The sequence below is a fragment of the Daphnia pulicaria genome, chromosome 4, assembly GCF_021234035.1.
Source record: "Daphnia pulicaria isolate SC F1-1A chromosome 4, SC_F0-13Bv2, whole genome shotgun sequence".
NCBI lineage: Eukaryota > Metazoa > Arthropoda > Branchiopoda > Diplostraca > Daphniidae > Daphnia > Daphnia pulicaria.
The window spans coordinates 10634221-10914520 of NC_060916.1; the positions used below are offsets into that span (position 1 = coordinate 10634221).

The 280300-nt window shown below is 40.0% G+C and overlaps 16 protein-coding genes, 9 long non-coding RNA genes, 71 other non-coding genes and 1 pseudogene across 118 annotated transcripts; 48 read left to right on the forward strand and 49 right to left on the reverse strand.

The window, feature by feature from the left end:
* Window positions 1-6560: 6560 nt before the first annotated feature.
* LOC124337694 (cartilage oligomeric matrix protein-like) lies at window positions 6561-9045 on the reverse strand (the record flags this gene model as incomplete). The annotated part of the gene is made up of 4 exons (XM_046791729.1): window positions 6561-7386; window positions 7758-7995; window positions 8074-8749; window positions 8846-9045. Coding segments are annotated over 4 exons (1212 nt in total), but the record flags the coding sequence as incomplete, so codon positions are not given.
* An 18-nt stretch (window positions 9046-9063) lies between these two features.
* On the forward strand, window positions 9064-9671 carry LOC124337696 (compound eye opsin BCRH1-like). Its single transcript, XM_046791730.1, has 3 exons — window positions 9064-9068; window positions 9152-9320; window positions 9392-9671. Exons 2-3 carry the CDS (start codon window positions 9310-9312, stop codon window positions 9669-9671), a joined length of 291 nt encoding a protein of 96 aa, XP_046647686.1. The 5' UTR covers window positions 9064-9068; window positions 9152-9309.
* Window positions 9672-10529: 858 nt separating this feature from the next.
* Window positions 10530-11741, forward strand: LOC124335745 (annotated as a pseudogene).
* Window positions 11742-21036: 9295 nt separating this feature from the next.
* On the forward strand, window positions 21037-23431 carry LOC124337350. 2 transcript variants are annotated; one of them, XR_006917241.1, is made up of 11 exons: window positions 21037-21202; window positions 21265-21417; window positions 21485-21572; window positions 21643-21828; window positions 21901-22015; window positions 22094-22276; window positions 22343-22474; window positions 22534-22682; window positions 22741-22864; window positions 22931-23043; window positions 23116-23431. It is a non-coding gene; the product is annotated as an uncharacterized LOC124337350 (long non-coding RNA). The 2 variants fall into 2 exon arrangements; XR_006917240.1 differs by having other exon boundaries at window positions 21038-21202; window positions 21901-22019.
* A 154-nt stretch (window positions 23432-23585) lies between these two features.
* LOC124337112 lies at window positions 23586-25814 on the reverse strand. Its single transcript, XM_046791167.1, has 2 exons — window positions 25618-25814; window positions 23586-25536 (listed from the first exon to the last, which is right to left on the reverse strand). Exon 2 carries the CDS (start codon window positions 24619-24621, stop codon window positions 23683-23685), a length of 939 nt encoding a protein of 312 aa, XP_046647123.1. The 5' UTR covers window positions 24622-25536; window positions 25618-25814; the 3' UTR covers window positions 23586-23682.
* A 563-nt stretch (window positions 25815-26377) lies between these two features.
* On the forward strand, window positions 26378-38851 carry LOC124336849 (leucine-rich repeat serine/threonine-protein kinase 1-like). Its single transcript, XM_046790673.1, has 39 exons — window positions 26378-26573; window positions 26664-26820; window positions 26892-26932; window positions 26994-27319; window positions 27378-27522; window positions 27607-27805; window positions 27866-28348; window positions 28415-28922; window positions 29006-29368; window positions 29472-29645; window positions 29734-29960; window positions 30021-30314; window positions 30385-30565; window positions 30632-30865; window positions 30931-31075; window positions 31137-31246; window positions 31304-31443; window positions 31521-31720; window positions 31788-31935; window positions 31999-32201; window positions 32278-32416; window positions 32505-32677; window positions 32742-32896; window positions 32954-33142; window positions 33211-33281; window positions 33371-33599; window positions 33664-33844; window positions 33912-34115; window positions 34177-34211; window positions 34278-34494; window positions 36318-36495; window positions 36560-36633; window positions 36694-36816; window positions 36880-37119; window positions 37185-37354; window positions 37431-37694; window positions 37767-38089; window positions 38153-38217; window positions 38282-38851. Exons 1-39 carry the CDS (start codon window positions 26508-26510, stop codon window positions 38603-38605), a joined length of 7698 nt encoding a protein of 2565 aa, XP_046646629.1. The 5' UTR covers window positions 26378-26507; the 3' UTR covers window positions 38606-38851.
* A 5855-nt stretch (window positions 38852-44706) lies between these two features.
* On the forward strand, window positions 44707-45954 carry LOC124337697 (replication protein A 70 kDa DNA-binding subunit E-like). Its single transcript, XM_046791731.1, has 6 exons — window positions 44707-44852; window positions 44924-45182; window positions 45258-45354; window positions 45418-45527; window positions 45601-45750; window positions 45808-45954. The coding sequence occupies exons 1-6, from the start codon at window positions 44707-44709 to the stop codon at window positions 45952-45954; spliced, it is 909 nt and encodes a 302-aa protein (XP_046647687.1).
* Window positions 45955-52684: 6730 nt separating this feature from the next.
* On the reverse strand, window positions 52685-54577 carry LOC124337085. Its single transcript, XM_046791127.1, has 8 exons — window positions 54277-54577; window positions 54145-54213; window positions 54006-54083; window positions 53817-53912; window positions 53683-53763; window positions 53531-53614; window positions 53309-53395; window positions 52685-53188 (listed from the first exon to the last, which is right to left on the reverse strand). Exons 1-8 carry the CDS (start codon window positions 54536-54538, stop codon window positions 52917-52919), a joined length of 1029 nt encoding a protein of 342 aa, XP_046647083.1. The 5' UTR covers window positions 54539-54577; the 3' UTR covers window positions 52685-52916.
* Window positions 54578-55892: 1315 nt separating this feature from the next.
* On the forward strand, window positions 55893-56895 carry LOC124337377. Of its 2 annotated transcripts, none has more exons than XR_006917287.1 (4): window positions 55893-56127; window positions 56239-56328; window positions 56383-56476; window positions 56540-56895. It is a non-coding gene; the product is annotated as an uncharacterized LOC124337377 (long non-coding RNA). The 2 variants fall into 2 exon arrangements; XR_006917288.1 differs by having other exon boundaries at window positions 56112-56146; window positions 56540-56894.
* A 2735-nt stretch (window positions 56896-59630) lies between these two features.
* On the reverse strand, window positions 59631-61137 carry LOC124337407. 2 transcript variants are annotated; one of them, XR_006917334.1, is made up of 8 exons: window positions 60998-61137; window positions 60816-60905; window positions 60668-60761; window positions 60385-60604; window positions 60174-60297; window positions 60005-60111; window positions 59851-59932; window positions 59631-59787 (listed from the first exon to the last, which is right to left on the reverse strand). It is a non-coding gene; the product is annotated as an uncharacterized LOC124337407 (long non-coding RNA). The 2 variants fall into 2 exon arrangements; XR_006917335.1 differs by having other exon boundaries at window positions 61017-61130.
* A 6389-nt stretch (window positions 61138-67526) lies between these two features.
* LOC124337405 lies at window positions 67527-69262 on the reverse strand. Of its 2 annotated transcripts, none has more exons than XR_006917332.1 (5): window positions 68795-69262; window positions 68645-68728; window positions 68442-68565; window positions 67793-68350; window positions 67527-67731 (listed from the first exon to the last, which is right to left on the reverse strand). It is a non-coding gene; the product is annotated as an uncharacterized LOC124337405 (long non-coding RNA). The 2 variants fall into 2 exon arrangements; XR_006917331.1 differs by having other exon boundaries at window positions 68442-68580.
* Window positions 69263-73663: 4401 nt separating this feature from the next.
* Trnas-cga lies at window positions 73664-73745 on the forward strand. The gene has a single exon. It is a non-coding gene; the product is annotated as a tRNA-Ser (tRNA).
* Window positions 73746-75631: 1886 nt separating this feature from the next.
* Trnas-uga lies at window positions 75632-75713 on the reverse strand. Its single transcript has one exon. It is a non-coding gene; the product is annotated as a tRNA-Ser (tRNA).
* Window positions 75714-75832: 119 nt separating this feature from the next.
* On the forward strand, window positions 75833-75916 carry Trnar-ucu. Its single transcript is given in 2 exon segments — window positions 75833-75869; window positions 75881-75916. It is a non-coding gene; the product is annotated as a tRNA-Arg (tRNA).
* A 276-nt stretch (window positions 75917-76192) lies between these two features.
* On the forward strand, window positions 76193-76266 carry Trnai-aau. Its single transcript has one exon. It is a non-coding gene; the product is annotated as a tRNA-Ile (tRNA).
* A 77-nt stretch (window positions 76267-76343) lies between these two features.
* Window positions 76344-76425, forward strand: Trnas-cga. Its single transcript has one exon. It is a non-coding gene; the product is annotated as a tRNA-Ser (tRNA).
* Window positions 76426-81622: 5197 nt separating this feature from the next.
* LOC124337203 (delta-1-pyrroline-5-carboxylate dehydrogenase, mitochondrial-like) lies at window positions 81623-100780 on the reverse strand. 8 transcript variants are annotated; one of them, XR_006917203.1, is made up of 10 exons: window positions 100568-100779; window positions 100285-100375; window positions 99999-100207; window positions 99828-99916; window positions 99636-99770; window positions 99512-99559; window positions 99232-99446; window positions 99097-99169; window positions 98939-99034; window positions 98662-98877 (listed from the first exon to the last, which is right to left on the reverse strand). XR_006917203.1 is itself a non-coding variant. In XM_046791305.1 (7 exons), the coding sequence occupies exons 3-7, from the start codon at window positions 100073-100075 to the stop codon at window positions 99376-99378; spliced, it is 405 nt and encodes a 134-aa protein (XP_046647261.1). In that variant the 5' UTR covers window positions 100076-100207; window positions 100285-100375; window positions 100568-100780; the 3' UTR covers window positions 99253-99375. The 8 variants fall into 8 exon arrangements, 2 of the variants coding, with proteins under 2 accessions (XP_046647260.1, XP_046647261.1); XR_006917205.1 differs by lacking the exon at window positions 100568-100779 and adding an exon at window positions 100455-100481; XR_006917204.1 differs by lacking the exon at window positions 100568-100779 and adding an exon at window positions 100441-100480.
* Trnas-cga lies at window positions 88550-88631 on the forward strand. The gene has a single exon. It is a non-coding gene; the product is annotated as a tRNA-Ser (tRNA).
* Trnak-uuu lies at window positions 89847-89919 on the reverse strand. The gene has a single exon. It is a non-coding gene; the product is annotated as a tRNA-Lys (tRNA).
* Window positions 90332-90413, reverse strand: Trnas-uga. The gene has a single exon. It is a non-coding gene; the product is annotated as a tRNA-Ser (tRNA).
* On the forward strand, window positions 90893-90966 carry Trnai-aau. Its single transcript has one exon. It is a non-coding gene; the product is annotated as a tRNA-Ile (tRNA).
* Trnas-cga lies at window positions 91044-91125 on the forward strand. The gene has a single exon. It is a non-coding gene; the product is annotated as a tRNA-Ser (tRNA).
* Window positions 100781-101193: 413 nt separating the features above from the next.
* Trnak-uuu lies at window positions 101194-101266 on the reverse strand. Its single transcript has one exon. It is a non-coding gene; the product is annotated as a tRNA-Lys (tRNA).
* A 412-nt stretch (window positions 101267-101678) lies between these two features.
* Window positions 101679-101760, reverse strand: Trnas-uga. Its single transcript has one exon. It is a non-coding gene; the product is annotated as a tRNA-Ser (tRNA).
* Window positions 101761-102239: 479 nt separating this feature from the next.
* Window positions 102240-102313, forward strand: Trnai-aau. Its single transcript has one exon. It is a non-coding gene; the product is annotated as a tRNA-Ile (tRNA).
* A 77-nt stretch (window positions 102314-102390) lies between these two features.
* Window positions 102391-102472, forward strand: Trnas-cga. The gene has a single exon. It is a non-coding gene; the product is annotated as a tRNA-Ser (tRNA).
* Window positions 102473-103120: 648 nt separating this feature from the next.
* Window positions 103121-103193, reverse strand: Trnar-ccu. The gene has a single exon. It is a non-coding gene; the product is annotated as a tRNA-Arg (tRNA).
* Window positions 103194-105011: 1818 nt separating this feature from the next.
* Trnan-auu lies at window positions 105012-105084 on the reverse strand. The gene has a single exon. It is a non-coding gene; the product is annotated as a tRNA-Asn (tRNA).
* Window positions 105085-105484: 400 nt separating this feature from the next.
* Trnas-uga lies at window positions 105485-105566 on the reverse strand. Its single transcript has one exon. It is a non-coding gene; the product is annotated as a tRNA-Ser (tRNA).
* A 119-nt stretch (window positions 105567-105685) lies between these two features.
* Trnar-ucu lies at window positions 105686-105769 on the forward strand. Its single transcript is given in 2 exon segments — window positions 105686-105722; window positions 105734-105769. It is a non-coding gene; the product is annotated as a tRNA-Arg (tRNA).
* Window positions 105770-106045: 276 nt separating this feature from the next.
* On the forward strand, window positions 106046-106119 carry Trnai-aau. The gene has a single exon. It is a non-coding gene; the product is annotated as a tRNA-Ile (tRNA).
* A 77-nt stretch (window positions 106120-106196) lies between these two features.
* Window positions 106197-106278, forward strand: Trnas-cga. The gene has a single exon. It is a non-coding gene; the product is annotated as a tRNA-Ser (tRNA).
* A 2354-nt stretch (window positions 106279-108632) lies between these two features.
* Trnan-auu lies at window positions 108633-108705 on the reverse strand. Its single transcript has one exon. It is a non-coding gene; the product is annotated as a tRNA-Asn (tRNA).
* A 400-nt stretch (window positions 108706-109105) lies between these two features.
* Window positions 109106-109187, reverse strand: Trnas-uga. The gene has a single exon. It is a non-coding gene; the product is annotated as a tRNA-Ser (tRNA).
* Window positions 109188-109306: 119 nt separating this feature from the next.
* On the forward strand, window positions 109307-109390 carry Trnar-ucu. Its single transcript is given in 2 exon segments — window positions 109307-109343; window positions 109355-109390. It is a non-coding gene; the product is annotated as a tRNA-Arg (tRNA).
* A 427-nt stretch (window positions 109391-109817) lies between these two features.
* Window positions 109818-109899, forward strand: Trnas-cga. The gene has a single exon. It is a non-coding gene; the product is annotated as a tRNA-Ser (tRNA).
* Window positions 109900-111312: 1413 nt separating this feature from the next.
* Window positions 111313-111385, reverse strand: Trnak-uuu. The gene has a single exon. It is a non-coding gene; the product is annotated as a tRNA-Lys (tRNA).
* A 4327-nt stretch (window positions 111386-115712) lies between these two features.
* Trnas-uga lies at window positions 115713-115794 on the reverse strand. The gene has a single exon. It is a non-coding gene; the product is annotated as a tRNA-Ser (tRNA).
* Window positions 115795-116273: 479 nt separating this feature from the next.
* On the forward strand, window positions 116274-116347 carry Trnai-aau. Its single transcript has one exon. It is a non-coding gene; the product is annotated as a tRNA-Ile (tRNA).
* A 77-nt stretch (window positions 116348-116424) lies between these two features.
* Trnas-cga lies at window positions 116425-116506 on the forward strand. The gene has a single exon. It is a non-coding gene; the product is annotated as a tRNA-Ser (tRNA).
* Window positions 116507-118819: 2313 nt separating this feature from the next.
* Trnas-uga lies at window positions 118820-118901 on the reverse strand. Its single transcript has one exon. It is a non-coding gene; the product is annotated as a tRNA-Ser (tRNA).
* Window positions 118902-119020: 119 nt separating this feature from the next.
* On the forward strand, window positions 119021-119104 carry Trnar-ucu. Its single transcript is given in 2 exon segments — window positions 119021-119057; window positions 119069-119104. It is a non-coding gene; the product is annotated as a tRNA-Arg (tRNA).
* Window positions 119105-119531: 427 nt separating this feature from the next.
* Window positions 119532-119613, forward strand: Trnas-cga. The gene has a single exon. It is a non-coding gene; the product is annotated as a tRNA-Ser (tRNA).
* Window positions 119614-124379: 4766 nt separating this feature from the next.
* Trnas-cga lies at window positions 124380-124461 on the forward strand. The gene has a single exon. It is a non-coding gene; the product is annotated as a tRNA-Ser (tRNA).
* Window positions 124462-126973: 2512 nt separating this feature from the next.
* Trnas-uga lies at window positions 126974-127054 on the reverse strand. The gene has a single exon. It is a non-coding gene; the product is annotated as a tRNA-Ser (tRNA).
* A 119-nt stretch (window positions 127055-127173) lies between these two features.
* Trnar-ucu lies at window positions 127174-127257 on the forward strand. The gene is given in 2 exon segments: window positions 127174-127210; window positions 127222-127257. It is a non-coding gene; the product is annotated as a tRNA-Arg (tRNA).
* Window positions 127258-128410: 1153 nt separating this feature from the next.
* Trnar-ccu lies at window positions 128411-128483 on the reverse strand. The gene has a single exon. It is a non-coding gene; the product is annotated as a tRNA-Arg (tRNA).
* A 1180-nt stretch (window positions 128484-129663) lies between these two features.
* Window positions 129664-129745, reverse strand: Trnas-uga. Its single transcript has one exon. It is a non-coding gene; the product is annotated as a tRNA-Ser (tRNA).
* Window positions 129746-130565: 820 nt separating this feature from the next.
* On the forward strand, window positions 130566-130647 carry Trnas-cga. The gene has a single exon. It is a non-coding gene; the product is annotated as a tRNA-Ser (tRNA).
* Window positions 130648-133022: 2375 nt separating this feature from the next.
* Trnak-uuu lies at window positions 133023-133095 on the reverse strand. The gene has a single exon. It is a non-coding gene; the product is annotated as a tRNA-Lys (tRNA).
* A 400-nt stretch (window positions 133096-133495) lies between these two features.
* On the reverse strand, window positions 133496-133577 carry Trnas-uga. Its single transcript has one exon. It is a non-coding gene; the product is annotated as a tRNA-Ser (tRNA).
* Window positions 133578-134056: 479 nt separating this feature from the next.
* Trnai-aau lies at window positions 134057-134130 on the forward strand. The gene has a single exon. It is a non-coding gene; the product is annotated as a tRNA-Ile (tRNA).
* A 77-nt stretch (window positions 134131-134207) lies between these two features.
* Window positions 134208-134289, forward strand: Trnas-cga. The gene has a single exon. It is a non-coding gene; the product is annotated as a tRNA-Ser (tRNA).
* A 2301-nt stretch (window positions 134290-136590) lies between these two features.
* Trnas-uga lies at window positions 136591-136672 on the reverse strand. The gene has a single exon. It is a non-coding gene; the product is annotated as a tRNA-Ser (tRNA).
* Window positions 136673-137341: 669 nt separating this feature from the next.
* Trnai-aau lies at window positions 137342-137415 on the forward strand. Its single transcript has one exon. It is a non-coding gene; the product is annotated as a tRNA-Ile (tRNA).
* Window positions 137416-137492: 77 nt separating this feature from the next.
* On the forward strand, window positions 137493-137574 carry Trnas-cga. The gene has a single exon. It is a non-coding gene; the product is annotated as a tRNA-Ser (tRNA).
* A 9249-nt stretch (window positions 137575-146823) lies between these two features.
* Trnas-uga lies at window positions 146824-146905 on the reverse strand. Its single transcript has one exon. It is a non-coding gene; the product is annotated as a tRNA-Ser (tRNA).
* Window positions 146906-147384: 479 nt separating this feature from the next.
* On the forward strand, window positions 147385-147458 carry Trnai-aau. The gene has a single exon. It is a non-coding gene; the product is annotated as a tRNA-Ile (tRNA).
* Window positions 147459-147535: 77 nt separating this feature from the next.
* Trnas-cga lies at window positions 147536-147617 on the forward strand. Its single transcript has one exon. It is a non-coding gene; the product is annotated as a tRNA-Ser (tRNA).
* A 6032-nt stretch (window positions 147618-153649) lies between these two features.
* Trnas-cga lies at window positions 153650-153731 on the forward strand. Its single transcript has one exon. It is a non-coding gene; the product is annotated as a tRNA-Ser (tRNA).
* Window positions 153732-158297: 4566 nt separating this feature from the next.
* Window positions 158298-158370, reverse strand: Trnak-uuu. Its single transcript has one exon. It is a non-coding gene; the product is annotated as a tRNA-Lys (tRNA).
* A 400-nt stretch (window positions 158371-158770) lies between these two features.
* Window positions 158771-158852, reverse strand: Trnas-uga. The gene has a single exon. It is a non-coding gene; the product is annotated as a tRNA-Ser (tRNA).
* Window positions 158853-159482: 630 nt separating this feature from the next.
* Window positions 159483-159564, forward strand: Trnas-cga. The gene has a single exon. It is a non-coding gene; the product is annotated as a tRNA-Ser (tRNA).
* A 1391-nt stretch (window positions 159565-160955) lies between these two features.
* Trnak-uuu lies at window positions 160956-161028 on the reverse strand. Its single transcript has one exon. It is a non-coding gene; the product is annotated as a tRNA-Lys (tRNA).
* Window positions 161029-161428: 400 nt separating this feature from the next.
* Trnas-uga lies at window positions 161429-161510 on the reverse strand. Its single transcript has one exon. It is a non-coding gene; the product is annotated as a tRNA-Ser (tRNA).
* Window positions 161511-161989: 479 nt separating this feature from the next.
* Window positions 161990-162063, forward strand: Trnai-aau. Its single transcript has one exon. It is a non-coding gene; the product is annotated as a tRNA-Ile (tRNA).
* A 77-nt stretch (window positions 162064-162140) lies between these two features.
* On the forward strand, window positions 162141-162222 carry Trnas-cga. The gene has a single exon. It is a non-coding gene; the product is annotated as a tRNA-Ser (tRNA).
* A 5668-nt stretch (window positions 162223-167890) lies between these two features.
* Trnas-uga lies at window positions 167891-167972 on the reverse strand. Its single transcript has one exon. It is a non-coding gene; the product is annotated as a tRNA-Ser (tRNA).
* A 479-nt stretch (window positions 167973-168451) lies between these two features.
* Window positions 168452-168525, forward strand: Trnai-aau. The gene has a single exon. It is a non-coding gene; the product is annotated as a tRNA-Ile (tRNA).
* Window positions 168526-168602: 77 nt separating this feature from the next.
* Trnas-cga lies at window positions 168603-168684 on the forward strand. The gene has a single exon. It is a non-coding gene; the product is annotated as a tRNA-Ser (tRNA).
* A 2022-nt stretch (window positions 168685-170706) lies between these two features.
* Trnak-uuu lies at window positions 170707-170779 on the reverse strand. The gene has a single exon. It is a non-coding gene; the product is annotated as a tRNA-Lys (tRNA).
* Window positions 170780-171179: 400 nt separating this feature from the next.
* On the reverse strand, window positions 171180-171260 carry Trnas-uga. The gene has a single exon. It is a non-coding gene; the product is annotated as a tRNA-Ser (tRNA).
* A 479-nt stretch (window positions 171261-171739) lies between these two features.
* Window positions 171740-171813, forward strand: Trnai-aau. The gene has a single exon. It is a non-coding gene; the product is annotated as a tRNA-Ile (tRNA).
* A 4728-nt stretch (window positions 171814-176541) lies between these two features.
* Window positions 176542-176614, reverse strand: Trnak-uuu. The gene has a single exon. It is a non-coding gene; the product is annotated as a tRNA-Lys (tRNA).
* A 400-nt stretch (window positions 176615-177014) lies between these two features.
* Window positions 177015-177096, reverse strand: Trnas-uga. Its single transcript has one exon. It is a non-coding gene; the product is annotated as a tRNA-Ser (tRNA).
* A 630-nt stretch (window positions 177097-177726) lies between these two features.
* On the forward strand, window positions 177727-177808 carry Trnas-cga. The gene has a single exon. It is a non-coding gene; the product is annotated as a tRNA-Ser (tRNA).
* A 2357-nt stretch (window positions 177809-180165) lies between these two features.
* On the reverse strand, window positions 180166-180238 carry Trnak-uuu. Its single transcript has one exon. It is a non-coding gene; the product is annotated as a tRNA-Lys (tRNA).
* Window positions 180239-180638: 400 nt separating this feature from the next.
* On the reverse strand, window positions 180639-180717 carry Trnas-uga. Its single transcript has one exon. It is a non-coding gene; the product is annotated as a tRNA-Ser (tRNA).
* A 155-nt stretch (window positions 180718-180872) lies between these two features.
* Window positions 180873-180954, forward strand: Trnas-cga. The gene has a single exon. It is a non-coding gene; the product is annotated as a tRNA-Ser (tRNA).
* Window positions 180955-189433: 8479 nt separating this feature from the next.
* Trnas-uga lies at window positions 189434-189515 on the reverse strand. The gene has a single exon. It is a non-coding gene; the product is annotated as a tRNA-Ser (tRNA).
* Window positions 189516-191605: 2090 nt separating this feature from the next.
* LOC124337698 lies at window positions 191606-193505 on the reverse strand. Its single transcript, XM_046791732.1, has 2 exons — window positions 192616-193505; window positions 191606-192473 (listed from the first exon to the last, which is right to left on the reverse strand). The coding sequence occupies exons 1-2, from the start codon at window positions 193407-193409 to the stop codon at window positions 191606-191608; spliced, it is 1662 nt and encodes a 553-aa protein (XP_046647688.1). The 5' UTR covers window positions 193410-193505.
* On the reverse strand, window positions 193422-196545 carry LOC124337699. The gene is made up of 5 exons (XM_046791733.1): window positions 196336-196545; window positions 194310-194480; window positions 193884-194239; window positions 193508-193756; window positions 193422-193434 (listed from the first exon to the last, which is right to left on the reverse strand). Exons 1-5 carry the CDS (start codon window positions 196456-196458, stop codon window positions 193422-193424), a joined length of 912 nt encoding a protein of 303 aa, XP_046647689.1. The 5' UTR covers window positions 196459-196545.
* Window positions 196546-196768: 223 nt separating this feature from the next.
* On the forward strand, window positions 196769-196850 carry Trnas-cga. The gene has a single exon. It is a non-coding gene; the product is annotated as a tRNA-Ser (tRNA).
* A 639-nt stretch (window positions 196851-197489) lies between these two features.
* Window positions 197490-197562, reverse strand: Trnar-ccu. The gene has a single exon. It is a non-coding gene; the product is annotated as a tRNA-Arg (tRNA).
* A 695-nt stretch (window positions 197563-198257) lies between these two features.
* Window positions 198258-198330, reverse strand: Trnak-uuu. Its single transcript has one exon. It is a non-coding gene; the product is annotated as a tRNA-Lys (tRNA).
* Window positions 198331-214129: 15799 nt separating this feature from the next.
* LOC124337418 lies at window positions 214130-214874 on the reverse strand. The gene is made up of 3 exons (XR_006917345.1): window positions 214815-214874; window positions 214623-214753; window positions 214130-214563 (listed from the first exon to the last, which is right to left on the reverse strand). It is a non-coding gene; the product is annotated as an uncharacterized LOC124337418 (long non-coding RNA).
* Window positions 214875-224865: 9991 nt separating this feature from the next.
* On the reverse strand, window positions 224866-225277 carry LOC124337227 (histone H3.2-like). The gene has a single exon (XM_046791331.1). The coding sequence runs from the start codon at window positions 225274-225276 to the stop codon at window positions 224866-224868; it is 411 nt and encodes a 136-aa protein (XP_046647287.1). The 5' UTR covers window position 225277.
* A 249-nt stretch (window positions 225278-225526) lies between these two features.
* Window positions 225527-225894, forward strand: LOC124337304 (histone H4). The gene has a single exon (XM_046791411.1). It carries the CDS (start codon window positions 225573-225575, stop codon window positions 225882-225884), a length of 312 nt encoding a protein of 103 aa, XP_046647367.1. The 5' UTR covers window positions 225527-225572; the 3' UTR covers window positions 225885-225894.
* Window positions 225895-226722: 828 nt separating this feature from the next.
* Window positions 226723-227315, reverse strand: LOC124337700 (histone H2B.3-like). The gene is made up of 2 exons (XM_046791734.1): window positions 227244-227315; window positions 226723-227169 (listed from the first exon to the last, which is right to left on the reverse strand). Exons 1-2 carry the CDS (start codon window positions 227313-227315, stop codon window positions 226723-226725), a joined length of 519 nt encoding a protein of 172 aa, XP_046647690.1.
* A 1051-nt stretch (window positions 227316-228366) lies between these two features.
* LOC124337080 (trafficking protein particle complex subunit 8-like) lies at window positions 228367-233872 on the forward strand. 12 transcript variants are annotated; one of them, XM_046791110.1, is made up of 22 exons: window positions 228367-228453; window positions 228717-228826; window positions 228891-228950; window positions 229396-229598; window positions 229671-229831; window positions 229901-230007; window positions 230084-230330; window positions 230391-230583; window positions 230652-230779; window positions 230838-231023; window positions 231088-231275; window positions 231339-231466; window positions 231532-231722; window positions 231791-231914; window positions 231979-232412; window positions 232473-232611; window positions 232681-232774; window positions 232832-233034; window positions 233102-233187; window positions 233264-233362; window positions 233465-233551; window positions 233616-233872. In XM_046791110.1, the coding sequence occupies exons 9-15, from the start codon at window positions 230669-230671 to the stop codon at window positions 232098-232100; spliced, it is 1050 nt and encodes a 349-aa protein (XP_046647066.1). In that variant the 5' UTR covers window positions 228367-228453; window positions 228717-228826; window positions 228891-228950; window positions 229396-229598; window positions 229671-229831; window positions 229901-230007; window positions 230084-230330; window positions 230391-230583; window positions 230652-230668; the 3' UTR covers window positions 232101-232412; window positions 232473-232611; window positions 232681-232774; window positions 232832-233034; window positions 233102-233187; window positions 233264-233362; window positions 233465-233551; window positions 233616-233872. The 12 variants fall into 12 exon arrangements, with proteins under 12 accessions (XP_046647066.1, XP_046647074.1, XP_046647077.1 ...); XM_046791118.1 differs by having other exon boundaries at window positions 230093-230330; XM_046791121.1 differs by having other exon boundaries at window positions 229396-229515.
* Window positions 233808-234397, reverse strand: LOC124337286. The gene is made up of 2 exons (XM_046791392.1): window positions 234249-234397; window positions 233808-234174 (listed from the first exon to the last, which is right to left on the reverse strand). The coding sequence occupies exons 1-2, from the start codon at window positions 234262-234264 to the stop codon at window positions 233873-233875; spliced, it is 318 nt and encodes a 105-aa protein (XP_046647348.1). The 5' UTR covers window positions 234265-234397; the 3' UTR covers window positions 233808-233872.
* A 15-nt stretch (window positions 234398-234412) lies between these two features.
* LOC124337431 lies at window positions 234413-234975 on the forward strand. Its single transcript, XR_006917359.1, has 3 exons — window positions 234413-234500; window positions 234576-234770; window positions 234830-234975. It is a non-coding gene; the product is annotated as an uncharacterized LOC124337431 (long non-coding RNA).
* Window positions 234976-235016: 41 nt separating this feature from the next.
* LOC124337457 lies at window positions 235017-235603 on the reverse strand. The gene is made up of 3 exons (XR_006917385.1): window positions 235486-235603; window positions 235264-235421; window positions 235017-235189 (listed from the first exon to the last, which is right to left on the reverse strand). It is a non-coding gene; the product is annotated as an uncharacterized LOC124337457 (long non-coding RNA).
* Window positions 235604-237667: 2064 nt separating this feature from the next.
* Window positions 237668-240193, forward strand: LOC124337701 (cysteine and glycine-rich protein 2-like). The gene is made up of 6 exons (XM_046791735.1): window positions 237668-237676; window positions 238028-238186; window positions 238326-238467; window positions 238537-238674; window positions 238735-238855; window positions 240051-240193. The coding sequence occupies exons 1-5, from the start codon at window positions 237668-237670 to the stop codon at window positions 238809-238811; spliced, it is 525 nt and encodes a 174-aa protein (XP_046647691.1). The 3' UTR covers window positions 238812-238855; window positions 240051-240193.
* A 5074-nt stretch (window positions 240194-245267) lies between these two features.
* Window positions 245268-246199, forward strand: LOC124337396. Its single transcript, XR_006917319.1, has 3 exons — window positions 245268-245753; window positions 245812-245898; window positions 245961-246199. It is a non-coding gene; the product is annotated as an uncharacterized LOC124337396 (long non-coding RNA).
* Window positions 246200-247726: 1527 nt separating this feature from the next.
* LOC124337397 lies at window positions 247727-248252 on the reverse strand. Its single transcript, XR_006917320.1, has 3 exons — window positions 248155-248252; window positions 248010-248096; window positions 247727-247947 (listed from the first exon to the last, which is right to left on the reverse strand). It is a non-coding gene; the product is annotated as an uncharacterized LOC124337397 (long non-coding RNA).
* Window positions 248253-255593: 7341 nt separating this feature from the next.
* On the reverse strand, window positions 255594-256524 carry LOC124337177. Its single transcript, XM_046791269.1, has 4 exons — window positions 256418-256524; window positions 256241-256356; window positions 255862-256167; window positions 255594-255803 (listed from the first exon to the last, which is right to left on the reverse strand). Exons 1-4 carry the CDS (start codon window positions 256441-256443, stop codon window positions 255676-255678), a joined length of 576 nt encoding a protein of 191 aa, XP_046647225.1. The 5' UTR covers window positions 256444-256524; the 3' UTR covers window positions 255594-255675.
* Window positions 256525-280300: the final 23776 nt, after the last annotated feature.

Here is a 280300-nt window from a genome sequence, read left to right on the forward strand (position 1 = left end):
GGTCCGTTATTGGGAAAATAACAAAAAGTAATATTGATTTATTCATCTTTCATAATAGCCATTCATTGGGAAAACAACAAAACAATTTAACAGCCACCTTGACGCAGCAAAGTAATAATCTAATATTATACCAATATGTGGGTTATCGACCGAAGAATCTTCTCGGAAAACAATATTTTACCATTACGGGACTAGACTTATCCTTTTTTTGGCCGTAGGGACATCCTTGGCGAGATCCTCTGCATCTGTCTATTGCCTGTCGGGACAAACCCCTATAGGGAATCCCCTCTTAACCCTTGTTTACGTGGCTTCTAGAAGTTAAAAACTTTTATTGTATCAAGTCGAAAAATATTTGTAATACCGATCTTGGTGTAGTGGTTATAACATTGGATTGGTGACTTAAGGCGTGATGGTTCAAACCCACTCAAGGCCAAAAGCAAGAACTTGTCTAATAAAAATTTTAAGATGAATAAATATTTCACGCTGGACTATATAACCATAAACACAACAACCAGATTTCCATCAAAATTTTAAAAGTAGTAAAACTGTTATTTCACCAATAAAAGTGAAATAAGTAAAACAAGTTGAAAAAATATTGTGAGCCAACAAATTTGGGTGCAAAAATATATTGGAAAAATATTTAAAAAAATTATTTTACCAACATCTCAATTGTAGGAATATAATATTTTAGCAATATTTGGGAAATATACTCTGCTAGCTGGGATTTTGAGGGCGAAGTTAAGGTGTTGATTCAAAATATGCCTTTTGATGAAGTGGAACAGTTAGTGGCGCTTGAAAAGTTTTGATAGGAGAGAAACACTCCAGAATTTGCATGGTATACTTGGTTGAAATTAAAATCTTTTTGAATGTTAGTTATTATTTCTCTTAAAGGTATTCACTTAGTGAGCCGATTTAAAATTGCAAACATCCAACCCATTTTTGTGAGTCAAATCTGGAGGAAGATTTCTACAGACAAATTTATGCACGAGTATACGCGAATGGAAAACTGGACGAAGAGACGATCAAAGAAACGGAATTTCCCAAATGATTCTTCTCGTCAGGTGGGGCACGGATTCGTACTGCCAATAAGATTCCTCATTCTGTAGAAATGAATAACCATCGTGCTGCTCTGGAAGAAGATCATGATTCTTGTGCTGAGTCAGCTGTGTTGACTTCAACAATCAAATCACTCGTGTCTGTTTTATCATCGGATGTCAAAGCGTTCCAGTTCCAGTCAGCACCTAGTGCCACACATTAAAGTGTTATATCCATCCTTTACACAGAAACTTAAACTTGTCTTTAAAATTTGTTTTCTCATATTATCATGAAATATCATTTTTTTGTTTTAATTGGATTTTTAAAATCTGAAGTATCATGTCCTGCAGTTTTTTCAGTTTCTTGATTTTTAAATATTTGTTTTTATTACTTTTGCTGACAATACAATTGAGCTGTTTTCCATTACAAATCACACCAATTTGAACTTATTTTATTTTATTTCACATTTCTTTACTTAAAAAATAATGTTCAAAAATTATTCAGTTGAGAATATTTTTCAATGAAATAACCCTAAATATATCAATTTTTTACGCTTGAGTTCAAGTTCAAGTTCAAACCGAATATACCGCCTTGTTGATGCTGGTAAAAATTGTGTGTTCTAAAAAGCTTAAGATTTTTTTCAGTCAATCAACGGCGTAAATTCATGCATCTTTCCAAAGCATATTTTACGATTTATGTAACGGTTATATCCATAAATTATGAATATTTACGCAAACAATTTACTTGTGTTATGGTCCATTTTGGTATGGTCCATGGTTTGGTCCAACTTTGAGCCAAATCTGAATTTTCCGCGCACCAACAATTTGTTGGATTGGCATGGAATGACCCATCATATAGGGTCATTCCATTATACAGGCAAGCCCTTGGCCGAAACGGCCAATCTTATCCAGGACGCGTGTTTATTTGTATTTTTTTCTTCTTCTCATTCCTACTTCTGTTTACAATGCTTAATGTTTATAATGCTTACATATGCTTCAATTTTATCCATGTTTTCCATTTCATGTTGGTCTTTGTTGTCTTCTTCATCTCAATGTTCTTCCCTCCCGTCCTCCGCTTTAATTTTCACCTTCATAAGAGGCACGAATAAATTCTTGTATACGTTTCTTGGCGTCCATAGGTTGCAAAACGATTTGGTTCCTCATCTCAGTGCATCTTGAGTAAAGTAAAAAAAAATATACGTACAATAATATAAAATACTTATTAAAATGCAATATTAACGTGACACAAAACTCGCGGTCCATGTGTAGATTTCAATTTCTGATCAGATAGGAGAGTGTTAGATTCAATTCGTGGGTTATGGAATTGATTAAAATTCTAAATACTTATCCAATATATCGATTTCACAGAATATTTAGTCAAAGAAAACTTTATTTTTACACGGAACTCGTCTCAAGAAGTGGAAATGATGATATCGGGGTTGAAATTGGTTCGAGAATTTTTTATTGAATGTTGTTGAATCGGTAAATCCAAGAAGTTTCTACTGGCTGGTTTTCCATTCTACAAAAAAGCATAATTAAATATTTTCATCATATGTTTTATTGTTGCTTTTTTATGTCCGTATTAATTTTACATTTGATCCAAACAAGTCGGTAATGGGATGTCAGCACACATTATTTTCTATTAGCTTTACGTTTGCTACTATTCGGATATTTTTCCCGACCCTTGCATTCAAAATAATAATTGGGCGTTCCTTTATAGATAATAATAGATTGATTGACAGGAACCATATATAATTTCTTGTTATTATTACTTAATTTATTGTTATTCTTATTTCTTGGTTTGGTGTTGACAGCTTTCGAGGCTTCGCCTTCATAGGTATTGTTATGAGTCATCTGAGAGTTACATGCAACGAATGGACCATGGCAACCTTATTCGGCTTAAGAATGCCTCTGTGATTTGGTACAACCAGTCCTATTTTATAAAAAATTCGTTCACAAGGAACGGAATTCATTGAAAAACAGACTTTACATTCGTTATGAATACAGTACGAATGATATGAATAAAAAACTCAGAAAAGCGGCCACAATTCTTTGTTTTTTATTCGGCCAGGCCGAATCGTATTTTTTTGGCCGAATCGTACGGTTACCTTGTTGGGAATATAATTGATGCCCGAAACAGCCGGTGACTCAGATCGGCCAAGATCACCGTGACATTTGAACGACTATTGTATTAAGGTCCCCCCATAGGTGCCCCATGTGCCTTCGCTCGTCCTCCATTTGGCTGTTGTTCCTAACCTCATATTTTAAGCATTTCGTATTCATTCTGTAAATTAACCAGTGTACAATAAACCAACGCAGACGAAGGAGCTAAATCAAGAAGTGTCGCAATTATTTCATTTAACTTAAGGTTCTAATAGGGATGACACCCCAACTAAATTACGAACTTAACCACACTCGTTCCTTTTCAAGAAACAAAAACACCATTTTAGTTGTTAGGAATTCGGTGTTCTTCTAATCATACTATTTGTAAGTACAAATAGTTGATAGAGTTCCCCCATCAGCATTTAACCGTATATGTGTTGATTTCTTTGACCCCATTTTCAATCCTTAAGTGGAAGTGGGCATTAGTACAGTAATTTACCCTGTTCTGTCGAATTGCGAGTGATGCTGTTGCAGTATCCTTCCCTGTCGTCGGTTTTACTTTACCAGCGACGGATTGAACACCAAAAAATGGCGCAACGTCATCATTTCTATGTTGACTGATGGTCATTCGGCCACAAATGCACATCCTTTGAATGAGGTAAGCTACTTTAACAATAATCTGTAGTACTATTACGTGTGCAACACATATTTTTGTTATTAAAGAAAACAGCAAGTAATTTCTTAGTTTGGGATTGGCAGAGTTAGTGGTGGTCATACGGCTACATCCAAGTCTCGTCGATGCTAAAATGCCACATTTATATTATGGTGGAGAGTGGTTTCTGGCCACTCGTCTCCCCGCATTGCCCGCAATTTCCTGTTGTAAAAGTTCATTTTCAATTGAAACCAGCAAATTTCCAAGGCCTGGTGAAGTTGATTAGGAGAAAATGCAGCAGCTCGCGTGCAAAAAGGATATAAATTTGGAGTGATCAAGCGTGATGACATTGGTGTGCTCAAGCTTGATGACATAGGAGTGACCGATCGTGTATGCGTAGGAGTGACTGAACGTTTAGATCGAGTTAAGAAATGCACTGGTGGAGTGAGGAATCTCGTAGGTGTAGAGCATTGAGGGGTGAAAATTAAGTAGTCTTACGCAAAAAAGTTGTGCCCGAATATGTTCAAAATCGCCCTCTGCGTTTTAGCCTATTTGGAGGACTCACTGGAGGTAATTGTTGACTCACCAGACTCACTTTAGGAGAAAATTGACGCTCCGGACTCACTGGAGGTGATTGATTACGCTTCGGACTGACTGGAAATGTTCGATGTCGCGCTGTAGGTATTGACGGAGTATGAGGACGTAGGCTACCGGAGTTGTTTGCGGGGCATTAGAGCGCATAGCTGGATTTTCTCGCTCGAGTCCATGGTTGTTTTCATCTTCAGCTCGTCGTCTGTTTCGGGCCATAGCACGATGACGTCGGGAAAACCTCGTGATGGGCTGAACTCGTCTTCGGTGTCCATCGCAGGTATGTCAGCGAATTCACGACGTCTGTCCCGTGCATTCAAACGTCTGACTTTGTCGGACCCGTTGGCCAAGGTCAGATGACGTCAGACAAAGTCATTGAAAGCGAGGCGGGCTCTTGTAGCAGAGGTATTCTTGGGTCCACTGCTGCGTTGCCGCGATGGAATCAAATACAAAAAAAATATGTCGAACAGCCCTATAGGGTGTTTCGAGGATGCCATCTTGGATGGTCAATTGGTCACTTTCCCACCTTTGGTGCAGCCACAAACCCAAAGCATTGGCATGTTTTTTTTTTCCTTTTAAAAGCAAGGGGAAGAAATACGAATGGAAAGACAAAGAATAAAATGCATTGGCAACCTCGAAACACTCTCTACCCCCCCCCCTTACAATGTCACAAAATGCTTAACCCCCCCACCTTTTTTAAAAGAATAAATAACGTTGTATGGAGCAGTTACACATCCTGTGTTGCGCATTCTCCGCAAATGCGAAAATCTCATTTGTGTCCAAGTTATTGGACACAAATGAGCCCAGCGTTTTATAGCCCACCGCTAACCTAGCGTTTTATGGGAAAACCAACTTCTCCACGGTAAAAACATTGCTTTCTTATCTATGACTCTGATTTCCCCCCTTTTCTTCCTAACAGTGAATACTTTATTCATTTCTCTATTACCTAATTTTTATTTCGAGCCCCAATTCAATCTTGTTAATTTTTAATTAATTTTTGTTTGCGACTGGTGTCTCCTGTAGCAGACGTTTCTAGACGGTACCAGACGTTTCTAGACAGAATCGTCCAAGCTACGAACGAAATTCTTCTGCTAACAAAAAAACCAGTCACAAACAAAAATTAATTAAAAATTAACTAGATCGAATTGGGGTTAGAAATAAAAATTAGGTAATAGAGAAATGAATAAAGTATTTACTGATAGGAAGAAAAAGGGGGTAAATCAGAGTAATTGATAAGAAAACAATTTTTACCGAGGAGAAGTTGGTTTTCCCATAAGACGCTGTAGGCGACACATAACAACTTGGCAGAGCCATAGATGTATGGTTTAACCACTTATATGGAAAGGCCTTCCATTGCCTTTTCCCCCTGGAAGTGTTCTGGCCAGACCTTAGTTGCAGAGCCACAGCGGGTGTGTTGGGAAACACATTGTTTTTTTTCCAGTACCAAAATGAACAAAGTTTCAGTAGATGGCCGCTGTTGGCGCTGACAATAAGGTCTAAATCGATACTTAAGCCCATTTTCCCACTTTCGATTCGCGATATTGGCTGCAACTTTGGGAAAAATTTCCGAGAGGAAAATTTAACAGGCAGTGGTTCTACCATACATCTATAACTCTGAACTTGGACACAACACACAAATGAGATTTTCGAATTTGCGGAGAATGCGCAACGCAGGATGTGTAAGTGTTGTAACTTAGGATCTATTCTGTCATAGATCCTAGAATAGGCTAACGTCCAAAGTTGCAAGTTTTATTTAAGCAAAAAAAATGTGGACACGAATCGGTGATTGCTATAGCATGGCGGCTTATGGAGTTTCGCCGGAGTTATTACTAGTTTTAATTTTTCTCATTTCACTATTTCAGTCATCTCCAGATCCCGTTCATAATTGGATAATAACTACATTCCTTCGTTTATCAGGTGAGATTTTCGTGTTTATTTCCCATCGATAGTCATGATATTCATTAAAAAATCATTAAATCAACGTTTTTAGTGCTTCATTAAAGAATCCTGGTGAAAGTAATACTCAACTTATGGATTAGGCACTGTTGTATATTTCGGAAAAAAAGCCATTTTGTAGTTACATCGTTTTCTGGCAGTGTGACGCTACAGCAGCGTATTTGAAACCCTTGTAACAAAATTGTAGCGTGCGCGCATGAATGATGATATAGAGAGCTTGGAGGTGGTTTCATTTGTTTGTTTGGTTGGTGTGTTGTTGAGGGAGGAAAGAGGAAAAAAAGGCATATATATTCATAATGAGCAAGCATTGATTGTGAAAGGGATCCAGGGAACCAATATTTCCCTTTGTTTTCTTTTTTCGTTTTCTGCTTTCAGTGATTGCGATACACATTGATATTAATACGCTGCTTTTAGAAAAAATAGTGTTGGTTACAAGCTGGTTTTGACCTCCTCCACCACATCGTCGTTGATACTACAAATTTTAAAACATTCTCATTTCCGAAATTCATTTAAGACAATAAGAAAAATAGATTCAAAACGTGGGATCAAAAAAAAATAAAAATAAAAATGTGCATGTACTTTTTTGTACGTGTTTTTTCTTCTTCTTTCCATATTTCGTTATTCTTGTGTTTATATGTGTTAACTATTGAACGAAAAATGAAAAATGGCAGGCTGGGATTGCGTCTTCCCATTTTGAAAACCAACAAAAAGCCAAACAAATTCATATTAACCATGAAAAAACAAGAATCAGAATTTTCTCTACACACGTCGTCGACTTGTTTTTATTTTTTTTTTATGATTTCCTCTTCAAATGGCTTTATTTCATTGTTCTCTTGGAGGAATTTGTGAAGAGTAAGATGCTGATTTCTTTCGTTTGATTATCTTTTCTTTCTATTTCTTTTGTTTTGTTTTTGTTCCATTTTCGTGCAGCAATTTTAAATTGGTTTTTCCCGGCTCAGTTGGCGGAAAGACTCGGTGCCCGTGTGCGGTCCACCTGTACCTCCTTCTGCAGTCGGGGTGGAAGTTCCTTGTAGATGGCTTCAGGCACGGCGTCTATAGATTAGAATTAAAAGTAAAAAGAGACAAATCAGATTAAGAAATAAAAAATGATAAGTGCCGTATCCAAGCAGACGAGAATCGATTCAAATGACGTTCAAAGCCTGCTAAAAATGTCAACTAGCATGGCACTTGATAACATTCCTGTAACTGCAAACACACGCACATTTTTGGCTAGGTTAAAAAAAAATTGTTTCAAATCTGTTGCCAAATTAAGCACGAGGGACCATAATTTATCAACACAGCATCACGCGGGTGTCACATAAATGATGTCAAACTCATAAAAAATCATAGACGTCATTTCATATGCATACCGACCATTTAGTTTGAATTATTCAATACAAGAAATGTTGGGGTTAATGACTTACCGTTGCATCGGTAAACCAAATCGGACCAGATGATCATCTCCTGCGAGAAGCAGAAGACACCCAATCGACCGCCCTTGAGGGTAGAGTCAAAGACGTTGCCCGAATCGGCCACCATATTTTCTCCTTCGAAGATACGCAGACGGATCAAGACGATCTTGGGCCGATGGAGCAGCAGCCAGCGGTAGGCCACCTTCTCCTTCCATCCAACGTTGCGGGGATCTTTCCACAGCAATTTCAACTGATAATCACGTTACGATTCGATTATTAATCTCAAAAAATTATTCTGGCTCTATTTTTGTATAGTTACTGTATATACCTGATTTTCGGTGTCGCCCGTGTGCCAAAGCGAGTTCCTCATCATCTGACCCGGTCCTGTATTAGACTTGACCAATTTGAGCTGGATGCCGGGCTCGGCGACGGCCCGGAAAGGTGTTGCCTGCCAGTAGGTCTGCGTGTTCTTCTTCCACATGATGGTGTAAAAATGAGTGTTGTCCTGATAGCTGAAAATAAAGCCAACATAGTCGTCGTCGATCTCGGTGTCAACGAAGAATGTGCCCTCAAAGTCGACTCCGCCGAAGCGATGGAAGCCGACGGCCAAACCCGGATCGCTGTTCATCGTCTGGACGATTTCGGCGCCTTTGTTGTAAATGACCCAGTTAGGATCGATCTGGGAATCGCCCTCCGGATCGAGGATGACCGTCTGGTACGTGCGGAAGTCGGTGGCGTAGATCTTTGAGTTGTTCGGGCAATTGTCCAAGAAATCGGGCACGTTATCCGCATCCTGATCGTCCTGGCAAGCGTCTCCGACTCCGTTGCGGTCCGTATCCACCTGATCGGGGTTATAGACGATCGGGCAGTTGTCCTTCTCGTTGCGGATGCCATCGTTATCGGCATCCGGATCGCAGTCGTCACCCAGGCCGTCGTTATCGGCGTCACGCTGGTCGCTGTTGGGAATTGTTGGGCAGTTGTCCAAAGAGTCCTGGATACCGTCCCTGTTTTGTGTTAAAAAAAGAAACAAAGAAGCAATTTGAAAAATATTTTTCCATCAAGATAACGATCGCCGTTTTGAAAAAAACAAATGTTGTTACTTGTCACGATCGATGTTTGTGTCGCAGACGTCGCCGACCAAATCGCTGTCGCTGTCGAATTGATTGGGATTGGGCGTATTGGGACAGTTGTCGCAAGCGTCGCCAAGGCCGTCGCCATCCGAGTCGCGTTGATCCGGATTGGGTGTCTTGGGGCAATTATCACGAGAATTGAGAATTCCTGCATAGTTGCTTTTCGGATACAGCCAAATTATCACGTTAACCAGTAAGTACAAAAACGTTACGAGAAATGTTGTCATAAGCAAGAAAAAAAAACTATTCTACTTTTTTCAAATTCTACACCAAAAGTAATCAGCTGGGATCGTTACAATGTCATCGTTAATGGCCTGAAGGGAACTCCATTGTCTTTCGGCAAAGCTGCCGGATTAATTTTATTCAATTGGATCTGGTCTTTTGTCTGGGCCCTTTCACCCCTCGTCGGATGGGGCCTTTATGCCCTGGATGGAATGTTGGGAACGTGAGTTATTATTATTATTGCGGTAAAATCGAATCTAGCTCTGTATTCTTTTTCTATAACATTTTCCAAAGGTGTTCCTTCGACTCTTACACCCTTACTATGAACCACAAGAGCTACATCCTTGCGTCCAGTTTCTTCCAGTTTGGCGGTCCCATTATTGTTATTGTCGGCTGTTATTTCTTCATCGTCAAGGCCGTGTTCCATCACGAAGAAGAATTGCGTCAACAAGCCAAAAAGATGAACGTGACATCGCTGAGGAACAACTCGGAGCAAGACGCCGTTACGGCCGAAATGCGCATCGCCAAGATCCCCGTCATCAACATCACGCGGATAATAGTGTATTTATTATAATAGTGTATTATCACTATTGATCGATCCTGGGAATCAACTGGATTTAGTTGTCGTCGACTTCCAGACAACGCAATTATTTCTTCCTCCTTGTTTCCTTTTTCTTTCTTCTCTTTTTTGCATTTACGAGCCATCTCTTTTGCAGATTACTTTTGACCATCTCCACAGTCGACAATATCGACCGGGAACACAAGGACTCTTCTCTCTTCCACTCTCTCGCAAGGCTGGCTACATTCCCAGCCCATGCACAAGCAGGAAACTAAAATCAGTTGATTTAGCGCCTTCATTTGAAAACATCCGCGCTGGCGCCATTTTGCGACGACGAGTCACGTTCAAAATGCGCGCCCATTTGAATGAGCTCGCACTCTCGCAGGCATTCAGCCTGCGACTGTAAAAAAAAATGACGATATAACGACCAAGGCGGACGAATGTCGTCCGGGTACGAATGCGACAGCTCGTCGTGTCGTCGCCGGATGATTCGCGCGCCATCATCTCATTTGAAAAACAAATTCGTTTCGATTATCGCCCCGTCAAACGCGCGGAAATCCCATCAACCCCACAAAGTTACAAAGAACGGACAATCGCGTATCGATATGTATAATACATATCCACGTAATAATGTCGACGTGTTTTGTTGATGGAACCACATAAATCGCCGGGGAAAAAATGAGAAAGCGACACGGATCGTGACAACGTCGGACCCACTCTGGAATAAGTTTGAGTCCTGGACACTGGACACTGTGAAAAAACCGGGTAGTAGTCGCGGGGAATGTACTATCTAACGTTATCACAGCGTGTGTTACGCAATCAACCGGGCTATACACACGCAGGACTTTGAATCGAGTTGGATAGATTGGTTTATAGAGACTGCAAGTCACAGTGAGTAAATAGATGGTAATCAGTGCGGGAGGCTACTGGTCTATATAGACACACACACACACGAAATGTGTCAACATTCATTCAAGTATTAACGCTGTCGCCAAGTGTGTCGGAAGAAAAGAACATGTCCAGCTGTAATAAGAAGAAATCGAAATTTCCCGTAGCCAAAGATGTCGTCCTCTTACATCAACTCGATCGTGGAATATTCACGCCGAGTATTTCGCCGTTCCCGTTGAAATTCATTAATTCGCCGGAAATTTAGAACGATTTCAAAAATCCTATGGGACCTAATGGTAAAACCCCTTGGATGACTTTCAACGGCAAGGACTATTGCGATTCTCAACTGTGTCTTGAACTGTTGGCTTCCAAGTACCAGAAAGATTTCAGTTCGCATTTGACGGCTGAAGAACGAGCCATCGCCCGGTCGTTTCAAATCATGACGGAAGAGCATCTCTACTGGTAACTTTAATTTCAGCCAATTTAAAAATTAAAAAAGTGAATTAATGATCGATTTCGAAGGGTCCTAGTTCTCTGGCGATCGGTTTACACCAAAGGGAAAACCTTGTGGGACGTTCAGATGAATTTGCCGACAGGATTGCGTTTGGTGATGCCGCTGGCAGTTAGGAAAATGAAAGGCCAAGCGTCCGCCCAAGGAATGGGCCGGCACAACAAGGACGACGTCATCGAAATGGGCCGGAAAGATTTGCGTGCCATTTCCGATTATCTCGGTATTATCATCATTATAATAACAATACAGATTAACCCACCTACACTGCATACATAATTATGTCCAGGGACGAAACCTTATTTCACGGGGGAGAAACCCCCCGAAATGGATTGCGCCATGTTCGGCTGTTTGGCCCAATTAGTGTGGAGCATGCAGGGATCACCTTACGAGGAACAAATGAAAGGTACAGTATAATAAACTGCTGGATAAAATGAAAAAACAAAACAAAAACGATCTGAAATTTTCGCAGGAGAATTTGTCAATTTAAAAGAATTTTGCGAACGAATGAAAGAAAAATTCTGGCCCGATTGGGACCAATGTCTCTCACCTCCCAGACTGAACGTTTCGTGAACACTCTCGTAAAAATAAACTCGCTCTATTTTGAAATTCAAAAGCGGACTCAAATGAAGTTTTAGTTAGTCGCTCGACGAAGGAAGATAATCCCGTTAATTCAAATATTATAGAGGGGCCTTGACGGTCTTGTATTTCATTTGTGATCCTTTACCGTCTCGTGTAATTTGTCGCAGCTAGATGAAAAGGCGATTTTGAAGCAGGAGATCTAAAGTTTCCCCACGATTATGAACGACTACCGTAGCAGACACACATTTGAGACATGCTGCCGGAAACCGGCTGTCCGGAAGGATAATTCCACTTGACAAGACTCTGCTGCTGGATCACGGCAACAGCTCGTCACAGGGAAAATAACAGCATCGGTTATAAATAAACGCCATCAAATGGGATCGTTGAGACCGAATGGGGGACGTGAATGGCAACCGCAGTAACCAAATAGATTCGGGCGACCTATTTCGCTGACTACTAGACTGTGAAATTGGCTGTTAAACGGAGTAGTACTTTTCTCTCTCTATACACACTTAAATGTCTTTTATATAACAAATCGAAATAGACCGGCAAAGTGACCAGCAAGTATCATCGGCTTTAGACGGGGCTGTATCTCTCTTCTCTCTACAAGGATCGATTTTCGATTGTCCGCTGGGAGTGAACAACACTCGCAGCACAAAATGACATGAACAAGGACGACACTTTCTCCGATTCCCTTTTTATTTTTTCCCCTCTACCCGCTGTAAGGTTCTCACGGGACACGGAGAAAAGGAGACGAGTTTTGTCTCCGTTATTTTTTATTATTCCGGTCGGCACTTGTAACGGGCAAAAACATCAACAGAGCTTCTTTGTGTTGTATATCTCGACATCACTTTGATGTAAAACGGTTATTTTTCGATCCTGCCCCGAAAAAAATGTTACGTAAGATGCAATTCTGCGCTGTTGTTGACTATTCGCAAGTGCAATAAACAATGGTCGGATGTGTTCAAATGTTTTGATTTCCACTTTAGTTTGGCCGATGCGGAAGGTAGGATCTTGTTTACTTTATAATAGAAACTCGGTTCGTTTTACTGTACAAACAGTCGAGCTAGTTTTGTTTAAAGGCCAACATTAGACATTAAAACAAACGACGGAGCTGTGCGGTGTGGCGGCAGGTCCCTCTCGGTCATAGAATTTCACTTTACTAGAAGTGTTTAAATAAAGTTCAAATATTTTTTGAATTTACAAATATTTGTAAATTCCAATTTTTTGTAATTGTTTATAGCCACTGAGAAAAGTTGTGAGGTAAAAAACCGGGCCTGACCTGCAGTCGTTAGTAATTAAATGAATCCTAACTGAAAACTGAGTCAACAAAAACGTCAAAACGTTACAAGAGAAAACAATTCCAGCAGTCAACCACCTAACTCAATAATAATCGTACTCTTGCAGCCTATTAAGTAACGATTTATAATCAACGCCACCCAATAGCCCAAAAAACGAAGAGTAGAGATCATTTGATTCCTACCTTCAAGCCTGGGAAATACGGCCAGGCATCCACAGTGGCTCCATCCGCTGAAAAGTTGCATCCACCAGGCTGGATTAGGGAAAAGGGTGTCCTAGTGAATACACCCACATTCACATGGGTGTACACGAGGACAGAGGAGATTCAAAGGAGAGGGAAGTTTGAGAGATGAGTAGCGGAGTAGCCCGACATTGGTAGATTCTCCAATCAAAAGGGATGAGCACTGTTTATCTAAATCAAAATTGGGTTACAAAACATATTTGACAGAAACAACAAATAAGAATAAGCTGATAATGGGATGGTGGCTAAACCTAAATAAACAGGAGAATTGAAGGTTTCCATGTAGCACACTGCATTTATGCAAGTCATGCATCATTAAAATACCTATAGCAGATCAGAGGAATAAAAGTAACGAAAATCATTACCCAGAAAGTGATGAGACTGAGATTGTTGCTGTTGGTGACAAGTGAATAGCAGCACATAGCAAAACTTGCATATCTTGCTGTTGTTGATGGCTGACTCAGGTCTAAAATAAGCACAAAGGGATAGGTTACATAACAAACTGCCATATATGCATCAACAGGAAGCTTACGTGACAAATGATGCTAGTCTAGAACTAACACTGGACAAATTTGGAATGTATTTAACTCTTCTATTTAAGCTCCCATAGCCATTCCATTTGAATTTTAGCTTTTATTTACCTGCCAAACATGGACTGGGTCGAGATCAATAGAGAGTCGCGAAACCAAGACAGAATTCACACGCAGACAACCACGACAGAGTTCACAAGACATTTCGACTTTCGCTGAACGGATCGGGATTATTTGAATTATTTTAGTATCTAATAGTCCGTCTCATCAAGTTACCGCAAGTTACGCCGAGCCCCTCCCTAGTCCCTACCACAGTCAAGATAAAAGTCAAAATTTGCGAGAAACCCCGCAGATAATTACTTTTTCGACCGAAAACCCACAACCAATAACAGTCCCCAGGACCCTCTTGGAATAAGCCAAGAGCGAATAATCGATACGTATCTGGAAATAGCTCAACGTTTTTACTCTGAAATTTAAAAAAATGTTTGATTTTCATAGGACCGGACCGACGATATGTGTTGGCATTCCGCTGACAGCCGCACTTATTGTACACCCAGTGCATTGCGGAACGATCCCAGTTGTGTGTCCACTCCGGAAACAGTATTCCAGTCGAGTTGTACACCAAAGTTGAGCCCAGTGAATGCTGGTAAGGGGGGCAGCCCATTTTAGATTTCTAACAAAATACGTCTATACCAAATAATGGACGGATGGCAACATTTTGTCTGGGTTTTGTAGCATCGTAATTGGCGCTGGACCCTGGAATCCAGGATCGCAGCAGTCCTACGTTTATTCTACATTCGCTAGTCAAGGACGGAACGGATGGGTGGCAAATTCCAGTTGCGTATTTATTCTCTCGTTCAGAAATTTCGAGTTTGAAGTTGATCACCCATCGCTTGTCCGCCAGGATCGTTCCATTTCGATCCTTTCGACTTTGAGCTTCTCAAGTCGAGAAATTTGAGAAGTTCATAGAAGTTGGATAAAAGTATAGTTGCATTCCAACAGTTAATTGCCCATCGCTCCATGAATTAGACAAAATATGGTTCTGAACAAGGAGAACATTAATTTCTAAATAATTAAACCTAAAACATGTTGTGCAGCTTACGCAATATTCAATTTCGATATAATTATCACTCGCCAGGATGCTACGGGATGCTACATAGACGGCCGACGTTTTGGCGCAGACAATTGGAATTTCTGACACCAGGGCGGTGATGTAAGTCGGACTGATCCTCGTGCCAATCATAGAAATAGCAGTGAATGGAGTCCAGGCGAAAATCCACGTGCATGATACTTATTATCAATAGTGCTTATGATCAATAGTGCATCATACTTGCGGAAGGTGGATAGAACCACGCCCCTCTTTTGGCCAAGCCAGCCCGTCTGCATGATCGTGATTGGCCCTTGCAGTGAATTCGCCCTAAGCACGTGTTTATATTCTTGCTTCTAGCTCACTTTTTGATTAGCCCAAGTCGATGAGATCGATGAATATGTCGTTATTCTTCAAATGCAGAAAAACCTAATTTCAAGTGATAAAAAAAGAACCAGCTATAAAAATGAACAGATCAGCTGATGGTGAGTCGTCTCGATGGAAAACGTTTCAATATCTTTGTGAGAAACAAATATTAAAAAAACAAAACACGTCTACGCTGCGCTACTGGGCATGATTTAATGACCAGACAACAACAATTCTTCATTCCATTCAGCAGACGACACTATTTCTTCGCCATTTTAAATTTTGAAAAACACGAGTTTGAATAATTCAGCAAGATTTTGTAAACAAAGTTAATACGTGTGTTGTCCTACGGTTGCCGAGTCCTAGCATATGCCTGCCTAATGAGATCACGCTTCGAACCCAAGCTTGTACCCAAATTGTACTCAATATAACTCTAATCAAACGTTTGTCGCATATTTGAATCGGGAGTGTTTTCAGTTTTAGTTGCTAGGCCTATTTAGAACGGCTATTAAGGTATTGGCCAACAGTTTTTAAAAATAATCCCTCATGGACGTCAGCGGGCATCCCCCCTTTTTGCGTCACCACTTCACAATCCTTTCTAGGTGGATAAAAAACTTGGAAAAGCTTGGGAATGTTTTTAAAAATAACAAGAATAACAACATCAATTTGAAATCGGAGAAAACAAGTCTCGTATTTGTATTGCATTAAGTGGCAGTATAGTTTCTACACCAATCACACAATAGTAGAGCAGCGATTGAAAATCTCCTTAAAAATTTTTATTAAAAAACCGAGGGGTTGTCAACTCGATCCGAAGGTGTACGGATCTTAAATCCAAAAATCATTTTTTCAGATTTTTGGGATTTTTTCCGATTTTTTCCGATTTTTTCAGATTTTTTCAGATTGCTATAAAGTCTTATTTTACCAGATGGAACACCCATTGATTGACGTGGCTTTACTTTACAGATAATTGTCCAGCGCTGGACAATTTCTTTGCAAACCTCTGACAAAATTTGGAATGTAACTTGAAAAAAGAACTTGAAAAGGGCACCGTGAAAAGATAGATCCAAATATTTGTAGTTTTTTTTTCTTTATTTATAATTTCGAGAACATCAGGATCACCAAGTACATCTCGGATGTACTCTTCAATCATGACACTTGACTCATTTACTTTAGCCAACGCACGAATTTCACTAAAATTGAGATCGTTAAGTATTTTTTTAATACTTTCAGGTACAATGACCTTGTTTTCTTTTAACAATTCCCATGTATCGTCATCCTCTCTAGAAATACCAGAATTTATAGAAGTCATTTTTCCCATCAAAAATTCCTAGCATGGCACTGACAGCAGACAGACCAAGAGACAGACAGAAGCCCAAGGGGAATTATTAACACAGTAAGGGGAATTAGAATCGATAACGAAAAAAATCGATTCTTGTAAAATTTTGTCGATTTATTAAACCAAAATTCTTGGAATTTTGGGATTTTTGGGATTTTTTGATTTTTTGATTTTTAGGATTTTTTAGGGATTTTTTTGAAAAAATCCGAGGGTGTACGAGGATTTTTTTGAGTTGACAACCCCTCGTAAAAAACGTTACGATAGTTGTGTTTCTTTTTATGGAAGCCCAAAACCGCCACTTTTTCAATATAAATTTTTTTTCAAAATATCAATATATAAAACAGAAAAGAATAAAAACTGAAAAAAGTATTATATCAAAACCAAAAAGAGTGTAATATAAAAAACCAAAAGTTGATATAAAAAGCAAAAAAAGTCAATATAAAACCCAAAAAAGTTCAATATATAATCCCAAAAAGTTCAATATAAAAACGGCAGCCACCTAGCGGTCAAAATAATTACTTCATGCCACATCTCCACCCCCTTTATAGCCAGTTTGAATCCAGTAGTACAAACGGGGATTCTTGCGCGATAAGCGCATATTTGAGCATTTTATTTAATCACATAATTAAAAAACGAGTAAGCGCTTAAATAACGCTACTTAATGCGCATCGCTTTAAATTATTATTTTTTAAATTTAATGCGAAGAAAAACGACTGCGGCTGACTGCGGCGACTGGTCAGAGGAGTAACGCGAGCCCGTCTGTTTTTTCCAGCGGTTATCGCTGGTCCGTCCGCTATTTTAGCGCTGTCGCCCGTCCGCTGTTTTCAACGGCTCATTATAAGCGAAAAAAAATCCATTCAAATGTTTTGCGCTAGATCTAGCGCTATATCTAAGCGCGCGTGTCGCTAGCGATTTGTTTGCGATAAACTAACACGCGATGCGCTAAATATATATTTAGCGCAATTCATTGCATCTCATTTTTTTTACGAAACGCGCAAGCGCTTGGTTAATTAAAGTAAATGGTTGCGGAAAAGAACCATTGCGCGACTGGACGAGTAGCACGTGCCCGTCCATTATTTCAGCGCTTATCATGAGTCAGTTTACTTGTCGTAGCGCTTATCGTCGCCCGTCCGCTGTTTAATAAGGCGACTCGCTGCGCACGGGTTATGCGCGTTTTGTAAATAATACGCATCTTGCGCGCGACATGCTAAATTTTGAGCATTTTATTTAATCTTTAATTAAAAAACGGCGCTAGGCGTATAGGTTTGCGCTTAAATAATTTGAGCGCTTATCGCTGGTCCTTCAAGCTGGGTTAGCGCTGTTGCCCGTCCGCTGTTTTCAGCGGCTCATTATGCGAAAAATAATTAAAACACATTTTCACTCTACATCTAGCGCTAAATAAACGCGCATGGCGTAGGCGACTAGTGATGTATTTGCGATTTACTTGCGCGCGATGCGCTAAATTATTTAGCGTAATTCATTCCATCGTAGCATTTTATGGAACGCGTAAGCGCTTCGTTAATTTAACTAAATGGTTCAGGAAAAGAAAACCATTGCGCGACTGGCTCCATTATTTCAGCGCTTATCACGAGTAATTTTGCTTGTCCTATAGCGCTTATCGTCGTCCGTCCGCTGTTCAAGGCTGTTTCGCTGCGCAAAAAATGTCAAAGTTTTAGCGCTGCGAAATCGTAAACTCGCTTATGATAAACTTAAGATTAACTTGCGCTCAATGCGCTAAATAGCCGGATTAAGTTCATTACATAAATTAAGAAGCGCTCATATACCTAATTTGCTGAAATAAATATTTAGCGCAGATCTAGCGCAAAATATATTGACTTCATTATTTTTCGCGCTAAATATTTATTTTTGCTAGTTATTTCAACAAAGCTAATACAAGCGCTAATATGATGTACGGGCGCGCGCTTCTCGTCCCGTCTCGTCCATTTGCCGTAATCGTTTTCCCTTTCGTAACTTTTTATTAAAATTAACGAAACGCTTGCGGGTTTCCTAAATAATGCAATAAAATAGATTGTGCTAAATATAGCGCATCACGCGCAAGTTTATCGCAAACACATAGCTAGTCCCACGATCGCTTCGATAGCGCTAGATCTAGCGTGAAACATTTGAATGAATTATTTTTCACGTATATAATGATCCGCCGAAAACAGCGAAAGGACTAGCGGAAATAGGGAAAGGGCTCGCATTACTCGTCTAACCAGTCAGCGCAGTCGTTTTCCTTTGGATTAAATACAAAAAGTTAATCCCTGAGAGATTTTCAACTTGATTGAAAATCTAGAAGGCTTTTAGCGGCATAAATGGGCGGGGAGGAACACAGGGCCAAAAACTATTATTTAAACCCAAGGGAATCAATGGCGCTCTGTGATTGGCTGAATAACAGTTTACAAACTGTGGCACAGGTGTGGCTCGCATGAATTGACGTGAGCCCTTGGCGTTAACTTTATTCGATTCCTTAGACGTTTGTCCAACTAACGCGCAAAAGTTTATAACGATAAGTTAAGTTGTTAATTAGTTACGAATTGTTGAAGGTGCAAAAGGGGCGGGAAAAAACGTTTTTTAAAGCTGCAACTCATATTCCAAGTTTGTTTGTTGTTGCGTGAATTCCTTCCGATTCCCCATCAAATTCTTCAAATAATGTGCTAGATTTTATCTCAACATCTGATTTGGTTGATTTTACAAGAATATTTATATGTGTGAAATGGGAGGAGTTTCGTGAAATGGGAGGAGTTTCATTGACAGAGTGTGATACGGACTATTTCGTGATCTGGCAATGCAGGATATTACATCACAAAAAAGGAACAGGACAATAATTACGCCTGCTAGTTTCGCAATACCTACGAATCATTTAGTCGATGTATAGATAATATTTCCCCGTGCCTATTGACCCCCGGATTTCGGGAGCCAATAGCCAAAATAGCTATTGCTGCTGTGATGCGGAATCCTTTCCCCGAGTCCCCCTGGCGGCAGCAATAGCTATTTTGGCTATTAGCCCCCCGGACCAATAGATTTTTCCTATTTCTTATCCCTATTATGGAAAAATCAATAGACGAGGAGTTTCCCCCATTGTTTAAAAAAAAACAAAAAACAACAAGCGCCTAGATCTCAACATATTTAATAGGCCTACGAATTACTCTCACAAGAATAAAATCTCGAAGGCCGACACGCAGTGGCATTTTTTTAGAGCGATTCGCATTAAGTAGCGTTATTTAAGCGATTGCGCTTTTTAAAATATATGATTAAATAATAGCCTACGCTCCAATAGAGCGCATATCGCGCAAGAAACGTTAAACATTTATTTTAACGCTTGCGTGTTTCGTAAGTTATAGACGGACTCGAGACAAGCGCTAAAATTATCGACGGGTGTGCGCAACTTGTCCAGTCGCCGCAATCGTTTTTTCTGTCGCATTTATTATTTTAATTAACGAAGCGCTTGGGCGTTTCGTAAATAATACAATGAAATAAATTGCGCTAAATATATATTTAGCGCATCGCGCGCAAGTTTATCGCAAACCAATTGCTAGCGCAACGCGCGCTTAGCGCAAAACATTGGGATGGCTTATTTTTAGCATATAATGAGCCGCCGAAAACAGCGAACGGGCGACAGCGCTAAATAGTGGACGGACCAGCGATAAGTGCTTTAAAAAATCGGACGGGCTCGCGTTACTCGTCTGACCAGTCGCCGCAGTCAGCCGCAGTCGTTTTATTTCGCATTACATTTAAAAAAATAATAATTTAGAGCGACGCGCATTAAGTAGCGTTATTTAAGCGCTTGATCGTTTTTTAATTATGTGATTAAATCCCCGTATTCATCTATACCACTGGATTCAAACTGGCTATAAAGGGGGTGGAGATGTGGCATGAAGTAATTATTTTGACCGCTAGGTGGCTGCCGTTTTTATATTGAACTTTTTGGGGGTTTTATATTGACTTTTTTTTGCTTTTTATATCAACTTTTTGTTTTTTATGTTATACTCTTTTTGGTTTTAATATAATACATGTTCAGTTTTTATATTGAATTTTTTATTATATATATTGAATATTTTTTTATATATATTGACTTTTTTTTGGGTTTTATATTGACTTTTTTTGCTTTTTATATCAACTTTTTGTTTTTTATATTACACTCTTTTTGGTTTTTATATAATACTTTTTTCAGTTTTATATTGAATTTGTTTTTTATATATTCTTTTCTGTTTTATATAATGATATTTTGAAAATCATTATTATATTGAAAAAGTGGCGGTATTGGCAGAGCAATAGATCCCTGGTCGGTTCACGGCTGTGTTGGCTTCCCCATCTCGATTTTAGGGTAAACGTAAGCCGATTTTCAGGGGGTTTTAGGGCGGGGCCTGTCAGAATTGTGAAGTGGAAACTTTAAAAAGAGCCATCTAGGATCTCAAAAGTAGCTGGACGTTGTAGCTGACACACTCACTAGAGGCGCTTTTTAAAGTTTCCAAATCGGCTTACGTTTACCCTGAAACCGGGATAGGGAAGCCAACACAGCCGTGAACCGACCAGAGATCTATTGCTCTGGTTTTGGCAAGTTTTGGGCTTCCATATCATTTAATGCTCTAAACGACTGTCGTTTGTCATTTGTTTTCAAATGAATAATTATGTTTGTGACGCAGACGATATGTTTTCTTTTCCAAGAAACTTGTTGTAGACATCTGTTTTTTCCTTAATTTGGAAAGGTAAGAATTGTTGTTTTTGTGCTAGAACAAATATTTTTGTATAATTATGTTTATTATTATAGGTATGTTGACTGAAAAGATGTTTTTCACTGGAGGAGCTGGGTATATCGGAAGCCCTGTGTAGTTATTGAGCTTATGGAACTGGCTATCTGGTTATTTCTTGTGAGACGTTTGGGAAGATTGGCTGCTTCTGGAAGTGATAGCATTCAGTTAAGGTAAGAATTGTTTGTTTTTTCTGTGAGAACAAATGTTTTTTTCATAATTCTGCTTCTGTTCTTTCAGCCGAGTAATAAAAGAAATAACCTTAACATTGCCAAGGAATAAGTCATTGGAAAGAATAATTCACTATACAGTAGCGAAGAAGTTAAAGGTAATTTTTAGTCAAAGCGTTTTGATGTGACACGACGAGAAGAATAATTCTCTATTTTGAAAATATCTAGGCGAAGAAGTTAAATCTCAAGAACAGAGCTAAGAAACGCCCAATTGATTATTCTCCCAGCAAAGATTCATCAAGTAGTTCATTCAGGGCTGATAAAGAGAAGTCAAAGTTGCAGAAGGAGCTGTTGTCTTCTGTTGTCTCCGCAGTCGAGCTTATGTCTCAAGTTGAGTCAGCCTACAAAGAAAGGGTAAGATCCCATTGTAGATTCTTCTTGAACAGGACGGAATAATTATTCTTAAATCATTGTTTATTTTTCCAGGCCAGTTAAAACGTACACCAAGCAAGTAGAAAAGTTAGAGTTGCACGTTCATGAGTACACACTCTAAGTGGAAGAGCTCAACAGCATATTATCGACATCAGCAGCCACAAAACTCGTTTGTATACTTTTAGACAACGGTTAATTTACAATTTGTTAAAGGAAAATGATCACAATAAATTTATTTTGTCAACAGGAAAACATTGAACCAAGGAAGTTCGATAGCTGAAATTCAGCTACGAAAATATCAGCTATTTGAAGACCAACTCAGCTCAAGCCAAATCAATTCGAACATCTGCGTCGTCGCTTTGAAGACAAAGAACGCATCCAAGTACGAACATGCCTTCACTTTTCTTACCGAAGAGATCGAAGAAATCAGGTAGGACTTACAAATTTCCCCTTCGATTTGATGAAAACGGTTCGTGATTCATTTCCTGTTTGTTAGGCGCAAATTTCAAATCCAGGTTACATAACTGAAAAACAGATCAGTGCTTTGATTTCCAAATGCTCAGGTTTGGAGAAAAGGACGTCACGTCTACAGAGTGAGGTAGACGTTCTCATTATCGATTTGGAGAAGGTAATTAATCAAAACACTAAAAAAAGCGAAGTTTTATAATTGAAACTTGATTAATCCAGGCTAATAGCACCGCCGCAAGCAACTGGAGCTCATCAACATTGAATTCAAATTCAAATTGGATGAGATTGAGCTGACTGTTTGACTCACGAACCGGGCAAAACTTGCGAACTGAAAGATCAGCTTACCCGTTAAAACAAGAAATTGGGCGGTAAGTTCATATTTTCCGAGTTTCACTTGTTATTTTCTGACAATATTTCCTTTACTAGATGAGAACGCTGAGCTTAAAAGCCAGTACTCTGAACTCAACTGCAGATTCCATGAGTTAGAAATTGAATATCGCCGTCTAGAAAACGAACGTGAAGAGTTGGCATACAAAGAAATTCAGAGGCTGTACGTATATTGACATAAAATGATTTAGATAATTTGATTAACAATTCTTTTTTTTATAACATTCAGGCTCGTAAAGGTGAAGAATATCGCGTTCAACTCATGGAATTTCAGCTGAGATGAACGAATCCATCTCGATATGGAACACTTACCGATAAGGAGGAAGAGCTCGAGTCTATCAAGTAATTATATCAGCTTTAGTGCTAAAGTAATTCCATTTGAGTCACTTATTCACTCCCAAACGATTTTGAAAGGAAGCAAATGTCTATATCTAAATCAACCAGTTGAACTCTCGTCTTGTCCATGCGGAAACCAAGTTGAAAACCGAAATTCAGTGCATCCGGAAAAAGATGATGATCACAATCACCGAGTTGGAAATGAAATTCGACGTTGCAAACAAAGACAACATATCGAGCAATCCCTGCAAATTGTCGTAAATTTTTAGGCAGCTATCCAATTATCTGGTTTTTTGCATATTATCAGTTTCTACTCTTGATATGTTGTATTGAAATTTGGCAAAGTTTTCATTTTGTATAACGTAAAGGAAAACAATAAATATCTTGAGATTTATTTTTATCAAAACTGCTTTCGACCTCAGTGTAAGTTCTATCGTATTAATTTTAGATCAAATTGTTGAATTCATGTATAAAGCATTTAAAGATGGACTTGGAATGCAGTTGTGTGTCAATTGAAGAATGGATTTAAATGGTCCGATTTACAGTTTTTATTCAGTTTCAAAACGGAAACAACAGCGTTATTTTCCAGTTTATTATCGGCTCTTTCGTATACATTCGAAACGCTTTTCGCAGCAATTTGATGGATTAAAAATTGAAATCCGGACGGAAAAATTCTTCTCGGGCGTTAGAGAATAGACATGTTATTTTTAAAAAAAAGCATTTTAAATTCCAATTTTTCTGACGAATCAGCGATAGCCAATTTGAATGAGTTTTTGAACCCAGATTTTTACAAGATTTTAAAATAATTTTTTTAAGTGGAATGTTTTCTACAAGTAAAGCATTAATACCATACTCCGACACCACGTTGCAATCTCGTAGATCCAGAATTTCAAGTTTATGAAATCCATGAAAATTGGCTGCATTACGTAAGACTTCATCAGTTAACGTCTGACAATAAAAAAATTGAATGTCTTCAAGTAAAGGAGAAGATAACAAAAAAAGTAAGATATCGGATGGAAAACTCCATACACACTGAACATAAGTTAATTTCTTAAAAATGGTCGGATTCTTTTCCATTTGAAGAAGGTTTAATTCGTTCTGAAGCATGCCCCTGATGTTATTAAAATAAATAGCAGTTAAATTGGGACATAACTCGGCTATGGTCGGAATACAGATTGAATCGAAACAATCAGTGCCAAACGCTAAAGAGTTGCCAACTACCTTGAGAAGTGGACATACGCCACCGTCAAAAGTAATTTCATTGAGTGCGTTTGAATCAGACCTTAAGATTTTTAATCCGCGGAGCACCTTAATATCAATTAAGCACAAAAGGTCACTGTCTTTTAATCCCTTGGTTGCGTAGATTGTGATACGAGTGAGTGAATTGCACATAGAGAGTGCTACTTGAAGGCTACCATGTAAATAAGGCTTATTAGGAGAAGTGTGTAGAACAGATGCGGAAAACTTGTCGTAGCAACAATCAACACGCTTTGAAACTACCGCTGACTGAGCCAATTTTACCAAGGCTTCTAAGGTATCATAATGATTAATTATTTCTAAAGACAGTAAATGCGTGAGAGCCATTTGGATTCCCCGCTGTGTAACACTAGTGCAAATAAGATCCAGTCTTTTCAGAGTCTCACAGAGTCCCGATTTTTCATTTCCTATCTCTGGATAATCAGCCTCGCCACAGAGCCATTGAATTCCAGAGTCTGTCACCTTAACGCATCTCGTGACATTCAACCACCTATTTTTTTATGATTTCGTTATGTCTTTTCTTTCAACAATTAAAATGACAAATAATAATAAGATCTTAAGTTGAAATACCTTAATTTGGAACAGTAAGTCCCAATGCTTTTTAAACAGTCGTTTCCTATTTTGCCGTCTTCAAGGTTGAGAACTAGCAAATTTTCCAACTTAGGAAATAAATTCAATAAGTAACTCTCAGAGTATTGAGAAAATGACAAATGTTGAAGTTGTGAGGTGATTATTTGTTCTAGAATATTTTCATGTGTTAATTTTCTACCGCTGGTAAGAGACCCAACGAGCTTTTCCAAAAGAGGAACGGCTAATAAAAGTTTAAAAATGAACATTAGTTTAAGCTCTCATTAAAGAAATCCTTTTTGATCAGTCTTCTTACGTAATTTAGGAAATGGATTTTTTGATAATTCTGAACTGAGAATGATTGTATCGTCCTTTTTCTTGGTTGCTGCGGATAAGTCGAATGCAAATTTCTTATTCTCAATCGTTTTTTTTATGTAGCATGAACAGAGTTTCAAAATAGATTCGACTAAATAAAATTTAAAAATAAGATTGTATTTTTTTAGATTTTTCGTCTTTTGGCCAACTTACGTAATTTATGAAATGGATCGCTAACCATTTCAGAATTGACATTGATCGCATTGCTCTCTCTTATAGTTGTCGATAGGTCTGGCACAAATTTTCTACATTCAATCGTTATTTTAATGCAGCTAACAGAGAGTTTAAAAATAGATTTAACTAGATAAATTAAAGTAAAAAAATGTAAATTATTTAACGCTTAAATAAAAAAAAAAATATAGATTTTTCGGGTCAACTTACTTAGTTCATAGATCGGATGGCTCATTCTGAACGTATTTCCTTCTCTCTTAGTTGCTGAAACATCAGATGGAAATTTAATATTCTCAATCGATTTTTGAATGCAGTCCGTACAAAGTTGGACCAGAGATTCGACTTCTCGTACTTTAGGCATTATTTTTCAAATGTATGCATGCGCGTTGGAGAAATGACCCGATGCATCCGATACAACTCAAAAGACTAATCTTCCAGACTAAGTTATGAAAATGCAATGATGGCCGTTTGTAGTTAACGACTCGACAGAACGTTGATACGACTCTTGTTATTCACGGAATTTTCTATCAGAAGAAAAGAAGGTAAAACGGATAATATCGTCGGTAATAGACTGGCGACCTTGGCCGATGGAAGTTTCTTAGATTACTTAGGCTACTTGATAAGGTTAAAGTCCTATATTTTATGGCAAGTATGGTAAGTACTTATTGCCATTTTTCGTCCCCCCACCCAGCTATTATGGATCACCCAACCTTGTACACACAGCTTTGTTATCAATCCCCCCGCAATCACCCTTTGCTATCGGAGGGCAATATAAATGGCCATACATACAGGCCCCTACGGATCACTGTCCCATGTCTTCGCCAACAGGCACTAAGTTACTTGCCATAGAAATACACCTTTTTTGGGGCAGTTCTTGTAACCCCCGCTTCAAATTACGCGCTCTGGCCCGTTTGTTTTCTTGTTGAATTGCCGCTTTCCATTATCCGCCAAATAGTAGCCTTCTTTGCTGTCTCACACAGCGGCACACAGCTGATCGATGCACGGGATCAGCATCGTCAAATAGATTGGTCGGGTTTTGTTGACAAATTCAGTAATAAACTAATAATGCGAATTTTCTGGCGGACTCTACAATTTCAAGCATGAGTACTCCAAGTTCTCCAAACTCCGATGATTTGGAAGATTTTCCCGGGCGCCTGTTACATCAGGTTTGAAATTTGTTTGTTGTTTATAAATTGTAAATACTTGGGATGTAACATGTATTTATTTCGATGCTCTGTGAATGCGTTATTGTTTAGGCGGCTTTGTGGGACAATGCGGAATTACTTGAAGATCTCCTTCACGCTGATCAATTACAACATATTGATGGAGTTGATGCTTGGGGTCGAACACCACTGCATGCAGCTGCCACCACAGAAAACTCTAGCTGTCTCAGAATATTGCTTCAATCAGGAGGTATGCAAGTGTTAAAATTTAAAAAAAATAAATATTATGTACGTATTCATTCAACTGGTGTTTTCTTTAAGCTGATCCCAACATCCCTTGTGGGCCACGAGGAGAATACAGGGTAAATTTGACAGCTTAAGTATATTTTGAAACTAACTAACTGTCTTAATTTTTCAATTAAGACATCATTACACATCACAGCTGAATATGGCCATGTCAACAATCTTCGGCTTTTGCTTTGTCATGAAGCTCGTATTGATGTCAGAGATGGTCTTGGATTCTCTGCATTGGATCTAGCAGTCAAAGGTGGTCACATAGAATGTGCCACAGCTCTAAAAACAGCCCAGGCAACACATGAAGCTTCTAGAGTTGAAACATTTAACGGATTATTAAAAGCATGCATTGAAGGAAACCCTGATTTAATGCTCAAACTTTTCAAGGAGCTCAAAGAAGACTTGAAACTTGTTATAAATATGACTGTTGAAGGATCAAACACATTATTATTCAAGTAAGTAGCTAGTTGTTTGTATCATGAATTCTAATTAATGCCTTAAATTATTTTTCAGAGCTTCAGAAGTTGGTCATAAGGAAATAGTTAATCTTTTACTTGCCAATGGCGCGGATGCAAGAGTTCATCCTGTAACAAAGTACTCTCCTCTATACATAGCATGTTACAATGGCCACAAAGAAATCGCCGAATTGCTATTGAGAGTAAGCTGCATATTCATTTGAAAGAACTATTCTAGAATTAAAATCGGAAGTGGCGCTGTAATCTGCATTTTTATCTTTTGACAGAAATATCCTGAATTGGTACAAACGCCAACAGTTGAAAAATGGTTTCCTTCTCACGGATGCTGTATACAGGGGCACCATCAGGTGCTGGATCTTTTACTCAAGTTCCCGTACCCCTCTAGTATTCTGAAAAAGTACATTGATAAGACTGGCAATTATGAATATGAACTTCCTTTTGACATTAACGCGAAAGATGTATCAGGTACAGACTGATGTAGATAAGTTTTTCAAAAATATATTTTTAACTTGTTAATATTTTTAGGACAAACTGTGTTGTATATTGCTGCATACATGGGAAGTTTGAAGATGGTAGAGATCATTTTGAAATATCGCGTCAAAGGGAAAATGTTGAAGTCTTGCGAATCGACAACGCAGTCGTTGTCGGGAGCAGAATCGATCACGGCGAAAAAACGGATATCAGATTCCATTCAAGCATTAATGTCCCGTCTCAACGTAAACTTAAAAACGGATACGGCTACACCTGCTGGCAATGTTAATCAAACTTTGAGTCCTGTCGATGTAGACATCTATTGTGACCATGGAACACAAACAGCGTTACACATTGCTGTGAAGAACAAAAATTTTGCTATTGCGTCTCTTATATTAGTTGCCGGTGGAAATCCCAACCTTACAATATATCTAAATGAAGAAGAATTGTCAAAATTACGTTCTCGCACTGCTCTAGACGAGTACGTTTTTACAGGATCCACTGTGTTGGTTGAAGCAGTCAGACATCGTGATATGGGTATTTCTTTCAAATCATTGACGCATATGTGTGCTTTAACATTGTAACGTTATTGCGTTTTTTTAGGAATGATCGATCTACTTTTAAAACACGGTGCACGTGACGTGGAAAGCAAAGCTCTTTATGTGGCTGTTCAAGCGAAAGACGATATCATCACCGCTAAACTTTTGGCTCTGAAATCGCATATTGATCGGGAAAACACTATCAATAAAAAAGCAGGATCACCAAGTGAAAGTCGTGGCTTTGCTTCACTCGGTCAAGTTTTCCCTACCAATGCCGTAATGGTAAATTGGCATGGTCAGCAATGTCTGGAATATATCAGACCTCAATGGCTTAGTGAGGCTGCAGTCAGTCTCAATCCCAAGATGAAACTTCACCCTCGGGCACATCACGTTGCCCTTCACTCCATCACACGAATTGATCTTTCCAATAACGTTCTCATAGAATTACCATCTTGCGTATTTCAATTGCAAAGTCTTCGTCATCTTAACGTCGCTCAAAACAAAATTGAACATCTTCCGTCTGGATTGTACAATTGTCCACTCTTGGATGAACTTATGTTGCAGGATAATAGGTAATCTCGTCTCTTTCCTACATGCAATTGAATTTATTTCTTTTGTTGCAGCCTTTAATGTATTTTGTCTTTTTTTTTTTTAGATTGGATTTCCTTCCGGATTCATTGTTTAAGCTTCCTTCACTTACCGTTTTGGATGTTTCAAATAATAAGCTGCAAAAAATTCCTATAGACATTTGGAATGCGCCTAAACTGAAGGAAATGAATGCTTCCTTCAATTTACTTGTTGATCTCCCCAACTTTTTGACGGAATCACCGTTTGATATAACCGGTAGTAGTGAGCTTGGAAAGAAATTAGATTTGTTAACACCACGACGGACATCACACGGTTCTGAGAAGAGCAGCATTTCTTTCTCCGATGAAGATAGTTTGGAGGATGCGAAGATGATGCGAAGCATGCAATTGGCAACTATTAACTTAACACCTCAAGAATTAACGCATCACAGGTACTGTATCATTTTGAATTATATATTTTTAACAAATTAAGTAGGGCTATATTATTTGGCGTGACATATTTCTAGTATCTCTTATATCTGTATTTTTTTTTAGTTTATGGAGTCATACTGTCGATATCAACGAGACTCTTCCGGCAGATATTGATTCGCCTCAATCGTGTTCGCAGCTCATACATCTGAACCTTGCACATAATAATTTTTCTAGTATTCCTGTGTCATTAGCTTGTATAGCAGTCAATCTCATCCGTCTAAATTTGAGCTTTAACAAGTAAGTTTCGTATTGCAATATGAAATATTATTTTGCTTGACATAGCTATAGAAATTCATATTTCCATATATTTTTGTATGCTTTACAGATTGACTGATATTGGGCCTTTATGTAACTACCCTCATGGTTTGAAGCAATTAGATTTGTCCCACAATCAAATCGAAAATTGGCCCCCATTTTCCAACTGGGACATTCTCCAATTAGACGAGCCGATCTCTCCACTTTCTAGCTCGTCTCCTTTTCTGTGTTCGCCACCGACCGTTACTTGTTTTGCCGGGATTGATCGCAACCCTCCCAAAACTCCAGTAACACAAGGTAACTTAAATGAAAACGTTATTGGCGATTAAAGACTGTGTCTCACGCAGTTATATTTAGGAAGGAAATTTCATAAGACTTCTAAAGTAGTTGCATGCTCACATCGTCGACACCAAAAATTGGAGAATGTGCGCACTTTAATCCTCGGAGATAATCAGCTGACGGGTATCCATCTCTGGTTCGACGAAGGATTTGAAGACGATGTGGACACGCATGTGTCCTCTTCTCACAAATCTAAGCTGCTCTTTCCTAATTTAAGCGCTTTAGATGTGAGTAACAACAAGATTAGAGAAATTCCGAATGCGATTCACGAATTAAACAATCTTTCCGTTTTCAACGTCAGCGGAAATCCTGGTCAGTACGCCCTTATTCCCACATGAAATGAAATATGCCAGATTATCTGAATTTTTTATTTTCTTTATAGACATAGTTGAATTACCGCCACGAATGGGATTATTGTCAAAATTGTGGAATCTAAATACGAGAGGCTGTAATTTGCAAGAGCCACTACGTTCAATGATCGAAAGTAAAAAGTATAAAACAATGGATGTTGTGGGGTATCTGAAATCCGTACTAGAAGATGCACGCCCCTATGCCCGAATGAAGTATTATTGCAATCCGGCAGAATTTATGGAGTACCTAATATTGTATGTTTCTAAATTCTTGTGTAGACTCATGCTTGTCGGGGTTCAGGGTATTGGAAAAACTTCTTTACTTGAACAATTACGCCAAGAAGGCACAGGCTCATACAAAAAGAAGCCTCCAGAACATTGGGCTAAAAGAATGGGTAACAGGAATATTCATTCTCGAACACCGCGTGGAGTGAACTTATCTACTGTCGGTGTAGACATTAGTGATTGGACTTATGAGAAGAAAGTAAAAGGGCACGGCCCCGTCACATTCCGGTATCAACTTTTTGATAGACTCATTCAATATTTTTAATTTGAATTCTTTTTTCTTTTGATTGAAGAACCTGGGATTTCGCTGGTCAAAAAGAGTATTATGCCACTCATCAGTACTTCCTGTCTAAACGTAGTCTTTATCTTGTCTTGTGGCGCATCACCGATGGAGTAAAAGGAATCGACGAAATATTTCACTGGCTAGTCAATATTCAAGTAACTCTAAACAAAAAAATTGCGTCTTGCCATGTGTGTTTACAAAAGACAATTATTTTAGGCAAGAGCACCCAATTCACCCGTTTTGATTGTTGGGACCCATTTCGACTTGGTAAAGGACACTTTTCCCTCTTCATATTCCGAGGATCTCCAACAGCTTGTTCGTGATCGGTAATGACTGCAATTAACTGTATATTACGAATATTTCTGATTTTTTTGTTGTCTCAGATTTATTAACATAGTGGATGCAGAAAAATGTGGTTTACCTCGAGTTTTAGATACCATAGAGATCAGTTGCCGCACAAGACATAACGTTCGTCTTTTATGCAACCTGATTTATGATGCAGTTTTCAGCTTGAAACTCCCAGGTAAGTTAAGGTTTTTCCCTTTGCAGATGGCATATCTCTTTCGAAATTAAATTGGAAATCAAATTTTGTGTTCCTAGGTAGTAAAGAACGCATGTTGGAGCAGCGTATTCCTGCAACTTATCTGGCGTTAGAAGACGTCATTGGTCTTCTCGCTACCGAACAAAAAAATAATGGTCGTGATCCTGTCCTTTCTTCCGAGCGATACCGTATTGGTGTGGCTCACATAATGAACTCGCGATTTCGAATGTCTTTCAGAGATACGGCTGAATTGAATCAAGTACGATGATGATTTAAATTGTAGTCATTTTTTATGTTTATTTATTAATTAAAATATTTGATTTTAGGCCACAGCGTTTCTCCACGAAAATGGTGTTATGCTTCATTACGAAGATGCAACTCTAAAGGATCTCTATTTTCTGGACCCACAGTGGCTATGCGATATGCTTGCCCATGTAGTCACCATTCGAGAAATCAACCCTTTTGCACCAAATGGTCCATAAATCTTTTATTTGTTTTAACTTATTACAACCCCAATATAACGTTATCTCAAAACAGGTATTATGAGACTGGAGGATTTGCAGCTGGTTTTTCGATCATCGACCAGTGCTCCTACAGAAGCTCAAGCTTATGTCGTTAACCTGCTGAACAAATTTGAAGTAGCGTTAACTTGGGACTCAAGAACTTTACTTATTCCTTCGTTGTTACCTACTGAAGATCAGACAGCTTATGGTTTACCGGGTTCTGATGTTCGTGTTAAGGTAAAATTGCTTGCAAAATTAAATTAAATAATTTTTTCCCAATTAAATAAAGTTGCATTTTTCATAATTTTAATAGATTCCGGTTCGATCAAGGGGAAGAGCATCGCGACCGAGGAAGGGTCCTAGATTTAACAGAGCTGTTTCCATGCCATCCAGACCCGGTTCAGCAGCAGCAGCAGCCCATGGGGCGAAAGTATTTTCTGCCGAAGAATCAGGTAAGGACAAGAAAAGACATACACACTTTTGTCATATTTTAGGAAGCAAGTTTTGATGTTTAATATTACATTTTTCTTGTCTCTGAAGTTACGGATGACAGATGTGAAATAAGTTTCCAGTCTGATATGGAAACAGCTATCTATAGGTTGCTGCTGCTTTCGTACGTCCCCACAGGGTTCTGGTCGCGTCTTATAACTCGATTATTAGCTGAGGATAACATTGTTGATACACTCCGTTCGTACTTTAATGTTCCTCGTCATGTAAGTTCATAACAATTTGTGGTTTGCCTGATTAGAAAGTTTTCAATCATGTCTTAACGTCTAGGTGGACGCTGAGTTAACACAAAGTTTGGAATGGAAAGCTGAATGGCGATGTTGGCAAACTGGCATTGAGTTACATTACCTCGGCACTACATTGCTCCGAATTAAAGAAGTCGCTAATCGCGTCGGTGTCAGTCCGTTTGATTACCGGGCATTTCGGTCAGTTTCAAATGCTTATTTCTAGTGAATTAAACCAACGTTTTTTCCCTCTCTCAGATTTATTGCAAAACAAGAGGGTCATTGGTCTGAATTGGATACTTCTTCAACAGCTATGATTGAAATCTTTCTTCCCAATGAAACCATTGCAATACGTAAACCTATTTTTGATAGACCCGATGTCCAACCATTCCAAAAGAACTCTGTCCAAGGCTATCAAACGTTTGCATTAGAACCATCCGTAGAAAGGTAAAATGCTAAACATTTCTTAGTCGAAATAGTCGGGATTCTCATAACTTTACTTACTTTTATTGTAGCGTCACGAAACTTTTGACAATTGCCGTTGATCATATTGATACTCTCCTCGAAGACTGGTATCCCATATTAGGTATTTCCTGTGAACTTTTTCCGCCTGCGCTTCCACTTGCGAGCCAGCTGCACCCCATTTTCTTTAAATTGCCATTTGCTTGAAAATAGGTACCAGATTTGTACACACTTCTGAAGGAAAATATCTTGTCACACGCGTAGTTCCATGTCCTATGTGCCTCTGTGGCGTGCATCCACCTGCCGACAGTCCGCATGAACGCCCTCAAGAAAACCATCAGTTCTTTCCGCCAAAAACCGAACCAGTTGCGCGTGGATCCCGCAATAGTGCCAGATCAGATGGTGCTGACTCTGGTGTGGGTCAAGAATCTCCAGTACTAAGGTAGCTTGTACGGATTTTTAAAAAAGTGGATTCCATCATTTTAAGCTATACTGTAATTTTTTAGTCGTAAAACCTCAACGGAGGACCATTCTAACATCCATGAATTACTTCGGCCTCATTCCTCGCATTCTGAAACAGTTTACTCTTTCACCATAGAGGAGTGCATTTTGCAGAGCCACGAAAATCGCCATGTGCATTGCCCTATTCACAACGATATTCACTTAGCTCAAGTGGCACCGGATACGGTAAAATTAAGAATTCTTAACATAAAATGATCTTGATTGATTTTCCAATGATTTTGTCACATACAAGATGTTCATGGACATTGGAGAGCGGAATATTGTCAACGGTCAAAATCTAAAAAGAGGCACCCTCCTAGGTCGAGGAGCGTTCGGGTTTGTCTATCGTGCTACAGCAAATATTAACGGAAATCCGAATGCAGAGGTAGCAGTAAAAATGCTTCAGCCCATTGATCCTGGCCATGAAGCCAGACCTTCAGTCATTCAAATATACAAAGTAATCTTAACATTTTAATTCAATTTATTGTCATGTAATGATATTGTATGTTGTAATTCAGGCTGCTATCAATCAATGGGAAAGAGACCCTTTACAGTGAGTATTGTTGTGCATTTATACTACTTGTTTTTCATTATTGCATCTGAGTATATAAATTTACAGGTATGCGTGCAAGGCCTATTGTACTGCTAGACAGGAATTGGCAATTCTGTTAACGTTGCGTCACACGAATATAGTCCCTCTAGTTGGTTTGTGTACGGAACCCTTGGCGCTAGTTTTAGACCTCGCACCTTTAGGGGCATTGGATTCTAATTTAAGGAATTACCGAAGATCTGGAGCTAAATTAAATCTCACTGTTGTTCAACAAATCGTAATTCAGGTGTGTTAAGCATTAATTATATATTATTAATGTATGGGACATTCCACTCCAAAACGGGCAAACCTTGCCGCTATCATATTCCCGATTTAATTTTTTAAATGATAATTCTATAATATAGGTAAAATAAGATTTTGTTTTAAGGGTTTGAAGAAATTAGACGATGGGTGGGCGCGGCATCGATTTATATTTTTCGTACACTGCTGTCTGCTGATACCGTACTCATTTTAATTGTAATTTTTGGCATTTTAAATTAAAACAAAAGGAAAACAACTGATCAAAACGCGATAGTGGAGTAATAAATTAAAAACTTAATTTTAGAAAAAATCGCGTCGGTATCGAACGACCCAAGTGGCAGCACCATCTTTCCGAACACTTAAACTTACCCTACTTTGAACTATGCGCTAGGTATGACTAAACAAGTTTTTCATATTTTTTATAACGGATTATTTGTATTACAACACTTGTTGTTTAAGTACGTTAAAGATGTTGATCCCAACTGAAGTAGAAAAATTTAATTAAATCCACAAAATGCAAAAAGTGTCAAAATCACCCTTTTTTGAAAATTCACAGAAAAGGTTGATATTTATTTCGCTTGAAAATGACACATTGTTTAACTTAGTATGTCCTCAAAAACATTAAAAATTGGAGGAGTGTAATTTTTTTTTTTGAAATCTGCATTTTCCCGTGACACTATCATAACATTTTTTATGGGACTTAACACTGTCCAAAATCTAACCAAAAATATGCGTATGGTTGAAGGATTATCTACGACTTCATTGCCATGTTATAGGAATATATGGTACACGTACTTTTCCAGAGCCACCGACTGCCAAAAAGGGACGAAAACTGGAATCGTCAACTATCGGCAACTCTGGTCGGGTGTGTAACTAGAGGGCCTAGTTTAACTTGGGGTCTTACCTTTTTGAAGCTTTCGATTTGATGTAATTTTTTTTTTAATTTTCAAAATTTCAAATGTGTAGAATTATTTATTTCCCAAGGTTCATGTTATTGATTTTAAGGAAAAAATGCCGAAATATTTAAAAACAATTAAAGAAAGTGAGGAAATCTACATGGCAAAGAAAAAAGGGATATGGATTTCCTTTTTTTGGGGCGCGGTGCCCAGGCACAGCGCACCCTAAAATCGCTCACCGTACGCTAAAAAAAAAACAAAGAAATCCACACCTCTTTTCTTGGCCATGTGGATTTCGTCACTTTAATTATTTTATATTGATATTTCGTTGTTTTTCCCTCAAGATCAATAACATGGACTTCATTTGAAACACCGAGAATTACCGGGTTTAATTTCCTTATAACTTTTTTTAAAATTTTGTTGCCAATGAAGTGTGAAACCCTTCAACGATGCGCATATTTTTGGATTGATTTTGGGTAGCGACAAGTCCCATTTAAAATTTAATGTTACAGTGTCACAGGAAAATGCAGATTAAAAAAAAAAATAATACAGCTATAAAATGTGTCATTTTCAAGCAAAAAAAAATCAACCTCTTTTCTGTGAGTTTTCAAAGAACGATGATTTTGACACTTTGCATTTTATGGAATTAATTATTTTTTTAAAACTGAAGCTAGGGTAACCATCTTTGTTGTATGTCGGACTACAATGATCCGTTATAAAAAATTTTAAAAAATATGCGATGTCATAACTAGCGCATAGTTTAAAGCTAGCGTTTGGAACGATGGTGCTAACAACTAAAAACAAACAATTAAATCGGGAGTATGACCGTGGCAAGGTTTGTCCGTTTTAACGTGGAATTTCCAATATCTATATTTTTCTAATGAACGCAATCATCCTCATAATTCCTCTCCAGATTGCAAAAGCTTTAGAGTATTTGCACCAACAACGAATCATCTACCGCGATCTCAAATCAGAAAATGTGCTAGTGTGGGCTTTACCTGGTCCCGGCGAAAGGGAAACGGACGCTAAAGTTGATGTAAAATTAGCCGACTATGGTATTTCCCGGCTTTCATTGCCTACCGGAGCTAAAGGTTGGACATATTTGATAAGTTATTTAAAGCTAAAAATTCAGACGAGAGATTTAAATTATGAAAGGTTTTGGAGGAACTGAAGGTTTCATGGCACCCGAAATAATGCGATTTAATGGCGAAGAAGAGTACACCGACAAAGTATACAAATTTGAATGTTTTCTTTTTCATTGAGTATTCATGATTAATGGATCGTTACAGGTGGATTGTTTCTCTTTTGGAATGTTTTTGTATGAGTTACTCACTTTGCGCCAACCTTTTGAAAGCCATGAATCGGTCAAAGAGTTCATATTGGAAGGGGGAAGGCCTTCGATCTCTCCTCGGGTGAGTTCCTTGTATTTATTTTAAAATTTTTTTATTGTTATGTTATTTTCTGCTATCTTTTAGGATGCAACGTATCCTGTGTATCTACTTGATCTAATGGTTTTGTGCTGGAGTCAACAACCAAAAGACAGACCGACTGCTTCCCAGATAGTATCTATCGCTTCAGCACCTGAATTTACTCACTTGTTGGATGTCGTCTCATTAAACCACAGTGGATTTTGCACGGACGGTGTTGCTGTCCCCGTACCCAACACCACAGATGAATCTCTTCATGAACTTTGGTTGAGCAGTACCGCTTGCCAGGTAATGTTACTGAAGTACTAGCATATTAATACATACGTTGTGGCTAATAGGAAAAAGCAATCTAGGTTGACCTTCTACTTGCATCAAGTCAGCCTCCCGAAATCGCAAACGGATGTGGTTCTTGGCTGGATTATTATTCTCTTCAAAGTGAAGTAGATCAGCCAATTACTGCTGCATGTCTTGTCGGTGATTCTGTGTGGCTTGGAGACGCTCGAGGACAAATTTTCTGTTTCAGGTATGATATCTCTAATATCACGTAAACTAATTTGTAATATTCAATTGATCTTTGAATCCTTTATTGAAATGTCTAGCACTCGGACATACCAATGTCTTTTCCGCTACGCCCTTGAACCAGATTCTTCTAGCACTGCGTCAATTCGACGACTTATACATCTACCTTTGTTACATCGAGTAGCTGTTGCCTTGGCTAATGGTCGTCTTTTTTTATGCCGCGATGATTTCATTCCGTTAATGTCGACGCAAGGTGAAGGAACATTCGTCATGACTGAACTCGGACTTGGTGGAAGTGGGGCACCACTCCACTGCATGGCTGCAATTTACTCCACTACCAAGGGGTAAATATACTGTGAATTATAATAAGAGGCAGTATATTTTCACTTAGTAATCTGCTATCACGATTCATATAGAAAAGTGGAGTTGTGGTGCGGACAATCACAGGGTAGCATATGCGTATTCGTTTTGGGAGAAGGCGTTGTAACGGGGCAAGAAGTGATAAATCATTACGATCCGGTCTTGCCTGGGTTGGAAGTGCTCCAAATGGTAGCTGTCGACAATTTGTTAATCGAAAACGATGTTGACGTCTTCGATTATGACGAAGAAACTCATTACGAAAATCTAGCAGAGACTACCAGTCCAGTAGTGTGGTCGTACGTTTATCCCGGGTGTGTCGTATATCGTTGGTGTGCAAATACTCGCCGTATTCTTCATCGTCTTGACTGTTCCAAACTTGGTTTGTTAACATTATTTTTGTTTATTTTTGTAGTATAAATAATTTTTCGTTTTCTTGAATCAGCCCCTTGTTCTGAATCACTACAGTCGATAAGCATTGAAGAGCATCTTAGTCCAGGACGATGTCAGGTACGGATTCATTAAAACATTTTTCGAACATTCGAAAAGTTTAACTTGGTTCGCTTGCATTCAGGTAACGAGTCTTGCCGTTCAAGGTCGGGAACTATACATAGGAACCACTTGGGGTTGCCTTATCGTGGCTGAAGCGTCATCCCTGCGTCCAATAACAGTGTTCCGCCCATATGAAGATGAAGTCCGTCTCATTCTTCCTCTTAGTTCTTATGACAGAGACAAAGAAAAACAGTCTGTACTAGTTGCAACAATTGGCAAAGGCTATCGAAATCTTTTGCATCGTTATGGATCTTGGTCACATCTTAAGAGTTCTTCAGCTCCTAGTATGTCAGAGCGACAGCGAAATATGCAAGTCCTCTTATGGAGAGCTGGTGACTGGATTTAAGTTCGAAACTAACTTCAATTTTCAGACAGACAGACAGATATTTCAAAATCATGTATTTACTTTTTTATTTATTTTTTAACCTTTGTTTCTCGATCAAACCGACGAAGCTATTCTTTTAAAAATTCGATTGTTTTCGATTAGTCAGTTATTGATACCACTATGTAAAACTTCACCGTAAAATTTGTCTTTACATGTCATGATTTATTCCTGTGTATTCATTAGTAAATAAAACTTTGAAAGTCTGAAGTTATTTTTAAAACGACTGAGAACGACATTTTTATATAGAGTGGTTCGAGGTTGACACCTTGGATAGTCAAATTTCCCAGATTGGAGCAACCTCAAACATTGACACCATCCATAAGAAAAGTGTACGAATGGAAAGACAAAGGGAGAGTGAAAAAAAGAGGGACCGACCCCTTTCTTCCCTTCCTTGACTGTCCTTCCATTCGTACCCTCTTCCCGCCTCTTCCTATGGACAATATCAATGCCTCCGGTTTGAGGTTGCTCCAATCTGGGAAATCCGGTCATCCAAGATGGCAATCTCGAACCACTATATAGTCGTTCTGTGTAATGTGTCTAGGATGTTAATTCTTTCACTAATTACGATTTACGAATACCGATCCAATTGATGATATGATTTTCGATAAAATCAAATTTTTTGATTGACCTAGTAGCGACAGACGGAGGAACCTATAACAGTCATTCTACACGAACTACAACGCGCAGAGCCAGTATGACGTTTCCAATCGCAAAACCCCGAAATTTTCTGGAAGCTATGCCGATGATAAGAAAAGAATTAACAATTATTCCACCACTCAAGGATCAAGGCCGGATTCGGGGATTTGGGGTGTTTTCATTTTTTGGGAAACGCTGACTAGGCATTGCAGCCAGTCCCCAAATAAACCATTTTATTCGGAATTTTTTAGAAAAACCGAATGGTAAAATCCGCGATTTTCTAGCTATGTGGGAAACTGGGTGATTTTTCTGCGACCTACAACAACCGGTGTCGTTTGGCGTTGTGTTGGTGAGCGTGGTTTAGCGAATGAGAAGGTCAAGGAACAACGGATACTACGTGAGGAACAGGGGGAAGGACGAGGATGTGGTGCAGTGGATGCACCGATACGAAAGGATAGGAAGAATCAATCGCTGGTTAGAGGATACCCTGCAAGACCACTTCGAGATGTCACTCTTGAGAGACCGTGGTTGACCTTCAAAGACGTGGCAGAACAACTGGCTACCGAATGGCAGGACACCAAGCAGGATCCCCAAACCATCCCAGGGGATAGGACCCAAATCCTGACGCAGTTTCACCCAGTCACTCAGGACGAGTACAACGCAGAAAAAACTTAGGACTTGGAAGCAGGAAGCCGAGGAAACGACAACAGAGTACTTCTACGACGTACTGGACCTCAGCCGAAGAGCCAACCCACCGACAAGCTGAGGTGCCCATGTAGATGATTGGAGCCGAGTGTCGACTGGAGGGAGTAAAAAAATCACCACTGACAGAGGATCGGATGTATCGGCTGGAAAAAAATGATACAAGAGTAAACGGAACCTTGATGTGCGGGATTGGTGCAATTAAGTCCGTGTGGCTCCCGGTAAACGTTTATCTTTTCGACAATCCCAGTGTCTATTTTTCAATAGTCACTTTCTTTCAGTGATAATCTATGTAATGTTGCCTCTTTGTCTTGCACTGCAAATCAAATGAGAAGGTAAACAATACACAAGTGAAACACTTGAACAAAATGAAAGTTAAAAAAAAAACATGGTGTAGGCCTACTTAGTCTATCTTATTCCAACAACATGGAACCTAGATCACTTGTTTCAGTGTTTTCAAGGCACATTCTATTAAAAAACGAGAAGTCCACGAAATTGACTTTTAATTTGCACTACCTTTTTCAGTTTGCTTATAATTACGTCCATTTCTGTATGCGAACTTGACACTATGTTCTAGAAAACTCAACTGCCACCTATTTGACTGCAAAATCTAGAACGGCTCCTCATGTGTTCTACGGTCATAGAAAATCTCATTTTGTGGGTATAGGTAATTTTGATAATTGAGAGTTTCATTTCTGTTTTAAACATTGACAAACATCTACAAATTTTTAATATAAAAAGAATTTTAATTTAATGTTTTCCATCTTTGATTATAATTCATTATGGCAAAGACAATTACAATATATCTAACGTTTTGGCTCATGCCAAAGCCAGTCATTATCACGTCAAAAATCACAATCACCATCAGAACGTTCAAATATCGTAGTACCGGTAGTAACTATATTAACACAGTAAATAACATGCAGTAACCACATCACAAAATAAACAAGATTCCTTCGGCAATTTCCTTCGGGCAATTATTTTACCGCTGAAAATAAAAAAAAAAGGAAATCAAGGTTCTACAGCAGATTAATATATAATACAAATACATCTGCGGATTTCGTTCGGTTACGCTGGATCTTGAATATGGGTCATGGTCTTCTTACTAACAGTACCGTACTATATTCCCCACATAGTACCTGATTCTTCGACACCAATTGGAAGATTGGAATACATCGAGGAACATATACATGAGGAAGAAACCTTTTCGATTGAAACAGCGCAATTAGCCATTGATTACCTACGATCTGAAGCTGCTGCAGATGACCAAACGAGTCATTCAAATTTTAAAGAAAATCTCAAAGTGACCGAAACGGCTCTTGAAAAAATTCATGGCGGTATAGAGTTTGAAAATTTCGATCCTTTGCATAATTTAACTGAAGCACAAAGGATGATTCATGCATATCCAGAGTTAGAACCAGATATTTCTGAAAATTCTACAAAAATTTAGTTGTAACTTTCAGGTAAGAAAATCTATATCAATTATAGGAATTTATAAAGTTTCTAACGTATATTTTAGATCGCCTAATTTTTTAATTTGGTATATTTTGCATACAGGAAAATGAAGACATTGATGAGCTAACGCTAAATGTGAGTGATGATGTACTAATTACATCAGATTAACCAAGTACCTTCAGTAACAAATGTAACGTGGCTGATGAAAACCCACTGAATAAGAATCAAAATCTAGTTTTTGATTCCTGCAAAACATATTTTCAGATATATTTGACTGTAATCTTTTTTCTACTTTTTATCTCTAGATGGAACGACAGCATGAGTGTAATTAGTACGGCAAATATTTGTTAATTAGCGATAAATTGCTCAATTTTTACTTCAACTAACTATTCATGTCAGCTATTAGTCACTTCCTGAAATTAACATGCTATTAACCGTTTCATAATTGTCTACACAAAACGCGAAGCAGATCTGCATGGATATGAAATTCAGAATCCTATTCATATTCTTGTTCATAGCGGACCGGGAACGGGAAAATCGTTTTTGACACACTGCATAAACAATGCTGCAGAAGAATTGGAGTACAGCATATAATGTGCATTGTTTTTTTTGTATTGCAGCTGCTTATTTGCATAATGGTAGAACCATACACAATAATCACTTCAATCAATCAGCAATGACTTCAATAAATCGACTTTTGTCCCAGACTTGTCAATGGATAAATTAAAACAACTTCGTTCCCGTCTTACCAGGTCCAAGCTTATATTGTTGGTAATTGATGAAATATCATATATTTCACATGAAGCTTTTGGCCAAATTGACAACCGTCTTTGACAACTATAATGGAACCAAAATCTCCTTTTGGTGGGATCACCGTTGTTTTAATGGCGGGTGATTTTTATCAGTTACCACATGTTGCCGAACCTTACAATCTCTATAGTGTAACTATAAAACTTCTCGTAGACCGAAAAGAAATTGAAAATGGTGACCCTGATCAAAGAACTAGAGGAGGTCATCTTTTTAGCCAATTAATAAAATTTGAGCTTTCACAACAGATGAGGGCTTCAGAAGACGCTACTCACACTGCGATGCTTAATCAAATGAGAACTCCTTATCCTGGGTGTTCCAACATAAATTCTGCATCCTGCATAAACACTTCGCCTTAATAAAGATTTTGACAAACAAAGACATCCTAGAAGACAAATTGTGGCAATGGACTCGATCCTGTTGTTGTCACTAGCAAAACGTGTTCTCATTAAAAACTTGCAATCAAAATGCTGGTCTTTGCAGAATAAAACGCAGAGCTTCATCTGGCCCAGATCATCAATTCCCATCCATCAACATATTTACAAAAACTATCCCGCACTAATGGGTTGTTTTGTAGCTGGTACCCCAGGTAATCTAATAACAACAGCATAAGTTGTATGTAAAAATATTTTCTACTGACTTTCAAAGGTTAAATACGCAGAATATTAATCCGTATCTTGGACTATCAAATGAGACCCCAATTATTTATCATTCAATGACTTTGAGTCCACTAAAAGACTTACACAGTGTATAATGGAAATGGTGATAAATAATGACGTGTCAGATATCTTGCTAAAATTTCCACCACCATATATACACGAGGTTCCTAATTTGGATCAAGATTTATTTCAACATAAATCTTTGTTCAAAGATAAAGTTGTTATTTCGGTAAAACTGAAATCTCAGGCAGAAAAACATAACATTTATTTCCCTATGAAAGCCAAAATAACTGTTTAACAGTTAAAGTGAAGGCACATGCTGTAGTTTTGGATTTTGCTATTACTATCCATAAAATGCAAGGCCAAACATGTATTCGGTTGATATTGGAAATAAATTAACGCCTCTTCAAACCTTTACAAGTTTATCATGATCTTTATGTTGCTCTTTCAGTCTTTCATACGTTTGAACATGTATAGCCACTTGCGTTTACTAGCCCTGCAACCCTTTGCAACTAACTTCAATTAACTTTCTGAATTACACCCTCCAGAAACATTCACCCAATGGAAGAAGTCTGGTCCGTTTAATATTAATTTCAATAAATCATAATAATAATTGTGGTTCATTCTCTCGTTCTAATGGGTTTGGTTTTTGGTAGGTTTGGTTGGTGTGCAGAAATAATTTTGTGAATATAAAAGAAGGTTAAATTTAGGAAAATCCATTCAGCAAATGAAGGGCTAAATCACTCGAGGTTCCACTCAATACAACCTAGTCAAATAATACCAAACAATAAAGATTCTTATTGCAAATAACTTTAAAAAATCTTTAAATACTATAAAATATCAGAAAAAGAATTACCTGCACCTTGCACAAGTATGCAAATGCTGCATGTAATTACATAATACGGACGAGTTTTTGCGGATGTTTAGTTGCGCTAACTCGCAATTCAGTCCAATCCATCTGGCGTGTATCGGTCTCCATCTTAGCCTCTCGTAAAACGGGTTTTTATTCCTAGAATTATGACAAAAACAATTTCATAGTTACTTATAATTTTAGCTTCTATTTGAATTTATTTGTGATTTATTACAATAATTTTCAATCACCATATCTCTTTTATTTGTTTTAAATTAATGTTTAAAAAAGGATATTTTACACGGAAAATCAAACGCTTCTTCAATTTTTCTCGTTTTGCTTTCTGTCAGTTCGTGCTACACCAACTATTTAATTTGTTCATTATGTTTTATGTTTGTTGCATCAAAGGGTACCAAAAAACTATTCTATTCTATCTTATCACAGAATTATTGATAATACTTAATTATTTATGTTTATTATTATTGATAATAATACATTATCTTTCAGAATTTTATCAATCTCTGCCTTTATGGTGGTTTGTTTATGAATGATGAGTTATAAATATTAGATATTGAAATAGGAAGATCTGATGGAAGGAATTTATCAGCATATTCAATATAAAAACATACTACTTAACTGAATAAAGAGGAACAAGCTTGTAATTCAATGTAATGCAATGCATGAACAAATTCTTCGGCATTCATTATTGGAATTGTGGATGTTGAAACCAGACCACTGGCGTGGTTGCCTTCGAGATTTGTTTAGGTTTTTCTTTTTTTTTGTCGTGTCCCTGTACGATGTCGTTTTCCCTGTAGTTATTTCTTTTTCGAAGTGTCGACGTTGGTTGAGTTTTTTAGTGGTCGTTGGTCTATTGACTGTGTCGTCGCTTTGTCTTCGTTATTGTGAGTTAGAATTTTGTTCCGTTCGCAGTTGCTCTTTAGTTGTTGTCAAGAATGCTGCATGATAGTGGTTCTGAATCGGATAGCGACGTTTCTGGTAAAGAAGTGAGCACAGAGGTTAATGAAGAGCCTGTGTCTGGTCAATCTGTCGTCAAAGAGGTTTTTATTGATGTGAATAAACTTTCTCCTGATCTTCGTAGGTAATTTATATATGTATGAATTTTTTTTCTGGTTCTTTATTGATTTGTTTTCGTAATGTGTTATATTTCAGATGGAAAATACGAGGCAGAGTTTCTCGTATTTCCCGTTTGTTTTCCTTTAAAGGAGATCGTAATATGTTTTATTTTGGTCTTCTGGATTCATCTGGTCTATTGAAAGTTAAGGCATTTTATGAAGATGCTGAGAAGTATTATGGGATTGTTGAAGAAGGGAAATTTTTTTCTATTGAGTATGCTCGTGTTTCTGTTGCCAAGAATCCAAATAATATTTTTCCTCTAAAATTTGAAGTTATTTTGGCAAAGGAGAGTGAGGTAGCCTATGATCTTTGTTTGAAATGAAATCTCCTTTTTTGTTTTGATTTATTTAGTTTTTGTTTTTACTCGTAGGTTGAGCATTTGGAACAAGATGATACTTTCCCAAGGTTGAAAGTTGTGAAATACGATTTGAAGAAAGTTCGCGATCTTCCTCATGGCACTTTCTTTGGTATCTTTTTTTTATTGTTTTTTTTTTTTTTTTCTTTTCATTTATTTTTCTTTTTTATGTTAGATATTGAAGTCATTGTTTATAAAGCTGGTTGCGTTGTGGACGTTCGAAAAGGTGAATTACGTAAACTTGAACTCGAAGTTTTTGACGCTTCGATGAAGCCTGGTGAAACGGTACTGGAATGGAATTTCCGCTTTATTTTTATTTGTTTTCTTTTTTTTTAAACTTTCGTGTCTGGTTTGGTAGGTGAAAGTGACTCTGTGGAACGATGATATTGAGCTCGTTAGTCTTTTGGATTTGCGAAAATTTTATTACAAACTTTCGATTCAGGATGCTACTTGTAATGAATACTTGCAGCGGGAATATATTCAGACGTCGAAGGCTTCCGTCTTTAAAGTATTCTTGATACGTTTACCATTTTTTAAATCTATTTCTTTTTTTTTTAATTGTAAGATTGCGAAAGTTGAGTGTGATTCTACTGAATCTAGAGTTGTTTCTCTTTGGAAGGCGAAGAAATTCAAAGATGTAGGTGAAACTAAAAGGAAAAGTGATCACGTTCCCGTTGTCACTGAAGATGAGAAGATTCAGAAACTTGTTTAAAACTTACCTGAATGTCTTCTTTGTTTTTTTTATTACAACACCGAAGTTATGTGTGTCCTTTACTAGGCTACTCTCGGCCTTCTTTTCTAATGGGGGATCAAGATTTTTATGGTTTTGTTGTGAATGGAATTGCAGTGTATTAATTTTTCTTGATTAAATAATTTTTTTTAAAACTTTCCTTTAATTAATTGTCTCTCTTTATTTAGTCTGTTTTGAAAAGGACACGGGGTTATCTGAGAACTCTTAGTGAAATCTATGTTGTCCTTATTCGAAGTGAGGATTTGACAGCTTTTTTTTCCCCATTTTGATTGCCTGAACTAGATGTCTTTACTTTTTTTTTCTTTTTTGCCTGGAACATTCCGGTACTTGTTGTTTGTTACCTAATTGGCTAAGTCCAATCATTAGATGAAAATGATTTCTCGGTGAATTTTGTTTAAAGAGATAGTTGTGTTCCGTGGCTTTCCTTTTTCTTGTTGATTTTCTGCTTGTTGAAGTCGTAGTTGTTTCTTCCTTGGAGTCGTATTTTTTTGTTAGTGGTACCCGCCTTGGGTCCCAAAATCCGTCGTTGTCGTATCCCGTTAGCCAAGTTGTCAGCTTCTCAGGTGGTGTTAAACTTTTAATGTATTTTAAATTGGAAGTGTTTGGTTGGATCGGCATGATTCTTAAATCTTGCGATTTTCGAACACGGGACACAGCGACATAAAATCCTGGAAAAGAAATTTGTGGTTTGAAAGGTCTAAAGTTGAGATCGACTATTAGTCGTTTGCAAGTTTGTCCTTGGATTTTGTGAAGAGTAATTGCGTATCCTAGTTCCACTCCGTGACTTTTCGTTTGAAGGCTAATTTTCCCATCTTTGCTTGGAATTTGACTTTTGAACGTTTTACTGATGTGCGTCTGAGGTAACGGTATGACGACTTGATCTTTCTCTGTCGTGATTCCGACGAAATGTTCATGTTTGGAATTTGTTACGTTTACTAGTACGTAGACGGGATTGTATTGGAGGACGATATCTTCTCGGCTACTACAAATGGCTGTCAACACACGCTCTCTGTCTTCTCTCGGATATAAGACTAAGGAGTGGTAGGTGATTGCCGTTCCGTTTGTCAGTCCGTGTGTGGGATTAATGTTTTCGGTAAGAAATCCTGGAGCTCCGTGAACGAAAATGCCTTTCAGTCTGTGGCAAGTTTCGTATAGATAATTTACTTGATCCTGATCAATGGCGTTAGCCACTAGACCCAGTATTGGTTGGTACCAAATTATACGCGGCCAGTTTTGCTGTTTGGCAAAAATAGACGATTGATGCTCGTTAATTCGATAAAGTTCCTCGTTGCTTGTGACTACAATGGGCGCGTTCATCCAATCCGGTTCTTTTTCGATATCTTGTCTCGTCAGTACTTTTAGTTTTTCGAGAGGTTCAAATGTCTTGGTCCTTCCTTTTGCTGCTGACGTACGGAGCTGATTGAGGAAAGACATGTGATCGGGATCTTTGGCTGCTCTCATCTGTTGGGTAAGTTCTACTTTTTGGAAGGTAGCAAACAATCTTGCTCCTTGTTTGGCAGGACTAGTGAATGTAGTTTGTGGATTTTGTCCGATGTCTTCAGTAGACATGTTTAGCAAAGCGTGGTAAAGAGTTTCAGTTGGAGATACTGGCGGAAATTGGAAGAAGTCTCCCAGGTATAGTTGAGCAATTCCCCCGAACGGTAAATCGTTTTCCATTATTTGTCGAAGCCTGAGTTCAATTTGAGCCAGCATTTCTGGTCCGACGTAGGAGATTTCATCGATAACCAGCAATGCCAGTGATTGATGTTTAGCTTGTTGTTGAAGTGTAGCCAGCTTGAAATGATTAGGTTTCGATAGGTATACTCTGGTGTCGTGGAAAATTGGAAAGGAGAAGAAATTGTGAATTGTTCTCCCGTTTGGTAGTTTGCTGGCTGCAATTCCTGTGGGAGCAATACAGGCGACAGTTAAGTTGACATCAAGTGCTGCTTGGAGGATGCTTCCTATTAAGAAAGATTTGCCGGTTCCTGGTCCTCCATGCACTAGGATGCGGAATGGTTGCGGGTGAGATCCTCTTCCATCTTTGAATTTTCTTAAATCAGAGAAGTACGTTTTTACTGTTGTCCAGATTTTCAGTTGCTCATCGTTAAGTTCCTCTGCTAGACATGGCCGACTACTTGCAGGTGCTTTGGAGTCAGATGGTTTGTTGGAAACGGTATCTTTTTTCGTTTCTTTTGCTTCTTGGTAAGCTGAATCTAATTTCATAAGAAACACTGTTCCAGCCAATTCATCTACTCTGTTTGAAGGCTGAACTATTTGTTTAGCTTTCGTCATTGTGTTTGAATGGCTTGTTTTGCGTTGTGCCGGTCGAAAGAGATGATCTAAGGCTAGTTTCGTTGCTTGATAGTATTCCTCACAGCTATTCTTAGGACGATGAAATAGGTCGTCAGCAGCAGCTTTGTTTCGTAAAAGGTCGATGTTTTTCTGAGCCTCGATGGCTGCCATTTCTTCTTGAATTTTTGTGGAATTGGCTTGAAAATCTCCTTTGTCTCGCACATTAACTCCAGCTAGTGAGTGATTATCAGTGTCGTTCCATCGGTCGGCACACTCATATCGCCATTTCGAGACAGCTGTTTGATCGCTACCTACCATACGTAATCCGTGAGCTGCGTGGTGAATCCATTGTGATCGGACACGATTCAAACACGTCGTGACTCCATTGTTGTTTCCTTTTACCAAGTTATACATGAACGAACAAAAATCAGTCCATGTCGTTGGCCCTGGAAGTGTTCCGCCATCTGTAGTCATCGTTTTCCATGGTCGATAAAGTATAAGGAAGTGATTCGCAAATTTTCGAGCTTGCGATCGCCAGGCGTCGGTTAATGTTGACGGTTTCGGTGCTGGTGGTGCTGGTGGTGGTCCCACTAAAATTGGAACCTTCGTTTTCGATCGTAATCTTTGTATGTATGAACCTAGAGAAATGAAGTATGGAAAATCAGCATACGTTAGTGTTGATGTTTTCGTGATATGGGAGCGAATTAGCTATTTGTTACCGTGTAGGGGATGAGCGTTCGTGAAATCAAAAGTTCCGTTGGCTGGTCTTCCTGATTCACTTTGCTCGTTGTATCCCTCTGACTTTGTGCCCTTCTTTTCTCGCCATGGAACAATGTCAATTAGAGCTGTGTACTCGTAAAGACTGAGTTCGTGTAATTGAGTTCCTCTATAAGCGTAGTGAAGATGTTGAGGTACGGCGATAATTTTCCGGGGTGTGACATAAATATTTGCTGTAGAATTAACGTTTTCGTCTCTATGTTGAAGCGTTGATCCAAGAATCAAGGAATCTTTTTCAATGAACGTTTCCTCGAAGATGTTAGGATCCTTGTCTGGATTTGAGGTGTCCTCTTGGATGGTTGTTTCGTTGTCACTTGATTCATCATTTCCTTGACGGCTTTCATTGTAGATAGAATTCGCGACGTTGATTTCGTTGATTTCTTCGTCTTGATGCTCTCTAGGTAATTCATTTCCCCAAAGATCAGCAAATTCTTCGTTTCACCTTTTTGGACACGAACTTGAAGTTTCTGGGTGTTCAGTTACATAAGAAATTGCTGCATGTATATAGGTCACCCAAAAAGTTTCTAAACTTGTCTCAGCAGGCATGCCGAGAATAGCAGCTGCTGCCATTGGTCCCGATATTTCAATCGCGCCGCTCAGATCGTTAGCTATTTTGTTAAGATAGTGTATTCCAGTACGAATGATGTTGCCGCTGTCATCTGCTTTCGATGGATACTGGTCGATGGTTTTTCTGGCGTGGTAAAGAAGCGGTAGAGAATGTGCCAATTCTGCCGGAGGTTTGCTAACGTACTTTATTAAGTAACACAATGCGCTCTTGCTTTGCACATCACTGCCAAGGAGTGCTGCATTGGTGTTGCATCCCAATACGGCAGAGGCTAGAGGGTTGTATTCGACACTCATTGCGTTTCGTTTTTGCAAAGTTTTGCAAACTTTTTCTTTGTCTTCCTCCGCTAACAAGTCAAATTGTTCTTGCAATTCTGATGGTAAAACCATTTTTTCAATCAATGTAGGTGGAGATTTGCGACCGTCTTCTGTTGGCAATGGTGGTAGAATGGCTGGTCGAATTAAAAAGTACATTATCATTCGCTTATCTCGCATTGCAACAGGTAGTTGTGAAAAATTACTTCTTGATGTCACTGCCTCGTCTGGTGGAAGGATGAAAGGAAGTACTTCAAAAGACACTTCTGGTTGACTTGGATCGGTTTTCTTGGCTACGATTTGCAAGCAACCAGTTTCCTCTCGTAGATGTACGCCACGTCCTCGTTGACAGCATGTTTTCCCTATCTTTTTCTTGAAACATGTGAGACCATGTTGGTGTATGTTGCATAAGTCGACGGTTCGTTGGAAATCTTGAATGTATTGCTGCTTCTCGCGGACAGGATGATGTGGTTTGAAAAACGCAGCATGAGGTGGTTTCTCGTTGTTCAAATCTCGTAATAAGTGTTTCAAATGAATAGTCGGATCTAGTTGTGCTGAAACCACACGGTTGATTGCCTCGGCAATGTATCTTTTCAAACCCGGGATGCCACCTGTAGTTTGCAGTAGGTTAGGCGTTAATCCACCCAAAACAAAATATGCATGTGAAGAGAACCACGAGCTTGTTCTTCTGTACAGCCGAAGGACGCCACTGGTGTACCGAATATTCCTGCTTGACGTTTAGACAAAGGAATACTTTTTTTTTGCTTGTTCCGTCAGGTGGTGTTCCCAACATATGAACGAAGAAAGCCTCAGTCATGATTTGGAACATTCGGGCAGCGAAAATTGGACCAAGGGCTAACATTGTTTTTTTTGCCGATTCACTAAATGAGATGCCATGGAAATCTGTCTGGTGATTACGCATGGCTTCGGCAAAACCGCTTTCTGTTGCCGGAAAAGACCAATTGTTTGTCATAGGAAGAGTAAATCGTAAATTGAGTAATCCGTTAGTGTCATCTGGAGAATGGGTGTAGAAGATGGAAGGTGGTCCAAAATAGCGAACCATGCTCATGAGATGACCTACGGTAGCAGATCTTGCTGCTACTGAATATGGAACTTTTTTACTGATTAAAGACAAGTGAGGCGTGATTTTTGAAAGAAGTTTCAGTGATTTGGGATGATTGGGCCTATTCTTCGCTTCTTCCAACTGGCTGAGAAATTTCGGATCCGAAACCATTTGACTGAATGTTTCCATTGACAATTTGTTTGTCCTAACGGTAGTCTGAATTGATCGGCACGTGATATGTCGTTGCCATTGGTCGAAGAGCAGAAAGAGAAATCGCATGCAATTAGCAAATTTTCCATGCCATTGCAATTCCATGTGTCGCATATCTTTAATAGGTATGCTTCCATTTTTCCTTATTCCTCTACCAAGAGGGAAGAGATGGGGGAAAGCTGAATACATCAAGTGATCGTTTTGTTCAAATTCATTTAATGGTTCACCTTCTTGCTTAATGGTGACACAATCTTCGGTTTAATGGTCATAACTCCATTTGTGAGTAGTTAATTTAGGCGCGGTTTCAAAATCTTCCTCATTGAATGCATTCCAGCCCTTCTTGTATTTGCTTTGTCTGAGGTATCGAAATCCATCAGGTTGAGCCAGGGTTTCCGATATTCCTAGTAAGAAAATGCATGTATTTACAATAGGAATGAGGAAGTATTACGTTGAGCTATGTGATACCTTTCAATGCTGCCTCACTGGAGGACAGTTCATTCGAGTTGGTTGGTGAAGTTCTAGTAAGGAAAGACATGGGATAGAGATTTGGTTTTCCGCTGGAGTCTTCGATCGTAGTTTCTGTGTCTTGGTCGTTGGCTGCATCTACATCAGACGACTGTTGAGAAACGATTTGATCTATTTTTATCTCTGTATCGTGTTCCGCAATTGAAGCACGAGATATTAATTCATCTGGAATTTTGGTTAAGGCCATCTTCATTTCTTGTGAATCGTCAATGACAATGTCTTTGTAACGTGAGTTGAAGTGTTTCAATGCGCCCAACCACAAGAAGATGACCTCGCTACGGACTTGAATAGGGTGCCAAATTCTGTGGTGCTTGTCAGCTACAAGTGCTGCCCATTGCAAATGAGATCCAACGAAAACGATGCTCAGCGCATCGTAAAAATCGTTAATGTAAGGGAATTTCCGGTTAGTTCTATTTCGTCTTTTTTCATTTATCATTTCTTCAAGATGCTCTCCGTATTGTGCATAAGCAATGGCGTGGCCTAGTTTTCCACATTGCCGTTCGCCATGTTGGTATCCAGTCAATTTAATTATCACGATGAAGATTCGTGCTAAAGCAATGACGTGTTCTTCAGCTAGTGTTAATTTCGGTAAAAAAATGCGATCCGCATTGCCATAATCGATTCCTGACGCAAGCGAATAAGTAGGCACTTTGTTTTGACGAATCACAGCTTGGAAACATTCATTGCAAAGAATAGTTTCGGTGTCCTCTCCATCAGAAGTTAGCTGCTTCTTTTGTGTGACAAATTCTCGATGAAGGTAGTAATATTTTCTACTAACTGGTGAGTGATAGTAACTAACAACTGATCTAAAGAAAAGAAAGTCAACCACTGGTTACTATGGAACGCAAATATGACATGATAAGAATGAAGAAACAAATACCTATATTCTTCAGAGATATTTTCCAATTCAAAAATTTCTTGTTTGGAAAAGAGCAGTTTGCTTAGTTGATCAAGGGAAACGGTGTGGAATTTTGATGAACCCATATCAAAATCTTTTATTCCGTAACTAGCACATGCCAACATTTGTGCTTCAATATCCCAATTACTTAGAAACGTTTCAGAAATCACGGCAAGATCTTCTTCTGTAACGTTACTAATTATTTCTTGGGCTAGATTATTCAAGTAATCAGGAAGTGGGTTCGGATCCAAGGCAGCTTCACTCCAATTATCAAACACATCAATACATCAAACGATCAGTATCTCGAAACCGATCCAACCCCGTATTTGTTACGAGGTTCATCAGTGCAGCGATGGGATCCGATTCAAAATGGAGTAACTGTTCGGCTATTGGTGGCTGACACATTTCCAACGAAAGTGGCTCACTGTAACTATTAAGGACTACCTTGACATTCTTGCTTTTCTTCTTTGCCCGAGAGTATCTCTGTTGATAGGCATTGTGATTCATTTTAAGTCTTTTGACTTTCACATAATTGAAATCTAATTCTCCATCTACAGAGAAAAACATGATTGTTAGTTAATTAATAAAAGTTTAAATAGCTGTAACTCACATACTAGTAAAAAAATGGCTTTCTGTTTTTCGCTTTTATTACTATGTAAAAAAATACATACCTTTTGCATTATTTGCCTGAATAGTTACTTTTTCCATACCACCATTGGAGGAAGCCTTAGGGTCTATAGTTTTCCTCGGCAACATATCTAGGAAAACGATGACAACCAAAATTCTTTGTTTAGCATTAAAATAAACTTGCTTAAAGTTATGTAATCTGCATACTGCAGAAAACAGAACTGATTACTGTCCCTCTAATTATGGTAAGGAAACAAGTTACACACCTGTCTCAATGTTGGAGTGACTTCCCTTTCTTCTCTCCTTCATGGATACATTCTTACTGTCTTCACTCTCTCCTCGCAACATTTCTAGCAAAACAACATAAAGTAAATTATATGATTTGAAAATTACTTTCATTAGAAAACATCTTCTATACCTTCCTTACTGCATGATTCCAAAGCACCACTATGTTGATTTCTATAGGATGCGATCTCAGCCTTCTTATTTGTCAATGGATCTACAAAACTCAAATAAACAACTTGTCTCTTTCAAATCAAACAACTTTCTTACCGAATTCGTTACACAAACGATGATTTACAGTTTTGTAATTCACAGTTCGTTTGCCATTAGAAGAGGGTACCTTAGCTTTTTTACCCGCGGATCCATCTATACAAACAAAAGGAAAAAGAAAATGACATAAGACTGCAATCAAGTAAATAAAGAATCTTTTTTCTAATGATAAGAAAACAAGTGACATACCTATTGAGGTTCCTGATTGAAGTATCTCCTTTTTTCTATCATTATGACGTACAATCCTAGTGTCATCATTCAATGGATCTGGAAAAAAATTACAATATGTCTTCTAGAAATTCAGCAACTTAAACACCTGTGTCGTTACCCAAACAAAGATTTACAGATGGTGGGCCATCAGAATTTAAGACCTTAGTCACTTGACCTGTGGATCCATCTAAACACACGAAAAAGACAATCAAGAACATGAACTATGAATCTAAACGAATGATATAAAAACCTATATAATGTTTCGGCAAAGCACCAGTTCTCAATCTGAGCCTTCGATAAGCATAACATTTGCCAGAAAGAACTTTTCCTCCAAGAATGTCAGCATCGTCAAAATGATCACCACACAGCTTCATTCCCACTTTCAACCCTTTTCGAGTAAGAACTTTTTCCCATAATGGCATTCTAGATTTGGTAACTACAAACATCGGTAACTGACTCTTGTCGTCATCAAAAGTCTTATAACCACAAATGAAACAACGAAATGGCTTCATTATGTAATAAAGAACTAGATATCAGTATTGTCTATCAACAACATCAACAACATGAATCTGACAAAGAATCGCAAACAAACTAAACTGGTCTAGAGGATATTCCACTTACAGTCAACAGATGGCGCTTCCGGACAGTGAAAGTATTCCCAAGGGACGTATCAGAAAATAAAGACGAGTGGGCCCTCGGATTTCCTGAGGAAATCTCTCAGGTATTGTCTATCAACAACATCAACAACATGAATCTGACAAAGAATCGCAAACAAACTAAACTGGTCTAGAGGATATTCCACTTACGGTCAACAGATGGCGCTGCCGGACAGTGAAAGTATTCCCAAGGGACGTATCAGCAAATAAAGACGAGTGGGCCCTCGTATTTCCTGAGGAAATCTCTCAGGGATGATTTTAATCTTCTTGACGGGATTCCAGCACCCATCTTAATCGTGATGTTTTTAGTTGACACAGCTGATTTATGAGAACCTGACACAATTACGTAGAATCATTATGTTGTTCAATATGAATACTCACGATGTGATCTTTTTGTATGTTTGTCTAACCACTGTTTCTCTTTGGCAGTACAAGCTAGGTATACATTCGTTGCATATGATGATGATTTGATTACAAAACTGCCCCGACATCACAGCAATTATTACCAAATTTAAAGTTTGGTTGTATTAACTATTATTTATTACCCTGGTGTGCAATGACAGTGTGCTGCTATGATAGATTTGTTGTGCCAACTTTTAATTACCACCCAAACTTCTTTGGTATTTAGTGATTGGGAGTGATGTACAGTAACCTCATTTACTTAAACCGGCAAATGAAGCTACTACAATTTTTGAATAATGAGAGAGTTTGAACAGTTCAAACGTATTACAAAGGGAAACCTCTGCCACGAAAGATGCCATATCACTTCTACTTACTTTTTAGTGTTTAGAAGCTGTCAGCTGATGATTTCGAGTTTAAACAACACCCGCTAATCAATTTTGTAAAAGAAACGAAGCAGATATAGTGATTATTGTATCAAATCACAATAAATTAAACTAAAAGCTAAAATTATAAATAACTATGAAACTGTTATTGTCATAATTCCAGGAATAAAAAACTGTTTTTACGAGAGTCCAAGATGGGGACCGATACACCAGATGGATTGGGCTAAATTACGAAATAGCCCAACTAAGCATCCGCAACACGTCTATATTATGTAATTACTTGCAGCTTTTGCATACTTGTTGCAATTTTGTTTACACTTGTTTTATTGAATATGACTATTACGGATCTGAATGGGTGAGATTGGTCATGCTTTGAAACGGTAGATAATCAGTGATGGTTTTACACCGGGTTCCGGACATCTCGTACCCAAAAATTCTCGTACTCATTTTTTCAACCATTTCGTACCAGTACGAGATGGTGGTACGAGGTGGCATCTGGCGGTAGAGAACAGTACCGGCTGGTACGAGGTGGCTGGCATAATCTTCCGGCTGGTACGAGTTGGCTGGCAGAAGTTTCCGGCTGGTACGAGATGACTGGCAGAAATTTCCGGCTGGTACGACATGGCCGGCAGACATCTGTATCCCAGCAATTATGCCATGGTATAGGATGATTATGCTTGTAATTATTCACCCTTCAATAAACTTTTTAAGAATTTTTTTATTATGTTAGCAGTGTATTTCATATTTTTCCTCAAACTTCTTTTAATGCAGGAATTATGGTTGCTGTATTGGTGAACCACACGATAGCAGACTAAAAAAGATCGTTTCCTTTGTAAACATTTCGTGTGCTGCATAGAACAGGTAAAGATTGGTCCTAATTTGAATATTTTCATTAATGCAATACATTTTTCACAGAGCAGGCAACATCCCAATCCATCAGCTTCATGTTATACGGCCTCAAAGCTTGTATATACCAGACCAGGAGGTATTCCTCCAATACCTAATCATTGTACGTAAGCTCATTTTTCAGCTTATTATGGCATTCTTAACATTTCATTTTTACTTTGTTTAGATAAAGACTGAGAAAATGCTAGCCAGAAGCAGAAAAGGCATTATTGCCCTCGATTGTACTACATGCTCTTTCTTGGATTGTTTGTTTTCATTAGTTAAATCGTTGGCTGCCTCCAGTCTAAAAATTTGGTCTCGTTGCCAATTTAGCTTGTAGTAACTCACCACGGCCTGGACCATGTGATGGATTAAGAAAGAATTTACTATTGCAATATAAAGGCAAACACATTTATTGGTTTAACACATGTTTGTTCATGTTACAGATTCTGAAAATACACCTCTGGGTAAGAGAAAAACAGTTTACGACATATTAGATTTGAACCAAATCAATCGCAACAATATAATAAGAAAAATTTAGACTTTACTATTTCTGCAATTCATACTCATTAGGCATCTTGTAAGTATTGGAGCAATACTTCAACATTTCATGCACCGTAAGTTCCTCGGCTCTATATTTCTCCCGGATTTTCTTCATTCTCTCGCTGGTTCTTTTGTAACTTTTGTTCTCTGCTCTTAGTGTCTTTCCTTGAATGAGTTGTTTGTTGACAAGGTTCTTTTCCGCTTCTTTCAATAGAAGCCCCACCAAATTATAAAAATTGAGTCACCTTTTCTTGTTGCTTTTGAATTGAGGCGCCGGTGCCACCCCTCAACGTCGTTGTTTGTGCGGACCTCTTGGAAGTAGACGCTCCATGTTTTGGGTGGCCAGGTTCTGTTCTTTATCCAAGTCTTTTCCACGTAATCCATGAATGGTCTCAAATCAATTACGGTCAATGGCGCTTTATTTTCTTCGGCCCGTTTGTCGTTGAGCTTCACGAGGCTAGCACGCAACTCTTCCGATCGCTGTTTTAAATCTTTGAAGCAGGTTTCTATTTGTTGTCATGGGATGATGGGTAAACTTAAAACCTCCCTTACTATTTCCTGGATTTTAGGATCAGATTTATAAGCGGAAGAAAGCCCAAGACTCTTGAGGTGCCGGTAAACGGTTTGAACCCAGTGAAAAGAACAACCGAATGCTTTTACGCCTTCAAAATTGTGCAGAAATGCACTCTTTACTGCGGTTTCAAAATCAAGAACTACTTCTTCTAATGCTATGGGGAAATCTGGATCGAAAAAAGTTTTGATTTATTTTAAAACGGCGTCGTAATCACTCAGCTCTTTGCCGGACAAAATTATATAAAGAAGGGGAATCTGCTTTGATTTGCCGTCTTTTGTTATAAAACCGTGGATACTGTAAAGCTGGGAAAAAGGTAGCTGAGCTACATGGAAAGTGCCATCAACGTACCACCTTCTCATTTTTTGAAGATCTTTGATCTGGTCGTCAGTGGCAAAAAGAAGATGACATTTCTCTACCACAACTACCTCACCACGATAAAAATCTTTTGGTAGATGTTCCAGTTTCAATTCAAAAAAGAGATCCGTTGGGTGCAAGGGCCTTTCGTGTTCCCTTTTTCTGTTGGCTGCACGCGCAAGATTTTGTATGGGTGGAATTATAGCTGAAGGGTTTTCTTTTACAACCGGGACAATAAGATCTTCCGCAAGAGCATTTGCTGATTCAAAGAGATTCTTAAGAGCAACATCCTTAATTTGCTTGACTAAGGGAACCTTCAGATTTAGTTCAGGATTTGGTTCATGGCAATGAGCTGTGGCACCTTCTGTGAAAACGTCCCCTAATTGCTTTACGTAGGCGGCACATGAAACTCCATTTTTTCTTCCTCGTCTAGTGCATAGCCAGGTAATTACCCCACCCTTTGTTGAAACCGATTTCTTTAAGCCGTAACGATTACCTAACCCATCTATTAACTGATTCTTTGCCCTTATGGATGCCCCCTCAACAATTTCAAAACGTTCTATCAATGGGTTGGGTGCAGTGGGCGTGGGAGACAACAAACTTCTCTCTCGAACGAGAACTGGGGTGACTGCGTGGCGAGCAATAGCACGTTCTTCTTCGATCAACCTTTAAGGAAAAAGAGTGAGCATTAGTAAGCGTAATTGAAGTTGAAAGAATCATCAATATAAATATATTACCGTGTGTCACTAAGGTCAGTAGTAGGTGGTTGCTGGCGCTGTGATGGAGAGAAGGAAAAGTCTAATTCGGCCATAACGAAATCCGCTTCTCTATCAACAACTGGCGTGCTGTTTACCCGAGTTTCGCTTTTCAAGAAGAAACAATTAGAATTAAGAACAATTATTTTTTGAAAACACTAGGAATTTAAGCAATTTTACCTGGTATTCATTCCAGATGGTGAAAAGTTAATGTCTAAATTGGCATCAGGAATGTGAGGTGGCAAATCTAAAATCGCATCAAACGCCTGGAATGCTGATGGGGAGAATTGAAGGTCTCCGAACGATCCATCCAGAAGAGATTCCGTAAACGAGAAGTCAGTGGTAGCAATCAGCCCCTGGTTCTGGAGGGAAACACTAACTTCTGGCGTAGGAGTTGGCAAGGTTTCACGAACAGGCAATTTTGTTGCTTTATTATGGGGTGCTCTCCGGTTAGCTCTCTTCCATGCTGGTGATGGCGTGAATGGAGTAGGTTTGTTGATTTTTCTCTTGGGTCGAGATTGATCAGTGTTTTTTTATGCCGAAGAAACGTCCTTGAAGGGAGACGGTGTATCTCTTAATCGGCAAAGGGAACAAATAAAACCCATTTCCTTTTGAAATTGATAGTCAGCCTTGCTGATCCCTGAAGAAAAATAGTTTCAATAAATCGATGAGTTAAAAATATGCAAGACTTTGAGACAGTATACTGAATATAACAACAGATAAGAAAACTAAATAAAATAAAAAATATTCTTACAAGAGTGACAACGTCGGTGTTCCCATTTGGCACATTTGGCACAAGCAAATTTTTGATCTCCTTTTTTAAAGGCAGTTTTACAAGTAAGGCAATCCATTCTTGACGAGTTATGTGGAGGAACTGAAAAAATGAATCATGTTTGTTTTTTTATATACCCTTTGGTCAGGTCATGTTGAAGGGTGAGAGGGTAACGAGATTTCTGGGAATTTCTGATTCCATGAATAACATGCCGCATGCCGCCTTTTACTACCCTGTGAATTGAAAGTAAGAGCCAAATTGCTAGGAAGCCTAAAAAACAATTTATTGGAACCAAAGCATAACAATCATACCGCAAAATCACACAAAATAACATCAATGATCAAAGAACAAAGCTGTTGTGTCGAAAACAATACCACGGCTTTTTAACAGCACAGAAGCGGTAAACTCTCGAGTTCAGGGACGTAACAAATGGAGTGCTGTAAAAAACGAATTAGAAATTAAAAAGAAGCTTAAACACCAATAAGAATTTTTCGTCTTACTTGAAGATTCGTCCTAATTTTTGTTTTAACTGAAATCCAGACTGATTTTCTTGCCGACAAAGTCGATTTGAAAAGGAGTAATCTGTCAATCAACAAGATAACGATGAATTATGACCAGCGCTTTAAAAAAAGGGAAATATGACATGGTTACAACCTGATCACGAAGGATAAGGAGATGGGTGTGGAATAAATGTGCGTCTAGGCTTGATTTGTTTGTCATAATCTGGCATCATTTGCCAGTGCCACACACTTCCTTTTAGCCTGCAAAGAAAATGTAAGAGTAAATCCAAAACTTTCTCGATCACTTAAATTTTCAACTTTACCTGTCCCGAAAAAAGACCTTGGAATGTCGAACGATCAACAGAACTGTAACATTTGCATAAGCACAGCAAGGCTCTCGATCTCCAAAAAGGGGTTACCACATTTCGTGCAAATCGGCCGGTGAATCTGAAAAGAACCAAAAGAGTAAATCATAATGAGAATCTATCTGTCAAAGTTATGCCTTAAAAAAAAATAATATTTGTTGCGTCTCACTTGAATATTTTGGATCAACCTCCTCCAACAGATCACTATAGAATGGCTTCTGGCAGGAAAGTATGGTGCCAAAACTAAATTGGCAACGAGACCAAATTTTTAGACTGGAGGCAGCCAACGAGTTAACTAATGAAAACAAACAATCCAAGAAAGAGCATGTAGTACAATCGAGGGCAATAATGCCTTTTCTGCTTCTGGCTAGCATTTTCTCAGTCTTTATCTAAACAAAGTAAAAATGAAATGTTAAGAATGCTATAATAAGCTGAAAAATGAGCTTACGTACAATGATTAGGTATTGGAGGAATACCTTCTGGTCTGGTATATACAAGCTTTGAGGCCGTATAACATGAAGCTGATGGATTGGGATGCTGCCTGCTCTGTGAAAAATGTATTGCATTAATGAAAATATTCAAATTAAGACCAATCTTTACCTGTTCTTTGCAGCACACGAAATGTTTACAAAGGAAACGATCTTTTTTAGTCTGCTATCGTGTGGTTCACCAATACAGCAACCATAATTCCTGCATTAAAAGAAGTTTGAGGAAAAATATGAAATACACTGCTAACATAATAAAAAAATTCTTAAAAAGTTTATTGAAGGGTGAATAATTACAAGCATAATCATCCTATACCATGGCATAATTGCTGGGATACTTAGCCGGTTGCCTTTCTATCGGCCATCTCGTACTGCCATCTCGTACTGACCACAAGGTGGCGCATGCTCGAGCCGCAGTATATAAGGTCGCCGCGGCCGTACTAAGTTATCAGTCACCGGCTAGGCACTCTTCAAGGCGGACTTCATCCGGACATCCAGCTCGGCGCTCCCCTTTGGCTCCCTCTAGAATGGAGATGTCTGCCGGCCATCTCGTACCAGCCGGAAATTTCTGCCAGTCATCTCGTACCAGCCGGAAACTTCTGCCAGCCAACTCGTACCAGCCGGAAGATTATGCCAGCCACCTCGTACCAGCCGGTACTGTTCTCTACCGCCAGATGCCACCTCGTACCACCATCTCGTACTCTGGTACGAGATGGTTGAAAAAATGTGTACGAGAATTTTTGGGTACGAGATGTCCGGAACCCTTTTACACCTTGCATAAAAATGCAAGTGACACTTGTTTTTTCTATCTATTTTTGTTACCTTGCCCACTATAATGATGAAGCAGTCATCACGAAAATTCCCCTTTAACCTAAGGAACTTAAAAGAATAGACAAGGAGTGTCTACTTCAGCACACCTTGGAACCCCTGCAAACACATTCCGGTTTCTATAATTTTCCCTCGTGTCTGTCAACAATTATCCACCAGTATTAAGGAGACGTTCGCACCGTGATAACCATGCAGTGCTATATCCTGTCTGACATTGGATTGAAGTGGCGACAACGAAGATTAATCGGACGACGACTGGATGGGCCCCCAATGCAACGAAAGTAATTAAACGAAACTCTGTACAAATGTTTAACTTGACACTTCACTTGATTGAACCCCTTTTTGCTCATAATATGCCCTGAAGGATATTTAGGCCAGCACTGCATGAGTCACTGTGAGATGCTGGGTTACGCAAATGTTTGTTTCAACATTTTTGATTAAATGTGACAATGCCATTTACTCTACAGTTGCGACTAGAGTCAATTGGGCAAGCCGATCACTACCTTGGCTGGCCGATCGTGCCAGCCAATCACGACGGTCTCATAAACGGTCTCATCGTGTACATCTTGCTGATAGTCATCGTTATCGGCGCCCTAGTCTACTTCCGACGCCGAGAACGACTGCTTGGGGCGACATCAGCAAAGAAACCGTAAAATCCACCTCAGCAGGGGTGGAAGACCGGCAACACTTAACGAAGATTGGCCTGGCAGGGACAAGGAAAAAGTCCTATCGATTCGCGATGGACTCAGTACGCGGAGGCCATTGTGCAGCAAGTGCGGGACGGAAGGTCACTTCATGAGGGATTGCCCGAGGGCCAATCGGCCGCAACAAACTGACCACGGATGGACTCCTGATGACCAAATAGTGTGCTTTGGCGGTGGCGGAGCCGGGAACACGTAATGGTTCTGCTCTGGAGGACACCACATCGGCGACAGAGTGGGGCCAATCAGCAACTGATTTGCCTGGTCAGAACAGAGGACGGAAACATGAAGGAGAAGGCATGGTCGGTACTGAAAATCGAAAACGACTGGTGTTCCAAGACGTCCTATGTGGAGAAGGGCGTATCCTGACCGTGATTGACACGTGGACAGCCGCCAGCAGTATCCGTGTCTTCACCTAAATTAGTTGAGCTTAAGTTTATCAGTGAGACCATGGAGGGTGAATCGTCTAGTTTCAGTGGACGGGAAAGAAATTATACCAGAAGGAGTGACCCAATTGGTATTATTGGACGGAGAGACCTGATCTATTGGAATTCGGTGCATTGCCGGAGATATCCATCGGCGAGATGCCCATCGGGTGATAGCGGAAGAGAAAACTGAGAGTGTCCAAAAACTAGTGACTCAGCACGGATGCTGGGTACCGGAAATATCCCTAGCTAAAGGTAGTCGCAATCAGCCCCTGAAATTGATGAAATACGGGGAGTGTGTGCTGGTCAAGTCCTCGGATAAATTTCTGGCCTCAAAATAAATATCGACTGGAAAAGCTTTGTGTTTCGTAGGAGTACTGAAGCAAATAGCAATCACCAATCTATCGGAGCAGCAACAGTGGCTTGAGGCAGGAATTGTGCTAGGAGAGATTCACGAAATAGACAAGATAGCGGATGGAGACTCACCGGAAGCAGTTATTGCAGAAATGATGGCAGAAAAATGAAACAAACACTGAGAAGAGGATTTTGACAAAAGGATCTTCGAAGGATTAAGTGTGAGTCAGCGTAAGACAATTTTGCACTCTCTCTTGGAATACGACTACCGTTTTGCAGGAAAAAGAGACAAACTAGGAAAGTGCACGGTGGTGGAACACACGATTGAGATAGGGGACGTTAAACCCATTCGACAAGCTCCCCACGCCAAATGATGGAAGGAGCGAGTAATGGTTGAAGATCACTGTATAGAATTGGAGGATGCCTGTGCGAAGAACCTCCGAATAGGCCGCGGGGAGTGAGTGTGGTAATAGTTCAAAAAAAGGACGGAACCTGGAGGTCCTGCGTGGATTACAGGCGCCCAAACGTAGTTATAATTAGTGACGTTTACCCGTTACCCAGCATTGAAGAGACATTGGCACGCCTGGAGGGGGTAAAAATATTTTTGATCATGGATTTACAATCTAGGCAGTGGAAGGTTCCTATCAAAGAAGCTGATCGTCCAAACACGGTGTTCGTGACAGCGAACGGCCTGTAACAATTTAAGGTTATGGCGATGAGACTATGCTCAGTTCCCGGAGCGTTCCAACGGATGATGGATGTAGTGCTGATAGGCCATAAATGGACTACCTGTTTAGTTTATGGGAGACCGGGGCTACGTGGGAATTAGGCTATAATGTACTGGACAATTTTCAGATATAGGCTACAATTTGTAAAAAAAATGAAATAAATACATGTTATGTTAAATTATGTTTTATTTATACTTTAAACTTCTTTTATTGATATTCTGATTAATTTTTGAGTTTATGGGAAATAAAAAAATGGGAATCGGAAAAAATATTTTTGACGCTTTTCATGTTTTTGATGCTTCTATAAATATTGTTATAAAACCCAGATAATTGTTTGATAGGTTTTTCTTTTGGTTTAAGGGGGTGGTTTTATTTTATAATTTTTTTAAAAATAAAGTATATAATAATTTTTTAAAATGTTGTTTGGGTTCGAGATCCTTTGATTTTTTTGCTTTAGATGCAGGATTTTAACAGCCTTTCCAGTTTTTGCTTTTATACTTAAAAAATCGAAATGCGGTTATTCATTGTACCACTACGAAAGTTCCAGACAGCCTGTCAAATTTCATTTTTTATTCATAATTTTTGGGGTTGGAAATACATGACAAGTGGCTTAATGACCCTATTATTCCTTTATCTTTCTCCCCACCTTTTGCTTTGTTCCTACCCCCAAATTGGACAAAAAAGCTGAACATGGTTCCCACCAACATGTGGCTTTCGGATTCTCTCCCTGTCTGACCTTGAGTAAGGATTAAAAACCCAGACAGACCTTGGTCTTTGGGGCACTAAAAAAATTAGAAGGGTGATTTATACTTGGTCTGAAGATTGGCAAAACTGAAAGAGAAATGCGTCAAACCTAGAATGTACGATTGATAATTTTGGTTTAAAAAATCCCGAAGTTAAAGTATGGATGTTGATTACCGAAGTTTGTCTCTGTAAAATTACCACCTTTTTTGCTGACTACAAAAAAAACATGTCATTACGATGCGCCACCTATAAGAATTATTAATATCAGGAAAAAAATATGGCTATCATTTTGGCTTTACTTGAGACCGAAAGAGACCTTTTCTTACATTTGTGGTTGTGTAACACTAGGGTAGAGTCTGTTTTTTTGTATCTTCTTTCTTATGTTAATTGATAGCTGAAAGATGTTCGTGGTCAGGGTTGATTAAAATTATAAGATATAGTTTTTATTTGAAGAATTTTTTGAATTAGTCGGTTAGATGCTCTACCCCCAGTTTTCTTAATTTTTTAAATTAGTTTGAACGATCTACCTACAAACACTTTAAATTTGTTTGGGCTGAACCTAAAACCAGTCCCAATACCAGCCCTAACGCCTTCACCAGCACCACCAGTGCCACAATCATCAAGAGTATCATCGAGATCATCATCATCATCATCAACACAATTACTGCTGAACCCCAACTCACTTCGACCTCATTTCGACTGAAAACTAAGCAACCTATAAATCAAGCCAAAGTCTTACTGAAGCTTCGATTTTATGCAAACATGCAGTAAATCGTTTAACACAGAGGATAAACAAGTAAAATTTTTGTAGTGTAATTTGATTGTATAAACAATTTTAAATGCCATGTGTGCAGATAATGGAAAGAAGCAATTAAATTGATGGTAGCAATGTTTAAAGTCAAACCCAAAAATCCACAATTTACCTTTTTTTACTTTCCCTGAAGCTCAGATAATCTAAATTTTGTTCTGCAGTCAATTAATAAAGCATCAAATTAATAAAATATTTAAAGAAGGATTGTTGCTCTTTTCGAATGTTTCTATACATATGAATTACTCACTTTGTGCCAGCCTTTCGAAAGCCATGAAAACGTCAATGAGTTCATATTGGAAAGATATAAACCTTCAAACTCTCTCCATGGGTGAGTTTCTTGTATTTTGACTATATTTTTTATGGTTATGTTATTTTGTCCTTTAGGATGCTATGTTTCGTAGGTATCTACTTGATCTAATGGTTTTGTGCTACTGGAGTCAACATCCAAAAGACAAACCAGCTACTTCCCAGATAGTATCTAAAGCTATGAATAAATGCTTAATTCATACGAATTATTTCTAAATAATAACAAAAGATTTTTTGATGACATAGAGAGAAAAGGTTGATATTGATTGTGTCAAGGTTGCTTTAATCCCTCTGTGAAAGCACCTAGTGCTCGCGAAAACAACATTCCCCCCTCTTTTCCTTTAGGGTCTGTTGGGGTGACCACCCCCCTCGATAGGTGTAGACTGACGTTATGAGGGAGACCAGCCCAAGAGACCCTAAAGGCAAAAAGGGGGAAATGTTGTTTTCGCGAGCGCTAGGTGGCTTATAGGATGAAGCCCGGCATGGCAAAAAAACGAAGAAATTTTGGGAATTTTTGTCCAAAATATCAATCATTAATTTCTCGGCTTCTAAGCCGAGTATTTAAAAAAAATAAAAATTGTTTGAAGAAATGGGCTATCCTATCATTTTAAACCAATAATATTATTTTTTTGTACAGCAGTTGACGAGAAAACTGCTGCACAAAAACCGAAAAAAGTCAAAATTTTGGCCAACCCTTCTCAGTTTTTTTTTCAATATCTCTTAAACTAAAAAAGCTAGAGGATTGCGAATTTACCATCGACTAAGCGAAAAATTTCGCACAAAACCCTTATATTTTTGTATTTTTAGGACCCCCAGCGATGATTTCCGCAAAATCGAAAACCCCTAAAACGATCTCTTTGAGTCGTAGACGGCTTGTTAAATCTTATTTGGCAACATCGCATACCACTCACAGTGAGCAGTTTAGAGTTAGCACTTAACAAACCCCTGGTTTCTGTGTCAAATTCTGTGAAAGGGTCCACCGCGTTGCCTGATTCCAAGTTGAGCCGAACGCCATGGTAGCAGAATATCCATGGGACGTTGAAGTTTTCTGATTTGCCGCTAAGATCGTGGACGTAGCTTGGTCACAACTCTTCAATGCTGCTATTGCCGCCAATTGCCGCTGGCGGATGAGGGTGGGATTCCACGAATACACAGAAGGGGGGAAGACAATGTGTCACACACAGCTAGTGACCAAGCTACGTCCACGATCAAAGCGGCATTTTCATTGAAGCTTCCAGGTCCCTTGGCTATTCTGGCTGACCACACAGATAGGGCGTTTGGCTACCTCTCCTGGTAGACCGTGATTCAACTTTAAATCGTATGTTTATTGAGTAGGCCAAAAAGTAAATACTTTTATTGCAGGGTGGATGTGTTCAGATGACAATTTTTACATATGTTTAGTGTTGTTCATAACCTTATGTTTAACTTTAACTTATGTTGCAAAAAAATGAATATTTAGAAAAAAACGGCAAAATTTTCCCCGAATGATGAGTCTCTCTAGTAGCCTAGTAGGCATAGAAACTTCTTGTTCAGAGACGGGAAATTAAGCCGTTTTTTTCTAAATATTCTTTTTTGACCCCTAAACTTAAACAAAAAAAAACAAATTGAATTACTTAAAATGAAGATGAACTTATTCTTCATCTTTTGCTAAAATCAAGAAGGGCGTAAGTCTAGCGGCCATTTTTTATGATTTTTTAAAACAAGGTCCTTTTTTTGCAGCGCCATAAGAAAAGCACGGCAACCGCCCCAACTTTCGCTCGGCGAAATTGGTACAGTTGGCGCCAGTTCCAGGGGGTAGAGAAATGTAAATAAAGGGATGGCGCATTTTTTATGTTCCCAGTTATGTTTTGAACCCCCCTCCGAAAAACTTAAGACAACAGCAACTAGGTTACTAATTAAAAAATAAAAACTAAAATCTTGTAGCGCCATGCTAATAGCGGGCAATCTCGCGTAAAAATAAAAAATAAATGCACGCAATAAAAATCGCGTCGGATTTGATAAGTAATATTCATCAAACGTAGCATTTCGTTGCGATTGTGATTTCTTGTATCATATGAATATAAAGGCGTAAACCTCATGTATTCCTCGGTCTGCGTAAGATTCGCTTTCAGGAAACATGACCGTTGTACGCTGCCTACAAAATATTCTTAATGTAAGACACTTAAATAAAATTATAAAAGACAACAAGTTTTTACCTTTTAGTACGTTTGTCTGACAATTTTTTCACGTACTTTGCATCACGTACGTATACCAGCAGAGTCAAGTCGAAGCCAGCGTTACGATGGTTTACGACGTCGACGTCCTCATCGCCAAACTCGAAGACCGCGCCGCCGTCGAACTCGTCAGGCCTAGGCCGCTGCTGGAAGTTTGGACGTGAAATGATTGGCGGTGGTTCACGTCATGTGATCGCACTGGGTGCAACTAGCCGGGCAACTACTGCTGGATGTCATTGAAGCATTTGAGGTTGTTGTTGTGGCTGCTGTTGAAGAAGAAGACGAGTTGTTGTTGTTGTTTGGGGATTTTGACGATGAATCGGCGGTGCTGGCTGCTGATGCCGGGCTGCTGTTTGCTGGGAAACTAAAGCCATTTTTCTTTTTCCACCAATTGGAGCACCAACATTTTTCGAAACATCCACAGTTCAAGCAAGGTCATCATTTCCTTTATGCTTAATTAAATTTCGTAGATTACTTTTAACGGTGTCACCATTTAGAACAATACAGTAACTATGATACTGACAACATTCACCAAGGGGCCTGGTAGAATGGGAAAAATAAAGGAAAATCAACAATCACTATTTTTGCGCACGATTAAAATATGAGGTTGTCGAAAAAAGACATTTTTTACCTCATTTTCTAGCGGCATTCCAGGGCCCCTCAGGGCCGCCTTGTCCCTGAGAGGCTCGAGTTTGATGACTCCCGGAAAGTAGGATATTGTTACCAAACACCGCATCGCAAAACAGTCTAGATCTCTTGAAATCCCAAGCCTGTATTACAACCACAGCAAAATAAAAAACTGAACAAAAACATAAAAAGAAGAAAAGAACATACCGAAAGCTTGGGGTGCCAGGATGTGAATGGAACCGGCGGAATACTTTCTATATCCTTATAGAAGGTACATCCACCATACTTGAGCTGGTGTAGAACAAAACTTTTAATTCAGAGAGAAAAAAAATGCGTGGAGATGTAAAATAAACATACCGTTATTGCACTTGACGATACCACAGTCCATGATGTACCTATAAACAAGGCCCCGATGTCATTGCGATAGGGCCTTAACAACCCGATCCTTGCCAATGTTAGCGTAAGCATGGCGCAAAATAAAAGAGATGACTCGAAGACAGAAGGCGATCAGGAGTATTTTGTGATACCTAACATAAAATGAAGGTATGGTAATGACTAATGAAATACGAATAAGATACGAACGAATAAGATAAATTGGAGAGTAATATTGGATAAATATTGGAGAGCGAGAGGGTCGAGAGAGAATTGGCTGAGCGTGAATGGGAAGAGTAATAGCGGACCCAGCGTGAATGGGACGAGAATGAGCCAGCCCCAATAGAATTGGATGAAGAAGACGAAGTGATGCCGCATCAAACGATTGTAATCGATAGCGATTCATCAGACGTTCCGTCCTGTTCCGGAACCGGAGCGGCTTCTAGAGTATTTTTTTCGGGGGGCACGAATGGTGTTTTGCCGAAACAACCACCTAAAAAAGGGTTGAAACGTAAAAAAAAGATCAACTGGCCCCGTCTGTTAAGAAGAAGAGCAACAGTGTAAAAAAAACCAAACACGTCACGTCAAGTGAATCTGAAAATGGAGTCGAAGATAAAGTGGCTGCACCCAGAAAGAAAAAAGAGGCGAAGAAGGCGAAGACTGCAGCAAATAATGATTTGGGCGACGACAACCGCACGTGGGCTACAAAAGAGATCGAGTGCCTACTCTGCATCATGAAAGAAATGCTTGAAGAATTAAATTCCATTTCAAAAATAAAAATTAAAAAAATGGGAATATGTAACAAGCTGCCTTTACTGGATAACATTTGTAACTAATCAATTCTATTATCTGCTAGGTGGAACGGCTTATGAAAAATGAGGAACAGTACAGTCGATCCGCTATGGATTGCAGTGTCAAATGGAGAAACATGAAGCGAGTCTACCTGCAGTTATGTGTGCCTGGCACAGATCCTAAAGAACGAATTCGCTGGCCATACATGGAGAGTATGGAAAAGCTGATGGCAAACAATCCTACGGTGACATTAGAACATGTCACTGATGTTGTTGACTCCGTAAAAAAAAGGGTAAACACTAGCTTTTATAATGTTCAAACTCACATTGCAATTACTTCTATGTAATAGGGAAAGTCAAAGAGAATGGAAAATGCTGCCACTTCCCTCAAAACAAATATGGTAGAAATTGAACGAAAACGAGCCGCGGCCCTCGAAAGTATCGCAAAATCCCAACTCGGGAAAATTGAAGCGATGACAAAAAAAGCTTTGGCCATCGAAGCCCTAGCTACTCGGAAATGAATTTCTAATTCCGAAAAACCAAATTGTGTACCATGATTTCTAATCAATAGGTCACTGCTTTCCACTTGTTAGACAATTCAAATGATTTCCTAAAGCCAGCCCAATATACATACTGAACGGACGTGTGATCTAAATGTTAACATACATTGTTTGGAATAGTTCAAAAGAAACAATGTATCGAAGCTTACGTGAGGATATTTAAGATGCCAGCAAAAAAAGCGGCGTCATTGCTGCCGAGACTGCCGGTTCTTCTTTTGTCCGTAGTAACGGGGGTTATGACATCGGTGGTTCTAGAATAACACAGAATATCCAGTGATCGTCAGTTCATAATTTTGGTTATTCAATTGTTAAATTAAAACTCACATTACCCTTTCACAATGACTGGTGTTTGCTGAGAGCAAGCAGAGGGGAAGGCAACAACAGGAGAGGTTGGCAAGCTTGAATTCCGTTGCTGCGACTGAGTTATTTGAAATGTTCAGCAAAGTGACCCTTCTCTGAGGATGAACACATTCCAACAATCCTAAGCAGTTGTATAACGGGGTTTAACTGCCGCCTAGCAGTAATTTTTGCCAAACCACCAAGCCTAGAAAGGAAAATATTTTTGTAATGTCGACTATGTTTTACTTTCTCGCTTTACTTTGAGGTTGGTAAAGTTACCTTCAGCATATTCCTCTATTTGAAGCACTCATACTAACTCAGTCTTGTAAAAGTAAAATTAAGTAAAACATAACCTCACTTTGTGTGGCTGTGTCAGTGTAACAAACATTTCCATGTTTTTTACAAATCTTCAAAATGTAAAAGAGCATTTGATCGGTTGAATTGCCAAGAAAATATATAACAAAATTACTTACCAAGAATATATTAAACAAAGTGTAATCCACAGCAAAACTACACCATTGATAGCTTCACAGGTATTTATTTATTGAGACGTAGACGCTACCGTGTCGTCTGAATACCGATTGCTTGAATTCAGTACACGCCTCCCAACGGGAAAACTTAGGAAGTATAATTTACATGGAGCCTTATGGGAATCGGGATTGTTCGGATAACTTACTTGACAAGCCCCTGAGCAAATGAGAATGATTTTAATTCCTATCAGAATGATAACAGTGAATTAGACAAAATATATATACCGGCTGAATACGTTCCGCAACTCCTTCCTCAACTGGCCCAACAAGTGGCCCAATAATTTCTTGATTCAGTTGAAATGTAGGCTCTGCTGCAATAACAATAAACTGGATTGGCTCATTTTCTTTAGTCACAGCAGGTGCAACAAGCTCATTTGTCACGACGCCAATAAATTCCAGTAAAGAAGCATTATTGCTTCATAATCCGAGAGAATGTCTTCAGATTATGTGATTATTTCACACTTGCTTTCAAGAAAAAACGCAGTGGCACCTTAAAATTAAAAGACAATATTACGCATAAGCCAGCAAGCAGTGTAATAGGAAATTCTCCATTGACAACTACTTACCTTTTGAAAGAAGCTCAGCCAGTGTGGAGACACAAAACAATTTAGCTCTGGTGTTTTCACGAGCAAAGTCGAATAATTTGACAACTAATTTGACAAGTGTTTCAACATGTTATTTGGGTTTTTTCAAGAGAAGACGGCTAACGGTAACTAACACACGGCCTGCACCGACAGTTTGCACTGATAAAACTGATAGTTTGCATTTATAACACTGATAGTTTGCACTGATAACACTGAAAATTTGCTCTGATAGTTTTTCAATTTAACAAAAGAGATATATCACTTGCTAGATTCAGAATATGACTAACGAAAAGTACAAAAAAAAAACAAAAAGGTTTTTCTCTGGAGGGAAGGGTTTGGATTGGACTGACAGGGAAGGGTTCGGTTCGGACTGACAGCGAAGCTCCACACAAAAATCGAATAAAATAATTTTCATTTCTTATGTACATATCGAGAGGATGGTAGTCGCAAATGACTTTGATAGTGTAAAGTCTTGAAATGGCAGGAGCTTTCGGCATTAAGAAATATCTATGCAACGGGGAATGAAATTTGACGGTGACAACCAACTGAACTATGAAAATTTGATCCTTTACGCTTTCAAAAATGATAAACAAAATTTTGCCAAAAACGAAACCGTATTTCCCCCATCCCATAACGAGTACTGAATTTCTGTTATAGGTCGTGCCATTGATTACGACGCTTCCTCGATTGTTATATTGTCCTTTACAAAATCATATTGAGAGAAGTTCTCAGCGGTTGAGACCCAATCCTTTAATGTCGCTTGCCCTTTTCGGACGAGAAACGAAATCGCGAATTGTTTTTCTCTCTTAAAGCAAAGAGAGTGCCGCGCATTGCCTTTTGTAAGCTTTAGTGAATAAAGGATTTTTAAAATTTTTCATGGCATTCACAGGAACTTTGACGGCACCATTTAAGTGCTCAAAGTTCATGCACCAAAAATTTCTTAAAGGACCATTTTTTTTATAATGGATTAGGAAATGAATTTTTGGCCTTATATTTTCGTGTGGATAGCAAGCTTTAAATTTGGAAATGAAGGAAGTATGTAATTAGAGAAGAAAAATATGCCAAAATAAATCAGTTAATTTGGGCGCAAATACAAGGTCAAATATTTCTTGTAATGTTAGAAGCAAATCAATGTATGAACACAAGCCTCCTCATTTTCAACTAGCACACACAACACGTGGGGCAAAAAAACAATAAAAGCTAAAGTCTGTGCCGCACTCATTTTTGGTGAAAAGCCGTCGCCAGGCGCTAGCAGTTGTTTAAGTTCACGCGGCGCGTTACGATTTTAGAACATTAAAGAACCAAAGAGTTTTGCAAATTATACCCACCAAACTATTAGGTACACCCCCCTTTTTTCAGTGCATTCTTATGGCACTACGTGTCCTAGAAAAAATTCAATAACTCTTGAACCGCTTGGGCTAGATTTTTTCCTTTTTTCCCTGAGTAGATCTAATGATGATCTACATTTTTTTAACATATGAAATTGTCGTAGGATTAACTCCCACGGCGCTACGGTATCGTTCAGTTTATTAGGTACACCCGTTTTCCCCCATATGCGCCGTGTTAAATACGGCGTTTTCAAAAATTTACAAAAAATACTAAAAGTTAAGCTAACATCTTTTTCTTTGTGCCAAAAGATGCACAATTCCTCACTCTATACGAATATAAAGAATGATTTACAATAAAATCAACTCAGAGAACCCTTCCCTATACCCTAAAGTTTTCCACTTCAACATTTTTACGGCAAAATAATAACTGGCGCTGTCGCCACCAGAGGAACTGCAAGATACGGGCTGTTGCTACCAGCCTACCTAGCCATTGTGCCGATGTATCGCTGAATTAATTCGGGCGTAATCATATTCCATGCTTTCTCGAGTTCCATCCAAATGGTTTTCACGGTGACTCGGTCGGATTCTTCTAGCCTAGATTTTACAAAATCGCGGAGGTCATGAGTTCGATCCTCTTACGGGCCACTGTAATACTTCCATTAAATATTTTCCACTCTCAAAAGGTACTGATAGTTTCTAAATATTTTGCTAGAGTAGTTAATGTAGATATGGCCGAGTGGTTAAGGCGACTGACTCGAAATCAGTTTCCATCTTGAAGCGTAGGTTCGAATCCTACTATCTGCGTTTTGTGGCATTTTATTGGTGAATGTAACTACAAAACATTTGATCAAGTGAAGCCAGAAGTGATTTCTAGTCATTTTTTTGGAGAACATCCAAGTTTAAAATCAGTAGGAGGATTACACAGTGAGAGAAGAACGAAAGGTCTTTAGGTCTTTGTATATGTGATGGTCCTGGACAAGAAAAGTCAAGACAAGACAAACTAAACAACGGGGTGACCCTGGATAAGGCATGCTCTCAACAATGGTCCGTTCGAGTGGTAAGAACAGTCAGGTTCATCGAAGTCGAGGTCTGTGATCGTAACCCAGGTTTAGATAGTTTCTAAAAGTAGATGAGAGACAACAAGTACGCGTTGCCGAGAATACACCTTACAATCATGACCAGCGTCTTGAAGTCAGCGCGTTGTTGCACCAGGAACCAGTGAAGACGGCAGAGGAGGATGAGATGGTCAGAGTTCACCTGTAAAACAGCAGAAGAAGTTCCGCTGCCAAGTAATTGTCGCTGGAAAAGGTTTCCAAGTTTAAGCATGCCATTTCAGCAATTTCCCAACACTTGGACAAATGAAAATTTTTGCTTGAAAACAGTAAAACAACAGAAAAGTAATTGCCAATTTAACGACGATTTTCGATAATTATAGTTTCGGTTGCTCGCTACCTCTGGCGAGACTCGAACTCGCAATCCCCGGCTTAGGAGGCTGGTCTCTTATCCATTAGGAAACAAAGGCTGGGTAATGTTGAATCTCCTATTCGAGGAATGACGTTATATTTTTTGAAAACAGTAAAACAACAGAAAAGTAATTGCCAATTTAACGACGATTTTCGATAATTATAGTTTCGGTTGCTCGCTACCTCTGGCGAGACTCGAACTCGCAATCCCCGGCTTAGGAGGCCGGTCCCTTATCCATTAGGCAACAAAGGCTGGGTAATGTTGAATCTCCTATTCGAGTAATGACGTTATATTGCAAGGCTTTTCCTAGAAGATAGCTAAACGTCCCATGTTATATAAACATATAGAGATTACCGTCTGTGGACATCGTCTCACTCTTGAAAACCATGTTTTTTGAATAATCTTAACTACAAACTCTATTTACAGCTTTCGAGTTCTATAAGTGGACATACATTTACTATTGCAATTAGTTGTATCAAATAGCGAGGCTTTCTACTCTCACAATGAGGGATACTCTTTCTCACTATCTCATTTCATTATTTGTGTATGTTCCACGACCTATATCCGAATGTACTCCCTTTTGGTTCGCAATTTCCCTACATCGAAGGAAAATAAAGAAACACCATGAGAACTCGTTTGGTCGTCTATGAACATCTATGAATTCTGCCCATAATGGTGAATGATTTCAAACGATATTAACTTGATAATTTATGGTGGAAAACCACCAATACTAACTTAAATCAAAAGGCTAGTCGCCCGATAAGGGACTTGAACCCTTTACCTCAGGATTAAAAGTCCCGCGCTCTACCGTCTGAGCTAACCGGGCTTAATAATTGGTATTGCAATAGTTTTCCGTTAGAGTTCATTTTTAAATTTTACGATTTCTTATAGATCTTTTACGGACGTTTTTCTATTCTTCGTAAACAAAATGGGTACACATTTTTTCATCATATAATTTGTCTCTGACTACATTTGATGTTTGTAAACTACACTTAAAGACCGCCATAATGCATTTCGGGACTGGCCTCTGAAAAATAGACACGTTTCTGGAAACGCCAAGTGACAGGTCATGGCTCCACGGTTCCGAGATAGATCCTGGGACCTAGGATACCCATGACTGCACAGTTCATTTTTGTAATCATGCGTAAATTTCAGATAATAGTAAACGATTGAAAATGAGTTGTTCCACTAGAAAATACTAGCACGTGAAACAGATGGCAATTCACCGCAATTGGTAGGGTTCTAACCTACGCCCTCAGAGAGGAATAGATTTCAAGTCTATCGCCTTAACCACTCGGCCACAACTGCCCTAAATTTCAAACAATCTAGTAATAATATTTATTTTTGTTTACCAAAATTTCCGTTTTACCTTACTGAAGAGCAGGTTAAATGAGAGATGCAAAATCCTAGCACATTGTTTAAGTGTAGGTCGTGTGGCCTAATGGATAAGGCGTCGGACTTCTATGAAAGTAGTTATCCGAAAATTGCGGGTTCGAGTCCCGCCACGATTAATAGCATATGACGAAATTATTAGTTCATGATGAGTAGTAGTTAACCACAAACCATGGGGAATCATGTCAGATCAATAAAACTACAAATATATCTCGAACACTCAATGAATATCACTGGCTTGCATTGCCTTCACAGTGACGATTGAAATTGGCTGCTGATATAGCGTTGCTTGGTAGATAACTTAAATCATTCTCTCTAAAGACACACAGAGTATATCTAACTGATGATGAATGAACCTTTGATTAATAAATTAAGAAATAAATTATGATTACATAGGCCTGTTAGCTCAGTTGGTTAGAGCGCCGTGCTAATAACGCGGAGGTCATGAGTTCGATCCTCTTACGGGCCACTGTAATACTTCCATTAAATATTTTCCACTCTCAAAAGGTACTGATAGTTTCTAAATATTTTGCTAGAGTAGTTAATGTAGATATGGCCGAGTGGTTAAGGCGACTGACTCGAAATCAGTTTCCATCTTGGAGCGTAGTTTCGAATCCTACTATCTGCGTTTTGTGGCATTTTATTGGTGAATGTAACTACTGTAACGTATTGCGAAACGTCACCGAATAAGATGAATTTAAAAAGGGACATAATCTTTATTAATCATATTAGTTTCACGTGACTACATGTGGAGTGCGAGACTTCTCCAGCATGAGACGGGCAAATGCATTCAACAAATAATACAAATAAGGTCAGATATAGGACAGAACAGTGCATAGCCAATTGCTACCAGTGTACAGACGGGGAATAACTCCCAGCGTACTGCCTGAGGCCTCATCTCGCCTGCACAACTAGTGACAACTGACTAAGGAAATGAGTCAGAGGGACTGAGCTCAAGAAGGAGTGAGCCAACACTAGACCGACTGAACGGCCTGGCATTGACTGAAGAAGAACTGCATTGGGTGGGCTTTTATACTAGTTAAGACAGAGTCAAGAGACAAAGGCACATTATTCAATAATAGTCGCCCTGTGTTAAGGGTACCCCCAAGTAAGTTGACGTGTGGAATGACCGCTTGTCAATACTATTCTGGGGTAGGCCTAACACTATGGGAACGTACACATTTACACACGATTTATGGGTATAGCTCTAGTTCTACAGTAGCTACAGTATTACTGGCGCCGGGCGGCGTCAGGTTGCAGCATCATCAGCTGTGCGGAGCAACGCTTCGTTACATCATTCCCCGGACCGTTGGATTACGTCTCGTAATCCCAAAATTCAAAAACTGCACATTACTGACATTGAGATACACATTGGAACATTTCGATTGAATTTGTCATTGAACTTGTTTCACTTTCGATTGCGCTTGATTACTTCGACTGTATTATTACTGATACAGTTTACTCTAAGGAAAAATTGTCAGTGTTGAGCGGATCCTCGTCGGTTGGTCTGCCAGGGATGGTCGTGATGCTTGAAGTGTGATAATCGTGATGCTGAATTGGGATGATCGTGATGCTTGAAGTGGGATGGTCGTGCGTGCTGTGTATGGCCGTTCTTTGAGTGGTAGGTGAGCGGTTGCCGGTTGGCCAAGGTTTACCAGTCTCTTGGGAGTGATGAGTTAGATGATCGCTGCCACCAGATGTAACGTATTGCGAAACGTCACCGAATAAGATGAATTTAAAAAGGGACATAATCTTTATTAATCATATTAGTTTCACGTGACTACATGTGGAGTGCGAGACTTCTCCAGCATGAGACGGGCAAATGCATTCAACAAATAATACAAATAAGGTCAGATATAGAACAAAACAGTGCATAGCCAATTGCTACCAGTGTACAGACGGGGAATAACTCCCAGCGTACTGCCTGAGGCCACATCTCGCCTGCACAACTAGTGACAACTGACTAAGGAAATGAGTCAGAGGGACTGAGCTCAAGAAGGAGTGAGCCAACACTAGACCGACTGAACGGCCTGGCATTGACTGAAGAAGAACTGCATTGGGTGGGCTTTTATACTAGTTAAGACAGAGTCAAGAGACTGTTGTGTACTTTGCAACGTCGCTTGCAACCGCCAAGGGCTACTTGCCGGTAAAGGCAGTTGGCTTGGCTTAGAGGCTGGAAGCAGTCGCACGATTTGTGTGCTTACCCTGAATACAATTACGATCGCCCTTAGCGACCGAACAAAGACATAACATGGCGCAGTTGGCTTTGCTTTCGTGATTTCACGTCTTCTCGAACCTTCAGTGTAACTTTTGTGTACTCGTATGCGGGGAAACTATCGTTGTTACAGCCGGTGTGTACGGGCCCCACGCGGTGTTGGCGGCCATTACGGCGTCCCACGCTTTCCCCCACCATTTCCCCTCGACCAAACGTTTTCGGGTGAGCACTTCGTACGCATTTCCGCTTGCCAGTTATCTCCTCGGCAGCTCGAATTTTTTATTTTTATCTGTGGTGACTGGCAGTGAGTGTGCCCCAGCGACCAACTTGATATCGTGGGCGGCCATCTTTATCCACATCACGGTTGTCGCCCCTGCCCTTTAACACTCGACGTGTGTGTATGTCGACGTGCCCTTGTCGCTCACGTGTTCTTTATTTTTCATCTGTGGTGACGGCGGCAGTGAGCTCCAGCAACCATCTCGATATTGTGTGCTGCCATCTTTCTCCACAGAGCTGTGTAGCCTCTGTCTTTTCATACTCGACGTGTGTTTATGTCGACGTGTCCTCGCAACTTACGTTCATCTGGCCCGGTCCCACCGCACATTCCTCCCCCGGTGCAGCGGAGGCGGAAACGCACAAAGCAGCATCCAGTTTCATCACTCGCGGGTCCTCCCGTGGTGGTCGGCAACATGGCGTCGGCAAATGACGCTATGGATGCGGCAGTGGCAGCAGCCAACTCGGCAGTGGCAGCAGCCAATCGCATTGACGCAGTCGAATTACAATTGACCGGCATCGCGCAACAACTTCAGCTATTGCTCGGTGGCGGCGGTGGCGCTGGCGGAGGTGGCGCAGGCGGCGGTGGCGCTGGTGGAGGTGGCCCAGGCGGTGGCGCTGGCGGAGGTGGCCCAGGCGGCGGCGGTGGCGCAGGCGGAGGTGGCGGTGGAGCCGGTGGCGGTGGCGCTGGCGGTGGCGGGGCTTCCCAACGCCGTCGCATCGACACCTCCTGTTTGGAAAAATTGCACGGAGACGCGTCTCTGGCCCAGCTCCGCTCCTGGCGGAATCGGTGGAATGATTTTTGCCACTTGAACCAATTGAACGCCTACCCGGTGAATGAGCAGATGGCGGCATTTCGGATGGCGCTGGATCCAGCCATGCAGCAGGTAGTGGAGGTGGCTTTGGGCATCCTTCCTACGTCGCCCTTATCGCCTTCTGACGTCATCGACCGCATCACGGATCACGTTCGATCTAAGCGGAACATCGCGTTGGACCGCGTGGCGTTTGACGAATGCCGACAGCACACGTCCGAATCCTTCGACGACTTCTACATCCGCCTCCGGACGCTTGCGGACGCAGCCGACATGTGTGCCGCGTGCTTGGACTCTCGGATGGCTACCCGCATTATGGCCGGCATACGAGACACGGAGACGCGGAGGAAGCTGCTGGCACTCAGTCCATTTCCGACCGGTCAGCAGGCCATCAACATCTGCCGCAGCGACGAGTCAGCTAAGGCCAGTGAAAAATCGCTGAATCACCCGCCGTCAGTCGCACAGCTCCAGTCGAAGAGTCAACGTCCCGATACGCCATCCGACAACCATAGATGCGGCTCCTGCGGACGATCAGCGCACCGCGCTAATGACCCCTGCCCAGCGACCGGTAAGCAATGTCACCGATGCGGTGGCATGAATCACTTTTCACCATGTTGTTCGAAGAATCGCAAGCAGGAGAAGACGGAAGGGGCCGGAGCGGGTGGCGGCAGCGGCGGTCATGGCAACGGTGGCACCTCCAGTGGCGGCGCTAATAGTCGGGGCGATGCCGGCAGCAGTCGGCCGCGTTCTCACATGCAGCGCGTAGTCATCAGCAACGTCTGTGCAAAACGCCGTCGTCCTGCTCCAACCATCTCTCTACAGTGCTGTGATTCGGACGGGGCGGTCATCACCACCGTGCATAACGTGACCCCCGACGGCGGGGCAGAAGTTACAGTGGCGGGCCTCGATGTGATGCGTGCGTTGGGCGTATCAGAAAAAGACCTCGCATCCGCGGCGTTTGACCTTGTAATGGCAGATAAGTCTACCCCCCTCTTGGCTGTCGGTGAGAAGGAGATTACAGTGTGTTATGAGGGGACAACGGCAGCGATCACCTTTACATTTTGCCCGGAGGTTGACGGCGTCCTTCTGTCGTGGTTTGACTGTGTCGCTTTGGGCATTCTGCACGAGGATTACCCTCGTCCATGGAGACATTCACAAAAGGGTACGTCTGTCAGTTCTATCGGAGCAACCCCACCATCATTTGTGTATGACGGCCCTCTCCCTTTATCTCCGTCCCCAGATGAGATCCAGCGGATTGGAGACGCCATCGCCCGGGGCTATGCCGACGTGTTCGACCAGTCCGGTATACTAACCGAAATGAAAGGGCCGGAGATGGTAATCGAGCTGAAGGACGACGCGGAACCGTACTATGTCAACGGCGCTCGCCCAATCCCGTTCGCGGACCAACCGGAAGTAAAGAAATTGCTGGACAGACTCGTGGAAAAAGGTATCATCGTCCCCATGACCGAAGCGTCCGACTGGGCGGCCCCCCTGGTCATCACGCGCAAATCTGACGGATCTTTACGTATTTGTGTAGATCACACCAAGCTGAATCGTCACGTTCGGCGGCCCACTCATCCTACCCGGACTCCGAGAGACGCAGTGGCCGAGATCAGCGGCGACGCCACCTACTTTTCAACGTTTGACGCGGCCAGCGGGTATTTTCAAATTCCACTACACCCTTCATCGCAGCATTTAACAGTGTTTATGACCCCGTGGGGCAGGTACAAGTTCCTGCGAGCCTCTATGGGGTTGAGCAGCTCCAGCGACGAATACAACAGAAGGGCGGACTTAGCGTTCCAAGGTGTCGGCAACACCGTCCGCGTCGTGGACGACCTCCTTCGGTACGATTCATCCTTTCCAGAACATGTGATGGGCGTCTGTGCTGTCCTATCGGCGGCCCGGGACGCCGGCATCACGTTCAACATCAAGAAATTCCAGTTTGCCCAACCGCAAGTTCAATGGGTGGGATTCCAAATCCAACAGGGAGGTGTTGCTGTAGACCCCGATAAAGTGCGAGCCATCTCGGACTTCCCGCGTCCGACCAACATCACCGAACTCCGATCGTTTATGGGGCTCGTCGAGCAGCTGGCCGGATTTTCCACGGAGGTGGCCGCCGCCAAGGGCCCTCTACGTCCTCTGCTGAGCGCCCGTAACGCATTCATCTGGACCGAAGACCATGACAGCGCGTTCACGGCAGTCAAAGCCGCACTCACGGCGCCGCCTATCTTGGCCCATTTTGACCCAGATCTGGAAACGTCCCTCCAAGTGGATGCTTCCCGCAAGCAGGGGATGGGTTACGCTCTACTCCAGCGCCACGGATCGATTTGGAAGCTGGTGGATGCCAACTCCCGTTGGTGTACCGACACGGAGTCAAGATACGCCATAGTGGAGTTAGAATTGGCGGCGGTCGAGTGGGCGATGAGGAAATGCCGCTTGTATCTGCTGGGCCTACCTCACTTCCGCATTGTCGTTGATCATCAAGCCCTCGTCACCATCCTCGACAAATATACGCTAGATGCCGTCGAAAATCCAAAACTGCAGCGTTTGAAAGAGCGCCTTTCCCCTTTCATCTTCACAACAGAGTGGCGCAGAGGCCGCGATCACGCCATTCCAGACGCCTTATCTCGAGCTCCTGTCCACGATCCTGGCCCAGACGACGAAGCTGCCAACACGGACGCCTCGTCCTTTGCCCGACACGTTGTGTTGGGTTAGATCCAGGTCCTGCAACGCGACACCGACGACACCGCGGAGCCAGCTCACGGCGTTGAGCCCGACCACCTGCCGGACCCCATGCTGGACCAACTGAGAGCGGTGGCCGCGGCTGACGCCGATTACAGAGACCTTGTGACGGCCATTTCGTCTGGTTTCCCCACTCCCCGAGAGAAAACGTCAATGTCGGTGCGCCAGTATTGGGCCATTCGAGAAGCCTTATCAGTCGATAACGGAATCGCCCTTTTCGGCCGCCGGATCATCGTTCCACTATCCGCCCGGCGCGAGGTATTAGGGAAGCTCCATGCGGCCCACCAGGGGATTGTGCGGATGAAGCGGCGGGCCCGGCAGACGGTCTATTGGCCTGGAATTTCCAACGAAATAACCTTCTTAGTGGAGAGCTGCCAACCATGCCAGGAGCGGCGGCCCCATCACCAACAGGAGCCCCTCTTGCGCGACCCCCTGCCAACGCGGGTGTTTGAGGACGTCTCCACGGACCTTTTCCAGTTCGGCCAGCTTCACGTTTTGGTGTACGTGGATCGCCTATCGGGCTGGCCCGTTGTTCATCGTTGGTTCCACGATCCGTCCGCCCGTGAGGTTTCTCAGGCCATTGTGGAGTCTTTCACCAATCTCGGCGTCCCGGCAAGACTGCGGTCCGACAACGGCCCTCAATTTGAGGCATATGCTTTCCAGTCCATGTTACGCAACTGGGGAGTCGTTTGGGGCAATTCGACCCCGGGCTACTCCCAAAGCAACGGGCATGCCGAGGCGGCGGTGGCAGCCATGAAGGATCTCGTGGCCAAAATTGCGCCAACCGGCGATGTGACGTCGGAAGCTTTCGCCCAGGGGATGCTGGAGTTCCGGAATACCCCCAGAGAAAACGGACTCTCCCCGGCAGAGATGGTGTTCGGCCACCAATTGCGATCCATCGTCCCGGCGCATCGATCCTCCTTCGCGACCCAGTGGCAGAAAATTATGGAAGCAACGGATCGCCAAGCGGAACTCGACGCCGTCATTAAATTCCGCTACGATGAACATGCCCGGCCATTGGGGCCGCTTTCTGTTGGCACAGCCGTACGCGTCCGGGATCCGAAGTCCAAACTGTGGGACAAAGTTGGGGTCATCGTGGCCATCGGTCGGTACCGGTCATACCGCATCAAATTCGCGAGCGGCAGCGTCCTCTGGCGCAACCGACGTTTCATTCGCCCCATGTCGGCGATTCCGGACAGCGGTGCAACTCCTTCCGGCGGGGCGAGCGGCGATGGTGACCACGAGTCGAGCCGCGGCCTAACGGGCGTGAACGACTCCCCCACTCCTTCCGATGCAGCAACTGTTCCGGCCGCAAGCGATCAACATCTAAGTCCAACTGTACGACGCGGCACGCGCGCACGAAGAAACAAAGTCCATTTCGAGTGTGACGGATTCTAACTACGGGCTCAACTTTGTCAGTCTCCTTTACTTTGTGGCCCAGATTATGTGTAAGATGCCCTTATTCTTGTGTGTGTTCCGTTTTCCCCACCTCTGCCCCGGCATTTGTTTATTCCTTTATTTTTGTTTGTGTTAAGCGGTTCGCCGCTCGTTGTCCGTCTTCACCGCTTGGGACGGGTTGTTGTGTACGTGGCAACGTCGCTTGCAACCGCCAAGGGCTACTTGCCGGTAAAGGCAGTTGGCTTGGCTTAGAGGCTGGAAGCAGTCGCACGATTTGTGTGCTTACCCTGAATACAATTACGATCGCCCTTAGCGACCGAACAAAGACATAACAGAGACAAAGGCACATTATTCAATAATAGTCGCCCTGTGTTAAGGGTACCACCAAGTAAGTTGACGTGTGGAATGACCGCTTGTCAATACTATTCTGGGGTAGGCCTAACACTATGGGAACGTACACATTTACACACGATTTATGGGTATAGCTCTAGTTCTACAGTAGCTACAGTATTACTGGCGCCGGGCGGCGTCAGGTTGCAGCATCATCAGCTGTGCGGAGCAACGCTTCGTTACACTACAAAACATTTGATCAAGTGAAGCCAGAAGTGATTTCTAGTCATTTTTTTGGAGAACATCCAAGTTTAAAATCAGTAGGAGGATTACACAGTGAGAGAAGAACGAAAGGTCTTTAGGTCTTTGTATATGTGATGGTCCTGGACAAGAAAAGTCAAGACAAGACAAACTAAACAACGGGGTGACCCTGGATAAGGCATGCTCTCAACAATGGTCCGTTCGAGTGGTAAGAACAGTCAGGTTCATCGAAGTCGAGGTCTGTGATCGTAACCCAGGTTTAGATAGTTTTTAAAAGTAGATGAGAGACAACAAGTACGCGTTGCCGAGAATACACCTTACAATCATGACCAGCGTCTTGAAGTCAGCGCGTTGTTGCACCAGGAACCAGTGAAGACGGCAGAGGAGGATGAGAAGGTCAGAGTTCACCTGTAAAACAGCAGAAGAAGTTCCGCTGCCAAGTAATTGTCGCTGGAAAAGGTTTCCAAGTTTAAGCATGCCATTTCAGCGATTTCCCAACACTTGGACAAATGAAAATTTTTGCTTGAAAACAGTAAAACAACAGAAAAGTAATTGCCAATTTAACGACGATTTTTGAAAATTATAGTTTCGGTTGCTCGCTACCTCTGGCGAGACTCGAACTCGCAATCCCCGGCTTAGGAGGCCGGTCCCTTATCCATTAGGCCACAAGGGCTGGGTAATAATGAATCTCCTATTCGAGCAATGACGTTATATTGCAAGGCTTTTCCTAGAAGATAGCCAAACGTCCCATGTTATACAAGATTCCTTCGGTAATGTCCTTCGGGAATTTTTTTAAACGTTAAAGAGACAAAAAATCGAGGTTAAACAAAAGTGGCGGAGGCTTCGCCCCGCCACCCCACGTCGCACTTCATGTTCAGATTAAGTTAAAGTAACACTTATTACTATAGTAACAATACAATTATACCATGCGGTCACATGTTGCATTACATAAGTCTTGGCTAATAGATAGCGAGCTACCATCATACCCATTTTTTTCTTCCAATAATACAACAATGATGGTATAATGGTCATCAACCCAGCCTGCCATTCGCATGGTTAGAGGTTCGAACCTCCATCAAGTCGGAAAAAAAAACTAAGTTTAAAATTTTTGAAAAATTCCTCTTAATAAGCTTTCCGAGGTAAATGGAAGTGGAAGATCGGTGGTAACTCTTCACGACCGCAAGAAGATCTTTATGACCGAGGAGAGGACAGAGGAAGATTGGAGAGATGACCCAGAGCTTGAAAATGAATATAATCTAACATTTTTAAAATGTTTCTCAACTTCTTGGTTGATGACTAACTGTTAAAAAAGGAGGCATAGAAATTTTAATGACAGCCAAATTTATTAAAATCAAGATAAAAAATAGTAAACAAAAAGAGGTAATAATAAAACAAAAAGGGTTAAAAAAATAAAAGTGGGAAAATACAAAGTAAAAAGAAGAATAAAGACAAATCGAAATGGAACATAAAAACCAAATCAAATAATTAATACTCTCCACTCCCATAGCAGAAAACTTTTCTTGCTAGAAAAGATCCAAACTTTTTTTTTCTTTTTGTTTACACTGCTGAGCATGCACTGACAGTTGGAAGGTTACGCAAAAAAGCGAATTCACTAACTAGGATTCGGCAACCAGCTAGGTAACAAATACGCATATTAAATTTCTAAAACAGTAATACAAACAAATGAAAACCCCGTTACGCAATGTATCAAATTTTGACAGAATTATGTACAAAATTTGGTGACGATTGGTCATTCAGGGAAGAAACGTATAAAGGAACACTAAATGGACATTAAACCCTCTGAATTTCACTACTAGCTACTACTACCCTACCCCCTATACCCAACACCCTATATTGTTAAGGACCTTCGTATATAAATATACCTCAGGGATAAACATATAGAGATTACCGTCTGTGGACATCGTCTCACTCTTGAAAACCATGTTTTTTGAATAATCTTAACTACAAACTCTATTCACCGTGCCGCACTCATTTTTGGTGAAAAGCCGTCGCCAGGCGCTAGCAGTTGTTTAAGTTCACGCGGCGCGTTACGATTTTAGATCATTAAAGAACCAAAGAGTTTTGCAAATTATACCCACCAAACTATTAGGTACACCCCCCTTTTTTCAGTGCATTCTTATGGCACTACGTGTCCTAGAAAAAATGCAATAACTCTTGAACCGCTTGGGCTAGATTTTTTTCCTTTTTTCCCTGAGTAGATCTAATGATGATCTACATTTTTTTAACACATGAAGTTGTCGTAGGATTAACTCCCACGGCGCTACGGTATCGTTCAGTTTATTAGGTACACCCGTTTTTCCCCATATGCGCCGTGTTAAATACGGCGTTTTCAAAAATTTACAAAAAATACTAAAAGTTAAGCTAAAATCTTTTTCTTTGTGCCAAAAGATGCACAATTCCCCACTCTATACGAATATAAAGAATGATTTACAATAAAATCAACTCAGAGAACCCTTCCCTTTACCCTAAAGTTTTCCACTTCAACATTTTTACGGCAAAATAATAACTGGCGCTGTCGCCACCAGAGGCACCGCAAGATACGGGCTGTTGCTACCAGCCTACCTAGCCATTGTGCCGATGTATCGCTGAATTAATTCGGGCGTAATCATATTCCATGCTTTCTCGAGTTCCATCCAAATGGTTTTCACGGTGACTCGGTCGGATTCTTCTAGCCTAGATTTTACAAAATCCCAGACCTGCTCAATAGGATTTAAATCCGGGCTCTGAGGAGGCCAAACCATGGCTTTAACCCTCCTAGACTCAAATAACAAATTTTAGAAATAATAATTAGGCGAGAATTCATTTGTCTACCTAATTTTTCTTTTCTTTCTAAATATCCTCGACAAAGATGTGACGAATGTTTAGGATCACTGTCTTCTTGATAGACAAATCCTTCTCCGAGTAACCGAAGACTTCCTGGCACTGCCTAGTATAAAATTTTACTATCATTCGTGCTAAAAAAAAACAAAATAGAATTTTTTTTTTACCTGACGAATCAAAATTTGGTGATAAGTTTGCTTAGTCATGATCCCTACTATTCTGTGCAGTGGTAAAGCTCCTTTGGCACAAATTGCCCCCCCCAACACATTACCGAACCCCCTCCAAATTTTACAGTTGGTACAAGGCACTCATTCCTATATCTTTCGCCGGGTTTTATTCTGACAAATGTGCGTCGATGTGTTCCAAAGACTTCTACTTTAGTTTCATCAGTAAGCAATACTTGATTCCACTGTTCTACAGTCCAATTTACATGTTCTTGAGCAAATTTTAGGTGTTTTCGTATATAAGCTTTCCTGAGAAGAGGTTTTTTGCACGCAACTAAGCCGTTCATATCAAAACTTTGCAGGGATCGACGCACAGTAAACATTGAAATTGGGTTACTTATCGCGGAGTTGACTTCTTGAGTAAGAAGAGGCAAAGTTTTTCTACGATCTCGTTTTGACAATAATTGCAAATATCTAGCAGTTGCATCGGAAATTTTAGGTTTGCAAGAAGTCGTCCTTTCTCTTTTTCCTATGCATTCTGTCTCATTAAATCTATTGATAGCCTGCTTTACTGCGTTTACACTACGGCCTAGAACAAGAGAAATTTTACGTAACGAAGCACCTTCCTGTCTTAGTGTCACAATTTTAGATTTTTACATCACAGTCAAATCACTCGCTCTCCCCATTTTTACCTTTGGACAGGAATTTTTTATGGCGTGATCACCACAACTTGTAACTTGAGAATAAATGAAGGCTCGATAAAATTGCGGGTAAAAGAAACAATCGGAAACAATGTAGTCATTTTCTTGGAGGTTAGGCAAGATATTCTAAAATGAACAAAGAGAATTTTCCTGTTTAATGACATTGATTCTTTCAATTTATTCCCGTCGAGGAGGCGAGGTAATATATCTGATTCTACCCCAAACCCTATTCTCTGAGAGCTGGCGGCTGGTAGCAACAGCCCGTATCTTGCAGTTCCTCTGGTGGCGACAGCGCCAGTTATTATTTTGCCGTAAAAATGTTGAAGTGGAAAACTTTAGGGTATAGGGAAGGGTTCATAAGTGGGGGTTAATCCTACGACAACTTCATGTGTAAAAAAAATGTAGATCATCATTATATCTATTCAGGTAAAAAAGGAAAAAAATCTAGCCCAAGCGGTTCAAGAGTTATTGCATTTTTTCTAGGACAAGTAGTGCCATAAGAATGCACTGAAAAAAGGGGGGGTGTACCTAATAGTTTGGTGGGTACTATAGATTTTCGAGATTCAGTCCATTCACAGAAACCACTGGACCAAAGCCCTCAATAAAAGAATGCATAGAATCATTGATACAGTTTAGCATAACGTGGTAGTACTCCAGGTCGTTTAAGGCGCATACTGACTTTACACCGCAAAAGAGAGTTCTCCCTGGAGGTAAATTTTCTTTCATCGAAATGTCAATTTCAGATTCTCTTGGATAACGCAAATCAAATTCTTCTTCTTTTTCATACGCCTGCTTGTCTTCGCGAGTTGCATAGCAAAGAATACAACAGTTGTCACCAGAAAACTTGGTTCATGCTAATTCATAGGTCTGTTAGCTAAATTGGTTCAAACATCGTGCTAATATCGCGGAGGTCATGAGTTCGATCCTCTTACGGGCCACTGTAATTCTTCCATTAAATATTTTCCAGTCTCAAAAGGTACTGATAGTTTCTAAATATTTTGCTCCAGTAGTTAATGCAGATATGGCCGAGTGGTTAAGGCGACTGACTCGAAATCAATTTCCATCTTGGAGCGTAGGTTCGAATCCTGCTATCTGCGTTTTGTGGCATTTTATGAATGTAACTACAAAACATTTGATCAAGTGAAGCCAGAAGTCATTTCTAGTCATTTTTTGGGAGAACATCCAAGTTTAAAATCAGTAGGAGGATTACACAGTGAGAGAAGAACGAAAGGTCTTTAGGTCTTTGTATATGTGATGGTCCTGGACAAGAAAACTCAAGACAAGACAAACTAAGCAACGGGGTGACCCTGGATAAGGCATGCTCTCAACAATGGTCCGTACGAGTGGTAAGAACAGTCAGGTTCATCGAAGTCGAGGTCTGTGATCGTAACCCAGGTTTAGATAGTTTCTAAAAGTAGATGAGAGACAACAAGTACACGTTGCCGAGAATGCACCTTACCATCATGACCAGCGTCTTGAAGTCAGCGCGTTGTTGCTCCAGGAACCAGTGAAGACGGCAGAGGAGGATGAGAAGGTCAGAGTTCACCTGTAAAACAGCAGAAGAAGTTCCGCTGCCAAGTAATTGTCGCTGGAAAAGGTTTCCAAGTTTAAGCATGCCATTTCAGCAATTTCCCAACACTTGGACAAATGAAAATTTTTGCTTGAAAACAGTAAAACAAGAGAAAAGTAATTGCCAATTTAACGACGATTTTCGATAATTATAGTTTCGGTTGCTCGCTACCTCTGGCGAGACTCGAACTCGCAATCCCCGGCTTAGGAGGCTGGTCTCTTATCCATTAGGAAACAAAGGCTGGGTAATGTTGAATCTCCTATTCGAGGAATGACGTTATATTGCAAGGCTTTTCCTAGAAGATAGCCAAACGTCCCATGTTATATAAACATATAGAGATTACCGTCTGTGGACATCGTCTCACTCTTGAAAACCATGTTTTTTGAATAATCTTAACTTCAAACTCTATTTACAGCTTTCGAGTTCTATAAGTGGACATACATTTACTATTGCAATTAGTTGTATCAAATAGCAAGGCTTTCTACTCTCACAATGAGGGATACTCTTTCTCACTATCTCATTTCATTATTTGTGTATGTTCCACGACCTATATCCGAATGTACTTCCTTTTGGTTCGCAATTTCCCTACATCGAAGGAAAATAAAGAAACACCATGAGAACTCGTTTGGTCGTCTATGAACATCTATGAATTCTGCCCATAATGGTGAATGATTTCAAACGATATTAACTTGATAATTTATGGTGGAAAACCACCAATACTAACTTAAATCAAAACGGTAGCCGCCCGATAAGGGACTTGAACCCTTGACCTCAGGATTAAAAGTCCCGCGCTCTACCGTCTGAGCTAACCGGGCTTAATAATTGGTATTGCAATAGTTTTCCGTTAGAGTTCATTTTTAAATTTTACGATTTCTTATAGATCTTTTACGGACGGAAGTACGGACGTTTTTCTATTCTTCGTAAACAAAATGGGTACACATTTTTTCATCATATAATTTGTCTCTGACTACATTTGATGTTTGTAAACTACACTTAAAGACCGCCATAATGCATTTCGGGACTGGCCTCTGAAAAATAGACACGTTTCTGGAAACGCCAAGTGACAGGTCATGGCTCCACGGTTCCGAGATAGATCCTGGGACCTAGGATACCCATTACTGCACAGTTCATATTTGTAATCATGCGTAAATTTCAGATAATAGTAAACGATTGAAAATGAGTTGTTCCACTAGAAAATACTAGCACGTGAAACAGATGGCAATTCACCGCAGTTGGTAGGGTTCGAACCTACGCCCTCAGAGAGGAATAGATTTCAAGTCTATCGCCTTAACCACTCGGCCACAACTGCCCTAAATTTCAAACAATCTAGTAATAATGATTATTTTGGTTTACCAAAATTTCCGTTTTACCTTACTGAAGAGCAGGTTGAATGAGAGATGCAAAATCCTAGCACTTTGTTTAAGTGTAGGTCGTGTGGCCTAATGGATAAGGCGTTGGACTTCTATGAAAGTAGTTATCCGAAAATTGCGGGTTCTAGTCCCGCCACGATTAATAGCATATGACGAAATTATTAGTTCATGATGAGTAGTAGTTAACCACAAACCATGGGGAATCATGTCAGATCAATAAAACTACAAATATATCTCGAACACTCAATGAATATCACTGGCTTGCATTGCCTTCACAGTGACGATTGAAATTGGCTGCTGATATAGCGTTGCTTGGTAGATAACTTAAATCATTCTCTCTAAAGACACACAGAGTATATCTAACTGATGATGAATGAACCTTTGATTAATAAATTAATAAATAAATTATGATTTCATAGGCCTGTTAGCTCAGTTGGTTAGAGCGCCGTGCTAATAACGCGGAGGTCATGAGTTCGATCCTCTTACGGGCCACTGTAATACTTCCATTAAATATTTTCCACTCTAAAAAGGTACTGATAGTTTCTAAATATTTTGCTAGAGTAGTTAATGCAGATATGGCCGAGTGGTTAAGGCGACTGACTCGAAATCAGTTTCCATCTTGGAGCGTAGGTTCTAATCCTTCTATCTGCGTTTTGTGGCATTTTATTGGTGAATGTAACTACAAAACAGTTGATCAAGTGAAGCCAGAAGTGATTTCTAGTCATTTTTTTGGAGAACATCCAAGTTTAAAATCAGTAGGAGGATTACACAGTCAGAGAAGAACGAAAGGTCTTTAGGTCTTTGTATATGTGATGGTCCTGGACAAGAAAAGTCAAGACAAGACAAACTAAGCAACGGGGTGACCCTGGATAAGGCATGCTCTCAACAGTGGTCCGTACGAGTGGTAAGAACAGTCAGGTTCATCGAAGTCGAGGTCTGTGATCGTAACCCAGGTTTAGATAGTTTCTAAAAGTAGATGAGAGACAACAAGTACACGTTGCCGAGAATGCACCTTACCATCATGACCAGCGTCTTGAAGTCAGCGCGTTGTTGCTCCAGGAACCAGTGAAGACGGCAGAGGAGGATGAGAAGGTCAGAGTTCACCTGTAAAACAGCAGAAGAAGTTCCGCTGCCAAGTAATTGTCGCTGGAAAAGGTTTCCAAGTTTAAGCATGCCATTTCAGCAATTTCCCAACACTTGGACAAATGAAAATTTTTGCTTGAAAACAGAAAAACAACAGAAAAGTAATTGCCAATTTAACGACGATTTTCGATAATTATAGTTTCGGTTGCTCGCTATCTCTGGCGAGACTCGAACTCGCAATCCCCGGCTTAGGAGGCCGGTCCCTTATCCATTAGGCAACAAAGGCTGTGTAATGTTGAATCTCCTATTCGAGGAATGACGTTATATTGCAAGGCTTTTCCTAGAAGATAGCCAAACGTCCCATGTTATATAAACATATAGTGATTACCGTCTGTGGACATCGTCTCACTCTTGAAAACCATGTTTTTTGAATAATCTTAACTACAAACTCTATTTACAGCTTTCGAGTTCTATAAGTGGACATAATAATAATAATAATAATAATGTAATACATATTTAACGTGCACTTTTACAAATAATATGGACAAAGGCACGGCAATGACTTGGGGAAGAGGAAGCATATAAATTTCAGTTTTCAAAAGCAACACGACAGAGATGGGTTTTCAAGGAGGAGCGGAACTGTGCCAACGTTGTAGAAGATCTCACGGAAAAGGGTAATGCGTTCCAGATTGCTGGGCCAGCATATGAGAAGGAGGTGGAGCCATACTTCTTTGTTTTGATTCTTGGTACAACAAGCTCAGGACGGGAGGACAAACGACGAATAGAACTGGGTGGCTCGTAGCGCGCGACAAGGGAAGTCAAATAGCTTGGTGCAGTACCATTTAGGCAATTAAACATAAGCAACGATATCTTGAAATCAATGCGTTGGCGGACGGGAAGCCAATGAAGGGATTTAAGACACGGAGTGATGTGGTCACGTCTATTGCAGCCAGTCGCGAGTCGAGCAGCCCAATTTTGGACCTTTTGAAGCACACATAGCTTTGATTCAGGACATCCGACCAGAAGAGAGTTGTTGCAATCAAGAGTAGAGAGAACGAATGCATGGAGCAGTTGAGCCAGGGCAGGTTTCGACAGAAATCTCTTCATCCGGGAAATACGGCTGAGGTGAAATAGAGCCTTCTTCCGGGTGGCCAAAATTTGGGCTTCCATAGATAGCTGAGAGTCAAGCCCAGCACCAAGGTAGTGGACCAAAGTAGACGGGAGAACTGGAGAAGAACCTACCATTAGCGGCATGCTAATAGGCTTTACACGCGATGAATCGGAGAAAACGAGAAGACAGTCTGTCTTTGCTTCATTCAGCTTCAGTTTGTTTGCCGTCATCCATTCCTTCGTCTCAGCAATGCACCGCGATAACGCAGCAAAAGCAACTTTCTGAGTGGAGCCGTCAGATTTCAGCACAAAGCGAACCATGTGTTGGGTATCATCTGCATAGAAATGAACCGGGACGTCATATTGATTGGCAATGTCGCAAACTGGTGCAGTGTACAGGATGTAAAGAATGGGTCCGAGAACCGATCCTTGAGCAACACCATATCTCAGAGGTTTAGGAGTGGATGAGACACCTCGGAGGCTGACAGATTGACAACGGTCCGACAGATAGGAAGAGAACCAAGAAAGCGCAACTCCAGTTACCCCGTAACGTACGGAGAGGCGATTCAATAAGGTGGAGTGATCGATAGTGTCAAAGGCAGCACTTTGATCTAGCAACGAAAGTAGCACAGCATCACCAGCATCAACGGCCATTCGCATGTCGTTGACAACTCGAAGGAGTGCCGTTTCTGGAGAATGATGTCGACGATAAGCAGATTGCACCGGAGCGAAGAGGTCGAAAAAGTTGAGGTGAGCGGTGAGTTGCTTCACAGCGACACGCTCAACGAGCTTAGACAGAAAAGACAGGTTCGACACTGGCCGGTAATTTGACAAATCGTCGGGACATAAGCTAGATTTCTTCAGAAGTGGTGTGATGAAAGCGATTTTCATCCCCTTCGGAAAAACGCCACTAGAGAGAGACAGGTTTATTATGGTCGTGATTGGAATAGCCAGGACGTCTACGAATTCCTTAAGGAGGGAAGTTGGAAGAGGGTCAAGCGGTGAAGACTTTGCTGGGCACGACATGATCAGAGCAACTGTCTCGCAGATAGTGATGGGCCGAAACAGAGAGAAATCACACTTCAGGTTGACAGATTCATCAAGACTTGGAAAGGAGTCAGTGGAATCTAAGACAGAACGAATAGTCGAGATCTTGGTGTCAAAATAAACGCTGAATCGCTCTACCAAAGATGACAGTGAGTCATGATCCGGGAGTCGCAGTGCAGGCTTCTTAAGGAGAAAAGAGTCGACCAGTTTGAAGAGAGAACGTTTACCAGCAGACTCGGTTATCTTCTGAGTGATGAAAGATGATTTCTTCTCGAAAATCAGTTTCTTTAAAGCTTCACGGGCGTTAGTAAGGCACTCTCGGTCGATGGTAAGACCCCTAGCACGATATTTCCGTTCCCATCTCCTGAGGCTCCGCCGGCAGGTACGAATCTCTTCACAGTCCCAGGGATTGTCAGGTCTCACCGTAAGACGCTTAGTGATCAGGGGAGCGTGCTTGTCAAGAACCGCCCGGACATCGGTGTTGTATTGGGCAAGTAAACTCGCAGTGTCGTTCTCTGGATCGATGAATATTGAAGAGGCAAGAAGATCGGAAACGAAGGCTTCACGGTCAATTGACTTCAGCCTCCTAAACACCACTGACTTTTGAGGACGCACCAGTCGATGCACTTTAACAAGAGTATGGACAGCAAAATGGTCACTGATGAGATCAGAGGTGTAGCAATGCATGACAAAGTTATCAGCAAGACGGGAGAGAACCAAATCAAGTAGGCGACCAGAGACGTGAGTCGGTGTAGAGACATGTTGGCACAAGCCGAAGGAATCAAGAGTAGCAAGGAACTTACGACCAATAGAACATGCATTGTCATCGACATGGATATTAAAATCACCAAGAATCAGGAGTTTTCCAGCACCGACAGAGAGAATTTCAAGGTAGTCGGAAAAGTCAGAGAGAAACTTTGGACAGCTCACTGAAGGTGGTCGATAAATAATTGCAATTTTGACAAACACAGTATTTACTGTCAATGATATGGCTAAGTGCTCAGAAAATGGTGACTCAAAAACAATGGGGAGACGGTTGACACGAATCGTTGAACGGTGAATGACAGCAATCCCACCACCTCGTCGACCAACTCTTGGCACATGGATACCAACGTATCCTTCAGGAATGGTATTGGCCAAAATCTCATCTCCATGCTCAGGTGTAAGCCAGGTCTCAGTAATGGCAAGGACATCAAGATCAAAAGTGAGAAGATGGTGGTGGATAACGTCGGGTTTTGAGGCAACTGATCTCGCATTAAGTAGACCAATGGGCAGGAACTTCTTTGATGCTCTCAATCTCTTCACACAAACACCACTCCTGCAGCCACGATAATTACTTGGTGTCAAACTGGAGCCCTTGTCAAGCCTCAGACGTAAAATAGTGGCAGTGGCACTGGGTGACAGCGGAGGTAGGAGAGAGCCACGAAGAGAAAGGAACAACAGACGACATTCTGCCCAAGGCATATTGCGAGCACTGACAGTGACAGCCAGCTTAGTAAAGTTAATAATAATTAACAGCAAAAGTCAGCCATCAGGCAGTAGAAAAAGACAGTTACCAGCACACACAAAATTCCGTTCAAAAAAGAGAAGACACACTGTTGTTACACAGAAAAAACTGAAAAATATCGGGAGCCCCGTTAGGACGCAGCCTCTCAGGGCGCAGACCAGCAGACGACATACATTTACTATTGCAATTAGTTGTATCAAATAGCAAGGCTTTCTACTCTCACAATGAGGGATACTCTTTCTCACTATCTCATTTCATTATTTGTGTATGTTCCACGACCTATATCCGAATGTACTTCCTTTTGGTTCGCAATTTCCCTACATCGAAGGAAAACAAGATTCCTTCGGTAATGTCCTTCGGGATTTTTTAAACGTTAAAGAGACAGAAAATCAAGGTTAAATAGTAGATAAATACATACTATTATGTTTGGAAAATTTTGTTTCCCTTTATTCTCTTAAATTAATTGATTTTTATTAACTAATAGACTAATAATCTGTCAATATTATCATAATATTCGTAATATTCGAAGTCACACCACTCATAATATTATGAGTGGTGCGACTTAGGTGTGGCGGTGGCTTCGCCCCGCCACCCCACGTCGCACTTCATGTTTAGATTAAGTTAAAGTAACACTTATTACTATAGTAACAATACAAATATATCATGCGGTCACATGTTGCATTACATGAGTCTTGGCTAATAGATAGCGAGCTACCATCATACCCATTTTTTCCCTTCTATAAATGTAACAATGATGGTCTAATGGTTATCAACCCAGGCTGCCATTCGCATGGTTCGAAGTTCGAATCTCGATCAAGTCGCAGAAGAAAACTAAGTTTGTAATTTTTGAAAAATTCCTCTTAATAAGCTTTCGGAGGTAAATGGAAGTGGAAGATCGGTGGTAACTCTTCACGACCGCAAGAAGATCTTGATGACCGAGGAGAGGACAGAGGAAGAAGGGAGAGATGACCCAGAGCTTCAAAATGAATATAATCTAACATTTTTTAAATGTTCCTCAACTTCTTGGTTGATGACTAACTGTTAAAAAAGGAGGCATAGAAATTTTACTGACAACCAAATTTATTAAAATCAAGATAAAAAATAGTAAACAAAAACAGGTTATAATAAAACAAAAAGTGTTAAAAAAATAAAAGTGCGAAAATATAAAGTAAAAAGAAGAATAAAGACGAAATCGAAATCGAACATAAAAACCAAATAAAATAATTAATACTCTCCACTCCCATAGCAGAAAACTTGTCTTGCTTGGGAAAATCCAAACTTTTTTTTTCTTTTTGTTTACACTGCTGAGCATGCACTGACAGTTGGACGGTTACGCAAAAAAAGCGAATTCACTGCCTAGGATTCGGCAACCAGCTAGGTAACAAGTACGCAAATTAAATTTTTAAAACATTAATGAAAACAAATGAAAACCCCGTTACGCCATGTATCAAATTTTGACAGAATTATGTACAAAATTTGGTGACGATTGGTCATTCAGGGAAGAAACGTATAAAGGAACACTGAATGGACATTAAACCCTCTGAATTTCACTACTAGCTACTACTACCCTACCCCCTATACCCCACACCCTTTATTGTTAAGGACCTTCGTATACAAGATTCCTTCGGTAATGTCCTTCGGGCATTTTTTAAACGCCGGGGAGTGGATCCTAACGAAAAAAACATCTACGCGTAATTTTTGTATTAACATTACTAGAAATGGAAAATTGTCTATTTGCTCGAACAACATCATTTTCCCAATCCCAAAAAGCAGCTCGTTGAGTTGACTATTTTACAGACTAGAAACAGACATTTTTCAGGTCTGTACACCATTCATGATTATATTAAAAAATACACTATTTGGCAGTAGAAAACAATTTATTTAATTATAATAGTTTATCACACATACGAACCATGAATGTTTTATTTTTAGAAAGTTAAATAAAATTGTTGCGAAAATCAAAACTTATGTTTTCAAACTTGAGTATGGAGGTGATTTCAGTAGACAACCAAGTAGGGGATTAGGGGCCTTGGTGTAGTAGAAAGTAGCAGCAGTCTTGTATTATTCCATCCCACAGTGGTTTAGTACTTGGAGACCTCGTTGTTGTGAAGTATGGCAGCTTGTGGTGATTTGGTATCGGCCATATCCAGGAGACATCAGTGCACCCGTGGTCGACCCAGCCTTAAACAATATAACACATATCAGCGCTATCTAATCAATGAAACAATACAGTTTAAAAATTTAATGTTCTTGTCAACAACCAAAAATGAGATAAAATTGATTCACAACTAAAAATAAAATGAATATTTACCCATGATTGGAAACCGATTTAATACGGTAAAGAAGACAGTTGTGACACACAGTGAGCTGCAGTAGGTTGTAGTCTAGTACTTGGACACTTCGGTGAAGATCGCTCTGATGGTGAATATCTGGAGACTCGGTGTAGTAGCTGCAAGCAGAATATAATTTGGAGCATCAGTATAGTGAGCTAAAAAAGCGTAGATTGTAGTGTAACGTTAAAGGTTGGACCTTGAACTATGGTGTTGTAGAACTTGGAAGACTCAGTGCAGTACTCAGGCGCTTGCGTGATGTGACTCGGGGCAGATTAAGTTTTCGACTTGTACTTTGGAGCCTTGGTGGTGTAGTACTCTGGAGCCTGTTAATGTAGTAAGTTGTGTTGCGTATCAAGTACTATTCTTTCGCTGCTGTTACTTTGTATACACCATACCCAGGAAACAACAGTGTAGTCGAACCAGCCATTAACGATGGAACGTCCAACAGCAGCATGTCGCCATAGTTAACTAGAAAATTAACATATACATAGTTAAACGTTTATATACAACAGTAACGAGCATATTTACCAACAGTCAATAAATATCCTTGTAAAGAAACGGAATATTTACCCATTGTTGCGAACCAGTAATACGATGAAGAAAAATCCTTGGTACAGGTAGTGCACTGAAGTTGTTGCCTTGTCCGTGATGATCAGTTTACTGGTGTCTCTGGCCTTTTCTATCTCCTTTTATACGATTTATTTCTCACCCTCGCTTCTTAGCCTTGCGGTATTGTACCTGCTTGATGATGATTAAACACGTTAAATTCTCACCCAACATCTACACTACTCCATGACACGTTTTACGGACATGTTGTATGAAAAACAAATTATCTTGAGAAATTCTTTCATTTACTAAATCGCTTTCTTCATGACAACGATCATGTGCCATCAGAAAAGCCGTCAGAAATAGCTGCTTTTGCCACGAAGGGTAGAATCAACGTGCTCCACATTAGCAGATGAATGAAGCAAATGGTAATTCTTCCCTCCACACTCGCCAACCAAACGTGGCAAATTCCGTAGCGGTCAACATTTTCTCCTACTTGCTTCCACAACCAGTCGACTGTACTGTTTCAAAAAAAAAAAAAAATAGCAATAGAATTTCGTCGGTACCATCAGGTATCTAAAAATATTACAGAACAGATCCTGTGAAATTAATGGCGCTTAGATGCGTCGAGTTGGTAATCGCTCGTCCAAAAGTAGGACCCTCTGCAGGCAAGAAATTCACTACGCCAGGAAGAATTCCACTTTCTTCCATCAATCGGAATGCTATATAGTTCGACAACAATGCTGTGTCAGAGGGTTTCCACAGAACAACATTTCCCTAATCACAAAACCATTCTAAACATAAATAAATTCTTAAATAAAGAATGGTTGAAGAGTACCATAATCGCAGGGGCATATGCAAGGTTTCCTCCAATGGCTGTGAAATTGAATGGAGAAATAGCGGCGATAAATCCTTCCAACACTCTATGTCGAACCTACACATGAATTAAGTTAATCTTAAAGTTTATGGTTTCTTTAATGTAAATAAATATTTTACCGAATTTTGTATCGAAGGAACAACGTTTACTGGTTGATAATCATACAATCGTTGAGCAAACTCTGCAATAAATCTATTTTTATAAAACTTCTTGAGTAACGTCATCAATACCAATATGTTCTATATTTGTTTTACCGCAAAAAATCCGCTAATTCACAAGCTGCATCAATTTCAGCTTGATAAACTGTTTTGCCTTGTCCCAGCATGGTAGATGCATTGAGTTGACTACGATATTTTGTGGAAACCAAATCTCCGGCTTTAAAAAAAATATAAACTTTTTTATTCAAAGGAACCTTCTACCACGCGCTTCTGGCTTTCAATGAAACGCCAAAAGCTTTTTGTAGTAGTTCCTAATTCCATGGAAATAAAAAATTAAGAAACAAAAATAACCCCTTTTAAAAAAAAAGTAAACTACGGGAGAAGCATAGCAGAATATCGCGATCTTTTTCTGATGGTTAGAGGGCTGCAATTTAATAAATAAAAAAACAAAACAATAAGCACGTCAATAAATGTGGTTTAAAACGGAAGAAATAGAATACCATTGTCTGATAAATGAACATCATCAGTCCAATATTCTTTGCCATCAATAACAATTGGAATTTCTTCAACAGCAGATTGCCTATGTTGTAATGCATTTTCCAAGGCAACTCTTTCTTCGATGCTTTTCAAATAACCTAAATATGATAAACAAATAATGAAACCATCAAATCATAAGTAATTTTAACTTTTACCTAAAATAGGTTCATTTGCCAAATTAATTGGCTGAGCAATAGGTTTTTGAATAATAGATGGTCCACCCAAAAATCTAACAAATGATTTCCTATAAAGTGGGCAAACGTATATATAAATGTTGTACGCTTAGTTTTAACTCATTTATAGTCAACATTTTAAAACTTATTTACCCAACAAAAAGTCTCGGTAACCAAAGTCTCTGTGCTGATGAAAGATGAAGAGTATTTTTGGAAACAGATGAAATCATTTTAAAAATTTTGATGGTAGTAATAGACCTCTGGCAACACAACGGTACTTTCCACTATCAGACTCCTGTAACTTTGGGATTGTCAGGTGAAGGGTGTTGATAGCTCCTGGCTTGTTGAGTATATCATGCATGCTGTGTTTCAAAGAGAATATGGCATTAGGAGTTGAGCAGAGCAGGCGCTATGAATTTTGTCTGCAAATTTGACATACCGATTTGTACTGTGCTTTGGCAAGTGCCACTCTAGCTGAAATTTGACAAATGGTCCAGATTCTTTGACGACTTGGCAGGTATACTCGGCCTCTACATTGTAAAATTTAGTAAAATATATCAAAACTGTTAAAATTCAAGAAGAACTTATCACAAACCACTTTAATCTCACTTTTTCTTCTTCACTTTGTTCTCTTTAGTCTTTACTCGTGTTGAATTGCGCATTAAAATACAAACACAAAGGAAAAAGTATTGTTTTTATGAAGTTACTCTAATAAAGATTACCCGAAGGGTTTCTTCTGCTGTCATGATTCAAAGAATTTGCTAGATGTTGCTAGAAATAGTTTTCCAGTTTAATCAGCAGTCCAGTTTAAGAATTCTTCTGAAAACAACTTTTTTCTCTTGTTGTTGACACTACTGAGCACTGACTGCACTACACTGACAGTTAGAAGGTTAAGCAAACAAAGCGAATTCACTAACTTGGATTCGGCAACCAGCTAGGTAATAAACACGCAAATTAAATTTCTAAAACAGTAATAAAAACCAATGAAACCCCGTCACGACATGTATCAAATTTTGACAGAATTATGTACAAAATTTGGTGACGATTGGTCATTCAGGGAAGAAACGTATAAAGGATAACTAAATGGACATTAAACCCTCTGAATTCCACTACTAGCTACTACTACCCTACCCCCTATACCCCACACCCTATATTGTTAAGGACCTTCGTATATAAATATACCTCAGGGATAAATATACCTCAGGGATAAAGAAACACCATGAGAACTCGTTTGGTCGTCTATGAACATCTATGAATTCTGCCCATAATGGTGAATGATTTCAAACGATATTAACTTGATAATTTATGGTGGAAAACCACCAATACTAACTTAAATCAAAAGGCTAGTCGCCCGATAAGGGACTTGAACCCTTGACCTCAGGATTAAAAGTCCCGCGCTCTACCGTCTGAGCTAACCGGGCTTAATAATTGGTATTGCAATAGTTTTCCGTTAGAGTTCATTTTTAAATTTTGCGATTTCTTATAGATCTTTTACGGACGGAAGTACGGACGTTTTTCTATTCTTCGTAAACAAAATGGGTACACATTTTTTCATCATATAATTTGTCTCTGACTACATTTGATGTTTGTAAACTACACTTAAAGACCGCCATAATGCATTTCGGGACTGGCCTCTGAAAAATAGACACGTTTCTGGAAACGCCAAGTGACAGGTCATGGCTCCACGGTTCCGAGATAGATCCTGGGACCTAGGATACCCATTACTGCACAGTTCATATTTGTAATCATGCGTAAATTTCAGATAATAGTAAACGATTGAAAATGAGTTGTTCCACTAGAAAATACTAGCACGTGAAACAGATGGCAATTCACCGCAGTTGGTAGGGTTCGAACCTACGCCCTCAGATAGGAATAGATTTCAAGTCTATCGCCTTAACCACTCGGCCACAACTGACCTAAATTTCAAACAATCTAGTAATAATAATTATTTTGGTTTACCAAAATTTCCGTTTTACCTTACTGAAGAGCAGGTTGAATGAGAGATGCAAAATCCTAGCACTTTGATTAAGTGTAGGTCGTGTGGCCTAATAGATAAGGCGTCGGACTTCTATGAAAGTAGTTATCCGAAAATTGCGGGTTCTAGTCCCGCCACGATTAATAGCATATGACGAAATTATTAGTTCATGATGAGTAGTAGTTAACCACAAACCATGGGGAATCATGTCAGATCAATAAAACTACAAATATATCTCGAACACTCAATGAATATCACTGGCTTGCATTGCCTTCACAGTGACGATTGAAATTGGCTGCTGATATAGCGTTGCTTGGTAGATAACTTAAATCATTCTCTCTAAAGACACACAGAGTATATCTAACTGATGATGAATGAACCTTTGATTAATAAATTAATAAATAAATTATGATTTCATAGGCCTGTTAGCTCAGTTGGTTAGAGCGCCGTGCTAATAACGCGGAGGTCATGAGTTCGATCCTCTTACGGGCCACTGTAATACTTCCATTAAATATTTTCCACTCTCAAAAGGTACTGATAGTTTCTAAATATTTTGCTAGAGTAGTTAATGCAGATATGGCCGAGTGGTTAAGGCGACTGACTCGAAATCAGTTTCCATCTTGGAGCGTAGGTTCGAATCCTACTATCTGCTTTTTGTGGCATTTTATTGGTGAATGTAACTACAAAACATTTGATCAAGTGAAGCCAGAAGTGATTTCTAGTCATTTTTTTGGAGAACATCCAAGTTTAAAATCAGTAGGAGGATTACACAGTCGAAGAAGAACGAAAGGTCTTTAGGTCTTTGTATATGTGATGGTCCTGGACAAGAAAAGTCAAGACAAGAAAAACTAAGCAACGGGGTGACCCTGGATAAGGCATGCTCTCAACAATGGTCCGTACGAGTGGTAAGAACAGTCAGGTTCATCGAAGTCGAGGTCTGTGATCGTAACCCAGGTTTAGATAGTTTCTAAAAGTAGATGAGAGACAACAAGTACACGTTGCCGAGAATGCACCTTACCATCATGACCAGCGTCTTGAAGTCAGCGCGTTGTTGCTCCAGGAACCAGTGAAGACGGCAGAGGAGGATGAGAAGGTCAGAGTTCACCTGTAAAACAGCAGAAGAAGTTCCGCTGCCAATAAGTAATTGTCGCTGGAAAAGGTTTCCAAGTTTAAGCATGCCATTTCAGCGATTTCCCAACACTTGGACAAATGAAAATTTTTGCTTGAAAACAGAAAAACAACAGAAAAGTAATTGCCAATTTAACGACGATTTTCGATAATTATAGTTTCGGTTGCTCGCTACCTCTGGCGAGACTCGAACTCGCAATCCCCGGCTTAGGAGGCCGGTCCCTTATCCATTAGGCCACAAAGGCTGGGTAATGTTGAATCTCCTATTCGAGGAATGACGTTATATTTTTTGAAAACAGTAAAACAACAGAAAAGTAATTGCCAATTTAACGACGATTTTCGATAATTATAGTTTCGGTTGCTCGCTACCTCTGGCGAGACTCGAACTCGCAATCCCCGGCTTAGGAGGCCGGTCCCTTATCCATTAGGCAACAAAGGCTGGGTAATGTTGATTCTCCTATTCGAGTAATGACGTTATATTGCAAGGCTTTTCCTAGAAGATAGCCAAACGTCCCATGTTATACAAGATTCCTTCGGTAATGTCCTTCGGGAATTTTTTTAAACGTTAAAGAGACAAAAAATCGAGGTTAAACAAAAGTGGCGGAGGCTTCGCCCTGCCACCCCACGTCGCACTTCATGTTCAGATTAAGTTAAAGTAACACTTATTACTATAGTAACAATACAATTATACCATGCGGTCACATGTTGCATTACATGAGTCTTGGCTAATAGATAGCGAGCTACCATCATACCCATTTTTATTCTTCCAACAATATAACAATGATGGTATAATGGTCATCAACCCAGGCTGCCATTCGCATGGTTAGGGGTTCGAATCTCCATCAAGTCGGAAAAAAAAACTAAGTTTAAAATTTTTGAAAATTCCTCTTAATAAGCTTTCCGAGGTAAATGGAAGTGGTAGATCGGTGGTAACTCTTCACGACCGCAAGAAGATCTTGATGACCGAGGAAGATTGGAGAGATGACCCAGAGCTTGAAAATGAATATAATCTAACATTTTTAAAATGTTTCTCAACTTCTTGGTTGATGACTAACTGTTAAAAAAGGAGGCATAGAAATTTTACTGACAGCCAAATTTATTAAAATCAAGATAAAAAATAGTAAACAAAAAGAGGTAATAATAAAACAAAAAGGGTTAAAAAAATAAAAGTGGGAAAATACAAAGTAAAAAGAAGAATAAAGACAAATCGAAATGGAACATAAAAACCAAATCAAATAATTAATACTCTCCACTCCCATAGCAGAAAACTTTTCTTGCTAGAAAAGATCCAAACTTTTTTTTTCTTTTTGTTTACACTGCTGAGCATGCACTGACAGTTGGAAGGTTACGCAAAAAAAGCGAATTCACTAACTAGGATTCGGCAACCAGCTAGGTAACAAATACGCATATTAAATTTCTAAAACAGTAATACAAACAAATGAAAACCCCGTTACGCAATGTATCAAATTTTGACAGAATTATGTACAAAATTTGGTGACGATTGGTCATTCAGGGAAGAAACGTATAAAGGAACACTAAATGGACATTAAACCCTCCGAATTTCACAACTAGCTACTACTACCCTACCCCCTATACCCCACACCCTATATTGTTAAGGACCTTCGTATATAAATATACCTCAGGGATAAACATATAGAGATTACCGTCTGTGGACATCGACTCACTCTTGAAAACCATGTTTTTTGAATAATCTTAACTACAAACTCTATTTACAGCTTTCGAGTTCTATAAGTGGACATACATTTACTATTGCAATTAGTTGTATCAAATAGCAAGGCTTTCTACTCTCACAATGAGGGATACTCTTTCTCACTATCTCATTTCATTATTTGTGTATGTTCCACGACCTATATCCAAATGTACTTCCTTTTGGTTCGCAGTTTCCCTACATCGAAGGAAAATAAAGAAACACCATGAGAACTCGTTTGGTCGTCTATGAACATCTATGAATTCTGCCCATAATGGTGAATGATTTCAAACGATATTAACTTGATAATTTATGGTGGAAAACCACCAATACTAACTTAAATCAAAAGGCTAGTCGCCCGATAAGGGACTTGAACCCTAGACCTCAGGATTAATAGTCCCGCGCTCTACCGTCTGAGCTAACCGGGATTAATAATTGGAATTGCAATAGTTTTCCGTTAGAGTTCATTTTTAAATTTTACGATTTCTTATAGATCTTTTACGGACGTTTTTCTATTCTTCGTAAACAAAATGGGTACACATTTTTTCATCATATAATTTGTCTCTGACTACATTTGATGTTTGTAAACTACACTTAAAGACCGCCATAATGCATTTTGGGACTGGCCTCTGAAAAATAGACACGTTTCTGGAAACGCCAAGTGACAGGTCATGGCTCCACGGTTCCGAGATAGATCCTGGAACCTAGGATACCCATGACTGCACAGTTCATATTTGTAATCATGCGTAAATTTCAGATAATAGTAAACGATAGAAAATGAGTTGTTCCACTAGAAAATACTAGCACGTGAAACAGATGGCAATTCACCGCAGTTGGTAGGGTTCGAACCTACGCCCTCAAAGAGGAATAGATTTCAAGTCCATCGCCTTAACCACTCGGCCACAACTGCCCTTAATTACAATCAATCTAGTAATAATATTTATTTTGGTTTACCAAAATTTCCGTTTTACCTTACTGAAGAGCAGGTTAAATGAGAGATGCAAAATCCTAGCACTTTGTTTAAGTGTAGGTCGTGTGGCCTAATGGATAAGGCGTCGGACTTCTATGAACGTAGTTATCCGAAAATTGCGGGTTCGAGTCCCGCCACGATTAATAGCATACGAAGAAATTATTAGTTCATGATGAGTAGTAGTTAACCACAAACCATGGGGAATCATGTCAGATCAATAAAACTACAAATATATCTCGAACACTCAATGAATATCACTGGCTTGCATTGCCTTCACAGTGACGATTGAAATTGGCTGCTGATATAGCGTTGCTTGGTAGATAACTTAAATCATTCTCTCTAAAGACACACAGAGTATATCTAACTGATGATGAATGAACCTTTGATTAATAAATTAATAAATAAATTATGATTTCATAGGCCTGTTAGCTCAGTTGGTTAGAGCGCCGTGCTAATAACGCGGAGGTCATGAGTTCGATCCTCTTACGGGCCACTGTAATACTTCCATTAAATATTTTCCACTCTCAAAAGGTACTGATAGTTTCTAAATATTTTGCTAGAGTAGTTAATGCAGATATGGCCGAGTGGTTAAGGCGACTGACTCGAAATCAGTTTCCATCTTGGAGCGTAGGTTCTAATCCTTCTATCTGCGTTTTGTGGCATTTTATTGGTGAATGTAACTACAAAACAGTTGATCAAGTGAAGCCAGAAGTGATTTCTAGTCATTTTTTTGGAGAACATCCAAGTTTAAAATCAGTAGGAGGATTACACAGTCAGAGAAGAACGAAAGGTCTTTAGGTCTTTGTATATGTGATGGTCCTGGACAAGAAAAGTCAAGACAAGACAAACTAAGCAACGGGGTGACCCTGGATAAGGCATGCTCTCAACAATGGTCCGTACGAGTGGTAAGAACAGTCAGGTTCATCGAAGTCGAGGTCTGTGATCGTAACCCAGGTTTAGATAGTTTCTAAAAGTAGATGAGAGACAACAAGTACACGTTGCCGAGAATGCACCTTACCATCATGACCAGCGTCTTGAAGTCAGCGCGTTGTTGCTCCAGGAACCAGTGAAGACGGCAGAGGAGGATGAGAAGGTCAGAGTTCACCTGTAAAACAGCAGAAGAAGTTCCGCTGCCAAGTAATTGTCGCTGGAAAAGGTTTGCAAGTTTAAGCATGCCATTTCAGCGATTTCCCAACACTTGGACAAATGAAAATTTTTGCTTGAAAACAGAAAAACAACAGAAAAGTAATTGCCAATTTAACGACGATTTTCGATAATTATAGTTTCGGTTGCTCGCTACCTCTGGCGAGACTCGAACTCGCAATCCCCGGCTTAGGAGGCCGGTCCCTTATCCATTAGGCAACAAAGGCTGTGTAATGTTGAATCTCCTATTCGAGGAATGACGTTATATTGCAAGGCTTTTCCTAGAAGATAGCCAAACGTCCCATGTTATACAAGATTCCTTCGGTAATGTCCTTCGGGAATTTTTTTAAACGTTAAAGAGACAAAAAATCGAGGTTAAACAAAAGTGGCGGAGGCTTCGCCCTGCCACCCCACGTCGCACTTCATGTTCAGATTAAGTTAAAGTAACACTTATTACTATAGTAACAATACAATTATACCATGCGGTCACATGTTCCATTACATGAGTCTTGGCTAATAGATAGCGAGCTACCATCATACCCATTTTTATTCTTCCAACAATATAACAATGATGGTATAATGGTCATCAACCCAGGCTGCCATTCGCATGGTTAGGGGTTCGAATCTCCATCAAGTCGGAAAAAAAAACTAAGTTTAAAATTTTTGAAAATTCCTCTTAATAAGCTTTCCGAGGTAAATGGAAGTGGTAGATCGGTGGTAACTCTTCACGACCGCAAGAAGATCTTGATGACCGAGGAGAGGACAGAGGAAGATTGGAGAGATGACCCAGAGCTTCAAAATGAATATAATCTAACATTTTTAAAATGTTTCTCAACTTCTTGGTTGATGACTAACTGTTAAAAAAGGAGGCATAGAAATTTTACTGACAGCCAAATTTATTAAAATCAAGATAAAAAATAGTAAACAAAAAGAGGTAATAATAAAACAAAAAGGGTTAAAAAAATAAAAGTGGGAAAATACAAAGTAAAAAGAAGAATAAAGACAAATCGAAATGGAACATAAAAACCAAATCAAATAATTAATACTCTCCACTCCCATAGCAGAAAACTTTTATTGCTAGAAAAGATCCAAACTTTTTTTTTCTTTTTGTTTACACTGCTGAGCATGCACTGACAGTTGGAAGGTTACGCAAAAAAAGCGAATTCACTAACTAGGATTCGGCAACCAGCTAGGTAACAAATACGCATATTAAATTTCTAAAACAGTAATACAAACAAATGAAAACCCCGTTACGCAATGTATCAAATTTTGACAGAATTATGTACAAAATTTGGTGACGATTGGTCATTCAGGGAAGAAACGTATAAAGGAACACTAAATGGACATTAAACCCTCCGAATTTCACAACTAGCTACTACTACCCTACCCCCTATACCCCACACCCTATATTGTTAAGGACCTTCGTATATAAATATACCTCAGGGATAAACATATAGAGATTACCGTCTGTGGACATCGACTCACTCTTGAAAACCATGTTTTTTGAATAATCTTAACTACAAACTCTATTTACAGCTTTCGAGTTCTATAAGTGGACATACATTTACTATTGCAATTAGTTGTATCAAATAGCAAGGCTTTCTACTCTCACAATGAGGGATACTCTTTCTCACTATCTCATTTCATTATTTGTGTATGTTCCACGACCTATATCCAAATGTACTTCCTTTTGGTTCGCAGTTTCCCTACATCGAAGGAAAATAAAGAAACACCATGAGAACTCGTTTGGTCGTCTATGAACATCTATGAATTCTGCCCATAATGGTGAATGATTTCAAACGATATTAACTTGATAATTTATGGTGGAAAACCACCAATACTAACTTAAATCAAAAGGCTAGTCGCCCGATAAGGGACTTGAACCCTAGACCTCAGGATTAATAGTCCCGCGCTCTACCGTCTGAGCTAACCGGGATTAATAATTGGAATTGCAATAGTTTTCCGTTAGAGTTCATTTTTAAATTTTACGATTTCTTATAGATCTTTTACGGACGTTTTTCTATTCTTCGTAAACAAAATGGGTACACATTTTTTCATCATATAATTTGTCTCTGACTACATTTGATGTTTGTAAACTACACTTAAAGACCGCCATAATGCATTTTGGGACTGGCCTCTGAAAAATAGACACGTTTCTGGAAACGCCAAGTGACAGGTCATGGCTCCACGGTTCCGAGATAGATCCTGGAACCTAGGATACCCATGACTGCACAGTTCATATTTGTAATCATGCGTAAATTTCAGATAATAGTAAACGATTGAAAATGAGTTGTTCCACTAGAAAATCCTAGCACGTGAAACAGATGGCAATTCACCGCAGTTGGTAGGGTTCGAACCTACGCCCTCAGAGAGGAATAGATTTCAAGTCTATCGTCTTAACCACTCGGCCACAACTGCCCTAAATTACAATCAATCTAGTAATAATATTTATTTTGGTTTACCAAAATTTCCGTTTTACCTTACTGAAGAGCAGGTTAAATGAGAGATGCAAAATCCTAGCACTTTGTTTAAGTGTAGGTCGTGTGGCCTAATGGATAAGGCGTCGGACTTCTATGAACGTAGTTATCCGAAAATTGCGGGTTCGAGTCCCGCCACGATTAATAGCATACGAAGAAATTATTAGTTCATGATGAGTAGTAGTTAACCACAAACCATGGGGAATCATGTCAGATCAATAAAACTACAAATATATCTCGAACACTCAATGAATATCACTGGCTTGCATTGCCTTCACAGTGACGATTGAAATTGGCTGCTGATATAGCGTTGCTTGGTAGATAACTTAAATCATTCTCTCTAAAGACACACAGAGTATATCTAACTGATGATGAATGAACCTTTGATTAATAAATTAATAAATAAATTATGATTTCATAGGCCTGTTAGCTCAGTTGGTTAGAGCGCCGTGCTAATAACGCGGAGGTCATGAATTCGATCCTCTTACGGGCCACTGTAATACTTCCATTAAATATTTTCCACTCTCAAAAGGTACTGATAGTTTCTAAATATTTTGCTAGAGTAGTTAATGCAGATATGGCCGAGTGGTTAAGGTGACTGACTCGAAATCAGTTTCCATCTTGGAGCGTAGTTTCGAATCCTACTATCTGCGTTTTGTGGCATTTTATTGGTGAATGTAACTACAAAACATTTGATCAAGTGAAGCCAGAAAAGATTTCTAGTCATTTTTTTGGAGAACATCCAAGTTTAAAATCAGTAGGAGGATTACACAGTGAGAGAAGAACGAAAGGTCTTTAGGTCTTTGTATATGTGATGGTCCTGGACAAGAAAAGTCAAGACAAGACAAACTAAGCAACGGGGTGACCCTGGATAAGGCATGCTCTCAACAATGGTCCGTACGAGTGGTAAGAACAGTCAGGTTCATCGAAGTCGAGGTCTGTGATCGTAACCCAGGTTTAGATAGTTTCTAAAAGTAGATGAGAGACAACAAGTACACGTTGCCGAGAATGCACCTTACCATCATGACCAGCGTCTTGAAGTCAGCGCGTTGTTGCTCCAGGAACCAGTGAAGACGGCAGAGGAGGATGAGAAGGTCAGAGTTCACCTGTAAAACAGCAGAAGAAGTTCCGCTGCCAAGTAATTGTCGCTGGAAAAGGTTTGCAAGTTTAAGCATGCCATTTCAGCGATTTCCCAACACTTGGACAAATGAAAATTTTTGCTTGAAAACAGTAAAACAACAGAAAAGTAATTGCCAATTTAACGACGATTTTCGATAAATATAGTTCCGGTTGCTCGCTACCTCTGGCGAGACTCGAACTCGCAATCCCCGGCTTAGGAGGCCGGTCCCTTATCCATTAGGCAACAAAGACTGGGTAATGTTGAATCTCCTATTCGAGGAATGACGTTATATTTTTTGAAAACTGTAAAACAACAGAAAAGTAATTGCCAATTTAACGACGATTTTCGATAATTATAGTTTCGGTTGCTCGCTACCTCTGGCGAGACTCGAACTCGCAATCCCCGGCTTAGGAGGCCGGTCCCTTATCCATTAGGCAACAAAGACTGGGTAATGTTGAATCTCCTATTCGAGGAATGACGTTATATTGCAAGGCTTTTCCTAGAAGATAGCCAAACGTTCCATGTTATATAAACATATAGAGATTACCGTCTGTGGACATCGTCTCACTCTTGAAAACCATGTTTTTTAAATAATCTTAACTACAAACTCTATTTACAGCTTTCGAGTTCTATAAGTGGACATACATTTACTATTGCAATTAGTTGTATCAAATAGCAAGGCTTTCTACTCTCACAATGAGGGATACTCTTTCTCACTATCTCATTTCATTATTTGTGTATGTTCCACGACCTATATCCGAATGTACTTCCTTTTGGTTCGCAATTTCCCTACATCGAAGGAAAATAAAGAAACACCATGAGAACTCGTTTGGTCGTCTATGAACATCTATGAATTCTGCCCATAATGGTGAATGATTTCAAACGATATTAACTTGATAATTTATGGTGGAAAACCACCAATACTAACTTAAATCAAAAGGCTAGTCGCCCGATAAGGGACTTGAACCCTTGACCTCAGGATTAAAAGTCCCGCGCTCTACCGTCTGAGCTAACCGGGCTTAATAATTGGTATTGCAATAGTTTTCCGTTAGAGTTCATTTTTACATTTTACGATTTCTTATAGATCTTTTACGGACGTTTTTCTATTCTTCGTAAACAAAATGGGTACACATTTTTTCATCATATAATTTGTCTCTGACTACATTTGATGTTTGTAAACTACACTTAAAGACCGCCATAATGCATATCGGGACTGGCCTCTGAAAAATAGACACTTTTCTGGAAACGCCAAGTGACAGGTCATGGCTCCACGGTTCCGAGATAGATCCTGAGACCTAGGATACCCATGACTGCACAGTTCATATTTGTAATCATGCGTAAATTTCAGATAATAGTGTCACGTTCCGTCTGTTTCACTAATGCTATTGTTTGTAGGGCGAGCGCTAGATGGCCTCGCGTCGACCTGACTTCCCCTCTTTAACCCTTTTTCCCTAGCAGATTGTGTCTGCTTGTTGCGTCGGACGGTCGCATCTATTTCCCCGCCTGAGTCTGTTCTTTTTCTATCCGTGTGTTGCTCGTGTGTAAGCTGTGTTTGTGAGCTAGTGTGCGTGTGTGTAAGATAGTGTTAGACCCATTAGGGGCATCATTGGCATAGGTTAAGTGTAATTAGTGTAGGGCCAATGGTGAGAGCCATCAGATTGACTGTGCCTTTGTCGTTGGCCAGCGATTTGGTGCCTTTTATTGATTGTGTTCAAACGACAAGTGCGCCGAACAGATTGCCCGTGACAATGGTGGAGATGCAGGGTACGGCGGCACTTGTTGTTTGAGAACAAATTTAAAAGTTTGATTCTGTGTGTGGGAAAAAACTTGGACAAAATTTCGTTGAAAATTGTGGCGTCTCATCGTCGACGTTTTGGTTACGTCGCGTCGTCCAACGTTTTGCTGCTATTTTGATTTGGTCACGTATCGTTTCAATTTATTTGTTTGACGAGTTAATTGATTCTTGTTTTATTTTTAGATTGATTTTTGAGCATTTTGGATTACTTTTCTTGGACTCAATTCTTGGTCCTTACGTTGGAGTTGCGTGGGTGATGAGTCACGCGCCTACTGGTTTTTCCCTATACGTCGTGTTGACGTTGCTGCTGTGTTTGTGTTGATATCACAGGCTATTTGTTTTAATAACGTTTACAAAGATTTTCAATTTAATTTCTTTTGCTTTTCTTTAGAGACCCAAGGGTATTTTGGCATCGTTTTGGATTGGAATTTTCCATTGAGCTCATTACGTTGATGTTTCGTGTTGATGAGTCGCACGGTCAACGATTTTTTCCCTGCCGTTGTGTTGACGTTGGTGTTGTGTTGAAGCGGACGCTAATTCGATTTTCAGTAAATTCTTTTATGATTTTGATTCTAATTTTGTTTTGCTTTTTATTTAGATTTTGTGTCGAAGATTGTCCGCTTTTGGGTCTAATTTTTGGATTTGGATGGCTCCGTTTTGATTCGTGCGTGATCCGACCCAAAGGCTTGTAAGTTGCGTCCCCTAATCCTCATAGCTTTGTTCTTACAGGTTCTTGAGGCTTGATGGCCGATTTGATTTGGAGTGAGAGAGACTTGGCCATTGTTTGTTTGTGAGTCTTTGACTCTTTCATGTTGGTTGCCCCTTGCTGAGTCCCTGCCCACTTATTGATTGCGAGTAGTTCCTTATTTTGTATTGCATAGGGTGGGAGTTGAATTGGTTTGTGAGTCACGCTGAAATAATTCATTTAGTTGCGTTGGGTTGAATTCTAAGCTAGTTGGCGGGTTGAAGCGTAACTTGGCCGGGGTGTGTAGTAGTCGCTGATTCGTCCGTATTCGTTGCCGTAAATTTGCTGATTTCTTAGTCCCCTGTTCTTTTATCGAGTTTGATTGGGGTTGGTTGGTTTCCGGAATTGGTTTCATAGACATTCTTCTTGATTTTAAGAATGCAGCGGGGAAACGAGGCCCTTCAGGACCAAGCGGGTCGTGGGGAAGTTGAGGCACCGGGTCACGGGCCGGGTGAAAATGTCCAGTTTAATGTTGCACCAAACGATCCTTTTCTGGGGATTCCCGATGTTCCTCCCTTGATTCACGTGGGAAATTTCAAAGAGCGTGATCCTCCAGTCTTCCGTGGATTACCACATGAGGACGTGATGGAGTGGAGCATTCAGTTTCAAAGGGTGTCGGCATTTAACCAGTGGGGTCCTATCCAACAGCTCCGCCATATTGAATTCAGTCTAGAGGGGGTGGCGGCAAAATGGCTATTGGGCCTACAACCTCGTCCTGGCACGTTCGACGAGTTGATGAGAGCTTTGCAGGCAGCATTTCGACATCATAACTATGCGATGGAACTAGAATCTCGACTGCGTTCCAGAAAACAGTTACCGGATGAGCCAGTGATGTCATACTGTTATGAGATCATTTATCTGTGCTCAAAAGTAGATCCTGCCATGCCTGAGGAGCGTAAAGTTCAATTCATTTTCCAAAACATGGAGCCGACGTTGATGAAAAAAGTGTTTCCCCAGATGGACCGGCCGAATATCGATGAGCTGTTTCGTCGTCTACAAGCTCATAGTCAGGCGGCCTTGATCGCCGAACGATCGACTCCCGTTAACAACATTCTCCCTGTTCCACCCGAGAGTGGAAAAGAGGAAATCGAAAAGCTCGTTCGGGAAGAGGTCTCGAAAAATTTGGACCCTATCGTTCGTAAACTGGAGGAGACAACGCAATCGATGCGTACCGCTGGGGGGTCGGGATTTGATTCGCAAATGAGGTCATCATGGAGAGGGCGAAATTCCCAGCGGCGAGATCGTCCAAATAAAAGGACAGTTGACGGGCGGCCGATATGCAATAACTGCGGGGATTCCGGGCACGTAGCGCGCGGTTGTTCAAAGGAGAAAGGATGCTTTGATTGTGGGGATCCTGGGCATTACTCGCGTGAATGTCCCAATCGTCGAGTCGCAAAGTAAAAAAAAAAACGGGCTGTTGTGAACGAGTTGTGAATTATGTAACTCTAATTATTATCTTTAGAGAAAGTCGGTGAAGTTGTTTTAGGTTGGCGAAATCGGGGCCGTATGGTGGAACCATCACTTCAAGTTATGGCGGATCGTGGAGTCATTGTGCAGAAGAAAAGAAGAATCCGGATTGAGTTCATGTGTCTCGTCGAAAGCCGTTAAGGCTAAGAATGTTTAGTGGAAAGTGAGTGTTTAATCGCCTGTTGACAAAAAGCCCGTTGCAGTTATCGGAAGATATCGGAGAGGCAACGAGTGAACGAAAAGACGCCTAGTGCGGTGGAGTGGTCAGCAATCTTGAGCTGTGGTGCGGATGCAGCATTGCGACAAATACGCTTTCTTGCCGACTGGATTTAGTGATGAACGAGTGGGCGAGCATGCCCTCCGCCCTCGACGCTTATTGAAGTCCCCGATTTGTCTGGATTGGAGATTTATTTGTGTGATTTGTTGTGTGACTGAACGTTTGAATTTGTCACTGGTTTTATTGTGTGCATTTGGCTCGATTGATTTATGTTGTTTTGTGGTTGTGAAGAGGATTGCCTTCATTGTATTGAAGAGGTGTACCTTCACGAGAGAGGTTGTGAAGAGGAGTGCCTTCGTTGTAACGGAGAGGTGTGCTTTCACTGGGTGTGCGGAAGCTTCCGGGGAAGATGTGTCTTCCTTGTGTGTGTGAGTTAAGTTAGAGTGCACTTAGCTGTAAGTTACTGTTAAAACAGAGTCGAGACTAAGGCTAAGAGTAGAGTAAAGGCTTAGAGTAAGAATAAGGCTAAGAGTAGTATAAGGACTAAGACGATTTGATTTTGGCCTGAATGTTGTGTGTGTATGCCTGCATGATGTTTAATTAACCCCTTCATTGTTTCATGTTGATGATCGGGACGATCATTCTCCGTGGAGGGGAGAAATGTCACGTTCCGTCTGTTTCACTAATGCTATTGTTTGTAGGGCGAGCGCTAGATGGCCTCGCGTCGACCTGACTTCCCCTCTTTAACCCTTTTTCCCTAGCAGATTGTGTCTGCTTGTTGCGTCGGACGGTCGCATCTATTTCCCCGCCTGAGTCTGTTCTTTTTCTATCCGTGTGTTGCTCGTGTGTAAGCTGTGTTTGTGAGCTAGTGTGCGTGTGTGTAAGATAGTGTTAGACCCATTAGGGGCATCATTGGCATAGGTTAAGTGTAATTAGTGTAGGGCCAATGGTGAGAGCCACCAGATTGACTGTGCCGGTGTCGTTGGCCAGCGATTTGGTGCCTTTTATTGATTGTGTTCAAACGACAAGTGCGCCGAACAGATTGCCTGTGACAATAGTATACGATTGAAAATGAGTTGTTCCACTAGAAAATCCTAGCACGTGAAACAGATGGCAATTCATCGCAGTTGGTAGGGTTCGAACCTACGCCCTCAGAGAGGAATAGATTTCAAGTCTATCGCCTTAACCACTCGGCCACAACTGCCCTAAATTTCAAACAATCTAGTAATAATATTTATTTTGGTTTACCACAATTTCCGTTTTACCTTACTGAAGAGCAGGTTAAATGAGAGATGCAAAATCCTAGCACTTTATTTAATTGTAGGTCGTGTGGCCTAATGGATAAGGAGTCGGACTTCTATGAAAGTAGTTATCCGAAAATTGCGGGTTCGAGTCCCGCCACGATCAATAGCATATGACGAAATTATTAGTTCATGATGAGTAGTAGTTAACCTCAAACCATGGGGAATCATGTCAGATCAATAAAACTACAAATATATCTCGAACACTCAATGAATATCACTGGCTTGCATTGCCTTCACAGTGACGATTGAAATTGGCTGCTGATATAGCGTTGCTTGGTAGATAACTTAAATCATTCTCTCTAAAGACACACAGAGTATATCTAACTGATGATGAATGAACCTTTGATTAATAAATTAAGAAATAAATTATGATTTCATAGGCCTGTTAGCTCAGTTGGTTAGAGCGCCGTGCTAATAACGCGGAGGTCATGAGTTCGATCCTCTTACGGGCCACTGTAATACTTCCATTAAATATTTTCCACTCTCAAAAGGTACTGATAGTTTCTAAATATTTTGCTAGAGTAGTTAATGCAGATATGGCCGAGTGGTTAAGTCGACTGACTCGAAATCAGTTTCCATCTTGGAGCGTAGTTTCGAATCCTACTATCTGCGTTTTGTGGCATTTTATTGGTGAATGTAACTACAAAACATTTGATCAAGTGAAGCCAGAAGTGATTTCTAGTCATTTTTTTGGAGAACATCCAAGTTTAAAATCAGTAGGAGGATTACACAGTCAGAGAAGAACGAAAGGTCTTTAGGTCTTTGTATATGTGATGGTCCTGGACAAGAAAAGTCAAGACAAGACAAACTAAGCAACGGGGTGACCCTGGATAAGGCATGCTCTCAACAATGGTCCGTACGAGTGGTAAGAACAGTCAGGTTCATCGAAGTCGAGGTCTGTGATCGTAACCCAGGTTTAGATAGTTTCTAAAAGTAGATGAGAGACAACAAGTACACGTTGCCGAGAATGCACCTTACCATCATGACCAGCGTCTTGAAGTCAGCGCGTTGTTGCTCCAGGAACCAGTGAAGACGGCAGAGGAGGATGAGAAGGTCAGAGTTCACCTGTAAAACAGCAGAAGAAGTTCCGCTGCCAAGTAATTGTCGCTGGAAAAGGTTTCCAAGTTTAAGCATGCCATTTCAGCGATTTCCCAACACTTGGACAAATGAAAATTTTTGCTTGAAAACAGTAAAACAACAGAAAAGCAATTGCCAATTTAACGACGATTTTCGATAATTATAGTTTCGGTTTCTCGCTACCTCTGGCGAGACTCGAACTCGCAATCCCCGGCTTAGGAGGCCGGTCCCTTATCCATTAGGCAACAAAGACTGGGTAATGTTGAATCTCCTATTCGAGGAATGACGTTATATTGCAAGGCTTTTCCTAGAAGATAGCCAAACGTCCCATGTTATATAAACATATAGAGATTACCGTCTGTGGACATCGTCTCACTCTTGAAAACCATGTTTTTTGAATAATCTTAACTACAAACTCTATTTACAGCTTTCGAGTTCTATTATTATTATTATTATTATTATTACAGGATTTATATAGCGCTTTTTCATGAAATGGTCAAAGCGCTTACATTGGGCAGAGACAAACTTGCGTAATTACATGTATGCTATCTTAAAGAGATGCGTCTTGAGACGAGATCTAAACAACGACATAGAATTGATCGCCCTAATATCCTCCGGTAGTTTGTTCCAGAGCGTCGGAGCGGCATGACTGAAAGAGCGAGCACCGTACGTCTCAAGACGAATCCTAGGGATACATAGAAGGTTAGGAGACGTTGCCGATCGGGACTGCAATGCTTGGCGATAGGGCTTGATGAGTTCAGATAAGTAAGCTGGAGCGGATCCATGAAGGCAGTGAAACGTTAAAACGAGGATCTTAAACACTATACGGCTCTTAATCGGGAGCCAGTGCAGGGCCATCAGATGCGGAGTAATGTGATCATGCTTCTTCACTCTTCTCACCATCCTCGCCGCCTTGTTTTGGACAAGTTGAAGTCTGTCCAGGAGCTTCTCGGGGAGTCCATACAAAAGAGAGTTGCAGCTGTCGTTGGTGGAGAAAACAAAAGCATGCATAAGCTTCTCAGTGTTAGCGTCGTCCAGGAATAATTCTATAAGTGGAAATACATTTACTATTGCAATTAGTTGTATCAAATAGCAAGGCTTTCTACTCTCACAATGAGGGATACTCTTTCTCACTATCTCATTTCATTATTTGTGTATGTTCCACGACCTATATCCGAATGTACTTCCTTTTGGTTCGCAGTTTCCCTACATCGAAGGAAAATAAAGAAACACCATGAGAACTCGTTTGGTCGTCTATGAACATCTATGAATTCTGCCCATAATGGTGAATGAATTCAAACGATATTAACTTGATAATTTATGGTGGAAAACCACCAATACTAACTTAAATCAAAAGGCTAGCCGCCCGATAAGGGACTTGAACCCTTGTCCTCAGGATTAAAAGTCCCGCGCTCTACCGTCTGAGCTATCCGGGCTTAATAATTGGTATTGCAATAGTTTTCCGTTAGAGTTCATTTTTAAATTTTACGATTTCTTATAGATCTTTTACGGAAGGAAGTACGGACGTTTTTCTATTCTTCGTAAACAAAATGGGTACACATTTTTTCATCATATAATTTGTCTCTGACTACATTTGATGTTTGTAAACTACACTTAAAGACCGCCATAATGCATTTTGGGACTGGCCTCTGAAAAATAGACACGTTTCTGGAAACGCCAAGTGACAGGTCATGGCTCCACGGTTCCGAGATAGATCCTGGGACCTAGGATACCCATGACTGCACAGTTCATATTTGTAATCATGCGTAAATTTCAGATAATAGTAAACGATTGAAAATGAGTTGTTCCACTAGAAAATACTAGCACGTGAAACAGATGGCAATTCACCGCAGTTGGTAGGGTTCGAACCTACGCCCTCAGAGAGGAATAGATTTCAAGTCTATCGCCTTAACCACTCGGCCACAACTGAACTAAATTTCAAACAATCTAGTAATAATAATTATTTTGGTTTACCAAAATTTCCGTTTTACCTTACTGAAGAGCAGGTTGAATGAGAGATGCAAAATCCTAGCACTTTGTTTAAGTGTAGGTCGTGTGGCCTAATGGATAAGGCGTCGGACTTCTATGAAAGTAGTTATCCGAAAATTGCGGGTTCGAGTCCCGCCACGATTAATAGCATATGACGAAATTATTAGTTCATGATGAGTAGTAGTTAACCACAAACCATGGGGAATCATGTCAGATCAATAAAACTACAAATATATCTCGAACACTCAATGAATATCACTGGCTTGCATTGCCTTCACAGTGACGATTGAAATTGGCAGCTGATATAGCGTTGCTTGGTAGATAACTTAAATCATTCTCTCTAAAGACACACAGAATATATCTAACTGATGATGAATGAACCTTTGATTAATAAATTAAGAAATAAATTATGATTTCATAGGTCTGTTAGCTCAGTTGGTTAGAGCGCCGTGCTAATAACGCGGAGGTCATGAGTTCGATCCTCTTACGGGCCACTGTAATACTTCCATTAAATATTTTCCACTCTAAAAAGGTACTGATAGTTTCTAAATATTTTGCTAGAGTAGTTAATGAAGATATGGCCGAGTGGTTAAGGCGACTGACTCGAAATCAGTTTCCATCTTGGAGCGTAGGTTCTAATCCTACTATCTGCGTTTTGTGGCATTTTATTGGTGAATGTAACTACAAAACAGTTGATCAAGTGAAGCCAGAAGTGATTTCTAGTCATTTTTTTGGAGAACATCCAAGTTTAAAATCAGTAGGAGGATTACACAGTGAGAGAAGAACGAAAGGTCTTTAGGTCTTTGTATATGTGATGGTCCTGGACAAGAAAAGTCAAGACAAGACAAACTAAGCAACGGGGTGACCCTGGATAAGGCATGCTCTCAACAATGGTCCGTTCGAGTGGTAAGAACAGTCAGGTTCATCGAAGTCGAGGTCTGTGATCGTAACCCAGGTTTAGATAGTTTCTAAAAGTAGATGAGAGACAACAAGTACACGTTGCCGAAAATGAACCTTACCATCATGACCAGCGTCTTGAAGTCAGCGCGTTGTTGCTCCAGGAACCAGTGAAGACGGCAGAGGAGGATGAGAAGGTCAGAGTTCACCTGTAAAACAGCAGAAGAAGTTCCGCTGCCAAGTAATTGTCGCTGGAAAAGGTTTCCAAGTTTAAGCATGCCATTTAAGCGATTTCCCAACACTTGGACAAATGAAAATTTTTGCTTGAAAACAGTAAAACAACAGAAAAGTAATTGCCAATTTAACGACGATTTTCGATAATTATAGTTTCGGTTGCTCGCTACCTCTGGCGAGACGTGAACTCGCAATCCCCGGGTTAGAAGGCCGGTCCCTTATCCATTAGGCCACAAGGGCTGGGTAATAATGAATCTCCTATTCGAGCAATGACGTTATATTGCAAGGCTTTTCCTAGAAGATAGCCAAACGTCCCATGTTATACAAGATTCCTTCGGTAATGTCCTTCGGGAATTTTTTTAAACGTTAAAGAGACAAAAAATCGAGGTTAAACAAAAGTGGCGGAGGCTTCGCCCCGCCACCCCACGTCGCACTTCATGTTCAGATTAAGTTAAAGTAACACTTATTACTATAGTAACAATACAATTATACCATGCGGTCACATGTTGCATTACATAAGTCTTGGCTAATAGATAGCGAGCTACCATCATACCCATTTTTTTCTTCCAATAATACAACAATGATGGTCTAATGGTCATCAACCCAGGCTGCCATTCGCATGGTTAGGGGTTCGAACCTCCATCAAGTCGGAAAAAAAAACTAAGTTTAAAATTTTTGAAAAATTCCTCTTAATAAGCTTTCCGAGGTAAATGGAAGTGGAAGATCGGTGGTAACTCTTCACGACCGCAAGAAGATCTTTATGACCGAGGAGAGGACAGAGGAAGATTGGAGAGATGACCCAGAGCTTGAAAATGAATATAATCTAACATTTTTAAAATGTTTCTCAACTTCTTGGTTGATGACTAACTGTTAAAAAAGGAGGCATAGAAATTTTACTGACAGCCAAATTTATTAAAATCAAGATAAAAAATAGTAAACAAAAAGAGGTAATAATAAAACAAAAAGGGTTAAAAAAATAAAAGTGGGAAAATACAAAGTAAAAAGAAGAATAAAGACAAATCGAAATGGAACATAAAAACCAAATCAAATAATTAATACTCTCCACTCCCATAGCAGAAAACTTTTCTTGCTAGAAAAGATCCAAACTTTTTTTTTCTTTTTGTTTACACTGCTGAGCATGCACTGACAGTTGGAAGGTTACGCAAAAAAAGCGAATTCACTAACTAGGATTCGGCAACCAGCTAGGTAACAAATACGCATATTAAATTTCTAAAACAGTAATACAAACAAATGAAAACCCCGTTACGCAATGTATCAAATTTTGACAGAATTATGTACAAAATTTGGTGACGATTGGTCATTCAGGGAAGAAACGTATAAAGGAACACTAAATGGACATTAAACCCTCTGAATTTCACTACTAGCTACTACTACCCTACCCCCTATACCCAACACCCTATATTGTTAAGGACCTTCGTATATAAATATACCTCAGGGATAAACATATAGAGATTACCGTCTGTGGACATCGTCTCACTCTTGAAAACCATGTTTTTTGAATAATCTTAACTACAAACTCTATTCACCGTGCCGCACTCATTTTTGGTGAAAAGCCGTCGCCAGGCGCTAGCAGTTGTTTAAGTTCACGCGGCGCGTTACGATTTTAGATCATTAAAGAACCAAAGAGTTTTGCAAATTATACCCACCAAACTATTAGGTACACCCCCCTTTTTTCAGTGCATTCTTATGGCACTACGTGTCCTAGAAAAAATGCAATAACTCTTGAACCGCTTGGGCTAGATTTTTTTCCTTTTTTCCCTGAGTAGATCTAATGATGATCTACATTTTTTTAACACATGAAGTTGTCGTAGGATTAACTCCCAAGGCGCTACGGTATCGTTCAGTTTATTAGGTACACCCGTTTTTCCCCATATGCGCCGTGTTATATACGGCGTTTTCAAAAATTTACAAAAAATACTAAAAGTTAAGCTAAAATCTTTTTCTTTGTGCCAAAAGATGCACAATTCCCCACTCTATACGAATATAAAGAATGATTTACAATAAAATCAACTCAGAGAACCCTTCCCTATACCCTAAAGTTTTCCACTTCAACATTTTTACGGCAAAATAATAACTGGCGCTGTCGCCACCAGAGGCACCGCAAGATACGGGCTGTTGCTACCAGCCTACCTAGCCATTGTGCCGATGTATCGCTGAATTAATTCGGGCGTAATCATATTCCATGCTTTCTCGAGTTCCATCCAAATGGTTTTCACGGTGACTCGGTCGGATTCTTCTAGCCTAGATTTTACAAAATCCCAGACCTGCTCAATAGGATTTAAATCCGGGCTCTGAGGAGGCCAAACCATGGCTTTAACCCTCCTAGACTCAAATAACAAATTTTAGAAATAATAATTAGGCGAGAATTCATTTGTCTACCTAATTTTTCTTTTCTTTCTAAATATCCTCGACAAAGATGTGATGAATGTTTAGGATCACTTTCTTCTTGATAGACAAATCCTTCTCCGAGTAACCGAAGACTTCCTGGCACTGCCTAGTATAAAATTTTACTGTCATTCGTGCTAAAAAAAAACAAAATAGAATTTTTTTTTTACCTGACGAATCAAAATTTGGTGATAAGTTTGCTTAGTCATGATCCCTACTATTCTGTGCAGTGGTAAAGCTCCTTTGGCACAAATTGCCCCCCAACACATTACCGAACCCCCTCCAAATTTTACAGTTGGTACAAGGCACTCATTCCTATATCTTTCGCCGGGTTTTATTCTGACAAATGTGCGTCGATGTGTTCCAAAGACTTCTACTTTAGTTTCTTCAGTAAGCAATACTTGATTCCACTGTTCTACAGTCCAATTTACATGTTCTTGAGCAAATTTTAGGTGTTTTCGTATATTAGCTTTCCTGAGAAGAGGTTTTTTGCACGCAACTAAGCCGTTCATATCAAAACTTTGCAGGGATCGACGCACAGTAAACATTGAAATTGGGTTACTTATCGCGGAGTTGACTTCTTGAGTAAGAAGAGGCAAAGTTTTTCTACGATCTCGTTTTGACAATAATTGCAAATATCTAGCAGTTGCATCGGAAATTTTAGGTTTGCAAGAAGTCGTCCTTTCTCTTTTTCCTATGCATTCTGTCTCATTAAATCTATTGATAGCCTGCTTTACTGCGTTTACACTACGGCCTAGAACAAGAGAAATTTTACGTAACGAAGCACCTTCCTGTCTTAGTGTCACAATTTTAGATTTTTCCATCACAGTCAAATCACTCGCTCTCCCCATTTTTACCTTTGGACAGGAATTTTTTATGGCATGATCACCACAACTTGTAACTTGAGAATAAATGAAGGCTCGATAAAATTGCGGGTAAAAGAAACAATCGGAAACAATGTAGTCATTTTCTTGGAGGTTAGGCAAGATATTCTAAAATGAACAAAGAGAATTTTCCTGTTTAATGACATTGATTCTTTCAATTTATTCCCGTCGAGGAGGCGAGGTAATATATCTGATTCTACCCCAAACCCTATTCTCTGAGAGCTGGCGGCTGGTAGCAACAGCCCGTATCTTGCAGTTCCTCTGGTGGCGACAGCGCCAGTTATTATTTTGCCGTAAAAATGTTGAAGTGGAAAACTTTAGGGTATAGGGAAGGGTTCATAAGTGGGGGTTAATCCTACGACAACTTCATGTGTAAAAAAAATGTAGATCATCATTATATCTATTCAGGTAAAAAAGGAAAAAAATCTAGCCCAAGCGGTTCAAGAGTTATTGCATTTTTTCTAGGACACGTAGTGCCATAAGAATGCACTGAAAAAAGGGGGGGGTGTACCTAATAGTTTGGTGGGTACTATAGATTTTCGAGATTCAGTCCATTCACAGAAACCACTGGACCAAAGCCCTCAATAAAAGAATGCATAGAATCATTGATACAGTTTAGCATAACGTGGTAGTACTCCAGGTCGTTTAAGGCGCATACTGACTTTACACCGCAAAAGAGAGTTCTCCCTGGAGGTAAATTTTCTTTCATCGAAATGTCAATTTCAGATTCTCTTGGATAACGCAAATCAAATTCTTCTTCTTTTTCATACGCCTGCTTGTCTTCGCGAGTTGCATAGCAAAGAATACAACAGTTGTCACCAGAAAACTTGGTTCATGCTAATTCATAGGTCTGTTAGCTAAATTGGTTCCAACATCGTGCTAATATCGCGGAGGTCATGAGTTCGATCCTCTTACGGGCCACTGTAATTCTTCCATTAAATATTTTCCAGTCTCAAAAGGTACTGATAGTTTCTAAATATTTTGCTCCAGTAGTTACTGCAGATATGGCCGAGTGGTTAAGGCGACTGACTCGAAATCAGTTTCCATCTTGAAGCGAAGGTTCGAATCCTGCTATCTGCGTTTTGTGGCATTTTATGAATGTAACTACAAAACATTTGATCAAGTGAAGCCAGAAGTCATTTCTAGTCATTTTTTGGGAGAACATCCAAGTTTAAAATCAGTAGGAGGATTACACAGTGAGAGAAGAACGAAAGGTCTTTAGGTCTTTGTATATGTGATGGTCCTGGACAAGAAAACTCAAGACAAGACAAACTAAGCAACGGGGTGACCCTGGATAAGGCATGCTCTCAACAATGGTCCGTACGAGTGGTAAGAACAGTCAGGTTCATCGAAGTCGAGGTCTGTGATCGTAACCCAGGTTTAGATAGTTTCTAAAAGTAGATGAGAGACAACAAGTACACGTTGCCGAGAATGCACCTTACCATCATGACCAGCGTCTTGAAGTCAGCGCGTTGTTGCTCCAGGAACCAGTGAAGACGGCAGAGGAGGATGAGAAGGTCAGAGTTCACCTGTAAAACAGCAGAAGAAGTTCCGCTGCCAAGTAATTGTCGCTGGAAAAGGTTTCCAAGTTTAAGCATGCCATTTCAGCAATTTCCCAACACTTGGACAAATGAAAATTTTTGCTTGAAAACAGTAAAACAAGAGAAAAGTAATTGCCAATTTAACGACGATTTTCGATAATTATAGTTTCGGTTGCTCGCTACCTCTGGCGAGACTCGAACTCGCAATCCCCGGCTTAGGAGGCTGGTCTCTTATCCATTAGGAAACAAAGGCTGGGTAATGTTGAATCTCCTATTCGAGGAATGACGTTATATTGCAAGGCTTTTCCTAGAAGATAGCCAAACGTCCCATGTTATATAAACATATAGAGATTACCGTCTGTGGACATCGTCTCACTCTTGAAAACCATGTTTTTTGAATAATCTTAACTACAAACTCTATTTACAGCTTTCGAGTTCTATTATTATTATTATTTTTATTATTACAGGATTTATATAGCGCTTTTTCATGAAATGGTCAAAGCGCTTACATTGGGCAGAGACAAACTTGCGTAATTACATGTATGCTATCTTAAAGAGATGCGTCTTGAGACGAGATCTAAACAACGACATAGAATTGATCGCCCTAATATCCTCCGGTAGTTTGTTCCAGAGCGTCGGAGCGGCATGACTGAAAGAGCGAGCACCGTACGTCTCAAGACGAATCCTAGGGATACATAGAAGGTTAGGAGACGTTGCCGATCGGGACTGCAATGCTTGGCGATAGGGCTTGATGAGTTCAGATAAGTAAGCTGGAGCGGATCCATGAAGGCAGTGAAACGTTAAAACGAGGATCTTAAACACTATACGGCTCTTAATCGGGAGCCAGTGCAGGGCCATCAGATGCGGAGTAATGTGATCATGCTTCTTCACTCTTCTCACCATCCTCGCCGCCTTGTTTTGGACAAGTTGAAGTCTGTCCAGGAGCTTCTCGGGGAGTCCATACAAAAGAGAGTTGCAGCTGTCGTTGGTGGAGAAAACAAAAGCATGCATAAGCTTCTCAGTGTTAGCGTCGTCCAGGAATAATTCTATAAGTGGAAATACATTTACTATTGCAATTAGTTGTATCAAATAGCAAGGCTTTCTACTCTCACAATGAGGGATACTCTTTCTCACTATCTCATTTCATTATTTGTGTATGTTCCACGACCTATATCCGAATGTACTTCCTTTTGGTTCGCAGTTTCCCTACATCGAAGGAAAATAAAGAAACACCATGAGAACTCGTTTGGTCGTCTATGAACATCTATGAATTCTGCCCATAATGGTGAATGAATTCAAACGATATTAACTTGATAATTTATGGTGGAAAACCACCAATAGGGGAGACCGGGGCTGTGTGGGACATGGGGCTACATGGGACATCGCAGTTTTGAGCATGTTCCCGTAATTTTTTTTAAATAATTTTTTTACCCAACATGGGGCATGGTAAATGCTCAAATATAGTAAAAAATTATTTTAAAAAAATTACGGGAACATGCTCAAAACTGCGATGTCCCATGTAGCCCCATGTCCCACACAGCCCCGGTCTCCCCTACTAACTTAAATCAAAATGCTAGTCGCCCGATAAGGGACTTGAACCCTTTACCTCAGGATTAAAAGTCCCGCGCTCTACCGTCTGAGCTAACCGGGCTTAATAATTGGTATTGCAATAGTTTTCCGTTAGAGTTCATTTTTAAATTTTACGATTTCTTATAGATCTTTTACGGACGTTTTTCTATTCTTCGTAAACAAAATGGGTACACATTTTTTCATCATATAATTTGTCTCTGACTACATTTGATGTTTGTAAACTACACTTAAAGACCGCCATAATGCATATCGGGACTGGCCTCTGAAAAATAGACACTTTTCTGGAAACGCCAAGTGACAGGTCATGGCTCCACGGTTCCGAGATAGATCCTGAGACCTAGGATACCCATGACTGCACAGTTCATATTTGTAATCATGCGTAAATTTCAGATAATAGTAAACGATTGATAATGAGTTGTTCCACTAGAAAATACTAGCACGTGAAACAGATGGCAATTCACCGCAGTTGGTAGGGTTCGAACCTACGCCCTCAGGGGGAATAGATTTCAAATCTATCGCCTTAACCACTCGGCCACAACTGCCCTGAATTTCAAACAATCTAGTAATAATATTTATTTTGGTTTACCAAAATTTCCGTTTTACCTTACTGAAGAGCAGGTTAAATGAGAGATGCAAAATCCTAGCACTTTGCTTAAGTGTAGGTCGTGTGGCCTAATGGATAAGGCGTCGGACTTCTATGAAAGTAATTATCCGAAAATTGCGGGTTCGAGTCCCGCCACGATTAATAGCACATGACGAAATTATTAGGTCATGATGAGTAGTAGTTAACCACAAACCATGGGGAATCATGTCAGATCAATAAAACTACAAATATACCTCGAACACTCAATGAATATCACTGGCTTGCATTGCCTTCACAGTGACGATTGAAATTGGCTGCTGATATAGCGTTGCTTGGTAGATAACTTAAATCATTCTCTCTAAAGACACACAGAGTATATCTAACTGATGATGAATGAACCTTTGATTAATAAATTAAGAAATAAATTATGATTTCATAGGCCTGTTAGCTCAGTTGGTTAGAGCGCCGTGCTAATAACGCGGAGGTCATGAGTTCGATCCTCTTAAGGGCCACTGTAATACTTTCATTAAATATTTTCCACTCTCAAAAGGTACTGATAGTTTCTAAATATTTTGCTAGAGTAGTTAATGTAGATATGGCCGAGTGGTTAAGGCGACTGACTCGAAATCAGTTTCCAACTTGGAGCGTAGGTTCGAATCCTAATATATGCGTTATGTGGCAATTTATTGGTGAATGTAACTACAAAACATTTGATCAAGTGAAGCCAGAAGTGATTTCTAGTCATTTTTTTTAGAACATTCAAGTTTAAAATCAGTAGGAGGATTACACAGTGAGAGAAGAACGAAAGGTCTTTAGGTCTTTGTATATGTGATGGTCCTGGACAAGAAAAGTCAAGACAAGACAAACTAAGCAACGGGGTGACCCTGGATAAGGCATGCTCTCAACAATGGTCCGTACGAGTGGTAAGAACAGTCAGGTTCATCGAAGTCGAGGTCTGTGATCGTAACCCAGGTTTAGATAATTTCTAAAAGTAGATGAGAGACAACAAGTACACGTTGCCGAGAATGCACCTTACCATCATGACCAGCGTCTTGAAGTCAGCGCGTTGTTGCTCCAGGAACCAGTGAAGACGGCAGAGGAGGATGAGAAGGTCAGAGTTCACCTGTAAAACAGCAGAAGAAGTTCCGCTGCCAAGTAATTGTCGCTGGAAAAGGTTTCCAAGTTTAAGCATGCCATTTCAGCGATTTCCCAACACTTGGACAAATGAAAATTTTTGCTTGAAAACAGAAAAACAACAGAAAAGTAATTGCCAATTTAACGACGATCTTCGATAATTATAGTTTCGGTTGCTCGCTACCTCTGGCGAGACTCGAACTCGCAATCCCCGGCTTAGGAGGCCGGTCCCTTATCCATTAGGCCACAAAGGTTGGGTAAAGTTGAATCTCCTATTCGAGTAATGACGTTATATTTTTTGAAAACTGTAAAACAACAGAAAAGTAATTGCCAATTTAACGACGATTTTCGATAATTATAGTTTCGGTTGCTCGCTACCTCTGGCGAGACTCGAACTCGCAATCCCCGGCTTAGGAGGCCGGTCCCTTATCCATTAGGCAACAAAGGCTGGGTAATGTTGAATCTCCTATTCGAGGAATGACGTTATATTGCAAGGCTTTTCCTAGAAGATAGCCAAACGTCACATGTTATATAAACATATAGAGATTACCGTCTGTGGACATCGTCTCACTCTTGAAAACCATGTTTTTTGAATAATCTTAACTACAAACTCTATTTACAGCTTTCGAGTTCTATAAGTGGACATACATTTACTATTGCAATTAGTTGTATCAAATAGCAAGGCTTTCTACTCTCACAATGAGGGATACTCTTTCTCACTATCTCATTTCATTATTTGTGTATGTTCCACGACCTATATCCAAATGTACTTCCTTTTGGTTCGCAGTTTCCCTACATCGAAGGAAAATAAAGAAACACCATGAGAACTCGTTTGGTCGTCTATGAACATCTATGAATTCTGCCCATAATGGTGAATGATTTCAAACGATATTAACTTGATAATTTATGGTGGAAAACCACCAATACTAACTTAAATCAAAAGGCTAGTCGCGCGATAAGTGACTTGAACCCTAGACCTCTGGATTAATAGTCCCGCGCTCTACCGTCTGAGCTAACCGGGATTAATAATTGGAATTGCAATAGTTTTCCGTTAGAGTTCATTTTTAAATTTTACGATTTCTTATAGATCTTTTACGGACGGAAGTACGGACGTTTTTCTATTCTTCGTAAACAAAATGGGTACACATTTTTTCATCATATAATTTGTCTCTGACTACATTTGATGTTTGTAAACTACACTTAAAGACCGCCATAATGCATTTTGGGACTGGCCTCTGAAAAATAGACACGTTTCTGGAAACGCCAAGTGACAGGTCATGGCTCCACGGTTCCGAGATAGATCCTGGAACCTAGGATACCCATGACTGCACAGTTCATATTTGTAATCATGCGTAAATTTCAGATAATAGTAAACGATTGAAAATGAGTTGTTCCACTAGAAAATACTAGCACGTGAAACAGATGGCAATTCACCGCAATTGGTAGGGTTCGAACCTACGCCCTCAGAGAGGATTAGGTTTCAAGTCCATCGTCTTAACCACTCGGCCACAACTGCCCTAAATTTCAAACAATCTAGTAATAATATTTATTTTGGTTTACCAAATTTTCCGTTTTACCTTACTGAAGAGCAGGTTAAATGAGAGATGCAAAATCCTAGCACTTTGTTTAAGTGTAGGTCGTGTGGCCTAATGGATAAGGCGTCGGAATTCTATGAAAGTAGTGATCCGAAAATTGCGGGTCCGAGTCCTGCCACGATTAATAGCATATGACGAAATTATTAGTTCATGATGAGTAGTAGTTAACCACAAACCATGGGGAATCATATCAGATCAATAAAACTACAAATATATCTCGAACACTCAATGAATATCACTGGCTTGCATTGCCTTCACAGTGACGATTGAAATTGGCTGCTGATATAGCGTTGCTTGGTAGATAACTTAAATCATTCTCTCTAAAGACACACAGAGTATATCTAACTGATGATGAATGAACCTTTGATTAATTTGTGTATGTTCCACGACCTATATCCAAATGTACTTCCTTTTGGTTCGCAGTTTCCCTACATCGAAGGAAAATAAAGAAACACCATGAGAACTCGTTTGGTCGTCTATGAACATCTATGAATTCTGCCCATAATGGTGAATGATTTCAAACGATATTAACTTGATAATTTATGGTGGAAAACACTGAAGGAAGTTAATAAATAAATTATGAATTCATAGGCCTGTTAGCTCAGTTGGTTATAGCGCCGTGCTAATAACGCGGAGGTCATGAGTTCGATCCTCTTACGGGCCACTGTAATACTTCCATTAAATATTTTCCACTCTCAAAAGGTACTGATAGTTTCTAAATATTTTGCTAGAGTAGTTAATGCAGATATGGCCGAGTAGTTAAGGCGACTGACTCGAAATCAGTTTCCATCTTGGAGCGTAGGTTCTAATCCTACTATCTGCGTTTTGTGGCATTTTATTGGTGAATGTAACTACAAAACATTTGATCAAGTGAAGCCAGAAGTGATTTCTAGTAATTTTTTTGGAGAACATCCAAGTTTAAAATCAGTAGGAGGATTACACAGTGAGAGAAGAACGAAAGGTCTTTAGGTCTTTGTATATGTGATGGTCCTGGACAAGAAAAGTCAAGACAAGACAAACTAAGCAACGGGGTGACCCTGGATAAGGCATGCTCTCAACAATGGTCCGTTCGAGTGGTAAGAACAGTCAAGTTCATCGAAGTCGAGGTCTGTGATCGTAACCCAGGTTTAGATAGTTTCTAAAAGTAGATGAGAGACAACAAGTACACGTTGCCGAGAATGCACCTTACCATCATGACCAGCGTCTTGAAGTCAGCGCGTTGTTGCTCCAGGAACCAGTGAAGACGGCAGAGGAGGATGAGAAGGTCAGAGTTCACCTGTAAAACAGCAGAAGAAGTTCCGCTGCCAAGTAATTGTCGCTGGAAAAGGTTTCCAAGTTTAAGCATGCCATTTAAGCGATTTCCCAACACTTGGACAAATGAAAATTTTTGCTTGAAAACAGTAAAACAACAGAAAAGTAATTGCCAATTTAACGACGATTTTCGATAATTATAGTTTCGGTTGCTCGCTACCTCTGGCGAGACGTGAACTCGCAATCCCCGGGTTAGAAGGCCGGTCCCTTATCCATTAGGCCACAAGGGCTGGGTAATAATGAATCTCCTATTCGAGCAATGACGTTATATTGCAAGGCTTTTCCTAGAAGATAGCCAAACTTCCCATGTTATACAAGATTCCTTCGGTAATGTCCTTCGGGAATTTTTTTAAACGTTAAAGAGACAAAAAATCGAGGTTAAACAAAAGTGGCGGAGGCTTCGCCCCGCCACCCCACGTCGCACTTCATGTTCAGATTAAGTTAAAGTAACACTTATTACTATAGTAACAATACAATTATACCATGCGGTCACATGTTGCATTACATAAGTCTTGGCTAATAGATAGCGAGCTACCATCATACCCATTTTTTTCTTCCAATAATACAACAATGATGGTCTAATGGTCATCAACCCAGGCTGCCATTCGCATGGTTCGCGGTTCGAATCTCGATCAAGTCGGAAAGGAAAACTAAGTTTGTAATTTTTGGAAAATTCCTCTTAATAAGCTTACGGAGGTAAATGGAAGTGGAAGATCGGTGGTAACTCTTCACGACCGCAAGAAGATCTTGATGACCGAGAAGAGGACAGAGGAAGAAGGGTCTGATGACCCAGAGCTTCAAAATGAATATAATCTAAAATTTTTAAAATGTTCCTCAACTTCTTGGTTGATGACTAACTGTTAAAAAAGGAGGCATAGAAATTTTACTTGGACAACCAAATTTATTAAAATCAAGATAAAAAATAGTAAACAAAAAGAGGTAATAATAAAACAAAAAGGGTTAAAAAAATAAGAGTGGGAAAATACAAAAATAAAAAGAAGAATAAAGACGAAATCGAAATCGAACATAAAAACAAAATCAAATAATTAATACTCTCCACTCCCATAGCAGAGAACTTGTATTTCTAGGGAAGATCCAAACTTTTTTTTTCTTTTTGTTTACACTGCTGAGCATGCACTGACAGTTGGAAGGTTACGCAAAAAAAGCGAATTCACTAACTAGGATTCGGCAACCAGCTAGGTAACAAATACGCAAATTAAATTTCTAAAACAGTAATAAAAACAAATGAAAAATCCGTTACGCAATGTATCAAATTTTGACAGAATTATGTAAAAAATTTGGTGACGATTGGTCATTCAGGGAAGAAACGTATAAAGGATTACAAAATGGACATTAAACCCTCTGAATTTCACTACTAGCTACTACTACCCTACCCCCTATACCCCTCACCCTATATTGTTAAGGACCTTCGTATATAAATATACCTCAGGGATAAATATACCTCAGGGATAAACATATAGAGATTACCGTCTGTGGACATCGACTCACTCTTGAAAACCATGTTTTTTGAATAATCTTAACTACAAACTCTATTTACAGCTTTCGAGTTCTATAAGTGGACATACATTTACTATTGCAATTAGTTGTATCAAATAGCAAGGCTTTCTACTCTCACAATGAGGGATACTCTTTCTCACTATCTCATTTCATTGTTTGTGTATGTTCCACGACCTATATCCGAATGTACTTCCTTTTGGTTCGCAATTTCCCTACATCGAAGGAAAATAAAGAAACACCATGAGAACTCGTTTGGTCGTCTATGAACATCTATGAATTCTGCCCATAATGGTGAATGATTTCAAACGATATTAACTTGATCATTTATGGTGGAAAACCACCAATACTAACTTAAATCAAAAAGCTAGTCGCCCGATAAGGGACTTGAACCCTTGACCTCAGGATTAAAAGTCCCGCGCTCTACCGTCTGAGCTAACCGGGCTTAATAATTGGTATTGCAATAGTTTTCCGTTAGAGTTCATTTTTAAATTTTACGATTTCTTATAGATCTTTTACGGACGTTTTTCTATTCTTCGTAAACAAAATGGGTACACATTTTTTCATCATATAATTTGTCTCTGACTACATTTGATGTTTGTAAACTACACTTAAAGACCGCCATAATGCATATCGGGACTGGCCTCTGAAAAATAGACACTTTTCTGGAAACGCCAAGTGACAGGTCATGGCTCCACGGTTCCGAGATAGATCCTGAGACCTAGGATACCCATGACTGCACAGTTCATATTTGTAATCATGCGTAAATTTCAGATAATAGTAAACGATTGAAAATGAGTTGTTCCACTAGAAAATACTAGCACGTGAAACAGATGGCAATTCACCGCAATTGGTAGGGTTCGAACCTACGCCCTCAGAGAGGAATAGATTTCAAGTCTATCGCCTTAACCACTCGGCCACAACTGCCCTAAATTTCAAACAATCTAGTAATAATATTTATTTTGGTTTACCAAAATTTCCGTTTTACCTTACTGAAGAGCAGGTTAAATGAGAGATGCAAAATCCTAGCACTTTGTTTAAGTGTAGGTCGTGTGGCCTAATGGATAAGGCGTCGGACTTCTATGAAAGTAGTTATCCGAAAATTGCGGGTTCTAGTCCCGCCACGATTAATAGCATATGACGAAATTATTAGGTCATGATGAGTAGTAGTTAACCACAAACCATGGGGAATCATGTCAGATCAATAAAACTACAAATATATCTCGAACACTCAATGAATATCACTGGCTTGCATTGCCTTCACAGTGACGATTGAAATTGGCTGCTGATATAGCGTTGCTTGGTAGATAACTTAAATCATTCTCTCTAAAGACACACAGAGTATATCTAACTGATGATGAATGAACCTTTGATTAATAAATTAAGAAATAAATTATGATTTCATAGGCCTGTTAGCTCAGTTGGTTAGAGCGCCGTGCTAATAACGCGGAGGTCATGAGTTCGATCCTCTTACGGGCCACTGTAATACTTCCATTAAATATTTTCCACTCTCAAAAGGTACTGATAGTTTCTAAATATTTTGCTAGAGTAGTTAATGCAGATATGGCCGAGTGGTTAAGGCGACTGACTCGAAATTAGTTTCCATCTTGGAGCGTAGGTTCGAATCCTACTATCTGCGTTTTGTGGCATTTTATTGGTGAATGTAACTACAAAACATTTGATCAAGTGAAGCCAGAAGTGATTTCTAGTCATTTTTTTGGAGAACATCCAAGTTTAAAATCAGTAGGAGGATTACACAGTGAGAGAAGAACGAAAGGTCTTTAGGTCTTTGTATATGTGATGGTCCTGGACAAGAAAAGTCAAGACAAGACAAACTAAGCAACGGGGTGACCCTGTATAAGGCATGCTCTCAACAATGGTCCGTACGAGTGGTAAGAACAGTCAGGTTCATCGAAGTCGAGGTCTGTGATCGTAACCCAGGTTTAGATAGTTTCTAAAAGTAGATGAGAGACAACAAGTACACGTTGCCGAGAATGCACCTTACCATCATGACCAGCGTCTTGAAGTCAGCGCGTTGTTGCTCCAGGAACCAGTGAAGACGGTAGAGGAGGATGAGAAGGTCAGAGTTCACCTGTAAAACAGCAGAAGAAGTTCCGCTGCCAAGTAATTGTCGCTGGAAAAGGTTTGCAAGTTTAAGCATGCCATTTCAGCGATTTCCCAACACTTGGACAAATGAAAATTTTTGCTTGAAAACTGTAAAACAACAGAAAAGTAATTGCCAATTTAACGACGATTTTCGATAATTATAGTTTCGGTTGCTCGCTACCTCTGGCGAGACTCGAACTCGCAATCCCCGGCTTAGGAGGCCGGTCCCTTATCCATTAGGCAACAAAGGCTGGGTAATGTTGAATCTCCTATTCGAGGAATGACGTTATATTGCAAGGCTTTTCCTAGAAGATAGCCAAACGTCCCATGTTATATAAACATATAGAGATTACCGTCTGTGGACATCGTCTCACTCTTGAAAACCATGTTTTTTGAATAATCTTAACTACAAACTCTATTTACAGCTTTCGAGTTCTATTATTATTATTATTATTATTATTACAGGATTTATATAGCGCTTTTTCATGAAATGGTCAAAGCGCTTACATTGGGCAGAGACAAACTTGCGTAATTACATGTATGCTATCTTAAAGAGATGCGTCTTGAGACGAGATCTAAACAACGACATAGAATTGATCGCCCTAATATCCTCCGGTAGTTTGTTCCAGAGCGTCGGAGCGGCATGACTGAAAGAGCGAGCACCGTACGTCTCAAGACGAATCCTAGGGATACATAGAAGGTTAGGAGACGTTGCCGATCGGGACTGCAATGCTTGGCGATAGGGCTTGATGAGTTCAGATAAGTAAGCTGGAGCGGATCCATGAAGGCAGTGAAACGTTAAAACGAGGATCTTAAACACTATACGGCTCTTAATCGGGAGCCAGTGCAGGGCCATCAGATGCGGAGTAATGTGATCATGCTTCTTCACTCTTCTCACCATCCTCGCCGCCTTGTTTTGGACAAGTTGAAGTCTGTCCAGGAGCTTCTCGGGGAGTCCATACAAAAGAGAGTTGCAGCTGTCGTTGGTGGAGAAAACAAAAGCATGCATAAGCTTCTCAGTGTTAGCGTCGTCCAGGAATAATTCTATAAGTGGAAATACATTTACTATTGCAATTAGTTGTATCAAATAGCAAGGCTTTCTACTCTCACAATGAGGGATACTCTTTCTCACTATCTCATTTCATTATTTGTGTATGTTCCACGACCTATATCCGAATGTACTTCCTTTTGGTTCGCAGTTTCCCTACATCGAAGGAAAATAAAGAAACACCATGAGAACTCGTTTGGTCGTCTATGAACATCTATGAATTCTGCCCATAATGGTGAATGAATTCAAACGATATTAACTTGATAATTTATGGTGGAAAACCACCAATACTAACTTAAATCAAAATGCTAGTCGCCCGATAAGGGACTTGAACCCTTTACCTCAGGATTAAAAGTCCCGCGCTCTACCGTCTGAGCTAACCGGGCTTAATAATTGGTATTGCAATAGTTTTCCGTTAGAGTTCATTTTTAAATTTTACGATTTCTTATAGATCTTTTACGGACGTTTTTCTATTCTTCGTAAACAAAATGGGTACACATTTTTTCATCATATAATTTGTCTCTGACTACATTTGATGTTTGTAAACTACACTTAAAGACCGCCATAATGCATTTCGGGACTGGCCTCTGAAAAATAGACACGTTTCTGGAAACGCCAAGTGACAGGTCATGGCTCCACGGTTCCGAGATAGATCCTGGGACCTAGGATACCCATGACTGCACAGTTCATATTTGTAATCATGCGTAAATTTCAGATAATAGTAAACGATTGAAAATGAGTTGTTCCACTAGAAAATACTAGCACGTGAAACAGATGGCAATTCACCGCAATTGGTAGGGTTCGAACCTACGCCCTCAGAGAGGAATAGATTTCAAGTCTATCGCCTTAACCACTCGGCCACAACTGCCCTAAATTTCAAACAATCTAGTAATAATATTTATTTTGGTTTACCAAAATTTCCGTTTTACCTTACTGAAGAGCAGGTTAAATGAGAGATGCAAAATCCTAGCACTTTGTTTAAGTGTAGGTCGTGTGGCCTAATGGATAAGGCGTCGGACTTCTATGAAAGTAGTTATCCGAAAATTGCGGGTTCTAGTCCCGCCACGATTAATAGCATATGACGAAATTATTAGGTCATGATGAGTAGTAGTTAACCACAAACCATGGGGAATCATGTCAGATCAATAAAACTACAAATATATCTCGAACACTCAATGAATATCACTGGCTTGCATTGCCTTCACAGTGACGATTGAAATTGGCTGCTGATATAGCGTTGCTTGGTAGATAACTTAAATCATTCTCTCTAAAGACACACAGAGTATATCTAACTGATGATGAATGAACCTTTGATTAATTTGTGTATGTTCCACGACCTATATCCAAATGTACTTCCTTTTGGTTCGCAGTTTCCCTACATCGAAGGAAAATAAAGAAACACCATGAGAACTCGTTTGGTCGTCTATGAACATCTATGAATTCTGCCCATAATGGTGAATGATTTCAAACGATATTAACTTGATAATTTATGGTGGAAAACACTGAAGGAAGTTAATATATAAATTATGAATTCATAGGCCTGTTAGCTCAGTTGGTTAGAGCGCCGTGCTAATAACGCGGAGGTCATGAGTTCGATCCTCTTACGGGCCACTGTAATATTTCCATTAAATATTTTCCACTCTCAAAAGGTACTGATAGTTTCTAAATATTTTGCTAGAGTAGTTAATGCAGATATGGCCGAGTGGTTAAGGCGACTGACTCGAAATCAGTTTCCATCTTGGAGCGTAGGTTCGAATCCTACTATCTGCGTTTTGTGGCATTTTATTGGTGAATGTAACTACAAAACATTTGATCAAGTGAAGCCAGAAGTGATTTCTAGTCATTTTTTTGGAGAACATCCAAGTTTAAAATCAGTAGGAGGATTACACAGTGAGAGAAGAACGAAAGGTCTTTAGGTCTTTGTATATGTGATGGTCCTGGACAAGAAAAGTCAAGACAAGACAAACTAAGCAACGGGGTGACCCTGTATAAGGCATGCTCTCAACAATGGTCCGTACGAGTGGTAAGAACAGTCAGGTTCATCGAAGTCGAGGTCTGTGATCGTAACCCAGGTTTAGATAGTTTCTAAAAGTAGATGAGAGACAACAAGTACACGTTGCCGAGAATGCACCTTACCATCATGACCAGCGTCTTGAAGTCAGCGCGTTGTTGCTCCAGGAACCAGTGAAGACGGTAGAGGAGGATGAGAAGGTCAGAGTTCACCTGTAAAACAGCAGAAGAAGTTCCGCTGCCAAGTAATTGTCGCTGGAAAAGGTTTGCAAGTTTAAGCATGCCATTTCAGCGATTTCCCAACACTTGGACAAATGAAAATTTTTGCTTGAAAACTGTAAAACAACAGAAAAGTAATTGCCAATTTAACGACGATTTTCGATAATTATAGTTTCGGTTGCTCGCTACCTCTGGCGAGACTCGAACTCGCAATCCCCGGCTTAGGAGGCCGGTCCCTTATCCATTAGGCAACAAAGGCTGGGTAATGTTGAATCTCCTATTCGAGGAATGACGTTATATTGCAAGGCTTTTCCTAGAAGATAGCCAAACGTCCCATGTTATATAAACATATAGAGATTACCGTCTGTGGACATCGTCTCACTCTTGAAAACCATGTTTTTTGAATAATCTTAACTACAAACTCTATTTACAGCTTTCGAGTTCTATAAGTGGACATACATTTACTATTGCAATTAGTTGTATCAAATAGCAAGGCTTTCTACTCTCACAATGAGGGATACTCTTTCTCACTATCTCATTTCATTATTTGTGTATGTTCCACGACCTATATCCGAATGTACTTCCTTTTGGTTCGCAGTTTCCCTACATCGAAGGAAAATAAAGAAACATCATGAGAACTCGTTTGGTCGTCTATGAACATCTATGAATTCTGCCCATAATGGTGAATGAATTCAAACGATATTAACTTGATAATTTATGGTGGAAAACCACCAATACTAACTTAAATCAAAAGGCTAGTCGCCCGATAAGGGACTTGAACCCTTGACCTCAGGATTAAAAGTCCCGCGTTCTACCGTCTGAGCTAACCGGGCTTAATAATTGGTATTGCAATAGTTTTCCGTTAGAGTTCATTTTTAAATTTTACGATTTCTTATAGATCTTTTACGGACGTTTTTCTATTCTTCGTAAACAAAATGGGTACACATTTTTTCATCATATAATTTGTCTCTGACTACATTTGATGTTTGTAAACTACACTTAAAGACCGCCATAATGCATATCGGGACTGGCCTCTGAAAAATAGACACTTTTCTGGAAACGCCAAGTGACAGGTCATGGCTCCACGGTTCCGAGATAGATCCTGAGACCTAGGATACCCATGACTGCACAGTTCATATTTGTAATCATGCGTAAATTTCAGATAATAGTGTCACGTTCCGTCTGTTTCACTAATGCTATTGTTTGTAGGGCGAGCGCTAGATGGCCTCGCGTCGACCTGACTTCCCCTCTTTAACCCTTTTTCCCTAGCAGATTGTGTCTGCTTGTTGCGTCGGACGGTCGCATCTATTTCCCCGCCTGAGTCTGTTCTTTTTCTATCCGTGTGTTGCTCGTGTGTAAGCTGTGTTTGTGAGCTAGTGTGCGTGTGTGTAAGATAGTGTTAGACCCATTAGGGGCATCATTGGCATAGGTTAAGTGTAATTAGTGTAGGGCCAATGGTGAGAGCCACCAGATTGACTGTGCCGGTGTCGTTGGCCAGCGATTTGGTGCCTTTTATTGATTGTGTTCAAACGACAAGTGCGCCGAACAGATTGCCCGTGACAATGGTGGAGATGCAGGGTACGGCGGCACTTGTTGTTTGAGAACAAATTTAAAAGTTTGATTCTGTGTGTGGGAAAAAACTTGGACAAAATTTCGTTGAAAATTGTGGCGTCTCATCGTCGACGTTTTGGTTACGTCGCGTCGTCCAACGTTTTGCTGCTATTTTGATTTGGTCACGTATCGTTTCAATTTATTTGTTTGACGAGTTAATTGATTCTTGTTTTATTTTTAGATTGATTTTTGAGCATTTTGGATTACTTTTCTTGGACTCAATTCTTGGTCCTTACGTTGGAGTTGCGTGGGTGATGAGTCACGCGCCTACTGGTTTTTCCCTATACGTCGTGTTGACGTTGCTGCTGTGTTTGTGTTGATATCACAGGCTATTTGTTTTAATAACGTTTACAAAGATTTTCAATTTAATTTCTTTTGCTTTTCTTTAGAGACCCAAGGGTATTTTGGCATCGTTTTGGATTGGAATTTTCCATTGAGCTCATTACGTTGATGTTTCGTGTTGATGAGTCGCACGGTCAACGATTTTTTCCCTGCCGTTGTGTTGACGTTGGTGTTGTGTTGAAGCGGACGCTAATTCGATTTTCAGTAAATTCTTTTATGATTTTGATTCTAATTTTGTTTTGCTTTTTATTTAGATTTTGTGTCGAAGATTGTCCGCTTTTGGGTCTAATTTTTGGATTTTGATGGCTCCGTTTTGATTCGTGCGTGATCCGACCCAAAGGCTTGTAAGTTGCGTCCCCTAATCCTCATAGCTTTGTTCTTACAGGTTCTTGAGGCTTGATGGCCGATTTGATTTGGAGTGAGAGAGACTTGGCCATTGTTTGTTTGTGAGTCTTTGACTCTTTCATGTTGGTTGCCCCTTGCTGAGTCCCTGCCCACTTATTGATTGCGAGTAGTTCCTTATTTTGTATTGCATAGGGTGGGAGTTGAATTGGTTTGTGAGTCACGCTGAAATAATTCATTTAGTTGCGTTGGGTTGAATTCTAAGCTAGTTGGCGGGTTGAAGCGTAACTTGGCCGGGGTGTGTAGTAGTCGCTGATTCGTCCGTATTCGTTGCCGTAAATTTGCTGATTTCTTAGTCCCCTGTTCTTTTATCGAGTTTGATTGGGGTTGGTTGGTTTCCGGAATTGGTTTCATAGACATTCTTCTTGATTTTAAGAATGCAGCGGGGAAACGAGGCCCTTCAGGACCAAGCGGGTCGTGGGGAAGTTGAGGCACCGGGTCACGGGCCGGGTGAAAATGTCCAGTTTAATGTTGCACCAAACGATCCTTTTCTGGGGATTCCCGATGTTCCTCCCTTGATTCACGTGGGAAATTTCAAAGAGCGTGATCCTCCAGTCTTCCGTGGATTACCACATGAGGACGTGATGGAGTGGAGCATTCAGTTTCAAAGGGTGTCGGCATTTAACCAGTGGGGTCCTATCCAACAGCTCCGCCATATTGAATTCAGTCTAGAGGGGGTGGCGGCAAAATGGCTATTGGGCCTACAACCTCGTCCTGGCACGTTCGACGAGTTGATGAGAGCTTTGCAGGCAGCATTTCGACATCATAACTATGCGATGGAACTAGAATCTCGACTGCGTTCCAGAAAACAGTTACCGGATGAGCCAGTGATGTCATACTGTTATGAGATCATTTATCTGTGCTCAAAAGTAGATCCTGCCATGCCTGAGGAGCGTAAAGTTCAATTCATTTTCCAAAACATGGAGCCGACGTTGATGAAAAAAGTGTTTCCCCAGATGGACCGGCCGAATATCGATGAGCTGTTTCGTCGTCTACAAGCTCATAGTCAGGCGGCCTTGATCGCCGAACGATCGACTCCCGTTAACAACATTCTCCCTGTTCCACCCGAGAGTGGAAAAGAGGAAATCGAAAAGCTCGTTCGGGAAGAGGTCTCGAAAAATTTGGACCCTATCGTTCGTAAACTGGAGGAGACAACGCAATCGATGCGTACCGCTGGGGGGTCGGGATTTGATTCGCAAATGAGGTCATCATGGAGAGGGCGAAATTCCCAGCGGCGAGATCGTCCAAATAAAAGGACAGTTGACGGGCGGCCGATATGCAATAACTGCAGGGATTCCGGGCACGTAGCGCGCGGTTGTTCAAAGGAGAAAGGATGCTTTGATTGTGGGGATCCTGGGCATTACTCGCGTGAATGTCCCAATCGTCGAGTCGCAAAGTAAAAAAAAAAACGGGCTGTTGTGAACGAGTTGTGAATTATGAAACTCTAATTATTATCTTTAGAGAAAGTCGGTGAAGTTGTTTTAGGTTGGCGAAATCGGGGCCGTATGGTGGAACCATCACTTCAAGTTATGGCGGATCGTGGAGTCATTGTGCAGAAGAAAAGAAGAATCCGGATTGAGTTCATGTGTCTCGTCGAAAGCCGTTAAGGCTAAGAATGTTTAGTGGAAAGTGAGTGTTTAATCGCCTGTTGACAAAAAGCCCGTTGCAGTTATCGGAAGATATCGGAGAGGCAACGAGTGAACGAAAAGACGCCTAGTGCGGTGGAGTGGTCAGCAATCTTGAGCTGTGGTGCGGATGCAGCATTGCGACAAATACGCTTTCTTGCCGACTGGATTTAGTGATGAACGAGTGGGCGAGCATGCCCTCCGCCCTCGACGCCGATTGAAGTCCCCGATTTGTCTGGATTGGAGATTTATTTGTGTGATTTGTTGTGTGACTGAACGTTTGAATTTGTCACTGGTTTTATTGTGTGCATTTGGCTCGATTGATTTATGTTGTTTTGTGGTTGTGAAGAGGATTGCCTTCATTGTATTGAAGAGGTGTACCTTCACGAGAGAGGTTGTGAAGAGGAGTGCCTTCAATGTGTTGAAGAGGTGTACCTTCACGACAGAGTGAAAAGGAGTGCCTTCGTTGTAACGGAGAGGTGTGCTTTCACTGGGTGTGCGGAAGCTTCCGGGGAAGATGTGTCTTCCTTGTGTGTGTGAGTTAAGTTAGAGTGCACTTAGCTGTAAGTTACTGTTAAAACAGAGTCGTGACTAAGGCTAAGAGTAGAGTAAAGGCTTAGAGTAAGAATAAGGCTAAGAGTAGTATAAGGACTAAGACGATTTGATTTTGGCCTGAATGTTGTGTGTATATGCCTGTATGATGTTTAATTAACCCCTTCATTGTTTCATGTTGATGATCGGGACGATCATTCTCCGTGGAGGGGAGAAATGTCACGTTCCGTCTGTTTCACTAATGCTATTGTTTGTAGGGCGAGCGCTAGATGGCCTCGCGTCGACCTGACTTCCCCTCTTTAACCCTTTTTCCCTAGCAGATTGTGTCTGCTTGTTGCGTCGGACGGTCGCATCTATTTCCCCGCCTGAGTCTGTTCTTTTTCTATCCGTGTGTTGCTCGTGTGTAAGCTGTGTTTGTGAGCTAGTGTGCGTGTGTGTAAGATAGTGTTAGACCCATTAGGGGCATCATTGGCATAGGTTAAGTGTAATTAGTGTAGGGCCAATGGTGAGAGCCACCAGATTGACTGTGCCGGTGTCGTTGGCCAGCGATTTGGTGCCTTTTATTGATTGTGTTCAAACGACAAGTGCGCCGAACAGATTGCCCGTGACAATGGTGGAGATGCAGGGTACGGCGGCACTTGTTGTTTGAGAACAAATTTAAAAGTTTGATTCTGTGTGTGGGAAAAAACTTGGACAAAATTTCGTTGAAAATTGTGGCGTCTCATCGTCGACGTTTTGGTTACGTCGCGTCGTCCAACGTTTTGCTGCTATTTTGATTTGGTCACGTATCGTTTCAATTTATTTGTTTGACGAGTTAATTGATTCTTGTTTTATTTTTAGATTGATTTTTGAGCATTTTGGATTACTTTTCTTGGACTCAATTCTTGGTCCTTACGTTGGAGTTGCGTGGGTGATGAGTCACGCGCCTACTGGTTTTTCCCTATACGTCGTGTTGACGTTGCTGCTGTGTTTGTGTTGATATCACAGGCTATTTGTTTTAATAACGTTTACAAAGATTTTCAATTTAATTTCTTTTGCTTTTCTTTAGAGACCCAAGGGTATTTTGGCATCGTTTTGGATTGGAATTTTCCATTGAGCTCATTACGTTGATGTTTCGTGTTGATGAGTCGCACGGTCAACGATTTTTTCCCTGCCGTTGTGTTGACGTTGGTGTTGTGTTGAAGCGGACGCTAATTCGATTTTCAGTAAATTCTTTTATGATTTTGATTCTAATTTTGTTTTGCTTTTTATTTAGATTTTGTGTCGAAGATTGTCCGCTTTTGGGTCTAATTTTTGGATTTTGATGGCTCCGTTTTGATTCGTGCGTGATCCGACCCAAAGGCTTGTAAGTTGCGTCCCCTAATCCTCATAGCTTTGTTCTTACAGGTTCTTGAGGCTTGATGGCCGATTTGATTTGGAGTGAGAGAGACTTGGCCATTGTTTGTTTGTGAGTCTTTGACTCTTTCATGTTGGTTGCCCCTTGCTGAGTCCCTGCCCACTTATTGATTGCGAGTAGTTCCTTATTTTGTATTGCATAGGGTGGGAGTTGAATTGGTTTGTGAGTCACGCTGAAATAATTCATTTAGTTGCGTTGGGTTGAATTCTAAGCTAGTTGGCGGGTTGAAGCGTAACTTGGCCGGGGTGTGTAGTAGTCGCTGATTCGTCCGTATTCGTTGCCGTAAATTTGCTGATTTCTTAGTCCCCTGTTCTTTTATCGAGTTTGATTGGGGTTGGTTGGTTTCCGGAATTGGTTTCATAGACATTCTTCTTGATTTTAAGAATGCAGCGGGGAAACGAGGCCCTTCAGGACCAAGCGGGTCGTGGGGAAGTTGAGGCACCGGGTCACGGGCCGGGTGAAAATGTCCAGTTTAATGTTGCACCAAACGATCCTTTTCTGGGGATTCCCGATGTTCCTCCCTTGATTCACGTGGGAAATTTCAAAGAGCGTGATCCTCCAGTCTTCCGTGGATTACCACATGAGGACGTGATGGAGTGGAGCATTCAGTTTCAAAGGGTGTCGGCATTTAACCAGTGGGGTCCTATCCAACAGCTCCGCCATATTGAATTCAGTCTAGAGGGGGTGGCGGCAAAATGGCTATTGGGCCTACAACCTCGTCCTGGCACGTTCGACGAGTTGATGAGAGCTTTGCAGGCAGCATTTCGACATCATAACTATGCGATGGAACTAGAATCTCGACTGCGTTCCAGAAAACAGTTACCGGATGAGCCAGTGATGTCATACTGTTATGAGATCATTTATCTGTGCTCAAAAGTAGATCCTGCCATGCCTGAGGAGCGTAAAGTTCAATTCATTTTCCAAAACATGGAGCCGACGTTGATGAAAAAAGTGTTTCCCCAGATGGACCGGCCGAATATCGATGAGCTGTTTCGTCGTCTACAAGCTCATAGTCAGGCGGCCTTGATCGCCGAACGATCGACTCCCGTTAACAACATTCTCCCTGTTCCACCCGAGAGTGGAAAAGAGGAAATCGAAAAGCTCGTTCGGGAAGAGGTCTCGAAAAATTTGGACCCTATCGTTCGTAAACTGGAGGAGACAACGCAATCGATGCGTACCGCTGGGGGGTCGGGATTTGATTCGCAAATGAGGTCATCATGGAGAGGGCGAAATTCCCAGCGGCGAGATCGTCCAAATAAAAGGACAGTTGACGGGCGGCCGATATGCAATAACTGCAGGGATTCCGGGCACGTAGCGCGCGGTTGTTCAAAGGAGAAAGGATGCTTTGATTGTGGGGATCCTGGGCATTACTCGCGTGAATGTCCCAATCGTCGAGTCGCAAAGTAAAAAAAAAAACGGGCTGTTGTGAACGAGTTGTGAATTATGAAACTCTAATTATTATCTTTAGAGAAAGTCGGTGAAGTTGTTTTAGGTTGGCGAAATCGGGGCCGTATGGTGGAACCATCACTTCAAGTTATGGCGGATCGTGGAGTCATTGTGCAGAAGAAAAGAAGAATCCGGATTGAGTTCATGTGTCTCGTCGAAAGCCGTTAAGGCTAAGAATGTTTAGTGGAAAGTGAGTGTTTAATCGCCTGTTGACAAAAAGCCCGTTGCAGTTATCGGAAGATATCGGAGAGGCAACGAGTGAACGAAAAGACGCCTAGTGCGGTGGAGTGGTCAGCAATCTTGAGCTGTGGTGCGGATGCAGCATTGCGACAAATACGCTTTCTTGCCGACTGGATTTAGTGATGAACGAGTGGGCGAGCATGCCCTCCGCCCTCGACGCCGATTGAAGTCCCCGATTTGTCTGGATTGGAGATTTATTTGTGTGATTTGTTGTGTGACTGAACGTTTGAATTTGTCACTGGTTTTATTGTGTGCATTTGGCTCGATTGATTTATGTTGTTTTGTGGTTGTGAAGAGGATTGCCTTCATTGTATTGAAGAGGTGTACCTTCACGAGAGAGGTTGTGAAGAGGAGTGCCTTCAATGTGTTGAAGAGGTGTACCTTCACGACAGAGTGAAAAGGAGTGCCTTCGTTGTAACGGAGAGGTGTGCTTTCACTGGGTGTGCGGAAGCTTCCGGGGAAGATGTGTCTTCCTTGTGTGTGTGAGTTAAGTTAGAGTGCACTTAGCTGTAAGTTACTGTTAAAACAGAGTCGTGACTAAGGCTAAGAGTAGAGTAAAGGCTTAGAGTAAGAATAAGGCTAAGAGTAGTATAAGGACTAAGACGATTTGATTTTGGCCTGAATGTTGTGTGTATATGCCTGTATGATGTTTAATTAACCCCTTCATTGTTTCATGTTGATGATCGGGACGATCATTCTCCGTGGAGGGGAGAAATGTCACGTTCCGTCTGTTTCACTAATGCTATTGTTTGTAGGGCGAGCGCTAGATGGCCTCGCGTCGACCTGACTTCCCCTCTTTAACCCTTTTTCCCTAGCAGATTGTGTCTGCTTGTTGCGTCGGACGGTCGCATCTATTTCCCCGCCTGAGTCTGTTCTTTTTCTATCCGTGTGTTGCTCGTGTGTAAGCTGTGTTTGTGAGCTAGTGTGCGTGTGTGTAAGATAGTGTTAGACCCATTAGGGGCATCATTGGCATAGGTTAAGTGTAATTAGTGTAGGGCCAATGGTGAGAGCCACCAGATTGACTGTGCCGGTGTCGTTGGCCAGCGATTTGGTGCCTTTTATTGATTGTGTTCAAACGACAAGTGCGCCGAACAGATTGCCCGTGACAATAGTATACGATTGAAAATGAGTTGTTCCACTAGAAAATCCTAGCACGTGAAACAGATGGCAATTCACCGCAGTTGGTAGGGTTCGAACCTACGCCCTCAGAGAGGAATAGATTTCAAGTCTATCGCCTTAACCACTCGGCCACAACTGCCCTAAATTTCAAACAATCTAGTAATAATAATTATTTTGGTTTACCAAAATTTCCGTTTTACCTTACTGAAGAGCAGGTTGAATGAGACATGCAAAATCCTAGCACTTTGTTTAAGTGTGGGTCGTGTGGCCTAATGGATAAGGCGTCGGACTTATATGAAAGTAGTTATCCGAAAATTGCGGGTTCTAGTCCCGCCACGATTAATAGCATGTGACGAAATTATTAGTTCATGATGAGTAGTAGTTAACCACAAACCATGGGGAATCATGTCAGATCAATAAAACTACAAATATATCTCGAACACTCAATGAATATCACTGGCTTGCATTGCCTTCACAGTGACGATTGAAATTGGCTGCTGATATAGCGTTGCTTGGTAGATAACTTAAATCATTCTCTCTAAAGACACACAGAGTATATCTAACTGATGATGAATGAACCTTTGATTAATAAATTAATAAATAAATTATGATTTCATAGGCCTGTTAGCTCAGTTGGTTAGAGCGCCGTGCTAATAACGCGGAGGTCATGAGTTCGATCCTCTTACGGGCCACTGTAATACTTCCATTAAATATTTTCCACTCTCAAAAGGTACTGATAGTTTCTAAATATTTTGCTAGAGTAGTTAATGCAGATATGGCCGAGTGGTTAAGGCGACTGACTCGAAATCAGTTTCCATCTTGGAGCGTAGGTTCGAATCCTACTATCTGCGTTTTGTGGCATTTTATTGGTGAATGTAACTACAAAACATTTGATCAAGTGAAGCCAGAAGTGATTTCTAGTCATTTTTTTGGAGAACATCCAAGTTTAAAATCAGTAGGAGGATTACACAGTGAGAGAAGAACGAAAGGTCTTTAGGTCTTTGTATATGTGATGGTCCTGGACAAGAAAAGTCAAGACAAGACAAACTAAGCAACGGGGTGACCCTGGATAAGGCATGCTCTCAACAATGGTCCGTTCGAGTGGTAAGAACAGTCAGGTTCATCGAAGTCGAGGTCTGTGATCGTAACCCAGGTTTAGATAGTTTTTAAAAGTAGATGAGAGACAACAAGTACACGTTGCCGAGAATACACCTTACCATCATGACCAGCGTCTTGAAGTCAGCGCGTTGTTGCTCCAGGAACCAGTGAAGACGGCAGAGGAGGATGAGAAGGTCAGAGTTCACCTGTAAAACAGCAGAAGAAGTTCCGCTGCCAAGTATTTGTCGCTGGAAAAGGTTTCCAAGTTTAAGCATGCCATTTCAGCGATTTCCCAACACTTGGACAAATGAAAATTTTTGCTTGAAAACAGTAAAACAACAAAATAGTAATTGCCAATTTAACGACGATTTTCGATAATTATAGTTTCGGTTGCTCGCTACCTCTGGCGAGACTCGAACTCGCAATCCCCGGCTTAGGAGGCCGGTCCCTTATCCATTAGCCCACAAGGACTGGGTAATATTGTATCTCCTATTCGAGCAATGACGTTATATTGCAAGGCTTTTCCTAGAAGATAGCCAAACGTCCCATGTTATACAAGATTCCTTCGGTAATGTCCTTCGGGAATTTTTTTAAACGTTAAAGAGACAAAAAATCGAGGTTAAACAAAAGTGGCGGAGGCTTCGCCCCGCCACCCCACGTCGCACTTCATGTTCAGATTAAGTTAAAGTAACACTTATTACTATAGTAACAATACAATTATACCATGCGGTCACATGTTGCATTACATAAGTCTTGGCTAATAGATAGCGAGCTACCATCATACCCATTTTTTTCTTCCAATAATACAACAATGATGGTCTAATGGTCATCAACCCAGGCTGCCATTCGCATGGTTAGGGGTTCGAACCTCCATTAAGTCGAGAAAAAAAACTAAGTTTAAAATTTTTGAAAAATTCCTCTTAATAAGCTTTCCGAGGTAAATGGAAGTGGAAGATCGGTGGTAACTCTTCACGACCGCAAGAAGATCTTTATGACCGAGGAGAGGACAGAGGAAGATTGGAGAGATGACCCAGAGCTTGAAAATGAATATAATCTAACATTTTTAAAATGTTTCTCAACTTCTTGGTTGATGACTAACTGTTAAAAAAGGAGGCATAGAAATTTTACTGACAGCCAAATTTATTAAAATCAAGATAAAAAATAGTAAACAAAAAGAGGTAATAATAAAACAAAAAGGGTTAAAAAAATAAAAGTGGGAAAATACAAAGTAAAAAGAAGAATAAAGACAAATCGAAATGGAACATAAAAACCAAATCAAACAAGATTCCTTCGGTAATGTCCTTCGGGAATTTTTTTGAAACGTTAAAGAGACAGAAAATCAAGGTAAAATAGTAGAAAGTAAATAGTATACATACTATTATGTTTGGAAAATTCTGTTTCTCTTTATTATCTTAAATGATTTGATTCTTATTAACTAATTGACTAATTATCTGTCAATATTATGAGTGGTGCGACTTAGGTGTGGCGGAGGCTTCGCCCCGCCACCCCACGTCGCACTTCATGTTTAGATTAAGTTAAAGTAACACTTATTACTATAGTAACAATACAATTATATCATGCGGTCACATGTTTCATTACATGAGTCTTGGCTAATAGATAGCGAGCTACCATCATTCTCATTTTTTCCCTTCTGATAAAATAACAACGATGGCCTAATTGTCATCAACCCAGGCTGCCATTCGCATGGTTCGTGGTTCGAATCTCGATCAACTCGGAAAGGAAAGCTAAGTTTGTAATTTTTGAAAAATTCCTCTTAATAAGCTTTCGGTGGTAAATGGAAGTGGAAGATCGGTGGTAACTCTTCACGACCGCAAGAAGATCTTGATGACCGAGGAGAGGACAGAGGAAGAAGGGAGAGATGACCCAGAGCTTCAAAATGAATATAATCTAACCTTTTTAAAATGTTCCTCAACTTCTTGGTTGATGACTAACTGTTAAAAAAGGAGGCATAGAAATTTTACTTGGACAACCAAATTTATTAAAATCAAGATAAAAAATAGTAAACAAAAAGAGGTAATAATAAAACAAAAAGGGTTAAAAAAATAAAAGTGGGAAAATACAAAGTAAAAAGAAGAATAAAGACAAATCGAAATGGAACATAAAAACCAAATCAAATAATTAATACTCTCCACTCCCATAGCAGAAAACTTTTCTTGCTAGAAAAGATCCAAACTTTTTTTTTCTTTTTGTTTACACTGCTGAGCATGCACTGACAGTTGGAAGGTTACGCAAAAAAAGCGAATTCACTAACTAGGATTCGGCAACCAGCTAGGTAACAAATACGCATATTAAATTTCTAAAACAGTAATACAAACAAATGAAAACCCCGTTACGCAATGTATCAAATTTTGACAGAATTATGTACAAAATTTGGTGACGATTGGTCATTCAGGGAGGAAACGTATAAAGGATTACAAAATAGACATTAAACCCTCTGAATTTCACTACTAGCTACTACTACCCTACCCCCTATACCCCACACCCTATATTGTTAAGGACCTTCGTATATAAATATACCTCAGGGATAATTAATACTCTCCACTCCCATAGCAGAAAACTTTTCTTGCTAGAAAAGATCCAAACTTTTTTTTTCTTTTTGTTTACACTGCTGAGCATGCACTGACAGTTGGAAGGTTACGCAAAAAAAGCGAATTCACTAACTAGGATTCGGCAACCAGCTAAGTAACAAATACGCATATTAAATTTCTAAAACAGTAATACAAACAAATGAAAACCCCGTTACGCAATGTATCAAATTTTGACAGAATTATGTACAAAATTTGGTGACGATTGGTCATTCAGGGAAGAAACGTATAAAGGAACACTAAATGGACATTAAACCCTCTGAATTTCACTACTAGCTACTACTACCCTACCCCCTATACCCAACACCCTATATTGTTAAGGACCTTCGTATATAAATATACCTCAGGGATAAACATATAGAGATTACCGTCTGTGGACATCGACTCACTCTTGAAAACCATGTTTTTTTAATAATCTTAACTACAAACTCTATTCACCGTGCCGCACTCATTTTTGGTGAAAAGCCGTCGCCAGGCGCTAGCAGTTGTTTAAGTTCACGCGGCGCGTTACGATTTTAGATCATTAAAGAACCAAAGAGTTTTGCAAATTATACCCACCAAACTATTAGGTACACCCCCCTTTTTTCAGTGCATTCTTATGGCACTACGTGTCCTAGAAAAAATGCAATAACTCTTGAACCACTTGGGCTAGATTTTTTTCCTTTTTTCCCTGAGTAGATCTAATGATGATCTACATTTTTTTAACACATGAAGTTGTCGTAGGATTAACTCCCACGGCGCTACGGTATCGTTCAGTTTATTAGGTACACCCGTTTTTCCCCATATGCGCCGTGTTAAATACGGCTTTTTCAAAAATTTACAAAAAATACTAAAAGTTAAGCTAAAATCTTTTTCTTTGTGCCAAAAGATGCACAATTCCCCACTCTATACGAATATAAAGAATGATTTACAATAAAATCAACTCAGAGAACCCTTCCCTATACCCTAAAGTTTTCCACTTCAACATTTTTACGGCAAAATAATAACTGGCGCTGTCGCCACCAGAGGCACCGCAAGATACGGGCTGTTGCTACCAGCCTACCTAGCCATTGTGCCGATGTATCGCTGAATTAATTCGGGCGTAATCATATTCCATGCTTTCTCGAGTTCCATCCAAATGGTTTTCACGGTGACTCGGTCGGATTCTTCTAGCCTAGATTTTACAAAATCCCAGACCTGCTCAATAGGATTTAAATCCGGGCTCTGAGGAGGCCAAACCATGGCTTTAACCCTCCTAGACTCAAATAACAAATTTTAGAAATAATAATTAGGCGAGAATTCATTTGTCTACCTAATTTTTCTTTTCTTTCTAAATATCCTCGACAAAGATGTGACGAATGTTTAGGATCACTGTCTTCTTGATAGACAAATCCTTCTCCGAGTAACCGAAGACTTCCTGGCACTGCCTAGTATAAAATTTTACTGTCATTCGTGCTAAAAAAAAACAAAATAGAATTTTTTTTTTACCTGACGAATCAAAATTTGGTGATAAGTTTGCTTAGTCATGATCCCTACTATTCTGTGCAGTGGTAAAGCTCCTTTGGCACAAATTGCCCCCCAACACATTACCGAACCCCCTCCAAATTTTACAGTTGGTACAAGGCACTCATTCCTATATCTTTCGCCGGGTTTTATTCTGACAAATGTGCGTCGATGTGTTCCAAAGACTTCTACTTTAGTTTCATCAGTAAGCAATACTTGATTCCACTGTTCTACAGTCCAATTTACATGTTCTTGAGCAAATTTTAGGTGTTTTCGTATACAAGCTTTCCTGAGAAGAGGTTTTTTGCACGCAACTAAGCCGTTCATATCAAAACTTTGCAGGGATCGACGCACAGTAAACATTGAAATTGGGTTACTTATCGCGGAGTTGACTTCTTGAGTAAGAAGAGGCAAAGTTTTTCTACGATCTCGTTTTGACAATAATTGCAAATATCTAGCAGTTGCATCGGAAATTTTAGGTTTGCAAGAAGTCGTCCTTTCTCTTTTTCCTATGCATTCTGTCTCATTAAATCTATTGATAGCCTGCTTTACTGCGTTTACACTACGGCCTAGAACAAGAGAAATTTTACGTAACGAAGCACCTTCCTGTCTTAGTGTCACAATTTTAGATTTTTCCATCACAGTCAAATCACTCGCTCTCCCCATTTTTACCTTTGGACAGGAATTTTTTATGGCGTGATCACCACAACTTGTAACTTGAGAATAAATGAAGGCTCGATAAAATTGCGGGTAAAAGAAACAATCGGAAACAATGTAGTCATTTTCTTGGAGGTTAGGCAAGATATTCTAAAATGAACAAAGAGAATTTTCCTGTTTAATGACATTGATTCTTTCAATTTATTCCCGTCGAGGAGGCGAGGTAATATATCTGATTCTACCCCAAACCCTATTCTCTGAGAGCTGGCGGCTGGTAGCAACAGCCCGTATCTTGCAGTTCCTCTGGTGGCGACAGCGCCAGTTATTATTTTGCCGTAAAAATGTTGAAGTGGAAAACTTTAGGGTATAGGGAAGGGTTCATAAGTGGGGGTTAATCCTACGACAACTTCATGTGTAAAAAAAATGTAGATCATCATTATATCTATTCAGGTAAAAAAGGAAAAAAAATCTAGCCCAAGCGGTTCAAGAGTTATTGCATTTTTTCTAGGACACGTAGTGCCATAAGAATGCACTGAAAAAAGGGGGGGTGTACCTAATAGTTTGGTGGGTACTATAGATTTTCGAGATTCAGTCCATTCACAGAAACCACTGGACCAAAGCCCTCAATAAAAGAATGCATAGAATCATTGATACAGTTTAGCATAACGTGGTAGTACTCCAGGTCGTTTAAGGCGCATACTGACTTTACACCGCAAAAGAGAGTTCTCCCTGGAGGTAAATTTTCTTTCATCGAAATGTCAATTTCAGATTCTCTTGGATAACGCAAATCAAATTCTTCTTCTTTTTCATACGCCTGCTTGTCTTCGCGAGTTGCATAGCAAAGAATACAACAGTTGTCACCAGAAAACTTGGTTCATGCTAATTCATAGGTCTGTTAGCTAAATTGGTTCAAACATCGTGCTAATATCGCGGAGGTCATGAGTTCGATCCTCTTACGGGCCACTGTAATTCTTCCATTAAATATTTTCCAGTCTCAAAAGGTACTGATAGTTTCTAAATATTTTGCTCCAGTAGTTAATGCAGATATGGCCGAGTGGTTAAGGCGACTGACTCGAAATCAGTTTCCATCTTGGAGCGTAGGTTCGAATCCTACTATCTGCGTTTTGTGGCATTTTATGAATGTAACTACAAAACATTTGATCAAGTGAAGCCAGAAGTCATTTCTAGTCATTTTTTGGGAGAACATCCAAGTTTAAAATCAGTAGGAGGATTACACAGTCAGAGAAGAACGAAAGGTCTTTAGGTCTTTGTATATGTGATGGTCCTGGACAAGAAAAGTCAAGACAAGACAAACTAAGCAACGGGGTGACCCTGGATAAGGCATGCTCTCAACAATGGTCCGTACGAGTGGTAAGAACAGTCAGGTTCATCGAAGTCGAGGTCTGTGATCGTAACCCAGGTTTAGATAGTTTCTAAAAGTAGATGAGAGACAACAAGTACACGTTGCCGAGAATGCACCTTACCATCATGACCAGCGTCTTGAAGTCAGCGCGTTGTTGCTCCAGGAACCAGTGAAGACGGCAGAGGAGGATGAGAAGGTCAGAGTTCACCTGTAAAACAGCAGAAGAAATTCCGCTGCCAAGTAATTGTCGCTGGAAAAGGTTTCCAAGTTTAAGCATGCCATTTCAGCAATTTCCCAACACTTGGACAAATGAAAATTTTTGCTTGAAAACAGAAAAACAACAGAAAAGTAATTGCCAATTTAACGACGATTTTCGATAATTATAGTTTCGGTTGCTCGCTATCTCTGGCGAGACTCGAACTCGCAATCCCCGGGTTAGGAGGCCGGTCCCTTATCCATTAGGCAACAAAGGCTGTGTAATGTTGAATCTCCTATTCGAAGAATGACGTTATATTGCAAGGCTTTTCCTAGAAGATTGCCAAACGTCCCATGTTATATAAACATATAGAGATTACCGTCTGTGGACATCGTCTCACTCTTGAAAACCATGTTTTTTGAATAATCTTAACTACAAACTCTATTTACAGCTTTCGAGTTCTATAAGTGGACATAATAATAATAATAATAATAATGTAATACATATTTAACGTACACTTTTACAAATAATATGGACAAAGGCACGGCAATGACTTGGGGAAGAGGAAGCATATAAATTTCAGTTTTCAAAAGCAACACGACAGAGATGGGTTTTCAAGGAGGAGCGGAACTGTGCCAACGTTGTAGAAGATCTCACGGAAAAGGGTAATGCGTTCCAGATTGCTGGGCCAGCATATGAGAAGGAGGTGGAGCCATACTTCTTTGTTTTGATTCTTGGTACAACAAGCTCAGGACGGGAGGACAAACGACGAATAGAACTGGGTGGCTCGTAGCGCGCGACAAGGGAAGTCAAATAGCTTGGTGCAGTACCATTTAGGCAATTAAACATAAGCAACGATATCTTGAAATCAATGCGTTGGCGGACGGGAAGCCAATGAAGGGATTTAAGACACGGAGTGATGTGGTCACGTCTATTGCAGCCAGTCGCGAGTCGAGCAGCCCAATTTTGGACCTTTTGAAGCACACATAGCTTTGATTCAGGACATCCGACCAGAAGAGAGTTGTTGCAATCAAGAGTAGAGAGAACGAATGCATGGAGCAGTTGAGCCAGGGCAGGTTTCGACAGAAATCTCTTCATCCGGGAAATACGGCTGAGGTGAAATAGAGCCTTCTTCCGGGTGGCCAAAATTTGGGCTTCCATAGATAGCTGAGAGTCAAGCCCAGCACCAAGGTAGTGGACCAAAGTAGACGGGAGAACTGGAGAAGAACCTACCATTAGCGGCATGCTAATAGGCTTTACACGCGATGAATCGGAGAAAACGAGAAGACAGTCTGTCTTTGCTTCATTCAGCTTCAGTTTGTTTGCCGTCATCCATTCCTTCGTCTCAGCAATGCACCGCGATAACGCAGCAAAAGCAACTTTCTGAGTGGAGCCGTCAGATTTCAGCGCAAAGCGAACCATGTGTTGGGTATCATCTGCATAGAAATGAACCGGGACGTCATATTGATTGGCAATGTCGCAAACTGGTGCAGTGTACAGGATGTAAAGAATGGGTCCGAGAACCGATCCTTGAGCAACACCATATCTCAGAGGTTTAGGAGTGGATGAGACACCTCGGAGGCTGACAGATTGACAACGGTCCGACAGATAGGAAGAGAACCAAGAAAGCGCAACTCCAGTTACCCCGTAACGTACGGAGAGGCGATTCAATAAGGTGGAGTGATCGATAGTGTCAAAGGCAGCACTTTGATCTAGCAACGAAAGTAGCACAGCATCACCAGCATCAACGGCCATTCGCATGTCGTTGACAACTCGAAGGAGTGCCGTTTCTGGAGAATGATGTCGACGATAAGCAGATTGCACCGGAGCGAAGAGGTCGAAAAAGTTGAGGTGAGCGGTGAGTTGCTTCACAGCGACACGCTCAACGAGCTTAGACAGAAAAGACAGGTTCGACACTGGCCGGTAATTTGACAAATCGTCGGGACATAAGCTAGGTTTCTTCAGAAGTGGTGTGATGAAAGCGATTTTCATCCCCTTCGGAAAAACGCCACTAGAGAGAGACAGGTTTATTATGGTCGTGATTGGAATAGCCAGGACGTCTACGAATTCTTTAAGGAGGGAAGTTGGAAGAGGGTCAAGCGGTGAAGACTTTGCTGGGCACGACATGATCAGAGCAACTGTCTCGCAGATAGTGATGGGCCGAAACAGAGAGAAATCACACTTCAGGTTGACAGATTCATCAAGACTTGGAAAGGAGTCAGTGGAATCTAAGACAGAACGAATAGTCGAGATCTTGGTGTCAAAATAAACGCTGAATCGCTCTACCAAAGATGACAGTGAGTCATGATCCGGGAGTCGCAGTGCAGGCTTCTTAAGGAGAAAAGAGTCGACCAGTTTGAAGAGAGAACGTTTACCAGCAGACTCGGTTATCTTCTGAGTGATGAAAGATGATTTCTTCTCGAAAATCAGTTTCTTTAAAGCTTCACGGGCGTTAGTAAGGCACTCTCGGTCGATGGTAAGACCCCTAGCACGATATTTCCGTTCCCATCTCCTGAGGCTCCGCCGGCAGGTACGAATCTCTTCACAGTCCCAGGGATTGTCAGGTCTCACCGTAAGACGCTTAGTGATCAGGGGAGCGTGCTTGTCAAGAACCGCCCGGACATCGGTGTTGTATTGGGCAAGTAAACTCGCAGTGTCGTTCTCTGGATCGATGAATATTGAAGAGGCAAGAAGATCGGAAACGAAGGCTTCACGGTCAATTGACTTCAGCCTCCTAAACACCACTGACTTTTGAGGACGCACCAGTCGATGCACTTGAACAAGAGTATGGACAGCAAAATGGTCACTGATGAGATCAGAGGTGTAGCAATGCATGACAAAGTTATCAGCAAGACGGGAGAGAACCAAATCAAGTAGGCGACCAGAGACGTGAGTCGGTGTAGAGACATGTTGGCACAAGCCGAAGAAATCAAGAGTAGCAAGGAACTTACGACCAATAGAACATGCATTGTCATCGACATGGATATTAAAATCACCAAGAATCAGGAGTTTTCCAGCACCGACAGAGAGAATTTCAAGGTAGTCGGAAAAGTCAGAGAGAAACTTTGGACAGCTCACTGAAGGTGGTCGATAAATAATTGCAATTTTGACAAACACAGTATTTACTGTCAATGATATGGCTAAGTGCTCAGAAAATGGTGACTCAAAAACAATGGGGAGACGGTTGACACGAATCGTTGAACGGTGAATGACAGCAATCCCACCACCTCGTCGACCAACTCTTGGCACATGGATACCAACGTATCCTTCAGGAATGGTATTGGCCAAAATCTCATCTCCATGCTCAGGTGTAAGCCAGGTCTCAGTAATGGCAAGGACATCAAGATCAAAAGTGAGAAGATGGTGGTGGATAACGTCGGGTTTTGAGGCAACTGATCTCGCATTAAGTAGACCAATGGGCAGGAACTTCTTTGATGCTCTCAATCTCTTCACACAAACACCACTCCTGCAGCCACGATAATTACTTGGTGTCAAACTGGAGCCCTTGTCAAGCCTCAGACGTAAAATAGTGGCAGTGGCACTGGGTGACAGCGGAGGTAGGAGAGAGCCACGAAGAGAAAGGAACAACAGACGACATTCTGCCCAAGGCATATTGCGAGCACTGACAGTGACAGCCAGCTTAGTAAAGTTAATAATAATTAACAGCAAAAGTCAGCCATCAGGCAGTAGAAAAAGACAGTTACCAGCACACACAAAATTCCGTTCAAAAAAGAGAAGACACACTGTTGTTACACAGAAAAAACTGAAAAATATCGGGAGCCCCGTTAGGACGCAGTCTCTCAGGGCGCAGACCAGCAGACGACATACATTTACTATTGCAATTAGTTGTATCACATAGCAAGGCTTTCTACTCTCACAATGAGGGATACTCTTTCTCACTATCTCATTTCATTGTTTGTGTATGTTCCATGACCTAGATCCGAATGTACTTCCTTTTGGTTCGCAATTTCCCTACATCGAAGGAAAATAAAGAAACACCATGAGAACTCGTTTGGTCGTCTATGAACATCTATGAATTCTGCCCATAATGGTGAATGATTTCAAACGATATTAACTTGATAATTTATGGTGGAAAACCACCAATACTAACTTAAATCAAAAGGCTAGTCGCCCGATAAGGGACTTGAACCCTTGACCTCAGGATTAAAAGTCCCGCGCTCTACCGTCTGAGCTAACCGGGCTTAATAATTCGTATTGCAATAGTTTTCCATTAGATTTCATTTTTAAATTTTACGATTTCTTATAGATCTTTTAGGGACGTTTTTCTATTCTTCGTAAACAAAATGGGTACACATTTTTTCATCATATAATTTGTCTCTGACTACATTTGATGTTTGTAAACTACACTTAAAGACCGCCATAATGCATTTCGGGACTGGCCTCTGAAAAATAGACACGTTTCTGGAAACGCCAAGTGACAGGTCATGGCTCCACGGTTCCGAGATAGATCCTGGGACCTAGGATACCCATTACTGCACAGTTCATATTTGTAATCATGCGTAAATTTCAGATAATAGTAAACGATTGAAAATGAGTTGTTCCACTAGAAAATACCAGCACGTGAAACAGATGGCAATTCACCGCAGTTGGTAGGGTTCGAACCTACGCCCTCAGAGAGCAATAGATTTCAAGTCTATCGCCTTAACCACTCGGCCACAACTGCCCTAAATTTCAAACAATCTAGTAATAATATTTATTTTGGTTTACCAAAATTTCCGTTTTACCTTACTGAAGAGCAGGTTGAATGAGATATTCAAAATCCTAGCACTTTGATTAAGTGTAGGTCGTGTGGCCTAATGGATAAGGCGTCGGACTTCTATGAAAGTAGTTATCCGAAAATTGCGGGTTCTAGTCCCGCCACGATTAATAGCATATGACGAAATTATTAGTTCATGATGAGTAGTAGTTAACCACAAACCATGGGGAATCATGTCAGATCAATAAAACTACAAATATATCTCGAACACTCAATGAATATCACTGGCTTGCATTGTCTTCACAGTGACGATTGAAATTGGCTGCTGATATAGCGTTGCTTGGTATATAACTTAAATCATTCTCTCTAAAGACACACAGAGTATATCTAACTGATGATGAATGAACCTTTGATTAATAAATTAATAAATAAATTATGATTTCATAGGCCTGTTAGCTCAGTTGGTTAGAGCGCCGTGCTAATAACGCGGAGGTAATGAGTTCGATCCTATTACGGGCCACTGTAATACTTCCATTAAATATTTTCCACTCTCAAAAGGTACTGATAGTTTCTAAATATTTTGCTAGAGTAGTTAATGCAGATATGGCCGAGTGGTTAAGGCGACTGACTCGAAATCAGTTTCCATCTTGGAGCGTAGGTTCGAATCCTACTATCTGCGTTTTGTGGCATTTTATTGGTGAATGTAACTACAAAACATTTGATCAAGTGAAGCCAGAAGTGATTTCTAGTCATTTTTTTGGAGAACATCCAAGTTTAAAATCAGTAGGAGGATTACACAGTCAGAGAAGAACGAAAGGTCTTTAGGTCTTTGTATATGTGATGGTCCTGGACAAGAAAAGTCAAGACAAGACAAACTAAGCAACGGGGTGACCCTGGATAAGGCATGCTCTCAACAATGGTCCGTACGAGTGGTAAGAACAGTCAGGTTCATCGAAGTCGAGGTCTGTGATCGTAACCCAGGTTTAGATAGTTTCTAAAAGTAGATGAGAGACAACAAGTACACGTTGCCGAGAATGCACCTTACCATCATGACCAGCGTCTTGAAGTCAGCGCGTTGTTGCTCCAGGAACCAGTGAAGACGGCAGAGGAGGATGAGAAGGTCAGAGTTCACCTGTAAAACAGCAGAAGAAGTTCCGCTGCCAATAAGTAATTGTCGCTGGAAAAGGTTTCCAAGTTTAAGCATGCCATTTCAGCGATTTCCCAACACTTGGACAAATGAAAATTTTTGCTTGAAAACAGTAAAACAAGAGAAAAGTAATTGCCAATTTAACGACGATTTTCGATAATTATAGTTCCGGTTGCTCGCTACCTCTGGCGAGACTCGAACTCGCAATCCCCGGCTTAGGAGGCCGGTCCCTTATCCATTAGGCCACCATTTTTATTACTACTCAACAGTAATAAAAACAAATGAAAAATCCGTTACGCAATGTATCAAATTTTGACAGAATTATGTAAAAAATTTGGTGACGATTGGTCATTCAGGGAAGAAACGTATAAAGGATTACAAAATGGACATTAAACCCTCTGAATTTCACTACTAGCTACTACTACCCTACCCCCTATACCCCTCACCCTATATTGTTAAGGACCTTCGTATATAAATATACCCCAGGGATAAATATACCTCAGGGATAAACATATAGAGATTACCGTCTGTGGACATCGACTCACTCTTGAAAACCATGTTTTTTGAATAATCTTAACTACAAACTCTATTTACAGCTTTCGAGTTCTATAAGTGGACATACATTTACTATTGCAATTAGTTGTATCAAATAGCAAGGCTTTCTACTCTCACAATGAGGGATACTCTTTCTCACTATCTCATTTCATTGTTTGTGTATGTTCCACGACCTATATCCGAATGTACTTCCTTTTGGTTCGCAATTTCCCTACATCGAAGGAAAATAAAGAAACACCATGAGAACTCGTTTGGTCGTCTATGAACATCTATGAATTCTGCCCATAATGGTGAATGATTTCAAACGATATTAACTTGATAATTTATGGTGGAAAACCACCAATACTAACTTAAATCAAAAAGCTAGTCGCCCGATAAGGGACTTGAACCCTTGACCTCAGGATTAAAAGTCCCGCGCTCTACCGTCTGAGCTAACCGGGCTTAATAATTGGTATTGCAAAAGTTTTCCGTTAGAGTTCATTTTTAAATTTTACGATTTCTTATAGATCTTTTACGGACGTTTTTCTATTCTTCGTAAACAAAATGGGTACACATTTTTTCATCATATAATTTGTCTCTGACTACATTTGATGTTTGTAAACTACACTTAAAGACCGCCATAATGCATATCGGGACTGGCCTCTGAAAAATAGACACTTTTCTGGAAACGCCAAGTGACAGGTCATGGCTCCACGGTTCCGAGATAGATCCTGAGACCTAGGATACCCATGACTGCACAGTTCATATTTGTAATCATGCGTAAATTTCAGATAATAGTAAACGATTGAAAATGAGTTGTTCCACTAGAAAATACTAGCACGTGAAACAGATGGCAATTCACCGCAATTGGTAGGGTTCTAACCTACGCCCTCAGAGAGGAATAGATTTCAAGTCTATCGCCTTAACCACTCGGCCACAACTGCCCTAAATTTCAAACAATCTAGTAATAATATTTATTTTGGTTTACCAAAATTTCCGTTTTACCTTACTGAAGAGCAGGTTAAATGAGAGATGCAAAATCCTAGCACTTTGTTTAAGTGTAGGTCGTGTGGCCTAATGGATAAGGCGTCGGACTTCTATGAAAGTAGTTATCCGAAAATTGCGGGTTCTAGTCCCGCCACGATTAATAGCATATGACGAAATTATTAGGTCATGATGAGTAGTAGTTAACCACAAACCATGGGGAATCATGTCAGATCAATAAAACTACAAATATATCTCGAACACTCAATGAATATCACTGGCTTGCATTGCCTTCACAGTGACGATTGAAATTGGCTGCTGATATAGCGTTGCTTGGTAGATAACTTAAATCATTCTCTCTAAAGACACACAGAGTATATCTAACTGATGATGAATGAACCTTTGATTAATAAATTAAGAAATAAATAATGATTTCATAGGCCTGTTAGCTCAGTTGGTTAGAGCGCCGTGCTAATAACGCGGAGGTCATGAGTTCGATCCTCTTACGGGCCACTGTAATACTTCCATTAAATATTTTCCACTCTCAAAAGGTACTGATAGTTTCTAAATATTTTGCTAGAGTAGTTAATGCAGATATGGCCGAGTGGTTAAGGCGACTGACTCGAAATCAGTTTCCATCTTGGAGCGTAGGTTCGAATCCTACTATCTGCGTTTTGTGGCATTTTATTGGTGAATGTAACTACAAAACATTTGATCAAGTGAAGCCAGAAGTGATTTCTAGTCATTTTTTTGGAGAACATCCAAGTTTAAAATCAGTAGGAGGATTACACAGTGAGAGAAGAACGAAAGGTCTTTAGGTCTTTGTATATGTGATGGTCCTGGACAAGAAAAGTCAAGACAAGACAAACTAAGCAACGGGGTGACCCTGTATAAGGCATGCTCTCAACAATGGTCCGTACGAGTGGTAAGAACAGTCAGGTTCATCGAAGTCGAGGTCTGTGATCGTAACCCAGGTTTAGATAGTTTCTAAAAGTAGATGAGAGACAACAAGTACACGTTGCCGAGAATGCACCTTACCATCATGACCAGCGTCTTGAAGTCAGCGCGTTGTTGCTCCAGGAACCAGTGAAGACGGTAGAGGAGGATGAGAAGGTCAGAGTTCACCTGTAAAACAGCAGAAGAAGTTCCGCTGCCAAGTAATTGTCGCTGGAAAAGGTTTGCAAGTTTAAGCATGCCATTTCAGCGATTTCCCAACACTTGGACAAATGAAAATTTTTGCTTGAAAACTGTAAAACAACAGAAAAGTAATTGCCAATTTAACGACGATTTTCGATAATTATAGTTTCGGTTGCTCGCTACCTCTGGCGAGACTCGAACTCGCAATCCCCGGCTTAGGAGGCCGGTCCCTTATCCATTAGGCAACAAAGGCTGGGTAATGTTGAATCTCCTATTCGAGGAATGACGTTATATTGCAAGGCTTTTCCTAGAAGATAGCCAAACGTCCCATGTTATATAAACATATAGAGATTACCGTCTGTGGACATCGTCTCACTCTTGAAAACCATGTTTTTTGAATAATCTTAACTACAAACTCTATTTACAGCTTTCGAGTTCTATAAGTGGACATACATTTACTATTGCAATTAGTTGTATCAAATAGCAAGGCTTTCTACTCTCACAATGAGGGATACTCTTTCTCACTATCTCATTTCATTATTTGTGTATGTTCCACGACCTATATCCGAATGTACTTCCTTTTGGTTCGCAGTTTCCCTACATCGAAGGAAAATAAAGAAACATCATGAGAACTCGTTTGGTCGTCTATGAACATCTATGAATTCTGCCCATAATGGTGAATGAATTCAAACGATATTAACTTGATAATTTATGGTGGAAAACCACCAATACTAACTTAAATCAAAAGGCTAGTCGCCCGATAAGGGACTTGAACCCTTGACCTCAGGATTAAAAGTCCCGCATTCTACCGTCTGAGCTAACCGGGCTTAATAATTGGTATTGCAATAGTTTTCCGTTAGAGTTCATTTTTAAATTTTACGATTTCTTATAGATCTTTTACGGACGTTTTTCTATTCTTCGTAAACAAAATGGGTACACATTTTTTCATCATATAATTTGTCTCTGACTACATTTGATGTTTGTAAACTACACTTAAAGACCGCCATAATGCATATCGGGACTGGCCTCTGAAAAATAGACACTTTTCTGGAAACGCCAAGTGACAGGTCATGGCTCCACGGTTCCGAGATAGATCCTGAGACCTAGGATACCCATGACTGCACAGTTCATATTTGTAATCATGCGTAAATTTCAGATAATAGTGTCACGTTCCGTCTGTTTCACTAATGCTATTGTTTGTAGGGCGAGCGCTAGATGGCCTCGCGTCGACCTGACTTCCCCTCTTTAACCCTTTTTCCCTAGCAGATTGTGTCTGCTTGTTGCGTCGGACGGTCGCATCTATTTCCCCGCCTGAGTCTGTTCTTTTTCTATCCGTGTGTTGCTCGTGTGTAAGCTGTGTTTGTGAGCTAGTGTGCGTGTGTGTAAGATAGTGTTAGACCCATTAGGGGCATCATTGGCATAGGTTAAGTGTAATTAGTGTAGGGCCAATGGTGAGAGCCACCAGATTGACTGTGCCGGTGTCGTTGGCCAGCGATTTGGTGCCTTTTATTGATTGTGTTCAAACGACAAGTGCGCCGAACAGATTGCCCGTGACAATGGTGGAGATGCAGGGTACGGCGGCACTTGTTGTTTGAGAACAAATTTAAAAGTTTGATTCTGTGTGTGGGAAAAAACTTGGACAAAATTTCGTTGAAAATTGTGGCGTCTCATCGTCGACGTTTTGGTTACGTCGCGTCGTCCAACGTTTTGCTGCTATTTTGATTTGGTCACGTATCGTTTCAATTTATTTGTTTGACGAGTTAATTGATTCTTGTTTTATTTTTAGATTGATTTTTGAGCATTTTGGATTACTTTTCTTGGACTCAATTCTTGGTCCTTACGTTGGAGTTGCGTGGGTGATGAGTCACGCGCCTACTGGTTTTTCCCTATACGTCGTGTTGACGTTGCTGCTGTGTTTGTGTTGATATCACAGGCTATTTGTTTTAATAACGTTTACAAAGATTTTCAATTTAATTTCTTTTGCTTTTCTTTAGAGACCCAAGGGTATTTTGGCATCGTTTTGGATTGGAATTTTCCATTGAGCTCATTACGTTGATGTTTCGTGTTGATGAGTCGCACGGTCAACGATTTTTTCCCTGCCGTTGTGTTGACGTTGGTGTTGTGTTGAAGCGGACGCTAATTCGATTTTCAGTAAATTCTTTTATGATTTTGATTCTAATTTTGTTTTGCTTTTTATTTAGATTTTGTGTCGAAGATTGTCCGCTTTTGGGTCTAATTTTTGGATTTTGATGGCTCCGTTTTGATTCGTGCGTGATCCGACCCAAAGGCTTGTAAGTTGCGTCCCCTAATCCTCATAGCTTTGTTCTTACAGGTTCTTGAGGCTTGATGGCCGATTTGATTTGGAGTGAGAGAGACTTGGCCATTGTTTGTTTGTGAGTCTTTGACTCTTTCATGTTGGTTGCCCCTTGCTGAGTCCCTGCCCACTTATTGATTGCGAGTAGTTCCTTATTTTGTATTGCATAGGGTGGGAGTTGAATTGGTTTGTGAGTCACGCTGAAATAATTCATTTAGTTGCGTTGGGTTGAATTCTAAGCTAGTTGGCGGGTTGAAGCGTAACTTGGCCGGGGTGTGTAGTAGTCGCTGATTCGTCCGTATTCGTTGCCGTAAATTTGCTGATTTCTTAGTCCCCTGTTCTTTTATCGAGTTTGATTGGGGTTGGTTGGTTTCCGGAATTGGTTTCATAGACATTCTTCTTGATTTTAAGAATGCAGCGGGGAAACGAGGCCCTTCAGGACCAAGCGGGTCGTGGGGAAGTTGAGGCACCGGGTCACGGGCCGGGTGAAAATGTCCAGTTTAATGTTGCACCAAACGATCCTTTTCTGGGGATTCCCGATGTTCCTCCCTTGATTCACGTGGGAAATTTCAAAGAGCGTGATCCTCCAGTCTTCCGCGGATTACCACATGAGGACGTGATGGAGTGGAGCATTCAGTTTCAAAGGGTGTCGGCATTTAACCAGTGGGGTCCTATCCAACAGCTCCGCCATATTGAATTCAGTCTAGAGGGGGTGGCGGCAAAATGGCTATTGGGCCTACAACCTCGTCCTGGCACGTTCGACGAGTTGATGAGAGCTTTGCAGGCAGCATTTCGACATCATAACTATGCGATGGAACTAGAATCTCGACTGCGTTCCAGAAAACAGTTACCGGATGAGCCAGTGATGTCATACTGTTATGAGATCATTTATCTGTGCTCAAAAGTAGATCCTGCCATGCCTGAGGAGCGTAAAGTTCAATTCATTTTCCAAAACATGGAGCCGACGTTGATGAAAAAAGTGTTTCCCCAGATGGACCGGCCGAATATCGATGAGCTGTTTCGTCGTCTACAAGCTCATAGTCAGGCGGCCTTGATCGCCGAACGATCGACTCCCGTTAACAACATTCTCCCTGTTCCACCCGAGAGTGGAAAAGAGGAAATCGAAAAGCTCGTTCGGGAAGAGGTCTCGAAAAATTTGGACCCTATCGTTCGTAAACTGGAGGAGACAACGCAATCGATGCGTACCGCTGGGGGGTCGGGATTTGATTCGCAAATGAGGTCATCATGGAGAGGGCGAAATTCCCAGCGGCGAGATCGTCCAAATAAAAGGACAGTTGACGGGCGGCCGATATGCAATAACTGCAGGGATTCCGGGCACGTAGCGCGCGGTTGTTCAAAGGAGAAAGGATGCTTTGATTGTGGGGATCCTGGGCATTACTCGCGTGAATGTCCCAATCGTCGAGTCGCAAAGTAAAAAAAAAACGGGCTGTTGTGAACGAGTTGTGAATTATGAAACTCTAATTATTATCTTTAGAGAAAGTCGGTGAAGTTGTTTTAGGTTGGCGAAATCGGGGCCGTATGGTGGAACCATCACTTCAAGTTATGGCGGATCGTGGAGTCATTGTGCAGAAGAAAAGAAGAATCCGGATTGAGTTCATGTGTCTCGTCGAAAGCCGTTAAGGCTAAGAATGTTTAGTGGAAAGTGAGTGTTTAATCGCCTGTTGACAAAAAGCCCGTTGCAGTTATCGGAAGATATCGGAGAGGCAACGAGTGAACGAAAAGACGCCTAGTGCGGTGGAGTGGTCAGCAATCTTGAGCTGTGGTGCGGATGCAGCATTGCGACAAATACGCTTTCTTGCCGACTGGATTTAGTGATGAACGAGTGGGCGAGCATGCCCTCCGCCCTCGACGCCGATTGAAGTCCCCGATTTGTCTGGATTGGAGATTTATTTGTGTGATTTGTTGTGTGACTGAACGTTTGAATTTGTCACTGGTTTTATTGTGTGCATTTGGCTCGATTGATTTATGTTGTTTTGTGGTTGTGAAGAGGATTGCCTTCATTGTATTGAAGAGGTGTACCTTCACGAGAGAGGTTGTGAAGAGGAGTGCCTTCAATGTGTTGAAGAGGTGTACCTTCACGACAGAGTGAAAAGGAGTGCCTTCGTTGTAACGGAGAGGTGTGCTTTCACTGGGTGTGCGGAAGCTTCCGGGGAAGATGTGTCTTCCTTGTGTGTGTGAGTTAAGTTAGAGTGCACTTAGCTGTAAGTTACTGTTAAAACAGAGTCGTGACTAAGGCTAAGAGTAGAGTAAAGGCTTAGAGTAAGAATAAGGCTAAGAGTAGTATAAGGACTAAGACGATTTGATTTTGGCCTGAATGTTGTGTGTATATGCCTGTATGATGTTTAATTAACCCCTTCATTGTTTCATGTTGATGATCGGGACGATCATTCTCCGTGGAGGGGAGAAATGTCACGTTCCGTCTGTTTCACTAATGCTATTGTTTGTAGGGCGAGCGCTAGATGGCCTCGCGTCGACCTGACTTCCCCTCTTTAACCCTTTTTCCCTAGCAGATTGTGTCTGCTTGTTGCGTCGGACGGTCGCATCTATTTCCCCGCCTGAGTCTGTTCTTTTTCTATCCGTGTGTTGCTCGTGTGTAAGCTGTGTTTGTGAGCTAGTGTGCGTGTGTGTAAGATAGTGTTAGACCCATTAGGGGCATCATTGGCATAGGTTAAGTGTAATTAGTGTAGGGCCAATGGTGAGAGCCACCAGATTGACTGTGCCGGTGTCGTTGGCCAGCGATTTGGTGCCTTTTATTGATTGTGTTCAAACGACAAGTGCGCCGAACAGATTGCCCGTGACAATAGTATACGATTGAAAATGAGTTGTTCCACTAGAAAATCCTAGCACATGAAACAGATGGCAATTCACCGCAGTTGGTAGGGTTCGAACCTACGCCCTCAGAGAGGAATAGATTTCAAGTCTATCGCCTTAACCACTCGGCCACAACTGCCCTAAATTTCAAACAATCTAGTAATAATATTTATTTTGGTTTGCCACAATTTCCGTTTTACCTTACTGAAGAGCAGGTTAAATGAGAGATGCAAAATCCTAGCACTTTGTTTAAGTGTAGGTCGTGTGGCCTAATGGATAAGGAGTCGGACTTCTATGAAAGTAGTTATCCGAAAATTGCGGGTTCGAGTCCCGCCACGATTAATAGCATATGACGAAATTATTAGTTCATGATGAGTAGTAGTTAACCACAAACCATGGGGAATCATGTCAGATCAATAAAACTACAAATATATCTCGAACACTCAATGAATATCACTGGCTTGCATTGCCTTCACAGTGACGATTGAAATTGGCTGCTGATATAGCGTTGCTTGGTAGATAACTTAAATCATTCTCTCTAAAGACACACAGAGTATATCTAACTGATGATGAATGAACCTTTGATTAATAAATTAATAAATAAATTATGATTTCATAGGCCTGTTAGCTCAGTTGGTTAGAGCGCCGTGCTAATAACGCGGAGGTCATGAGTTCGATCCTCTTACGGGCCACTGTAATACTTCCATTAAATATTTTCCACTCTCAAAAGGTACTGATAGTTTCTAAATATTTTGCTAGAGTAGTTAATGCAGATATGGCCGAGTGGTTAAGGCGACTGACTCGAAATCAGTTTCCATCTTGGAGCGTAGGTTCGAATCCTACTATCTGCGTTTTGTGGCATTTTATTGGTGAATGTAACTACAAAACATTTGATCAAGTGAAGCCAGAAGTGATTTCTAGTCATTTTTTTGGAGAACATCCAAGTTTAAAATCAGTAGGAGGATTACACAGTGAGAGAAGAACGAAAGGTCTTTAGGTCTTTGTATATGTGATGGTCCTGGACAAGAAAAGTCAAGACAAGACAAACTAAGCAACGGGGTGACCCTGGATAAGGCATGCTCTCAACAATGGTCCGTACGAGTGGTAAGAACAGTCAGGTTCATCGAAGTCGAGGTCTGTGATCGTAACCCAGGTTTAGATAGTTTCTAAAAGTAGATGAGAGACAACAAGTACACGTTGCCGAGAATGCACCTTACCATCATGACCAGCGTCTTGAAGTCAGCGCGTTGTTGCTCCAGGAAACAGTGAAGACGGCAGAGGAGGATGAGAAGGTCAGAGTTCACCTGTAAAACAGCAGAAGAAGTTCCGCTGCCAAGTAATTGTCGCTGGAAAAGGTTTCCAAGTTTAAGCATGCCATTTCAGCGATTTCCCAACACTTGGACAAATGAAAATTTTTGCTTGAAAACAGTAAAACAACAGAAAAGTAATTGCCAATTTAACGACGATTTTCGATAATTATAGTTTCGGTTGCTCGCTATCTCTGGCGAGACTCGAACTCGCAATCCCCGGCTTAGGAGGGCGGTCCCTTATCCATTAGGCCACAAAGGCTGGGTAATGTTGAATCTCCTATTCGAGGAATGACGTTATATTTTTTGAAAACAGTAAAACAACAGAAAAGTAATTGCCAATTTAACGACGATTTTCGATAATTATAGTTTCGGTTGCTTGCTACCTCTGGCGAGACTCGAACTCGCAATCCCCGGCTTAGGAGGTCGGTCCCTTATCCATTAGGCAACAAAGGCTGGGTAATATTGAATCTCCTATTCGAGGAATGACGTTATATTGCAAGGCTTTTCCTAGAAGATAGCCAAACGTCCCATGTTATATAAACATATAGAGATTACCGTCTGTGGACATCGTCTCACTCTTGAAAACCATGTTTTTTGAATAATCTTAACTACAAACTCTATTTACAGCTTTCGAGTTCTATTATTATTATTATTATTATTATTACAGGATTTATATAGCGCTTTTTCATGAAATGGTCAAAGCGCTTACATTGGGCAGAGACAAACTTGCGTAACTACATGTATGCTATCTTAAAGAGATGCGTCTTGAGACGAGATCTAAACAACGACATAGAATTGATCGCCCTAATATCCTCCGGTAGTTTGTTCCAGAGCGTCGGAGCGGCATGACTGAAAGAGCGAGCACCGTACGTCTCAAGACGAATCCTAGGGATACATAGAAGGTTAGGAGACGTTGCCGATCGGGACTGCAATGCTTGGCGATAGGGCTTGATGAGTTCAGATAAGTAAGCTGGAGCGGATCCATGAAGGCAGTGAAACGTTAAAACGAGGATCTTAAACACTATACGGCTCTTAATCGGGAGCCAGTGCAGGGCCATCAGATGCGGAGTAATGTGATCATGCTTCTTCACTCTTCTCACCATCCTCGCCGCCTTGTTTTGGACAAGTTGAAGTCTGTCCAGGAGCTTCTCGGGGAGTCCATACAAAAGAGAGTTGCAGCTGTCGTTGGTGGAGAAAACAAAAGCATGCATAAGCTTCTCAGTGTTAGCGTCGTCCAGGAATAATTCTATAAGTGGAAATACATTTACTATTGCAATTAGTTGTATCAAATAGCAAGGCTTTCTACTCTCACAATGAGGGATACTCTTTCTCACTATCTCATTTCATTATTTGTGTATGTTCCACGACCTATATCCGAATGTACTTCCTTTTGGTTCGCAGTTTCCCTACATCGAAGGAAAATAAAGAAACACCATGAGAACTCGTTTGGTCGTCTATGAACATCTATGAATTCTGCCCATAATGGTGAATGAATTCAAACGATATTAACTTGATAATTTATGGTGGAAAACCACCAATACTAACTTAAATCAAAATGCTAGTCGCCCGATAAGGGACTTGAACCCTTGACCTCAGGATTAAAAGTCCCGCGCTCTACCGTCTGAGCTAACCGGGCTTAATAATTGGTATTGCAATAGTTTTTCGTAAGAGTTCATTTTTAAATTTTACGATTTCTTATAGATCTTTTACGGACGTTTTTCTATTCTTCGTAAACAAAATGGGTACACATTTTTTCATCATATAATTTGTCTCTGACTACATTTGATGTTTGTAAACTACACTTAAAGACCGCCATAATGCATATCGGGACTGGCCTCTGAAAAATAGACACTTTTCTGGAAACGCCAAGTGACAGGTCATGGCTCCACGGTTCCGAGATAGATCCTGAGACCTAGGATACCCATGACTGCACAGTTCATATTTGTAATCATGCGTAAATTTCAGATAATAGTAAACGATTGAAAATGAGTTGTTCCACTAGAAAATACTAGCACGTGAAACAGATGGCAATTCACCGCAGTTGGTAGGGTTCGAACCTACGCCCTCAGGGGGAATAGATTTCAAATCTATCGCCTTAACCACTCGGCCACAACTGCCCTGAATTTCAAACAATCTAGTAATAATATTTATTTTGGTTTACCAAAATTTCCGTTTTACCTTACTGAAGAGCAGGTTAAATGAGAGATGCAAAATCCTAGCACTTTGTTTAAGTGTAGGTCGTGTGGCCTAATGGATAAGGCGTCGGACTTCTATGAAAGTAGTTATCCGAAAATTGCGGGTTCTAGTCCCGCCACGATTAATAGCATATGACGAAATTATTAGGTCATGATGAGTAGTAGTTAACCACAAACCATGGGGAATCATGTCAGATCAATAAAACTACAAATATACCTCGAACACTCAATGAATATCACTGGCTTGCATTGCCTTCACAGTGACGATTGAAATTGGCTGCTGATATAGCGTTGCTTGGTAGATAACTTAAATCATTCTCTCTAAAGACACACAGAGTATATCTAACTGATGATGAATGAACCTTTGATTAATAAATTAATAAATAAATTATGATATCATAGGCCTGTTAGCTCAGTTGGTTAGAGCGCCGTGCTAATAACGCGGAGGTCATGAGTTCGATCCTCTTACGGGCCACTGTAATACTTTCATTAAATATTTTCCACTCTCAAAAGGTACTGATAATTTCTAAATATTTTGCTAGAGTAGTTAATGTAGATATGGCCGAGTGGTTAAGGCGACTGACTCGAAATCAGTTTCCAACTTGGAGCGTAGGTTCGAATCCTAATATATGCGTTATGTGGCATTTTATTGGTGAATGTAACTACAAAACATTTGATCAAGTGAAGCCAGAAGTGATTTCTAGTCATTTTTTTTAGAACATTCAAGTTTAAAATCAGTAGGAGGATTACACAGTCAGAGAAGAACGAAAGGTCTTTAGGTCTTTGTATATGTGATGGTCCTGGACAAGAAAAGTCAAGACAAGACAAACTAAGCAACGGGGTGACCCTGGATAAGGCATGCTCTCAACAATGGTCCGTACGAGTGGTAAGAACAGTCAGGTTCATCGAAGTCGAGGTCTGTGATCGTAACCCAGGTTTAGATAATTTCTAAAAGTAGATGAGAGACAACAAGTACACGTTGCCGAGAATGCACCTTACCATCATGACCAGCGTCTTGAAGTCAGCGCGTTGTTGCTCCAGGAACCAGTGAAGACGGCAGAGGAGGATGAGAAGGTCAGAGTTCACCTGTAAAACAGCAGCAGAAGTTCCGCTGCCAAGTAATTGTCGCTGGAAAAGGTTTGCAAGTTTAAGCATGCCATTTCAGCGATTTCCCAACACTTGGACAAATGAAAATTTTTGCTTGAAAACAGTAAAACAACAGAAAAGTAATTGCCAATTTAACGACGATTTTCGATAATTATAGTTTCGGTTGCTCGCTATCTCTGGCGAGACTCGAACTCGCAATCCCCGGCTTAGGAGGCCGGTCCCTTATCCATTAGGCAACAAAGGCTGTGTAATGTTGAATCTCCTATTCGAAGAATGACGTTATATTGCAAGGCTTTTCCTAGAAGATAGCCAAACGTCCCATGTTATATAAACATATAGAGATTACCGTCTGTGGACATCGTCTCACTCTTGAAAACCATGTTTTTTGAATAATCTTAACTACAAACTCTATTTACAGCTTTCGAGTTCTATAAGTGGACATAATAATAATAATAATAATAATGTAATACATATTTAACGTGCACTTTTACAAATAATATGGACAAAGGCACGGCAATGACTTGGGGAAGAGGAAGCATATAAATTTCAGTTTTCAAAAGCAACACGACAGAGATGGGTTTTCAAGGAGGAGCGGAACTGTGCCAACGTTGTAGAAGATCTCACGGAAAAGGGTAATGCGTTCCAGATTGCTGGGCCAGCATATGAGAAGGAGGTGGAGCCATACTTCTTTGTTTTGATTCTTGGTACAACAAGCTCAGGACGGGAGGACAAACGACGAATAGAACTGGGTGGCTCGTAGCGCGCGACAAGGGAAGTCAAATAGCTTGGTGCAGTACCATTTAGGCAATTAAACATAAGCAACGATATCTTGAAATCAATGCGTTGGCGGACGGGAAGCCAATGAAGGGATTTAAGACACGGAGTGATGTGGTCACGTCTATTGCAGCCAGTCGCGAGTCGAGCAGCCCAATTTTGGACCTTTTGAAGCACACATAGCTTTGATTCAGGACATCCGACCAGAAGAGAGTTGTTGCAATCAAGAGTAGAGAGAACGAATGCATGGAGCAGTTGAGCCAGGGCAGGTTTCGACAGAAATCTCTTCATCCGGGAAATACGGCTGAGGTGAAATAGAGCCTTCTTCCGGGTGGCCAAAATTTGGGCTTCCATAGATAGCTGAGAGTCAAGCCCAGCACCAAGGTAGTGGACCAAAGTAGACGGGAGAACTGGAGAAGAACCTACCATTAGCGGCATGCTAATAGGCTTTACACGCGATGAATCGGAGAAAACGAGAAGACAGTCTGTCTTTGCTTCATTCAGCTTCAGTTTGTTTGCCGTCATCCATTCCTTCGTCTCAGCAATGCACCGCGATAACGCAGCAAAAGCAACTTTCTGAGTGGAGCCGTCAGATTTCAGCACAAAGCGAACCATGTGTTGGGTATCATCTGCATAGAAATGAACCGGGACGTCATATTGATTGGCAATGTCGCAAACTGGTGCAGTGTACAGGATGTAAAGAATGGGTCCGAGAACCGATCCTTGAGCAACACCATATCTCAGAGGTTTAGGAGTGGATGAGACACCTCGGAGGCTGACAGATTGACAACGGTCCGACAGATAGGAAGAGAACCAAGAAAGCGCAACTCCAGTTACCCCGTAACGTACGGAGAGGCGATTCAATAAGGTGGAGTGATCGATAGTGTCAAAGGCAGCACTTTGATCTAGCAACGAAAGTAGCACAGCATCACCAGCATCAACGGCCATTCGCATGTCGTTGACAACTCGAAGGAGTGCCGTTTCTGGAGAATGATGTCGACGATAAGCAGATTGCACCGGAGCGAAGAGGTCGAAAAAGTTGAGGTGAGCGGTGAGTTGCTTCACAGCGACACGCTCAACGAGCTTAGACAGAAAAGACAGGTTCGACACTGGCCGGTAATTTGACAAATCGTCGGGACATAAGCTAGGTTTCTTCAGAAGTGGTGTGATGAAAGCGATTTTCATCCCCTTCGGAAAAACGCCACTAGAGAGAGACAGGTTTATTATGGTCGTGATTGGAATAGCCAGGACGTCTACGAATTCTTTAAGGAGGGAAGTTGGAAGAGGGTCAAGCGGTGAAGACTTTGCTGGGCACGACATGATCAGAGCAACTGTCTCGCAGATAGTGATGGGCCGAAACAGAGAGAAATCACACTTCAGGTTGACAGATTCATCAAGACTTGGAAAGGAGTCAGTGGAATCTAAGACAGAACGAATAGTCGAGATCTTGGTGTCAAAATAAACGCTGAATCGCTCTACCAAAGATGACAGTGAGTCATGATCCGGGAGTCGCAGTGCAGGCTTCTTAAGGAGAAAAGAGTCGACCAGTTTGAAGAGAGAACGTTTACCAGCAGACTCGGTTATCTTCTGAGTGATGAAAGATGATTTCTTCTCGAAAATCAGTTTCTTTAAAGCTTCACGGGCGTTAGTAAGGCACTCTCGGTCGATGGTAAGACCCCTAGCACGATATTTCCGTTCCCATCTCCTGAGGCTCCGCCGGCAGGTACGAATCTCTTCACAGTCCCAGGGATTGTCAGGTCTCACCGTAAGACGCTTAGTGATCAGGGGAGCGTGCTTGTCAAGAACCGCCCGGACATCGGTGTTGTATTGGGCAAGTAAACTCGCAGTGTCGTTCTCTGGATCGATGAATATTGAAGAGGCAAGAAGATCGGAAACGAAGGCTTCACGGTCAATTGACTTCAGCCTCCTAAACACCACTGACTTTTGAGGACGCACCAGTCGATGCACTTGAACAAGAGTATGGACAGCAAAATGGTCACTGATGAGATCAGAGGTGTAGCAATGCATGACAAAGTTATCAGCAAGACGGGAGAGAACCAAATCAAGTAGGCGACCAGAGACGTGAGTCGGTGTAGAGACATGTTGGCACAAGCCGAAGAAATCAAGAGTAGCAAGGAACTTACGACCAATAGAACATGCATTGTCATCGACATGGATATTAAGATCACCAAGAATCAGGAGTTTTCCAGCACCGACAGAGAGAATTTCAAGGTAGTCGGAAAAGTCAGAGAGAAACTTTGGACAGCTCACTGAAGGTGGTCGATAAATAATTGCAATTTTGACAAACACAGTATTTACTGTCAATGATATGGCTAAGTGCTCAGAAAATGGTGACTCAAAAACAATGGGGAGACGGTTGACACGAATCGTTGAACGGTGAATGACAGCAATCCCACCACCTCGTCGACCAACTCTTGGCACATGGATACCAACGTATCCTTCAGGAATGGTATTGGCCAAAATCTCATCTCCATGCTCAGGTGTAAGCCAGGTCTCAGTAATGGCAAGGACATCAAGATCAAAAGTGAGAAGATGGTGGTGGATAACGTCGGGTTTTGAGGCAACTGATCTCGCATTAAGTAGACCAATGGGCAGGAACTTCTTTGATGCTCTCAATCTCTTCACACAAACACCACTCCTGCAGCCACGATAATTACTTGGTGTCAAACTGGAGCCCTTGTCAAGCCTCAGACGTAAAATAGTGGCAGTGGCACTGGGTGACAGCGGAGGTAGGAGAGAGCCACGAAGAGAAAGGAACAACAGACGACATTCTGCCCAAGGCATATTGCGAGCACTGACAGTGACAGCCAGCTTAGTAAAGTTAATAATAATTAACAGCAAAAGTCAGCCATCAGGCAGTAGAAAAAGACAGTTACCAGCACACACAAAATTCCGTTCAAAAAAGAGAAGACACACTGTTGTTACACAGAAAAAACTGAAAAATATCGGGAGCCCCGTTAGGACGCAGCCTCTCAGGGCGCAGACCAGCAGACGACATACATTTACTATTGCAATTAGTTGTATCACATAGCAAGGCTTTCTACTCTCACAATGAGGGATACTCTTTCTCACTATCTCATTTCATTGTTTGTGTATGTTCCATGACCTAGATCCGAATGTACTTCCTTTTGGTTCGCAATTTCCCTACATCGAAGGAAAATAAAGAAACACCATGAGAACTCGTTTGGTCGTCTATGAACATCTATGAATTCTGCCCATAATGGTGAATGATTTCAAACGATATTAACTTGATAATTTATGGTGGAAAACCACCAATACTAAATTAAATCAAAAGGCTAGTCGCCCGATAAGGGACTTGAACCCTTGACCTCAGGATTAAAAGTCCCGCGCTCTACCGTCTGAGCTAACCGGGCTTAATAATTCGTATTGCAATAGTTTTCCGTTAGATTTCATTTTTAAATTTTACGATTTCTTATAGATCTTTTACGGACGTTTTTCTATTCTTCGTAAACAAAATGGGTACACATTTTTTCATCATATAATTTGTCTCTGACTACATTTGATGTTTGTAAACTACACTTAAAGACCGCCATAATGCATTTCGGGACTGGCCTCTGAAAAATAGACACGTTTCTGGAAACGCCAAGTGACAGGTCATGGCTCCACGGTTCCGAGATAGATCCTGGGACCTAGGATACCCATTACTGCACAGTTCATATTTGTAATCATGCGTAAATTTCAGATAATAGTAAACGATTGAAAATGAGTTGTTCCACTAGAAAATACCAGCACGTGAAACAGATGGCAATTCACCGCAGTTGGTAGGGTTCGAACCTACGCCCTCAGAGAGGAATAGATTTCAAGTCTATCGCCTTAACCACTCGGCCACAACTGCCCTAAATTTAAAACAATCTAGTAATAATATTTATTTTGGTTTACCAAAATTTCCGTTTTACCTTACTGAAGAGCAGGTTGAATGAGATATTCAAAATCCTAGCACTTTGATTAAGTGTAGGTCGTGTGGCCTAATGGATAAGGCGTCGGACTTCTATGAAAGTAGTTATCCGAAAATTGCGGGTTCTAGTCCCGCCACGATTAATAGCATATGACGAAATTATTAGTTCATGATGAGTAGTAGTTAACCACAAACCATGGGGAATCATGTCAGATCAATAAAACTACAAATATATCTCGAACACTCAATGAATATCACTGGCTAGCATTGTCTTCACAGTGACGATTGAAATTGGCTGCTGATATAGCGTTGCTTGGTATATAACTTAAATCATTCTCTCTAAAGACACACAGAGTATATCTAACTGATGATGAATGAACCTTTGATTAATAAATTAATAAATAAATTATGATTTCATAGGCCTGTTAGCTCAGTTGGTTAGAGCGCCGTGCTAATAACGCGGAGGTAATGAGTTCGATCCTATTACGGGCCACTGTAATACTTCCATTAAATATTTTCCACTCTCAAAAGGTACTGATAGTTTCTAAATATTTTGCTAGAGTAGTTAATGCAGATATGGCCGAGTGGTTAAGGCGACTGACTCGAAATCAGTTTCCATCTTGGAGCGTAGGTTCGAATCCTACTATCTGCGTTTTGTGGCATTTTATTGGTGAATGTAACTACAAAACATTTGATCAAGTGAAGCCAGAAGTGATTTCTAGTCATTTTTTTGGAGAACATCCAAGTTTAAAATCAGTAGGAGGATTACACAGTCAGAGAAGAACGAAAGGTCTTTAGGTCTTTGTATATGTGATGGTCCTGGACAAGAAAAGTCAAGACAAGACAAACTAAGCAACGGGGTGACCCTGGATAAGGCATGCTCTCAACAATGGTCCGTACGAGTGGTAAGAACAGTCAGGTTCATCGAAGTCGAGGTCTGTGATCGTAACCCAGGTTTAGATAGTTTCTAAAAGTAGATGAGAGACAACAAGTACACGTTGCCGAGAATGCACCTTACCATCATGACCAGCGTCTTGAAGTCAGCGCGTTGTTGCTCCAGGAACCAGTGAAGACGGCAGAGGAGGATGAGAAGGTCAGAGTTCACCTGTAAAACAGCAGAAGAAGTTCCGCTGCCAATAAGTAATTGTCGCTGGAAAAGGTTTCCAAGTTTAAGCATGCCATTTCAGCGATTTCCCAACACTTGGACAAATGAAAATTTTTGCTTGAAAACAGAAAAACAACAGAAAAGTAATTGCCAATTTAACGACGATTTTCGATAATTATAGTTTCGGTTGCTCGCTACCTCTGGCGAGACTCGAACTCGCAATCCCCGGCTTAGGAGGCCGGTCCCTTATCCATTAGGCAACAAAGGCTGGGTAATGTTGAATCTCCTATTCGAGGAATGACGTTATATTGCAAGGCTTTTCCTAGAAGATAGCCAAACGTCCCATGTTATACAAGATTCCTTCGGTAATGTCCTTCGGGAATTTTTTTAAACGTTAAAGAGACAAAAAATCGAGGTTAAACAAAAGTGGCGGAGGCTTCGCCCCGCCACCCCACGTCGCACTTCATGTTCAGATTAAGTTAAAGTAACACTTATTACTATAGTAACAATACAATTATACCATGCGGTCACATGTTGCATTACATGAGTCTTGGCTAATAGATAGCGAGCTACCATCATACCCATTTTTATTCTTCCAATAATATAACAATGATGGTATAATGGTCATCAACCCAGGCTGCCATTCGCATGGCTAGGGGTTCGAATCTCCATCAAGTCGGAAAAAAAAACTAAGTTTAAAATTTTTGAAAATTCCTCTGAATAAGCTTTCCGAGGTAAATGGAAGTGGAAGATCGGTGGTAACTCTTCACGACCGCAAGAAGATCTTGATGACCGAGGAGAGGACAGAGGAAGATTGGAGAGATGACCCAGAGCTTCAAAATGAATATAATCTAACATTTTTAAAATGTTTCTCAACTTCTTGGTTGATGACTAACTGTTAAAAAAGGAGGCATAGAAATTTTACTGACAGCCAAATTTATTAAAATCAAGATAAAAAATAGTAAACAAAAAGAGGTAATAATAAAACAAAAAGGGTTAAAAAAATAAAAGTGGGAAAATACAAAGTAAAAAGAAGAATAAAGACAAATCGAAATGGAACATAAAAACCAAATCAAATAATTAATACTCTCCACTCCCATAGCAGAAAACTTTTCTTGCTAGAAAAGATCCAAACTTTTTTTTTCTTTTTGTTTACACTGCTGAGCATGCACTGACAGTTGGAAGGTTACGCAAAAAAAGCGAATTCACTAACTAGGATTCGGCAACCAGCTAGGTAACAAATACGCATATTAAATTTCTAAAACAGTAATACAAACAAATGAAAACCCCGTTACGCAATGTATCAAATTTTGACAGAATTATGTACAAAATTTGGTGACGATTGGTCATTCAGGGGAGAAACGTATAAAGGAACACTAAATGGACATTAAACCCTCTGAATTTCACTACTAGCTACTACTACCCTACCCCCTATACCCCACACCCTATATTGTTAAGGACCTTCGTATATAAATATACCTCAGGGATAAACATATAGAGATTACCGTCTGTGGACATCGACTCACTCTTGAAAACCATGTTTTTTGAATAATCTTAACTACAAACTCTATTTACAGCTTTCGAGTTCTATAAGTGGACATACATTTACTATTGCAATTAGTTGTATCAAATAGCAAGGCTTTCTACGCTCACAATGAGGGATACTCTTTCTCACTATCTCATTTCATTGTTTGTGTATGTTCCACGACCTATATCCGAATGTACTTCCTTTTGGTTCGCAATTTCCCTACATCGAAGGAAAATAAAGAAACACCATGAGAACTCGTTTGGTCGTCTATGAACATCTATGAATTCTGCCCATAATGGTGAATGATTTCAAACGATATTAACTTGATAATTTATGGTGGAAAACCACCAATACTAACTTAAATCAAAAGGCTAGTCGCCCGATAAGGGACTTGAACCCTTGACCTCAGGATTAAAAGTCCCGCGCTCTACCGTCTGAGCTAACCGGGCTTAATAATTGGTATTGCAATAGTTTTCCGTTAGAGTTCATTTTTAAATTTTACGATTTCTTATAGATTTTTTACGGACGTTTTTCTATTCTTCGTAAACAAAATGGGTACACATTTTTTCATCATATAATTTGTCTCTGACTACATTTGATGTTTGTAAACTACACTTAAAGACCGCCATAATGCATATCAGGACTGGCCTCTGAAAAATAGACACTTTTCTGGAAACGCCAAGTGACAGGTCATGGCTCCACGGTTCCGAGATAGATCCTGAGACCTAGGATACCCATGACTGCACAGTTCATACTTGTAATCATGCGTAAATTTCAGATAATAGTAAACGATTGAAAATGAGTTGTTCCACTAGAAAATCCTAGCACGTAAAACAGATGGCAATTCACCGCAGTTGGTAGGGTTCGAACCTACGCCCTCAGAGAGGAATAGATTTCAAGTCTATCGCCTTAACCACTCGGCTTAGGCCTGTTGGCTTAGCTCTCAGTTGGTTAGAGCGCCGTGCTAATAACGCGGAGGTCATGAGTTCGATCCTCTTACGGGCCATTGTAATACTTCCATTAAATATTTTCCACTCTCAAAAGGTACTGATAGTTTCTAAATATTTTGCTAGAGTAGTTAATGCAGATATGGCCGAGTGGTTAAGGCGACTGACTCGAAATTAGTTTTCATCTTGGAGCGTAGGTTCGAATCCTACTATCTGCGTTTTGTGGCATTTTATTGGTGAATGTAACTACAAAACATTTGATCAAGTGAAGCCAGAAGTGATTTCTAGTCATTTTTTTGGAGAACATCCAAGTTTAAAATCAGTAGGAGGATTACACAGTGAGAGAAGAACGAAAGGTCTTTAGGTCTTTGTATATGTGATGGTCCTGGACAAGAAAAGTCAAGACAAGACAAACTAAGCAACGGGGTGACCCTGGATAAGGCATGCTCTCAACAATGGTCCGTACGAGTGGTAAGAACTGTTGTAATAATAAACTCTACAATTAGACACGAGAACACTTTTGCAACACTTTATTGACTTATAAACACGTGCCTCCAGAAAGCACAGAAATATCGATTGTTCAACTTAAAGATATCAAATATAACCTGGTTGCAAGTCGGACGACTATCTCCTGTCGGGTGTCACACAAGAAGAAGACAAGCTAGAGTTCTAGCAGACGAAGTGAGAGAGACATCTGGTGATAGGAAGGGAGTGGGTTTCAGCAACTCAAATCTGGTTTGGCAACGCGCATTTGGGTTGTAGAGATAATAATCACAACAAGAACAGTCAGGTTCATCGAAGTCGAGGTCTGTGATCGTAACCCAGGTTTAGATAGTTTCTAAAAGTAGATGAGAGACAACAAGTACACGTTGCCAAGAATGCACCTTACCATCATGACCAGCGTCTTGAAGTCAGCGCGTTGTTGCTCCAGGAACCAGTGAAGACGGCAGAGGAGGATGAGAAGGTCAGAGTTCACCTGTAAAACAGCAGAAGAAGTTCCGCTGCCAAGTAATTGTCGCTGGAAAAGGTTTGCAAGTTTAAGCATGCCATTTCAGCGATTTCCCAACACTTGGACAAATGAAAATTTTTGCTTGAAAACAGTAAAACAAGAGAAAAGTAATTGCCAATTTAACGACGATTTTCGATAATTATAGTTTCGGTTGCTCGCTACCTCTGGCGAGACTCGAACTCGCAATCCCCGGCTTAGGAGGCCGGTCCCTTATCCATTAGGCAACAAAGGCTGGGTAATGTCGAATCTCCTATTCGAGGAATGACGTTATATTGCAAGGCTTTTCCTAGAAGATAGTCAAACGTCCCATGTTATATAAACATATAGAGATTACCGTCTGTGGACATCGTCTCACTCTTGAAAACCATGTTTTTTGAATAATCTTAACTACAAACTCTATTTACAGCTTCCGAGTTCTATTATTATTATTATTATTATTATTACAGGATTTATATAGCGCTTTTTCATGAAATGGTCAAAGCGCTTACATTGGGCAGAGACAAACTTGCGTAACTACATGTATGCTATCTTAAAGAGATGCGTCTTGAGACGAGATCTAAACAACGACATAGAATTCATCGCCCTAATATCCTCCGGTAGTTTGTTCCAGAGCGTCGGAGCGGCATGACTGAAAGAGCGAGCACCGTACGTCTCAAGACGAATCCTAGGGATACATAGAAGGTTAGGAGACGTTGCCGATCGGGACTGCAATGCTGGGCGATAGGGCTTGATGAGTTCAGATAAGTAAGCTGGAGCGGATCCATGAAGGCAGTGAAACGTTAAAACGAGGATCTTAAACACTATACGGCTCTTAATCGGGAGCCAGTGCAGGGCCATCAGATGCGGAGTAATGTGATCATGCTTCTTCACTCTTCTCACCATCCTCGCCGCCTTGTTTTGGACAAGTTGAAGTCTGTCCAGGAGCTTCTCGGGGAGTCCATACAAAAGAGAGTTGCAGCTGTCGATGGTGGAGAAAACAAAAGCATGCATAAGCTTTGTTGTGTTTATTCTCTCTACAACCCAAATGCGCGTTGCCAAACCAGATTTGAGTTGCTGAAACCCACTCCCTTCCTATCACCAGATGTCTCTCTCACTTCGTCTGCTAGAACTCTAGCTTGCCTTCTTCTTCTTTGTGACACCTGACAGGAGATAGTCATCCGACTTGTAACCAGGTTATATTTGATATCTTTAAGTTGAACAATCTTATTTCTGTGCTTTGTGAAGGTACGTGTTTATAAGTTAATAAATTATTGCAGAAGTGTTCTTGTGTCTAATTGTAGAGTTTATTATTAAAACAGGTTATGGGCCCAGATTAACGTAGCTTTTAACTACAATGGCCGAACACGTTGCACAAGACTTTAATTCTTTGAGAGCAGTTTCTCACGTGCCAAAATTTGATGGCGCGAATCATAGAGAATGGAACTATGAGATACACTTATGCTTCCAGGCAATGGAGATTGATCGTGTTGTGTTGGGAACAGAGTTATGTCCAGAGGAGGTAACAAACTTTTAATTTATCACTCAACTAGTCTCTGGTTACAGAACGTGTTGAAAAGTTTGCCCTATGGCACATGTTAAGCGTCAAATGCCCTATGGTTACTGAACATGCTTGCCCTATGGCACATACAAGTGTGAAATGCCACATTCCATTCCATATAACTTCAGTCTAAATTCTTTAAACTTTATCGTAGTCATCAATCTTGCAATTCTCCTTTTTTTGTTATATGTAAATTTTGATTTCCACATTCACAGACCCATCTAAACCACGTCACACCAAATGATCATGGTCTAAGTGCCATCTGTGAATGTTTCCAAATTCCTTTTTTTGTAATACTTTCTTTTGTCTCCTACGTCAAGTAAGACTCTTATTTTAAAGGGCATTTCTCACCTTGCTAGTTACTAGCTCAAATCAGCCCTAACGCTGATAGTCATTCATGCTGCAATAATTACTGATTTATTTCGTCCTATGACGATGTCATGCGATAGCATGTGGCAATCTTAACAACTTCATAATTTCTTTTCCTCCTAACAGGAACGCAATGAAGAAAATCTACTTTTGAATGAAGCAGCCATACGGCAATGGACACGAAAGGACGTCTTAGCTCGAAACTGCATCATGGCAACTATAACTAAGGAAATGAAGGAAAACCTGTATATATGCGTGAACGCAACTCAAATGTGGACAAGGCTGAACCAACAGTATCAACTGCAGACAGAAGAGCATCTGCACCTACTATGGCAGAACTATTACGACTTCAACTACACGACTGGTATAATCTTGTATAGTCTACTACAAACTAAATTCCTCAAAGCTAATTATACATTCAATCTTCAACCCTTTCAAGGCGACGACATGAGGACTCACATCCAAAAGCTCTCAAACGTGGCCGACAAGCTCAGAGAGCGGGAACAACCACTCAGCAACATCCAACTGGTGTCAAAGGCCTTAGCCACTCTTCCAGAAACCTTTCGCATCGTGAGATCTGTATGGGCAAGCGTTCCAGCCGCAGACCGCACTCTAGATCATCTCCTTCAGCGACTTCTTACCGAAGAAAATGTCGTGAAGTCCTATCAAAAGATCGGCAACGTGACTGAAGGAGCTTTTGTCGCGAATGAAGGAGCAAATGGCGGTTACACCCATGGTCGCGGTGGATATCCTGGTGTTCGTGGAAGAGGAAAGAAACACTTTGGAGTTCGAGGAGGATTTGTAGACAAGCGATCGAGACAACATTACAGAGCTGATCAAGACTCACGCCCAAAATGCGAATATTGCACGAAACCGGGCCACCAAGAGAAAGATTGCTACTCAAAGCATGGCTACCCAGACGTCGGGGGTAAAGGCAAACACTCGACTGGACTACTTTCGTTATCCAAACCTGATCCAAGAAGCATATTTGCTTTCTTTACTGATTCAGGTGCCACGAAAAATATGTCCGACCAGAGAAGCTTCTTTTCAGATTTCAAACCAATCGAAATTGGTAGCTGGTCTGTGTAAGGTAACAATTCTTTCTTTTTATAAACAAATTTTACAACTTTACTGAAATCCTCTTTCCTTATTCAGGAATAGGAAACAGCAAGCTGGACGTAAGGGGCACAGGCAGCATTAACGTCACAATTATGATGAATCAAATAAAAACCTCAAACACACTGATGGAGGTACTCTACATACCAGGCCTTGGCGTGAATCTATTTTCCATCGGAGCCGCTACTGCCAACGGATTAGTAGCGCACTTTGAGCAAAACAAGGTACTGTGAAAATACATACATACACTTATAACGTATATGCTCACTTAAATCTCTCATTTAAGGTATCGTTCATGAGAGGAGAAGATATTGTTCTCACCGGAGAAAGAAAAGATGACACCCTTTACCATCTTGATCTCGAACCTGATATCCAGACGACTCAAAAAGATGTACGAAGAAGCGCTGAACTCTCCCTCTATAGCGCACATGGTGCCGATATCCGAGCATCACTCATCACATGGCACAAGCGCCTCGGCCACCTTGGCTATCAAATGCTCCTGAAGATGCTGCGACAAGATCTGACCGTTGGTCTTAACATCGATGGTGACTGTGAAATTCCAGCATCACTCTGCTCTGGCTGCGAGATAGGAAAGTTTACAAGAGTCTCGCTCAAAGAAGGCCGACACAGAGCTGGCAGGATAGGTGAACTGACTCATTCGGATGTCTGGGGCCCCATCGCGTCCCCGAGTCTTGGAGGAGCTACCTATTACGTCACTTTTAAAGACGATTTTAGTGGTCATCTTACGGTCTACTTCATAAAAAGAAAATCTGAAGTACCCTCACTAATCCGACTCTACCATGCGACGCTGCTCAACGAAACTGGAAATTACATGCTCACTCTGAGGACAGATAATGGGCGAGGAGAATACGTAAACAGCGAGAACGACGCTTGGTTCAAAGAAAAGGGGATTCGACATGAGACAAGCGCCCCGTATACACCTGAACAAAATGGCACAGCCGAACGTACCAACAGGACCCTGCTGGACATCGTCCGATGTATGTTACTTTCCAGTGGACTACCCTCATCTCTTTGGGCAGAAGCCGTCTCTTACGCCACCTACATCCGAAACAGAGTTCTTTCCAGAACTGGTGAGCTCACTCCCTACAACTACTGGTATGGCAAGAAACCTGATTTGTCAAAAATCCGAATCTTCGGTTCACGAGCGTTCATAAGAGATCCATCAGTATCATCAAAACTGGAAGCCCGTAGCACAGAAGGAGTCTTCGTTGGGCGCTGTAACACTCAAAACGCTTTTCGAGTCTACATTCCTTCCACCAAGAAAATTCTCATTAGCAAAGATGTTAAGGTGGACGAAACCATGTTCTACAATGACATGAAGAAGCAATCGGTGAGTACTCTTTCTTCACTCTGAAACAAAAACTGAACTAAAAGATTTCTTTCTTTTTTAGAAGGAGCCACAAACAGATGAGCCCGTCTTTCAAGAATTAGACCTTGACGAAGCTCCCACCGACATCAATATTCCTCAAGAAATTTCAAGGCCACTTGATGATGGAATACAAGATGGCGCGAAAATCAACAATGAAGCTATAGATGAAGAAATCGTCCAGGACACATCTCCTAACGCAATCAACACAAGTTCTCGCGTTGACCGTCAAGTTAACAACGAGAGAACCCGTCAATCGGCTCGCCGTCCCAAATTTTCTGAGCGATACCTCCAGTATAGGCAATCAATAGCCAAACAAGGTACAAACAAGCACACCGACAAAACAAACAAACAGACATCAGTTATAACTTTATTTTTTTTTTAGCAATTATCTTTGGCTTGCCTTCAACAACGTCCAATTCAAGCACAAAGTCTCGACCAATAGAGCCTAGCAGTTATCTCGAGGCCATCTCCTGCGCCGATTCAGAACTCTGGATTCCAGCGATTATTGAAGAGTATGAGTCACTCATCCAAAATAATACATGGAATTTATGTCAGCTACCACCAGACCACAAAGCAATTGAAGGAAAATGGGTGATGAAGTTCAAACCCGGATTCAAAAGCACGCCCGCAAGATACAAGGCCCGCTTTGTCATCAAAGGATATTCGCAAATCCCAGGGCTAGATTACACCGAGACCTACGCTCCAGTAGCCAAACACTATTCTCTTCGCGTGATCATGGCCATTGCTGCTACAAGGGACTTAGAAATGGTCCAACTGGACGTAAAGACTGCCTTCCTTTACGGCACCCTAGACGAGGAAATCTACATGAAACAACCCGAGGGCTTCATCGTTCCAGGAAGAGAAGGAGAAGTCTGTCGACTCATCAAAAGCCTGTATGGTCTAAAACAGGCTTCCAGAGTATGGAAAATCAAATTCAACGAATTCCTCATCCTTTTTGGACTCACAAGAAGCATAGCTGACCCATGCGTGTATTATCGTCATCTTCGTAAAGGGGAGGCGGATGAAGAAATCACTATTTTCATCCTTTACGTCGACGACGGACTCATTCTCAGCAGCACCAAGGCAGTCCTCAATGAGATGATGGAATTCCTTGGCAAGGAATTTGACGTTCGTTCCATTCCACCCGATCGATTCATCGGAATCGATATCAACCGCAACCGAATCCAACGCACAATTCATCTCTCACAGCCAGACTACGTCAAGACCGTACTCGAGAGATTCAACATGAGCAACTGTTCCACTTTGTCCGTTCCGGCTGATCCATGCGCCAAGCTCACACCACAGATGTGCCCACAAAATGAAGAGGAGAAACAAGAAATGGCCAAAATCCCCTTCATGGAATGCATTGGCTCGGTGATGCACCTCACCCAATTAACACGACCAGACATCGCCTACGCCGTTGGGCAAGTCTCGAGATACTAGCAAAGCTCAGGAAAAGAACACTGGAAAGCTCTCAAGCGCATCCTTGCTTATCTACGCAAAACCTTAAACTTCGGCCTCCTATTTGGAGGTGGTGACGACGAACTGTACGGCTACTGCGACGCGGATTACGCTGGAGACCTGGGAAACCGGAGATCAACATCCGGAGCCGTATTCACACTACACAACGGTCCGGTTTCATGGTTCAGCCGTCGCCAGCCATGCGTCGCTCTCTCAACCACGGAATCGGAATTCATCTCTGCGGCGGAAGGAGCAAAAGAGGCCATATGGCTCAAGCGCTTTCACTCTGAATTAGGAGCTCCCACCTCAGCCATGCCACTAAGATGCGACAACCAAGGCGCCATCGCCCTCATTCGTGATCCTGTGTTCCATCAGCGAACAAAACACATTGACGTGCGTTTTTTCTTTGTGCGGGAGGCGCAAGAACAAAAGAAGGTTGACATCTCCTACATCGAAAGCGAAAATCAACTGGCGGATATATTCACCAAGGCGTTGGCTGCTCCAAGATTCGAGAAATTGCGTGAAAGATTGAACATTTGTGAGCAACCAAAATAACGCTCTTGACTTTAGGGACGTTTTGGATTTCATTCCTCTCTCGTGTTTATTTCTATTTATTTATTTTGTGTACTATTCCGGTACTACTATTATTTCTTCTTCGCGCACTTGTCTTGAGGGACGTGTTGTGTTTATTCTCTCTACAACCCAAATGCGCGTTGCCAAACCAGATTTGAGTTGCTGAAACCCACTCCCTTCCTATCACCAGATGTCTCTCTCACTTCGTCTGCTAGAACTCTAGCTTGCCTTCTTCTTCTTTGTGACACCTGACAGGAGATAGTCATCCGACTTGTAACCAGGTTATATTTGATATCTTTAAGTTGAACAATCTTATTTCTGTGCTTTGTGAAGGTACGTGTTTATAAGTTAATAAATTATTGCAGAAGTGTTCTTGTGTCTAATTGTAGAGTTTATTATTACAACAAGCTTCTCAGTGGTAGCGTCGTCCAGGAATAATTCTATAAGTGGACATACATTTACTATTGCAATTAGTTGTATCAAATAGCAAGGCTTTCTACTCTCACAATGAGGGATACTCTTTCTCACTATCTCATTTCATTATTTGTGTATGTTCCACGACCTATATCCGAATGTACTTCCTTTTGGTTCGCAGTTTCCCTACATCGAAGGAAAATAAAGAAACACCATGAGAACTCGTTTGGTCGTCTATGAACATCTATGAATTCTGCCCATAATGGTGAATGATTTCAAACGATATTAACTTGATAATTTATGGTGGAAAACCACCAATACTAACTTAAATCAAAAGGCTAGCCGCCCGATAAGGTACTTGAACCCTTGACCTCAGGATTAAAAGTCCCGCGCTCTACCGTCTGAGCTAACCGGGCTTAATAATTGATATTGCAATAGTTTTCCGTTAGAGTTCATTTTTAAATTTTACGATTTCTTATAGATCTTTTACGGACGGAAGTACGGACGTTTTTCTATTCTTCGTAAACAAAATGGGTACACATTTTTTCATCATATAATTTGTCTCTGACTACATTTGATGTTTGTAAACTACACTTAAAGACCGCCATAATGTATTTCGGGACTGGCCTCTGAAAAATAGACACGTTTCTGGAAACGCCAAGTGACAGGTCATGGCTCCACGGTTCCGAGATAGATCCTGGGACCTAGGATACCCATGACTGCACAGTCCATATTTGTTATCATGTGTAAATTTCAGATAATAGTAAACGATTGAAAATGAGTTGTTCCACTAGAAAATACTAGCACGTGAAACAGATGGCATTTCACCGCAATTGGTAGGGTTCAAACCTAAGCCCTCAGAGAGGAATAGATTTCAAGTCTATCGCCTTAACCACTCGGCCACAACTGCCCTAAATTTCAAACAATCTAGTAATAATATTTATTTTGGTTTACCAAAATTTCCGTTTTACCTTACTGAAGAGCAGGTTAAATGAGAGATGCAAAATCCTAGCACTTTGTTTGAGTGTAGGTCGTGTGGCCTAATGGATAAGGCGTCGGACTTCTATGAAAGTAGTTATCCGAAAATTGCGGGTTTGAGTCCCGCCACGATTAATAGCATATGACGAAATTATTAGTTCATGATGAGTAGTAGTTAACCACAAACCATGGGGAATCATGTCAGATCAATAAAACTAAAAATATATCTCGAACACTCAATGAATATCACTGGCTTGCATTGCCTTCACAGTGACGATTGAAATTGGCTGCTGATATAGCGTTGCTTGGTAGATAACTTAAATCATTCTCTCTAAAGACACACAGAGTATATCTAACTGATGATGAATGAACCTTTGATTAATAAATTAAGAAATAAATAATGATTTCATAGGCCTGTTAGCTCAGTTGGTTAAAGCGCCGTGCTAATAACGCGGAGGTCATGAGTTCGATCCTCTTACGGGCCACTGTAATTCTTCATTTTCACTAGTGATTACACTTATGAAACGTTACTTTTCTATTACGTTCACTAACGTAATACCTGTAATTACAAACTCTTTGTAATTACTGAACTATTTTTCTTATCAGATAAATAGGTTCCAAGCAAGCGGGTGTTTGACACCCCGAACGCGCTGAATGAAACGTGGCAGTAATGGAACTAATTAAATCTAATTAATGATCGTCTGCTTTAATTTGATTGTTGTTTCATCGTTTTGTCGTCTGCTTATTTAGTCATTCAAAAAATTCACTTTTTGTTTTGGTGGTCAAATTTCGATTTAATGTTATGGAAAGTCAAAGTTCTAACTATCTTCTGTGGTTGCGGTGTACGATTTGAGTTTGTCTGCTGGTTTGGATATCGCCCAGTATTGTCTTTCAAATTCAGTTAAAGGCTCTACTAAGCAGCAGGTTTGTTTTTGGTATTGCTATTGAAATACACCATTTCTTGTCGTTACATTATTTTCCAATTGATATTTTCAGTATGACCGTATTTACGATATTTGGCGTAATTTCTGTCGTGAAAATGATGTCGCAGAATTTGGAGGGGACCATAAACCACTGGTTGCATGTCTATCTTTTGTAATGATGCAAAGTGGGTCATATGCAAAAGTAGAAATGCTGAGAGCTGCCATCGCCCATGAATATCGAATCCGTATGCTGTCGTCGCACATACCCATTAGACTATATCGGTTCTTTTTCGTGGCTTCAAAAATGCGCATCCCCATGAGAGACAAGCTAGACTGCCAATCACCGAAGAAATTTTGACTAAGATGTGTGCTCAGCTGTATCAGCCGATTCATGGGAGAGATGGCCTGCTCGCTTCTGTTGTTCTTTGGAGAACAATTGGGCGAATCTGTCTGCAGTATCATACTCTGGGCAGGTTTAGCGATATTGTAAAATTGAAGCGTGAAGATGTTATCTACGAGTCAAGTCCGTCACCGCATCTTAAAATTATTATCAAAGGAGGCAAGAATGATCAATACTCTGAAGGCAGTGAAAGAGTGGTTGCCGCCCATCCCGATAGTCAGTCCTGTCCAGTGAAACTCACAATTAATTATTTTCAATTTTTGGGCCCCTCTTACGTTGGGTATCTTGTTCCCTCTTGTACTACGCAAAATAAACCAAACCCGGAGAAAGCCGTACCCTACAGTGGAGCTCTCGGTGATTTGAAGAAATTATTAACTTCATTGGGATATGAATCGTCGCTCTACGGTGAGCATTCTGGGAAAAGAGGAGGAGCAACTTCAGCAGCAGCGAATGACAACTGATAAACAGCTTAAACGATTAGGGGGCTGGCGCTCAGATTCCATGCCAGCCAAATATGATGATCTGTCTATCCCAAGTCGTATTTTGCTCTCTGAATTGTTGCATAAAAAATCCCATTCATAAACTCTTCATTTGATCAATAAATTGATTTTTTACAGGCAAGCATCACAATAGGTGGTTGGTTTACAAATTTTGCTTGTCATTATTCAATGAACCAGACAAATTTTAATTTGTCTCCACTTAGTGTGAGTCAAATTCAATTGCAAGGAAATTAATTTTGGCTCGTCCTGTAAAAGGAGATCTGTAGCTGAGATTACCTTGGATAATGTAGGGTTTGTGAATTTCAACAGATTTAAAGGGCCACAATAATTGAGCTTCTTTGTCGAAAATCTCTGTCCAGTAATCCGCCGTCTTCCACTCGGGGATGAAAATGACTCCACTGACTTTCGACATCTTCAGTTTTCTTATCGTTCTGATTACTTCTCTAATTGGTGGGCAGATCCAAGCCACTTCATCTTCCCACGAGTGCGAAAACGCATCGATGCCAAAAGTGTTCGTGCAGTAAAAATTTGAGAAAAACTTCTGGCACTTTGTGTTGCGGTCAGTCGCGAATAAATCGATAGTGAAACTGTATCTTCTGTTAATTCTTTGGTAGGTTTCGTGATCTACCTGCCAATAGTCTGTATCCGTCATCTTCGATCCGTCGTCTGCCATCTTAATGCGTGGATCATCACGTAACAAGTGGATTGGGATTATTCTGATGTTCAGTTTTTTGCATAGGGTCATTATGCCGAACACCTCCTTTTGAATAGGGCCTTTACTAGACCCTTTGGTGAGAAAAGTGGTCATGTTTTGACTGTCAGTGAGCCAATAAACATTTGTGGTTTGGGAATTAGTCGCGTTTGTGCTCTCGTAATATTTCAAGGTCTTCGTAACAGCAATAAGTTCCCTGTGGCCTGATGAAAGTCGTCTTTCTTCCTCGTTCAATGTCCCTCGGAAATAGAGGTGGTCACCTTTTATTGAATACGCAGAAGTCGCGTATCCTGACGCGTCGCTGGCCCAAATTTTTTTTATTATCGGTGCGTGCGTGATTAGCCACAAATCCTTTCTTGATGAAATTATCTGGTGGCCCGATTATTGACAACACAGAAATCTCCGTGGCTGCTGATCGGATTGGTGAATTGTCGAAATTGGAACTGTTTTCGGAGAAGAAAGTGAGTCCGTCAATGGATTCCTTGTCCATTGTTAACTGTGTGTGCCATCCTCGGTCGCACACAGCTTCATCCAATCTTAAATATGCGGCTCTTGCTGCCATGATGACGACTGGTCCCAATGCTGGTTCTGTAGCTACAATTTTCCCTAACGTTTTGGCCAATTCCTTGGCTGGTAGCTTGTTTGATCCAAGAGAAATTGTCTCCCATACTTGTTTGAGGATCTGTTGCTTTTTGACGTCCGTTAGGCGTACAGTCATATTTATTGTGTCGATAAGGAATCCTAAGTATTCTTTTAATTGACTTGCGTCTCCCTCTTGGTCTGATTTTTTGTTTTCTAGAATCCATCCAGCTTTCCGTAGAGCCTCATAAACTGCAATACGATTTTCCTCTGCTTGAATTTTTGATGCTGCCGTGATTCTCCCACCATCCAGATATATGGAATGTCTGATGCCTCTTCCATGTATGTAAGCATTGACTGGCTTGAGAATTTTTGTTATACAATAGACGGCCGACGATAAGCCAAAAGGGAGGTATAAGAAAACGAAGTACTGTAAGTCTCCTTCCGGCTTTGTTACTGCTGCTCCGAGGTACTTGGTTTGTGTAGGATGAATTTTAATGTGGTGGTAAGCGGATTTTAGATCGTAAGTCACTTGGTAATCTTTCTCTCGTGTCAACTCCAAGGCTCTTTGAAAATGACTGAGAGTGACCTTCTGCTCCTTTATGCATTTGTTTATGCATCGCGATCCGTCCAAACAAAGTCTTTTCTTGATTGAGCCGTCTCTTCCGGTCTTGTATGACAGTGAGTGGTGACACACAATGTGGTTTTTCATTGGTAAACTTGACTACTCCAGAATTCTTCAATTCAAGAACGGTTTCGTACGTGAAAGTCATTTCGCGAATAGCTGATGCATTATTGGGTTCTTCATACTTTGGGGGGAACTCTTTGAAAGGAATAACGTAGCCTTCTTTCAGTGTCAACATCACCCACTCATTTGTAGTAAGCTCCTTCTTCCAGAATTCTCTGACCTCTTCTGAGTGGATAGATCCTGGTGAAAACTGAGCTTGGGACTGCTGTGTCTCTTTTTGTTCAATTTCAATTTGCTCTACGGGAGCTTCTTTCTGTTGGGTCATTGTTTCAGTGTTTCTAGTATCATCATCATTAAATTCCGTACAACTCCTGAAAAATACAGATTTTTCCTTATTAAATGATATGAAAGGTCTCAATTTCTTGCTGAATATCACAAGTTTATTCTTATCCCTGTCGTACATCACAATGTTTATGTCCATTTATCAACAATATTTACTTTGTGCAATTCTTGAAGAAATGCTCAGTTGATCCACACTTGTGACATTTGTGGTCGGGTCCTGGCTGTTTTCTGCCTCTAGTACCTCCTCCACGACCTCGTGATCCATATCCACCGCGCCCAAAATGTTGTTGGCTACTGAAGTCTGGTGAATTTGAGCCGTGACCTTCGTAGTATGATCCTCGGAATCGCTTCGGTTGACTGCGAAACATTTGTTTGTCTTCCGGTTCGCGTTTGATTCGGTCAGCTCTCTTTTCTTGTTCCTCCAAGACCTTGGCAAGATCTGGATCCAGGAATTCACCAGCTTTTCTCCTGGCAAATTGGTCTGCCGTTTCCTGGTCGTATTTTAGCCACACCTGGGGCATCGTTAAAATAAATATTTCAATGGGCTGAACTTCAATACTTTGTCAATGGAATAACACTGACCTGTAATACAAACAAACGGTCGCGCATTGATTCATCAGCTTTACGTAGCTCTCCAAATACAGCGGTGGCTTCAGCTTTTTCCGTATCTTTCGTTAATTTGGCCGTCAATTTAATCAATGCGATTATTCCATCCTGGACCGGCATCAAACTTTTTTGTAAAGCTTCCAATTGCTGGAATAAACAAAACAAGAATGATTACAATCAATAGATTTTTTAATTATCTCTATTGTTTGAATTGTGTGTGTGCCAATAAATCGTTAACTCATATCTAATACATGTAGTTATATTTTAATGAACGCATGTCTTATACCATTAAACTGTATTTAGTTCCTGTCTGGTTGCCTGTTGTTGTGTCTACTCATGACTGGGTACATGCATTTTCAATGAACTCATGACTGGATACATGCAGTTTCAATAACTCATGACTGGATACATCCAGTTTTAATTCAACTCATGGCTGGATACATGCAGTTTTGATGAACTCATGACTGGGTACATGCACTTTTGGTAACTCATGACTGGTTACATGTAGTTTTTGAATTAACTCATGACTGGATACATGCAGTTTTTTTTTTTTTTTTTTTTTAAATAACTAAGCTCATGACTGGATACATGCAGCTGTAATGACTGAGCTCATGACTGGATACATGCAGCTGTGAATGACTGAGCTCATGACTGGGTACATGCAGCTATGTCTTTCTCAATTGTGTTGGTGTCAAACCATAACAATACGAAACTCAAATTTTTGGCAACGGGCCCTTTGTGGCTTGTTAAAGCACCGTCTGAAAGATACACTTCCTCTACCTAGGTTTAAAAATTGTATTTTATTAGACGTAACTTACCACAGTATATGAATATGTACCTGAAAGACAAATTTTGTTCGCTAGCAAACGACTACCTTCCAGGTATTTGACAGATCATGACTGGTTACATGCATCTTGTCGTTTGCTTGCTGTTGATTAGTTGTAAATCTTTTGGCTCATGACTGGTTACATGCAGCTTTTGGATTTATAAAGTTGTGTGAAATTTTAAATTTAAGAGACGTAACTTACTAGTTCAATGTTGGTTGATATAATAAAAAAGTACCTGAAACGAAAAAAGTTTTTGCCAACAAACCCAAGTAGCACAGATATATCCCTTGGATATCCAGGAGATGGATTGACAGACGAACTCGACGTCCAGTGTTATGTCCCTTGGACATCCAGTGATAATCCAAATGTTCCTACGTATGACATCAAAATGAGATATCCGTGAGACATCTATTTGGATATCCAACTGGATGTAGACTGGACGTTACTTAGACATCTGAAGACACTAATTTTGAATTTCTCACAAGCATAGTTCAATTTCATTTCTTATTTGTATTTACTATATTTCTTTTCAAGTTTCTTTCGTTTTATTAATTGATATTAGTATCGTTCATAGCTATTATTCATATACAGAAGTTTTGCATTTTCGGGAATCGAACCCGGACTTTTTTTATGGCAATCGAGTGCGATACCAGCACGCCACATTAGTTATATGGTTAGTTATTAAGTTTTGATAGACTACTTTATAGTGCACAAGATTGCTTACACACTGAAAACAATTAGTCATCGCAATATATATCCAAACGATATCCATAGGATGTTATTTTATGATACAGTTTCTTATCCCCTTTTCATCTTAGATTTACGTCCATAGGACATCCATGAATGGTCGTATCAAGAGATATCTCAGAGCAACGTCTATAGATTACGTCCATTGGGACATGGACGGAAATCAGATGTTCAGATATCCAATGGACATCCAGGAGATGGGCTGTGCTACCTGGGAACGACTATTTTTCAGGTTGTTACTCATGACTGGTTACATGCAGATTGCCGTTTGTTTCTGCTTGATTAATTGTAAGACTCATGACTTTCACATGCAGACTTAGTCGTTACTTCTGTCAAGTTGTAACAGGATAATTTACAGACACAAAAATTCACACATATCCACTAGTATGTTGTTCTTATAACATGTTCATAATTTAAGTTGTATATACCTCGCGTAAAACATTTCCCTTGACTGGCACGGCTTCAATGAAACCAGCAAATCTTGCTCTGGCAGTTGATAGTTCTTCTGCCGTGATTGTTTCCCACTCCTTTTGGAAAAACGGTATTGCCATTGTAGAACTCGTTTGATTTTACGCTTTTGGTAGCAAATTAAGTTTATTTGCAAATTCAATTGTCTACTTTAGTTCAAAACTAATTAAAATGGAGCACTGACAAAATATACGTGCTCTTGATGCTAGGCTTCGCTTTAAATATCGTCTGCTTGCAGCAGTGTGTACACTGCTGCCAGACATAATCATATACGGTGTATATGATTACAGAATGTTCTACTACCATTCTCTACATAGAAAAGTAGTTACATTAAATATTTTACACTCTCAAAAGTTACTGATAGTTTCTAAATATTTTGCTAAAGTAGATAATGCAGATATGGCCGAGTGGTTAAGGCGACTGACTCGAAATCAGTTTCCATCTTGGAGCGTAGGTTCGAATCCTACTGTCTGCGTTTTGTGGCATTTTATTGGTGAATGTAACTACAAAACATTTGATCAAGTGAAGCCAGAAGTGATTCCTAGTCATTTTTTGGGAGAACATCCAAGTTTAAAATCAGTAGGGGAATACACAGTGAGAGAAGAACGAAAGTTCTTAAGGTCTTTGTATATGTGATGGTCCTGGACAAGAAAAGTCAAGACAAGACAAACTAAGCAACGACCCTGGATAAGGCATGCTCTCAACAATGGTCCGTTCGAGTGGTAAGAACAGTCAGGTTCATCGAAGTCGAGGTCTGTGATCGTAACCCAGGTTTAGATAGTTTCTAAAAGTAGATGAGAGACAACAAGTACACGTTGCCGAGAATACACCTTACCATCATGACCAGCGTCTTGAAGTCAGCGCGTTGTTGCTCCAGGAACAAGTGAAGACGGCAGAGGAGGATGAGAAGCTCAGAGTTCACCTGTAAAACAGCAGAAGAAGTTCCGCTGCCAAGTAATTGTCGCTGGAAAAGGTTTCCAAGTTTAAGCATGCCAATTCAGCGATTTCCCAACACTTGGACAAATGAAAATTTTTGCTTGAAAACAGTAAAACTACAGAAAAGTAATTGCCAATTTAACGACGATTTTCGATAATTATAGTTTCGGTTGCTCGCTACCTCTGGCGAGACTCGAACTCGCAATCCCCGGCTTAGGAGGCCGGTCCCTTATCCATTAGGCCACAAAGGCTGGGTAACATTGAATCTCCTATTCGAGGAATGACGTTATATTTTTTGAAAACAGTAAAACAACAGAAAAGTAATTGCCAATTTAACGACGATTTTCGATAATTATAGTTTCGGTTGCTCGCTATCTCTGGCGAGACTCGAACTCGCTATCCCCGGCTTAGGAGGCCGGTCCCTTATCCATTTGACCACAAAGGCTGGATAATGTTGAATCTCCTATTCGAGGAATGACGTTATATTGCAAGGCTTTTCCTAGAAGATAGCCAAACGTCCCATGTTATATAAACATATAGAGATTACCGTCTGTGGACATCGTCTCACTCTTGAAAACCATGTTTTTTGAATAATCTTAACTTCAAACTCTATTTACAGCTTTCGAGTTCTATAAGTGGACATACATTTACTATTGCAATTAGTTGTATCAAATAGCAAGGCTTTCTACTCTCACAATGAGGGATACTCTTTCTCACTATCTCATTTCATTATTTGCGTATGTTCCACGACCTATATCCGAATGTACTTCCTTTTGGTTCGCAATTTCCCTACATCGAAGGAAAATAAAGAAACACCATGAGAACTCGTTTGGTCGTCTATGAACATCTATGAATTCTGCCCATAATGGTGAATGATTTCAAACGATATTAACTTGATAATTTATGGTGGAAAACCACCAATACTAACTTAAATCAAAAGGCTAGTCGCCCGATAAGGGACTTGAACCCTTGACCTCAGGATTAAAAGTCCCGCGCTCTACCGTCTGAGCTAACCGGGCTTAATAATTGGTATTGCAATAGTTTTCCGTTAGAGTTCATTTTTAAATTTTACGATTTCTTATAGATCTTTTACGGACGGAAGTACGGACGTTTTTCTATTCTTCGTAAACAAAATGGGTACACATTTTTTCATCATATAATTTGTCTCTGACTACATTTGATGTTTGTAAACTACACTTAAAGACCGCCATAATGCATTTCGGGACTGGCCTCTGAAAAATAGACACGTTTCTGGAAACGCCAAGTGACAGGTCATGGCTCCACGGTTCCGAGATAGATCCTGGGACCTAGGATACCCATTACTGCACAGTTCATATTTGTAATCATGCGTAAATTTCAGATAATAGTAAACGATTGAAAATGAGTTGTTCCACTAAAAAATATTAGTAAGTGAAACAGATGGCAATTTACTGCAGTTTGTAGGGTTCAAACCTACGCCCTCAGAGAGGAAAAGATTTCAAGTATATCGCCTTAACCACTCGGCCACAACTGCCCGAAATTTCAGACAATCTAGTAATAATATTTATTTTGGTTTACCAAAATTTCCGTTTTACCTTACTGAAGAGCAGGTTAAATGAGAGATGCAAAATCCTAGCACTTTGTTTAAGTGTAGGTCGTGTGACCTAATGGATAAGGCGTCGGACTTCTATGAAAGTAGTTATCCGAAAACTGCGGGTTCGAGTCCCGCCACGATTAATAGCATATAACGAAATTATTAGTTCATGATGAGTAGTAGTTAACCACAAACCATGGGGAATCATGTCAGATCAATAAAACTACAAATATATTTCGAACTCTCAATGAATATCACTTGCTTGCATTGCCTTCATAGTGACGATTGAAATTGGCTGCTGATATAGCGTTGCTTGGTAGATAACTTAAATCATTCTCTCTAAAGACACACAGAGTATATCTAACTGATGATGAATGAACCTTTGATTAATAAATTAAGAATATAATTTGGATTTCATTGGCCTGTTAGCTCAGTTGGTTAGAGCGCCTGCTTGTCTTCGTGAGTTGCATAGCAAAGAATACAACAATAGTCACCAGAATCTTTTCCACTAATCCAAAAACTTGGTTCATGCCTTAATTGCCTGCTGTGAATTTCCCAAGCTTCACGTACAGTGTCATTTTCCCTCCGTCATTATTTTCAAAAGCGATCCCATTATTCCCCAAATCTTTTAATTCTGAAACGATGTTACTCAACAGTTGGTTAAAGGCGTCTTTTTTTATATCATTTGTATGGCACATAGCAAGGAGGTGGATGTTAGCTAGCGTACTGTTGAATCTTGGAGAAAGGGACAGATTCGTAAAGTAAAACATTCCGCTGTTGTTTTTGGTCGCCCCGCCTTTAGAAGATTTGTGAGTCCAAGGCCGACGTCAAAAAATTAAATATATGATACAATTCCTTGTGGGTCATTATCGGAAAACTCTCCCAAAATCTTGATTCAAGCAAGAATAAACACCATTTTTGACATCATGTTATTTCATGAGATTTAGGTAAATTACGTCCTTAGACAACAAGGAAAAATTTTTTTGATTGAAAAGTATTGTGCAATCGAGGGTTCTTAACAATTAGTACGCCTGACTCCCCTTCATTTAAAACATGCTCAACCGCGTGATAACTGCCTATCAATATTAATTCGGGTGAAACAAAACAAGGGTGATTTTCAAATAATTTCTGAATGCGGTATTCGGATCCAAATTTATCGAAAATGGTTTTCAAGCTATTAAAAGCAAGATTTGTTTCTACAACTTATTGTGCACATCGGGTAGGTACGTCGTATCGGGAACCAAAAGTGTTGATATAACTTCGTTAGTTAAAGTTAAAGTTTTATTTACTATGATATGAAATAAATCTTTGAAATTATTTTTCACGTCGATGGTTGCATTAAAAGGCAAATTCCCCCTCCCTCGTAAATCTATAATCATGTTCGTCATTTTAGCCTCCATTGTTTCTTTCAGTGAAAAAATTTGTTGTGTTAACGAGGGGGGGGGTACTGTCTCTCTCCTGAGCATTTCCGTCTGTCTCGACTTCCCTCCCTTCTCCCTCGTTTCTTTCTACGCTGAAATTTACGAAGCCGTTTTCAAGGCCAATATCAAGACCTGCTGACAACATCACACTCGTTTGTTTGAAAATTAGATAAATGAAATCGCTCAAAATGCATAATGAAATTAAAAATGTTGTCAGCCGTCGTTTCGCAATAAGGTTCGCAACATCGAATGGGGAAATCCTATTCTCCGTATAGCTTATGATGGCTTAAGTGCACCTTCATATCTTTTGTGGAGTTAACTTGAACACTTTTTTGACACGAAGGACAAATAAACATGTTGGCAGCACTAGTTATTAAACGTCACTTATAATCAATTAATCCAAAGCACAATTACAAGCAAAATATCACATCAAACAACGAGTTAGCATTAACAAAAAAGTGTACAATGATATGGTCACACAAACGATTCCCTCCTCCTGGCAGCAGAAGGGAGGGAACAGATAATTTTTGTATAAGCCGGTGCTGGAAAAATTTTTGTTTTCTAAAAGGAAACCTGATGTTTAGAATTTATACCCATGTTTACCTTTTTCAAAACAGCGCTTCTCTGAGAGTAGTAATTTACATGAGTTTACATCTTCTGAGCGAAGTTTAAACAAAGAAGTTCAACTTTTCTGAAAGGTCTAACGCGCAAGTTACATTTTGCAAATAAAAAAAAATGGAGCGATTTCTTTTTTATAAACATTTACAAAGAACAGTCTCGACAAAACTCGAGCCTGCAATTAGTTGACAATGCGTTATTTGAACATCCTGTTTTTTGTATTTACCTAACTTGTGACGGGTCTCTGGCAACTTCAGTGATCGCTTGTATCACATTGTTTCAAATCCAACAATTTAAGTTATCGTACGTATTGAAGTGATTAACTAGATTAACTGTTTCTTGATTATGTAGAGTAACATGGACGAGTAGCGGAAGTCTTCATCTTGCTAGCTTCGAGTGAAAGTGTGACTGTAATCTCCAGGTTTCCTTTATAATTCCTTCACTCATACGGGTGATAAAGTTGAGCTCGAGTTCTCGCCTTGAGAAAACTAATAGACAGTATCGTTCGACTCGTGTGAGTTGACTTTAACTTACTGTATTCAGACTTTAACTCGCAATTCTCTCGAAAATAGTTCCCGCACTGAAAGGTGTTCTCCCCTGCGTGAAAAAACATCAACATCTTAGAAACTTATGCCACAATATATTACATAATACAGGGTGAATACAAGACACTAATGAGAAAGAACCAAAATTAGACTGAATTGTAGAATACGAAGAAACACCATATTCAGACCAAAAAACCATCAACATCTTGAAACTTAAACCTCAATACATTACATAACACAGAGTAAATACACGAAACTAAATATATAATAACCAAAGTGAGACTGAGTTGATTTTTTTTTTAAATAAGCATCAGTTAATTTAAGGGAAGAGAGAAATCTGTACTCTTAAATGTCGGTTTTCTCAAATGTTTCTGCCAAAAATCCTAGGTGATTCTGATCTTTACTACTCGACTGGATCGAGTTTCTTTCTCCTTCCAATTCCTGTAGACTTCCGACTTCAGGCCCTTCATTTATCGGAATTAAAGTCTCCGTCTCCGCAAGGTCTGGATTGTCCTCCTCGACTAAATCAGGTTGCTAGTCGGCCTTCGAAATTTCTGTAATTGGTAGAAATTTTCGTTAAATCGACGCTACACTTTCGAGATTATAGAAATCGCCTTAGCCGAAGCCCTAGAACTTCAGGCTTTAGGACAGTTGTTACCATGAAAAAGGGACAATTGTCGAGAGAAAGCAAAAGAGCTTTCCAATAACAATAAGTTTCTACCAATTCTAAGACAGATATAAGAAATCATAAATTGCTCTGTTTTGACAAAACAAGTGAATTCACCACCAACTGTAAATTTGGAATTGGAAGTTCGACGGTTTGCGAGTGATGGATTCGGAAGATCTTTCCCATACACTCGTAACAAATGCACCGATAGTCGCTGTCAAACTTCGATGAATCTCTTTTTCCCGTAGGACTCAACCTATTCTATTTACGACGAAGAAAACAAATCTCTTCATTTCAATCTGATGGCGATGGTCAAACCGGTTGCCATTTCACTTGGACATTAATGCCCGGCTTGTACCCAATATCCGTCCCTACCACCCTGCCAGGAGATTCCGTACAATACTTCGAGGTAGAACTGCTCGACTCACTTTTACAAAAAATTAAGATCACTACGCCGCACGAGAACAAAATAACCGATAGATACAAACCATTTAATTGATTTTTCAAGAATCGCATTCATTTTACTCGTGCGCAGCTCTTTACTTTTCACATTTACTTCTCTCATGTTGGTTTTCCAGTTATTTTTTTTTATCTTCCTTGTCTTGTTATTTTTCCATTTCGAGCATTCCGGAAACCTTCTAAAGGTTATTACATATTTTTTTATTCTTTTTCTTTTCTTTCTTGACAAGATAAAACAATGAGGATTCGACTCGAGTTGCCACGGTTTTTTATAGGTAACACTCATAGGTTTCAAGCATCAACTCATTCGAAATGGCTCCGACGTTGAGAAAAAATGGCGACCAGGTGCGCCTCCGGGATCCATGGCCATCCTCCACTCGATTTATGGCATTTCCTCCTCCGCCCTCAGACTGGGTTCTATCTTTAATTTAAAAGTACGTTGTAATCAAATGCGATGTCTCGTCATGCTCTTCCCCCTCACTTTGATGTCTCCATTAAAACTAATCGGATTACATAATGATATAAGTCTGAAGTCCAACACAAAGGAGTCGTCAAATGTTGAAATTAGAGAGAAAATCCCTTCTTTAAATTGGAGTTATTTTTAAGTGGAAGCGAAATCGAACCTTTTCGATTAACGATTTCGTTTTATCTCTGTTGACATTTATTACTTTCTAGTGGAGGGATATCACCACTGTATTGCCCTGCGGATAATGCAACTCTCTGCTGTCAACATTGTGAAACCCACCAACCATTTTACTGAACGGAAAAACGAAGTCGTCCACAAAAAACCCTCCACCTTTTTTTTATTATGTTCGAATAATTCCATTTTAGTTCCAATTTTATTCCATTACACTAAACACCGTATTCATCACGAGACTCGTACCACATATCGGGATTCCCGCGAACGTTATTAGATCCGTCCTTAAATCGTCATAAAGAAATACATTTATTAAAGGAATGCCTCTTATCGGGATTCCCCCCTTGTTCCGGGATCTGTCCAGGGCTTTCACGTCCTGGTCCACAGCCCTAAAGTCGACACACACTGTTAAATTCTCCCCCTTCGGAATTCCATCATTTAAAGTAAGCTGTTTTAATTATTATAATTAAAATTAACCATAATAATTTAATTTTTTTAAATTAAATATTCAGGAGAAAATGTCTTCCACACCGTCTCCAATCCGGTAATCCCACCGATGGACATTGGCTTCTCCAAAGTTCACTGGAGCTTAAGTGCGGCTTGGCTGCCTCACTCAATCATTCCCATAGTATATAAACCTATTTACAAAGAAATTTTTTGAAACACGGTCTGGTAAAAATCTGACTTCTGAGTCCAATCAGTCAGTGGAGCCCGTGAAACCAGCAGTCATGGAAGTAGCACAGCCTGTGGAACAAGTAGCAAAACCCTGAATACTTTCATGCCATAGGACATCGAAGAAATGAAAGCAATGCTATAGAAACGGCTCGTCTACTCTTCAGTTAAGTGAAACAAGTTGTTTTATATCTAATTTGAACTAATACTTATTGTTTTTTTTTTACATTTTGATGCTGCCACAAAGTGAAAGCGAGAGTGTTTTCGAGATTACCGATTACTGAAACCGCTACTTAATCGACTGAAGTCTGAAGTCACTGAACAATGAAATAAAACAAAAAATTATTTTTGTTAGACGACCTGCAATTGGAATCAAATTCCATTTGCAGACAAACCCCCCAATACAGTCATACCATGAGACATTGAAGAGAGGAAAGCGCTTGTTTCAGCAGAAACTGTTCGTCTACTCTATAAGTAACTACTCTAGAAGTTCTTATATTGATAACAGTTCGATGCTGGTAAAAAAAGCAAACGCGTGGTGTGTTCGAGATGACAGATGAAGTTAAAGCCAGTGAAGAAAAAACTCCTGGCCCGACTGAAAAAAAATCGAATGAAAAAATATCTGTTGTAAACCTATAATGTTTAGGCCTACCTGCAATTTAAATGAGATTCGTCTGCTTATAATAATTCATTCTTGTTTTTTAATATGCAGTGTGATGCAAAGAGAAAACGTGTTTTTCATTAGGACATGAGTTGAAGGAAACGTCAAAGTCAGACAAAAAGAATTCAAAGGGGAAATTACTGAACGAACGAATTAAAAATCTAAGGCATCTAGTTGCATCGCTTTCCATTTTTACTTAAGACGGGGGTGTGATCACCAACCGGTCACCGCTAGCTTAGAACCTATTTATCTGATAAGAGAAATAGTTCATAATTACAATACGTTTGTAATTTTGTAAATTTGTATGCGATTGTAAGAATTACACAATCGTATTGTAATTGCATTACGTTAATAAAAATAATTTAACAGTACACTTTTCATAAGTGCAATCACTATTTTAAAGAGATCTTTCTTCACAACATTTAAGGAAATTCCCCAAGAAGCTTGGAAAGTGAATGGAATTGGAGGAGTACAGCTTGAAGCACGATGCATTGGGAACAGAAATTTAACTACTTTAATTGAAGGAATCTATGTCAAATCTATCGGTCAATCTCTTCTCTGTGCACACGGAAGCTGGACTAGAAGTTCGTTTTAAAAGAACAAAGGTAAAATGGGATTTTAAAAATTTACTTTGATTTTACATTTATTTATTTTTCCAATCTCAGGCATCGTTCAGTATTTAAAAAAAACACCGTCAAGATTGGAGAGAAGCTTGGGGTTTCTCTTTATCTGTTGAATGTACTGGCAGACGACTGTAAAAACCGTGAAGACCTTTCAGCTACAGCTGCCTCGACAGCGTCTGCCCACTTACTTCATCAACAATAAGCACATGCAAATTGCAAAGATGTAGCCAGAACAATAAAGTCAAAAGCTGCCAACGATAAATCTTGACCCTGGACAAGATAATAACGCCAAACTGTGCAACGGCTGGTTGTACGGAAAATGCACGGTACTCTTTCCAGCTAAAGAATGAGAAAGAACTGAAAAAGTTAGTGATCTCGTCTATGGTGACGTGGGAATAGTCAAAGTAAATATTCAAGATGGCTGCAAGTTCTACTCACTGCTAAAGGACGACTATACGGAATTTACAGATGCAAAATTCTCAAAGAAAAAAAGTGACGCTGCTAACCAAGTTTTTGAATTCTGTGTTAAAATCAAGACTCAATCAGAACATCCAGAAAACATTTTGAGAAAAGATTCAAGGGAGTATCGTTGACAATTTTACAAGTGGAAACAAGTGTCCGGAATCATCCATCAAACAACCTGTCGTTATACGTCTCAACAAAACGGCGTCAGTGAAAGGGCAAACAGAACAGCATGGAATAGAATACGTCAGAAGTTTGCTCTACAACGCTCGTGGTAACTGAAAATCTTCCAACACAGGAGGTGATGACGTGCAAGAGCTATGGGTTTTGTCTGTGTAACAGTGTTAGTAATTGTCTTGCGTGATGTCATATTTGACGAAACAATATTCATGGGAGTTGAGATTTTCAGTTCAACATCCGAAGCCAAATAAAATCCGTGTGAACCGTTTCGAGTCGTTATGGAGGCATTGGAAGTGAATCAAGGAATGGAACAGCCAGTAAAAAAAAGGGAAGCGTGGATATTGAAGAACTACTCACAATTGTTTTGAATCAATAAATTAATGATAAATTGATTTTATACAGAGGTTCCAGCTTTAGTTGGCAATGAAAATCATGGCGGTGTTACTGAAAATGAGTTTCAAACGGAACCACTGGCCTGGTTGCTACTGTACTCGATTATTTCTATCGAACCAGATCCGGAAAACCTTACGGCAAGTCACTAGCCTTACAAGCACCAACATCAACTCCTAAGAATCACAGTGAACACTGTCGTTGCGACTGAAGAATATAGATGCAAAATAGATAAAAAGTCTTGGGAACTTGTCTTTCCTTCAGAACAGCCGTCTGGCTTTGTCCTAATTCGACAAAAATGAATAGGGAAACATAAACCTGGGCACGGAGAAGTACCACCTTGCTTTAAATGACGTCTGATGGCTGTTGGATGCGCTCAACGACCTGGCGTTTATTTTGAAGACACATTTGCCCAAGTTCGGAACCGAGTTTTTTTTGTATATTTATGTCAATCGTGGTTGTGAATATTAGGTGATGCCGTACTTCTGAAAAAGGCTCCACTGTACTAAACAAGCACCAATGTTATGGAACAAAACCCTTAATGGAAAACTTAAAGCAGTAGACTTCCAGCCGATGATGGATACAGTGTCTATATTCGTGTTAAAGGAGACAAGGTTTCACTACCTATTGTGGACATACGTACCCATATGTGGAGATACACCATTCTAACTCTACTCAAGAAACATAAATTGACAAGTCCTAACGACCACTGACCCAAACTCCCGCCTCAATGCGTCATGCTCAATGCGTTTCCAGCTATCGAGGGAGAGAGGCTATAGAACTATATAACGCCTAGAGACTATATAACGAAAGCACCATTATCAGTAGTTATTGAAACCCTTTTGTATCTTACAAATGCTACACGCCAAGAAATCACACATTCCGTTGGCCAAGTAGGGAAGTACTGTTCAAATCCGCAAACAGCGCAATGGAGAACAGTTAAACTGAATGTTTGCCTATCTAAAGGGGACCTGTAATCTGGAAATAAAGTAATATGAATTGACGAAAAAGGACAACATGTCTTCGTTTTTGGGATCTCCCTTCCAAAAAATTAGCTAAATGCAAAGCGCACTAGTTAAGCAATTCCTGTTTTTTTTGTGTTTTTGTTTAGTGCATGGCAATTAAAGTCGACAAACATCGTTTCCCATTCATACGATGAATCTTGATTATTCAACGATTCACTGGGCCAAAGAAAGTTTTTTTTATTTACTGCTTCTTTTATCCCACCAAATCCCAGACCAAATTTACAGATTTGTGGTATATTTTTTCACAAAAAATTCAGAAAAAAATCACAATGGATTCCATTGAACATTAAAAAAAATGAAAACCCGAATTTTAGAAGAAACGGCACGTCTTCTCTTAAACTAAGTCAAACAAAATCTTGATTATTATTGATCTTTGTAATATTTTACATCCCAATGCTTTCATTTTAAGAAAATAACTGCGTAAGTAATAAAACAAATCTCATATTAATAATTGGTCTTAATGATTTTTTTACAGCTCCCGCAAAAAGAAAATTTCTGTGCCATCGAATTGATAAGGGTTGAAGAAGATACCACAGGTGAAACTGATGAAACATAGAAAAATTGAATTTGGAAAACGGCTGTTATTGTCTGATTAATTGAAGAGAGTCGTATCATAATATTGTTGACATTTGATTTATATAAAAAATGCCTGAGAGATAAAAAAACGCTTGAAAACAGCAACCTGCTGGAGCGAGAGCGAGGCGAGTTCTGCTGTTGTGTAGAACAGAGATAGGTGCTGAAGATAATATAGGGTGAGAGAGGGTTGCAAGGACATCGGTGCAACATTGAACAATAAAATAATATATGTATCATATATGAGTGAAAAAGTAAGCCAATTTGTGCGATGGGTTCTGTATATAGTTATTCAGTACTTTTGCAAAAAATCTTTTTGTTGGGGTATTCTGTGGATGTCCGAACATCCCAATTTGGTCACTACAAGATGATGAAAAAACAAAAGAAGGATAAAAAACTGATTTGCTATGGGCATTCCATCTTCGTCAATTTTAGGCCGACTGTCTTTTCCCATGAATTCTCTATTATAGGATGTCCTTTCGATAATGAATCGGACACAATCTGGTACTTAAAACGCGTATGTCCCAAAAATCTGTTATTGGAAAATCCTATAGGTGTCACATTCTGACCCTTTCGGAACCAACCTTTCTCACTTAGTTAGGGCAATAATTGGAAATCCGATGGATGAATAAACAGGCTGGGCAGGGATATAACATTTTGAACGTATCGAAAATGTTTCGAAAAGGTGTAGCCTTGTACCTGGCAGGAATGTGCCTTTATAGAATATACTCATTCGCCATCAATAAAAGTATAAACAAAACAGCAAAGAAGTTTGCAATAGATTTTATTAAAGATATCACTATAAACATCAATAAACGAGAAACGTATCAAAATCCATTATTTGGAATTTTTGAGAGAATTCAAAAAGCGGGATATTCAGCAAATGTCTTTGTTTTTCTTTGAAATTCAAACGGAATAATACAGCAAGCAATCTAAACAAGTTGACAAACGTGTTACAGCCACAGGTCCCGCTCCGGAAATCAATTTACTTACCATTTTTTCTACTTCTAGGCAAAGGGCTTGTTAAGGGGACATTTTTCACTAATCCTAATTACACATTTTCAATACTTGATCGACCCTTTTTTAGATTGCGATGTTCCGATTGGATTTGGTTGTGGAATAAATGGCATTTCGTAATTCTGCGGTCACTTCAGGAAATGTTACTTGATCGCCTCTCTTGCCTACTTTAGTGAAAACATAAAAGGGTCTTTGGTTTCACAGTGATGGCAAGCAAAATGTCGCTCGCGAAAGCAAAATTTCCCCCTCTTTGCCTTTAGGGTCTGTTGGGGTGACCACCCCCTCTCGATAGGTGTAGGCTGACGTTATGACGGAGACCACCCCAACAGACCCTAAAGGCAAAGAGGGGGAAATGTTGCTTTCGCGAGCGCTAAGTGGCTTATAGGATGAAGCCCGGCATGGCCAAAAACGAAGAAATTTTTAGGACATTTTTCCCAAAATTTCAATCGGTAATATCTCGGCTTCTGAGCCAAGCATAAAAAAAACATGAAAATGGTTTGAAGAGGTGGGCTATCCCATCATTTTGAAACAATTAGAATATTTCTAGGTGCAGCAGTTGACGAGAAAACTGCTGCACAAAAAACGAAAAAAATTCCAAATTTCGGCTACAAAAGCTAGACGATTGCGGTTTTTAGCAATCGACTTAGCGAAAAATTTTGCACAAAACCCATCTATTTGTTTATTTTTAGAACCCCTAGCGACGATTTCCGCTAAATCAAAAACCCCCAAAACAGCCTCTTTGTGTGGCGAATCGCTTGTTAAAAGTATCGTCGTCGATCATTTTCCTGGTTTTTGAGCTTGGTTCAATGCAGGAGTCGTCTTTTTCTTCGGAGCTGTCTTCCTCAATGTCAATACTGTCATTTTTTGTCTCCTCTTTCTTTTCTCTTTCCGCTGCTTGTATCCAGCAAGACCTCTTCTGTCCGGGGCTCCATCAGCACTGCATAGCTCCTTATTTACTCATCAGACTGTGGTGAATTGCTCTTATTCACTTCGGCAGGATCCACACGATTTTTCGTTGGGGAAACAGGATTTGCTGGATAATTAATAATACAAAATTAATAAGATAACATGCAAAATATTGTCGCGTACAGTTTAACACAAACGTCGATCATCGAGACGATTCTGGGAAACGACGATAAGGGGACGACTGTACTTAGACGATGATGACATAAGGTCACCTTGGATTTCCCTACATTTAAGACGACCCCCCCTAGTAGTCGTAAGAGTGGAGTCGAGTTGGGACCTGTCTGGTGTGTGGGTCTCTCGTTTTACTGGTGTTGGGCACTGTCGTCCGTTTTTGTGTCTTGGGAGTGACGGCAGTGCATGTGCTTTGGTGGAGGCTGGGCTCGTGCAATCACAGAGCCAACTCCGTTAAACTACACCACTGGTCGGCCACAGCAACGTGAAGCCCGCACTGAACCGCCCGTGACAATACATAACATGATGTAAGATACATAATATATAATATGTAGCTTATGCCTATACTGAAAGACACTGGATGAACACGCTTTGAAGTTGAAGGCGATGGGGTCGACCACATTGCAGCTTAATCCTCAACACCATCCTTGTCAGCAATATGATTGAGCCGATCCTCGTCGCTTCCGGTGTACGGATCTTCCATAATTACCTTCTTAACAGTAGCTCGTCTCGGTCTAGTTTTTGACTTTATCTGTTCCTGAAATGTTTTGGCGGGATCGGAGACCTCCGTATCAGCGCCACCATTTAGTATCGATTCTGAGCGGCTAACCGCATCTCTGTAGGAATCTACATTTATAGAGCATAATAAGAGTAAGAATTATAATGATTAATAATAATGAGTTACTGGTGAAGAAAATATAAAATAATAGACACTATAACGTACCATGTGAAGAAATTACTTTGGCGTCATAGCGTGGCCATCTCAGGTTGAAGACTTCCTCCCTCTCGGCACGTTTTGCAGCGTCTTTGATCGGCAAAGCACATTTATTGTCGCTAAACTGGAACCAATGCACTGGCACTACAACTATTTCGTCATCTTCCACAATTTTTACAACAAAAAAGACCATTTTTGATAAAAAAAAGGTCTTTACGGTACTAGTTTGCTAGTATTAACTTATGTCTACCTATCCTTTTGCACGAGGATTACCAAGCTTACGCAAAGAAAATTTGCTACTGAGAAATTTGGTTACCTTAACTCTTTAAAAAAAATATAGCGTTGCAACACATATCGGTGAAAACGCGTTCGGTTTTACGGTACCATTGTACCATTACTTTGTTACAAAATTGGCAACACCTTTCAGTGACAGATTGACAGGTTGGATATGCACCTCATTATTAGTTTTATATTGTGGCTCATCAAAACAAAAATTATCCGGCCAGCTCTGTTGAACAATTCTATCTTCCAGAACAATAATTTCTTTTTTTAAATTGTTGATTATGAAGTCCAGACAAGAAAGAAGACGCAGGCGTGATTATGTTGAATATTTAAATCACCTATAAGATTCCACCCTTGAATCATCAGATGGCGACGAAGAGGCTGTAGAATCTGTGGCTGTGGAGTTGCAATCAGCAGAAAGCGTTGAAGTAAATATAGTTATTAGAATATTTATTGTACGAGGGTTCGTCGACTAAACTTAAGCGTGCACGTAAACTTAAGCAAGATATTTTTTAGTCGCCAACACTTTTACACAACCTGTAATATTCTTTGTATTATACTTGATTCATATCTATATTTTATATTATTTCAAATTAAAATACATATATTCAGTATCTACTACATATATATTATATTTTATATACATTAAAATAATCTTAGACTGTAATAAACTACGAGTGTTACATTATTTAAAAGAGACCTGCTTTATTTGATATAGATAGCTGAAATCTATTCGACTGTTGCTGCTGTTGAGTCTGACATTTGCATATCAAGTGAAGAGGATCCTGAAGATTCATCCAGTGTTTCTTCCTTGGAAGACGGTACTGAAACTGCCAGTATTGACGACGATAGATGTCCTGAGACTGTTGATGGTGTTCCCGTATGTGATGACCAACATACCCTCGCAGCCAATTTAAGAGGCTGGAAAACCAAATTCCATGTCCCACATTTCCAAGTCGGAGAGTTGCTAGGTATTCTTAGAAAACACCACCCAGAATTTCCCGAGCATACACCACCCAAGTATACAGTATACGAAAACGTTGATGGGTACTCCGCGACTAAAAGTAGTAATTAGATTCGTCAATCCTGGTATATACTACCATTTCGGAATCGAAAAAAGGTTGTTGTCTACCTTGACTTTCCTGGGAATCTTAATTCTTGATGACCCTGTTGGAATTTTCATTGGTATTGACGGCGTTCCTTTAACAAAAAGTTCAGGGAGCACGTTTTGGGTAATCGTTGGCTATTTACCTTTTGTAAAGGACTCGGAGCCTTTTTTTATTGGTGTTTACCATGACAAATCTAAGCCCCAATTTTCAAAAAAAATTTTACAATAATTAATAGAGGAAGCGCAGCATCTTTACACAACAGGATTTAGTTATCGTGGCAACTGCTACAAATTCAAAATTGAAGCCTTCGTTTGTGATGTTCCCGCACGAGCAATGATAGCTTGCGTTAAAAGCCACTCATCAGACCGTTATGGATGCGCTAGATGTGTAGGATCAGGCATTATTCTCGGAGAATTAAGAACCGATGATTCTTTCAGGAATAAATCTTGCGTAGATCACCATCACTGCCGATCGATAATGGAAAATTTAGACTATGTGGACATGATCCGAGATCTTCCTTTAGATCCCATGCATCTTGTAGATCTCGGTAAACAAAAAAAAATGTTAACGATCTTGTGCGGTCTTGATTCACGCAAAAGAATTCGAGGTGTGACTATGACACCTGTGGTCATTGAACAGATTGATAGATTTCTTGAAATTGTTCGGCCATGTATATCTCGATTAGAATTCGCCCGTCAACCTCGTAGCGTTAAAGAACTTCCTAAGATGGAAATATTCAGAACACAGGGTTATTCTCCACTATGTAGGGGTCGTCTTATTTAACAACTATCTGCCCCGTTCATTGTTCAATCACTTTCTTTTACTGCATTACGCGGTAAAAATATTGTCTTGTGAGGAATTTTGCATTGAAAAAAAACGCATGTGCAAATTCTCTTCTCTCCCTTTTCATAAAGCAATCCGCCGTCCTTTACGATCCATCTTTTGTATCATATAATGTTCATTCTTTGTTTCATATTTCCTCTGATGTATTAAAATTCGTCGTTCTTGAAAATTTTACCGCCTATCGATTTGAAAATTGCTATGGCAAGATGAAAAAATATCTTATTAAAAGTGATAAGCCTCTCCAACAATTTGTAAAGCGACAAGTAGAAGAAGAAAAATGCAAGCTTTCATCTCGTCCTGCTGAGCGCGTTATCTTGCCAAAGTTTCAATGCGCTGAACCCCACAATGAAGGCCCCCTTCTTCAAAATTTAGTTGGTCGCCAGTTTAAAACTGCTAACATAAAAGGGATTGGAATTATTAAATCCCGGAGCCTAGCTGATAGTTGCGTTTTTTTATCGGATATGAGCTTGATTGAAGTCAAAAATTTCGTGATTGTTGGTGATACCATCGTTGCACTTGGTCATTTCTATAAAGTTCAGCAGAGCTATTCTATGTACCCTTTTCCATCATCCCACATCGGCGAATATTTAGTATCAGACATCTCCAATGAATTACATGCATATGATATCAATGACATTCTTTATATAGCTGTGCGATTACCGACCTCTGTTTTGCTGGATGGCTCATTTGTGTTTTTCCCGTTGAAAATAAAATAAAATGGGAAAAGTAAATGCTAATTACCCAAATTGTTTAATTAAATTTTAAATTTATGAAATATATTACCCTCGTGATTGAGCCTTTAATTCCCCAATTAAGTAGTCCACAAAAATGGTGGATGCAAATTACGCCATAGTTATGTAAGATATGTGGTGACAGCTGGTGACTGCTATTTTCCAAAAGACAACGTAAAAAAGTATGACCGTCATATCGTTTTTACATCTGATTCTGCTAAAAAGTTATAGTGCTAAAGATGTCTTATTGACATCTTATGTATGGCATAGTTATCATTGCCATTTTTTTAGCCATGCGGTTTACATCTTAAAGATATAATTTTACATCTTTTTGAAGACTTTACATCTTTTAAAAAAAAATATATATCTTGGTGCCGTGTGGGAATACCTAAAAAAGTGACGACTGGATGGTGTTAACTGTACACAAAACAATTACTAATTCGTCTTTCAAAAGGAAAAGACACTGCAATTTTAAACATGAATTTGTATCGCTCTATTTATTGTAGCAGTGCGATTGGCTTCTTTAAGATGTTCTATAGATAGTTCGGCGCAGTGAGTTTATTGACATGACATCACCATGGAATTACGGCTACTTTGCTGTCCTCTTGTGTCATAATGCATTCAGCTGATTACACCGGGATCGAAAAACGTTTTCGTTGATGTAAACCATTTTTATGGATTTCTTCAAAATATATAGAAAATAGGATAAGCACTAAACTAACTGCATGTTTCTTTAAATCATATATGCTTAAGTTTATCATTTGGACGCAAAAAGAGAAAATTTTGAAAAAAGTTGAGCCCTAAGAAAACATAGTCTGTTACGGGGATCGTCATAAAAGGCTCAGTGGACTGTATTTGGGCAAACTCAACTTGGGATCGAAGAGTTTCAATAGTGTATAAACTTCACCAATCCTAATAACAAACAGGGGTCACTAACAAAGTAACATTTAAACAAGATTCAAATGCAATACCTGGAAAACCAGTCTTCGATGGGACGAATACAAATTGACGATGACACTTTGTCAACGTGCCAACGAGCCAATGCTTTTGGGATTACACGTCAAGGGGCAACCAGTGCAAATACTTAAATATAAGCGGTTATCTACAAGTAAACCACATTACAATCAATACCGGTTATAAACAGTAAAGACAATTTTAGATACCTGTCAGGTTGCACATCAATTCACACAAGAAACGTAGAACTCAAACTATTTTCATGAAACTGACACTGAGTGACAGCAGGGATGGGAAAATCGACTAAACAGTCGTCAAAAGACAAGTGGCGCCATACTAATTATTACAATAAATGATATTTAAAATAATGCTGCTAGATGGCTTCTCATGCAGTGCATTTCGCGGGTCCATAGTCCTTACACTCAAAGCATAAGTCAAGCGTAAGCAAAAGTAATTTATTAAAATAAATACTGATTAAAAACGGTTTGCAACCAAAAGGCGATATTAGAGCTACAGCAAATTGGTCTAATAAACTCTACTGGAACCAGTGGTTTCGCCCCATACCCCAACAATGTATGGAAACTATGTAGATTACACTACCCCGAAAAACCAACAGCTTCCTCTTTCAGTTAAGAACTTGACCGGCTCATTTATCGTTTCACTAGTAACGTTAAGTCTTTCCTTTTTGGCTTTTCTTTACGAGCAATCTTTTCCCATCCCATCAATTTTGTAGTCTTAGTCTCGTAAAGTTCCCTGAAGTTGGCTGTGTGAGTCACGAAAATTTCCACACCTATGGGTCTTGAGTGTGGGCAGTAGAATCAGATGGCTGCAACAAACTCAAATACCGTTCCAGTCATGAAGAAATAAAAAGATCTGGAAGCAGATGAAATTGAAATATTAAAACATATTGTGTGGCATGTACTCCAACTAGAAGCATTGATAGCAGGTGCTTTCAATCTGGTGATGACCTCAATTAGAAAGTTTAGGCAACTGAGCCCATTAATTACCTTTCTGAAATCTCGGAGTGTTGGCAAGAAGTTGGCTCAATACGATATTCACAATAATTTTGGTAGCTTGTTGTCTTCAGTAAGGCATTTAACATGAAAGGGCTCCAAACTGGCAATGAAATGTTTTGCTTAGAATATGGATGGAGTAAAATAAAATCCGCGTGAAGCAATAAACAAGCTAAAGGTAGATGAAATTTAGATGTTAAAATATTTTGTTAAAATATTTGTATGCCACAATTGGAAGGTTTAGGCGAAGAACAATCAATTGTTACCTTTCTAAAAATTTGAACAGTTGTTGGCAAGAAGTTGGCTCTAAATACAAGTCAACATAATTTTTACAGCTCGTGGCCTTCATGTGGACATTTAATTAATTAAGCTTGAATCAATTAAAATTAAGATTCAATCGGTCTATCTGGATATAATGCCAAGATAATTTTTTATTGCATTTATCCGATGTTTCACTGTTTGAATTTCTATTATTACTTATATTCTTTTATTTTTATTATTCATTATGGCCACGTGATGGGGCTGCTGGTGTGCAGCCTCATCGTCTTGTGGTTGCTTGCTCAAATACAAAAATATTTCAGCAGACTGAAATTCAGGTGTCATTCATTGAATGTAAGGGGAAAATGTGGTAGATGTGTTCGTTGGAATATATTTCGATGGAAATATTGACATTACAATTGGGTGACGAACAAGCGTCCGTTCGCAACTGGGTAAGTTAAATTTTGAACTTAAAATATTTTTTCTCATTTAAACCAATTCATTTTTATTCCAGACATGAAGGTCTGCTCGTCTTATTGGCGAAACCAAAGGGAACTATTGTAGTCTTAAGTGTCTAGTCTGGACTGCTTGTATTGACCATCCTCCCTGAATCGTACCCTTTTGGGGGAAGGCTATAAGGCAACTTCAAGGAGACTCACGCCGCCTAGTAGTCTACACTATAACATCTTCTCCCTATACGATACACAAACAACAAGAGTTGACACAGAGTGAAAGGTACGAAAGACACCTGGGTGAGAACAGATAATACCAATAAACAAGAAAATTAAACAATGAATGCTGAAAAACAGAACTTCACGTGGACATGAACCACAGATCAAGACTAAATACGGCACAGGCTGCCAAATTAAAACACTACGGAGCCATTGACGCGAATACTGGCGGGCGGAACGAGTTACTTTCCGGGAAAGCGGCCGCCACTGGACTAACAGCCACCAAGCACTCCGGGCCACGACGGGAAGAGGGACGAACCGAAGTAGCCAGCCGAACCAGTGAATCAGCCGTGACTTGCGAAGGGGCTTTAGTGCCTGACAAAGGAGGAAGCGGAGTAGTTGGCGGCGGCGCTGGAATAAGCTGGGAAGCCTTGATTTAGCCGGACCAACAGGAAAATCATTCCGATTTGGAAGAGCACCCACCAACACCAAGAGAAATTGCAGACTTGGACTTGGTGCTTACAGTGAAGACGACGAATAATCCAAATTGATGGCCCAACTGGTGCGACGGAAACGCCTACCGTCAACGAGGCAAACAATATGTGAGTGAGGCTCCACGCAAACAGCTTCCACTACACCGGGCAACCACTTGGAACCAAAACAAGCCCTGACACGTTTTCCAACCACCAGAGCCGAAGAGCGCACATCCACTCCCCTGGTAGCACGCCTCTATCTATAGGATGTACGTCGCCCATCTTTTCAGCCGAGTGAGATATCTTAACCCGACGTCCATAGGATTGCCTATGTCTATACTAATGTCGCGTTGTAAGACATCCAAATGGGTACGGCTTACAGCCGTCTTCAAAATACTTAAATTTAAGCAAAAAGAAAAAAAAAGAAACGGTCCTCGATGGGCACTAAACCACGTTCTTTGGAGTGGTACTCCAGTTTTCTACCCACTACACCACTTTCTATCACTTTTCAACTGTGTTTGGTTCAACGGCTCTAAATTAATATTAGCAGTTAAAATGATGAAAATTTAAATTCCTTGTCGTCCTCATCTATCCTGTGGACAGATAATTTGGAAATCTCACAGACGTCATGTTACGTCTGTCTGTTAAGCGTCTGATTCCAGTCACAAATGGATGTCCGTGATCGTATGAGAAACGTACATCTATAGTACATCTATACGAAGATAGCATAAGGCCGTAGTAAATTGAGTATCCATGTGATATCCAATTTAGGTTGTAGCTAGATAAGATTTGATTTAGACATTAAGATATCTATATGATAGACGATGGATGTGAGTGTGCTACCAGGGTCTGCGCGTTTGATGAGAGGATGCTTCAGCCTGCCGACGGCGCTGGAACTGCTGCTGGACAAACTTCGATGGGACCAGCCTCGGAGTGAGAGCTGCTGGCAAGAACGGCAACGAGCCATGGAGATGACGGCCCTGCAGAAGCAGGGACGGAGACGGCAACTGACTCGAAACTGGAGTGAGCCGAATCGCGGCCAACACCTCCCACAGTGTTTTTCCATCTTGAAACATTTTCAACATTGTCATGTTCACCGTCAGGATGTGTCTTTCTGCGGGACCATTTGACTGTGGAAACTCCGGACTGGACGTCACATGCTGAACCCGGCGGTTGTCACAAAAACGATTGAACTAAATACAATCCAACTGTTACGTCTCTTGGCCGTCTAAAGAAATTGACGCGATTGTATTAGATGAGCCGAATACGAGAGACGACACAGATTACACGTGAGGTAAAAACTAGACTGAACTTGGTCAGGCGAGGTGATCAGGGGGAGAGGGACATCTAACGGTCGGTGGGGGAAAACCTTCAAGACAAGTACATAACACAAACTGTCTTTTATTATCCGAGAGAAGCAATTCTGGGGTTCCAAAAGCGGCCAAAAAGCCATCGAGGGCCTCAATTGTAGAAGCCACCGTGAGGGATTTCAACTTTGCCCCATATGGCCACTTGCTGTATTCGGCGACTAGAAGCAAATAATTAACCCCAGAAAACTGGAAGATATCCGCGGAGACATTATTCTAAAACGGATAAACCGGAAGACGAACCGGAAACAATTATTTTTTTTTGGTTCTCCTAGCAGGTAGCACAACTGGCCACCATGTTGCGGATGTGGTCATCTTAGCCAGGCCAGAAAACAGACGATTTGGCCCGTCTCACACACTTCACTTACACAAAAATGGCTGAAATGAATGCCGTCCATGGCTTCCCTGCGCAATTACACTGGAACCACTAAACGTTCTCCTAAACGAATCAGACCGTCCACTTTACTAGGCGAATGACGGACATTCCAAAATGTACGTCCAGGGATGGGACAGTGAGTTTTCTTCTCGGGCCAGCCGGACAGCAGCAACTCTTTCACCAACTGCAGCGCCGGATCGTCCGAAGTGGTCTTAGCATAGCGGGACCGAGTATCCCGCAGCGGAATAATATGATCCAGAACTGTATGCACTTGCTCCTTGCATCCCTCCATGACGTCCTCAGTGAACAGTGCTGGCATATGAGCTCTACTCAAAGTGTGTGCAATAGACAGTTCTTTCCCTGTCTAGTTTGTAGACCAACCTGAAATCAAAACGTTGGAGCTGGAGTCGCATACGTTGGATTCGAGGAGAACAATCAACCACTGGCTTATCCAAAAGCCCTCCAACGGCTTGTGATCAGACTCCACCTTCGCCTGCCGACCATACACATATTGCCAGAACCGTAGCAGACCGAACTGTACTGCTATTAGCTCCTTCTCTATTTGGCAGTAGCGCTGTTGAGTCTGGATAAGCGACGTCGATGAACAAGCCACCGGCTGGCCATCTTGATGTAGGACCGCACCAATTCCTGTTGGCGGAGCGTCCACCGACAGCACAACTGGAATTTCTAAGTCAAACCTGCGCAGGGTGGAAAACGAATACATGCGGCTCTGCGGCTTTGCGGCTCCTCCCAGACCCATGCAGATGACTCTTTCAGTAAATCTCGCAGGGGACGAGTAACGCTGGCCAGGTTGTTGCAAAATTTATCCAAATACGTGGATATTCCCAAAAGACGGACCAAGTCAGCTTTTCCACCGGCATATAGCTCTGGCATATTCACTATTGCCTCCACCTTGGATGGGTCAACTTTGACCACTCCCTCGCCGATCATGTGGTCTAGTCAAGCCACGGCACCTCCTTTAGAAAAAATTTACACTTCTTGAGCTGGGGTTTGAGGTTGTGTTGACGACACCGAACAAGCACTTGACATAAATTGAAATGAAGCTCTGCCATGGTTTCACCTGTGACCAAAAAATCGTCAAAGTAAATCAGAACACATGAAAGTTCACCAAAAAACTCTGACATAGCTTGTAGATACACTTCTGGTGCCGACTTTATCCCAAACGGCATCCGAAGAAAACGAAAGCATCCACGAGATGTCGCCATAGTCTACAAGTACGAAGACTGCTCTGAAAGCGAAATTTGATAAAATCCCGACGCCGCGTCGAGACTTCAAAAGAACTTCGTCTTGCCAATTTTAGCAAACAGTTGTTCGACAGTCGGGACCGCAAAATGTTGTCGGAGTATTGCTTTGTTGAGATGGCAGGATCCAGAACAAGCCTAACATCACTATCTGGCTTGCTCACCACCAACATAAGGCTCACCCAGTCCGTAGGCTCTGTGACTGGAACAATAATACCGTCCACCACCATTTGATCCAGTTTGTTGTACACTGGCTCCTCAAGGCTGAATGGAAGTCTTCCGGCTTGCGAAACGACGGGATCCACAGCATTATCACCCGTAGCCAAACGTATTTATGTGACGTTCCACCAGCAGTTTACTCAGGCCCAAAAACACGTCCAAAAACTCCGTGACAACGGGTGGCACTGGCGGACGCGGATCAACTTCCATGGAATGAACACGCCGTATGAGGTTAAGCCGCTGGAAAGACGAAAGTCCCAGGATGGAAGGCTGATCTGGCTCATCAACCACCACAAAATCCACTATGTGTACATCACCACGAATCACCACTTTTGCAGTGTGGAGGCCGAGAACTGTTAAATATCCATGTTTGGCTCCATACCGGCGCAGACGCGGTCCAGGAAACTGGCGCCGTGTTGGAAACCGTTGAAACACTTCCCTCGGCAGAACGTTGCAAGAAGCCCCCAAGTCCAGCTTAAACTTGACGCTGACATCGTCCACCTTCAATTGTTCACTCCACTCATTCTCCTCCAACGACGAGTGTTGTTCTTTTTGGAGCTCGTGGAAAACATATTCTTCGACTGACCGCTCTCCTCCTTCACCGCCCGACTTTCCTTACACCAAATGAAGCTGCATTTTTGTACCTTTTTGAGCAGGTCTCACACCAACACGAGATTACTCCGACGTTGTTGACCCTCAAATAATCTCAGCTCGGCGGGAAATCTTTCATGACGATTGCCTTACCCCCAAATAAAAAGGCTACATTTTAGTTTTGTCTTGTCTGTCACGCTTTGACGATCTAAAAAATGGATGAAAGATGTGCTATATGCAGTACAGTTTTTATTGGTAGGGCACAAAAAGTGCCTTGTTTTGTGTGTAAGACATCGATGCATCGTCTTTGTATTAAAGGTAATTAAAGGAACAAAATAAAATTTATTCTTGTGCTTTTAGAAAACTTAGTTAATTCTTCTCATTAGGATTGACTAAATTCAAGCCAGCCAAAATTTTGGGGCCGGAAAAGTTGTGGCCGGAAAAAGTGGGGCCGGATTGACTGGCACCCAAAACAAATGATGTGATTGGCCGAACACCGGCCTTTGGCGTGACGACGTCCACATCCCGAACAATCAACCATCTGTTGGCCGGCACCACCACCGCCGATCTCCTGCTGAGCTCAACCACCACTTTTTCAGCCATACTTGTCGCAACTTGTCGACTAGCCGATTCACCGAATCCTCCTGTCGGCGAACAGTAAGATCAGAACTCATCTATGTTAGCTGGGCAAGTGAAGCTTCACACGACCGGACTAAATCACACGCTTTCCCAAGATCTAACATTTTTCAAAGAGAAGTTTTTCCCGCGTTTGTGAGTCTGCCACTCTCAACACCACCTGATCACGTAGCACTGACTTAACTGACACGCCGTAGTTACAGCCTTTTGCCATGCCTCTTAGGCATACTATCCAAGAGCCAAACGATTCACCTGGCAGCTGATGACGACGCAAGAACTTAAATCTCTCAAAGACCTCACTTTTAAGGGGCTTGAAATGATCACCAAACCAGTCCAGCACTGGCTTATCGGATTTTTACGTGAAGAAATTTATGAACAACGTTCTGTGGAGTAGTTGAAGCTGTAGAACAGAAAATTACAATCCGTGTGGATCGCATCTGTCTTATGCAGTGTTCGAAAAACAGGCTGATTCCCATGTAAATTGATAGAAACCAATCAGCGTTAGTGTAACACGAAACCGACAATGGGTAAATAAAAGGGGATACCTTTTCCCACAAGCTTCCAGACCTGAAACGGGTGTGCGACGTTCAGGCCCAGTCATTCAGGCCCGCGTCTTTCAGGCCCACTTTTATTGGGCATGAACGTCGCAAAAATTGGGCCTGAAAGTCGGACTTGAATGTCATTCAGGCCCAATATAATTTTTTATGTTTTTCACAGTTAAATATGTTGGAAATACATTCCATAACTAAGAATATTTAAACCTTTTTAAATAATGATCAATCAGTAATGATCAATCAGTTTAGGCTATACAGACAGTACCTACCCAAAGTTTGGGAACGCGCGAGAGAACCTTATGGAAAAAGGTGTTTTTCTCGGCGTTCCCAAAAATCCAATTTTCGTCAAAACGCGACGAATTTTTTTTTGCCGTAGCCATAGTGTGTAGGAATATGCTGATTGTTTTAGATTTTTGAAATCAAGGGCAGGTTAATTTTTAACTTGAGCCCTAAGTTTGGGAACGCTCCGTAGAGCTATATGCAAAATTAGGGTACTTTAAGGGGGTATAACTACAGAACAGGTAGAGCTAGGAAGACGCGGAAAACTTTGAAATAAAGAGGTTCACTAGTTAAACAACATTCTTCATTTTCAGATTTTTCGCGTCATAATTAATGTAGTCAATTGTGAATTGGAAACAGTTTTATTTTTTTGTCCGTGTTTGTCCCTTTCTCCCCCCCCCCCCCATTCCCACCCACGCCGGGTTGTCACCCCCTCATAAGCGCGCGTTTTCTGTGTTTAACAGAGAAAACGGCGCGCGGGGTGGAAATGGGTAGAAAGGGTAAGAAAGGGACACACACGGGCAAAAACAATAAAAACTGTTTTCAATTTTTAAATGACTACATAATTATGACGTGAAAAATCTGAAAAAGAAGAGCATTGTTCAGTTAGTGAACCTCTTCATTTCAAAAATGTTAGATTACACTCATTTTGAAGCTCTGGGTCATTTCTATCTTCTTCCCTTGTCCTCTGCATGATACACCATGCAATATCCAACATGGACCGCTATATCATGACCGCATGATATAGCGGTGTCAGGAGCTATTGTTTTATTATAATATAAATATGTCAATGATTTTGAAATTGCTTTTTCGACTTGGTCGAGGTTTGGTCCTCGGTCCTTCTACAATTCAACCCAAGATGCTGACCATTAGACCACCGGTGACATGATAGTCAACGGAGAAACATGTGTCCGTATAGTATGGCCCAGCTAAACCCCCCTTCACTCACCCCTCTCTCATTGGTACGCGCAGCCTCCCCCGCTCGACCACCCTTCTGGCCGGCTTGAGCAGTGCCCCGCGTCAGCCCCGTAAAACAAGAAACTTAAAAGAATATATGGCTAAAAGCGATGTAGACGGAGGGGGAGACTTTGATTTTACGTGATATTTCACGATTTCCAATCCCGATTATTTCGTGAGCAACACAAGTTAAAAATCTGTACTTTATTCCGTTGGAATCGCCGTGCGATTTAGAGCAGAATACACCTAGTCCGGATTTTTAGAGTTCCTTTCCGGATTACGATCCGAAAAAGACCTCCGGAAAAAGGGGGTATTTCGGTGCGGTTGAGTGGGAGATCGCTTGTTAAAGTGGGCCCATATCGTAGGGTTCTATTTCGTCCGGTCCCATCTGCAGGGCCTATTTCGACCGATCCTATATCTCCGCCACTTTGCAAAAACGAATAACGTTCAATCAAAACTTGATTCCGCTAGGAATTGAACTCTAGTTTACAGTGTAGATTACGAATACTATAACCACTTTGCCAACATTTACATTTATAGGCTATTATCTTATGTTAACACTAAAAAAAACCGTCTTTCGTATTTTTTTAACAAATGAATTATTATACAAACAAATTAACATTTAATCATCATTTTATTTTTAAAAAAAACTTGGGCCTGAATATCGCCAAAATTCGACCTGAAAGGCACGTAAAAAAAAGGTGGGCCTGTAAGACGCGGGCCTGAATGACTGGGCCTGAATGTCGCACACCTCCTGAAACAAGAACATGTTCCTTGTTGTTAAACCACGGTTGAATAATCTCGTAAGTGACGAGCAAGTTAGTCGTTGGCACCAATAAATTTTGCTCGTCATTCTTCCGGTGAAGGCTGTCAAAGAAATTAGAGTCGAGAGTGAGTAGAGCATCGAGTTTGGAATCATATCGATAGATCGGCATAGAAAAGGATTTTCTATGTCGGGCGTCTTTTCCCCGCACATGGATAAAACCTGTCGAAAATTTGAATGTGGCATGCGTATACAAATTTTGAACAAAAAAATAATTTTTTGTTTCGTTTTCGTTATTTTTGAGCTGTAGCCTACAGATCGTTTTCGTTTTCATTGCAAAAAAAAGATTCGTTAACGAACTTTTTTGTTTGTTAACGCGGCAACACTAGTAAAAATCTCCACACTGTCCTGTGTCCATCTTCAATTCTTCACAAAACTTGAGCTTTAGCTTCATTTTTCTCATAAGGTGGAGAACAGAAATTTTTCTAAAAACAATTGATAACATAATAAACTAATGTGAACAAACAGTACCTACCAGAAGTTTGGAAACGCGCGAGAGAAGCTTATGTAAAAAGCCGATTTTCGCCGCGTTCCCAAAAATCAGGTTTTTCACGGAGAGTATTGAAATTTTTTTTGGAAGTAGCCATAATGGTTGGCTACTTCCTGAATTTTTTTCAGATTTTTATATCAAGGGGGAGGGCATCTACAAATGGATGTACAAGTTTGGAAACACGCTGTAGAAGCGTATTAAAAAGTGGCTACTTTGCCGCTCTCTAAATAGGGAAAAAATAAACCCTATAAAGACGCTAAAAAGTGCAAAAGTCAAGGAGAATTAGGTTGCTTAAGCACGTTCACCACGAATACGGCGGGCGAGCTGGATGTCTTTTGGCATGATGGTGACTCGCTTGGCGTGGATGGCGCACAAGTTGGTGTCTTCGAAAAGACCCACCAAGTAAGCCTCGCTGGCCTCCTGCAGGGCCATGACGGCCGAGCTCTGGAAACGCAGGTCGGTCTTGAAATCTTGGGCGATTTCTCTGACCAAGCGTTGGAATGGCAACTTGCGGATCAGAAGCTCGGTCGACTTTTGGTAGCGACGGATCTCACGAAGGGTGACGGTGCCGGGACGGTAACGATGGGGCTTCTTGACTCCTCCAGTGGCCGGGGCACTCTTGCGAGCGGCTTTGGTGGCCAACTGTTTGCGGGGCGCCTTGCCACCGATGGATTTACGAGCGGTCTGCTTAGTACGGGCCATGTCAAACGACTGAAAGTTGAGATTAGGAATCGGTGGAGGGAATGAGGGATGTTGGGTTTATATAGGGGTGCGGGGAGACGTTGGGGAATGTATGGGATCTCTTTTCACCAATTGGTTGTTGGGGAAAAGGGAGGGAAGTTGAGGAATACAAAGCTTAGACTTTTTTTACCTGAGTTGGGGTGGCTGTTAAGCTCAACCAATGCGGATGGATTTCCCACCGGATCGATGGGTATATAAAGGGTGAAAACATTCGACATTCAGTTTGTTTTCAAACTCTCTCTGAAACTCATTCCAAAATGACTGGTCGCGGCAAAGGAGGAAAAGGACTCGGCAAGGGAGGCGCCAAACGTCATCGCAAAGTTTTACGTGACAACATCCAGGGAATCACCAAGCCGGCCATTCGTCGTCTTGCCCGTCGTGGTGGTGTCAAGCGAATCTCTGGTCTCATCTACGAGGAGACCCGCGGTGTGTTGAAGGTGTTCCTTGAGAACGTGATTCGTGACGCCGTCACCTACACTGAACACGCCAAGAGGAAGACGGTGACGGCCATGGACGTCGTCTACGCACTGAAGCGCCAGGGCCGCACTCTGTACGGTTTCGGCGGTTAAATCTGATTTTATTATTCAGACCCCGATATTTCAATTTAATCGGCCCTTTTCAGGGCCACCATATCCATAAAGAAAAAGATTTCTTAACCACTTAAATCATATATATTCTTGTCGACTTATTAATGTTAACTCTAACTTTATTAACAAGAGGAACAAAACAACATTGATACAAAAGATTTGATACAGGCGTTGGAACAATACTTCAATATTATTTTTTTTTAAATGATTTAATTCGATTCGATAATCCTAATAACTAAATTCGAAAAATATCCAGATGCTATTGTTTTTCTCATAATTTACAGAGTAAAATTTCTTTCTATTTCCTACTTATTCAGCCTTTAATTTTCGTCATTTTCTATTGTTGGTTAGCTACCAAAAAATGATTTCGTCACTTACGTACCAGTGGATTCTCATCTTGATCACTTTTGGAGTTAAATGAAATGGCTGTGGCATAGATAAAAATTGCTTAGATATCCTGATTTTCAACTTTCTTTCAATTTCTACTAAGTTGAATAGAATAAAAAATTCTCAATCCAAAATGTTTGACAACTTTCCGTCGTATTTAACAAAACATTTTGATTTTTGGCGAGATTTGCTTAGTATGAAAAATAAGTTACGTTAATATTGCTACGAAGATCAATTTTTATATCCATCCTTCTCTGAATCAAATGAATAGGGGCATTGAACCGAATCTGCCAAACTTGAAATACAGCAGAAGAGCGTACTATGTAGAATAGTACACTGGTCAAAAGCTCTAGATACTAAGCATTTCATAACGTTCGATCGTACAAATTGGGTCGAGTTTTGGACTCGATTAATAGACAAATGCCAATAGCAGTTAGTTGTTTTGATTTCTTGAATATTTTGGTGGCCCTGAAAAGGGCCGTTTGGTTTGTAGGTAGAGAGACCAAGAGGAACTATCTACTTGGTGCTGGTGTACTGCCTTGGTGCCTTCAGACACGGCGTGCTTGGCCAACTCACCGGGCAAGAGCAGACGGACGGCTGTCTGGATTTCCCGGCTAGTGATGGTCGAACGCTTGGTGTAGTGGGCAAGACGGGACGACTCTCCAGCGATGCGCTCGAAAATGTAGTTGACGAAGCTGTTCATGATGGTCATGGCTTTGGAGGAGATGCCAGTGTCGGGGTGGACCTGCTTCAAGACTTTGTAGATGTAAATGGCGTAGCTCTCCTTCCTCTTGCGCTTCTTCTTCTTGTCGCCCTTGGCGATGTTCTTCTGAGCCTTGCCGGCCTTCTTCGCTGCTTTTCCGCTAACCTTGGGGGCATTCTAAGACTTGGAGTAAATCTGAGATTACTAGGCAAATACCAGTGACGGTTGTTTGTCTGTCGAAGGATGTTTACCTGACAGAAGCAAATTCTTCCGACCGGAGGACCAATCGGATAGCCCCAGCAGTGGGACAGCAGATGTTCCATATTTCAGCACAGAAGGAGGAGGACCATCTGGTAGTTAATTTAACATAATCTTCATTGTGTTACATGAAATAATGGCGGGAATAAGTTTTAAAGCTGCCTTTTCGATTGGTTTAAAATTGTCTTACTGTGTTCAGTTGTTCACCATTAATCCGATCATGGTGAGTATATAAATAAGCCTCAACATCTTTTCCAAACTTTATCATTTCGTTCCTTGATTTTAGGAACCGCGTTCACTTACTCTACATCTCAACATGTCTGGCCGTGGCAAAGGAGGCAAAGTAAAGGGAAAGTCAAAGACCCGTTCCAGCAGGGCCGGACTTCAATTCCCCGTCGGTCGTATCCACCGAATGCTCCGCAAAGGATCGTACGCTGAGCGCGTCGGTGCCGGAGCGAGCCCCCGTCTACTTGGCTGCCGTCATGGAGTACTTGGCCGCTGAGGTCCTCGAGTTGGCCGGTAACGCCGCCCGTGACAACAAGAAGACCCGCATCATCCCTCGTCACTTAATTGCAATTGGCCATCCGCAACGACGAAGAGTTGAACAAACTTCTCTCCGGGGTCACCATCGCTCAGGGTGGTGTCTTGCCCAACATCCAGGCCGTTCTCTTGCCCAAGAAGACCGACAAACCCGCCAAGGCTTAAACTTCTCCCGTCTTTTCATAAACGGCCCTTTTCAGGGCCACCAAATAATTTTGAAAAAAAGAATTAGCTAAGTGCTATTATTTTTCGTACATTTCAATCTGGTTGTGGAAACTGAGTGGCAATGATAACGTGCGGAAATTTTCTGATTCATCGCAAGGTAGCACTCTTGCATTGTTTTGATTCAACTTGACTCAATTCGTCTACTGGTATTTCTCTTGTCCGACTGAGAGAAAAACATTTCTTATTTTATATTTCGGTTAAATGGAAATATTTCAAACTTTATACATGTTATTGTTGTATAGACTTATTAGTTTACTTTCTATAACTCTGAATTCAGTGAGTTTATGATCCACCTTGTTCAAATTCATGCAACCTTGTCCACTCCCCCTCAGTTTCAGTCCTAATTAAAAATGGTCGCCGGCTGGCTTGCTGGATGTTGGTAGAAGCGGATTGTGGTGTGACAGAGATTCTGATGATAATTCTTATCTTAGTGAATTGGTAATTGTTATATTTTTCGTGGATAATATTGTGATAGCACTATGCCTATTAGAATCTGTCTGGCATTTCAATTTTAACATGCCACCTTTCAACCAACTTAAAATAGAACTTGACTGGCAGTAAAGTGTGAAGAAGAGTTTTCTTCTATGGTATATTTTATTATTTGGTCTTTATTCGTAAGCTTGGGTTAGATAAACTTTAAATGGTTTAATAGATTACACGCTATTTAGATTCTTATTTCATTCTTGACTCAATATTTTCAGATAATATCTTCAACTTAAGGTTTCGTCTGTCCTGGGCACTTTTGATAATAGAGATAAAATGGTCCAATCCAAGTTTTGCCTTCCAAAACTAAGGAAATTTTATTTGTAAGGTAGTTATTTTGATTAAAATTATTTTATTTACTGTGATATTTAAGGATGGAAATGCGTAATTAGGTAGGAAACCTTTCTGACAAAGCATTGTTTTCCAGTCGTTGCTGGATGGACTGTTTATGGGTGAGTTCCCATTCTAAAGACAAATTCTAGCCCACACCTCACCAAAAGGATAGCCTGATCACTCCTTCCCTATCTCTTTGTAAAATGCAAGTGGGCAACCAGATGCTCATGGTAGAGAAATTGAAACCTATTTTTTTGTATAGCTTACTCAATTATGATCAAGATTTGGTTCCCACATGCATTTAACAATTTGCAAAGCCAACTCACTTTTTCATTCACTTAATAGTCTAAATTCCATTATGTTCTCTCTTCAGGAAATGTAACGTACTGGAATTTTCACTTGGTGAATATTTTGGAATTCTTTTCTATTATAAACTGCTTAGTTTTTCAACCATCCTATAATGATAATTTCACTTGATTGCTAAATGAATGAAAAAATAATTCCTTATAAATTTTGTAATTATTCCATTCATTTCTTGTTAACTCCTATGTCTATATGATTCAGGAGTAGGATGTTGCGCTTTCTGAAAGCAATCCAGTCATTCGTTGATACAAAGGAATCCATCGGATGCCGCTAGTTGGCTAAATTAAAAACTGCGACCACCAGAAGGCCGAGTGTATATTTGTGAGTGACGGGATTTCTCCCATTTTCTCCGAGACGCTGAGCAAAAATGTGTCGCTGTATGAATGGTTATCAATCACATTATAGTAATGAAAATGGCAATTCTTTTTTTGTCCTTAAGTTTACTTTATGTAAAATATTTGTGTTTGAATTAACAGGTAAGCTAGCCTATAATTTCAACTTGGCTGAAATCATCTTATCACATGGCCAACTGATGTTCATTTTTTGCTGAAATGTCAGACTTTTGTAATATTTGAGAAAATGTCAGTGAATCCATACGACGTATATACTCCAGTACCTGTAAAGCACAAAAAATTGTGTTAGTATTTTTTTTTTTTTTTTTCAAGTAAAGGATATTTTACATTTCTTTCCTTCTTCGACTTTTTAGGCTTCAGCTCGAAAAAATACTCATCGATCGTTGCTAAGTGCCACCAAACGTTGGTTCGGTAGTAGCCGACCCGCTGGTCTCCAAACAACTCAGACTGTTGCCGTGAAGTAAGCATATTAATAAAACTAAATTTTTAGAGTGGACTTAAATTTTTATGGAATGTTTTACAACTACCATCCCGAGTCTGTCCAGCTACAGCTTCGACGCGTAGGCGATTTAGCATTTCTTCTAGGTCACTATGAATTGGCCTATCATTCCTATCATTCTGCCAAAAAGGACTTTGAAGCTAATCAAGCTTGGCTTCACTATGCTGGAGCCATGGAGATGGCTGCACTCTCCGTCTTCCTGCAGAATGTTCATAAACTCATAATCGTACCATCCCGTTCCACTACTTCGACAAAGCGTTGACCACGTATCTGCAAACTTGCAAGTCCGTTTTAATCAAACGAGTCATGCCATTCAGCAAAATTTTAGTGTTTCCTTTTTACAGGATGCCGTATTGGAGCACGCGCTGCGCCATTTTGGCATCTGAGTGACTTAAACGACGAATCAATACAGTGACGCCGCTCTACAACTAATTCGACTTACCAGTGAAGACACCGATTTACGGAGCGCCGTCCTTCTAGAACAAGCTGCCCTTTGTTTTCTTCGATCTGCCGTCTAACCAAATTCGTCATCTGGCGGTAATTTAAATGTCAGAAGATTGAAACTTTAAAAGAATAAATAAACCGATTTTGGTCTTAATGTGTAGATGCCGCCAAACCGAACATGGTGCCCCTCATCCGCAAATACGCCTTCCACATGATTCTGGCTGGTCATCGGTTTGGCAAGTCGGGGCAAAAGCGCCACGCTTCTCGAGCTTATCAACTCGCTTTGCAAGTATGTCCTTTAAGCCACTTATCTTCCCAGATTTTCCTCACAGTCAAATTTGTTCCAGGTGTATAAAGGGCATGGTTGGAGCTTAGCTGAAGATCACATACACTACACAGTAGGGCGACAATGCTTAAATCCACAACAGATTGAAGCAGCTTGTCATGCGTTGGGTGCTCTTTTAAAGCCAGATTATTTGCAGACTGCCGCTCAGCAAACCGCCTATTTAAATGAATTCATTCAAGTTCACCAGGTAACTGGTTTTTAATTAATTTTTTGCAATATGATATTTCATAAATTTTTTTAAACCTAAACAGTTCTTAAATAAACACCGAGAAAAAGAAATCAAAACGTCAACTTCACTTCCAGTGTTACCCCTGCCTGTGATCGATAGCAACCAGATCAGAGTATTAGTTGACACGAAAGATCCCACGGAAAACATTTGTCCGCCCGTGTCTGAGGCCTCACATGTCACCTTCAACGACGACGAAGTTCATCACGCAAAGTACGTTTGTCACTTAACTATTTTTAAAATAATCATCAATAATGGAATGGTTGTGTTGTATAGGTGGGCCAATATGGAAGAGAAACTGGTGCAGTCGGCCTTTGGCACAACTCATGCCATGTTCCGGCCTACCAATCTTCTATTTTCTAATACGACCAACAATACGGCTCATCTACAAACGTATTGTGATGGTAAAAGAAATTAATTTTTCGGTTTTAGAAGATAAATTCTAATTTATATTTCATGGTTTTTTTAGACCTCATTAGTTTAGAATTACCTTTGACCAACCCCTTGCGCATTCCTGTCCTATTATGTGACATTCGTCTAGTGTGGAACTTCTCTGGAGCGGACGGCAACCTATCAAATCTACTCATGACAAACAACAATCCATTGGTTACCACTTACATTTTACCAAGGATTGTACTGAATCCTTCTTCTTCACATAAGGTTTAATTTGTTTCTGTTTGCAGCTCAATTGCAGCAATGCTAATATTAAGTTTTGCGGTAAAAATTAGGTTGTTTTGAACGTGAAACCCAAAGCAGAGGGAATGCTGACCATTGAAGGAGTCGCTTTTGACCTTCGCCCAGTCAATGTAGAGCCTTCGGCAGCAGTAGTTGGATTAGTATCGTCAGTGTCAGGTAAGTTTACTAGTATTTTATGTTGGTTAATTTTCGTCAAATTTAAACTGAAATTTTGCTTTAGGGCGAGTAATGTTAAGCTTGCAGGGCCCGAGGTTAAATGCGACCCAACAGGAACGTCATGGCAAAGTATATGCTTCTGACAAAAGACTCTCGATCCAAGTCGGGCCACGCATATATGCCTAAATTGCAAGTGCTGTTCAACTCCTTACCTGAATTTCTATTTAGCGGAGAAATTCGGCCAGTGGTGGTTGAACTCTCCAACATTTGCCCTAGTGTACCCGTTGCCAATATTATTATCGCTTCCAACGATCCCTTACACCTCGCTTTCGACCTTCCCCGCATTGAGTGCAAAAATGTTCGAAATGATCAAATTGCACTCTACCGTTGGCATCCCACTCAAAAATCAATTAAAATGTGGTTGAAAGGCACCGAAAACGTTGGGTTAACATCATTGGATCTCATGTTTTTCTCTACTAATCCCGCCATAAAAGCCAGGTAATCGGAAATTAAAATTTGATTGATGCGAATTAATTGACTTATAATTTCTTTGTAAAGATATCGTCTACTTCGCCACTGTTCGAAAATCTTTGTCTCTTCATCATTGAGCCTCGGTGCCTGGGTTCAAAGAGTTCCGAGTGGGGAGGATCGCACTGAAACATTGGCCGTTCAACTCCAAGTTCGGAACCTCAGAGACGTAATTCAATTAAATTTCACGAAACGATTGATACTTCAGAAAATAATATTGGGGTGTATTTGTCTACAGGCGGATGACACATCTCTTAGTGGTATTGAAGTTTCGCAGGTGGCTCTTCTTAGCAATCGATGGCATTTGCGTTCTGATCAGTCAACAATTCCAGGTGCTATAATTACTGAACTTCTTTAAAGCAAATAACAACGTGTTTTGTCTTGTTTAGACGGAGTACTTCATCCACAAGAAAGCCTCATTGGGGTGCTATTGGCCATCCGAGGAACTGAAAAGAGAGAATACAACGAGAGTGTTGTGCTAAAATTACCAAGCCATGGACGAGCTGTCGATTTCCAACTCGACCCATACCGATCATTCGTTAAAGAATTTCAGAAAACTACACCCGACACAACTCTGGTTGTGTGCTGGACGGTAAAATATTATACTGTACAACATTTTGAGTTAAATCAACGATCTAATTTGTTTTCTTCTTGACTAGGCTATGCAAGCTTCTGAAGATGGATTTGGTACTTTACTCATAGAAGGGCAACATTACTTTGGTTGGAATTCCTAAGATATAGCAAGGTTAGAACTGTTCAATTAACTTTAAATTTATGCTGCTGAGTAACTGTTTCCTTATAACTGTCTTTTTTCCTTTTAGCTCAAGTTTGCCAGAAACCAGTTTGAAATCACATCAGCAGTTGGTTTCCTACTCCATGGAGTATTCAACAAAAGTGTTTCATGATTTTGACCAACAGAAGTAAGTTGGGTCTACATAGTAGGCCTAGTTCTTTAAAAACAAGTGTTTCAATAATTTTTTGGAATTTCATCACTTCATTATCATTGCATATTTTTCTAATAGGTTGTGTGTTATACCAGTAACTCTGTATCTTCACAATTGCAGTCAGCAACAAGTCAATGTTCATTATTCAGCCAACTTCAATACAGGGTAAAATTTATAATGACACTAAAAAAATTTTATTCACCCCAACCAAATGATTTTTTTTTTCCAGGAAACCCCCACGTGCTTCTCAGTTGTACATGCCTGAAGCTGCTTCTCCCCTACTTTGGATAGGTTGTGTTCAAGGAGATGTTTGTTTGAAAGATACACCTGCTTACAGTCTTGTTCAAGGGTTACAAATCGATGCAAGAATGTTGGGTGAAAATGTTAAGAGTACCAAGTCAAAAAATTGAGTATACATTGATTGTTGATCACAAGGAAGTTTAATTGTATTATGTAGGTGAAAAAATAAAGTTGTTCAGATTTTAATCATTGACTCCAATTTCCAAGAAGCTTCTCAATTGAAGGATACATCCATTCATCTTTGGAAAGATTACGAGCTTCTTCATTTATCTTCTTCAATCTTTCTTCGTGAGCTTCTAGTTCTGTTGAGGAAAGGATTTGGGAGATGTACCTTTCAAATGACACTTTCATGAAAGCTTGATCGGTTTTCTCCTTTTCACTCACACCTAGTTCCATTTCAGTTCGGTTTGCTCCTTGTGTAACTTTAGGAGGGATTTCTTGTTGACCAGGGGACAACATCAGTGTTCTTCTTAAATTCACTCCAATTACTGTTAAATTTTTCAATGGAAATTTTTAAGTGATGCATCAATGCATCAAGTGGGGAAAAAAATTAATGGCTTACAGCTGTTTTGGTTCATCTTTAACTTGATGGAATAAACAAGTAAATCTTGGAAAAAAACTCGGAAGTCTCGAATAACTGCAAACAGTTGCACCAGCAGACGACAGAATGAATTAGTTGACAGCTGGAAGGCGGAAGCAGCACACCTTGTGGTCGCGGGAGGAATACAAATACCGACAAATACAATCTCCCGATAAAGATTCTATCCCAAAGCTGCCCCACCTATCGTCCAATTAGTTGGCGTTTTCCACTCAGGTCTTAAATACTAATTTCATTACAACATTTATTAATACTTTTTATTATATTCAAATTGAAATTACGTTATAATAGAGGAGAAGATGACGGTTATGGCAATGACGTATTCACACTTCAACATAGTCAACATCGACTCATGTTAATATTGACTTGAATCTCAATTTCATTGAGGATAAAATTAATTTGAGTTTTTAAACAAGAAATTTTATTGAAATAGTCAAAGGGTTTAGTAAACTACAACATGGAAGAAAATATGGAAAGGGGACTATGGTAAGTGAAATTGATGTCATTTTAAAGAAATCCATTGAAATTTTTGCTTTCAAAATCAGGTACAATGGCAAGTTAACTAAAGTGGATCTTCAGTCCCGAACCAAAAGAAAGATTACTTAGACGCTCATGCAAGATTATTTCGATTATGAAAAATGAACTGCCATATGTGAGATGAAATGAGATGTGAGATGAAATCAATTATGAATGAAATATACAACAACAAACAAATACTTTTCAAAATTTTTATTGATAAGGAACCTCGATTGCAGCTAACTTCTTGAAAATACAAATGTAATGTTTGAACATTCCTTATCTTCCATCTCAGTCGTGGAATGGCCCCATCATTGGGAACTGGTTCCCGGCAGATCTTCCTCTTCTTCAATTTTCTTGGCCAATTGAGATAGAACCACCTTTTCTTTCTGTAAATAATTAACACGATAAATTAAAAAAAATTTGGGGCAATGAGGGGGGATTGCGTAAGGTGATAACTTACCACAGTCAGATACACCTGCTTGCCTCCTGAAAGCTCTTCTTGCGGTTGGATTTTTGAACAAAAATCCTCGTGTTCACACCAGCACCTGGCTCTCTTTTGTCCACCAGCTTCGTCAGAAGCATTCCCCATCTCAACATCATTCTGCGGTTTCTTGGACCCTGCATGAGAAACAAGATTTAGAAAAAAGATTTTAAAATTTAGGGCACAAATAAGGAAACTTACTCTTTGGCTTTGGCCAATCAAATTTTTCCCGTAGGACATACTGCAGTGGGGGCCAAACTACAAATTTTCCTACAGCAACTGCAGCTAAACCAACAAGGGCTTCTGCCACGTGCACGGAGATGTCGGCAAAGGAATGGTAAAACTCCTGTTCTGAATCCATTGCTTAAAATTGTTGTTAAAAACACAAGTACGACTGACGGGAGCAGGGCTGGATCACTGCGGTGAACTTACTACCGCGGTACTACCGTGCGGTAGCGGTAGAACCGCGCAGTAGTACCGCACGACTTAACTCTACCGCAGTACCGCGTTAGTTTTCAAATTACCGTGCGGTAGCGGTAGTTTTCCACGCCATCTAGCGCTGATTTTGTATAACACAATAGAAAAACAATAGATGGCGTCTAATTTTTCTGGAGCAATTCATCAGGCCTCTGTTGGATCACCAATCTTTCACGTTTTTAGGCCAAACAATCATAGTTATCCATTTTTAAACTTTTTAATTGACATTTGCGAATGAAATTTCATGACATTGTAGGTCAACTTGAATTAAATATGAGCGGCGTATAAGCGCCTTGAGTGAAAAAAACGCTTGTTTTCCAGAAGCACGCGCACGCGTTCACGGCTTCTGAAATAAAACGTCGCCCTTCCGTACTCCGCATGGTTGGAAGGTTTGTTCTGCCTTGCTGGAAAGATCTATTGTACCAGTGAGCAGTTTCTTGAATGATTTTTTATTTTAAACCATTTCGTTAAATTAAATCAAAAATTAACTCAAATTTATTTAATTACAAGATTTAAATCATGCAAGGATGTTTAATTTAATTCGTGATTTAAACGGTTTAAAACACAGTGAATCCCGGATAAATAATAAAATTGTAACAAGACGAGAAAATCATACAAATGAGAATCTTTTTGCCAAGATAAATTTAAAAAAAAATGTATTTTCAAAATCAAAACATATTTGATTGAATTTTTTGATTGACTTCAAAAAAATTATTTCTGATTTTGATTCATTAATCAAAATAAATCGTGATTGCCACTGAGGAATGGGTTTTTAGATCCAAATTAAAAAGAAAATTTTTAATGAAAGTATATAAACTCTTCTATATTCCGCTTGAAATGGATTTGAAACATTTCAACATTTTCATTTGCAAAAGAATTAAATACTACCGCAGTACGACTACCGCTACCGCGGTAGTACCGTACCGCGATAAATTTTTCTTTTTTAAGTTACCGCTACCGCGGTAGCGGTAATTTTTTTAGACTACCGGGCCCTGCCCGTCACGGGAGGGAGTTATGTCAGAGAAAGAAGCGGGAAAACGAATGGAACAGTCCAAAATTTTACTTTTAGCCTGCGACGTTGTCAGATATGGCAGAGTGATCTATTTGATAAAGAAAATTTTTTCTTATTTTATATTTCGGTCAAATGGAAATATTTCAAACTTTACATGTTATTTTTGCATAGACTTATTAGTTTAGTTTATTATAACTCTGAATTCAGTGAGTTTATGATCCACCTTCACACCTTGTTCAAATTCATGCAACCTTGCGTCCTTGCCCACTCCCCCCCCCCAGTTTCAGTCCGAATTTTCAAAATGGATTGGCTCGGCCGTGTCTCTGGGTCGACATCGACAAACACTCGAGCGAAGCGAAACGAACAACTCGTGACTCTATTTTTTCTACCACCGTTATTATAGAGAAGAAGAAAACCGACGTTTTGCATCTAGAAAAATCGGAAAGAAAAATAAGGTATTGTACAATTTCTGTTTTCCCACATTTTCTATTCTATCCAGTCAGAGACTATTTTCATTAAGGGGAGGGGGTTGAAAAATTCTTTGAGGTGGCGCTAACAAGTGGTCGTCTGCTGTCGTCCATTTCTTGATAAAATTTTTCTCTCAGAAATTATTAAAATGAATTCGAATTGGAAATAATGTGTTGGACGTTTGAAAAGAGGAATTTTGCCTCGTGTTGTATATTTGGTCACGTGACGAGCGTCTGCTAGAGTTGTCAACTTCTTCGCCAGTGGTTTTTGTGTGGGAAAAAGATGGTAAACCACTGATTAGAGATATGTATATATTCGGTCCTTTTCGACACACCGCGTGTGTGTGATGAAGAACAAACGTGAAAACAGAAGTAGAATTGGTTGTCGGATTGTTGAGTAAGACTTTTGCCAAACAACCCACCATACATGTCTCGTGTAATTCAATTGAATGTCCTGACGGGAAATCTCGGGTTTGATCTCGCTGTTTGATCTCATTACCGGTTACCTTCACCCGAAATGCCTTTTCACGTTGGTGGGTCTGTGTTTTGATCAAGGTTCTCAATCTATTCCATATGCAGTTCTTGTATCCCTCCATTTCGATGGGTTTTCAATTCTGAAGGACAATTAGCTCATTGTATTTCCGATGGAAGGATGTTGTGAATTTTTATTATTTCTGCCCTGAATGGACATGTTTTTTTCTGATTTCCCCAAAAATTCAATTTTTCTGTGTTGTTTCAACGGTTATTCTTTTTTGTGTTTGTGATATGTACAACAACAACAACGCAGCCAACCGCAAAAAGATGTTGGACCGCACGAACGCGACCGAGCACGACGACGAGCTCTTCTGCAGGTCCTGTTACGGCAAGAAATTTTGGACCCAAAGGTTACGGTTACGGTGGCGGTGGAGCTGGAGTCCTTTCTATGGACGACGGAACCGGATACATTGTACCAATATTTACATTGTCTCTTTTATTTTCTCTCAGTTTTCCTTAAAACCATTTTTGGGTTTTATTTTCCTTTTTCATGAATCATGGGACGTGTCCACTCGAAAATATGATGAATCACGGATGCGGACCCTTGACAGAACGGACCCCCAACATCGAATATCCCGCAATTGGCACAAGCTCACGTAGCCCCACTTCTGGCGAATGGAGGAGTCAACGTCAAACAGACGAACGGAAACGTATACAGCAAATTCGGCTCGAGGATCGACTGTCGCCGATGTGGTACTTGTGTCTGAAAATAACATTAGTCAAGAGGAAAAAAAACTCATTTATCACTTGTTTATTTTACAGGCAAAGTGGTTTTAATGGCGGAGAAAATGATGGGCGGAGGTTCCTGTTGGCACAAGAGTTGCTTTACCTGCCTGTCGTGCAACAAGCGACTCGAATCGACGTCGCTGTGTGAACGCGAAGGCGAAATTTACTGCAAAAGTATTTGGTTATTATTTATTTTCTCTCCAAATGAAATGTAATAATAACTTTTCATTTCAGGCTGTTATGGCAAACAGTTTGGACCTAAAGGCTATGGGTTCGGACTAGGAGCCGGACTCTTGCAAATGTCTGAATAGCTATTTTCCCTTTTTCTTCTTCTGGGGGTGGAACGGACGTGCAGGTAAATAAATCTAAAGTTTCGATTGTTATTCATAAAAGCATGACGTCGAAAAAGTTGTTTTGAAAGGAATCTCGAACGTAGGCCGCTCTGCTTTGATGTGTGAACATTCCCGGGTCTGATTTGGTCTGGGAATCTCTGCTTTGAATAACATATCCGATATCATCTTGGCATTATTTGTGATAGTTGCTCGTAATGGAGACGGAGAAGGTACTCTGTGGTGTGGTACTTTCTTATTTTTTTACGATTGTTTCAAATCGAGTTGAATGGCGCCGTGAATGTTTGAAATTCCTGGGTTTGCGGCGCAATACCGTCTTCAATTTCATCTGATTCGAATTGCGCGCGCCCTCAATTTTGACTCATTTTCTTTTGTTCTTGCGTGATATGATGATGAGGAAGTGGGGGGAAGAAGGTGGCGGCTCAAGGGCGGCGACCTGGATGGTTCCAACGACGTCGTGACGCGCATCATTTGTAGGCGCCTGGGCGAGTTCTTTTTTAATTCTTTTGTTTTTTTCTCGGGTGACTTTCTTTGTTTTCACCCTTTTCTTTTTTTGTTTTGAATGTTCCGTGTTAACATATTCCTTTTCCCACGACTTTAAATCGCCGCATTTCTATTTTTTAAGTTCTTTTTTCGCTTGTGTAACGGAATGGATTTATCTTTCGTTAGATGGCGTTACCCATCTTTTTTGTAGTTATTGAATTTTATTGTAACAATTTATATTAATTTGAAAGTAGTTTTATTGAAATTATTAAGAGAAATCGATTTGACAGCTGTTTCCTCAAACGTGATTGGCTTGTTCAATGGACCAATTAACCGGGAACATATTCTCATAACCAAGTTGTTTATGAAAGAGAAAAAGTTACAGTTAATGTAATGTACGGAACGCCAAATGACCCCCTAAAATAATAGCACTCGACTAGTGCTATTTATTTTACAAATCACTTGAATAATATACAACTGCATGGCGCCATCTAGCGGTTTCAATCGGCGGAACGGAATGTAACGATTTTTCCCGATTGTACACATTCATATCGATTGATAATCATTTCCACAAGCGAAATGGTGGAAATTCCGTCGAATTGTGGATTGTGGAAAGACTTCTAATGACTCTGTTCACGCCGTTCATGAGAGTGTCAGTTCACGCCGTTCATGGTAAGATCTTCTTGTGTATAGATTTATTATTCTTCTTTTATGCAGATTCGAATGAGAAACTTTAAAGAACTGGTTCCAGTTTGAAATACCCCCTTTTATCAAATCCCCCCCCCCCCCACCGAGACGTGGTACGGAAGGCCTCCCAAATGGCTGACGTCTTGTGTGTGTGTGTGTATGTTGCAGACAAACAAAAAGAAGAAGAAAATGATGATCTATTTAAATAACCTCTTTTTTTCTACCCGGTCCATTCATTGGCTAAGTATATCCGCCTCCCCTCTGTAAGTTCACTTTATCAACGAGCATAATATAATTTTTTTTTTAAATTTCAATCTAGTCGACATCCGCATAAACATTCCCTCCGTTCCTGCTAATATTTTCTTTCGTGTTTTTTGTTTAAACTTTTTGGTCTTTTTCCTCTGCTGATCCTTCGATACGGTACCCATCGCCATGTTATGTTATCCCTTGAAATACCGAGGCATTTCGTGTTCCTGTTTTCTTTCTTTTTTTGAATGACGCGCCGGTTTCAAAAATGTTTCAAACCCTCCGAATTTTCTCGACGCGTCAACTGACCTGAATTTATTTCACCTATCCATTCCACTTGCCCAATTTGCCTTAATCCGACTCGCGAAATCATCAAGTGTCTTATTGAAACATCAACATGTGTGTATCGGTGCCAATATACTAAATTACAATTACATTTCAAACAATTTTCATTGCGATTGAATAATCTTTTTTATTTTTTTTTCGTCTATGGGAACACAACGACGACGGATGATTTTGCTATAAATATCCAGACGACGATATTTACGGCTGCCGGCTGCTGCTGCTCACTTGGACCGTGTTTTATTCCGCACACACACACATAAGGATCGGGGGTAACTTTGGCCCCGCCCTCGCAGTCTCTGCTCTTGTGATGCTGTATGTGTGCACACTCAGGAGAGCTTCTCCTTTTTCTCTCTTGAATAACAAATCACTCCCCTCACCCACCCACCTTTCTTTCTCTCTCTCCCCACCCAAAACTTTTATGATAGATATATAGTTGATAGATATGGACTCGACTGGGCCTAGATCTTATCCGGCAAGGTTAGAGTGTAGGGGAGACTGGAGTAAAACGGGACACCGGGTCAAAAGGGACAGTGGGGGGAAAAATAGAAGATGTTAATAAAACTTTAATTTTTTTTAGTATGTTATGTAAATCTGTATAATCTACTTTGGCATAAAATTTGGTTGATTTTTGTCAATAACTGCATGAGTTATTGACAAAACTAAAAAAACGGTTTTTTTTTAGAAATTTTTGTCTCCGCCATTTTATGTTTATAGAAAGAAATAAACGCTAATGGCATGTAAATTTAATATGGAAATGAAGCTGATTCATTTCTTGATCGTTTAAAACAAAAATTAGAATTTTAGATCAATTCATTTAGACAGTATGAACTTTTAAAAAAAGAGTCGTAATCGGGAAATCGGGACAGCTGTTTTTGCCTGAAATGGGACAGTTACGGACCAATCAGCGTACAGCATTTTTAAGAGGCTCGATTTCCTGACCTAGCAACGCAGGATGTCCTACTGCTCCATAAGGGTTTTTGTATATATAAGAAAAAAGGTTCATTAACACAATAATTTAATTGAAACATTTATAAACTCAAAGAGTCTATGCAGTGGAACACTTTTTAAATTTTTTTAAATTTTATTAATGAATTTTAAGGCGAAAACGGAGGACGTCCCTTACCACCTACCCCAGTGTCCTCACTTACCCCAAAAAATAGGCTCCTCCCATAAATCTGAGTAAACTTTAAAGGGATTTTATGGGGAAATGGTTTATTATAAAATTATAAAAAAAATATGGGGGGTACATTACAATAGGGAATACATAAAAAAAAATTTTTAAAGAAATTAAATGATTAGTTGGGGAGATATAGGGGGCAAACGAAAACCGTCCCGTTTTACTCCAGTCTCCCCTACACATGTATATACCCGACAGCGTGTGTGCTCTGTGTGTCAATTTTGCAATCTGTGATTGAGTGAAATTTGACATTTTCTATTCATTTTTCCAAAGCGCTAAATTTAAAAATTAAAATTTCCCGCCGTTGAATTAAGAATGTAAAAGTAGCGGATTTTTGTTATTTCTAAATTTAAAGTGATATTACAGGCCTGTCCTAGTCATGTTGGATGTGACGAAAGAAGAGCCGGAGCAAGTGGCGGAAGATTCCGTCAGTTGCGATCCGATTAGCGGATCATCGGATCGTCACCACCTCCACCGTCACGAGCCGACTATAATGAAACCTTATTTGAAATTTGGTGAGCGCAATCTTGGGACTGGACATTCAGCCGCGGACTCCGTCACCGATAGACAATAGATCGTCTCCTCTGCTCCGGCCGTAAGAGTCGCCTCAGCCGTTGGACATGAAAACGGAACTGTTTCACCATCACATCCCCCACCTTCACCACCACCATTCGTCGTCGTTGGTTGGCGACACAAAGGCCCCAAATGTCACGACATTTCATCCCGTATATCATCTGCATTCCTATTTCCATCCGCTCATCCAGCACCCTGCTAGCATGCTTACATCTCAACAACGTATTCCTGCTATCCATTTTCGACGTTTGGATATACATTTTGGTTATCCATGGTACGTTGAATGTCCATCCTAATGTCACATCTTTCTACGTAGATTTTTAACGTCTATAGGATATCCATTTCGGACGTAGCTTGGACGTCCGTAACACGTATAACGTACGATAGATTTACAACGAAGATAAAAGATTTGACTTTCCTTGGTATTGAACCTTCAACCTTCCGCATCGCGATCCACCGCTCTATCCACTAGGCTAGCCGCTCCTTTTTAATACTTATCAAACTTATGATCCATATCTTATAACTTAGATATTGTCAAATAAAACAAATTAACAGCTAATTACATTCACGTTAAATAAGGAATAGGATTAAAGAAGTAAAATAAAAAAAGATATAGAAATAAATTTTTGGTTCATTTAAATTTTACTGTTTTATTGTTACTTAGCTTAAAACATAAATTTATGGAAATTTCTAATTTTCACATGGTGAATTCAGGCGAGTTCTATCAACTGATATAACAATTTTAGCTTTTTTGATTCTGGTGTTTGTCCATTGGCCGTCCATTTGTTGTACTAAAATGAACTTAAACAAAACTAGACGTATATTTGCATCCAAAGGACGTCCAAACTAGGTCCGTCCGTTTATCGTCCACTTTGGTCATCTCATGGACGTAATTTGTAGCTAGAGAAAGTAGATCCAGTTTATGTGAAAATATTACGTCTATTAGACAGTAAAAATTCATACAAAGTAGACAAGATCACAACATCGAAGAAAGACGTGAAAAGTACGTAGTATCGTCGTACTTTTTCTACGAAAAATAGACACGACGGAAAATGGATAAACAAACGTCGTATAGACGGATATTAGACCAGCCGTGCTAGCAAGGCAGCAGCAGCCAGCTCATTTGGCCAACAAGCCTACTACTCAGGTATTATATAAACCTGATTTTCGAGAAAAGTCGTTTATTAAAAGCTGAGCGACACGATCATAGTTGATTTTTTCTCTCCTTCCGTCTTTAACGAGTCGGGAGTAGCTCATCAATTTCATAACGAGGAGAGCTAATCATCACATTCGTTGCTATGGTACCAACTTTTTCTAGGGGAAGGTGAAAATTTCAAGCAAGTTTTCATTACAAGTTTTTCTCTTCTTCGTTACAATCAGACTTGAAACGAGACGGGAAACAAAATGGCTCACATGTATTTTCATTATCATCAACAAAGTCTCATTTTTTGAGCTCGTTTGTGCATGCGACTCTTGAGTCTATCTGTTTTGGAAATCGTTAAAAAGTCCTTTTTTCTAATAGGGGATGGCGCAAAAAAATAAAAAAAATAATAAAACATACTAAAAATAAGAGAAAAAAAATATACCCCCCAATCATACTATACCTGGGAAAAATTTACTTTACGAGTTATTCACGTTTAAAGTTTGGCCTCCGTGGCCCACCTCTAAAACGCAAGAGGTGGCCTATTTATCACGTGATTCTTGGTGCGTAAGCAATGGTCGGTTTTAACCAATGAGTATAGATTACGTTATCGGGGGAACCAATAGATGCGGGGAAAATCTGTCATTTCGTCTGTGTCGCGCAAGGTGTCGCGTTTAGCTCGAAGCAGTCTAGTTTTTTACCGCCACGTGGTAAAAGAATGAAAAATCGTTTTCAAGGATACGCATTCTATTGGCTGTTGCCGATCACGTGATCTGCTCCCATTGGTTATTGACTGCCCAGTACTAATGCACCAACAATCACGTGACTTTAGGCCCCAGGTAAAAGATTTGTAATAAATTTTCTTTGTAGTGAATCGCCGGCCTTTTCATCGAATTGATTAGCGCCTTCTCTTGACCCCCCTATCTTTCTATTTGGGTCTTGTTTGCATTTATTGCATTGTCCAGCTGGAAATTCCCCCCCCCCCCCCCCATCCCACAATGGGGCACAATAAGTTTCGCCTTTCTTGTTTGCGTTGGCTAATGATTTTAAAGGCCTGGGCCGCTCTTCAAGTCTTTTGAGATCGAGAAAACGTGGCCCATTCTCCGGCCTATACTTTTTCTATATATATCGTGATGGAGCAGTAGCAGAAGCAGAGTCTTAATATATATCTCTTTATATTATACTGCATACATAATACGGGAGGGGGAAAGGGGTGGTGGAACATCGCGGTGCTGCCAGTGACGTGATTTGATGATGGGGGTGTGAGTCAAGATTTTTCTTCTTTTTTCCTCTTCACATTTTTTTTTCGTTTAAGTAAACCGATTTTCAGAGATTTTAGGGCGGGTCTGTCAGAATTGTGAAGTGGAAACGTTAAAAAGAGCCATCTAGGCTCCCAAAAGTAACTGGACGTTGTAGCTGACACACTCACTAGAGGCGCTTTTTAAAGTTTCGAAATCGGCTTACTTTTACCCTAAAACCAGGATGGGGAAACCAACACAGCCGTGAAGCGACCATTAGAAACGGCTGTCCATTTGGCAAACCCGCTTTACCCCCTTCCCCTTCTTTAGAGCAAGTGACGACACCAGGCTTTTCTTTAAGTCTGGCAACGTGGGAGGGAGTCATCTTAGAAAAGGGGGGGGGGCTTCCTTTTTCCTTCTTCTTGTCTAGGTTCTCGTGGAGTGAGGTAACGGTGTATGTGCTCTGTGTATTGTATGTGTGTCTCAAATGTTTCTTTTGTATCACTGGTGTCATCAACAATATACAGAACCCACCACAGGTATTGGATCACCCTGATCCAAAAGTGGTGTTTTAACCCGCGCGAGATAGGCCTAACGGTGTCTCGCGCCGGAATTTTTAAAAAATACTTAAATGACCCCTACGACGTTCATTTTTTTTATCGGAAAGATCAAGAACAAGACTTTATCTTTCTGAATTTTAATTTGTAAAAAGTATAGTGGTTATATGGGGAAATGGATCAATCACAAATATTGGATCACCCCCCACATGTGCTGCATTCGTTGTCCCTACCCGCGGCTATGCCGCCGGGTATGGGAGAGGGTGGAGGGGTGAAAAAGGGACCTCCTCATTTTAACGACGATTATCTCTTTTAAGTGCCACTAGAGGCGCTTGATTACTCTTTTTCTGTCACCATCACAAGCAGACTATTCCTGACTGTATTGTTGTTTGTTTCCTCGATTCGCTCTCATTTCAAGCTTTGTGAATAGAAATAGTTGGGATTATTCATTCTGAGGTAAGTTTTTCGTTTGAATATGAAAGCCATTATATTAATTTGTGTATCTTTATAATAGCTGGGAAAAATCTGATTGATTTTGATATCACAAGAACGGTTACTGGTAAAAGTGTTAGCCAGAACCCATTATTTTTACGAGTGTAAGGTAAAATAACTTATTTTGTTATGAAGTAGGGCACTAATCTCACTTATAATTTCATGTTCTAGAAGAATGGCCAAGTGGATTTTCCTAGATGATGGTGTTACAGCCATCCATGATGAGACAGGGGAAGTGTACAAGTTCGAGCCAACAGTAAAATGCAATGGGCAAGGGCAGGCTACTCAAAATGTAACGAATGACTCTTACAACTTGAAAGCGAAGCAGGAGAAGCCTTTGGTTACAAATACTGTGAAGTCTGTCACTTCAGATCCTGCCAAAAAATAAATTAAGCTAATTTCAAAATTTATCTCAGGCTTGTTGTGTTCTTTTTTTTTTTTTTTTTTGAGTTTCATATTTTATGGAATCGTTTCCCTGATACCCCTACGGGTGTTTTTATTTGAATAATTTTCTCGTTTGCAAAATTCTTTCTTTTTAGTTTCGTGAACTTTGTTACCCTTCCTCTGAACTTTTTCTTACCCTACCTCTTAATTGTTTGTAAGGAAAAAAGGTGAACTCTCTGAAAACCGATCAGTTTCTAGCCGAATGTTGGTTCGATCACTAGCACGTCATGGGTAAAAGAAAACAGTTAAGCATATCAGAAAGAGCGAAGATTGTTCATTCTTATAAGATGTTACAGTCGATAAGAAAAGTATGCGCATCATTAAATCATCCTTACAGCACTGTTATCTATACTATCAATCGATTTAAAGAAACCAATTCAAACATGGACAGACGTGGACGCGGAAACTTTCAATCTCTGTCATCATCGGATAAGCGCTTTATCAAAATTCTTAGTAAGAGGGATAGAACAAAAACTTTGCCTTTCTTAACTGAAGAGTTCAACATAGCCAGAAAAAAAACATGTTCTCAAAGCACTGTTCGCCGTTGTTTATTGGATTGGGGATTAAAAGGACGTGTGGCAGCCAAAAAGCCTCTATTGAGAAAGCCAAATGTTGCAAAGAGGTTGGCATTTGCGAAAGACCATGTAACTTGGACCAATGAACAATGGAGCCAAGTACTTTTTTCGGACGAAAGTAAATTTGAGATATTCGGAAATAAGCGCCGCTTATTCGTCCGTAGATTTGAAGGAGAAAGGTACTCAAAATATTGCTTACAGCCAACCGTTAAACATGGTGGCGGTTCCATTATGGTTTGGGGAGCGATATCAAGCAAAGGCGCACTACCACTAAAAAGAATTGAAGGAAAAATGGACATGAAGGTAACTTTTTGTCAAACACGATCCTCCCTCCAACCCAAACGTCTTATTTATTTAATAAATTTTCCTTTTTATCAGGTATACCACCAAATTTTGATTAGACATGTAATTCCTGGTGGAAAGAGGCTTTTAGGTAGGGGGTTCACCTTTCAAGAAGACAACGACCCCAAATATGCATTTAAACTCTGTAGGAGGTACTTAGAAAGGAAAGAAAACGCTGGTGTGTAATTCGTTATGTTTATTACTTCTCCTTCATAAAATCTAATATTTTTTTTATGAAGGTGAAGTCATCCGTATGGTTTGGCCACCACAGAGTCCAGACCTAAACCCAATCGAGCAAATTCGGGATCATGTTGATTCTAAAATCCGCAAAATGTGCAACACCTCCAAAAATTCTTTGTGGGTGAATCTGCAAATGGCTTGGGATAACATTTCGAACACAACTTTTTCAAAATACATTAACACAATGAAATCCCGCTGCCAAGCAGTAATTGATGCGAAAGGTGGCCACACCAGATTCTAATACACATATTGAACTCTAATCTTTAAAATTTCTTACATTCCTTTCTCGAACTAAACTTAGAAAACAAAAATTAGCTGGGTCATTTGAAATTAGCTTAATTTATTTTTTGACAGGATCTGAAGTGACAGACTTCACAGTATTTGTAACCAAAGGCTTCTCCTGCTTCGCTTTCAAGTTGTAAGAGTCATTCGTTACATTTTGAGTAGCCTGCCCTTGCCCATTGCATTTTACTGTTGGCTCGAACTTGTACACTTCCCCTGTCTCATCATGGATGGCTGTAACACCATCATCTAGGAAAATCCACTTGGCCATTCTTCTAGAACATGAAATTATAAGTGAGATTAGTGCCCTACTTCATAACAAAATAAGTTATTTTACCTTACACTCGTAAAAATAATGGGTTCTGGCTAACACTTTTACCAGTAACCGTTCTTGTGATATCAAAATCAATCAGATTTTTCCCAGCTATTATAAAGATACACAAATTAATATAATGGCTTTCATATTCAAACGAAAAACTTACCTCAGAATGAATAATCCCAACTATTTCTATTCACAAAGCTTGAAATGAGAGCGAATCGAGGAAACAAACAACAATACAGTCAGGAATAGTCTGCTTGTGATGGTGACAGAAAAAGAGTAATCAAGCGCCTCTAGTGGCACTTAAAAGATATAATCGTCGTTAAAATGAGGAGGTCCCTTTTTCACCCCTCCACCCTCTCCCATACCCGGCGGCATAGCCGCAGGTAGGGACAACGAATGAAGCACATGTGGGGGGTGATCAAATATTTGTGATTGATCAATTTCCCCATATAACCACTATACTTTTTACAAATTAAAATTCAGAAAGATAAAGTCTTGTTCTTGATCTTTCCGATAAAAAAAAATGAACGTCGTAGGGGTCATTTAAGTATTTTTAAAAAATTCCGGCGCGAGACACCGTTAGGTCTATCTCGCGCGGGTTAAAACACCACTTTTGGATCGGGGTGATCCAATACCTGTGGTGGGTACTGTACACAAGTACATTATATCTTATTTATTTTAACAGGAGTCTATAGCTCTGACGGGAGTCCATCCGTTGCTGCTGGAAGTGGAAAAGTTTGCGCGAAATGTGGCAATTCCGCCGTTAATAAAAAGCACACATAAGCAGACGCCATTGCTGACAGATAATTAAAATATACTTTCTTTCCTCGTATGGTACTCTTGACTCTTGATTCTCGTCTCTCAAAGACGACTGTCATTTTCAAAGCTTCAACGGTCGTTTCATGGTTTAACTAGCTATTAACTGGAGTGTTTCTACGGTTTGCATTCTTTTCAATGCTCATTTAGATTTTCAGTAATGGCGCAATATACTCGTGAGTCGGGTAACACTAGCAATTCGAGAGTGACGGTTTTCAATCGAACTTGGAAAATATTCCATACGCATGCTAATGGTTATGTTCGTTAAAATGAAATTTTACTTTGTTTGTTGCTAACTTACTACATGTGTTCATTTTACAGTGGTCGGTGTATGAACTTCTCCAGGCCAGCTTATTGCCCTGCTACATTCACATTTCACAATGGAATGTACATATTTGGAGATAGTTCACACTCGATTGCTTGTGGAACATGTCATCTGGACATTATCAATATGAGGTTGAAGGCCGCTCTAAGATTGGCAACAACAACTGAAGCTGGCACCATCAGGAATATATACGATTAAACAATCTAAAGGTAAATTATTGCAGTTAAATGTACCTAACATCAAAGCTCTAACATGTGTTCGTTTTCCTTTACAGATTTCCTGGCCACAATGTCACTTTTATCAGCCGTCAGCGCACCATGACACAAAACAAAAGTGGTTTCACTCCCACACTGCCAACCACTTTTTCTGAGCTAGATATTCTTCTTGAAGATAATCCAAGACTAAAGTGAGAAATTTCAGCTAATACTCAATATATTTGAGAAAATAATTATTTGTTAAAAACAACGAGTAAATTTTTTTTTGCATTCTAAGTTATGTTTGAACTAAAAATTCATTGCGTTTTAGGATGGTGAAAAATGGATCAAAGCCATTTTATGCTGGGCTTGTTTCTAGTAGAGATCTTAACCCGCAACAGGCTGCAATTTTCATAAGTCCATCTTTGCTGCCTTACTTCAACCAGTGCCTTGAAATGGGGATGAATGGAACCTTTAGATCCAAGCCGAGTCATCAACATGGGATAAAACAAGTAATCGTGATAACAATCTTTATCTTTGGCCGAGTAAGTTTTTCTTTTATGCATGATTCTATTCGCGTATTTTATAGAAATTTATTTCTATTTTCTGGCTTCATTGTAGGCTTTTGTTCTTGCCACAGTTTTGTGAAGTGGGAAAAGGAAAACTCTTTACAAATCGATTTTGTCACATCTTAAAATGAAGGTTGCGGCCCTTCCAGATGCAACAGAATTCGTTCCGAAAAAGATGCACTGCGACTTTGAAAGGGGAATTATGAATGCTCTTGCCCAAGAGATATCTGGTACCGTTCTAGGGTGTTACTATCATCATTGCTAGGTTGAAAAACTTGGTTTTCTGTTATTCGAATCAATCTTATGAAACGTTTTTACATTTCTCCCAGACTGTCTATGATAGACTCTGCGATGTTTGTCTGTTGGCAAGGGCAAAAAATTAAAATTTTTATCATTTATATTTTTTATTTTCAGCGCCTCCAGTAGCCCCACGCTGTGAGAATTGTTCTCGCCCTTGCATATTTGGCGAGGGAGGCATTTAATCACAATTCCATTCCGCATCTTATTCTCTCACTCAAGTTCACCACACTCTTATATTCCTCTAGTCCAGACATTCAAGCTCCTCCTCATTTGTGTTTTATGATGTATGGATGAAACAGTGTAAGAAAATGCGATAATAGGTATTTTTTGTTTTCCTTTAATTATTTTTTTAACAATATATTTTTTTATTTGTGATCCGCGAGATGTTTGGTGTATAGTGCGAGCCCGTGCGATTTTCCGTCCTCTATTCCGTGCTCCCCCCTCCCCCTATTTGGACGCTGGATCTGCCAAATCAGCAAGTAAGCACAAAAATTCACAACCACGGAGAGACCAATTTTCAAAGTTATAAAGAAGAAGGAAAGGGAGAGGAAGATGAAAAACAGCGCTATCCACAGCACTATCCACAGGAATATCCGCAGCTTTGGTGGCAGCTTTAGCTGCAGGTTCCCCACTGATATTATTACAGCTACTGCTTTCCTGGTGTTGCTGCTGCTACTTCTTCTACTCCTGCTGCTGCTGTCTCTTCTGGTGCTTCTCCTACTGCCGTGGTCTCGTATCCATCCATCAACTCGTCTCCCACTGAGCCGATGGAGTGGCGAAACATTAGTAGGCTAAGATTGGAATATATATTTTTTTAAATTTACATTTAATAATGTTCTTTTTCATTTCAAACCCCTCCAGAAACAGTGGCTGCTCAACGTTGCGAGACTTCTTTTCACTTGCTTCTTTGCCCATGATGCCAGGGAGGAAATTAATCCAAATTTCAACAGCATGATCAAAATTCCCTGATACATTTTTGAAAACGGTCAGTAAAAAAAAATATTTTTCTCCGGTAGCTCTGGTAGCTCAGGCAGCTCCGCTGAAAACTCTGCTATTCAGAATTTGATAAGAAATAATATTTATATGCATTTGAGTTTGTGAATCCCTCCCCTACAACGACGAAAAAATTCCATGGGATTCAATTCTTTGCATTTATCTGTTGGCCACTATCTGCTCACGACGTTGTCGCCTCATTGACTGAGATACAGGATTACAGGCTGAATATACAGCAATGCCAATGTCAAATATGAATATAAAAACACGACTTTTAATAATCAATATATTTTCCTTCTGCAACGCTGTCTTAATAAGGTGTTCCATTCCAAATTCTGCAGCGTGTCTAAACATAGCCGACTTGATTGAATAGTTGAAGCCTAGAGTTTCCCCATCTCTCCCGGGCTTTCGTCTTTACGCAGTCTCCACCTCTTTTTAAGCGAAGTTCTTATTGAGATCAGCGCACTCTAGTGAAGGCGAAAACAACTTTAAAAAACCATGCCGGTTATTTTGAATTTTCCGACGCACTAAGTACAGTATCTTGCATGAAAACTGGGACAGCCGCTAGGTGGTTCTTACGAGTATCCTATGTAGAACCCGTAGCGGCTGTCTAAGTTTCCATTCAGGATACTGTACAACAACAACTAACAGGTAGCTTTTGCTTTTTTGGCACGACGGACTATCGGGCTGTAGATGAATAAAAAGCTTTCCCGTGATTGGACTTGAATACTAATCTAATGCGTAATATATTCTCCGAACGTTGTATTTCTTTGTTTCACCTATTCTCCATTTCATCTTATATTTTCTAAGTAGTAAGAAGCAATAAAATTCCCTGGTGAGTAAATGATGGATCGTCCTATATGTCAATATTCTTATCTTCATTTAAATCCGCTTATTTCACTTCTTCCCCTTCGACTTGGTCCATTCGTGATGGGAGAAACCCCGGGATGCCTTCCACTTGGGCCAGCATTGTTGATAGATACTCAGGTGTTCCTTCCACTTGGGTCCAAAGTGTTGGTAAAAACACTGGTGATCATTGATATTGCAGGTGTGATTCATCACTTTATTGCATTTACTTTTGAAAACAAAAATTAAGCGTCCGAAGCAGGCGTACATCAGTTGTAAATTCAATATTTACGAAAGCAAAACAAAAATAATTACATTTCAATAGTATCCTCAAGACGTCGATTTAACTCCACAAAACGTTCTTCTTCACGACGTAAATTTTTAGTGACCTTAGAAGAGTCCTCGCAAAATTTCTCAAAAGCCAATGCCTAAAAAACATTCAAAAAAATTAACAATACAGAAAAAAAGGACACACACCACAACAATAAAACACTTACAAAGGAGCCGTCCTCTATTTCTTCACTTCTATCACTCATTCCGTCGCACATCATCTCCAAATTAACCTCCACATCGCCGTTTTGATCGTCGCTGAACGGCACCTCTTCATTGCAAAGAACAAGAGAATCTACCGCCGAAACGCCAACTTGAACTTCGCTGACCACCTCTTGATGACAAACAAGGGCCACATTACTCTCCACAAGACCGACTGGTACTTCGCTGACCAACTCTTCATCTTCACCGACGTTCACTTCACGTCGATCGCATTGCAAAGCAACATCGACCTCTCCATCACGAACGACAACCACTTCAGCAACTTCAGAGACATTCACATCCGTAAGAATTGAATCAGGTTCCAACGCCATCTCCAATTCTTGACCATAACGAATGATTTCGGGAAAAACAAACACCTAAAAGATTATTCAACGACACAAAACACAAATGTATAGTAACACTAATGCACAACAAACAGTAATTTCCCTCAACAAAAATTAGAAATAAAAAAAAAACAAGAAAAAAACATACACGATGCATTTTTGCATGACTTTTAAACCCAGATTCAGATTTGAATACCGGTCGTGAAGGACACATCGGACAAATTCTGTGAATTAAACAGTTTTTGTAATGATTGTGGAACTGGTAGTTTTTCAAAAAAGATTTCCCGCAAATTCCATAATTTTTGCAAAAGAACATTTTAAACTAACACGTTAACCGATCAAGAGATAACTGTCAGATTGATAGATAGAAGAAAAAAAAACGTTGAATCCTACGACATCACCACGTTTTATAATAAAAAACAAACAGCGCTTACAACGAAGTCGACAAACACTACAGATATAAGGAATGTATAAAAGAGCCTTACGACCCTCTGGCTATGAAATCAATCGGCGACAGGGAGATAGCCAGCCGATGGGCCGATATTTCAGTAGGCCATGCAAACAAATCACCAACAACCAAAAATTGAATTCATTGTAGTCTGCTGTAGTAGAAATAACAGTTAGTTAGTTGGTAAATTCCTCATCAGTTTAATTCTCTCTAGGTGAACTGGTGGTCCTAATTAGACCAAAAAACGAATAATCGGATATTTGATTGACCATGAGAATGATTGTATTCAGGGAGAGGGAGAGAAATGAAACTCGCGCCATGCTGTTTCAAAAAACGCAGCAAAGATGGGTTACTGGTCGTGACGTTCACCAAAGTGATAATTAAAGGTATTAATGATTAATTTCTCATGGTTATTGAATGTAAAATATCGATGTGCAAAATTTAAAAGCGATTCAGCATGAAAATTACAATTTTCAAATTAATCTATCTCATACCACAGACTACCTCGGATTTGAAAATACCGGTATATTTTAACAATATCGTGACTCTTGCTGGCCTAGTGTGTAAGGCTGAAAATAGTTTTGGAAATCCATTATCTACCTTGTAATTTCAACATGGTGAAATCATCGGAATACGTGGGTCAAAACTGCTGTGCATGCTGTCAAAATTTCATCTACAGTAACTTGTTCCGCTTGGCTGCAAGTCATCTCATAAAGATACTTTAGAAGAATCAAAAGTAAATGAGTTGATAAATTTTCCCATTAATGTAATACATCTTGTTAGTTCTCTATGTTCAGTTAGGAGAACCATTTGCTTATCTTTCTTAGAATTTCAGCACTGGAAAAGTCTGATCATTGGAGATGTCATGCAGATGCATTCTTTTTAGTCAGCTGGTCTTGTGATTTATTTGAAAATATTTGGGATATTGAATTCAATCTTAATCTTTTTTTAAGGTAGGACTACCAGACTATAGAATGCTTTATATACACTGAAATCGAAAAATTATTATTGATTTCTATTTATATACAGTGACATCTGAGCTGCAGTGCAACACACAATCATTCAGATATCTGATGATTTTTACATCGGATAATGTTCAAAATTAGAATTATAACAGAATTGATTAAATTGATGGACATTTTCATCATGATATTTTTGCTAATTCATTACAGGCACCTTTGAAAATACGGAACATCACTTCAGCCATCAAAAAGAGCACTAACATCAATTAAGAAGAGTGTGCTGTGAACAGACATTGTGTGCTCTAATTAAAGGTTAAGAAAATAATAATCTAATTAAGTTTAATCATACAAAATTACAAAGCCAACTTGAAGTTAAAATGTAAAGATTTCAAGAACAAAGCTTCGCCTCATTTGACTAGTTTTAATACTTTTAAACATTATCAAGTCATCAACCTGAAACAAAATCAATTATAAATTTGTATTTCAATTTTTAACAAATTTCACATAAATTATTACTAAAACAATGGATATTGGATGTTGATGCCACAAAATGTTAAGGTTAATAACGTGAAACAAAAAATAGCATTATTTTCATGCAGTCTCATAAAATCAATTGAATTGCAATTTTGTTAAAGTTTATTACATACTTGCTGACCAATGTGGTGTGTTGTTCCAGCCCATTTCAGTGAAAGATATTGTTCGTAAAGTTGAACTGTCTTGGTGTTGACATCAAGATAGAGAAATTAAATCCTGTATTTTAATTAAATTTATATGTTTTTATCATGTATACATTGATGGAAAAAGAAACAAAAAAATGGAGAGATGTTATAATAGCAATACACGTTCACTTGTATAACAATTAGTTAGTCAAGAAAAGAAAAATTTAGAACAAAAAATTCAGAAAAAAAAATCACCAAAGCCTATGCACGGATCACAAAAACGTTTGCACGGATCACAAAAAAACTTTCACGGATTGCCAATGGTCATGACTATATTTAACAAATATTCCATTTATTATTTTTAGATTCATTATACTCTTTCATTATATTTTTTGTGTTTCGTGCAATTTTTTTTTCGATTCGTGCCCTATAGGGGATAAAATAACATGCCCTATATAGGGATAACAAAATTGGTTACGTTTTTTATTGTCCATTGTTAGTTTTAAATAAAGAAGAAAAATAAAGAATAACAATAATAATAATAAGATAATAATAAATAAGAATAGTAAAATAAGAATCTTGAATGAACGAAGAAAAATAAACTATGTTCATAATCACTGTATTGCTGTCCGTATTGTGTTTATTAAAAATGACACAAATTGACTTAGTTATTTTGTTGCGTGTTTGAAGAATGTTATTCTATTTTTTTTTTTTTGAAATTTGGGTGTAATGGCTTCCTTGCACAATTACGTGATAAACCTAAGCGTAGTCCTGTTAAAGGCAAATTTACATTCGACTTAATTCCTCCGCCCCAGGCGTTACCTATGAAATGTAAAGTTTAAAACTAGAATTATAATCGACTAGATCATGATTATTTTACCAGGTGGTTTCCATTTTACTGGAAGTGTTGATGGCATAACAGGTTGACTGAATATTAAAATAGCATCTTGTGTAACTTTGATTTTCTCTGGAGATTTTGAAATTATTGGATTCATGCTTTCCTCACAAACAGTTCTCCTGTTACGCACAAGTTTTTGACACTGGCTTGCCTGTGAAATAGACCGTTCCCATGAAGTGGTTCCGATTGATTCATCAGATTCTGAAAAGTCACTCAGTTCATGAGGAGAAAGACATTCACAAGTAGATGTAATGATTGTTTCTTGCGACGAGATTCTCTGAGGTTGATCTATAATTTTGTTTCATAAGTTTATAATTATTATAGTACTTAGTTTCCCTTATTAGACCTAGTTTCAACTTACCCAATTTTGTAGATTTACGCGAAGTGGTTTTTAATAGTTTTTTGTTAATTAAAACATCGTCACTCGTTGATGATGTTTTGCTATCAATGGTTGCATAATTTTTCACTTTCCAAGTCCTTCAAAAAGATGTAACATAAACACATAGAAAACAAAACAACTTGAATAATCAAGCATTACCTAATATCTAGATTATGAAGTTCCATTTTCAAACATTAAAAAGTTCGACCGTTAATCAAATTTTCAACCAAATAAATTATAGCCTTTGTAGCAACAGCGAAACTTAGTTTTTGACAATTGACTGTTGGGTGGGTGGAGCGTTAAGCAGCGTTGCCAGATGATTTAATATTCCTACTTGAATTGTCGATCGCGAAATCGAGCGTCCACTTTCTTCACCACCACTCAAACAAAATTAGGATGACTCGCAAATGGAGATGGATTTGGGAAAGGCGTTGCCGTAGACGGAACGACACTCGGACATGTTGTGCCAGTTCAGATGTACTTGTTGCAACGTTTCAGAAGACTGAACTTTGTATAGAAATGTATAAAATAATAAATTCGAATGGTAAAATAACACAAGATAAATATTAATTGCAAATTTTCTAGTAATAAAACAGTCCACACGGTCTACACCATAGTCTCCAGACTTGTTTACTTAATAATACTTGTAGATTTGTCACCGGCCGGCTGGACGAAGCGACTCATTCATAATTCAGAAAAAAATACAGCAATAATCCGCCCAGGTAGCTTTCGCAGCCCTTCGTGAGACGGATAAGATCCTCTACGTCGACGCTATCAAAGTAAAACATAGATTTGCGTGCTGCTTCTTCTCATTCCTATTCACTCAAGTTGTAAAACAATTTTTGTTTCGAGCCGTCTAGAAGATGAACAAGTCACGTGGCCATGATCAAGGCGGAGACGGCCCTCCTGCAGAACGGACGGACTTAAGCTGAAACTATCCTGCTTCAGGCTGGACTGCCTCTCAAAGCCATCATGTTGAATTTGCAACTGCTCCAGTTCACAAAGTGGGACACTCCTTGGTGTTTTTAATATTCTAATTTGCGCAACATCCGACTAATGCATTGATCCTGTCCGGATACTGGATCGATCGCATCCAGATGGACATGTATGAGTTCGTTTTACGTCGGATTCGTTCGTTTTCGTCCACCAGTTGGAGGCATTCACGGTCGTGAGAAGGAAGGAGCTTATAGTATCGTCCTCAGCAGTGGATACTAAGATGATTTGGACAATGGCGACTCGTTGTATTACACAGGATCTGGTGGACGAGACTTGACAGAGAACAAACGAACTGCTGAACAGAGCTGCAACCAAACACTCACCCAGATGAATTTGTAATTTCAAAATAATTGCCATTTCGATTATGAAAAATTCATTAGTTGGGTTTTTAGGGCTTTGGCTATTAACTGTAACACCGAGGTAAATGAACACTGCCATAGGTGTGAGATGAAATGTTATGAGATGAAATAAAAAAATTTAATGAACAAGAACTTAACTTCAAATTTTTTTTTCTGGATAGGGAGGACTTTCAATTTCAATTAGGAACACTTTCAAGCGAATTTAAATCTAACTCTTGATCCCTGCTTTCTGCTACTCATCATTTGATGGCCCCATCATTGGAGAATGGCTCCCGGCCAGATCTTTCTTTTTTTCTCGACTTACCTGTTCACTTCTGCCAGTACCTCGGCTTCTTTCTGTAAATAAATGTAAATCACAATAAATTTAAATTTTTTTTTGGCAGGGGGGGGGATTGGGTAAGGTGATAACTTACCAAGCTTAAAGACACGTGCATCCCTTCTGAAGCTGAGTCATCAGGCAATTCACTAATGGATGGCCGTGGCATTCTTTGTTTTTAGACCCAATAAGGGCAATCTCGTGCTCGCACTAACACCTAGTGCATCTTTTTGGCCCACCAGCTTCGTCCGAAGAGCTTTGTTGGCTTGATCTGTGCTTTCATCTCATAAATTCACTCATCATTTGATGGCCCCATCATTGGAGACTGGCTTGCGGCCAGATCTTTCTTCTTCTTCTCAATTTTCCTGGTCACATCTGCTAATACTTCGGCTTCTTTCTGTAAATAAATTAGATAACAATAAATTTAAATTTTTTGGGGCAATATATAATGGGGGGATTGGGCAAGGTGATAACTTACCATGCTTATTAAAACGTGCATCCCTTCTAAAGCCTTGTCATCAGGTAATTCAGTTGATGGCCGTGAGATTCCTGATTTTTTACACCCCACCTCGTGCTTTTTTTTACCAACACCTGTATCTTTTGGACCCACCAGCTTCGTCAAAAGAGTTGGCCATTTCCATATCATGCGCGTTTTTTTAAGTTTCTTAAAAAAAGATTTCTTAAAAAAGATTTTAAATTTTTTAAAAATAAAGCACGAATAAGGAGACTTACCCTTGGATTGAGGCCAATCCCACTTCTCACGCAGGTAAAAAGCCAGAGGTGGCCAAATGACAGTTTTGGCTACGGCAACTGCAGCCAAACCAAAAACGCCTTCAGCCATATAAATGGACCAATTGGCAATCTGATGATAAATTTCTGCTTCAAAATCCATTGCTGTCAAATAACTTGGATAAAACTGTCCAACTATTAAAAACGTGGACGAGTGCGAGTGAAAGGAGCGAGGGAGGAACTAACGGCGTTCTGTTTTGTTTACAATTTTGGAAAAGCCTTTTGGTCAAAGTCACAGCGCTCACTGCCCGTGTGGCGGAAAATAGAACGTGTATTAAGAAAATTTGGACAAAAATTGGGTTTATATTTCATGATATAACTTGAAAAGTAAAACTAGCTCCCGGGAATCATTTATTGGGGTGGTAAAGGATAAACCGCCGATTAAAATGAGACCTTAACGGATGAGGAGCGAACTCTAGTTCACTTTGGGCAACCATTTTCGTTTTCATGATTTTTCCATAATAGCCGTGTAAAACCCGGACGCGTTTTTAAGAGGGGAAAAAGGAGGTGACCAGCTGAAAGTGGCTGTGAATTTTTAACTTTTAAAGTTATGTGAACAAAATTTATCCTGAATATAAATTAAGGAATAAATAACAAAGATCATTTTTCAAAATTAATATTTTCTTTTATTTTAATACCTTTAATCGAATCACAAAAACAAGCATTTTTTAAAAATTAAAATAAGTACACTTAATATTAATATTATTCGGGAGCCTTCTAACAGGGCATACAAAAAAGGGATTTAAACAAAGCTCATGTAAAAAACAACTTATTATAATTTGTTTGGGGTTCAACATACACTTTGGGCTAGCCCGACCGGACTAAATGTATAGTGAAGACAAGGCTTACGTTCGTGTCCAATAACACTACATCTAATGCATCTACGCCTTGTCTTTTTTCTCATGTTTTTTTCTTGGAAGTTCGTCCAAGGGGTGACGACGCCGAGCCCAAGCCACCAAAGCGTAATGGGAAAATGGTAAATAGTACATTGTGCGATACGGTTTATTGTCAGAAAAAAAATTCGATTCGACTTTTTCAATCGGAAAACGTTGGATAAAGATTAATGTCATGAAAATGAAAATTCTCAGGGTTCACATATTACGTTTGAAGACCACGAAAGGGAATGAAAAGACAGCCTTTCCTGGCAAGCACTCATCACCCATTTTTTTTTTAAATATTTTACCACACCCATATCTTCATTCTAAACCGCTAACGAATTGCCTATGCAGTAAACATTAATGTGACCAAAAGAACTCACTCAGTATTAAGAAAACGTTCTATTCCCTTAGAGTGCTTGGGATAAACCAGAAATATCTGATTGTTCCCCAGACTGAGTTAATCTGGAAACTTATTCATTCTTTCCGCCTCATACATTGTTTGTTTTTTATTTCCCTCGTGATGTGTTCATGATTTGGCTGTTAATCGAATGTTGTTTATCGCGCTGCTTCCGCTGATTTTCCAACTTCTCTACCTTCGTCTTCCTCTTCTCTCCAAAATCTTTATATATTTCATCATTCCTCGCTTTTCCATCCATTTTTGCCATTGCAGATTCATATTTATCTTTGATTTTTCCAGTAATTGCTTGTTGAGAAGTCGTCTTTCAGAAAAGTTCAGTGTTGTTAAAGAAGAAGAAGGAACATTCCTTTCTAAATGGTCTATAAAGTGTGTCCTCTTACAAGGTAGGTTAGGTAGGTTGGGTTTGGTAAATGTTCATTTTCCTAATTTACGCTATCAGTTGTTGCTAGAATCGCTTTGTTTTCTAAAGAAGCTTAAAATATTACCTATAATGAAATTGGGATCTGTGGTTTGTTCTTCTGAAACAAATCCTAAGCATATCTTAATCTAAAAATAAAACGAGTAACGTAAAATTGGATTCTCAATGAAACTGAAGTAAAACTCCTTACAAATGCTTCCGTGTACAACTGTGGAACAGAATGCATCTTGTAATGTTACAATGTTGGATATACAATGCAATTCAACAAGCAAGCAAAGATCTTGCTGACCTAGAAAAGGAAAACAGAGCTCAAAACAGGAAAGATCTAGATGAAAGATTCCCATGGTTCAAAAATCAGCAATCTTTTAATAAAACTGAAAAATGGGAATTTGGTATGTCAAGTTTTCAATACACACCTGATCCCACGCTAGATAGATTTAAATACTTCGTACAGGGATTCGTTTGCAAAGATGAAATAATTTGCCCTGTTGTATTAACCGAAGATCCCCAAAGTGTTAACGTAGCTCAATTTCCTATAGTTGATCTATCAGTATATCCCCAAATTAAAACGTATACAACCATAGGTCGAGAAACTAAATTAGTCCATAATTACAAAAAAATTGAATTTAGCTTCAAAAATATACAAGAACAAGAAATAGGTTTAAACGAAGATGAAAGTTTTGAAAAAAGGGAACAGCCTGTTAGAAAATTTTGGGTAGTCAATAGCTAGAAGACAGAAAGTTAACTTATTGGACCTGCTAGCTATAGAAATAACTAGCTGAAATGTCGACTGTGTACAGGGTATTTATTGCAAGATTGATGCAAAGACCTCCTCAAGAATAACCGGCCTTCAATGGGGTGGGTAAATAAATTAAAAGTGCGTCATAAACTGCCCCTGAGGAGATCTGAAGATCTTGATGGAGGAAGAACAAGGTCCATTACGTTGCTATCTATTGAAAATTTAGTTTCAGTTATATTTTTTTTTGTTACAACTGTTTGTTAACAGGTGACGGAGGGAGCTATTAGAAATTGGTTTCCTTTTTGGAAGACGAAAATTGCCCGGAAATCTTAGAGCAACCTTCTCGTTTGTTCAAAGCTGATGAAGTAGGGATTCAATTGTAACCCAATGCTAAAAGTGTGAAACTTCTCATTCCCAAGGGAATCGACGACGTTTCCATTCTGAAACGAAGAAATTCAAAACGATCTGTCACAGTAAATAATACATCTGATAAGATATACTAAAGTAACGTATTAAACACTTCAAAGTTAAGTTATGGAAACATTTAGTTCAGCAGGTTTCAGTTTGCCAACCTATTTTGTTTTCCCATAAGAAAGGGTACCCACGGCAGTCAAGTTCTCAATTCCTTCTGGTAAAAAAACGATTTACATTAAGCTTATAAAATTCCAATTCTGTAACCCTTGACATACTCATTACTGGTATGGGCATATGGTAAACGAGGAAAGGTTGGATAACGCAAGAGATCTTTCTTCTTTTCCTGAGAGAGCATTTTTATCCATTCGTAAAGGACCTTTCTGGGATTACTTTCCCATTTTTTCTGTCAGTTGATGGAGCAAGCAGCCATATTTAATTTGAAGTCTCTTGTATCAACGAAATATGTGAAAATTTAACTAATGTTACAGCGATTAAATAACGATTAAACCATGCTTCTTCAATAAAATTCTGTGGGGAAAAGGATAAAATCCTTTATTCCCTTCTTGCAAATTCCACTAACGTAATCCAATCAGCTGACGTGGGAATATTTGATCCTTTAAAAAAAAATTTCCACGAATTCTGGCAATAGTCCACTGAAACAAATAAGCCTGTTGATATGTATAACGATGCAAAGGTTAAATATTACGTTATATATAATTTTTCCATAATAAACGTTTCGTTTTCGTTAGGTTTTCAAGCGAGCCTGGGATGGAATTTCACCCCAAATAGTTATTAATGCCTTTAAAGCTTGCTGAATATACCCATTCGATTCTGATGTGGTCGAGTACGTATAGACAAATTATGTAAATCATTGATGAAGATAATAACGTAATGTTTTTCAAGTTTTACAAAGTGCATTTCCACTGGAATATCGCTTCTTGAAGAACATGACGCTATAATGTCGTTTCAGACGAAGAAAGCAACACAAATGGAGAAGTTGAGGCTGAGGTAATTGTAAAACTATAGTTATCATGACATGTCATTTAATTGCGTAAAATTGGGTCTCAGATTACTCCAGAAAAAGAACAAAAAAACAGTTCAGGCGATTCCAACATTATTTCAAAAAAGAACGTGGATTCCTGTAATACTGTGTTTCGGGCTTGCCAGGATATCATGCCTGCCATCGCCAAAGCCCATGTTGAATCAACTATTCCATTGTCCTTGTTGCAATAATTTAAGAGTGCGGAAAGGGATAGAGGAATATGGAAGGGAGAGGTGATTCATACGTCCCTCTTTAAATACTGGAAAGGATCGCTTGTAGAAAAACAGGACAGATGTTCTGAAGTGGCTCAAACCATTCCAGGTTTACCTAATCCTATAACTCCGTTACTGCGCAAAGGAAATCGAATGAATTTAATTACTTCAAAAGAATGTGTAAGTATTTAATTTAATTAATCCAATTCACCAGTTTAATAATGTTTCATCTTATGAAATGTTGAATAGTTGGATCTACCAAAGTGAAAGCTTGACGTACAGGATAAAAAGACAAAGGTCAATCCTTCAGATAAAAATGATGTTTCTGAATTGCAAGACGAGATTTGCTATTTGGCAGAGCCTTCAGAAGTCCCAAGTAATGGACATGGTGAAATATTACCGAATCCTACACAATTTTCTTCTCAAGATCCCCCACAGGAAAATTCACAAGTTACAGGTTTGTGAACGAAACCGATTTATTTACTTTAATTTAATACTGAATGGTCATGTTGCAGAAGGAGATGACAACGTACAACAGATCTCTCCTCTGTCTGGCATAGATTGGGTTTGCTTTATCTGCAATAAGGACTTAGCAGAACCAGGTCCAAAAAAAGGCCCGACCACGAAAATTGGCAATAAATACCTTATTAATCTGTTGCATAATCCGCTTACATTAGTAACTTTGTTTGTCATTTTCACTTCACTTGGTGAGGAATTAATAAGTATTTTTAGGTTTCATGTAACATAAGGGATTGATTAAATTTATAATATTTTCGGGAATAGCAACGAAAATTCACAGGTAGTGTACATAGACATCTTATCGGATTTCCTAGAGAATTATTGCCAAAAGAGAGTTCTAACAACATCTGATTTATTCAACCATATGAATGAGTCAGTCTTTTTATATAATTTTGGCATAAAATCACATATATATTGTCAGTGATTACTACAACAAACCGTTGTAATCGTTTACATTAGGGATGACATCAACGGCCATTGAAAATACATTATTTCGTAAATCAGCGCGTGCATCATTAGCAAACATTGATCTTTTATAGATTTTTAATCCAAAAATGACTCGCTATAAATTTCGGTAACTGGGAGACATTTGACCCTAAATATCCTAATATAGATGGATTTCAAACGTCCCAAATCTAGCCTTTTTTTAAGTCCTTTTTCCCAATATATTTTTTTAAATATCTTGAAAATTTGTACAGCTGCACTGACATAGTTGGATAAAAAGTTTGTATCTACGTTTGCATTACAGAGCCCCCCTCCCCCAATCTTGGAGGGCGTCAACTTCGAGGTATAGGGGAGGGTTGTAAAAAAATTAATTTCAATTAAATAAAGATATAGTTCTGCAGAACAAAGAAAGGCGCATCTTTTGGTGCAAAGAAAAGTATTTTAGCGCGATTTTCAGTATTAACATACATTGCTTATATGGGGAAGAATGTGCGTGTATTTAATTGATGATTGAGGGTGTAGGGGCTTAGGGGTTAGTCCTACAACAAAGTCAAGTGTGAATGATTTGTAGGCCTTCTTTTCTTTCATTCGAAAAAAAAGAAAAACAATTTTTATCTCTTTTCGTTCAAGAGTTATTTAACTTTTGGTGACACACGTAGCGCCATGAGAATGCGCACAAACAAAGGGGTATTATTAATCGTCTGGTGGGTACTGTACTCATATAATGCCCCGCGGAGCCTATTGGCACCTCCCCTCCAGCGATGGCCAACACTCCGTATACGTCACAGCCGTTACGTCAGTACCAGTGGCGTAGTCACACCATGCACGTTACGTCATGCTAACTCAGCGTGCCGACTCAGCACACCGAGACCAAGACGCCGGTCCAGCTCAACCGACTCGCTGGTCCAGATCGACCAACAACACGATCAAGCGGGACTAATTATCCCACCCATTAACCCCACTATATAACTGTCTCCCAACATATATGTATCTCTCTCTTCTTGTACTCCCTTCCACAGCGACACACGTCAACACATTAGTCTGCCGTCTTAACCTGTTTATTAATTACATGTGAAGACGTCTCCTCTTTACACTCACACTTCTTTTTCCATATGAATAGAATGCGAAATACATCATCATTATGTTGAGTGTCGTTGTGTTGGCAGAGTTAAGAAAGATCTTCATGTTTGCAGACAAGCAGGACAAAGCATTATGCCATAGAGTACTCGAATCCCAAATAAAAGATGGCCTTCTCATTTTGAATACATATAATGAAGTCCTAAAATGAAAAACATCAAGAAGAACCGTCCAGAGCTAGTAGACCTAGACCTTCTATTTTCATTTGACAATCTCGATTGCATAGATAATCAGGTAAGAGAGCTCAAGGACTTTCCATTCCATTTGACAATCATAAAAGCTGGTTCAAAAGTTACAGTTCTCCCCATTTTTTATTTTGGTCTGAAATGTCAAGAGGTCTACAACGTGTTTTACAGATTTGAGAACGGGGAAATAAACAATTAAATTATTAAAATAATTTTAATTATTATTAAAAATTAGAAATTAAGTATTCCCCGAGCCGTTGCAATTGTTAACAGGACATTAACCGTTGAATATCTGAGAACTGAGAAGGAGAGTCTACTATAAGTTCCTGGTTCTGTAGATGTGGAATCTCATTCTTGATACGGTTGGGTTCAGATTGCACTGATCACAGATTGCTTCTCTTTCTCTGCAGTATCATAGCTCATGGTCGGTGGCAGTAGAGCTCTTTCTCTTGCAAGAAATATATCTTGACGATGCTTCTTCAGGATACCAGATCTGAATACTGGGTTGAATAAGAGTTATAAAGAATAATTCTTCTTGCTGCTCATGCATTCGAGATCACTTGAGAGGGTCATCAGATAATCCTTGACACATTTTTTACAAGCTAAATACATAGCATTCAACTTGTGCACGAACACATACACTATATGCGAGAGGATAAATTAAACACTCCATTTTTTCAGATTTACTAAACTTTTCAAGATGAATTCTTGATTTTTCATGATAGATCTAGTATTCTAACTACAGTTGATCTTACATGTAAGTCAGATCTAGCATGTTAACTCCAGTTGATCATGTAAAACAGATCTAACATGCTAACTCCAGTTTTAGTGTATTATGGATCCAACATGAAAATGAGCTTCTCGGATAAACATGTCATACATACTTATCAAACTAAGAACTGAAGAGATAGAGCAAGTCACATGGAATGGCACCCCCATCTCTGCATATCAAATGCTCAACAGTAACACGGTTTAAGAAATCTACCTGTTTAAGAAGTACTTTGGATTCGTAGACAAATGTGGAAGAATAAGATCAAACAGATCTTCATTCTGAATGATGAAGTCTATTTTGGAAACATGGTGAATTGGTGATCTACAAGTTAGACTCCTTGTGGTTGGTAACTGGTTGGACAAAGAAGAAAATTTTAAATTTGTATAACGCAAGCCCAATCTTGAACATCGACAAGACTACGTTTGTCATGAGAACCCCAAAATAACTCTACCTTATACGGCTCTCACATTCCTCTTGGATCAGATTGACAAGTCTAAAATGTTCGTCTTGGAAACAGATGGATGCGGGTCACTGCGCGATTCTATGGATCAGCAAATGGATTAGATATGCAGATCAGATAACCTCTGTTTGCGTGCTAATTCAGATAAACACACAGATAAACACTGCATTCGTTTTGTACAGTATGTTATGTTATGTTTCAATTTATATAGCGCCTTTTCCACTCGTTTCCAAGTGCTCAAAGGCGTTTTTTTCCAGTTTATCAAGATGTGATACACATCACAGTATGTTTAACGTCATGTTTCTTGAAAGCAATCAAGAATCTGTGTTGGCGTGCAGCCGCTATAGGGCGCTTCCTACAATTTTTATGACGGGTTCAGCAGGGATTTGAACCCAGGGCCTCATTACCTCTTGATTGAAGCTTTGATGCTCTAGACCATTCACCCATGCATCCCCAGTATGGCCATCTTATGATGTTAGCTGGTATGTCAAACCATATTTGGATTATGCAACCAGTAAGACACGCTCACCTTCAGTTTGCTCTGAATCATCGTGCACGAAGATCTGTGCGGTCATTTGAGATGAGGTTAGTGTGTCAACTCCATTCGGCATGATAACTGAATAGATGGCCTGCGGCCTGTTTTATTGGTTAACATAATTGGGTGGTCATCTCGTTCATAATATGACAGGTACAGCTGTATACCAACATGCTAAGTCTCAAGTGGGGTCCACCAGAACATATCTGTTTGTCTGCATGAACAATCAACAAGCGAAGTCCATCTCTGAACACCAGTTGGAACATGGTAGCTTGGGTGTTGAGATTGAGCCCAGCTAGAGTGTTCTCTTTGCGTGTATATAAAGATGCATGCAAGTTCAGTTTGACATACGCTTGAAGTTTGTATGAGATAAAATCTTCTTGCAATTGGTCAAGATCAAGTTCAGCTCTGTTCAGCTCTACTAGGTCTTGTAGTTCGCATGAGATCAAGTCAATGCGTTCATCGAGCAAGTCAAGTTGACGTTCTAGGTTGTGTAGTCTGGATGATTTGCTGCGTTGACTTTCAAGTTGAACATCACATGCACGCCCATTCTTGATTGGTTTGGCATGTTGATCTGCACACTTGAGATTGAGAGTAGCTTGGTATGGTATGCAGGTTTGTGTGATCGTCTAACTCCAGCTTGGAATGTTGATCAGCATGGTCATTCGAGATGCAGTTTACATGTGAACACTAAAATAGATTTGAGATCGACTTAGCATGTAGATCTGCACATGTATGTGAACTAGAATTAGCATGTTGATCTGCAAGATCATAAAGGATTAAGATTCCACTCATCACATAAACGCTCACCTGCGGTTCGCTTGTGATGTAGATAGAGTTATCATGTTGATCTGAATGGTAAACTCGAAGGTGTGATCTACATGTTCAAATTTGGAAGAGTTTTATTTGTAGTAACAGTTCCCATCCATTGGTAGATTGTCGTCTTGAAAGATGGACAATTCTTCAGTTTGACTTGTCAGTGAAGTCTGACTTCAAGTGAAGTTCATCTCTTCCATCCATGATATCTGATTGTAAAACGAGTCTGTTTTGGTCGAGATCTCATTGCTGGGTATGCTTGGCTTTCTGGGTATAGCTGCAATTCCAGAGAGATCAATTTGGATTCATTTCTTCTGAAAGCAAGGAGAGCGCGTTGTAGAGATCAAACTGAGAATTTTCCATTTACTATTGGCGAATCTTTTTTGGTTATCGAATAGTCAAGTCTATGTGTACCAGCGAGCCACATGTGAGCGTGTCAACCAAGTTTTAAAACATCAATACACAGACAAAATGACATCTTTGCAAAGATGATCTTCACAAAGATGACAGATCACAGCAAATCAACAATCTAAGAGTAGCCTATAACTCTGCCGGTTGGCAGAGTTATCATGATATCGATACAATTGTAAGTCTAGTAGAACTTGCAATACAAGATCAATGACACGCTAACATTACAGATTGAAACTTATCAACGTGCTTCTGCAATCCAACATGATATACCACTATGTCAACATCTTATGTTAACTACTTTTCTTTCCTAGTCATGAAACTCATCAGGCTTACACTTTGAAGTCTTGATTAATATATGTGTATCGTTCTTGCACGATTCGTTGTAGATCGAGGAAAAGCTGTCACTGTCATCGTCTTCAGACAAAATTATCTGACTGACTGTTATCAACGAGTTCACCCAACATGTTATGTTTGAATGTTGAACTTTTGATCTTCTTGATCTTGTTCAGGTTGTCAACCACAGTAGAAATCATATTGTTTTCACCTTGAGAAGTATTTGACTCACAAAACATAGATAGAAATAATTCAGGTTGAGATTTCTTATCAGCCTAAATTGAAGTTAAACCTGTTTGTGATTTTCCAAATCAGCAACAGTTGAAATCATGTTAGTTTTGTGATTTTTTGTTGAAAACTTAGTGGCAGAATCAGCCAGATTGGTTTGAGGCATGATAGTATGTGTCGTATTCTTTGATTATGTTTCTATTATTATATGCATCTACAATGTTAAGACTTTGGGATATCAATTGTCTTCTTTACTCTTTCTACTTAGCATTGAACAATGGAATCCTGAAACGAAGTCTTGTAAACACAGAAAATATCTGACGAATATGCATATCTCTTTTGAAGACCTCGGTATCTCTCTTTTCTGTTGAGTTTGATTCCACAGGTTGCTCACTTGTTTACTCGGAGACACCCACAGCAATACAATATAGCTTTACCACATTCTCTTTACAGACAATTATAGAGGATAACTTATGACAGAAGAGACACAGAGAGAAGAAGCTAGTAGCCAGCTTGACGGCAATGCGGATAAAAGGGTTGACGTAGATGCTAAACAGCATCCCAGCTGACGGGTGTGGGTTTTGTCGCTCAACATTTTCTATAAACAGTTGCATATTGTCTCTATCTACTTTTACGAGCTCAAATGCAAACTCCATCCAATTTTCTTCTCCAAATTTGACAGTCAGTTCATTTCTGATATGCTCTGCATTCAATAGATCTCCTTTAGTCCATCTACAGTTTATAAGTTTGCTACTCTTACTGATAACTTGTTGATCTTACTTTTCAATGATCTCATCAACTGTCTTAAAGTTCCAGATTGATACATATCTCTCTACAAGTCTACGTCTAAATTAGACGTAGTGATCATTTGAAAAGGAAAATCTCACATTGTACAACAATATCATTTTGTTGTACAATCGTGTGATGGAATAGAAAGTTGGCTTAAGATATACCTCTCGTACAGCGTGCTTCGCATAAGTGTTACACATAACCGTCTAGAGTGGTCAGCAGAGGCTGCGAGTGTTACCAAGATCTCAACGAAAGACCTGAAGGAATTCTACAACCATCTCTTCATGTTTCTGATTCGTCAGTGCTGTGACACTTACGCTGATTCAATTTATATAAACAATAACAATTTCACTGGATACACACACTTTTCGTATATCCTTTCACTGATATGGACTGTCTCAGCTGCCACATCCAATTAAAACCTAGAAAGCAGAAGTTGCAGGGCATTACTTGCAAAAATGGGAGCACCGATGCTGCGTTACTTGTTATTTTGTTGTTAGTTGTTGTTGTTTTTTTGCATTTCTTTGTTTTTCTCCTCTCCTCCGTATTAAACATGTTATTACCTTTATAGGGGAAAATCGAGCAGATTACAAGTGCTTGAAACGTTTTCAGTTTGCAGAACATTCAAAATTTACTTCCTTAGAGGCTCGTGCCACATCTTTTATCCATGAAGAAAGTGACGTTGGGGACGAAGTAAAGCCAACTACGGAGAAAGTATTTCTTCTCCTTGTCAGTGGCCATCCACCTTATTTCCTCAACAATGTCATGAGTCTACTCATTAGTTTTTTCCCTTCTGCAATGATATCTCCAATTTCATCGCCAATTTTGTTCCCTCTCAAATGATTTCAGCTTTGTCTTAAATTTAATTGACTATATTTTGTCGAGACATTTATAAACCCCTTTTGTCAGACATGCTGGATTCATTATCTTCTCAACAAATTTATGACGGGATGCAGATTGAGCGTGCAGCTTCCCTTCCGTTGTCAAAACATTTTCGGATTGTTGATGGTGGTTCTATAATGGAAAAAGATATGTTAGATGGGTTAGGGTTCCGTTAGGAAGTCAAAGAAAAAAAAATCATTTGTGACTTGGCATTGTTTTTTCGATGCATAAAGGGAAGTAAACTGGGTGTAGGCTGACACTGAAGGGCCATAATTTTACAACAAAAAACAAAAAATTTTGAATGTAACAAAATATGAAATGTAATTCATAGCATTAAATGTAAAATTACATGTTGGGTTACAAGGCGGAATTGTTTTTTGGGGGGTTGGGGAGGGGGTCAAATCCATAGCCATACACAATTTATACTGAAATTTCAATGGCTCAAATTTCGGTGGACACGTAGTCATGATAATATCATGTTCCGTGGCCGTAGAATAGAGATCTCGTAGAATAAGAATACCCAATAAATTTAGAATAGGTAAACACAATTTTGTTTCTCCGTAGTGGGGGAAGGGATTGAAGCGTCCTTGTAAAATTCAAATTTATTTGAATATGGTTTTAAAAGGGGTGAGGAAAAATTTAGACATATTGACGACGGATCGATCGTATCCGTCAGTACAAGTCTGAAAGTTCAAGAGTGTACATAAAAATGGAGCGGATCGTAAGCAATTTATGTTGGTCATTCTAATGCAAAAATCTCGAAAGAAACGTGTCTGTTGTCATTGAAATTTTTGAATTTTTTACAATGTGCACTAAAAAACTAACTGCAGACCTCAAGTCAATGCTGGTCATTTTTGAAAAAATGAGTAAGACTAATTTTTAATTATTTGTAATTTCAATTACAAGCAATTTTTTATTAGTAATGTTCATTTTTAACAATCCAGATCACCTGTTTTTGACCTTAAAAATGTGGGTACCAAAACACAGTTAATGGAGATGTTTAAAAAATGGTAATTTTTCGTTAACCACACGGTGCTCGTTGCCAAAATCCTGCACATCTCAGATATTCTACAAACGTTGGAAAAGGAATTTTGTGAAGCTTGCGTCGACTATGAAGCTCGAATTAGATCGATAAACACATTTTGGACACTGCCTAAATTGTTGCAAATGCCAAGTACTTGTCCAATGTTATTTGTATTACTTGCATTGTATAATAAAGAAGTTTACGGTTAAGAAAATTATTCAAATAATATTTAAGGACGCTGGAACCTCAGACAATCATCTAAGACATTTTGGTTACCAATTGCATAGTATCATATTGGTGTTTCTGACATCCCATATTTCGGTTCTTTTCGAGGCCGAAAATTCAGCCGTTAACTTTTTTCAAATGACTCTTGTGAAGCTTTCTGTAGTAACCCTGGAACCTATTTAATAAATAATGTTTTTTTCTGATTTTATCATTAAAATTTTTATTTTCCATTTTTTCCACTTTTTTACCTTCACATAAACAATGAAATATTAATGACAAATGAGTTTGAAATAAAATACATCAAACTATTTTTTCTTCCTTTGAATATAGGAATACGCTATGACACGGATGGATTGTTCCACTGCTTGCTGTTAAGAGTAAAGAGTACTTACGATCATCTGAGGGGAAATGGAGGCAATGGATTCCTTCCCTGGCCATCTCATAGAACCATTCAAAGTCTAGTAAGGGGTATTACTCGGTTGATTTGGACTAAACGACTTTTCAATCGATGCAATAGAGCGTAAATTAACGTGAAAAGAAAAACATCACAGAAACGGTTCTTTGTCATGGGATGAGATTTCTGTAAAAAAAATACTCAAGTTTTCAAAACAAAAAATTCATTCGATGGACTCGTTGATTACGGCGGAGATAGTATGATAATAAACAAGAGCGAAAAACTGGCAGATCATGCTTGTGTTGATTTTTCGATGCTACAGATCTAAATGGATCCAACATATCGCTGTGTACGCAATGAGTGGTGCGGCCAGTTCTAATGTTATTCAAAACATTGCTGTCAAGGCGATAAGGCTTCAAAAAAGAAAGGCGCTATTGTGACCAATGTTTCTTGTGATGGTCTCCACCCTTCTTAAGGAGTACACAGACTCTTTGGCGTATCTGGAGAAATGGAACGGCACGTCACAAATTATATTAAATATCCTACCGACTCTGACGAAAAAACCTATTTTCTTTTTTATGTCCCCCACATTATGAAGTGTATTAGAAATCACATATTCACGCACAAATATGTGCAGTAAATAATTATTAATATGTCGTTTTCTAAAATTATCTTGTAAAATTAAAAAAATTTTACAGTTTCAAGGAGAAATCTAATTTCATCACTTCAAGAGTCTTGATAATGCTGAAGAGAAATATCGATAAGTAGTGGTCCGACCCGTTGTAGTTTTTGGCGGGTTCAAAGACGGGTTGGGTATAAATATGAAGATTTTGGACAATCCGTGAAAAAGCGCCAAATTTTATTTTACATTGCCGTTTGCGGGTCAAATACTACGGGGCGTATTTTAATGAAAGAACCCGAGGTGTTTTATTTTTTTCATTTCAAGGCAAAATGCGGAAAAAATAAACTAAAGTGCGGGTTAGGGACAATTTTCATTTCATTTAAAGCTCAGTTACTCAGTACGATGGCAGGGTAACTAAGTACAGCATGTAAAAAACCCAGTTGGGTTCGGGCATTTTTTAGAGTTGAAAATCGTTCATTAGTAGATAAATCGACTGGTACAGAAAAAGAAATTCCATGTGATGTGTGCTGTGTTATTTTGGACACGGGTATACAGTGTGGAAACGTTTATAAGCATCATTTGAGACACGGGACGAAATCTCTTCAACGCCATGTTATTGCTAAGCATGATTCCGTGCAAGCCGTTAGAGACGAGATTACAAAACACGGCCTTTCGTTATCCCAGGTAGTTTCAGTAAAATCCAGTTCTGTATCTTCGTAATAAATTTATTCTTTGGGGGCTTTTAGGGTCTTAACAGGGAATCCCTGAAGGAGGCGATCGCTAAACTTATTTTGACTCAAAATTTAAGTTTTAAAATCGTTGAGTCTGATTCATTTATTGATTTGTTGCATTTATGCAACCCTTATGCAGATTCTTTGCTAGTTAAAGCAGATTCCTTTAGTGATTTTGTGCTAAAACAATTCTGGCTTTCAAGGGGTAAGATTAAATCGCTGTTTGAGTCTGTCTCTTCTATTAACTTAACTTGCGACTTGTGGACGTCGTCTAACACAAATGCCATTCTTGCTATCACAGCTCATTGGTTTGACAATTACTTTGATCTCAAGGAAATTCTTTTTGATGTTGTAGAGGTAAACAGAGCTAATTATGGGTTAAATATTGCTAGTTTTTGTTAATAAGCTTAGAAGAATTTGCTATTAAAGACAAGTCAGCTGGTTTTCTGGGAACTTTCTCATCGAAAGATGCAAGCTCTTTGTTTGTGAAACTTTTCCCAGTAAAATATCAATGAATTCTTTGGTCAATCCGGACTACTTGACAAGATAAAATAAAGATATTTAAATATTTACTTGACGAAGATATCACACTAGTAAATGGTATGGCTATATTATATACATATAATATACCGTATAATGGCCCACAATGGCAGAAGAAGTGAAAAAAAGAGAAATTAAAGTTAAAAGACGTCGATGCCTTCAAAATATTTTTGAAACGATGACTTTTAGAGGCCCCCCTCGCCTTGGACACCAGTTGGTTGGTGTATACCTTGGAGCACAATCTGTCTGAAAAAAAGACTAAATTGAAGTTTAAAAGGCATCATGCTTTCAAACTAATTTTGAAACGAAAAAAATTCAGTACTTTTAGAGTCCCATCTCCTCCCGGGACACCAGTTGCTGGGTGGACACCAGATGTTTGGGTGTTGGACCGCACACCGCTCCGACTTTTATAGGCAGGGGGCCTCGCCTGGGATACCAGTGGGTTGGTGACTTGACTCGGGCAAAAGCAGGCTGTAATCTTTTTTGCCTTCCATAATCTCTTTGATTTGGACCAGAATTGTGCCTTGCTGCATGAGCAGCTGCTGCTGCTGCATGAGCATCTGTTCCATATTTATTCTTGTTTGTGGTGAAGCTGACAAAAGGAAAGATATGGTGGAGACAGGGGAGGCAGAGGTGGCTGCATGCAATGAAAAAACAGCAAAATATTTAAAATGATGGCATCCTTGGCTTTAACTGAAACTTATCATTGTGGTCACGCCAGCAATACTTCTTCACAAGGGGCCAGATGAAATATTTTATGGCTATCATCAGTAAGAGGCCGAAAGTGCCTTGCAAGAATGGTATTTCTTATTTTTTCAATACGTCAGCCACATCAGCAGCAAACTTATCAGGGTCCTCAATCCCTTTCGGATCACCTTAAGAAAAATCACAAATAAAAATTTATTATTTTCCTGTCCATGACTTGGCTGTAAACTCAAGCTGCAAACATGAAAAACAAAACATCAGTTCAAAATCTTGTGCAAAAAAGAAAATAAGCCAAGGTAGTCCTTGTATTGATTTCACATGTAGTAATTGTTACCTTAAGTATTCCAAGTTCAGCTGTAAAAATAATGTTGCAATATTTTGGAACATTTTTTAATGGTTATAATAGTTATTACTGTCAGTGCAGGTTCCCCGTTCCTTACCTGGAAAGTTTTTGCACAAGTATTGTAGGTTTCTTGTATTGTTGCTTTCAAAAGATGAAAATGAAAAATCAATAATTTCAAGCATTAAAATTTTAAGTTTATTTATGCTGTCAGTTGAGATATTCCAATTTAAAGTGCAGGCAAACATGAAATATACAATTTGGCACGTATAACACTGCTCAGCTGCTATTACTTATTCCAATCGTTGTGCAGGCCTTCACAGTCAATATCTGTACGTAAAAGCAGGTTGTAGCGCGACCAGCGAGCTGGAGTCCAGAATCGATCTCGATTCCAGTTTTTCTCCATGTAGTCCAGTAACCTACTTAGTTCTGGTGGTGCCGAAGTTCGCAAGGAGTCGAAAACCGATGGGATCTTCTCGGCTAAGTAAAAATAACAAATTCAGAATTATAATCGTGAAAATGAAATTATAAAATGTAACCTGGAAGATACGGGAGGCAGAGTAAATGAAATACAAAGTCCCGAACTGGATTAGGGTGGTCACGGATTTTTTTCATGATGGATTGACCCCAATGAAAATTGCGACACAATTGGCGAAAAATTTTCGGAAGTCAGCGCTAAGGGTGTGGCCAGCTTGGCCGACAGCCTTCTGAGGTGGAGCAATTGGTTTTCGCAGTTTGATCTGACATAATCCAGCATGGCATTATGATCACACGTAAATCTATAGCTAGGTTTTGGGGAATTAAGGTTATAAATGCCTCTTGTACAGTAATGCGTCGAAGTTTCGTGAAAAGGATTATAAAAATCAAACTGTTTCATTGTATACTGACGGAAAGTATACCGGTGTGCTCCTGACGGAAAGTATACCGGTGTGCTCCTCCCTTCCCTTTTTCTCTCTCTCGTTTTCTTATTTTTTTTTCTATGTCTTATTCTTTCACCTTTCCTACCTTTTTCCGCTCCTTTTTAACGTGCAGATGGTTACGAAATTTACTAGTGATTTCTTTTCGATTGCTTTCATTGCAACATTACATCACTTTTGTAGTGTTTTAAAAAGTTGAAAGACGTGGAACGTCTCTAAAATGAAATCAAAAGGAAACACATTTTTTTCAATATTTAGTGATATCACCATCGAGGTGTAATACAAGAGCTAAACAATCAGGCATGGAATCAATTGAATGTTCCGAATAGCTTCGAGCCTCTCCCATTTGATTCTAGCATTGAAAAACCCAATCCCACAGTTCTTCTTCATTTTTAGGTTCTATAGTAATCATTCTGTTGACCATTCAGCCCCAAATATTTCCAATTGGATTGAGATCTGGACTGAAAGCTGGCCAAAAAATCTTCTCCGCTAAACCAATCTCTAACTATTATTGCACTATGCACGGGGCAAATATTTAAATGAAAAAGAAAAGAAATTAGCAATGAACTAAGATTAACATTGATTCTAACGAAATCTCACTTGTCCTGGATGAAAAACCGTATTTCTAGTGATTTTCGTGGACTACACGCAACTCCGGATCTACAAAGTCAGGAAGAGGAAAATTCTCAACTACATATGGGACTAGTTGATGTCTTACAATTTCAATATAACTGGCATATTTAGTCTTCCTTCGACGTAATGAAGTACCCCGATGGGCGATGGGTCCATGATATGACACACATCCCCAAACATTAATTCTTTTTCGTGTGCTATGGTTGCTACGGGAATGATTCAACGGCTCATGTCTACCCACTGGTAGACGATGAATCCATTTGGAGGTTTATATCCATCAGTGGAAAACTTTTTTTTGTCTCATGCACTTTCTGATACTTAAGTTTTCATGCATGTCAGTTGAAAACTGAAATAACTTTTATTATCTGAAATAACTTATTTGTTATCTGGAAATCTATGTTATAATGGGCCTTTGGGGCGTCCTAAAAGTAGTAAAAAAATAAGCAGGCAAAACCAACCAAAGAGCAGCGGGGAAGGCCCCGAAAGCAGCAAAACTCTCAATCAACTGAAGCAATTGAAGATGTTGGCCCTGAAGTGCAGTTAGTACTTGCTGAACAGAACGAAGGTGTTGAAGAACCTGCAGAGACAGAGAATAACCAGACCAAAGCATCAACCAAATCAACACCTGGCATTCCTATTCAAACTTTAAAAATGAAAAGCTGGCCATCTTGGTGGAGTCATTTCTTTTCCAACTGGAGAGAGAACAAGAAAGAATTGAAATATGCCCAGTGCAAGCTTTGTAATGATGGTCGTTTTTTTCTGGCTCGAAACAAGCATACACCAACTTTAATACCCATTGTGAAAGAATTCATCTTGACGAGTGGAACAAATTTTCAACACCAGGAACAACAAACAACCAGAATTCAATTAAACCTTTCGTCGTTCCCACTTCTTTACATGTTTCCAGAAAACGCCAGCTTGACGATGGGCTCACTCGAGTTGTTACTGAAAGAAACCTTTCATTAAACTTTTTGAACCTGAAGCCTTTGCGTAAATGGATTGAGGTATAAAATTAAATATTGATATGACTATAATAGTGAATTATTTAGGCTAATACATTCATTTGGTTTTTATTTTAGATGCCTGTTCCTGGGTATTAATTACCATCTGTTCTTGTTACGAGAAATGTTCTTATACCGACACGGTATGCGAAAGTTGAAGAGTAAATTAAAGACAATTTGTCAGCCTGCACAGCAATTACCATTATATTAGACATTTAGTCTTCGAAAAGTATGGTTTCTATATTGGATTTACGTGTTCTTAAAACCTTCGAACCATTCAGATGCTTTTTAGCCATCAGGAAAATGGTTGAAAAGCATACTGGAAAAGCAATTATCAGTGAATACGAAGACGTTTTGGAAGAATGGGGAATACCGATTTCAAAGGTTAAAATTTTTAATATAAAACTTTATAACGTCTCAATTTATTTTTTTGGGTTCATTAGATTGTTCGGGCCGTGACAGATGGTGATAAAAATATGATTCGGGCCTTTAATCTGAAGTTTCCTACAAACAAGTCTGATTCTGATCCATCGAATCATTTAATCGTCGACCTATCAGAGACTGAAGCACAGCGGCCTCAGCCGATAATTACTTATCTGGATGAAGATCCTATAGTGGATTTACAAATCGACTGTGACGACATTTCTTTGTGGAATAGAATCGATGAAATGCAGCTCTTCTGTGTGGAATTTGATAGTGACTTTGACCAATTGGATAGAGAGGAAGAAAGTGAAATGTAAGAATAGACAATTTTCTCTTTATTCCCACGAAAGATGTCGTGGCAATAGACAGTTTCGACCGTCGCGCCACGACATCATTTCGTGGCTAATAGATCCAACCTATTTTTAAAATACGTAATGTTTTGACAAATACAAAACACTAAAAAAATGTGATGTCTGAGAAGGAGCAAAACGAATTCTTTCAGCTTTTCGTACGTCCGTGAGATAATTATTTTTAGATGGTCACTTCACATAAATGCCACCATCTCGAAAGTGCCGTCTTAGCGTATTACAAAAAATGTGTTGCAAGTTGGCTGTTTTTCGCAGTTCTTCAGCCAAATAAAATGGGCTCACGATAACTTTCACACAAATATTAATAAAGTGACGGTGATGGCGACAAAAAACACACACAACTTACTAGCTGTGATAATGTTCAAATCCTGCTCGATTGTGGTTTCACGTGGCCGGTCGGATCGTGTAATTGTTACTAAACCTGCTGTTCCTTCATTTATGAATCTTCATATCCATAAGTTGACTGTTTGTTTCGAACGATTGAGTCTATTGGCAATAACTCCTTGACTCAAACCGGCCTGATAAAGCCCAATCAACCTCCCCTCTCTTTTAATGATAAACGAGGGGTATGTACGTCTTCCATGTTTTAATAACAGTAACACTAGGAAAGTCGAGGCATTACTGTAGATTATTAATTATTATTGCCCTTGATTGTATTGTAAGCGAGTGGGTACCAACTTGAAAACAATGGATAGGCCCTACGGTCATAAAAAACATTGATCTGAGCAGATTAATGGTACTATACGACTTGCTCATCCTGAAAAGATGAACCGGGTAAGAAAGGGATGAGCTCAAAGCATGAGACATGTGATTGGTATGCTGTTCATAAATTTCAATCTGACCAACTGTACCAAGCGGCCTAGTAAGCAGCGATTGCAGCTGGACGACTCCCTGCCAGTAAAAGTTTAACCACTTTTGGCGGAAGGCTTTGGTTTGAAGGCTTGTCCTGATAACATCCAAGCAGACAGAATAAGTTGATCTCTGCCAATGGATGGTGCTTCCCATACAACACATTTGGCACCATATGATCTACTTAGATATTCTTAATTTTCTCCCCAGTCCTTTTTGGTTACCTGACAGCTTCCCCCAAAAAATAATATGATAATATGTAATGAAAATAATTGTACTTCATTTTATTAATTTTTTCTAAATTCTCTTATTAAATTTCTTTTTGCGTTGTAATAATTCAACTGCTTACTTGTTTGAATAGATCTCGAAATATTCCAAAGCTACGCTAGGCCATTGTGATCGGCCATTCATAAATAAAATTTGTTATAGGTAGATCACCAGTGTTCCCTGAAGACTTCATGTATAACTCATTTTGAGAATGCTACAGTAAAAAAAATACACGAAGAAGTAAAAATATTGAACTTCCCGCAACCTTCCTTTACCACGAAGGCTTCTTTTGAAGGCTAAGAGCCTGTCATTAAAATCACAGAAAGGAGGTGGGCCGTTTGGGTGGCCCTGGACTGAAAGCAAACTATCGGTTTTAGGCGGAAGAGAGCGTGGGATATCGCACGCCAATTCCCACAGCGATGGGAATCAAATCTGGGTGGGCAATACTGGGCAGATCAGTAGTAGTCTTGCTTCTTCTGTTTTCGCCTTGGCCAGGCAACGAGAGATCATGAAAAAGGTGGGGAAGGCGTAAGCCCTAAAATCTCCCTAGTTCTTTGAAAAGGTATTGAGGGTCCAAGCTCCCGGTTGAGGCCAACAAGAGATAAAACGGTCATGTTGGTGTTTCCAAATGGACATAAAAGGTGGACGTCTGTTGACCATATTCCATTGATTGCCTCGAACGATCAACGGCAAAGTATCAGGTCGCTACTGTCGGCCGCTGATCTGGATTCTTTGTCCGCTTCTACGTTTCACTTTCCGGGAAGGAAAAGTTAAACTAGATGTTGGGTTCTTCACAAAGTGTGTTGAGAAGATTAGGTAATAGCAAGAGTTAAAGCGGTTGCGTCCCCCCCCCCTTTGTTGATATGAAAAATGGCCTAACTATTGTCTATGTAGAGCTTGATCAAAAGTTT

Coding starts and splice junctions, on each gene's coding strand:
- LOC124337112 (XM_046791167.1), bottom strand. CDS start 24,621: ATGGCTCTCACGCATTTACTGTCTTTAGAAATAATTAATCATTATGAT.
- LOC124336849 (XM_046790673.1), top strand. CDS start 26,508: ATGAGTACTCCAAGTTCTCCAAACTCCGATGATTTGGAAGATTTTCCC. Junction 32,202..32,277: donor GTTCTGATGTTCGTGTTAAG/GTAAAATTGCTT, acceptor TAATTTTAATAG/ATTCCGGTTCGATCAAGGGG. Junction 34,212..34,277: donor TGGGAAAGAGACCCTTTACA/GTGAGTATTGTT, acceptor ATAAATTTACAG/GTATGCGTGCAAGGCCTATT.
- LOC124337697 (XM_046791731.1), top strand. CDS start 44,707: ATGCTGCATGATAGTGGTTCTGAATCGGATAGCGACGTTTCTGGTAAA. Junction 45,355..45,417: donor TCCTCATGGCACTTTCTTTG/GTATCTTTTTTT, acceptor TTTTTATGTTAG/ATATTGAAGTCATTGTTTAT. Junction 45,751..45,807: donor CGAAGGCTTCCGTCTTTAAA/GTATTCTTGATA, acceptor TTTAATTGTAAG/ATTGCGAAAGTTGAGTGTGA.
- LOC124337085 (XM_046791127.1), bottom strand. CDS start 54,538: ATGAAGCCATTTCGTTGTTTCATTTGTGGTTATAAGACTTTTGATGAC. Junction 53,913..54,005: donor TCAATCAGGAACCTCAATAG/GTATGTCACTTG, acceptor TTGTTTGTATAG/ATGGATCCGCGGGTAAAAAA. Junction 53,764..53,816: donor TCGTTTGTGTAACGAATTCG/GTAAGAAAGTTG, acceptor TGAGTTTTGTAG/ATCCATTGACAAATAAGAAG.
- LOC124337203 (XM_046791304.1), bottom strand. CDS start 99,302: ATGCTGGGACAAGGCAAAACAGTTTATCAAGCTGAAATTGATGCAGCT. Junction 99,170..99,231: donor GAATTAGCGGATTTTTTGCG/GTAAAACAAATA, acceptor TTATAAAAATAG/ATTTATTGCAGAGTTTGCTC. Junction 98,878..98,938: donor CATATGCCCCTGCGATTATG/GTACTCTTCAAC, acceptor TTTTGTGATTAG/GGAAATGTTGTTCTGTGGAA.
- LOC124337698 (XM_046791732.1), bottom strand. CDS start 193,409: ATGAAAAACCACATTGTGTGTCACCACTCACTGTCATACAAGACCGGA. Junction 192,474..192,615: donor GACCGAGGATGGCACACACA/GTTAACAATGGA, acceptor AATTTCATCAAG/AAAGGATTTGTGGCTAATCA.
- LOC124337699 (XM_046791733.1), bottom strand. CDS start 196,458: ATGGCAATACCGTTTTTCCAAAAGGAGTGGGAAACAATCACGGCAGAA. Junction 194,240..194,309: donor ACCGTTTGTTTGTATTACAG/GTCAGTGTTATT, acceptor ACGATGCCCCAG/GTGTGGCTAAAATACGACCA. Junction 193,757..193,883: donor TTCTTCAAGAATTGCACAAA/GTAAATATTGTT, acceptor TGTATTTTTCAG/GAGTTGTACGGAATTTAATG.
- LOC124337227 (XM_046791331.1), bottom strand. CDS start 225,276: ATGGCCCGTACTAAGCAGACCGCTCGTAAATCCATCGGTGGCAAGGCG.
- LOC124337304 (XM_046791411.1), top strand. CDS start 225,573: ATGACTGGTCGCGGCAAAGGAGGAAAAGGACTCGGCAAGGGAGGCGCC.
- LOC124337700 (XM_046791734.1), bottom strand. CDS start 227,315: ATGGAACATCTGCTGTCCCACTGCTGGGGCTATCCGATTGGTCCTCCG. Junction 227,170..227,243: donor GAAGAATTTGCTTCTGTCAG/GTAAACATCCTT, acceptor TCCAAGTCTTAG/AATGCCCCCAAGGTTAGCGG.
- LOC124337080 (XM_046791112.1), top strand. CDS start 230,669: ATGGTGCCCCTCATCCGCAAATACGCCTTCCACATGATTCTGGCTGGT. Junction 231,024..231,087: donor AATTCATTCAAGTTCACCAG/GTAACTGGTTTT, acceptor AAACCTAAACAG/TTCTTAAATAAACACCGAGA. Junction 231,276..231,338: donor GACGAAGTTCATCACGCAAA/GTACGTTTGTCA, acceptor TGTGTTGTATAG/GTGGGCCAATATGGAAGAGA.
- LOC124337701 (XM_046791735.1), top strand. Junction 238,187..238,325: donor ACGACGGAACCGGATACATT/GTACCAATATTT, acceptor GACCCTTGACAG/AACGGACCCCCAACATCGAA. Junction 238,468..238,536: donor GATCGACTGTCGCCGATGTG/GTACTTGTGTCT, acceptor TTTATTTTACAG/GCAAAGTGGTTTTAATGGCG.
- LOC124337177 (XM_046791269.1), bottom strand. CDS start 256,443: ATGGAACTTCATAATCTAGATATTAG. Junction 256,357..256,417: donor CTTCATAATCTAGATATTAG/GTAATGCTTGAT, acceptor ATCTTTTTGAAG/GACTTGGAAAGTGAAAAATT. Junction 256,168..256,240: donor GCGTAAATCTACAAAATTGG/GTAAGTTGAAAC, acceptor ACAAAATTATAG/ATCAACCTCAGAGAATCTCG.